General features: G+C 50.0%; 6 protein-coding genes across 15 annotated transcripts; 2 read left to right on the top strand and 4 right to left on the bottom strand.

Moving 5' to 3' along the window:
• Nucleotides 1–6089: 6089 nt before the first annotated feature.
• ATL1 (atlastin GTPase 1) lies at nt 6090–37430 on the top strand. Its single transcript, XM_030950102.1, is given in 15 exon segments — nt 6090–6205; nt 18021–18268; nt 19065–19199; nt 20104–20208; nt 20407–20457; nt 22080–22136; nt 25018–25110; nt 26255–26393; nt 27607–27734; nt 28322–28378; nt 28989–29074; nt 31546–31635; nt 31637–31958; nt 33517–33531; nt 36724–37430. Coding segments are annotated over 15 exon segments (1671 nt in total). The 5' UTR covers nt 6090–6171; the 3' UTR covers nt 36835–37430.
• A 239-nt stretch (nt 37431–37669) lies between these two features.
• SAV1 (salvador family WW domain containing protein 1) lies at nt 37670–56968 on the bottom strand. Its single transcript, XM_030950101.1, has 5 exons — nt 56815–56968; nt 53859–54311; nt 45701–45971; nt 44044–44187; nt 37670–38826 (listed from the first exon to the last, which is right to left on the bottom strand). The coding sequence occupies exons 1-5, from the start codon at nt 56906–56908 to the stop codon at nt 38613–38615; spliced, it is 1176 nt and encodes a 391-aa protein (XP_030805961.1). The 5' UTR covers nt 56909–56968; the 3' UTR covers nt 37670–38612.
• Nucleotides 56969–58456: 1488 nt separating this feature from the next.
• Nucleotides 58457–124066, bottom strand: NIN (ninein). 7 transcript variants are annotated; one of them, XM_030948821.1, is made up of 30 exons: nt 123964–124066; nt 117616–117819; nt 110773–110854; nt 103550–103713; nt 97837–97876; nt 96394–96581; nt 95231–95377; nt 94163–94330; nt 92437–92573; nt 91227–91367; nt 90274–90448; nt 89613–89723; nt 88751–88840; nt 87025–87178; nt 86576–86697; nt 85798–86324; nt 83139–85139; nt 81847–81972; nt 80960–81029; nt 80025–80240; nt 79612–79725; nt 78321–78443; nt 77705–77818; nt 76602–76748; nt 75661–75822; nt 74180–74329; nt 73526–73624; nt 70203–70373; nt 63316–63429; nt 58457–62181 (listed from the first exon to the last, which is right to left on the bottom strand). In XM_030948821.1, exons 2-30 carry the CDS (start codon nt 117796–117798, stop codon nt 61978–61980), a joined length of 6240 nt encoding a protein of 2079 aa, XP_030804681.1. In that variant the 5' UTR covers nt 117799–117819; nt 123964–124066; the 3' UTR covers nt 58457–61977. The 7 variants fall into 7 exon arrangements, with proteins under 7 accessions (XP_030804681.1, XP_030804682.1, XP_030804683.1 ...); XM_030948822.1 differs by lacking the exon at nt 123964–124066 and adding an exon at nt 123726–123956; XM_030948823.1 differs by lacking the exon at nt 123964–124066 and adding an exon at nt 120554–121339.
• Nucleotides 124067–130233: 6167 nt separating this feature from the next.
• Nucleotides 130234–136169, top strand: ABHD12B (abhydrolase domain containing 12B). The gene is made up of 13 exons (XM_030949783.1): nt 130234–130337; nt 132534–132661; nt 133078–133180; nt 133270–133389; nt 133693–133723; nt 133880–133925; nt 134015–134144; nt 134359–134399; nt 134616–134695; nt 134816–134898; nt 135354–135432; nt 135562–135686; nt 136028–136169. Exons 1-13 carry the CDS (start codon nt 130255–130257, stop codon nt 136047–136049), a joined length of 1071 nt encoding a protein of 356 aa, XP_030805643.1. The 5' UTR covers nt 130234–130254; the 3' UTR covers nt 136050–136169.
• Nucleotides 136170–136386: 217 nt separating this feature from the next.
• Nucleotides 136387–149749, bottom strand: PYGL (glycogen phosphorylase L). The gene is made up of 21 exons (XM_030949782.1): nt 149629–149749; nt 148418–148670; nt 146895–146996; nt 145515–145593; nt 145191–145294; nt 144521–144652; nt 143791–143902; nt 143626–143708; nt 142582–142725; nt 142355–142447; nt 141990–142136; nt 141267–141430; nt 141051–141165; nt 140302–140403; nt 140076–140223; nt 139923–139981; nt 139154–139295; nt 138820–139027; nt 138608–138742; nt 137347–137413; nt 136387–136774 (listed from the first exon to the last, which is right to left on the bottom strand). Exons 2-21 carry the CDS (start codon nt 148658–148660, stop codon nt 136586–136588), a joined length of 2568 nt encoding a protein of 855 aa, XP_030805642.1. The 5' UTR covers nt 148661–148670; nt 149629–149749; the 3' UTR covers nt 136387–136585.
• Nucleotides 149750–151150: 1401 nt separating this feature from the next.
• On the bottom strand, nt 151151–224940 carry TRIM9 (tripartite motif containing 9). 4 transcript variants are annotated; one of them, XM_030950434.1, is made up of 13 exons: nt 224045–224940; nt 184056–184151; nt 181873–181995; nt 172600–172710; nt 171078–171231; nt 167817–167974; nt 165876–166014; nt 161099–161287; nt 158494–158535; nt 157438–157461; nt 156099–156402; nt 154900–155062; nt 151151–152695 (listed from the first exon to the last, which is right to left on the bottom strand). In XM_030950434.1, exons 1-13 carry the CDS (start codon nt 224858–224860, stop codon nt 152633–152635), a joined length of 2382 nt encoding a protein of 793 aa, XP_030806294.1. In that variant the 5' UTR covers nt 224861–224940; the 3' UTR covers nt 151151–152632. The 4 variants fall into 4 exon arrangements, with proteins under 4 accessions (XP_030806294.1, XP_030806290.1, XP_030806291.1 ...); XM_030950430.1 differs by lacking the exon at nt 161099–161287; XM_030950431.1 differs by lacking the exon at nt 161099–161287 and having other exon boundaries at nt 167817–167962.
• Nucleotides 224941–225556: the final 616 nt, after the last annotated feature.

Here is a 225556-nt window from a genome sequence, read left to right as displayed (position 1 = left end):
TCCATAGATAAAAGCAGCACTGGGAATGGATTATTGTCACCATTTCATGATTAGGAAAATGGAGGAAAATGAGGAAACTGCCTGAAATTGTGGCAGGAGAGGCTGAGGTTGGATATTAGGGAAAATCGCTTCAGGGAAAGGGTGGTTAGGCATTGTTTGCCCAGAGCAGTGGAGGAGTCACAATCCCTGGAGGGTGACAAGAGCAGTGTGAAGGTGGCACTTAGGGACATGAGTCAGTGCTGACCATGGCAATGCTGGGGTAAGGCTTGGGCTCAATAGTCTTAAAGGGCTTTTCCAACCCTAATGATTTAATTAATGATTCTAATGAATTGTGCAGAGTTTTCAGTGCAAGACATGGACCCTGTGCCCTGGCAGGCCCATGCTCCTGAGCACACACTGCATTTTCCACCCCAGACCACGCTGCTTTTCTGGTCAAGCGTGTTCAGGAATGTGCTTTTATGCAGCATCTTCCATCTGAACAGGTCACAGCCTTAAAAGGAATGTTAAGTGGTTTTACATAAGGCATTCTGTGGGTTTGGAGAATGTGATCTGTTTGTGCTGCAGTCTGAGGAGGCAGAACAGCCACGAGATGCCGAGGAGCACCAGGTAACGGTGGCTGCAGAGCTGGAGGAATTTCTAACCGAACAAGGTAATAAAGGTGATTTTAAAAGCAGTGAAAATACTTCAATCCTGGTGGGTTTTTTTTTACTACTAAAATATCTTTAATTTTACACAGTCTAACAAACTCACATGGAAGGCATTTATAACTGCTGCAGCACCTTCCCTATGATTTGAAATTCTTTTTTTTTTTTTTTAAGTTTGTGGTTTGTATTTTCAGGCTGGTTTTCCTCCCCAGTGGAACACACACTTGCTTCACCCACGGCCACAAGTGAAGGGGCTGCAGTGGAGCCATTCCCAGGCTTTCTGTGGACAATTTTCCACCCCTGAGTCCAGTTCAGGATGCTGAACCTCCTAAAGTTTCTTGGCATCCCTTTGGCAGCTTTCGGTGCTGTTCACGCTGCTTCACCTGCTCTGCTATCAGAATACAGAATAAGAGGATAGGGAGGATTTTGTGGAATCCTGAATGGTTTCTTGCTGCTGGAATGGCCCTTTGGGGGACAATTGGGATGGCAGCAGGTGTGGGCACGTGATGACAAGTATAAAAAATGCCAAGAGAAAATAAAGAGCAGAAAGAGAAGTCCTGGCAAGATGGATGGAGAGAACACAGCCAAGGGCAAGAGAAGGAGGAGACATCCAGGCCTGTTGGATGTTTCTTATGTCCAGCTTGGGAATTCACTTGCTCAAGGAAACATCAGTCTGCCATAGACTGAGGATCTCTCCAGTTGTTGTGCTGAGATGCTGTGGGAAGAGAGAAAAGACACTGCAGGGAGAGAAAAGCCTTTTGTCCCTTGCAGGAGCAGGAGAATTGAACGAGACACGGCCCAGCCCTGTGTGCAAGGATTTGTTTTTCACGGAAGGAAGAGGGGCACTGTGGCTATACATTATATTTGTGTCACCCCGTTTACGTGGATGCATCTCAGGAGACTTTGCAGCTGATTGTGCTCTTTGCATTCAAAGGAAGGAAACCAGCTGGATGCCCTTCCCTCCCACCAGCACGCACAGGAGGGCAGAGGTGAGAGCAGACAGCAACTGCTCAGTGCAAGGATGCAGGAAAATGTGGCCATTTCCATGAAAAACAGCATTAAAAAGGGAAATTCAGAGCACTGCCTGGAAACCCGGCTGCTTCCCCTGTTTCCAGGTGCAGCAACCTGGCTGGAACATTTTGCAAGTATCCTGCTGAGTCATCCAGGCAGGTGGATTTGGTTGGTTCTGCCAAGAGGAGCTGGAAGCCTTTTTCTGGCTGAGGTGTATCTTCAAGGGGAAATCCTAGAAACAAACTTGGTACACACAGATTTTGGCTTGGGCTCACTAAAGCCACGTTGCAAACAAAAAGGAGGCTGGTGAGGAAGGATGTTTTCAATAGTGTCCATCTGTCTGTCAGTGCAGAGAGAGGGGACAAATTAAAAACAGGATCGGAAATAGATGGGAAGTTTGGCTTAGGAGAGATCCTCTCTCTGCCTTGCTGACCTCTAAATTGTAGAATCATGGAATTACCCTGAGGATCATCCAGTTCAACTCCTGGCCCTGCGCAGACACCCCAAAAATCCCACCCTGTGTCTGAGAGCTCTCCTGGAGCTCTGGCAGCCTTGGGAACGTGACCATTCCCTGGGGAGCCCCACCACACTCTGGGGAAAGAACTGATAAAGAGAAATAAAAGGATCAGATGGTGCAAAGGCAGCCACTGAGGTAAAACCAGGCCTGGGCTGATGATTCTTTATCTCCAAGTTTATTTTATCCTTAAGTAGCTCCTTTAGTTTATGGAGCATCTTCCAGAAGGAAGAACCTCCACACTGATTGATTAAACAAGTCATTTAATTAACTGCTGGAATTCTGTCTCCTCCACAGTGAAATACCTCCGTGCAGCCCTAGTGTGCAATCGTGTTTACAGAAGCAGCAAAGATAATTCCTTTGGCTGCACAGCCCATGTAAATGTAGGCGGTCACAGCACAATTTGGGGTGAGAAATGGGAGCTGCAGGAATAGCAGGATTTCCTAAGCAACAAAGATCTGCTTCACTTAAAATATTTCAGGAAGAAAAAAAAAAAAGTCAAACAACAGAAGGATGTCAGGAAGGTTTTAGCTTCAGGACCAGGGAGAAGCTGATTCAGTTTTATCCCTTTTTGGTATTTCCAAGGAATTGAGGCCTCCTAACCCTAGAAAAAGGGTACAGAAATGAAACCAGTGATGAGGAATCCCTGCCAGGCAGTGTAACCACCAGGGAGACGTCCCCCTGCAATGCTCTTCACACACATTTGACATCTAGATCCCTTTGACTTTCCCACGCAATTCAGCAGAAGCAGAGAAAGAGCAAAACCCGAGAAGGCAGAAGTGATAATAAAAACTAAACTAACACATCCCAGACCCTCAGATAACCACTGCAAGAACAGATCTGTCACCCAGGGGCTCAGGCAGCGCCTTGTCCAAGGAAAAGTGGTGGGCATGGCAGCGTTTTCCTCAGCAGCAAGTCCCAGGGAGCCCGTGGTGGCACCTGAGCAAGAGCAGAGCCTTGGCAGCGTCCCTTTGGCACCTCTTACATAAGCATTGCACAATGCACCCAGGCTCTGTTTGCAGAGGGCTGGGGATATGAAAAGCAACTGGAAATGCTGCCTGGGTAAGTGGGACATCAAATCAAGGTAAATTATGAAACAGCTCCTGCCAGTGGAATCCAGGATGGATTTAAATCCAGGTTTTCTCCAAATTCTGGGGCCTTTTCTGCGCTGGATCTTGCGATGTTGAGCACCAGCTGTGCTCTCCCTCTGCGGAGTATTTTGTCTTTTTGCCTTTTCTCCATTTAGCATCGTTTTTACTCAAGAATTCTTCCAGTCCATGACCATTCAGCACATCTGCTGTAAAAGCAGCTCTTTGTGAGCTGGCAACTTGGCTAGCAAGAATGTAAAGATGCTTCCTAGGAAGGGCTGTTTGCAACTGGGAAAGTAAAGGAAAGATGAATTGGTGGAGAGAAGGGATGGATGAAAATGAACAAATGCTGAGTCATTCTTTGGAAAAAAAGATCAACCCCTTGACTTGGGATCATAGGAAATAATGCAGGAAAAGGCCTTGGGAGTTCATGCAGACAATCCCCACAGCACAGCACAGGATCAAACCTCTCTGCTTCTCTTTGACTGGGGTACCATGTGCCATAATGGCAAGAGAAAAGGAGAAATGCCAATAAATGGGGCAGTACAAGCTTGACCTTAGCAGCAATTCTCAAAGGAATGAGGAAAACAGGACCTGAGCCCATCTCGGTTTAATTAGACTTTCAGATTAACACATTTCCTTTTCCATCCTCTATTTTTTTCTCCCCCATTTCCCAGCTGCTTTTCTTTTAATCTCCTCTTTCAACCCATCTGAACCTCTCTGACAGTGCCCAGCATGAGAAATCCCTCCTCACAACACCTGTCTCCCCTCTGTTGCACTGGAGCAGCAACAGGCACGTGCAATCTCAGGGATTATTTCTAAAAACCCTAATGCAGCTTCTGCAAAGCCCAGAGAGCTCCTCGTGGTCGCAGTGCCTGGCAGGGGTGGGCAGGATTCAGCTGTCTGCCACGTGAGAGAGCCAAAATTACATGTTTGCTTCTGATGCTGTAAACACAGGGAAGAGGCCAACGGGAGGCAGTCACAGTGTTGGAGGAGGCACTCAGGAATGAAGTATCAGCATATCAATGGGAGCACCACAACACATGGCTTTGGTACACATCAGATGCCTGGAACTGAAGATGGGTTCGTTTCTGAGTGTTCTTCCTGCTGACAGGAGTGAAGAGCAGATCCTGCTGGTTCCTGTGAATCCAACAAAGCTGGGTGGCCACTGGCTTTCCCTGACTGCTGTGGGCCAGAGTGCAGAAATGATCAGCGCTTGCCCAAAATCTCCTCTTGCAGATACAGTCTGGGGCTCAGCTCTCTTCCCATCCTGCCGGATTTTGTCCCTCTGGTGACCACCACATTTCCACAGTTTGATCAGCTGATCTTGGAGTGCTGTGCCACTTGTCTTCCAAAGAGCACTGGGCTCTGGCTTCAGAGTCAGGTTGATTCCAGCAGCTTGTTGGCATCAAGAGTGTGGGCAAACAGTAGCTGAGGACAAGTGTGTGCACTCCCATGCTGGTCCACATGGAGCTGGTGGGAGTGGGCAAGCTCCATGGGGCCCAGAAGGACAAACACAGCAGGGGCTGCAGCCCAGCAGGGTGGGCAGGAGGCTGAGGGAGGGGATCATTCCCCTCTACTCTGCTTTTGTGACAGACCCCACTTGCAGTGCTGCCTCCAGCTCTGGGGCCCCCAACATGACAAGGATGTGGAGCCGCTGGATAAAGTCCAGAGGGGGCCATGGAGCTGGAGCCCTTCTGCTCTGGAGCCAGGCTGGGAGAGCTGGAGAACAGAAGGCTCCAGGGAGAGCTCAGAGCCCCTGGCAGGGCCTGAAGGGGCTCCAGGAGAGCTGGAGAGGGACTGGGGACAAGGCATGGAGGGACAGGAGCCAGGAAATGGCTTCATCTGGGTTGGATGGGATATTGGGAAGGAATCCAGACTGTGAGGGTGGGCAGGCCCTGGCACAGGGTGCCCAAGGCAGCTGTGGCTGCCCCTGGATCCCTGGCAGTGCCCAAGGCCAGGCTGGACATTGGGGATAGGAAAAAGGAAAGGAAAGGACCCCCGCCCATGACAGAGGGTGAAATGAAACGAGCTTTAGGGTCCCTTCCAACCCAGACCACTCTGGGATTCTATGTTATCAACTGTGCTGCACTTAAATCCTCCCCAGAGGTGTCCAAGTCCAGCCCTTACCCTGCATCCTTTGTGCCCCATCTGCATGAGCACAGTGAGTGTCTCCTGCTGCCTGCACAGGCGGATTGGGGAGCAGGGCCTGGATGACCCCGCCCCAGGGCAGGATCCCTGTGGTGATTTCTCAGCCCAGGTGTTCCCATGCTTGTGCCAGGCTCCCCTCCCAGCCATGGCCCCTTGTGGGTGGCTGCCCACAGGGGTGCTCAGTGCCCCAGATGAGCCAGGTGCCCTGCCCTGTGGTGGATGTCTCCAGCGTGTGGGTGCTTCCAAGTGCACCCAGTGCCCCCAGGTTTGGATACTCCAGCTGTGACTGCCCCAACGATCCCACTGCTCTGTCAGGAATAACCTGGATGCTGGAGCAGCCTGTCTGCTGAGCCCCCCATCCATACCCCCCTGCATGGCCGCCGCTGGTGGTGCCCCTCACGATCCCAGTGCCCTGGCAGGGCTACCCTGGATGTCGGAGCCTGCTGTCCGTGCTGAACCCACCAGCCCCTCGGGAGGGGATTCAGCACCCACGGGGGTGCGGCTCGCCCCGCCCGCGGGGCCCCCCTGGCTGCGCGCACCCCGAGCGGCGGTGCCGGGGCGGCCCCGCGGGTGCCGTGGGCGGGTGCCCCGGCGGGCCGGGCCGTGCCGGGCCGTGCCGCGGTGCCGCGCCGAGCGGCGGGCGGGGATGCTGCTGCTGCTGCTGCCGCCGCCGCCGGCTCCCCGCCCGCCCCGCGCCGCCGCCGCAGCCCCGCCAGACGCAGCGCGGCTCGGAGCGCGCACGGAGCCTCCCGCAGCCGCCGCCATGGCCCGGAACCGCCGGGACAGGAGCAGCTGGGGTAGGGCGGCGGCGGCAGAACCGGGGGAGCGGGGGGAGCGCGGACAATGCCGGGCCTGAGGCGGCCGCGGGCCGCGCCGGGGCGGGGCCGCGGCGGGAGGACGCGGGCGGGGGGCTCGGCTGGCCCGGGCGGGGCGGGGGGCTGCCCGGTGCCGAGGGGACACACGGGTGTCTGGGACACCCCCGAGCTATCCCTGAGGGGCCTGGGGTCCGCCCGTCCTGCCCCGCCAGCGTGACGGGGAGCGGGGCTGCGGGATGGGGCGCCCCTCGTTCCGGGGCCTCCTGAGGCGGGGTGTCCCCGGCTTGGGCTGGTCACCGCCCTCGGCTTGGCTGCGGCGGGACCCCCTCACACACCTGGGGCCGGACAGCCCCGGCAGCTCCCTGGGGAGCCTTTGGGCTGCTCCTCCGGCTTGCCCTGACACCCCTTACCCCGGCCCTGCTGTCCCCTCAGCCCCTGATGGGGGATGACACCTCAGCCACCACCCCAGCTCATCAAGGAACAGCGATCCCGCTCACCCCGCCTTCCATAGGCAGAGCCACAAGGCCACCCTGCCTTGTCACCCCTCCAGAGGGGTTTCCCCATATCTGGAAGCTGTAGGATTTAGTTGTCGAGTCACCCTCCAGACAGGGCCCGTTTTGAACCCATCCCTCACAGCCCCCTGATCCCGGGGGAGCCGGGGAGCGGAGCAGGGGGACGGCAGGAGGAAGTTCTGTGCTGCCTTCCTGCGAGGCTTCGGTTCCCTCCAGAGGCGCCTGGATCCTCCGGCGGCTGCTGCTTCCCCCTGGATGGAGCCCAGGCTGGTCCCACAGGTGGGCTGCACCAGCAAGGGGCTCCTCCACATTCAGCCTGCCTGCGATGGATGGCTTCACCCACTCCCACTGACACGCTGTTCCCTAGGAAATCCGATTTTATCCAGCCAGTTCCCGTTATTTGAGCAGAGTAATTTGCCGTTTCCTCTGGAGTCGTAATTCCATGTGAGCTCACTCACGGGTGCCGGCGGTATCCCGGCTCCTCAGGCAGAGCGGGTGAGCTGAGCTGTGATGTTTAGATACACAAATTACATTCTAATTTGTGTAGATGAGCGTAGGATTTCCCATGGCAATGATTAACAGCTCGGAGGCATGCTGGAGGAAGCGTTGGGATAGAGAGCTGCTGATCCGGTGATGGGTTTTTTTGGGATAGAGCGGGGGGACAAAATGGGCCAAGCTCAGTTGATCGGTGCCGTGTTTAGCTGTGACTTAAATGAAGGTCCTCAGATCCTTGGGGAAACCGGAGGGAAAACTTGCCAGGGAATGTGGTGCCATTCTCAGCTTTGTCTCGCGGAGCGTGTGACAGACGTGGCAGCCCTGACTCCGTGCGTGCTGGGAATTGCACACACGTCCACCCGCCGGTGCCTTCCCTGCACACCCCGAGAGCAGGAGGAGGGAATGCAAATGATGCTGGATGGAAGTGGAGGAAGCATCATCCTGGGAAGTACAGCCTGCACCCAGCAAGGGATTTAGGCACGTTTCTCAGCCTGCTGCCGGGAAATGTGATGTGTCACTGAGGGGTGAACTCTTCCTGAGCTTCTCTGCAAGAATCTGGAAGCGTCCGTGGATCCAGGTGGATCTCTGTGGGATCAGCTGCCTTCTGCTGCCACCCATCCACAGCTCAGAATAATTCCCTGTATCCCACAGACATTCACCTATTCCTAGAGGATTTCCTGGCTTTTTGCCAGGCTGGTTGACGCTGCGAGTAAGAAATTGAGTGAGATGCTTCATTTTTTTTTTTACTAGAAAAGAAAAAGAAAAAGCTGCCTTTATAAATTTATTTATTCTATTTATACAACAAAACCTCATTGCCTTGAAAGCTGTGTTTACATCCAGTGACTGCAGCATTGTGTGGTGACATCAGTCCATGGGGTGACTCTTCCACTGCTACATTTTTCAGCTGGCAAAGGAGGAGCCTTGGGCTTTTCCTGAAACTAAGGCAGAAAGGAGAAAGTCCTTGCTTTGTTCTAAAAGTGGGCTTATGGGTCGTTAAAAATATTAACGCTATTTTGAAACTGATCAAACTTTGCCCTAGTTACTCAGGCCTGGAAACAGGCAGCTGCTTAGTGTAACCCTCCTTTGTTTCATAAAAATAATTTGCTTTTTTAAAGCTCACAGAGCAAATTAGGATGAGTATGTGGGATTGCCCCTGGTCATAGCTGGGCCGCTGTCACATCCCCGGGAGCTCTGTAGGGGTGCGTGATGCATCCAAAGTGGGATTTAGCCTTGGGCTAAAGGTCAGCATCAGGTTATGCCTCATTTGAGGCTCTTCCTGAACATGCCAAGCGGTGCACAGACCTCACAACTGCTACCAGTTGAATGGTTGAGGCAGCTGCAGATGAGAAAAATCCCAAATAATTCCTTGCTGTGAGTAGTGGACCCTGCTTTGCCCAAAATAAGGATTGTTAGTCCAAGTTCTGCTTGGCACGGTGAAGTCCAGCCAGCTCCTGGAGGTTTGTACTAGATTACACTGATTTTTGTCTGAAATTCTTTGTGCTTGGCAGTTGCAGATGTTCAGCAGCCTGGTCCCTCTGATCCAGTGAGATCCCTGCTCCCAATCACTGCTTTAAACAGCACAGACTGGAACAAATTGTGTGAAATCTCATGTTTCCCATCATGGCCGTTTTTGTGTTGAAATTGGAACGGTCCACCTAGCAAGAATTCAGTTTTAAAACCATAAAAGGGATTACAGAGGTTACAGATACTTCTTGGTGAGGGTTTTCAAGGTGGATAGGGGATTTAGGAGAGCTCCCCAAGGAAGCCAGGAAAAGCCAAGGAACTATTTTGAGGATAAGGGGCTCCTCTCCAGCACAGGCCAGGGATCATCCCTGCCACATCTTGCACTGCACACAATGGGTTAAACTGAGAAGAAAACCATGATTTTGGTAGGTTGTTTTTCATTTTAACCATGTTAACATCCTTTGTGTTTGTTGTTTGATTTCTGCCCTTTTATGATGGATTTTCAGTTTCCACTTCCTGGAATTTCTTTGTGACTCTGAATGCTGGGAACCTGACAAGGGAAAGCTGAGATGTTTCAGACAGAGGGGCCTTTACACAAAAAGCCAGAAATATTCACAACCAAGTGACTGGCTTGTGGAAGAGAAAAGAAAATGAAGTGCTGGGACCTGAAAGAGGAGACAAGTCAACATTTCAAGCTGAATGTGATTACAGAATCATGGAATGGGCAGGGACACTTTCCAGTAGATCAGGTTGCTCCAAGTCCCATCCAACCTGGCCTGGAACACTTCCAGGGATCCAGGGGCAGCCCCAGCTGCTCTGGGCACCCTGTGCCAGGGCCTGCCCACCCTCACAGGGAGGAATTGTTTCCTAATATCCCATCTAACCCTGCCCTCTGGCAGTGGGAAGCCATTCCCTGTGTCCTCTCCCTCCAGGTCCTCATCCAAAGTCATTCTCCCATGGTTGTTGTACAGGGAATTGGGATAGCTGGGGCCCACCAGATGAGCAGGAGCAAGAGCAGCCTGACTTTCTCTTTTTGGGGAAAAACCAGGATGGGCTGAGCCTGCCTGGGAGTGGTGCCATAGTGCCCTTGTCCTGCCTCGTGTCATGTCCATGCCAGGAGTGGCTCTGGTCTTGGCTGCCCCCCTGATTCATGGCAGTGGGAAGCAGCATTGGTTGTGTCTTGCTGCATTTTCCCTGCTCCATGGGTGACAAACAGCACACTAAAATGTTGTTTAGGGCCTGGGTGATGTTCAGAGGCAGCAGGTTTTATATCAGCTCCCCTGGATCACTGACTGGAACCTTCTCCAGCAGGGGAAGGAGGCTGGGGCAGGTGTTGTCATGCTCTGTGAGGCACAAGGTGTCCCACAGATCACTTCTGAAAGTCACTTCACTCTAGAGAGCCCCCAGCTCCTCTGCTCCTGCCAGAAATGCTCCCATTTACCATCAGGAAAAGTGAAGTTTACAGCAGGAAAATAACTGAGCACAGATCTCCCAAATGGGGTGGAGGCTCTGGAGAAGGGGCTGAGTTCTGCCAAGCCCATAAAGCACATTTAAAATCCTTTATATACATAAGCATTTTATGCAGAGTGTCATTACCTTTCATGCTCTATCCTAAAATTTCATGGCATGTTTGCCAAACTTTATTTTCAGGCAGTTTTAGCAACAAAAGGGTAAAAATAATTTAATGTCAGAAAAACTAAATCCAGTACTGGTGGTGGAGCTGAAGGGAGGCTGTTGCTGACAAATGGCAGATGAAGGACCATGCAGAAAATGTGTGCTGGAAGGGAAGAGGCAGTTCTGGAAATGGATCCCTGGAAATGTCCAAGGCAGGTTGGATGGGGCTTGGGGCAACCTGGGACAGTGGAGTGTCCCTGCCCTTGAGAGAGGGTGGAATGAGATATTCTTTAGGTTCCCCTCCAACAAAACCTTTCTGGGATTCTGTGTTACCCTGCAGAATGTGGGCTTAAATATGAGAAATATTTATTTCTATAAATATGGAAATATTTATTCCCATAAATATTTCCATATTCCTAAAATGGGAAATATGTGAATAGGCTTAGCTGATGGGAAGGGAGCAGGCCCAGGGTTTGCACCTGACAAACAGATCGTGGCTTTTTGCTGGTGCTCTTCCAACAGTGCTTTGCCTATGGGAGGTGTCCACCTTGCCTCTGACTCAGCCATTCCTGCTACCTGAGCTGTCATGGGCACGGCCACATAACTGTCTGACCTGACCTCAAACTTGCTGAAAAAATTCTACAAAAAACCTCTGAATTGCTTCGTTCCCCAGGTAGTTGCCTGCCTGGGAATTTGACAGCAGTAGGAGCTGCTCTTGCTTCAGAGCCAGCTAAGCACTGCAGCTTCATGTAGTAAGTGTTGTAATTAAGAATTTCACATTGTACTTTGGCATTTGAGATGTTGTAACAGGCAGGTTTGGGGGCCAGTTACCATCCAAACTCCTGCTCCTATCAGCAGTGGGAAGGTCCCAAACCACTCCTGCTATCAGCAGAATCATTCATCCCTTGTTCCCAGTGCCAGAGGGAGAAGGGGCTGAGCTGGCCAGGCAGAGCTGACGCTGTGCTGCTGCCAGCTGGGTGACTCAGGGCTGGCAGGAGGAAGGTGCACTCCACATCTCCACTGCTCCAAAAAAAGCCAAGGGTGAGTGAGGATGAAGCCTGGCAGCAGCAGCAGCCACCCTGCTCAGCTCCCTGCTCCAGCCATGCCGGGCTGCAGAGCAAAGTCCCTGCCAGGAGAACGTGGGAGTGCCCGTTGGATTGGCAGAGCTGGGAACGCAGCTGGGCAGCTCAGCTCTAGGAGTTTGCCCTGACTTTGGAGAGGAGCTTGGGATCCTAAAGGGAGACTGCCAAACGTGGCCTTTTACAGAATCACGGAGTCATTTAGGTTGGAAAAGAGATCATCAAGTCCCAAACACCACCTCGTTAACCAGACCTGGCACTGAGTGCCACACCCGGCCTTTCCAGAGCTGGTGACTCCACCACGTCCCTGAACAGTCCATTGCTGTTTATCTGCTGTTCTTGATTGCTGAATGCCAGGGCTCCTTTTTCCACAACAGTTTTCTTCACCTGTTTCTGATGCCCTGCAGCTCCAGGGACTGTCATTGATCCATCATTTCCACAGATTCATGGCAGCTGTGATTACATCCAGTCTGAGGAGGTGCAGATGATTTCCCAGCTGGGCACTGTAAATTCTGTCTTTGCCTTCCCCTCCCTTGCTGCATTTCCCAGCTCAGCAGCCCCAGGTGGAAGGGGACAGCATAGCAAGAGAACCTGACAGAGGAGCATGTGGCACTTCCCAGGTCCCCGTGGGTCTCATCAGTGCATTTGGTGCTTCCCCTGCTTGGGTCTGGGGTCCTCTGCTTCTGTGGACATGTCAAAAATCCCAGCAGAGGTGTGAGCAGAGTAAAGGGAAGGTTCTGTGCCTGTGCCTTCAGCTGTGCCCTGGGTGCAGGAGAAGCATGGAGAGAGACTTATTTACAAGACCACATAGTACCAGGATAAGGGGGACTGGCTTCCCACTGCCAGAGGGCAGGGTTACATGGGATATTTAGAAAAAGTTCTTCCTGTGAGGGTGGTGAGGCCCAGAGAAGCTGTGGCTGTCCCTGGATCCCTGGAAGTGCCCAAGGCCAAGCTGGACAGGGCTTGGAGCACCCTGGGATTAGTGGAAGGTGTTATTTGCGTAAGGCTTGAAACTGGCTGGGCACTAAGATCCCTTCCGACCCAAACCGTTTTGGGATTCTGTGCCACAGCAAGGCACGGTGAATGTGTGTGTGTGGTTAAACCCAGCTTGGGAGGATTTCTGACCGGCTGGTCTGGAACCTTTGGGGGTGTGGTGCAGGGGTGGCTGTCACACCGGGCTGTGCCCAGCCAGGTTCCCTGCTCCAGCCTCTGCAGGGCTCTGGCTCCCAGGTACCTCTGTGCAGACACCTCCTGGCAGCCCCTGCTGAGGCGATCTGTGGGCTCTCAGCTGGCCAGGCCCAGCTCTGGGGGTGCATCCTTTGTGCAGAAGCAGGGCAGGGTTTGCTGGGCACCACCCTGCTCTGACTCTCCAGTGCACACCCATCACTTCCACGCTTTATTCCCGTTTTCCCCTGGTTGGCTGGATCAGGTGCCAGCCGTGGAGGGGAGGAGGGAATTCCTGGTGCATGCTCGGAGCTCCCTGCCCCTCCCAGCCTCCTCGGATCAGTGTGGCTTAGGGAGCTCAGGGCTCGTGCGCCAGCAGCAGCCGGGCTGAACGTGCCCAGAGCAGGGGAGATGCTCGGGGAGGGGTTCTGTGTTCCCCAGAGCTGGTGTGGAGGGCAGATAAGCTTCCTGCAAACTGCAGCTCCCTGGAGAGCATCCAGAGGGATGGAGGCTGACTGCAGGCTCTGTTCAGGGCTTGGCTCTGGCGCTGTTGGTGGCAGTGTGATATGTTTGGGATGGAACCTCCAGAAAGGAGCCACACAGATATCACTGCTGGTCAAACGGATCCCCTGAGAGCTGCTGATAAGCAGCCTGACACGGTGCATACAGGATACTCTGTTCCAAGGAACAAGCAAGTTCAAGCTTCCCATCAAACCTCGATTTTCTCTCCTTGCTAGTTTGTTTTCCATGCAGTAATTTGGTTTGAATGCCCTCAGAGTGGCAGCACTGCCTGACATTGGTGGTTTTGTGTGTGTGACATCTGAGCTGGGGTTGTTTTGCCTGGAGAAGAGAAAGCTCCAGGGACACCTCACTGTGGCCTTGCAGTACTTGGAAGTGGCTTATAAAAATGGAGAGTGACTTTGTGCATGGGCAGATAGTGATAGGACGAGGGGAAATGGATTTAAACTAAAAAAGGAGAGATTAGATTAGAGATGAGAAAAAAATTCTTCTCTGTGAGGCGTGGGGAGGCCCTGGTGGGGGTGCCCAGAGCAGCTGTGGCTGCCCCTGGATCCCTGGAAGTGCCCAAGGCCAGGTTGGACAGGGCTTGGAGCACCCTGGGATAGTGGAAGGTGTCCCTGACCATGGCAGGGGGTGGAACAAGATGATTTTTAAGGTCCCTTCTAACCCAAACTCTTCTGGGATTGTGATTTCAGTGGGAGAATTGGAGCCCAGGCTGCAGCTCCTGCTTTGCACAGGGTAGCTGAGAATCCTGGGATCCAGGAGAGCCTGGGAGCAGGGCTGGCAAATTGGCCTCCTCAGGCTCTGCTCAGGCAGTGTTTGCACAGATGATGGGACATGGCTGCGTTTCATGCTCTGGAATGAAATGTATTTCTTGTGCAGGCTCACACGAGGACAAGGCTGGTTCCTTTGGGGCACTCTGGGATGCACTCAGCATTTCTGTGACCTGTTCTTCCATGGCTGAGGGAGAACAGGCTCCAGCAAGCACTCACCAAACATTGCATGGTTAGTGGCTTGTAATTAACTGCTAGAGAAGAATAAATTAAGTAAATTACATTACACATGTCTGTGAGTCTGCACAATGTGAAATAGGCTGTTTCAATTTCATTAATTTAGTCCAAAGCAAGTCTTAGACCAGTTAAAGAATTCTTTGCCTTTTTTATGCTGTCTGACAGCAAATCCTGCTCTCCTTCCCCTTCCCACTTGCAGTGGCCATATGGAAAAGAGCTGTGGCTTCCACCCTGCTCCAGAGCCATGGGAATGAGCTGTTATGAAATGGGGAGATGGAGCCGGATCCTGTGAATTTATCCTGTGAATTTCTGAATGAGCAGCTGGAGAATTGACGTAATTGCAGAGCCGAGAGAAAGGAGGAGTCAGCTCAGAAAAGGAGTGAAAACAGGAGTGTGTTCAGGAAAGCTGAGCTCTCCTTCCTTTCCTTTTTGGCTGCATGAGTTTTTGCCACTGCCAGGTACAGCTTCCTTCAAGGCAAAAAACTCATTTATGGCCAGAAAGACCAGTTAAAATCACTGATTTCCAGTAGTGTGCAGCCATTTTATAAAATAATCCCTGGCTCTGCAGTGGGGCAGATAATCTAATAAACAGAACGTGGAAGTTTCATCACATGGAAATATGAATATAAATATGAAAAAGATAGTTTTGTCTGCAGATGGCCTACGTGAAAGAAGCAGAGATAGGGATGAAATTAGTTCAGAGACCTGCTTAATATAATTTCTCTTTCCTCTTGTCTCTATCCTGCTCATAATGCTTTGTGTTGTGCAAACAGCCTGGTTCTCCTGGTGTTCAGGTGATGGAACCAAGGATGTCCCCTAGGAGACCACGGCCACTTCTGTGTCTGGAGACATTCTCCCAAAATCTGCTCATGTCTGCTTAAAAAAATTATTCTCCTTCAGATGATGATGATTTGAAGGGACAGAACAATCCCTTCTCCTCTGCAGTGGTTGTTGGTTCAGCTGCTGGAAAGAGCAAAGAGAGAAGAAGGTGTGGAAGATCCCAGCCAGGCCCCAGAAAAGGGGATCTGGCCCCAGGTGTCCCTGTGGCAGGGGACTCCCCTCAGCCCCCAGGACTGGGAGGTCCATTCAGTTCTCTGGGCCAGGGGCATCCAAGGATTTGTGCCCATCCTGCTAGTGCAGGATGAGTAAACACATAAATCATGGAATCCCAGAATGGTTTGGGTTGGAAGGGACCTCAAAGTTCATCCAGTGCCACCCCTGCCATGGCAGGGACACCTTCCACCATCCCAGGCTGCTCCATACCTTGTCCAGCCTGGCCTTGGGCACTGCCAGGGATCCAGGGGCAGCCACAGCCTCCCAGGGAACAATTTCTTCCTAAAATCGAATTAAATATCTCCTCTTTTAGTTTGAAGCCATTCCCTGTGTCCTGTCCCTCCGTCCCTTGTCCCCAGTCCCTCTCCAGCTCTCCTGGAGCCCCTTCAGGCCCTGCCAGGGGCTCTGAGTTCTCCCTGGATGTTTTTCTTCTCCAGGGGAACATTCCCAGCTCTCCCAGCCTGGCTCCAGAGCAGAGGGCTCCAGCCAAAGTTCTGCTCCCACTTCCCTGTGTCTCTGTGCCCGAGGTGGGATTTGTCTGTCTGGGAAGGTGGCACAGCTGTTGCACTCTGATGGCTGAGTTAGAGTCAGACATATTTAAGTTTAATTTGATTTACAAATTTTTTCCTGCCCCCACCATGAGTCACATCCTATGCAAGGATCTCTCTACTGTCCTTTCTGTGCAGCTGGAAGAAGAAAATAAAAATAGGGCTTGGCTTAGCTGAGCAGGGCTTTGGGAAACACCACAAGAGAGAGGAGGCATTTCCTTATCCTTTACATGGCCCTTGCAGCTTGGCAGTGCTAAAAAGAGCACAGGAGCCTTTGGCACCTGGCTGTCCTTACCTGGTGTGAATGGCTCAGTGCTGGAGAAGGTGTTTGGGGTGTTCCTGCTCTCAGAAATTTGAAATGAGGATTTATTTTTTTTTTCCTGGAGGCCCCTGTGCAGTGACACAGTGCTCAAAGGGATTTTAGTGCTGCAGTCTGGTGGAGAATCTGCTTTTCACACCATTTGGGACTTTTGTTTAGTTAAAAAACCTCCAAGCAATGGAAAGAAAAGATCTTTGTCTTTCAGCTGTGAGCAAAGAAAGCTCATAGTATATGTCCAAGAGCCACCAGAAATCCCCTGGCAACCAGGCCTAATGATCCTGGTACTTCCTTGCAGGGTCTTAGGAAATCACAAAAGTGCTGCTGTTATTTAAAATATGGAGTTACTGCTGGAGGCTTCTTTATAGAGAGGCCCAGAATGGGCAAATCCTATTCCTCTTGATATTTATAACTTCTCTTTTAGTGTGTGCACACACAGTTCTTGTGCTTTGAAATGGGTCCCCAAGGTCACGGGCTGAAACAGAGACTGGGGAGGTTTAACTTGAGGCAAAACTTGGGAAAGTTACAGCCTGAGGCAGCAAACTGGGAAGTTTTTGTTGGAATGTGGGGGGAACTTTCCATCTCACTCTGCTTTTCCTGCTGGCAGGGGGGTTTCACATGGCTGTGGGTGAGCTGACTGGCACAATAATCACCTTCAGCATCTCTTCCCTGTGCTGCAAAGTTTGGAAAGAGCAGGAAAGGAAAATTACTGGAGCCAGCCTGCTCTTTGCAAATCCCAGGGCTGCAGGTCTTAAAATGCATCTGGCTCCTGTGAGAGCCTCCTGTGAGAGCCCTGCACAGCCCAGGCAGCAGCTCCACAGGGAACGTGGCCATTTCCAAGTGGGAAAGGGGGCAGTGCTTGTGCTCTGTGTGTGCTTCCCACTTGGGAGCAGCAAAGTGGCTTTTATCAGGATGGGGTTGTGTCTGCATGGCCTGATTCCTGCTGGCAGTGTCCTGGGGGATGCTGATGATGAGGCTGATGGCAGGAACAGCAGATTGCACTTGGAGCATCAGCTCAGGCTGCAGATGGAGCAGGAATGTGTGTCTACAGGAGCAGCAGTGGCACAGGATACACAAAGGCAGCATCCTTTGATAGAGCTGTGAGACCTTTGGACATCTCAGCTGGAGAGCTGCTCCTGGTTTTGAGTCAGCCTTCAGGAAAGACCTGGTGGGAAGGACCAGAGGAGAGCAGAACCCTAGATAATGCGGTAGAAGGGATGATGAGAAGGCTTGGACTTCACTTTTCCAGCTGAGAAATGGCCAAGGGAGGTGCTATGGCAAGCCCTGTTTATGTGGGAAGTTGCAGGGATCTGTTTTCCATGCAGGATAAAATCCAAGGGATGTGTTTTGCCAAGGGAGGTTCCAGCAGGGAGTGCTCTGCCTGTGTGGGGCACGGGGTCAGATGACCCCAGAGAAGCATGGATTGTCCACTGGGATGTCTGAGGCCAGGTGCAGCAGATCTGCTCTGGTTTATGCCATTTTGGGATGGATATTTGAGTTTTTGGATCTCTTAGCATCCTGCCCAGCCCTGCTGTCACTGACTGTCACCGACACATTTTCTGGAAAAATCTCCTTGCCCAGGATTCTTCTCCTGGGAAGCTGAGAAGCCTCAGAGAAAAAGGAAAACCATATTATCTCATTGCTTCTCCTGTGTTGTGCTCATGTGGAATGTGTTTGGAGATTATTTATCCAACAGGTGATTGTTTCATTGGTTTTCTGTGAATTGTTTTGACTCTTCAGCCAATCAGGGCCAAGCTGTGTTGGGGCTCTGGAAAGAGTCACGAGTTTTCATTATTATCTTTTTAGTCTTCTGTAAGTATCCTTTCTCTATTCTTTAGTATAGTTTATTCCACTATTCTTTAATACAATGTAGTATCTAAAAATAATAAATTAGAACATGAGAACATGGAGTCAGATGTTTGATTCCTGCCTTCATCTGGGACCCCCACAAACACAGGATCACTGACCCCTCACTGTGCAGAGGAATGCACCAAACCCCTCTTTTTTCCCCCTGTTCTCACAGGCAGTTTTGCAGACAAGACTTACGAGTGGAGCTCTGAGGAGGAGGAGTCAGTGAGGAAGGCAGGGCCAGTGCAGGTGCTCATTGTCAAAGATGATCACTCCTTCGAGCTGGACGAGGCCGCCCTGAACCGCATCCTGCTCTCCGAGGCTGTCAGAGATAAGGAGGTGGTGGCTGTGTCCGTGGCTGGAGCTTTCAGGAAAGGAAAATCCTTCCTGATGGACTTCATGCTGCGCTACATGTACAATAAGGTAAGGCTGCAGCTCAGGGGGCCCTTCCCAGGCCTCTGTTCCTCCTTGCTCCCATGTGCTGCTCAGGGATGAGCTGGGCATTTGGTGCTTTAGGAATGCTCAAGGCTCTCGTGAGTGTGGGCTTCACAAAATAAAGCAGAGCAGATCCTTCCCCAGGCAGAAGTTTCTTTTGAACTTGACTTTGGAGTGGGAATGTTCACATCTGCTGCCCTGAATCACAGAATCATTTAGGCTGAAAAATCCCTGTAAGATCATTGAATCCAGCTGCTAACCCAGTATCACCCTGCTCACCACTGAACCATATCCTCAGGTGTCTTATCTGTGTCTTGTAAGCACTTCCATGGATGGGCACTCCACCACTGCCCAGGGCAGCCTGTTCCAATGTGTGACCACCCTTCCAGTAAAAAAAAATTTCCTAATATCCAACCCAAACCTTCCCTGGTGTAACTTCAGATTGTTTCCTCTTTTGCTGCTGCTTTTTCCCTGAGAGCAGAGCTTAATTCCCACTCGGCTGCCCTCTCCCATCGGGGAGTTGTGAAGGTCCCTCCTGAGCCTCCTTTTCTCCAGGCTGAGCCCCTTTTCCAGCTCCCTCACCCCCTCGTGGTGCTCCAGACCCTTCCCAGCTCCATTCCCTTCCCTGGACCTCTCCAGCCCCTCCATGTCTTTGTTGTGAGGAGCCCAAAACTGAGCCCAGGATTTGAGGTGCCTTGACAGTAACAGGAAAGAAAAACCTCCTTTATAGGGTTCTTATGGGGTTTTTGACACCTCCAGCAACTGCTTCTGTTCCTCCCTGCAGGAGGCAGTGGACTGGGTTGGGGATTACAACGAGCCCCTGACCGGTTTCTCCTGGAGGGGCGGCTCCGAGCGGGAGACGACCGGGATTCAGATATGGAGCGAGGTGTTCCTGGTGGACAAGCCTGATGGCACCAAGGTGTGTGTGTGTCTCTGCTGCTGCCAGCTCGTTTTCTCCTTTTCCAGCTTTTGAGACTCTCCTGCCTTGTATCAGGTGGTTGTCCAAACCTTTCTTAGGGAAGGTTTTCAATACCGTGTCTCTATATTAATAAGTGAAAGATGTGATGTAAAAAGTCTTTTTTTAAAGAATGTAATTTTGATAATAATTTTTGACATGTGTATTTCACAGAGCTGAGGGGTGGAATGTGGTGATTTTGCATGGGAGGCATTTATGGAAGTGATGTAAAAACTTCTGTGTAATGAACAGTCTGTAGAACCACTGAGAAGTTGTACCCACTTCTGTGAAAAACACACGTTAAAGATGGGTTTAACCAAGTGAGGTGATGTGATGTCCAAGTGTTCCTGATATGTTCTCTAAGTGTCCCTCAATTCTGGGCATCCCAGAGTCTATTTCTGTACTATTCCCAAAAATCTTGAATCTCATGTCCTTGCAAACTCCATCTCTTCCCTAGAGCAGCAGTTGTAAAGTGAAGTTTCTTCATTCAGAAAATGTCACAGCAGATTTGGAGCATCCTGCCAGGAATATTTGTATTTATCTGCACTTCAGCACAGAGCATGGCACCCAAGTGACACTGAGGCATTCAGGGTGTGATTCCTGATGCTGGCTGTGTTTGGGTTTGGGAGGTGCAGTTTGTGTTTGGTTTCTGGTGCAGGTGTCTGAGGAGCAGAGCAGTTCCCTCAGTGCCTTGCAGGGCATTGATTTTGCTGCCTGCTGGAGTCACCCTGCTGTCAGGAGTGGCTTTTCCCCTGTCCCCCAGCAGTGAGGAGGCTGAGGCAGAAGCAGTGAGGCCCCAGCACAGCCCCCCAGCTGCCATTGCCCCCGTGGCACGTGGGGGTGCTGACAGGAGCTTTGTGCCCCACAGGTTGCAGTGCTGCTGATGGACACCCAGGGCACCTTTGACAGCCAGTCCACCCTCAGGGACTCTGCCACCGTGTTTGCCCTCAGCACCATGATCAGCTCCATCCAGGTAAGAAATCTGGGCTGGAGGAGTTCAGTCCCAGGAACTACAGAGCCTGTCAGAGCTTCCCTTCCTACCACTTGTGCAGCCCCACCTGGGACTGTGTCCCCATGGGGATGTCACAGGCTTTAGCCACACCAGCCACGTGTTAACTCCAAGGACAGGCTGCTCTGAGTGATCTGAAGTTGGTTTTTTATTCAAATACAGGTTTATAACTTGTCCCAGAACGTGCAGGAGGATGATCTGCAGCACTTGCAGGTAAGAGAAGCTTCGGGGTCACCTAATTGTGGCTGTTTACAAGGGCCTGGAGTGACAGGACCACAGGGAATGGCTTCCACTCCTGGAGGGCAGGGTTAGATGGAATATTGAGAAGGAATTTCTGCCTGTGAGGCCCTGGCACAGGTTTCCCAGAGAGCTGTGGCTGCCTCATCCCTGGCAGTGTCCAAAGCCAGCTTGCATGAGAGCTGAAGCAGCCTGGGGTAGTGGAAGGTGTCGCTGCCCATGGCAGGGGTTGGAACTGGGTGGGATTTCAGGTCCCTCCCACCCCAAACCATGGTGGGATTTGATTCTGTGATTGTGAATTATGAGCCTGGGTGTTGCCATCTGGTGCTGGCTCAGTACAGGTGACCCTCTAAGGGTGATCCCAGCCCTGACTGTTGGAGACAAGCAGCTAATGGGATTTTTGTGACACAGGTGTCCTGCCTATTTCTTGGAATTACCTCCTACTTTCTCTTCCTGTTCAGTTGATTGATTGATTGGTTGATTAATTAAGTAGGTTTTTCCAGGAGCTTAAGGAAAGGAAAGAAAAGCAAAAGTCCAGCTGAAAAAATCAGCATTTGAATACTTCTGAATTATCTCAGTCCATAAGTATTATTAACAATAACACTTCTTTAACACTGAATTTATTCAGTGTAGCTCTGATCTTTCAGTTTGGATTTTAAGCCATGACTGTTTAACAAGTTGACCCATTTTTAGGCATCTGTGAAACACATTATTGTGCCTTCAGTTAGAAATTAGAGTGCAGAGAGACTGGAGAGTCTTCAAATCTTGCTGCTAGGCTGATTTTCGAGTCTTTGCACAGCAGGGGTTTGCAGGGAAAGTACTTATTTCTGAATTAATTTCCTTTCCTTCCTGGAGTGTTTGGAGGGAGCAGGGCTCCAGCAGCCCCTGGAGCACGAGAAGTTTCTGGTTGGTATGAAACCAGCAGCAAGCAGCTGATCTGAGCCATTTTCCACAGATTTGGCAGCCAAAAGCTCCAGGCTGGGATCTCTCACATGAGAGCTCAGCAGGGTGATGGTTCCACAGCAGCTCCCTGTGCCTCTGGGATGTCAGCTGGGAGCCCAGAGGCTCTTTGTGCCTAGTAGTGCTCACTCATAAATATCCCTTACTGCTCCAGGGAATCTGGGAATTCCCTCCAGGGACCCACAGGGATCATTGATCAGCTCCTGGCCCTGCCCAGACCCCAACAATCCCACCCTGGGCATCCCTGGGAGTGGTGTCCAAACCCCCTGGAGCTCTGGCGTTCCCTGGGGAGCCTGGGCAGTGCCAGCACCCTCTGGGGGAGAAACCTTTCCCTGAGATCCATCCTGACTCTGGGAAGAGACTCAGGGCCAGGTTTTGGTGTGGTGTGAAGTGAGGGTGCTGTGGGCTCAGAGCATCACTGACCCCACTGTTTGTGTTTCCCTTGTTCATGACTGGAGCTTCCCTTATGAATTGTCCTATGGATCTGATGGTGGTGTAGGATTTTTGGAGAAGAGGCAGCTGGCCTGGCTCAGCTCCAGCCTGTCCCTGGGTCCTGTCCCTGTCACAGAGCTCAGTGCTGGTGCCCCTGTGTCCCACAGTGCCAAACTCACTGTCCCAGCCTTTCCTTCTCCTTCCAGCTTTTCACCGAGTATGGCCGGCTGGCCATGGAGGAGACGTTCCAGAAGCCTTTCCAGGTGAGTCCGAGGCTCCTGGGCTGCTCGGGTGTCCCGCTGGCTTCACCACGAGGTGTCACTGCAGTTTGCAGCGTGGGAGGAGCTGGCCCTGCCTGGGGATCGCTCAGCTGCTCCAAGGAAGGGCTTTGTGCTTCCAAATACATCCAAAATCCCTCTTTCTTTTCTCCTTCAACCCCTGCCTTCCCAAGAGCTCTGTCCTGTCCTGCCAGGCTTGGAAAGCAGCTGGTTTTGCAGCAGATTTGTCACTCTCTGTAGTCAGGAACTCTGCCCAGAGAGGTTTGAACTCACCTGCCCGGGGAATCCCTGCTCCTGGCCAAATGAAAGGATAAGGATTAGCAGAGCTGTGGGAAAACTCGGTGTAAGTGGGGTTTTAACTTCAAATTAGGGACATCTGTTCATCCTTCTGCTCCCCAACCTGTGAAAAGCTGCTGGTAAAAAAGAGGGAGAGCATTGGGCATTCACAGTAGGTGAGGTTGGTTCCTGTTTTTAGAGACACAGAAGTGTTTGGATTAGGTTGGGTGAGGGTTTGTGAACTTCCTAAAGTAAAATCCAGCAGAGAACAAAGCATGCTGTAAAAATCCAAAGAGTAATTGGGAATGAGTTACAGCTTTTTTACAATTGCTTTCTCACATAAAAAGGGAATTGTTGTCCTGGAAGGACTAAGGGGTTTATGAGGTGTCTGTGGTCAGGAAGTGGAAATAAAATTAAAAGGTTAAAAAATACAACAAATGGACAAATTGAGATTTTTCAGGTGTATTAGATTCTGCTGTGATAAATGGTAAAACTAAAAATATAGATGGTAAAAATATATGACAGGCAAGAGCTTGAAGGATGTTGTAACATGGTACAGCAAAAAGCCAGACATTAAATAAATATTCCTGCTCCTTATTTAAAGACTGTGGGGATAATGTAGCCAAATATTCCAGTGAAACTGAGATACTTCCTACTCCATCAGTGAGGAGGAGGCTGTGAGGGGAGACTTAAACATGCTTAAATCATTAGGGCTGGATAAGAGACTCTGATTCTCCCAAACACTGTAATTGCTGTCAAGTCAGAGTTTGTGGATGGTGAGTCTTGTCAAACAATCCCATTATCAGTTTTTGAAAGAGCTGGGTTGATAAAGGTAACTCTCACCATGATCCATTGCCTCCTGACAGCCTTATCTCTCCAGGATGCTGATTGAAAACAAATGAAGTCAGCATTGTCTGGTTTAATCCATAGTTAATGGATTAAAAACTCATTAACTGATAGATGCCAGAGCACGCTGAACTAATTGGAACTAATTGTGGGGAATCATCATCCTTCAGAAGTGTTTCCTTGGGATCCCCCCAGGCTTTCCCTGATTCAGTGTCATCTTCATTAATGATTGGGTAAATTATCAAACTGGGAACCCTTGTGAGTGTGACAGATGTGACAGATGTGGCAGAGGGGTCAGTGGTGCTGTGGCCAGGTGAGAAATGATCTCCTGTCTGCATCCAGCATGGGCTGCTTCCTGCAGAACGTGTTTGAAACGTGACAGTGTGGATTGGAAAGCAGGAAAAGTGAAGGTGGGGAGGCCCTGGCAGAGTTTTCCCAGAGAAGCTGTGGCTGCCCCTGGATCCCTGAGAGTGTCCAAGACCAGGTTGGACAGGGCTTCAAGCCACCTGGGATGGTGGAAGTGTCCCTGCCATGGCAGCTTTAAGGTCCCTTCCAGCCCAAACCATCCTGGGATTCTCCAAGTGTGATGGTGAATAAAGTGCAGTGGCACTGATCCTGCTGGAAGGAAGGGAAGGGAGACTTGGCAGTGGAAAATTCACATTTCCCTTTGTCTCCCTCCTCTCTTCACACTGCGGAGCCCTCACCAGTGGGGCCTTCACAAAGGCAGTGGTAAGCACAGCCTGTCTGGAACAATTTTACTTGAGGAAAAAAAAATTCCCAATTCAAGGCGTGCATAAAGTGTTTGTGGAAAAGTGCTAAGCATGGGCATGTCTCTGAAGCATCTCCTGGTGTTTGAGAACAGCATGTCCTGAACCAACTCACTGGGTGCACTCACTGTGGCTTCTCCTGCAATTCAAAAAGGCCAACTCACTGTTCTGTCCTCTTTTTTTAAATTTTTTTCTGATGTTTTATGAAAGAGAAATAGCAGGAATATTTCCCCTCCCTCCATTAGATTTTTGTTCTAAACATAGATAAAATTAGGGAAATTCCAGTGAAATGGGTTCCACTTGCTGACGTGCTTATCCAAGTTCCTGAGGAGAACTCTGGCACCTCTGCCAGGCCCTCCTGGGCTTTGGCACTCAGGACTTCCCCCTCCAAACCCTTTATTTCCTACATGGGATCTTGCACAGATGAGACCTGAGTTTTTGATTTTTTTCTGAAAACCTTTTTTTTTTAAAAAAAAGATTCAAAGTTGACTGTTCTGGTATTTATTTATTTATTGCCCAGGAACTTTGAATGCCTCAATAAAAATTACAAAAGCCAATGATTTCTTATTCACCCTCAATCCTCTGCATCTGCTTCTCATTAAAAGTCTGTCTGGAAGGCTGCCCAGTGAAAAAGGCTGAAAAAATGAGCCTGTAGAATTCCCATAGGATGGAACTAAATGTGGCTGGAATTAGGGAGCTTGCTGCCTTTTGTCCTGGTTAGCAGCAATCCCTTTTCTTGGGCACTTTGGGTGATTGATGTTGTTCTCCCAGCCAGAGATTCAAACTGGTGCAGCACTTTGGGGGTGGGACAGTGGGGTGGTCTCAGTCCCTGCACCCTGGGACCTCTCATTTCCACCTGCTGGAGCAGGGAACAGACTTATGGCCAGGTTTTGGTGTGTGAAATGAGTTAGAGGGTGCCGAGAATGCTGTGGGCTCAGAGCAGAGGTCACTGACCCCACTGTTTGTGTGTTTTCCAGTCCCTCATATTCCTTGTTCGTGACTGGAGCTTCCCTTATGAATTCTCCTATGGATCTGATGGTGGTGCAAGATTTTTGGAGAAGAGGCTGAAGGTATGTTTTGCCTGCTCTTGGTTCTGGAGAGTGGAAGTGTCCCTGCCCATGGCAGGGATGATCTTTAGGCCTTTTCCACCCTGATCCACTCTGTGATTCCAGGATTTTCCTGTTCAGCTGGGTGGCCTCAGCACTGGGGTTCAGCTGTGAGCTGCAGTGCTGGTTGTGGTCACACCCAGTGCCTTAAAATCCCACAGGAGGCATTTGGGGAGGGGGAATTTGCAAAGGAGGCATTTGGGGAGGGGGAATTTCCAGAGGAGCCATTTGGGGAGGGGGAATTTCCAGAGGAGCCATTTGGGGAGGGGGAATTTCCAGAGGAGCTGTTTGGGGAGGGTGAATTTCCCAGAGGAGGCATTTGGGAGGGGGAATTTGCAAAGGAGGCATTTGGGGAGGGGAATTTCCCAGAGGAGGCATCTGGGGAGGGGGAATTTCCTTGCCATGTTCAGGCTTCTGCCCAAGCCCAGCTCCCTGGGACTCTCTGGGAGAGTCCAAAGCAATGGAAGTCAGCGGATTCCCAAGAGACTGGGAATGATGATTTAGTAATTAGGGAGTTGGACAATCAAAATGATGGGCAAGGGCTGCTTGGGATCAGTCAGGAAATGCATGGGTGAACTGGTAGTGGAGAGACCTAATTATATGTGAGACAAGCAAGGCCCTAGTGGGAAATCCCAAATGTTTTTGTGTTCCAGTCATCCATGGCCATGTGCATTTCCCAGATGATGATAACATGCTCCAGGGCATGTGGTCAGTGATACTCCAGTTCCTTCTCTTTGTCCTCATGCCTATGGAATCTTCTCCTTTCCCTCATAGTGTGGAGTACCCTGTGCTCCTGCCAGCTTTATCCCAGTATTCCTGTCAGAAGGAAACTCAAACTGTGGGGAGTAGATGGGCAGCACAGAGCTCTTCTCTCTGGTGACCACTGACAGGACCTGAGGGAACAGCTGGAGCTGTGCCAGGGGAGTCTAATTGGATATCAGGGAAGGGTTCTTCATCCAGAGGGATGGTGACATTCCTGAGGCTGCCAGAGCTCCAGGAGCTGCCAGGGATGCCCAGGGTGGGATTGTTGGGGAATCTCTGCAGGGCTGGACTCTGATCCTTGTGGGCACATCCAGCTCAGGATATTCTGTGCTTCCTGTCTCCACAGGTGTCAGGCAATCAGCACGAGGAGCTGCAGAATGTCAGGAAGCACATCCACTCCTGCTTCACCAAAATCTCCTGCTTCCTCTTACCCCACCCCGGCCTCAAAGTTGCCACCAACCCCAATTTTGATGGAAAACTGAAAGGTACAAAGACAGAGCTCTGGTTTCTACCCTGATTCCTTAGGAACTCTGGCAGACTGCTTGTTCCTGAAACCCCCAAAAGTATTTTCCATGAAAAAACTTCTGGGAGAGCAGTTGGATCCTCCTCCCAGTGCTGTTCACACCCCCTTCTGCTTCTCCCCAGTGCAGCAGACAAATGTGGAGGGAAAAAAGGTTGCTACTGGCAATACCCAGTGATAGGAAAACTGGGAAAGGCAGGGATGAGAATGGATATTTGTGGATGTGGTGTTAAAGCTGCAGGAAATTCCTGTGCCTCACCTGCACAGGCAGAGCCTGCTTGCTGCAAGGCTGCTGCTTGTGGTAGGTGGAAGGCTGGTTCCACAAGCTCTCAGAACAGTTATTTCCCTTTGAAAAACTTCCCAGGGAATATTTAACCTGCCTGACTTATCTGATCAGTGGTTTCCCTACAGGGCAGGCTTGGTTCAGCAGGTTAAAAAAAAAAAAGAGAGAAGGAGAAAAGAGCTGTGGTGAGATTCTCCACCCCCAAAAGGAGCCACGTGCTGGGGATATTTTTATGTGTTTGTTGTGAACTCCTCACCAGCGTGGCTGGTTCCAGGCTGCTGCAATCTTAGCAATAAAGTGGACCATTAGCTACTTAAAATAAATTAGCAGGCAGAGATGTGAGTTTTCCCCTGGTTTTGTCTGGCTCAGACTTGCTCTGCTGGCAAACTGTGTGCAGAGCAGGAGGGACAGCGAGGCAGCAGGAGGGAGGTGTGCTGGTGGAAACTGAGCTGGGCCCTGGAACTCCCCCTTCATCTCAGGTGCTGAGGAGTGTGGAACAAGTGCTGTGTGCAGACAGCAGCTGTCAGCAGCTGCTTGACACAATTTTCACAGATTTCTTGTTGCCTCAGAGCTCTACTCAGCTTTTGTGCTGTGGTAGAAGAAATGTGGGAGATTTTCCCTGCTTTCCAGATTCCTGGCTGTTGCATTGTTTTTTCTCCTATACAGTTGAATTTAATGGAACCACCAGAAATCCCACCCTGTGCATCCCTGAGGGCTTTGTCCAAATCCCCCTGGAGCTCTGGGCAGCCTTGGGGTTGTGCCCATTCCCTGTGGAGCCTGTTCCTTCCATGGCAAGGGACTGGAACATGATGGTCTTTAATGTCCCTTCCAACCCAAACTATTCTGGGACTCTGTGATGCCTCTTTTTTTTTCTTTTTTTTTTTGTTTTTCCCAGAAATAGACGATGAGTTCATCAAGAACTTGAAGATTTTGATTCCTTGGCTCCTTAGTCCTGAGAACCTGGACGTTAAGGAGATCAATGGAAACCACATCACCTGTCGAGGCCTTGTGGAGTATTTTAAGGTATTTCTTTCATAGACAGTGGATTTATTCCTCTGGGGAATTTTGCTAAAGGGGAAAGCAGCAGCAGGCAGGGCAGCAGTGACAGTCCTGACTCACTGCAGCAGAGGGCAAACTCCTCATGGTCATTTATTTGACCACACAGGGAGCCCAGAGAGTGGGAGGAGCTGTTTCCCTTTCCTGGAGAATTGAGGGCTAGAGGGGGGATAAACTGAGTGCTGTATTCCTATTGCCTTTGGAAAAAGCTTATTTTTGTTGTCATGGCTACTGGGACATTTCCATGAGAGACATTGGTGAGTAATTCTCACCACCTACTCCCAGGGCTACCTTGGCTCCTTCTCCTGCAGGGAAAGGACAGAGGTAGGTGCAGATCCTTTGGGAGGGACACTGGGAGTCAGTGGAGGAGGGAGAGCCTCCAGTGACTGATCCAGGCCACCCAAGCAAGTGGCATTTTCTGACCAAAGCCATCTTGTGCTGGAGCATCCTCTTCTTCCCTGCTTCTAAATCCTGTCTGGAGCTGGGTGGGGGTGGCTGCTGTTGCTCCTGTGTGCTGCATTCCACATGATTCCCTTTTCCCTGCTCTTTTCCAGGCCTACATCAAGATTTACCAAGGGGAGGAGCTGCCACACCCCAAGTCCATGCTGCAGGTAGGTGTGAGTGGGAGCTGTGGCAATTCCTGCTCTGGAATTGCCATTAATTCCCAGCAATTGGCAGAGGTGTCCTGCACAGTGGGACTGCTGGGACTTTATTCCAAATGCCTCAGTGTAACCACCCAAGGAGCAGCACTTTGGGAAGAGTTTGGCATCAGGAGCTGACCTGGCTGAGGAATCACAGCTGGGATGGACTGTAGGGAATTGCTGGCTGCTCACAGCCCCAGCCAGCTCAGCTGAATGATTCCCTGCAGGTCAGTGACATCCTGGGGGCCACACAGGGAGGTGACACATGGAAGTGGCTGCCAGAGCCAGCTGGGGGTTGCAGCTGGAGCTGTTTATTTGTGGCTGAGCCTTTTATCTCTTTCCTTGCTGGTTCCCACAGCTGAAGCCAAAATTTTCATAGCTCTGGCTTGGAGGGGAGGAATCCTCTCTTCATGCAGGCTTTTGGATGTGTAAATATGGGATGAGCTTATTTGGGATTGGTTGGAGGCTGGGAGAGCCCCTTGGCTGATTCTGGGTGCCACACACACGTCCTGGCTGTGTCACTTGCACGGCTTAACCCTGTCCTTCTGCGCCTAAATTTTGTGTTCTTTTGCCCTTACAGGCCACAGCAGAAGCCAACAATTTAGCAGCAGTTGCCACTGCCAAAGACACCTACAGCAGGAGGATGGAAGAGGTGGGTGGTGCTGAGTGTGCCCCTTCCTGCCCCTTCCTGCCCCTTCCTGCCCCTTCCTGCCCCTTCCTGCCCCTTCCTGCCCCTTCCTGCCCCTTCCTGCCCCTTCCTGCCCCTTCCTGCCCCCTGGCTGCCCTGTCATAGATTTATGGAATCCCAGAGTGATTTGGGCTGGAAAGGACCTTAAAGCCCATCCAGTGCCACCCCTCCCATGGCAGGGACACCTTCCACCATCCCAGGCTGCTCCAAGCCCTGTCCAACCCGGCCTTGGGCACTGCCAGGGATCCAGGGGCAGCCACAGCTGCTCTGGGCACCCTGTGCCAGGGCCTGCCCACCCTCCCAGCCAATAATTCCTTCCCAAACCCTAACCCCTAATCCCCAACCCTAATTTCAGATTGCCCTGTGTCAGGAGTGAAGTTTCAGAGATGATTTCACTGTTTCAGGAGTGCCATTTCAGGAGTGATTTGAGTGATTTCCCTATGTCAGCAGTGATGTTTCAGGAGTGATTCCAGTGTATAAGGAGTGACATTTCAGGGATGATTTCCCTGTGTCAGGAGTGATTTTCCATGTCAGCAGTGCCATTTCAGGAGTGATTTTCCCATATCAGGAGTGACATTTCAGGGATGATTTCACTGTTTCAGGGGTGACATTTCAGGGATGATTTCCCTGTGGCAGGAGTGATTTCACCATGTCAGGAGTAACAGTTCAGGAGTGCCATTTCAGGGGTGATTTCCCTGTGCCAGAAGTGCCATTTCAGGAGTGATTTTCCCATATAATGCATGCCAGTTCAGGAGTGATTTCCTGGTGTCAGGAGTGATGTTTCAGGAGTGATTTCCCTGTATCAGCAGTTTCAGGAATGATAAAGAGTGACAGTGTATAAGGAGTGATGTTTCAGGAATGATTTCCCTGTGTCAGAAGTGCCATTTCAGGAGTGATTTTCCCACATCAGGAGTGACATTTCAGGAGTGATTTCTCTGTTTCAGGAGTGATTTCCCTGTGTCAGCAGTGGTGTTTCAGGAGTGATTTCTGTGTATAAAGAGTGAAATTTCAGGGATGATTTCCCAGTGTCAGGAGTGATTTCCCTGTGTCAGCAGTGCCATTCCAGGGATGACTTCCCTGTGTCAGGAGTGATTTTCCAGTGTCAGCAGTGCCATTTCAGGAGTGATTTTCCCACATCAGGAGTGACATTTCAGGGATGATTTCCCTGTGGCAGGAGTGGTTTCACCATGTCAGGAGTGACAGTTCGGGAGTGCCATTTCAGGGGTGATTTTCCCATATAATGCATGCCAGTTCAGGATGATTTCCCTGTATCAGCAGTGATGTTTCAGGAATGATTTCCCTGTATCAGCAGTGATGTTTCAGAAATGATTTCCCTGTGCCAGAAGTGATGTTTCAGAAATGATTTCCCTGTATCAGCAGTGATTTCCCAGTGCCAGCAGTGCCATTTCAGGAGTGATCTTCCTGTGTCAGGAGTGACATTTCAGGGATGACATCCCTATGTCAGGAGTGGTTTCACCATGTCAGGAGTGATGTTTCAGCAGTGCCATTCCAGGGCTGATTTCCCTGTGTCAGGAGTGATTTCCCTGTATCAGCAGTTTCAGGTATGATAAGGAATGACAGTGTATAAGGAGTGATGTTTCAGGAGTGGTTTCTGTGTGTCAGGAGTGACATTTCGGGGATGATTTCCCTGTGTCAGGAGTGGTTTCACCATGTCAGGAGTGACAGTTCAGGAGTGATTTCCCTGTGTCAGGAGTGATGTTTCAGGAATGATTTCCCTGTATTAGCAGTGCCATTTCAGGGGTCATTTCCCTGTATCAGCAGTGCCATATCAGGGATGATTTCCCCTTGCCAGCAGTGCCATCCCAGCAGTGACATTTCAGGGATGAGTTCCCCATTTCAGTGATGATTTCCCCATGTCAGCAGTGATCTCCCTGTATCAGCGGTGCCATGTCAGGGATGATTTCCCTGTGTCAGGGATGATTTCCCTGTGCCAGCAGTGATTTCTCTGTATCAGAAGTGCCATTTCAGGGATGATTTCCCCGTGTCAGGGATGATTTGCCTGTATCAGCAGTGATCTCCCTGTATCAGCAGTGCCATTTCAGTGATGATTTCCCCATACTGGCAGTGCCATCCTGGCAGTGCCATCTCAGGGATGATTTCCCTATTTCAGGGATGATTTCCCCGTGCCAGCAGTGCCATCCTAGCAGTGCCATCCTGGCAGTGCCATCTCAGGGATGATTTCCCTATTTCAGGGATGATTTCCCTGTGCCAGCAGCGCCAATCCCAGCAGTGCCATGTTAGAGATGATTTCCCTGTGCCAGCAGTGATTTCCCTGTACCAGCAGTGCCATCTCAGTGATGATTTCCCCATCCCAGCAGTGCCATCCCAGCAGTGCCATGTCAGGGATGATTTCCCATGTCAGTGATGATCTCCCCGTGCCAGCAGGCCGCATCCCACAGTGACCTCCCTCCCCCCCCCTGCAGGCCAGCCATCCAGACGCGCGTATTTCCCGTGTCAGTGATGATCCCCGGCCAGCAGCGCCCCAGCTGTTCCTGCCCGTGTCCCTGAAGAAGATGGGAGAGAGTTCAGCGGCCGCTACCTGCAGCAAGGAGCATGGACGAGATCGACGAGCTCTACATCCAGTACATCAAACACAACGACAGCAAGAACATCTTCCACGCCGCCCGCACCCCGGCCACGCTCTTCGTCGTCATCTTCATCACCTACGTGCTGGCCGGCGTCACCGGCTTCATTGGCTTGGACATCATAGCCAGCCTGTGCAACATGATCCTGGGCTTGACACTTATCACACTCTGTACCTGGGCTTATATCAGATACTCTGGGGAGTACAGAGAACTGGGAGCTGTAATAGACCAAGTGGCTGCAGCCTTGTGGGACCAGGTAGGATAAAGAGCTTTTGATTTCAAAAAACTCACACAAAAAGTGTCCTCCCTGCACCCCGTTGGGTTTGTTGGTTTTTTTAAGCATTGAGTTTCCTGGGGGTTTTCCTCCCCCTTTGAGATGGTTTTGGTTTTTAGGGTTGTTAGATCCAGCTGTTTGTGCTGTGATCAGTGCAGGGGCACCTTTGCAGTTTGAATTGAAGTTTTAATCTGTTCCTTAGAGCTTCCACATGGGGAGAGGAGGGGCAGGGGAGTTGTTGCAGATCAGTTTGTGGAGTTTGTTGTAAGGGGGAGGTCACAGGGCTGCCCAGTGGCTGCAGCACAGGTGGGCTGAGCAAGGCTGGAGCTGTCCCTGAGCCCCCAGTTCCTGTGCAGTGTGGAAAACAAGTTGTGCAGATCTGAGAAAACTCCCAGCAAGCTCTTTTGTTCTGCCTTTTTCTTTCCTCCTTGTCTTACCCATCCCCAGCTGTGATTTTGTGGAGCCCTGTGGGGATGGGCAGCTCTGAGGGGTGCCCTGGGCAGGATCCTGGTGTGTGTGCTTGGTGTGTGCATGGCTGTGGCTGCTAAAGAGGAGCAGCCAGGGCTCTCCCCTGCTTCAGGGCAGGGATTTGGGCTCTCCCCTGCTTCAGGGCAGGGATTTGGGCTCTCCCCTGCTTCAGGGCAGGGATTTGGGCTCTCCCCTGCTTCAGGGCAGGGATTTGGGCTCTCCCCTGCTTCAGGGCAGGGATTTGGGCCCTCCCCTGCTTCAGGGCAGGGATTTGGGCTCTCCCAGCTCTGCCAGAGGTCGAGGCCACATCTTGGCTCTGCCAGTTTTGGCACCAGACCCTGATTTCCCACTGCAGGAAAGGGAAAGCCCAGCCCACAGAGAGGCCCCCTGAGCCCTGCTCCCCCTCCAGGGGCACAGTCCATGTGCCCAGAGAGGCTGCAGTGCCCTCCTGCCCTTCCCACAGCAGAGCTGGAGGAGCTCATCCCCCAGGAGCCATCCCAGCTCTGATTTCTGGCAGGAAGGGCCCTTCTCCTCCACCAGAGAGGTTTTCATGGAAAACAAGCACATTCCTGCTCCCTGTGCTGCTGCAGCTCACCGTGCAGCTTTGGGGCAGAGAGAGGCAGCCCTGAGGGATGCTCCTCCAGCCCAGAGCTGGGCAGGTGCTGTCCCAGCTGGATTCATCCTGTCCCCAGCACCTGAGCACCCCCAGCACAGCCCAGGGGGCTGCCCTGGAGCCTTTGGGATGTGCTGGAATATTCCATGCCATCCCAGTGCAGGGGTTCAGCAGGAGCAGGACACAGGAACCGTGTCCAGCTGGGGGAAAACAACCAGGGGAAAGTGCCTGGAGCTGTTCCTGGCTCCCACAGGCCCTGTGGCTTTCCAAGCAGAGGGAAAGTTCTCCCAGGAAGGATTTGTGGCACAGGGCAGCTGCTGCCTCCCCTGGGAGTGGGACCAAAGCAGGGAGGGGTGGCCAGTTTGGGGTGAGCCCCCCAGGGAGGAGCTGCCATGGACGCTGAGATCCACAGAGCTGTTTCTTTCTCTTTCTGTCTCCCCTTTCCCCTGCCTCTCCCAGGGAAGCACCAATGAGGTAAGTGGCTCTTGCTCCCTGCATGCTGCCAGGCCCTGGGCTCCTGGGAAAAGCATCCTGGCCCCAAAAGCACCTTTGGGCTGCTGGGGGATGGGAGCCACGAGGGCTCTGGGCAGCAGCTCTGGCCTGGCTGCCTCTGGCTGTTCCCTGGGATGCCTGGGGAGGGTGTGGATGTGGGCACTGCACTGCAGGAGCCAAGTGGGACAGGGATTTGGGTGGGGAGTGTCAGGATATGTTTGGGATTTTCAGCTTTGTCCCCTCAGCTCTGTTTGGGGATTTTCCTGTTGTGCCAGGAGGTCAAACCCAAAGCTCAGATTGTTTTGGTGCAGGCAGGGACAGCTGGGGAGCCCCCATGCCTGGCCAGGCCTCTCGGTGCTGCTGGAATTGCTGTGGGTGCTGTTTTTGGGGAAAAACCAGGTCATGTTGGATTGAGCTGAGTGCAGAGCCCTGAGGGCACAGTTCATCCATCCCCAGCACCCCTGAGGGGGCACAGGGAATGAAATCCTGCTCCCCCAGCACGGCAGGGAGCTGCTCTGAGGGGAAATGCTCCTGCCCAGGCCTCCAGGAACAGGAAAACCTGGATGGGACAGGGAGAGTCTTCCTCACTCAGGTGAGACCCCGAGCTTCCGGAATGTTCCTTGGGCAGAGCCTCACCAGGATCTGATTAAACCAAAAAAAAGCCAAATTTCCTGCACATGGGCATTATTTATTGCAGCTCTGAATCCCAGTGCCTGCCCAGGTGTGGCACCAGACATTTCCATGTTTGCTGTGTCCCCAGAGCAGTGCCACCTCCTGAGCCCCTGAGTTGTGGGGCAGTTCCTTTAGAAGAAATTCAAGCTGTTAAAAACCATCCCATCCCTCGTCCCTCCCAGCAGCCAGCGTGGCCCTTTGGTACCTCAGGGGCACCAGGAGGCAGAACACAGGATTTGCTGTGGCTGAGGTGCTGGACAAACCCTGCCATGTAAAACTGAGCACTGTGGGGCTGGTTTGGCATCACAAAACCCCCAAAACAGCACAAAATGCTGCAAGGGGGCCTGGATGGGGCTTGGAGCTGAATTTTCAGGAAAGACAAACAGAAGCTGTGTGAAGTCTCTTCTGCCTGTCCACTGTATTCCCAAACAATCCCAAACCACTCCTTCTATTCCCAAAAGCCCATTTGGGATGGGATCAGCATCCTCTTGGACACCTTGGAGGCATCTCATCCTCACCCTCCTCCTCCTCCTCACTGCCCCTTCAGCCTGTCCTGCTCCATTGAGCCCCTGAGCACACAGGAACTGCTCCCCCTGTCAGTGTGTGGGGTCCTGCTGCCCCTTCCCACCCCTGCCAGGGCTGATCCTGGCTTGCCAGCAGTCCCAGCAGGAGCTGGTGGGATTTGGGTTGGTTTGTTCCACCCCCAAGTTTATTTGAAATGGGAATGTCAGAGCTGTGACAATTGGTGACCCCAAGTCCTGAGCTGTGTCCTGGCACCTGCTGCTGTTTGCTGTGGGATGAAGGTGGGGAAGAGGCAGGGAGGGACACGAAGGTGTCACCCCGTGGGGTCAGATGTCACCTGGCCCTGTTGGTTCCGTGTGGGAAGTGCAGCTCCAGAGCTGTTCCTGCCTGTTCTGAGCCTGACCTGGCTCCAGGACAAACAGAAAATGGTAAAATCAGAAGGAAAATGGTAAAATCAGAAGGGAAAAATCCCCATCATCTGCAGGAAAATGATGGGGACAAGGACCTGTGCCACCCCCAGCCCTGGGGCTGAGGCAATTACAGAACAGACACTGAGGCTGCAGGAACCAAAACAGGGAAAAACAACCCCAAATGTCCCACTCATGGTCCCAGTGAATGATTGATACAGCTCAGGGGGGATGAGGTGCTTGGAAAATTGGAATTGTAGAGTCACAGAATTCCCTGAGCTGGAAGGGACCCACAGGGATCATCCAGGGCAGCCCCGCCCAGACCCCCAACAATCCCACCCTGGGCATCCCTGGCAGCTCCTGCAGCTCTGGGGCTGTGCCCATTCCCTGAGGAGCCTGGGCAGTGCCAGCACCCTCTGGGGGAAGAACCTTTCCCTGATTTCCAACCCAAACCTGCCCTGGCACAGCTCCAGCTGCTCCCTCAGGCCCCAAACCCGGAGCTGGAGCCCTCTGTGTGTGTTGGGCGCTTGGCCCAGCAGTGCTGGTGCTCAGAGCACACGGGGCTGGGATGGATCCGGATTCCATGGGACTGGGATTCCCCGGGATCATAATTCCCTGGGTTTGGGATTCTCTGGAACTGGAATTCTCTGGGTTTGGTATTCCCTGGGATTGGAATTCCCTGGGTTAGGGATTCCCCGGGTTTGGGATTCCTCAGGTTTGGGATTCCCTGGGATCAGAATTCCCCAGGATTGGGATTCCCTGGGATCAGGATTCCCTGGGATCGGGGTTCCCCAGGTTTGGGATTCTCTGGGATTGGGATTCCCTGGGATCGGGATTCTCTGGGTTTGGGATTCCCTGGGTCCAGGATTCCCTGGGATCAGAATTCCCCAGGTCTGGGATTCCCTGGGATCAGAATTCCCCAGGTTTGGGATTCCCTGGGATTGGAATTCCCTGGGTTTGGGATTCCCTGGGATCAGAATTCCCCAGGATTGGGATTCCCTGGGATCAGAATTCCCCAGGATCAGAATTCCCTGGGATCAGGATTCCACATGGGATGATCCTGGGACAGGTTTGGGATTTCCTGGGTTTCTGGGATCAGAATTCCCTGGGATCGGGGTTCCCCAGGTTTGGGATTCTCTGGGATCGGGATTCCCTGGGTTTGGGATCCCTGGGATCGGGATTCCCTGGAATCAGCGTTCCCTGGGTTTGGGATTGCCTGGGATCGGGATTCCCAGGACTGGGATTCCCCGGGATCAGGATTCTCTGGGTTTGGGATTCCCTGGGTTTAGGATTCCCTGGGATCACAATTCCTCAGGTCTGGGATTCCCTGGGATTGGGATTCCCCAGGTTTGGGATTCTCTGAGTTTGGAATTCCCCAGATTAGGGATTCCCTGGGTTTGGGATTCTCTGGGATCGGGATTCTCTGGGTTTGGGATTCCTCAGGTTTGGGATTCTCTGGGATTGGGATTCCCTAGGACCAGAATTCCCCGGGATTGGGATTCCCTAGGATCAGAATTCCCCGTGTTTGGGATTCCCCTGTGGAAGGGGCCGCTCAGCGCCGTCTCTCCCGCAGGCCTTGTACAAGCTGTACAGCGCGGCCGCCACGCACAGACACCTGTACCAGCACGCCTTCCCCGCGCCGCGGGCCGAGCCCGGCCCGGCCGCCGACAGGAAGCAGCTCTAGGAGCGGGGCCGGCGCCGCACGGCCGGGGCTCCGCTGGGATCGCCGCCCGTGCCCGGCCCGAGCCCGCCGGGAGCGCGGCAGCGGTGCCGCGGGCAGGGCCAGCATGGATGTCCCTGTCCCTGTGTACATAGGGCACTGCCGCAGCCCGGAGCTTTGGTCTGTCATTGCCAGCGACTCCCAGCTCATTTATGAAGCCTTATTTCCCCCTTCTTAATTAGTCACCACTGAGGAAACGTTAATTTACGTGATACCGCAACTAAAATGGCCGAAGCTTGTCCAAAAGCCAGTTTATTTCAGGTACTTGAAGAAGTTATAACATGTAACCACGTTTGTTTCCTTCGTTTAACTTACGTGAACATAATTAAAGTGTTAACTTGCTTTATCAGACACTGTTACGGGCACTTCTGCTGTGGTCTGTTAAGGGTGCTGTGAGGAACCGTTTCTGTTTGTCTGCACAAAGTGTCACTTTGTAGCTGTTCTGGAGGAAGTTTCTCTGTATTCTGTACATATTTATCCATGATAGTGCATAGGACGTGTGGTACAGTTCTATTCTTTTATTGTCAGGACTATTAAAGTTTGCTTTTGGTTCCTAAGAATTGGTTCTACAGTGAAATTATTTATTACCTAGGTAAGAGCTCCTCTGGGGTGTTTTACATGTTTGGTTTGAGTTGGGGTTTCAGGGTTGGTGTTTTGAGGGTCATTTATCCACTGACAGACCCAGAGCTCGGTGCCACCAAGAGCTTTGGTCATCTCAAGCCCGTGGGGCTTTTCCTGCTGCTAAGAATGGTTTATCTGATGTTCTGAAAGGTCACAAATCAGTCACACAAACCCTTCGTTCATCGAACAAAATGATTTTTATTGAATTTGTAGGATTTACAAGAAATGTACTTTTTTGTCTGCAGTGTTTATTGCACTGAAAAGAACCCATAAATAACATATCAGGACAATTAATGAACCAAATGAAATTACTGGAGAGGGTAACTGGACGATTAAAGATTTTCCCCAAGTGAGGAGCTTTAAGACAAAAGCTCATTAAAAAAAACCAAAACCCAGTAATTGCTGTTACATCCCTGATTTTCCCCCTGGGGTGGCAGAGTGGGTCAGGCAATGCTGCTGCCTTTCCACTGGAGCGGGTCAGTTTTTGGAAATGCAGGATCAAAACCACTCTGCTTAGAGATCTTGGTCTTTGGGAAAGTACAAGTGTTCCCCCTCTGAGTAATCTGTGTGGAAATGAGGAGTGAGTCTGGAGTACTAATGAGCTAAAGTAAAAAATAAGGCAACTCAGGCTTCACCTGGGCGAAGCGCTGGGATCCGAAGGGTGAGATCAGCTCCTGGTGGGAGTGACCAGGCCGGGGCTGGTTCTGTACATTAAAGCTGTAAACAAAGAGCAGAGCTCTCAGGAGAGGGATCCCAAACCCCCAGGGAAACACCCTGAACGAGGCATCTGCATTTGGACAACGTTTGGAAGCCAGGACGTGACGGCTGCATCTACTGCCCTTCAAAAATACATAGCCAGCTTTTAATACTGCAGCTGACTGCAGGAAAGGGATGGAGGATCAGGGGACCACGGAACTTGCTGGTTTCTCAGGATAACAAACTACTCCCGGCACGGCCAAAAAAGATTAACAAACAATTTCCACTTTTTATAAACAACACATAATACATGTAGAAAAATATTCAAGAGGATAATAACAAAGGTGCAACGTCAACAAAAATAAGCTGCCTTTTCAACCAGAAGCACTTTTCCTTGGAGAGCTGTTGTGGTGTGGGCAGGGCGCTCAGTAGTTGGCGCCGTGCTGCTGCTGCTGCTGCTGTGCGTACCACTGCTGCCGCTGCTGCCGCTGCTCCAGCTCCCCCAGCAGCGCCTGCCTGAAGGCCTCGTAGAGCTTCACGATGCGCTCCAGCTCCTTCATGAACAGCAGCTTCAGCATGCCCTGGTACGTGTCCAGGTCGGCCAGCTGGAACAGCTCCCACTTCAGGATGTGGTCGTACCTGGGGGCAGACACGGGGCTTGGTTAAAAATATGGATATTGATGTGAAAAACGCCAATCGCTTGGTATTAAACTTGAAAAAGTTTAAGAGTAATAAAATGGTTATAAAATAGTAATATAATTAGAGTAATAATAATTTGGATTAAGACAATATGAGACAATAGAAACAAAGAGTTACAGACAGTCCAGGTACCTTTTCTGGGCAAAATAAACCCGAAAAAGGCCCCACGTTAACAGAGGATTAACCCTTAAAAACAACAGCCTGTTGCATATTCACACAGCTCATCCATGATGCATAAATTCCATTCAAACACAGGATTCTGTCTGGGCAGTGTCAGCTTCTTCCTCTGAATCCTGACAGTGCCTTTGAGGCAGGAAGAAGTTCATTTCTCCTGATAATGGAGCAATAAATTCTCTTTCTCTGACAGATTCAGGTGTCCTGGGGCTGCTATCTCACTGTGAGTCCTTTTAGAAAAAGTATCCCACATAGCACAGTTTCTATTTTAACATTTTGTTGTAACCTAAAACTATATTTAACACACTACTTAAGAGAATTAATACAGCATAACTTTCTAACACAACACATATAACATTCATTTGAATATTTGTGAAAAGCCAATCATAAAATACGCAATTTTCACATTGTGGTGGTGTTCACAGGGGTCCCAGGGCGAGGGAAGAGATGAGAATCTTGACTCCATGTTTCATTTTATGATATATATTATATTAAAAGAAAATGATATATTAAATGTAAACTATACTAAAAGAATAGAAGAAAGGATTTCATCAGACTGACCAGACAATCCGAGCCAGCTGGACTGTGATTGGCCATTAATTAAAAACAACCACATGAGCCAATCACAGATGCACCTGTTGCATTCCACAGCAGCAGATAATCATTTACATTTCGTTTCTGAGGTCTCTCAGCTTCTCAGGAGAACGATCCTAAGGAAAGGATTTTTCATAAAATGTGTCTGTGACAGATATTGATCTAGTGCTGATTGATATCGAGTTGTGAGGGACAAAAACTCTCTAACAGTTTAGAGTTAGAAAGTGTGTGTGTTTATTGTGGGACAGCTTCCAATACACACCCCAATTTACAGGTGATTCCAGAGCCCTTTTATCTATAAGTATATAAGAGTATTGAATACCCAAAATACAAATCCATATTCATCACTTTGGTACATCCCATTCCCTGCTCTGTATGCTAATTAGTTCAAAAGCCATTAAGCATGATAATTAGTTCAAAAGCCATTAATCACATGCAGTTTGTTACTTGAAATGGGTGGGTGGTCCCTTTCATGGGGAGGGGTCCCAAAATGAAGAAGTAAATGAAGTCTTCCTCGTTCTGACCTTTCTCCCTTTTCAATGCAAATCTGACAAATGAACCCATTGGTAGAATTCCCATTCCTGTCCTCAGTTGGTTTCAGAACAGAGGAGGCCACAATTGTCTTATGTTCCTAAAAGCAATTTATCAGTTTCTATATTCTTCATTAGAAACCCAGCTCACCAAACATTGTGTTGATAAGTAATCAGTTATTAGTTAACTACTAACTCTTAACTTCATCAAGGCCTTTTATTTTATTTTAATTAACTCAAATAAAGCTTATCTCTAACTAAAATCTTAGCTCCTCTGAAATCTCTAAACTCCTTTAAGTTTATGTCTCAACAGGATTCCTCCAGGATGACTGGAATGAGATCCTTTTATGGGACTGATCCCAAAAGGTGGGGCTGTGTTTGGGGATGGGCTGGAGAAACATCACTATAGCAGTGACAAAACTCTCCTCTGTCCTTCAAAAAGGAAAGAAGCCCAGAAGTTTCTCTCCTCAATTAGGTGAAAAGACATCTCATAGAACCTTGGGGACTTCACCTCAAACTTAAGGATGGCTAATTGAACAGAAGCCAGAAAGTTCAGCCTGGGTAATTTACTAGAAAAAGAAGAGAACAAAAAACCCAATCACTTCTGTGAGGTGTTTTACCTGGGGCAAGGATCTCCTACACCTAGCTGGGTTTTTGTCTGTTTGTTATTTTGCCTTCTATTAAACCTTTTTGTTTCCAACACTGCAAGAGAAGCCATCCTGCTGATTTTTATGCCTCCAGGGGTAGCTGAGCTGGCTTGGGTGTGTTACACACCTCTGAGAGCTTGTGAGACCTGGAATTCAAAGGAATTCAGGAGATGCCCTGGAGTGACCAGAACAAACCAGCACAGGAAAACCCAGCTGGGAGAGCTGGGGGTGCTCACCTGGAGAGGAGAAGCTCCAGGGAGAGCTCAGAGCCCCTGGCAGGGCCTGAAGGGGCTCCAGGAGAGCTGGAGAGGGACTGGGGACAAGGCATGGAGGGACAGGAGACAGGGAATGGCTTCATCTGGGTTAGAAGGGACATTGGGAAGGAATTCCTGGCTGGGCTGGAATTGCCAGAGCAGCTGTGGCTGCCCCTGGATCCCTGGCAGTGCCCAGGGCCAGGCTGGACAGGGCTTGGAACACCCTGAGATGTCCCTGCCATGGCAGGGATGGGATGGGAATGGTTTTAAATCCCTTCTACACCAAAGCACTCTGGGATTCCATGGAAATGCATTTTGGAAGCATTGAACAGCAATTCCATTCACAACACACCTGGAATATTTAATGTAAAACTTCTGTTCAAATCACACTAACACAGAAAAATGGATTAATGAATTTCAGCAGCTCAGGTCCCTCCCACAGATGGGGCACTGTCCCCAGTGCAGCTGTAATGAGTGTTCTTGGCTGCTTAACCTCTCCAATTAACTCTCCTGGTTAATTAGCAGCAATAATCTACAGTGGGTATTTAATGCAAACCCTGCTGTGGTTCCAGCCTCACTGCCCTACCCTCCTTTCCTGCTTTTCCCTCACACAGCCCACCCAAAATGTGATTTCCTGAGCTTGGAAATGGGGAGCTGCCTGCTCTGCCTATCCCAGAACAGGAGGAACTCGAGGATAATGGAGTTTTTTGGAATAATGGAGTTATTTGGTGCAGCTGAGGCACAGGAGAAGATGGATTCACCTGGCTGGAGGCTGAGGCTGGAATATCAGTGGATTTGTGGAAATAAACTGCATTCCCCACTGAAAGTCACATTCCAGAGGCACCACAGAAGCACCAGGATGTGCAGGTGACTTCCAAAGGTGCTCTGAGGAATTTTAAGAATTTAATTAAATCTTATCCCAGCCTCTGTGTTAACAGTTAACAGGGCTGCACTGCTAAAACATTTTTTTCCCCAAAAAAAGAGAAACAACCAACTGCAGCTGTTTGGAGTTTGAGCTGTGTGCTGACAAAGAGGGTTGAAGTTTTCAGGCACTTGTGCCACAAGCTGAAGAACTTTCTCTTCCTGGCTATCAGCAGAACAGACTGAGCAGCAGAAATTAACAATGTGGATTAACAATTTAACAATTATTAACAATTAACTGTTAATCTGGGGGCACTCTGGATTGCTGAGCTCACAAGGCCAACACCTTTCCCTCCTTTTCCCTTCCCACTCATCAGGAGCCTCCCTGCCCTCACAGGAAGGAATTTTTTCCTATAAACAAAGATAATTTTGGTTAACACCTACTGGACTCTCTGTCAGGCTTTTTCTAACCCTAATTCTTATCTTCTAGAGGAATTTGTTAAAATCTAGTATTTTTATTTTTTCCATAATTATCTACTCCTCTCAACAAAAACAACAACAACAAAAAAACCCAGCTAAATCAATTTACAGAGCCAGGGCTAAGTAACAAATCATGACAAAATAAAACCAATTATTTCAGTGCAAAACTGTGCTGATAATTAAAAATTTAAAAATTTGTCTCAGCCTACTTGCTATAAAGAAATCCCTGATGAATTGTTTAATTTGTCTAATGTTTGTTTCTCAAGTTTCAAGAAAATACCCAAAATAATCCACACAACGCAGGCTGAGCTATTTAAATTTACATTGTCTGGATGTGCCAAAGACCTCAATAAAGGAATGGATCTGCAGCCAGAACCTGGAAGGATTTCTAGGATACAAATCCTACAGGCTACAGGAACTGAGTGTGGAGCCCCAGTGTGCTGGGGGATTTTAGGGCAATTTAAATTTTATGGGCTGCTGGCAAAGGCAGCAGTCACAAGAAGTAATAAAACTCATTCAGATTGAAGTCACTAGGAGCAGGTAATAAAAAAAAGCAATTTTTTTAGTGGAAGTCACTGAACACCACAGCTTGAATTTGCAGTTACAGGCTGTCCTCACTGCTGGAAAACTGAATTTCTCCATATTCTCCTTATGAATAGCACATGATTTAATTATTATTACACCACATTTGGGGTTTTTATTGCTTTCTATTCAGTGTTACTGCTCTGTAGAGCTGCACCCATTAGAAAATCTCATTTCTTTATGCTGACTCAAACCTTTTTTTGGAGGAGACTCCCTGTTCCTGCAGCAGTTTTTTTTTGACAAAATGATTTTTTATTAGCCTTTAGTTTTTAATTCAATTTCTTGAACAGAAATATAGAAATATAGAAATAGAAATATAGATGTCAGCCAGCATTTGGCCTAAAGGGGCTCCAAAGGAGCTGGAAAGGGACTTTGGACAAGGGATGGAGGGAAGGACAAGGGGAACAGCTTTAAGCTGGAAAAAGGTAAATTTAGTTGGATATTAGGAAGAAATTGTTCTCTGTGAGGGAGGTGAGGCCTTGGCAGAGATTCCCAGAGCAGCTGTGGCTGCCTCTGGATCCCTGGCAGTGCCCAAGGCCAGGTTGGATATTGGGGCTTGGAGCTCCCTGGGATAGTGGAAGGTGTCCCTGCCATGGCAGGGGGGACTGGATGATTTTTAAGTTCCTTCCAACCCAAACAATTTCATGATTCTATGATTAAAAACTCTTAAAGGTGAAGGAAAAGCTGTGCTGTTTAAAAAGAACGAAAAGAGCCATGAGGAAGTTCCACCCTAGAAATGTTTCACATATTTTCTGAGCACGTGGTACCACTCTTGTAAATACTCTGAAAGCAAAACACATCCTTCACCCTGTGACAGAGCTTTCTGCCAGCTGTGGGAGCTGCACAAAGTGATCACTCCAAGTAATGCCTGAAAGAAAGCAAATTAATGTGATAAACATTTGGTACAAACTCCCTCACGCTGTCAACCTCAGCCCTAAAACCAAATACAGCACAAGCTCTGCTGTCAGCCACAGAAATTCCATTTTTTTTTCATTTTCAGAGTGAAAAGAAATAAAAAAAAAGGCAGAATCTCACTTGACAGGAGCCCTGGCATAGACCTGCAGCCAGTCAGGGATCTCAGCACTGTGGTAGGGGTTGGCAGGGACCAGCAGGGCCTGGCTCCTCTCCGGGGGCTGCGGCTGGTAGGACACGGGGGGCGGCTGATCGTAGCGGGGCACGCTGCGGGGACAGAGGGACAGACAGCACAGGGTCAGCTCCAGCACTCTGCACACCCTGCAGGCACCACTCCTGAGCATTATACACACACTCAATCATTCCTGAACATTATACAGACTCAATAATTCCTGAGCATTATACACACACTCACCATTTCTGAACATTATACATAGATTCACCATTCCTGAACATTTTACACAGATTCATTAATTTCTGAACATTATACACAGATTCACCATTTCTGAGCATTTTACACACACTCACCATTCCTGAACATTTTACACACACTCACCATTCCTGAACATTTTACACACACTCACCATTCCTGAGCATTATACACAAACTCACCACTCCTGAACATTATACACAGATTCATCATTTCTGAACATTATACACAGACTCAGCACTCCTGAACATTATACACAGACTCAGCACTGCCAAGGCTGCTGCTGCTGCAACCTCACTGAGGCCTGCACTCAGCAATAGCTGCTGCTGCTATTTTGCTGAAATTCACCTTAGCCCCACTCAAAGCACTGGACCTGTTTTTAAAACATTTTTAAAGTACTGATTCATATAATCCACAATTTAACATGTCAGAACAGATGGATTCAGGGAGCAGCTCATCAGAGTTACTCCATATAAAGATATCCCCATATATTTATCTTTTGTGCCACAAGATGAAGAACTTTCTCTTCCTGGCTATTAGCAGAACAGACTGAGCAGCAGAAATTAACAATTTAACAATTAACATTGGATTTGGTGCATATTAACAATTAACTGTTAATTTGATGTGTATTAACAATTAACTGTTAGATTTGGTGTGTATTAACAATTCACATTGGATTTGGTGTGTATTTACAATTAACTGTTAATTTGGTGTGTATTAACAATTAACATTAGATTTGATGTGTATTTACAATTAATTGTTAGATTTGGTGTATGTTAACAATTAACAGTTGGATTTGGTGTGTATTTACAATTAACTGTTAATTTGGTGTATATTAACAATTAACATTGGATTTGGTGTGCATTTACTGTTATTTTGCTGTATATTAGCAATTAACTGTTAATTTGGTGTGTATTAACAATTAAGATTGGATTTGGTGTGTAGTTTTATTTTATTTTATAAAATTATGTATTTTATAAGATTATGTAGTTTTATTTTACTTTGAAATGTTGAGTGGCTGAAATACCCATTTTCATCCCAGCCAAGACTTAATTCACGTTTCAGATGTCCAGAGCACCTCCAGGCACATCAGACTTTCAGTTTACAGCTCAATTCTCTTCTCAGCAACTTTGCTGTTTTCCTGGCAGCTGCAGAGCTGCTCTGTTTGCCTGAGCAGCAAGATCCTGCTTCTAAACCCCAGAAACACAAAACAAACCCCAAACTTCTAAAAACCTTATCGAGAACCGCCAAGCCGAAAATTAAGATTTTTTTTTTCTGTTTTATGATACAAACCCATCTCCTACCTGGACTAAAACAACCCCAGGGGGGCAGGGAAGGTGGGAGGCTCACCTGGGAGCACAGGGGTGTTTGTACTGAGCCCTTTTGTTGATGTGATCCACGTAGTAAACGCCGAACTCGGCGGACTCCACGCGCTCCCAGCCCGGCGGGAGCCCCTCGCGCTCCAGCGGGTGGCTCCAGTGCGTGGTGTTGGTGTTGTGGTCGATGTAATATTTCCTTCCTCTGATAGTCCAGTCCACTGACCAGCCAGGAGGAAGAGGTAAATCTTCAGAACTATGATTTGTTAAGTTTCCTAAAGATGTAGCAGCAACTCTCCCGATGCCTAAAACGAAGGGAGATCGGGGTTTAGGGAAAGATTTACAGAAATGATGATTTTTGTTAATGAATTATTATGGCTGCTTCATTTATCGACAAAAACAAACAAAAAAAGTTTTTAAGTTTCATATATCAACAAAAAAACCCCAAAAAGTTTAAAAATGAAAACTATCCAGATATTAGAACTCTCCAGAGAAATCACCAACAAAGCTTTTCAGGTGAACCAGTCAAGAGCAGCAACAGGACGAGGTAAACAAGAGAGGAGGGACAAGCAGGGTTGGGGTCCAAGAGCTGCCAGGAATCAGCAGCTGATTAAATTCCCACCTTTTCCCTGGAATCAGAGCACATTTGGGATTGATCCAGCACTAGGTTTAAGAGACTGCTCAGCAGCTCTTGGAAATGTGGGATTTGTTGTAACAAACAGAGTTTTTACAGAGTTTTTAGCAGCTGGAGGGTGAGAGATGCCCCAGAGAAACACCTCCTGTCCCATCCCTCCCCAGGGAGACTTGGGAAGAAATAAAACCAGATGAGCAAGTAGAGAAAAAGCATAAAAAACACCCCCAAGACACCCAACCACAAAAACCCAGTGACTCAATCAAGAATTCTGCAGGTTTCTTCCCAACCCTGGGAATTTGCTACCTCCTGGATGTGTTGGGTTCAATTCAATTCCCTTTTAAAATTCATTTTAAGGAGTTCCCTCCAGTCCCTCACAGGATCTAGTTTTAATGAAAATTCCAATTCTCTTTTCATCTGTTGAAGATTGCAATGCAAGATGTTTTCCATTACCATCTGTATGGCTGATTACCTTGTCAAGTGAGCAGTTTGCCTTATCTCTCTCTTTGAATGACCACATTCACACCTTCCCTCGGGAGGGGACCTCCGCTGATAACAGACTATTGAATATCGGTGCATGACTGATAAGAACTGTAACATCCCATTGTGAGATGTGCGCCCAGAGGGAGGAGCCAAGCACTGCTACCCCATATACTCTAAGATTCTGAAATTGCAGTTTCAGTTTTTCTCCACGAGACTCCCCAGAGGAACAGCAGCTACCTTTCCCTCCTGGATCTTCAGAGGAAGACTACATCCTTCTCTACAGAACCCCCTTGCTCCAACAGAACCACCCCTGATACTTCAGAGGACTGCAGCCACATTTTCAATCGGACTGCCACCAACACCCTGACCAACAGGGTGTCAGGTTGGGTTCTGACTCTGTCAGTGTTGTTCCAGTGGACTGTATTGTTTATTTTATTCTTTTTATTTCTTCCCTATTAAAGAACTGTTATTGCCTGCTCCCAATATCTTTGCCTGAGAGCCCTTTAATTTAAAATTGCAGCAATTCGGAGGGGTGGGGAGGGTTTACATTCTCAATTTCAGGGGAGGCTCCTGCCTTCCTTAGCAGACTCCTGTCTTTCCAAACCAAGACATCATCCCACAGCCAAATGCATCCATTCAATCCCATTATCAGCAGAGTTTGTGTGTTGCTATTTCCCACAGCCAGCAGAAGGGATTTTTTCCACTTTCCCCACTTTTTTACAAGTCAGAAATCACCCCCCCACACACATGTACTGACAGGAATACACCCCTGCTCCTTTTCTTCAGGAATAACATTTTTTGTGTGGTTATTTTCTGAGAGAAGGGAAAGGCAGAGTCTCTCTCTTCTAAAATCACAGCCAGAAACCTGGGTGAGCTATATCCTAACAGAATATTATAATAATTAAAAATAAACTTACAGGAAGGCTCCAAAACAACTGGATAAATAAAAAATAAATTCAAACCCCCCTCACAAACATCCTCCTTTAAAACTTTGTGCTCAACATAAATCTTTTTCCAGCCTTGTCATGCTCTGAACTGTTTGGCCTTAAAGGATTTCCTCTGGTGTCAGCACTTACCTGTTTGGCAGCATTGGAAAGGGAAGCTGTGTCCATTTTAATTGGGATTGAACAACCCAGAGCTTAATTCTATAGCAAAGAAACATCTGGAACCTTCCTGACCTTTGGAAGGGCTGGGGCAGGGAAGCTGCTTCAGCTCCACATGCCAGTGACAAAATAAAACCATTTCAGCTTCTTGAGAATGCTGTGCTTGGGCCAAACAAACCCAGGATGTTCCCCCATTGGTGAAGCTCTGGGATGGGATTTCAGGGATGTGGAAATTGTGATTGTTAAATCTCCACTGCCAGGAGAGCTGAACACACAAATTTGACTGGGGGAGTAAAAAATCCGTATTTTTCTGTTTACTGTTAAAACCTGCACATCCCTGTATTTTTCTTACACTTCCTCCTCCTTACATTCTGGCCTCAAATCCACAGATAATTATTTTTACTAAAGGTAAAGGTTAATGATTCCCAACATGTGGAAGAGGTGCCATCCTCTGCACTGAAGCTCTCCTGACACATGGGTTCTCCCAATGCCAGCTCATTTTTAATTTCCAAGATGCAAAGAACAAAAATAACACCAGATCACAAATATTTTATCCATTCCTTTTGCCATTTTCATTTCATACATGAAGAAGCAGAGTCAAACCCTTAAAATAAATTTGTACAGATGCAGAAGTTACCAGTTTTGAACAATACTCCATGGACATGAAATTAAAGGCCAGACTTATAAACTGATGGTTGTAACTATAATTTTTCCCCTATAGTATATTGGAATATTCTCAGATATTATATTGGATTATATACAGATATTATATACAGATTATATTGGAATATTCTCTCTGCTGGAAGTTTTAAGATGTTGATATTCATAGGGCCTTAAAGCCATCAACCACTGTGGCATGAAAATCAACAATTAGTACAATTTAGACTTTTTTTCCCTATAAAATTAATTTTTTTAGAGATCAAAAGAAATTATCTGTTGGTTTTCCTGATAAACCTCAGATTTTCCTTTGTGGAAGGATGGATACACACATAAGAGAAAAACTCCTCCTATAGTTTTGAGCAATAAGAGAAGAGGAAAATTAACTTTTATATATATATATATACACACCTGTAATTTCAACTAACAACACTTGGAAGAGTAAATTCCTCTGTAATCTTTTCCAAAGAATAACCCAAAGAAGAAAATTCCAAAACAGCCTAAACCCATGGCCTGCCTTTTCCATGGCAGATTTCCAGGAATGACATTTTCTGCATTTAAATTCCAGGTAAATTCTGAGCCCCAAAGCATTTTCACAGCAGCCCAAAGCTCCACACAGGATTTTCCTGCAAGCACCATGGATATTCCCCGGATTGGGGGCTGGCACCACATTTATGGATCCCAAATAGAAAAGCTGAACAGTTTTTATACAAATATTTGGTGTAAATTTTCCTGGCATGGAGGATGTGATCCCTACCATGAGATAAACTGAGCATGTTCACTGCAATTCTCAGGGTTTTCTTGCTCACACACTCTTCTAGCTGTAACACATAAAAATTCTCATTCTTCCTGCTTTCCCAAGAAATAGAGTGGTTTAAATTATCCTCTTGTTTCAAATGTCTCCTTTCCCCTGCTTAGGGATGAGCACTCTCTGGAGTGGCACTATCAAATCTCGAGGATGGCCAACAATTAATTGAAATTTGTGCATTTGTAAAACCTTTTCAAGCCTCATCTGGTCACTCTGTTTATAATGTTATATTATAATATATTAGATAATGGGTTGTTTTTTGGTTCAGTTGCTGCTTTTAAGGAATATCAACATTGAAATTGAGGATTTAATTTTCCATCCATTTATAAAATCCAGTATCTTGAATTTAAGATCTTGAATTATCAATTTTGACTTTGAGCAGCACATTGCAGTGCACTTTTATCAATGCAAAAATTCCTTCTCTTAAAAACCCAAATAAAGTCACAAGTGAGAACAGTCTGCAGTGTGTTCTTCACTCAAGGAAGTTGTGTTTAGGAAGGAACAAAGGAACTGGAAATGATGTCAGGGCTTTCCCAGTAAAAGGGATTTTTTCTGAGGGAACCCTGCCTGGAAAGAAGTCCAACCCCTCAGAAGCAAAGATTCCCAGCAAAGGCCAGGTAACAAGAGCAGCAGAGAAATCCCATCACCAGCATCAAGGGCAAAGAGCAAAACCAGAGGAAAAAATTCCACTGGGGTAGAAAATGCAGAGAAATTTCAGAGCCCAGGAACTCCCCCACAAGTGACTTCACCCAAATTTCCAAAGTGTTGCAGAATAAATCTTACAAAACACTATTTGTTTTTAATTAGCCCAATTGTCCTGAGAGGGTTTTTTCAGGATGCCAAAATCCTCTCCCTTCCCCTCATCAGAGCAGGGTGAAGAGCAGGAAGAGAAGATGAACAAACTGTTTAATTTTAAAAGAGTAAGTAATAATAAAATAACAAAAAGTTCCAATAACTCTCCTGTTTAGCCAGGTCTGCAGGTCCCAGCCTTCCTAACCCTCTCCAAAGCATCTGAAGGAACTTCCTGAGCACAAGCACCTCTTTTGTTGGAGGGAATGGGGCGTTCCAAGCAAGCACAAATAGGAAATGACAGGAAGAACTCTGAAAGCATCAAGAATTATGCTGCAAAATTCCTGCAAAATCAGCACAAAAGAAGAAAAAGGCAGGAAGTGCCATTTGTTTAAAAATGAGAGAAGTGTACACACAGAAAAATAAAAATATGGCTATTTCAGCTCTAAATGGGTCTCATGTCATAATCTGTATTTATTCTGCTCTTACATTAAACAAGTTTGCAGTTTTTCAGGGGGACAACTTAACAGATGAACCAGAAGCACACTGGATTCTCTGTTAAATTGGTTTTTTCTCCTGTGACATCCCAGTGAACTCATCACAATCCACCACCAGCAAGTGCCTTTACAGGGTTGATTTCAAGCTCAGCAATTTTCATAGACACAGAAGAATGGTTCAGCTTACCGCTCACACAGGTACAAATAACTCTGAGGTCTTGGTTACAAGTTAGTTCCAATCTACACTGTAGGTATAACTTCAACCACAGACCTCCCCAAAACTTTAACCTAGAAGAGAGGAAAGAGATGGCGAGGAAAGACAAGTAAAGGTCTCTTAGAATTAAAAGTTTGAAAAGGACACTCATAATAATTAAAAAATAAAAAAAAAAAAGAAATTAAAAATTTAAGAAATGCCACAGAGGTAGCTAAATGTATAAAATTAGGAGGTATCTCAACCGAAAATACTGGTCAGGAAAATCAGCAGCACTGAATTGGTAATGAGAAACAAACTGAATGGAAATATGGAAAGGAGGAGATGGCAGAAGTGAAGCACAGGGAGAGAGAAAACGTGGCTTGAAGGAGAAATGCCATGGAAGGACACGGCAATGCTGGAACACCAACTGCTGCAAAAGCCCAGGCCTGCCTCAACACTCGGCTGAACACTCTGAAGCCTTGGTAAGAACATGTTTGTAACTTCTCTCCAAATCCCAGGGAGGAAAATCTCAGTTTTGAATGAGAGCTGAAATGCACAGGCACCTCTTCACTTCCAGACTGCTGCCAAAAATCACCTCAGTGTGAGCACCATGGCATGGCAGCAAAGCAGGAACACCTCGTGTTCACCAGGCAACATCTCCTGGGGAATCCACCCAAAACACACCAGGACTGAGCAAGGGCACCTTTGGAGGGAAAGGGGAGGAGGCAGCATTTACAAACTCCAGCTAAAAACCAGACTTTCCATTTGGAACTGCAGGCATCAGGCAATTCTGGCATCTCAATGAAGAGAAACGACAATGGAGACGAGTAAAGAAAAGTAATTTAGACAAAGACAGTGAAAGCAACAGGCTCTGGAAATGCAAGAAAAAGAAACAAGGAATTACAAAGACATTTGGGTAACTCAAGGAAAACACTGAAGGTGTGAAGGCATGGGATGGTTCAAATAAAAAGAAGCTGAATGGTGAGATGAAGGAAGTAACACAACCTAAAAATTTTTCTTATTTTGGGCCACATGATTCTTTAAGAAAAAGGAAAAGAGGACTTTAGGAGTTCATATGGAGATGAAAAAAAATGGAGCAAAGGGAAAACACTGGCAACTGAAAGGCTCACCTTTGTCTCTCCCTACAAGTGCATGAGATTAAATACTCACCCATCACCAAATCTGTGTAAAACTTGTTCAAAATATGCAATGTTAAAGTATGAGAGCCAATGACCAAATCAAGCAAACAGGAGCAGCTCCTCTATGATTTCCAGGGCTAAGGTCAACAAACAGCAGGAAAAAAATCTATTTAGGAAGAAGATGTTGCTACTGAGCAACATCTGAGCAAAATATGGAGCTCCTCTTACAAATGTGCTCTATGAATCTCCACTTCCAAGCCAGAGCTCCATTTCCGGGAATCTCCTCAGCAGACACAACTGCTGTTTAATTCTGAAGGTTTAACTGATGGATTGGTTTGTGAAATCCTCCCCTCCTGCTTCTCCTCCCTAAAACATCCCAGCACAATCCCAGTGCTTGTTACCTGGACCAGGTAAATGTCTAATGACTGCTGGATGAGCAACAACTGCAGAGATGCAGGGTTTGCACACAAAATCCAGGCAGATTAGAGATATTCACATTTAGAAAAATAAAGGAGGATTCAAATAACAGGCCTTAAAGCCCAGCATCTCAGAATTTCCTGGCTGACATTTCCATTTTTCATGGAAGTGTTTCTGTGGGGAAGAAAACACAAGGCACTGACAGGTTCTAATCCCACACACGAGGTCAGCAGCATTAAAGGCTGATGTTCTTCCTGGCAGGTTTCTTGTTCTAGACAGGAGATTTATTTTAGCAGACACTAATTACAATTTTGTTTACAGATTACAGGTGACAATGTATTTCATACTGAAGGCACATTATTTACAGGTTTGAAATGTTTGTTTCAAACTCCTCCTTGGGCATAGTTTTTGTAATATCAGAGTAAAATATTTCAGAAAAGTAATGTTTCATGGATTTGTCTTTCTTATGCTGTTTTGTTTTAGGAAACAAAGGCAAGTTCCAGTGAAACTAAGGGGACAACAGGTATATTTACAAACAAATTTAAAAGCTAAAAGAAAGGAGTCAAGGATTAGGAAGTAAATTTCAACAGTAATTAGATGCCAATTTGCTAATTACACAAAGCAGTCATTCCTCCCTATGACTATTTATAAGAAATTATTTTAATGATTGAGGTCAAATTCAAACAATGAAATTAAATAAGATGATAATTAAAATTTAATGATAATAATAATGCAATATTGTGGTTTAGTGCTTTTGTTTATTCTCTACATCATGATGTCCCCCAATGAATAAAATTCCAGCCAGCAACTGATGTGTAGGGGAGATGTACACATGCCTGGCATTAAAAACCCCAAAACTTCCTTGGCCTTACTCCATTTATTTAGGAAAATAATCCTGGTTCCAATCTGTTTTTCCTTTCTGGATATGTGTGAAGAAACCCTCAATTCCAATTACCCAAAACTGATGTGTAGAGAAGACGTACACAAAACTTCCTCGGCCTTATTCCATTTATTTAAGAAAATAATCCTGGTTTAAATCTATTTTTCCTTTCTGGATATGTGTGAACAAACGCTCAACTCCAATTACCCAGCATAAGAAACCCTATGTGAAACCATTAGAAATTAAATTCCAATTACCTGGCATTAGAAACCACATGTGTGAACAAACCCTCAATTCCAATTACCCAAAACTGATGTGTAGAGGAGATGTACACATGCCTGGCATTAAAAACCCCAAAACCTCCTTGGCCTTACTCCATTTATTTAAGAAAACAATCCTGGTTTAAATCTATTTTTCCTTTCTGGATATGTGTGAACAAACCCTCAATTCCAGTTACCTAAATCCCAAAAATGCCACGATAAAGCAGCTTTGTCCTACACACCTGAAACACAACCCTGATCATCCAGACTCCCCAAACCGCACCCAAATTCTCACCAAAACCTGATTTTTAACAAAAACACCGAGGAATCCTTACCTGAAGTGTGCCTGCCATGATTGTGGGACATCCTCTGGAAAAGATCATTGTTGTGTTCATAATACCTGTAGTCCTCGTGCAGGCGCTCGTTCAGCTGACGTCTCCTGTGGCCATCGTAGAAATGATCGCAGTAATAGCCCCGGGCTCCGGCATCGCCGTTCTCCAGCCCGGGGCCGGCCTCGGCCAGGAAGGGCTGCGAGGAGGAGGAGGAGGAGCCGTATTCCCTCGGCACCTCGGCCAGGCTCCTGGCCAGGTAGGAGGGTGCAGACAGTCTGTTGCTTTCTCGCCTCAGTATCTCGTGAGGCGGCCTCTGCACCGGGGTCCGGAGGAAGCTCTGGTTCCTGGAGACGAGGCCATCGCCGGGGGCGTAGGCAGAGGATGCCGAGTCGGGAGGGCAGATGTCCGTGCGCCTGGGAATGGTCGGACCGTGGCGGATGAAGGAAGGCATCAGATCTGCCAGGGAGCACGGGGGAGAAGTGAGAGCCCTGCCTGTGCAGTGATTTACACACTGAAACTGGGGAAGTTCACGTGCAGAAGCCACTTAAGGCACCTCTAATGTGAAAAATGCGTATTTTATGATTGGCTTTTCGCAAATATTCAAATGGATATTAGATGTGTTGTGTTAGAAAGTGATGCTGTATTAATTCTCTTAAGCAGTGTGTTAAATATAGTTTTAGGTTATAACAAACTGTTAAAATAGAAACTATGCTATGTAAGATACTTTTTTTCCTAAAGAGAGGACTCGCAGTGAGATAGCAGCCACAGGACACCTGAATCTGTCAGAGAAAGAGAATTTATTGCTCCATTATCAGAAATTAACTTCTTCCCTCCTCCTCCAGAAGGGATGATGCCATTTAGGATTCAGAGGAAGAAGTTGACTCTGACCAGACAGAATCCTGTGTTTGAATGGAATTTATGCATCATGGATGAGGTGTATGAATATGCAACAGGCTGTTGCTTTTAAGGGTTAATCCTCTGTTAACGTGGGGCCTTTTTTGGGCTTATGCTGCCTGTAACTCCGTAACTCTTTGTTTTTATTGTCTCATATTGTCCTAATCCTAATTGTCCAAATTATTATTACTCTAATTTTATTACTATTTTTATAAACATTTTATTACTATTAAACTTTTAAAATTTTAAAAACAAGTGATTGGCATTTTTCACATCTAACAACTCCCTGCAGGGAGGCTGCAGACAGGTGGGGTTGGTCTCTGACAGAACCAGAGGACAGAGTCTCAAGCCACGGCAAGGAATGTATAGGCTGGATATTAGGAAAAAGTTTTTCACCCAAAGAATAATAAAGCATTGGAATGCTCTTCCCAGGGAGGTGGTGGAATCACCATCTCTGGATGTGTTTAGAAAAAGACTGGACATGGCACTGGGTGCTACAGTCTGGGTGAGGTGTGAGGGCACAGGTTGGACTGGATGATCTCAGAGGTCTCTTCCCACCTCATTATTCTGTGATTCTGTGTAATGTCTGTGTAAATGTGGAGGTAAAGCTGCAGAATGTCCAGGTGCAGCAGAAACCCCACTGAGCAGTTCTGCCAGTAAAACTGCAGCTGCAATAAACAAACCAACCCCAAACCCATCAAAAAAAACCACATGACGAAAAAAAAAAAAAACCAACCCCAAACCACCCACACTGTGCTGTGGCTAAATCAGTCAGGGTTCGTGTTTCTCTGTGAGAAGGGTCAAGAAAATCCACATATCTTGGCTACTGCTTCTTTGGGAATGTTGTCCTTACAAACTGGGAATGACAAGATGTTAATGCCCACAGGAATTCAAGACAGAAACAGAATTCACACTGCCCCCACTAATCCCAAAGTCACAAAGTTCAGCCAGAAAAAACGATGCCATTCCATATGCATTAAGTCCTCAAATTATCAGGGAGATGTTTCACTTTCTCCTTTAGAATTTCACTGCCTCCCTCCAGTATGTGAAACATTCCTCCTCTCCCTACTTTTACTTTCAACATGATAGAAGTAAGTAGTTTCCTTCCAGACAAATCAATACAGATGATAACTTTCACTTAGAATGAGATAATTCCTATTATTAATTACCTTTTATTAATAAACCCTTACAACTTACGGTTAAAATCTGGTGCACCCCAGAAAGCGTCAGCAATATATTTACTTATTTATTGAGCAAACCCATTTCAGTCTCGGGTTGTCTTCTAAGACCAACAAACCCAAACCCAAGCACACTTTCAGTGCGTGTTTGTGGTGATGTGCCCAGCCCTAGGAGCACAGGGATCTTCCCGCGCCACAGGAAGATCCCTGCAGCCCAGGTGACCTCACCAGGCTGAGTCACAGATAGGACCTGGAGCATTTTTTATGCAGGGATTTTATGCAACTGCCTGGCGGGACAGTTATCTCATTCCACAGCGCTCGGATGGGGAAAACAAGCGCTCCGTTCTGCAAGGAGCGGGCTCGGGGATCCATGGAACCGCAGCCCCGATGCTGCCCCCGTGCCACAGGGAGCCCTTCCCTCCTTCCCCGCGCCAGGCTGCTCCGAGCCCCGGCCAGCCTCACCCTGGAGCTCTTGGCTTCATTTAAAATCAACGTCTGAACCCCGGCCTGCTGAAACTCAGGAACCGGGCACCGAGAAAATCATAAAACCCACAAAAACCACCGAGTTTGGGCACGCTGAGCGCCCGCTGGAACAAGGCGTGCAGGGCTCCCTTTGAAACTCGGCTTTCCTTTCCTTTTAACTTCCCTCCGTCATCTCCTAGGGCTCGTAACAGGATTAAACACACATTTATAAGGACAAATAGCCCTTACACACATTTACAGGGAGAAAAAACCCCTACACACACCCACAGGGATACCTCCCCCTCACGCCCCTCGCCCCGCCAAGGCCGCGCAGCTCCAGGGCCCGCCGGACCCGCACCGGCCGCACACAAAGGCCTCGGCATCGGCCCCCCGAGCCGGCGTCCCCCGGTTCCCCCGACACTCACTCCGCAGCAGCGGGCTCGTCTCCTTCTTCACGTACTTCCCCTGCACCTCGCCCGGCTTGGAGAGCTCCGTCCGCGTCTTCTTCCGCGACAGCATCCCACCTCCCGGCCCGCTGCCACCGCCCGCATGCCCGGCGCCGCACCCCGCTCCGCAGGGCGGGGGTCCGGCCGCCGCCGGGGGCCGGGCCGGGACCAGAAGCGGGGTTGGGATGGGGATCGGGATCGGGACCGGGCCGGGCCGGGGGTCGCTGAGGGGACGCGGCGGGCGCGCGGGGCGTTGTGGGAAGGCGGCGGCCGCCGCCCTCCGGGACGGCCGCGGGGCAGCGCAGGGGAGGGGGCGCGGCCACAGCGCCCCCGCGCGGCGGGGAGGGCGCGGCCCCTCACGGAGCGGCGGGAGCCCGCCGGGACAGAAACCCCTGAGTGACAGAAACCCCGGAATGAGAGAAACCCCAGAATAACAGAAACCGCAGAATAACAGACATCCCGGAATGACAGAGTGACAGAACCCCACAGTGACACAACCACTGAATCGTTGAGGTTGGAAAAGACCTCCGAGATCAGCGAGTCTGAGCTGTGCCCGGTGCCTACCTCATCACAAGCCCAGAGCACTGATGCCACATCCAGGAATTCCCTGGGCACCTCCAGGGATGGGCACTCCTGACAACGTTTTCCGTGGAGAAATTTTCTCAAATATCCCATTTTAACCTCCCCTGAGGCTGTTCCTTGTCCTGTTCCCTGGAGCAGAGCCCGACCCCCCCGGCTGTGCCCTCCTGGCAGGAGCTGTGCAGAGCCACAAGGGCCCCTGAGCCTCCTTTGCTCCAGGCTGAGCCCCTTCCCAGCTCCTCAGGGATTCTCCAGCCCCTTCCCAGCTCCCTCAGGGATTCTCCAGCCCCTTCCCAGCTCCTCAGGGATTCTCCAACCCCTTCCCAGCCTCTCAGGGATTCTCCAGCCCCTTCCCAGCTCCTCAGGGATTCTCCAGCCCCTTCCCGGCTCCCTCAGGGATTCTCCAGCCCCTTCCCAGCTCCTCAGGGATTCTCCAGCCCCTTCCCGGCTCCCTCAGGAATTCTCCAGACCCTTCCCCAGCTCCATTCCTTTCCCTGGACACGCTCCAGTCCCTCAGTGTTTCTTTTCATGAGGGGTCCAGAGCTGGACACAGCAGTGCTTGACCAGGGAGGACGGAGCAGGGGACCCACTGTGGTCCCTTCCAGCCTTTCCCATCCCTTGATTCTGTGAAAAGCTTGCACCAAGCACTCAATATTTCCCTCAATATTTCAATATAAAGGCAAAGAGTAGGGATGCAACTTCAGCGGAACATAAGCCGAGGTGCATTCACTACCTGTCAGGTTTTCACACTTCAATTTCATACTTTCATAATGCAAGAAGCTGCTTTTTCAGAGCTGTCAAACCATCCTTTTTATAATTATATATGCCTTTGATACTACTTGCAATATTTACAACATCCATGAGAAGAGAAGCTGTGGCTGCCCCTGGATCCCTGGAAGTGTCCCAGGCCAGGCTGGACAGGGCTTGGAAAAACCTGGGATAGTTGAAGGTGTCCCTGCCATGGCAGGATGGAATTTAGGTGCCTCCCAACTCAAATTATTCTATGATTTTCATGTTGGACAAAAAGCAAGAGACACAAGTATGCATTGTACATTAATGTATTTTTTATGCTCATTATAAATAATGTATCAGTTGCTTCATCTCTCAGCTTTACATGATGTTCTAAGGACAATATATTACACCAGAACAAAACAAACTCAATAGAAAAAAAAATATACATTTGTTTTCCTTTATACACAAGTTGTTTGTCATGAAATGACACCGAACAGAGATTGGACAGGTAAATGATGGAAAACCTGAGTGACAGGGATGGCATTTGCTGGAAGTAAACAAAAGGATTTTACTCTTGATCAATCCAGACTGTTCCTCCCTGCTATACCTAACATATAACCTGGCTAAAATAAAAAATGTTAATATCCTGCTTCTTTCCCCAAGCAGAATTCAAACAACTCCATTTTTCCTTGTATTTAAAGTACCACTTGGAGCATGTGCCACAATGTAGACTTTTAAATCACTCTATATTGACAAGCAGCACTTGAGCTGTGCGAATTTTGTACACCTCTATTTAACTTGGGGTCTGTCCCCTTCCAAAACCCCCACCCTGAAATGTCTATGTGCCTTTATTTTCACAGTGATTCATTAAGTAAGAGCTGAAAACATTTAAAACAGCTTCTGGTAATGAAGTAGTTAATATCTGACATGGCAGGACCTGTTGTAGGAACAAGGCCTAAAAGTTCAGTGATTTTTGACAGCAACAATAACATTAAATACTTTGGTTTTTTTGCCTATTCTGCATAGGAGACACATTCATGCACAAAACACCCCTAATGCTTAATAAATTATGTGTTTCTATGCTTCTTTTCAGTAGCCTGGACTTTGTAAAACAGCTGCTTCTCTTCTGAGCTGACACACTGAATTCAGGAGCAACGTGCCCCCCATCTGGAAGCAGCTCTGCCTTTCTCTGGGATCCCTCCTTTTGGGAAGGGATTGTCCTGAATTGTCCTGTGGCAACCCAGCCACTACAGTACAGGAAGGCAAAAGGCACTTCTGAGAATGAATCCACACAAATCTTCCAGTGAAATTGGAGTTTTTACCAACAGCACGTTTTCCTCCTCCTCTCTCCTGTGGTTAAATTGTTTTTTTTCTGAAGTTTAGTGAAAGAGAAGTACAGCAAAGTAGGATAGGGGAGAAAGGGAAAAAAACAAAAGTCCCTTTTCCCTAGTTCTGCTTCTCCCTTTTTGGTGCTGTGCTCTAGCAATGTCTGTGTTTGGTTTATGAAAGCCTGGTAACTACCAGGAGATTAAAAGAATTAGTGAAATAGTCCAGCCTTTAAATTGAGCAACATGAAAGTAATTGCACAATAATTGAATTGAAATATTCATTCCTTCCTTTTAGACTTTGGTCACAGACACAAGTAAATCAAGGTCAAGGTATGAAGAAGTCTTAAAATGTACTAGGTAATAATTTTTTTTTTTTCCCAAATACAGTTCTGAATCTCTTTTTTTTTTTTTTCTCCCTGGAATCATTTTGGAACTTTGCTGATTTCCAGAGCATGGGTTTAGGGTGTGCTCAGTTCTCACTTTGCCAACACACAGCCCTGGTACCCACACAGAGATTTATCATCATGTAACTCAGACCACTTGGTGATAAAAGTACCAAGAAATCACTACTTCACCTTTTCAAACCCTCATCTTTTTATCAATTTAAGACACTTCCAGTTTGTGAAAACATTTTTGCAGCCTCTGAAAAATTTGTAAATCCTTGAATTTGGGATGACTTGGAGAAATCTCCACGACATGCATTTAGAAGAGCACAGCAGTGAAATAATTTATGAGGACTCCAACATGATGTTATTCCATGATTCTGTTTCACTTTGTTGCCTGCACAAAGCAATAGAGGAGGAAAAGGAGGAGGAAAAAGTCACTTCCTGTGTCTAGCTCAGTCCACAAATCCTCCAAAATGGGTAAATAACCCCAGAGACACAGGGAACATCCTCTCAGCCACATCAGTACCCAGTAAATCTCATTTTCCATCTGCTCCTCCACAGCTTGCAGCAATTTTACCCCAGATTCTGGAGGACATTTGGCTCCTGACAGAGTGATCAGCTTGCCAGTGGTCTCTGAGACAAAACACCTCTTCCTCCCCCTCCCAATCTTGCATTTAAAGAGGTCCAGTTCCAAGTACTCCAGAATGGCCCCAGTTTGATTTACAATGTTTAATTGTGTCTGACTGGTCTGGGGGAGGCAGGGCAGGATAACACACACCCCCTTGAGCAGGCAGGCTCTTGTCCAGCTGCTCCTCTGGCAAACCCCTCTGCCTTGAAGGTGTTTCCAAAAATCCACATTTCTCCACTGATCCAAGAGGAGGCACCACCCTCATCCCAAACCTTGATGCTCCTCTGCAGCCTGGGTAAGGAGCACCAAGGAAATACTCACCCAAATCCAATTTGTTTTGTCCTGCTTTCCCTCAGGGGTGTTCACCTCCCTCTGCTGACCTTTATAGCCACATTTATAGCTGAAGGAAGCTGATTTAGCCTGCTACTCCCTGAGTTCTTCATGATTACACTGAATGTGGTTCTTCACAACTAATGACAGATTCTGCACTAGGATTAACACAGAAGACAAGACTTTTCCAAATGATTCCTCAGGTCAGAGCAAATGCTGCATTCCTGGCAAAGCTCCATGCTCATGAGGGTTCCAACAACAGGATCCCACTGACAAAATCATCCAAGTGCCCCTCTTCATTCTTCTGCCAGCAGTTTAATAAATACACTGCGCTGCTTTACTGAATTTACAAATCACATAAACAAAGCTCCCATCTTTGCTTCAGTCGAGTGACTCTTCCTTGGTTTAACTTATTTCCATATACAAAACCATAAGGCCTTTACAATGCAGAGTTGTCTGGCAGCACAGCTTAAAAAAAAAGAGGAAATAATAGTCTTTATTTGCTAGTTGGGAAATTTCTTCAGATGAAATATTGTCATACTTAGTTGGAGGCAGTAGTCTAGTTCTGTATTTTAAATAAACCTCCTTTTTTTCTGAGCTCTGCAGAGAAACAGCCATGAAGAACAACCCAGAAGCCTAATGAATAATTGCTTTAGAGAAACCAGAATCAGTTTACAGGACAGAGCCCATAGCAGCAAAGTCTTGCCTTCAATAACATTTTGGCTGACAGAGTTGAAGACTGACCCATCAGCATTTCTAGGTTTGGAGCTATTTTAGAAAGCTGAAAATATTAAGTTTTCAGTTCAACAATTGGAGTTTTCTTTAGGCCTTTGATTCAATCTAGATGATCCAGTATAGGAAATTCAGAATTTGGATTTTAAATGAAAGCCAAGGCATCAAAATAGATTAACCTAGAAAAACATAAGTTTGGGGTTTTTTTACATAGTGATGATTATTTTTAGGCAAAACTTGGCAGAAACCCAGTTTGGGAACCAACAAAATTCTCCTTTGGTAGTGTCCATTTTGGGAATCAGCTCTTTGCTCTGTGGGGAGGCATTTGTAACTAAAACTCATTCAGTAAAAAAAGGCAACGCAGTGAGAAGCTGAAATATTCCCAATTTCAGTAAAGTGCAGGGGGCTGTGACACACAACAGCTTTGCTATGACCTGATCTCTGGGCTGAAGGAGGGGGAGGCCAAATTCTTCACTATTCTGTTGAGGTTGGCAATTTTCTCTTCCAGTAAATAATTTTTCCTCTCCGCAGTTTTCTGCCTCTGCTCTGTCACCTCCAGAGCCTTCAGCAGCTGCGCGTTCTCCACGTAGAGATCCTTGACCATGGCGTCTGCCTTGGTGTTCTTGGAAAGCTGGGGTGGGAATGGGACAAGGAACTCAGCAAATGGCAAAGAAAAACCTCAAAGCAGTGGAGAAGTAGGTGAATGTGTTAATTATAATTCAAATATTAAAGTAAAACCCCACTCCTCACATTAAAACCCAGCGGGGCGTGAAATTTTTGAACTGGAAAGTTTTTAAAGATGTTACAAGAAATACCAATACAAAAAACCCCACTGGTCTCATTAAGGAGATGCTGTGGAAGTTTTGAGACTGGAAAGGATTTTTAGGGAGATGGGGTTGGTAACCCTTGGTGTTCTTGGTGGGGAGGAGGTGGGGAAGTAGGTGGATGTGTCAATTATAGCTCAAATATCAAAATAAAACCCCACTGCTCTCATTAAAAACCCAGGGTCTTCAGAGATGCTGTGGAAGTTTTGAAACTGGAAAGGTTTTTAAGGAGATGGGGCTGGTAACCCTTGGTGTTCTCGGAAAGCTGGGGTGGGAATGGGACACAGGCACTCAGCAAATGGCAAAGAAAAACCCCAAAGGAGGTGGGGAAGTAGGTGAATGTGTTAATTATAGCTCAAAAATCAAAATAAAACCCCACTCCTCTCATTAAAAACCCAAGGTCTTCAGAGATGCTGTGGAAGTTTTGAGACTGGAAAGGTTTTTTAAGGAGATGGGCTTGGTAACAGAGGGATTCAAATCAACCTTGTCAGGTGAATTCTGCTTTACAGCATTTATCCTCTAAGGATAAATTTAGTGCACAAAAGAATCCACAAGGCCAGTGATCCCACAGAGATACTTCCAAAAACCCCAAAACCACATCAAACAAAGGATGAATTTGGGGCAGGAGGCCTCAAAGAAATCAATATTTTCTCCTCAGGAAATTATTTTTTCCTCCCTTTCTAAGCAACTTTTCCAGTTAGCATCCTCAGCTGAAATTTGATTTTTTGTTTCTTGATTTAGGAAATTAATGAGTAGTGGATTTAGTCCCCAATTTGGTGTTTTATGAAGTTTTGGGGCAAATATGCTGTAGTTGAGCTCAGAATAAAATTAAATAAAAAACACTTTTAACTTTATTCTGAACAACAGCTTGGCAGCTTTTTGCTCTCTTAGGGGTTTAGAGAAGGAATGGGGAAGGTTTGAGGAAATCCAAGAACACTTACTTGTTCTTTCAGCTGATTGACTTTATCTTGGAGAAGCCTCTTCACAAGCCTTAATTTCTGCTCCACATCCATCATTCTCTCTTCCATCATTTTTAGGAGCTGCTCATGACCCTCCTGGAAAGCAACATTTATGTGAAAAATCAGTTAAAAATCAGTTCCCATTCACCAGTCTATTTTGTTTTCCCACTTTATGCTCAAAAAAATTGGTGGCCATCCACATTTCAGTCTGATTTAGAGGCAAATAAATTAATAAACCTTTAATTGAAGCAGAATATTGATGGCATCACTTAAAGGACACTCTCAGCATTCTACTGGTTTTCCAAGCAAGTTACATTTGAAATTACCAAATCAAGGAAAAATGATATAAAATTCTAACTTTTGTCTTGTCTGTGACAGAGCTGGATAATTTCCTTTTCTTGTTCTTCGGTGCTGCCAATTTTCTGATCAATGTGGGAAACAAAATGCCAATTTAATGGTTTTAGAATAAAAATAAGGTGAAGTCATAAGGTCACGTTGACAAGGTAACTCTCCCATGCCAGACCCTTTGAAACAGAGTAATATCCAAAAGAAGTAGGATTATAAACGACATTTTTTACATCTTTTTAGATTAGTTTTCATAATCCTCAACTGGTTTATCTTCTTTTTCTTCAGCAAGATGACAGTGTAACTAAAAACATCATAATTCTGTGTCGTGTTACAAGAACACCTGAGGGAAATTTTCCCAAATAAATAAGAAACATCAGGAATTACCAAAAAAACCCCTTGAGTAATATCCAAAAAGATTCCAAACTTCATTTTTTTACACCTTTTTAGATTAGTTTTCATAACCCTAAACTGGTTTTTCTTCAGCAAGGTGAGAATGTAACTAAAACCATCATAATTCTGTGTCGTGTTACAAGAACATCTGAGGGAAATTTTCCCAAATAAATAAGAAACACCAGGAATTACAAAAGAACTTGAGTAATATCCAAAAGTAGTAGGATTCCAAATATGCATTTTAGGATTCCAAATATGCATTTTAGGATTCCAAATATGCAAAAGATGCATTTTTTGCATCTTTTTAGATTAGTTTTCATAACCCTAAACTGTTTTTTCTTCTTTTCCTTCAGCAAGGGGACAGTGTAACTAAGAATATCATAATTCTCTGTCATGTTACATGAACACCTGAGGGAAATTTTCCCAAATAAATAAGAAACATCAGGAATTAAAGGAATTACAAAAGAACTTCTGTGGATTTAGGAACTTTAAACACTGATTGCAGGAAATTTGAGACTTTATTTTGCTGCTGGTTTGTTACTCAAATTCCAGGCAGTCATTTGAGGAGATTAAACTTTGAGAAAGCACCAACCCAAAATAAAACACCTTCAAATCCAAACCCATCCCACCTGTGGAAGAGGATAAATACAAATCTGTTTCAGGCAGGCAGTTCTTCATGTAAAACCCTACAAAATGATCCCCCCGGGGGGTTGATTTAATCTCACTCAACATTTTATTTGCTGTAGCATCAGAAACTCAAATCTGTGTATGAGGTGATGTGATAATCTATTTTTATGAAAAAACTTACATTAGAGTCACACAGAAAAGAGTTTTACTGTGTGGGTGGAGTGGATATTTTTCTGAATTAATGGAATTTGATTGGAATTCAAAACCCTGGAATTCACCATTCCACTTCCCATTTGTTGCAGGAGCCCTGAGTGAGTAATTATGTGGAAAAGAAGAATTAGAGAGGTCTCAATACCTGTGATCCCTGGGGTTTTTTTGCCTTAAATATTCTCACTTCCCATTATTTCATGTTAAATGGGAGAAATCAGCTCAGGCAGCAGCTTTAAGGTCATTAAAATAGGAGGAAAAAGATCTTTACAAGCAAACAGCTGAAATGGTTCATGGCTCCAACCAGAAAAATCACAGGCCTTAAAGAGGTGTTTTGCTGAACTATTAAAGTGTTAAAATCCCAATTTAATTAAATTAGGATTTAATAAATTCATTAAATCCTAATAAATTAATTGAATTTTATTAAAATCCTAGTTTGAGACAAAATAAAAACTCTAGAATTTTGTCCAATAAACAATTATTTTCCCTTTTTTACTTTATGGCCACAGTAGTAGAAGATCTCTCATTTTCTTAAATTTTCAGATACATCTGCTAAAGAAAAGCTGAGTTTCTGTACTCCAATACATCCCTGCCACAAATATTTCCCAGAACTCCTGATATAACAATGTTCACTATCAAAGATAAATATTTTGTCTAAAACTTGTTAATTCTTGAAGTAGAAATTAATGATTTCTATGAAGACAAGAGACATTATGCTTAAAAAAAGATTTTATTTTTCATTTACATCAAAAAAAGTCATCTTTCCCTGTTAAAAAGTTTATACATCTTATACAAAAATGCAGTATAAATACCCCTGGTTTTCTTCAAATCTCATATAAAATTAGTACCATTTGAGAAAAATAGGCTCTTTCCCATACTGAACAACTGCACATTTTAAATAACATAAATAAAACCCGTTTGTAACACATTTTAAAAAGCTTCTGGAAGCTTCTGAGCTTTCACAAAATAGCTTCTAGACAAATAAATAAGAAAATAACACTGCGGAGACTTTTTTTTGCTGGTTTTTTGGGAGAAAAAAGAAAAACAAAAGAAAAAAAGGAAAAAAGAGGGGAAAATAAAGGAAAATAAAGGAGAAAAATAAAGGAAAAAATAAAGAAAAAAAGGAGAAAAAAAAAAAAAAGGAAAAAAAAATAAAGGAACAAATAAAGGAACAAATAAAGGAACAAATAAAATAAAGGAAAAAAATAAAGGAAAAAAAGGAAAAAATAAAGGAAAAAAAGAAAAAAAAGGAAAAAAATAAAGGAAAAAATAAAATAAAGGAAAAAAATAAATGAAAAAATAAAGGAAAAAAAAAAAAAGGAAAAAATAAAGGAAAAAAATAAAGGAAAAAAAATAAAGGAAAAAAAAATAAAGGAAAAAAAAAAAAAGAAAAAAAATAAAGGAAAAAAAATAAAGGAAAAAAATAAAAAAAAAAAATAAAGGAAAAAAAATAAAGGAAAAAAAAAAAGGAAAAAAATAAAGGAAAAAAAATAAAATAAAGGAAAAAAAATAAAGGAAAAAAATAAAGGAAAAAAATAAAGGAAAAAATAAAGGAAAAAAATAAAGGAAAAAATAAAGGAAAAAATAAAGGAAAAAATAAAGGAAAAAATAAAGGAAAAAATAAAGGAAAAAATAAAGGAAAGAATAAAGGAAAAAAATAAAGGAAAAATAAAGGAAAAAATTAAAGGGAAAAAATAAAGGGGGAAAAAATAAAGGAAAAAATAAAGGAAATTAGGAAAAAACAAGGGAAAAATAAAGGAAAAAAGGGAAAAAAAGGAAAAAAAAAAGGATTTGATCCTCAAGTTTCTGAGCTTATGCCAGTTCTGTGTTTTGTGTTTATCATGGCAAAGGAATGGGATCAGAAGCAGCCAGAGGTGTCAGAGGTGCCCAATCCTGCGGTAGGAATCTGCATGCACTGCTCGCTGCTCCGGTAGCAGGGCCTGGAGAAAGAAGGCAAGTGGCAATACTTCACCCTGAGAGCCAGGTGCTGCTTCAAAACATCAACACTTCGAGGCAAAAAAATCAGCAAAACAAGCAAAGCAAGCAACACAGGACAAAAGAAAAAAAAAGTACAAAAGAAAAAAACATGCAGAGTATTTTATATTTTCTAGCTGTAAATATTGATATTAGCACTGCTGGGAGACTGAGGGGGTGTTTTCTACATCTAAGGACTCTCATCCATGGTTTTTAAAAGCTCAGTGGCAGTGATTAAATTAGCAAAGTTTTTTAGAGGAAATCCTCCTCTCTCTAAAAACCTCATTTACAGCATGAAAATCTCATATAGTATATAAAAAAACTCAGATTGCCAAGAATTGGGGAAAAATATAGCCAAACATTATATATGAATACAATCTACATATATATTTAAAAATAGATATAAAACCTCACAGATTGCCAAGCATTTGGGAAAAATGTATCCAGACATTATATATAAATATTATATATATATATATATGTGTGTGTATCTATATATATATATATATAAAGCCTCACAGACTGCCAAGCATTTGGGAAAAACATAGCCAATTATATATAATAGATATATATTTAAATAAATAAATAAATAAATAAATATAAAACCTCACAGATTGCCATGAATTTGGGAAAAATGTATCCAAACATTATATAAAAATATTTTTATTTCTATATATATGTATGTGTATATATATGTGTTATATATATATATATATATATATTATATACATAATATATAAATAATATAAATATAAAGAAATTTTATATACATAAAATCTCACAGATTGCCAAGCATTTGGGAAAACTGTATCCAAACATTATATATAAATATAATAGATATATATTTAAAATATATCTATAAAACCTCACAGATTGCCAAGCATTTGGGAAAAATGCAGCCAAACTGTCCCTCCTTTGAAAACTTTGCATTTCTACCTCAAACCTTGTTGGTTTTCCCTCAGAGTGAGATGAAATTTGAAATAAAGAGCTGTACAAAGGGAGAACTGAGCAACTCAGATATTAATCAGTGCTAGGCAAACTTTGGGAAGTATTGGGTAATTAACAGGCTCCCAAATTTGGTTATTGAGAAAGGGATATGAGGTAATCACAGCACTGGACACAGCAGAACAATCACTGGAAATTCAGAAGAGTCCAGAAGGGTAACACAGCACAAACAGCTCAGGAGTTATAATTTAATTTAATTTAGTGCAATTTAAACATGTAACAGCAGCCTTTGGGTGAGAATAACTCAGGACTGACTGTAAAATGAATGAAAATCCACAGACAACCAGGATCAAAAAGCAATGAAAACTGCAAAGCAGGATAAACACAAAATAATTCCATTAAAAAAAAAAAAGGGGGGAAAACTTTGGATACCTCAGACAGGATCTAAAAAGCTGCAAAAAGCAAAGCAGCAGAACTAAATTATTTATAAATTATTTATTTTACACATGGAGACAACCTGACCTTGTACTCACTGGTGGAAGGATGATGGAGAGGGATTAGCATGGAAGCTTTCAGGGTGCTAAAGGGGACATTAAAAGGGACATGAGCTCAACTAAATGTTAAACCCTAAAAATCAGGATGGCAAAGAGAAATCAACAGAGATTCAAGCAGGAGGTGTTCACAAAGTGGAGAGAAATAAATCTGGCTTTGCTTGTAAGTGCAGGTTTTTAATAATGATTTAGAAAGTTATGTAGTAAAAAAGGGTGTTATAAAGCAGATTATTCACTCATTTTAAGGAAAAAAATTAAAAGGATTAAGTGCCTTAGTGCATTGACAGCCGATATTTTTCAAGTCTAAGTATTTTTAAATTCCCAAAGCTTTTCCAGGAAATGCAGGAGCAATTCATCTCTAGAACTGCAGGTTCCAGGATGTGACTCGTTTGCAGATTGTTCCAAAATCTAAATTACAAACTCATCACTCCTAATGCAATCCCAGCACATTCAATTTGCCACTGCTGCAATATGGCTTTGATTGATTTTTAAATTAAAATTCACATTTTGCTCCCCATGGTATGGGAACAAAGTACATCAGCCTGTGGTGATGCACTTCTGAAAAGGAACCTTATAATCAATTTATTTCTACTTAACCTGAAATTATTTGCTTTTATTTTTTAATGAAACATTTTGATTTTATACCTTTCTTTAAAAAAAATAATTACTCCAAGTTTTGGATACTTTAAAAACTGGTTACTGCCTAGACTCTCTCTGTAATACCTTTTTTCTGGAATACTTATTCCCACATTAAGAGATTTTTGAGCTTCAAAGTCTTGGTATTATTATTATTATTATTATTATTATTAGGTATTATTTTAAAGTATAACTGCAATCTAAATTTAAAATATAAGAGGGGTGATTTTTTCCTGCTACCAGATGAATAAATAGCTAATAGTGTTTTATCTAATTTATTTATCTAAATGTAAATCTAAATAAATATCTAATCTAAAATAGATCAAATACTAACTAGAAATTTAGGTTACTATGTGTAAATCTAAATAAATATCTAATCTAAAATAGATCAAAGACTAAATATAAATTTAGGTTACTTAGAGCTCTATCTTTTCTTATAAGATAAAGTTGTAATATTATTTTAAGACATTTTTTGGCCTGAGCCAAAGCTTTAGACATTTAGAGATCCAATTACTTTTGGAAGAAAAAGATCATTTGGAAATTTTTATATGGCAGATACAAACCTTTTTATTGCCTAGAATTCAGTTTTACAAGGTAAAAAGTTAACACTAAAAGTGAGTGGATGAATTAATCTGCCTTGGAATTGGTTTTCCCTCAGAAATGTTGACGTTTCTGTACAACAGTAACAGTGTCTTGTCTTGTGGCCAAATCAGGAAGAAAAAGGATTAGAAAAAAACCTTAGAAAAAGGGATTAATTTGTGTTCTGCTCTGCTACAACTGACACAATTCCATGTGACAGCAAGAGCCCAAATTAGGATTTTATGTGATGGATGCCTGTGCAATATTTGGCGTGGTGTATTTCTAGACAGGGTCATTAGGTAAAGAAACAACAAAAGAGCCTCTATAAACACTCACTGCACATGGAGCAGAAGGAGAAAAGCCAGTTAAATGTGGATGGGAGTGGTTTGATCTCAAAAAAATTAAGAGAACTTCAGAACAAAGCTCTGGCTTGGGCTGACCACACTAAAATAGCATTTTTACACATATCCTTGCTGCCATGAAATTCCATTTTTGAACTGGCATAAACAGAGAAAGGATCTCACCAGAATAAAAAAAAAAAACCAACAAAACCCCAAGACAATTAAACCAAATGCTTTAAAAATTTTCACTTTCAAGGTGAGAGGGCCTTACCTGCTGCATGTTTGTCCCCGAGGGTCTGCTCTGGAGCTCTTCCTGGAGGTGCTGACTCCTCCTCTCTGCCTGCAGCAGCTGCTGCTGGAGCTGCAGGAATTGTTCCCTGGGCACCGTGGCACAGCCTTGCTGCTGGGAGCTCTGGCTATGCATCCCCCTGGACTGCAGCATCTGCAAAACCCCAAAATCCCCAAATCAGCAGCTGCTGGGAGCTCTGGCTATGCATCCCCCCTGGACTGCAGCATCTGCAAAACCCCAAAATCCCCAAAATCAGCAGCTGCTCCCTCTGCTCCAGAGCATCTGCAAAACCCTAAATCCCAAAATCAGCACCTGCTCCCTCTGCCAGAGCTACCCAGGAGCATCTGGAAAACCCCAAACCCCAAAATCAGCTCCTGCTCCCTCTGCCAGGGCTGCCCCAGAGCAGCCTGCTCTCAGATTTTTTATGTGCAAGGGAAACAAGCCTGGACTTGGTGATAGAGGTGACGAAAGATGGAATTTCACACAAAGGAAGCTGGGCTTTGAGTCATCATTTCAGGCCTGAATTATAAAATCACTGAATTTTGGATGAATTCCTATCAAATTTTAGCTGGTGAGCTTTAAGTAGCAATAATTTCCCATTTCAAGGGGAAGGCTGAAGTTGTGCTGATTGTTTCTACTCTTTAGGATGGAGAGGGAACATTTATCTCTGCTGTTACCCTCAAAATTCAGTATATAACACCCTATAGATATTTCCTAATGTTCACTCCTAACTGATTATAAAATCACTGAATTTTAGATGAATTCCTATCAAATTTTAGTTGGTGAGTTTTAAATAGCAATATTTTCCCATTTCAAGGGGAAGGCTGAAGTTGTGCTGAGTATTAGTTGTGCTGATTATTTCTAGTCTTCAGGGAACATTTATCTCTGCTGTTACCCTCAAAATTCAGTATATAACACCCTACAGATATTTCCTAATGTTCACTCCTAACTGTGGAGATATTAAGAGCTAGGACAGTCACATGAAATAATTTAGAATTTTTCCAGACTAAAGCAAAACCCAGGTAAGTAACTCACAGCTGGAAGAGTTAATTATACTAAAAAGGACCAGAATTGGACAGTAAAAATCCCTGATGGTTCAGATAAACTCATTTGCAGCTGGAATTTGTGTAGAATTAATAATTTCTTCCCCTAAAGAAAGAAAAAGCCAGGACCATAAAGGTCCTGTTACCTTAAAACCATTACTCTGTTCCCTCAGGAAAAGGTGTATAAGATTATCTTGGTGATTTTAGCTTTCCTTTCACAACTGATTTTAATTCCCCTTTCACAACTGGCACAATTCTCAATTTGGATAATATTTCAGTTATTGACTTCATCTCTAACTGTAAATATTTTTCACAATGGTGCAGCTCTTCTGGCCCTGTAACCATCCCTATCTCTGCTGGTCCTGGTAAACAGAAAATAGGTTTATAAATGCTTGAAAATAAAACTATTTGTACTTTTTAAAGCTATTTAGAGGCTCTCTTTGTCTTTAAAGGAGCTGTTTTTTTTCCTGACAATATAAACAGTGAAAATAATGAGCTTTTGGTGGGATTTCTTTCAGGGTTCCTGTCATGTTGTGAAGCACACAAGCAACGAATGAGTCAAATAGTGTTAACAGCATCTTAGAAATAATTACTAATGAAACAGCAATGAAAACAATATAGCCCTGCTGTATTCATCTGTGGAAGAAAATGGAACAATCATGGGCTTGCTAAACTATCAGGATGATGCCAAGTGGGATCAGGAATTAACTAATTTGAGGAAACACTGGACAGTCTCATGCAGAAGTAAATATGCAAACACCTTCGAGCCTCACAGGCAATGGGGGAGCAGGAAGCCACTTTTCATTCTCCCACTTCCAATTTTAATCCTTTTGGAAGCAATGGGGTGAATTCTCTCCATTTTCATGGCAACCCCTCAGGAACACACAGCTCCTGAGGGTACAGAACCACCTTAAACAGCAAAAACCACAAAGAACCTGTGCACTGTCCAAAATTGACACTGAAATGAATAGTGGCTTCTGCACTTAAGAGATGCATGGGAAAAAAAAGAAAAGAAATTAATTTAAAAAATGAATTCATTAAAATGAATTTAAAAAAATGAATTTCTCCATGCTATGGGGGTACATGAAAAGTGATTGCTCTACCTTCACACACTATTTCAGAGAGAGAACTGCCCCCTTCTCTGCTAGCTCCAACCACTGAGTTCTAGCCAGGTTAGCCACGGACAAAAGGAGAACAGGCACAAAAGAGAGAGTTAGAAGTCACAAATCACTGAGTGAATGTTGCACACACCTGCTGGGAAAAGGTTACCAAAATCCTGCATGGCTGAAATTCACATTTCAGGAGAAAACACAATCCCAGGCTGGGTGTTCTTGGGTTTGAGCGTTTGGCATTCTCCCAAAGCTTAATTAAGACTATATAAATAAATTCACAGGGAATAGAAACAGTCTTTTCATTAACTTGTCAAAATCTCATCTTTCCTAATTAGGTTTTTACGGTTTTATTACTAATTACATAGGATTTTCAGCCTAATGGCTCCCATTTGGTGAAAAACATGAAGCCATCTATAAAGTGTTATAGAAGCCTCATCTAAAAGATGTTCTGACTTATGGAACAAGTCAAAATTGTAAGGTTTTAATTTTTTTTTTCAATATTATGTTTTAAACTCAAATCCAGGATATCAAATTTAGTCAAGACTATTGAGAGAGAGCTTGGAGGTCTGGGCTGACCTTATGGGATGCACTAAACACAATTAAGCTGCCCATTCCTATTACCAAGGACTCCTAAATTTTGATGATCCATCTCCAGCAGAACTTTTACAACAGCTTTGGGAAGGATCTCCACTAAAGTTTTCACTTGTGCCTTTAAATTAACAGTAAGCTGTGTGAATTGCTAATTTTTCACAATTTAGATAATATTAAGCTTGAAGTCAGCAAATTATTCCCAGAGGAAATAAGAACAGGTTACTACATTAAGAGCAGCATCACACTAATATTAGATGGGAAATTTGAGGTGACATGTTTTAGGAAGGAAGAGGGAAGTGCCAGCCTTGCCTCAAGTACAGAAACAAATTTCCTTGCCATTTAATTTTCCATCTGAAGCCAAATGTGAATCATGACTAAACAAAACATGCTTCAGAGAGCAGGATGTTTGCCACACAGCTTGGTCATGAAAGAGGAGAAGTTAATTCTTCTGGTTTCAATTAGTTTTCTCTATTGCTACACATCCATAAGTTGTTCTAAAAGGAAATAAATTCAATAAAATAGTGATAAAGGCCCACAGTCAACACAGATTGAAAAGTACCTCCATTAACTGATCATCCAGCTTGACTTGCTTTTTTCTCAGTCCTTCATTTTCTGAGCTGCTTTCCAGTTCACGTCCAAGGGAATTCATCTGACTGATCTATCAGAGACAAAAAGTTTCCTTAGAAAAGCAGCAATTTGTCATTTTAGCTGCTTTTCCCCCCATGAACCACTGAATACCAAGACAACTCAAGTTTAAGAACCAGGAATATCTGGAAAAGTGCTTTGCTACAAGAGCTGTCTCCCAGCAGATGCAAAGAGCCTTGTCAGCTCCTTCAGACACAGATTTGGGAGAGGCAAAGGGCACAAAATTCACAGCAGAAGAAGAAAGTTATCTTAGCTGAGAGGTTGGTGTCATTCTGTACCTTTCAAACACAAGTTGCACTGAAAATTAGCTCCTCTGCCAATGACTGGTTTAATTTTTATAGTTGATAGGTGTAAATTAATGCTTTGTCCACAGATTTGGGGGTTTTGTTGGCAAAAAGTTTGTTCTAGGGAAGAATGGAGACTCAAGGGAGGGACTGGTCATTGCCTGTGCAATGTTCAAACTTAATAAGTAAATAACACTAATAACACTAAAATACAGCTTATCCCCTGAACTTCTGAGAGATGGAAACTACTGCAGTGATTTGTGTGTTTACCACCCACAACTCACCTTCCTGAATGCAGATGACAGCTCCTTCTGAAGCTGCTCACACTCTCTCTTCAAGCTCAGCTTCTCCTGCTCCATGGCTTTGACAATCCCTGCCTGGCTCTGATGCTTTTGGTGCTTTAGGGAGAGGATTGTGGATTCCAGCTGCCGGATCTGGGAAAACAGAGATGAACAAATGGGAAAAGATGGCCCAGGTAATTCCACTTCATTTAAAATACCAGCTGATTTTGCAATCACAGAATCTCAGCGTGGTTTGGGTTTGAAAGGACCTTAAATCCCATCCCATCCCACCCCTGCCATGGGCAGGGACACCTCCCACTATCCCAGGCTGCTCCAAATCCTGCCCAAGCTGGCCTTGGACATTTCCAGGGATAAAGGAGCAGCCACAGCTTCTCTGGGCAACTCTGAGATATTTTTGACATCTTGGCTTTCTTTCCCTTTGTCCTCCCCATAATCCACTTAATACTGCAAGCCAAGAAATTGCACAAGAAGAATGTTAGAAATATTAAGAATCTTTCTGTTAACTTGAAGTTGGACTGAAATCTTGGACAAGAATTATCAAGATTGTCTTTTAAAGAAAAGGAATATCCTGAAGAGTGTTGTGGAGTCTCAGATATTCAAAACCTGCTTGGATTGTGATCTATGCAAAGGGGTCTGAATGACCTCCAGAGAATCACCAGGATTGAACAAGAATTACCAGGATTGTCTTCTAAAGAAAAGAAATACCATGAGAGTGCTGTGGAGTCTCATTCTCTGGAGAAATTGGCACAGGAAGAACATCAGGAATATTGAGAATCTTTTTGTTAACTTGAAGTTGGACTGAAATCTTAGAAAAGAACTGAAATTTTGGAAAAGGACTTCACAACACTCTCAGGATATTTCTTTTCTTTAAAAGACAAGATTGTCTATTTCTAAAAGAAATATCCTGAGAATGTTGCAGAGTCTCATTCTCTGGAGAAATTGGCACAGGAAAAATATTAGGAATATTAAGAATTTTTTGTTAACTTGAATTCAGACTGAAATCTTGGACAAGAATGATCAGAATTGTCTTCTAAAGAAAAGAAATGTCCTGAGAGTGTTGTGGAGTCTCATCCTCTTGAGAAATTGGCACAGGAAAAACGTTTGGAATATTAAGAATTTTTTGTTGACTTGAAGTTGGACTGAAATCTTGAACAAGTACTACCAGGACTGTCTTTAAAAAAAAAGAAATGTCCTGAAAGTGTTGTGGAGTCTCATTCTCTGCAGATATTCAAACCCTGCTTGGATTGTGATCTATGCAAAGGGGTCTGAGTGACCTCCAGAGAATCACCAGGATTGGACAAGAATTACCAGGATTGTCTTTTAAATAAAAGAAATCTCCTGAGAGTGTTGTGGAGTCTCAGATATTCAACCCCTGCTTGGATTGTGATCTATGCAAAGGGGCCTGAGTGCCCTCCAGAGCTCCCAGCCCAGCCCTGCTGGGTCTCCCAGCTTGCCCAGGTTACCTTTTCCCTGGAGTGAGCCAGGTCTGTTTTTGTGCTCTGCACTTCCCTCTGCAGCCTCTCGTTGTCCTGCCTGAGCAGCCTCTGCTCCTGCTCATCCCAGGGGATGGGCCCCTGCTGCTCCTGCAGCCCTGAGGGAGGCACAGCCACTTCCAGAACCAGGTTCTTAAGACAGACAGAATTGCAGGGTTAGGCCTTCAACAAAGAAGCAGACATTTGCTCTATTCAGGTGGGGTTTAGGTGGATTCTCAGAAAGTGCAGGCTCCAAAGTTGCAGCATTCCCATCTCCCTCCCAGCCCACTCTCTGCTGTTCTTTAAGAAATCCAATGTGCAAATCCCAAGTGCTTCCCTCTGCTAAAATCATGGATAATAGCTGTGTGCACAAGGAGTGCACAGAGTTCAGCAACACAAAAAAAAGCAATTTATGCTCTCCTTAGAGCCAAACAGAACTCAGTATTCTATATTATGCACTAATAGCTGTAATTTAGCTCCTGTTGTACAATTCTGAAACAGCCTCTTTTCCACGTGGACATTAAATATTCCTTAATTACATGGCAAACAAGCCAAATTAGTAACTGAATTCATAAGAGCAATCCCAGGACTGCTGTCTACAACCTCCTTTGGTTACAAATCCTCATTAGCTGAGAGGCTGGAGTAATTCTGTACCTTCCAAACCCAAGCTGCACTGAAAATTAGCTCCTCTGCCAATGACTGGTTCAATTTTTATAGTTAATAGGTGTAAATTAATGCATTGTCCACAGATTTGGGGGTTTTATTGGCAAAAGGTTTCTTTTAGGGAAAAATGGAGACTCGGGAGAGGGGGACTGATCATTGCCGGTCCATGTTCAACATTTCAAATACAGCTTTTAAAAACCAGCTGAAAACCACATTATATCCAATACCCAAGAATTCCAGCTACCTCCTGAGATGCCTGAAGCCTTTACCTTTTCACTGGTGCCCTGCAGCTGTTTGTGCAGTGCCATCACTTCTTGTTTCAGACTCTCCTTCTCCTGCTGTGTCAGCTGCAGGTCGGATTTCAGCCGGGACATTTGGAGGTTGGTGCTCTGCAGAGTTTCACTGAGGCTCTGAACCTGGAAAGAGCAGGAGCACAGCTTGGCTTTTGCTGGATCAAGATTCCCTGTGTGGATCAGGTACCCCAGGTATTTAGGACCTCTGATGGAAGGGGTGAAGTTAAAACGTTGATTTCCCCCTTTGCAAAAGTTAAATTGAGTTTATTGCTCTCCACAAGTCCCTGACAGGAAGGTGGAGCTGAAGGGGGTCAGGCTCTGCTCCCACAGGGACAGGATGAGGAAACAGCCTCAAGGTGTGTCAGAGGAGGTCTAGATTGGGTATTAGGGAAAATTTCCTCATGGAAAGGGTTTTTGAGCATTGGCACAGCTGCCCAGGGCAGTGGTGCCATCCCCACCCCTGAAGGGATTTAAAAGCTGGGTGGATGTGGCACCTGGGGACATGGGGCAGTGGTGGCCTGGGCAGTGCTGCAGGAGTGACTGGACTCAATCTTATAAGGATTTCCTATCCTTAAACCTCTATAATTCCAAATGATTTTCCAACTTTCTGTTCCAAGCTCGCAGCCACCCACTTTGAATAGAGCCACAATGCTGCATTCACCAGAAACATCTTCCAGGCCTGAGCATTCACTGAGATATCCTGGGAAGAAGCTTTCCCTTGAATTGTTTATTCTTCCTGGCAGGAATTCCTCCTGCTCCAGGATTGCTGAGCCAAGCAGGGAACCACTTGATCCCACCCCTGCCTGGGGAAGGATGAGCCTGCACCAGGACAGAGGAGCAACAGCAGAGTCTCTGCAGCACTTCAGGAATCACCAGGCAGAGGGAATTGGCAAAAGTAACTTGGCTACAGAGAGAAAAAATCCCTCCTTGTGTTTAACAAGTTTCCTTTTGCCCTTTAAGAACATCACTTGGAAAGCCCCTCAAGCAGCCATTCTCAGCTGCATGGCACCAGGAGGGGCCTTTCATGAGAAAAAAGCACTGCAGGAGAGGATAAAAAACCATAAATCAGTGTTTCATACCTTGTCCTGGGAGAGGCTGAGCTGTGCTTTCAGTGCCTGACTCTGCTGCTCCCAGGATTTCTGCTCCTGCTTCAAGCTGCCAATTGCACTCTCCAGGCAGCTGACCTGAGCTACCTGCAATGAGATTACACAGGAATCCTCACTCAGGAATTTGGTTTTGACTCCATTTCACTTCAAGGGTTACCCTAGAGGGAGTTAAATAAAAGGAAGGAAGGAAAATGCAGAAAAAGCAAAAAGCCCCTCAGCTCCCTGAATTCCCACACAATGGGATTATTATTTACAGTGTGCAGAGTGCTCTGCTCCAGTTCAGAGCTACAGTAGGTTAGAGATGCAATAAAAGTCCAGGAACACTGTCCTCCTTGTCCTGCTGCAGGATTTATATCCAGGCCTCTCTTCCTTGCCATGTTTGGAATTTTCTACATAATCAAATTACAGTAAAGCTGTGCTCTAAAATTGAAGCTTTCCTCTCTAAGACCAGCTAGGAAAAAAAAAAAAAATCCAGGCACTGGCAACAAAGCCTTTATCTGGCTTGAGGGTGAGGGAAAAAACATCCAGAGAAGTTTTACAGACAGAGGAATTTTAACAGCACACGGTGATGAGGATTTTCCTTTCTTACCTTATCAATGCATCTGTTCAGCTCCTCACCCAGGGCTTCTTTCTCTTTCTGCAGCTTTTCATTTTTAGTGATCAAACTTGCAACTTCATTTTGAAGGTCAGCAAGATCAGGACATCTGGGCAGCTGTGGGAAACAAACCCCTCAGAGTTTCATTTTTGTGCTGTCACAGAATTTGGCAGGAAAAGCAGGGGATGCCCAAATGGTTTGGGTTGGAAGGGACCTTTAAAGGTCATAAGCAGGGACATCTTCCACCATCCCAGGTTGCTCCAAGGTGTCCTTGGACACTTCCAGGGATCCAGGAGCCTGTGCCAGGCCCTCCCCACCCTCACAGGGAAGGATTTTTCCATAATATCCCATATAAATCACCAAACACAGAGGGAAAACCACTGCACTGCTGACTTCCAATCCTTTTCCCAAGTGCCCCAGTGCTTTATCACTGCCTTTCCTCATTCCATCTCCTGTAATTAAACTCCAGCCACAATCCACTCCTTCCTCAATAGGCCTCAGCTGCTTTTGCTTTTTAAGACCATTATCTACCCTGAGCACTGAGTGTTTTACACCGGGCAGAAAATGACTTTGTGGAGCCCTAATCAGGGAACTGCCTCATTTGAAGCCTTCATTATCTGTGTTTATTAGCATACATTTACAGCCAATTGAACTGTGCTTGTACAGGAGATAACTGAGCTCTCCAGGAAATTATCCTCAGACCTTGTGAGACTCCCAGATCTCCAGATGGGTTTAGCAACAGGAATTCTCCTTGACAGGACATGCTGGAAGAGCTCATTCCTTAGATGGAGCTAAAATGGGTTATATCTCCAGTTAAAGAGGGAAATGTTCTCCTGTGGATCCCATTTGCCCTGCCTATCCCTTAATTAGAGCTTTCAATCTTTATCTTGACCAAAGCTTCTCTTTGTAGCTCCACTACTCCCAAAAATCTTTTTTTTTGGCAAAATCTAAGTGAACCCAACCTTATTTGAAGAATTATGTGTTGCACCTGGAAACTCTTTCAAGAGGAGATACATTCCCTTTCTTTTATGACCTTTCTTTAAAGAAATCAACTATTTCCACCTCTTAATTTTCATCCATTAAGGCATAGTGCAAATTAATCTGATGGAACTCAAAATCCCAGAAGGGTTTGGGTTGGAAGGGACCTTTAAAGGCCATCAAGTTCCAATCTCTCTGGAATAAACAGAGACACCTTCCACTATCCCAGGCTGCTCCAAGGTGTCCTTGGACACTTTCCAGGGATGCAAGGACAGCCACAGCTCCTCTGGGCAAGAGGGTGCCGTACCTGTTTTGTCTTCTCCAGCTCCTGCTTGAGGATGTGGTTCTCCTGCTCCAGTAGATGAGCTTGAACCTTCATTTTTGACAAATCCATCTCCAAAGATGACACCATATTTGATGACTGCAAAAAAATGAAAGATTTCAATTTAGGAGACTCACAGAGCAAAGTTTAAGCAGAGGATGCTGCAGGCACTGGACAGAGCTGAGATGGCACTGGATGAACAACATGAAAAATGCAAGGAAATATTTGGCATCACTGAGCTGTTTTCAAGGCAAAGCTGCACATTTTTCCCTCCTGCCTTTTGGCTGCTGCTGTGTTTAAGGCAGCACTTAGCAAAGCTCAGCTTTGAAATCCCATCTCAGGACAGGGATGCCAACTCCAAAGCCCCTGCGGTCCAACTGTCCTTCCAAATGCTGTACCTCGATTTTGGAGTTCTCCAGCTCCTCCTTCAGCAGCAGCCTCTCCTTTTCCCATTCTTCCAGGGTGCACTTCCCCTCTTCCCTTTCCTTCTGCTTGAGCACCCTTGCCAGCTGTTGATTGAGATCCTGCACATCTGCTTGGTTTTTGGAGTTCCTCTGGCTGAGCTCTGTGTTTTCAGAGTCCAGCTGTTGGTTCCTGGTCTTCAGATCAGCCACCTGAACAGGGACAGCAGTGACTTTACACCAGGGATGAGATTTTGGGTATTTCCTTTCTGTGAAGGTGATTAAAGATCTGACAAGTCTCACTCTGACAGTGACTCCAAACAAATAATTTGTCATAATTGGCCTTAATTAGAGACCAGTCACATCAGTCACCCAACCCTTTGCCATGCTGGTGTGGATTTTGAGGTTTATCCTGATAGATTATTCTGAGCAAATATTTTCCTAAGCAATGCCAAGATGGCATGGATATTAAAGGTAATTAATCCTTTTATTTTACCTATCATAACAAGCCATCCCTAAAATAAAAGTAGCAGCCCCATGGATACAACTGGCAGCATTCCTAGACCAAGCCAGCTGGGAAATGAGTAGAGGTTGAATCACAATCTCTATTTCCCATGGGCTACTGCAGAGAATTGCACAAAAACTACAAAACAAAAGGTTTAAACTTTGTATTTCTACAAAATAAACTTTCCAAGTTGACTGTGGAAAGTGCTCTCAAGCCTGTAAGCTGGACAATTACAGCTTTTTTTCTTATGAGCAGGTCAAGCAAGCCTCAAATCAATCCCAAAGAGGCAACAGAACATTTATCAAAATTAAATTTTAACGTTTAAATTTACAAAATGCTCATTTTTGCTGTCTTTGTGACTATCCAAGGAAGAGCTCTGATGCAGTGATGATTTCTACAGAGAAGATTCTGGGCTCAGGCCACACACCTGCTTTTTCAGGTTGTCCACCATCTTCTGCACAGCCACTTTCTCCTTTCTCACAGCCTCTATCTTCTGCCTATGGAAAAATGAAAGCTCGTTAACACTAAAATCAATTATCAACATCCACAACTGCAAGATTGCACAGGAGGACATCACCTCAAGTTGTGCCAGGGGAGGTTTGGATTGGGTATTAGCAAAGATTTCTTCACTGCCCAGGGCAGGGGTGGAGTCCCCATCCCTGGAGGGATTAAAATCCATGTGGATGTGGCACTTGGGGACACGGGTCAGTGGTGGCCTTGGCAGTGCTGAGGGAATGGTTGGACTTGATGATCTTGGAGGTCTTTTCCAACCTTAATGATTCCAAAAATGAGTTGTGTTTATTAAACACCACCAGAAATTGTAATTGTGGATATTTATTTATTTATTGCTCAGCATCCCTGCTCTGCATCAGCTCGGCAAGTGCTCAACCTCTCAAGGTGCCCCAAGTGGGTCTTCCCTAGAGGGGAAGAACAATCCCAGGATCAGGGATGGTCCTGCACTTGCCAAAGACCCAACCACTGGAATAATCTGTCAGAGGAGCCTCTCCCTGCCTTTGCTGAAGCACAAATGATTGCATCAGGTCAGCTCCTAAATCCTCTGTGTGTGTTACTGGGTCACCTCAATGCCTACAGCTAAACCCCTGCCTGCCTCTGGGGATGGGCAGGACAAGCAGGGGCAGGGAAAAGGATGAGGAATAACCTGACAAGCTGCTGGATTTCCATGAAATAACCCCATTTTGGATTTCTACAGCACCTAACACACAAAGGAGCTTGAAGAGAAGGGACGAACCCATTGTGGCAGAGCAGACAACAGCCTGAAGGCACCACAGGGTGCATTCCCCGTGGAATTCTCACCTCATTTCTTCCCTGGATCCATTGAGCTCCCTCAGTTTCAGGCTGGAAGCGCTGCCTTCCTCATTTAACAAAGTCACCTCGTTTTTCAGGATGGCGTTTTCCTCGCGGAGCTTCTCGGCCTCACACCTGTGGCACAGACAGGAGACAAGTGAGAACAGCTCCTGTGGGACACCTGGAGAGGGAAAAAGTCCCCCGGGTCAGAGCTACCTGTAATGCTTCAAAAACAAAGCTACAACTGCCTTGCTTTATGTATAAATGGTGTATTTATATTTTACATGAATTCAGCAGGAGTGCTCCCCAGTTTGTTCCAAAAAAACTCCAAAATTTTGCAACAAAATATAAAAAAAACCCTGGGCTTTTGGGGCATGTTTTTTAAGCGAGTTAAAATCTAAAGTTTCACACTATATTCTACATATCTTTCAGTCCTTAAGCTAGAAATAACAACTGAGCACCACAACATGCAGATTGCCAGGAGAGCGAGCTGTTTCCCCAACTGGAATTCAGAATTCTGGGAACAGCACGGTTGGAAAGTGTCTTTTCTGTCCTCAGGAGACTGCACAGAAATAACTTAGCCATGGTGGGGCACCTGAAAGAACAATTTCCTGCAGGAAGCTGGTGCTGAACAATAATTAAACCACTTGTAGCCACTTTATCCATTTAAAAAAAGAAATCCTTGCTGGAACACAGCAGTTAAAAACAAGTAGGTAACACCTACGATGAATATAATATAATGAATATATGTTTTATAACTGTATTTACCATATCCCACTCCTGAGGGGTTCCTAACTGGGAAAAAAAGTCCCTATAATTCTCTAATATTAACTTAAATACTGAGAAAAATAGAAGCACTTTTAGCATTTCAAATTACCATAATCCTACAGCATTCACCGGAACACTGAGGCAAAACAGGAGCAATTTTAGCCTCATGAGCAACATTCAGCTCTAGAAGGGAACAAACTGAGTCAAGTGAATATTAGTAAAAGCTACAAAGCTCTCTGGAGGTGTTACCATGGATTTTGGACACGGGGATACAATGGGTTTGTGCTGGAGGACGAGCTACACACGGTGACGGTGACATCCACACACAGGACAGCTGGCAGGTGCTCCAGGCACAGAGAGGAGTAAGTCACACACAGTTATTGATTCCAGTGGTCCTTATTATCCACGACTAGAGGAGTTAGAGGAGTCCATGGCAGTGTTTGCTACTCAGAGTTAAACCAGAGTTAATCTAGGGTGGTTAGAGGAGCAGCCAGGGCAGCGCGGGGTTAGTGGCTAACGCCGCGTTACGTTACCTCAGCAGGTCAACCTTCTGCTGCAGCTCAGTGCACGTGCTCTGCAAGCCCTGGGTCACTGCCCTCCTCTCCTCTGGGGGACCCACAGCTTCCTCCTTCCCCTGGGGGTTGGGATCCCTCATTCCTGCTTTTCCCACTTGTGTCACGGTGCTGTCGCTTTGGGGGTTCTTGTCCTGCTGGTCCATCAGTGTGGTGGGATGTTCTTCCAGCTTCCCATCTCTTGTGCCACTGGGCATACCTGAGTCTCCTTGAGCACCTTGTTCTTGGACATCCTCCAATTCTTTAATAGCCTCCAATTCTTTACCTGGCACAAGGTATTTGGTGTTTTCATCTCCAAACTTGACACTTTCCACCTCATTTTCTTTTTGTTCACAACAAAGCCCCCTCAGCCTACGCAGGTTCTCTTCCAGCACTCCATTTCTTTCAATTAACTGCATCACTTCGGCCTTCAGATCCTCATTTTCTATCTGAATTTCTTCTTGCAGTGACAGAAGTTCAGCCTGTGCAATGGATCTGTCTTCCAGCTCTTCCATCCTTTTCCAAAGCTGAGCTATTACGCTCTTCAGGTCACCATTTGCTGCCCCAGGAGTGTGATCCAGCTGGAGAGAGTCCTCACTCAGTTCTTCAGCCCTCTCCAGCTCCACCTGCACCTTCAAAGCATCAGAAACAAGCCCTTTATTTTTGGGAGCTATTCTGTGATTTAGCAGATGAACCTTCTGCTGTTTGACATCGTTGTGGAGCACTTCTGGCCTGGGAACTTTCTCCAGAGCTCTCTTTTTTGGCAGCAGAGGCGCCCAAGAAAGGTTCTTGTCACCATCCTGGTTGCCATCAGCATCCAGAGCTGCTTGATCCCCCTGGATCCAACACCCCTGTGCCTCAGGGTGGCCACCAGCTCTGGCTTTCACACATCCCTCCTCCAAATCCCAATCCATCTCCGACATTTCTTCCAGGTCTGTACCATCAGCCTCCAGAGGTGGAAGGACACTGAAATCTGCCCCCACGGCCACATCTTGACAATCACTGGGCAACCCTTCAGAGCTGGGCTCCATTTCCTCTGGTTCTGAGCCAGACTGGGAGCAGCTGGGGCTGGGAGGATGCAGCTCCTGCTCTGCTGCTCGCAGCCGGTGCTGCAGCCGCAGGATCTGGGCAGCCATCCTGACGTTCTCCTTCACTGCCTGCTCGTGCACCTTCTGCAGGTTCTGGAGAACATCCCCATCATCTCCCAGAGGAGCTGCACCAGGAAAAGCAGCGATCTGGCTCTTGGCTTTTGCATACTCACTCTCCAGGGCCCTGTAATGGCTCTGCAGGGCAGAGAAACTCCGTGTCTCCCACTGCAATTTCTGTATCTTCCCTCGGAGGTCTGAGACCTCCAAACCCATCTCAGCCTTTTCTGTCTCTGCTCTCTCACAAATGTCTCTGTTTAAACTCTCCAGAGCAAGAAGTTTGGAGTTGAGCTCTTCTTTCTCTCTCTTATACTCACTGTCCAGTCTCTCCAGCTTTTCCCTAACCAGTTTCCCATTTTGCTCCACTGTGGATATTTGTTCATCTTTCTCCTTCAGCTCTTTTTCGTGGTCATTTTGGAGTCGGTTTATTTTCTCCATCATCTTTTCCTCTTGCTCCTGGGCAGCATTCCTCAGCTCTCTCAGCTCCTTCTCCAGCTGCTCCCTCTCACACACCAGCTTGTTCACTTCCTCCTTGAAATGTTTCTCCAGGAGATCCTTCTCCTGGCTCAGGGCAGAACAAAAAGCCTTCTCACTTGCCAAGCTCTCCTTCAGCTGCTCGTGGGCTTCAGCAGCCTCCTGAGCAATCTCATCCCTTTCAAACTCCCACTGGGATTTCTCCTCTCTCTGCTGCTCAGCCAATTCCTGCAGCTCTCTCTGGTAACGTCCTTCCAGGCTCTGCAGGGTTTCTTCATATTTACTCACAAGGGTTTGTGTGTCCACAGAAAACTGAGTTTGTGCATGAGATGCTCTTCTGTTATAGTCACTTGCCATTTTTTTCCTAGACATGGTTAACATAAGATATTACTAAACTACCTCAGAGATTAAACTGGCTTTTTAGGCTGAATAAAACAAGTTGGAAATTCACTTTTTTTTTTGAAATCCACTGACTATTGGATGGGTGTTTCTGGGAGCTGCAAGTTAAATTTGAGGCAATTTGGTGAAACTTCAAAAAGAAAAACTGCCTTGGAAAAGTGCAACAACTCATGAAATGTCTTCAGAAAGGGTTTCATGTGCAATATGTGCTCAGATTTTGGGGGGGCAGATGCTCTCACACCCCTCACCCAAGGGTGGCTTCAGTTTCTTTTGACACTCCATGTTGGCTAAAAAAGCACTTCCCTGCCACCCCTTTCCTTCTTCAGCAAAGAACTCTGAAAACCCAGAGCTGATTGAGTTTTAAAGGGATTTGTGGAGCACAGGGATCCTGAGCAGAGCTCGAGTTAATCACTCCTGGTTATGCTTTAACACAACTGCTGCCTCTGGGCGAGCTAAAAACGAACCTAAAGATCTGCTTGAGAAAGGTCAGAGAACAAAAAACCCCTGGAGAGCAGCCCAGAGGTGTGGAACAGAGCAGGACACCTGGAACTGCCCAGCAGGGAGGTGTTTCTGCCCTGGGCTCACCAGGCTCCAGCACTGTCCCCACCAGGGGTGACACTCACCTTTCCTCCTCCAGCTCCTGCTGGTGCTTCCTCAGCAGCTCCTCCTGGAGCTCCTCCTTCTCCAGGGCGTGCAGCTCTGCCAGCCTCTTCAGCTGCTCCTGGAAGCCCTGCTCCAGCTGCCCCTTCTCCTCCTGCAGGCTCTGCACCACCGCTCTCATCTTCTCTTCCACCCAGGCGCTCTGCTGCACCAGCTCCTCCCGTTCCTGCCTGAACTTCTCATTCACCTGCTCCACTCTGGCCCTGACTTCATCTTCATGCTCCTGCCTCAGCAGCTCCTGCAGATTGGCTTTCTCCTCATCAAAATGCAGCTGTAATTTGTTTTTCTCCTCGCTGTGTTTGCAGCTGAGCTTCTCCTGCTGCTCTCTGAGCGCTGCTGCCTCTCCCTGCAGCTCTGCTATTTGATTTTTGAGGCCAGTGATCTCCTGTTCCATGGCATTCATCTCCTCAGCAAACTTCTGCCTCAGATCCTCTTGCTCCTTTTCCCAGTGGGCTTTTGTCTCATCCAGCTGCTTTTCATAATGGCTCACCTGCAGGAGGGAAAATGGGATGGGTTTGTTCATTTTCCACAGGATATTCTACAGGGATGTTTTCATCAATATTTCCATCTAGTTTTGTGTATTCACTCTACTGAGTATTTTGATTTACACTTCAGCATCTCATATTAATTTCCCCGGAAAGAATGCATCAGTGCTCAGCTTTATTTCTTCCTGGGATCATAGAATCCCAAATTGGCTTGGGTGGGAAGGGACCTTCAAGACCATCTCATTCCAACACTTACTGTGTCTTCAAGCTCCTGCTTGAGGTGATGCAGATCCCTGTGGTGCTGCTCCTTCATCTGCTCAATGGCCATTTCTGCCTCTATGCTCATATTTAATGGGTTGCAGTCTTCTGAACCGAGTCCTTTGGAAAAAGTAATCAAGTAATAATTTATATAACTATAATAACATTAATCATACAATACATAAATAGATATAATTCTCAACAGAAGTACTTCCTCAATTCAAATTTGTTTGGCAGCTCTCAAACTCCCATCACAAACAGAGCCAGGGAACTGCAAACTTCAATTTCAGCTTTAAATTTGGTTCAGCAGTCACAGTCCAAATTAACATTAAACACCAAATTAGAGGTGGGGATCAATTCTCCCTGGGAAGGTTTTCACAGAATGACCTCTAAGATGTTATAACCACCTGCAGCCCAGATCTCAGTCCTGCAGGAGGGATGTTTTACCTTGGTCAGGCTCAATCCCACTGGTGCCATGGCTCTTCATGTCGATGTCAAACTCCTCTGACAAGGAATTCCTCAGGGCAGGCCTGAGCACTTTGCCCTGGGCACGGAACTCCTGCAGCTCTGAGTGCAGCTCATCAATCTGGTCCTGCAGCTCCTGACAGGGAGGAAAACAAAAAAACAGCTGAGTGAAATGGAGCTAAGGCTGCTGAGCATCCACCCAGTCCCACCACAGCACATTTGGGTGGGAATTACAGCAGAGTAAGAGTTGTCAATAAACACAGGCAAAAAAGGGAGAATGGCTTCCCACTGCCAGAGGGCAGGGCTGGATGGGAGATTGGGAAGGAATTCCTGACTCTGAGGGTGGGGAGGGGCTGGAATAGAATTCCCAGAGCAGCTGTGGCTGCCCCTGGATCCCTGGAGGTGTCCAAGGCCAGTCTGGACAGGGATTGAAGCAACCTGGGACAGTGGAAGGTGTCCCTGCCATGGCAGGGGTGGAACAAGATGGTTTTTAAGGTCCCTTCCAACCCAAACCATTCTGGGATTCTCTGATGATTCTACAATCCCAAACTCTCAAAGGTGAAGGTGTAACAGGAGCTCCAGGAGCTTTCCCTTTATTCCTTCTTCCTGTGACCTTTCATTGAAAAGCAGCTTTAGTAACACTTCCAAACAGTTGGGAAATGCCTCCTCAAACACCATCTACTTGAAAAAAATCAAACCAGAAGCAAAAGATCAAATTAGAGAGATCCCCTCATTACTGAATTTACCATCTGGTCCTTCCTCCTGCCTGCCAGAGGAACATCCCGAGGGTTTGTGCCAAGGGCTGTGCACTCCACTCCAGGAACAGCAGCTATTGAGGAAAACAACTCCCTGAATGTGCAAACACACAACCCTGCAGCTCTGAAAGGCCCAGGAAGTGAACCTTGAGTACTGACTTCTGTCTGCCATCCTCAAAAAGAGAAAAATCAGCTGCATATTGAGAAGAACCGATTCAACTCCTATTTCTAGGCAATTTTTGCTTTTAAACTGCAGCTTCCTAGGAGAGCTGCTGTGCTGCTTTCCAATCCAACAGCAAAGGCAGCCCTTATTGAGTGGAAATAATCCTGCAGAACAGATCACAGAACCCCAGAATGGTTTGGGTTGGGTTTGGGTAAAGCTCATCCTATCCCACCCCTGCCATGGCAGAGACACCTTCCACTGTCCCAGGCTGCTCCAAGCTCCATCCAACCCAGCCCTGGACACTTCCAGGGATCCAAGGGCAGCCACAGCTGCTCTGGGCAACAGATGAGCTGGTTCCTCTGTAGAAATCAAAAAGTAAGATGTGTAAATAGAAAACCTGCAGGCTCACCTTAAAGTCTTTCAAGTACACAAGATGGAAGAGAAAGCAAACTTTCTGTTCTCAGGTTTATTTAAAAAAAAACATTTCTGGACTGAAAACCAGCAAAATGTGGATGTGTTTTACTTCTCCTCTAAGTTCCTGGAACTCTGAGTTCACAGGGCTCCATGGTCCCTGGGGGCACCTCACCCCCTTAGCTCAGCCAGGGGAAGAGATTTCCAACCTGCCTCGTGCTGCTGCTTGCAGTGAGGATGTGGCACTTGGGGACATGCTTAGTGCAGGCCTTGGCTGTGCTGGGGGAATGCCTGGACTACACCTGAGAGGGATTTTCCAGCCTAAACGGTTCTGTGATGTTCCTGGTGGACACAGGAGCCAGGTCTCAGCTGCACTTACCCTGCACTGCTGCTCGTACTCGCTCCTCATCTGGGCCAGCCTCTCCTCCTGCAGGAAAAACTCTGCACTGGTGGGATCCAGGTCACCAAACTGCAACACAGGAGAGGAATATCCAGTGATCCACCCACCCAACCCTGCAGCCCTGCTCAGGACAGCGTGGAGCCATCCCAAGCAGTCCTGCAGCCTGCACTCTCCCCTCTCTCCACTCTGGATTTTTATTTTAAATAAAGAAACTCTGCTTTCCTCCGAGCAGGGAATGAGTAACTTCTGCAAAAAACCTGTCTGCCATCTAGCACAGCTCTCATGCTCATTCTGATTCCAGATCACAGCTTTCTACCTTAGCATATGCACATCTCAGTGTGGTAAACAATCCCAAGCTTCAAAGAAGGCTGGAAATCCCAATATATGAACCTGAGGCTATGGCTGCACAAACTTAAACATCTCTGGAGAAGCTGATATTCTGAAAGTTTAATGTAATACAGCCATGAACAGGTGATCACCTCGATTTTCACCTAATTCCAGCAGTGATGCCATGGAAAACCCTCACTCCTCCTGGAAAGGACCTGCAAGTTGGGCCCATCCAAAATTCTGTGCTGGGGAAAAAAAATAAAAATCCCTGCAGATCTGCAAGATGATTGCTTCATTCTAAGGCTCCCTGCTTTAATTAGAATAAAATTACAGCTAAGGTGGAATATCTGTATTTTCCTTAGCTGAAGGCAGCCCCTGTCACCAAGGCAGGCTGTGCCTGGATAATCTGCATAGAGACCCCAAGGCCTCTGGCTATCAGCTGAACTGGCAGCTGGAATGCAGCAACTTAAAAATGATTTAATTCTGAAACCCCACTGGGAAAAGGGGGATTTACCTTCTCAGCCAGGACATTTTCCAAGTTCCTCTGCAGTTTGCTTGCCAGACTTTCACACTCAGCCAGTTTTTCTCCTGTTTCCAAGAGCTCGTTTTCCAGGCGGCTGTTTTCCTGGAGCAAACAAAAAACCCCACAACAGATCAGCACTTGGAGGAGGAAAAACCAGCATAATAAGGGTAACTCCCAATCCAGCATGACACTATTCCAAGCTTCAGGTGATGACAGGAATTATGAATTATTATTATTATCCACACACAACCCACTCCTGCCACAGCCAAGTGTGAACAGTGGACTTTTGATAAATTATCAAAAGGCTTAACAGCAAGTTTGCTTTGCATGGTTTGCTTATTTTTAAAAGAGGATTTTAAACTTGATCAGGATGTTTTATCTCCTGGCTTGACAGCTCATCTGAGAGCTGTACACACACACACTCTGCACGTGATGGCAGCAGAGATTTGAGATCTCTGGAGGTCAGGAATCCATGGAACAACCCATTGACGTGCCCCAAACACCAATTCTCATGGATATGCCTCAACCTTGCTGCTTCAATAACTTTTGGCCAGCTAAACATAGCCCACAACTCATCCTTTCAGGAGTCACTCCCCCTGCCAGAGCATTCCTGATTTTGGGGGAAATCCTGGCTGTGCTCAGCCCCTGTTACCTTCAGGGCCAGGCCCAGGCGGTCCCGGGTGTAATTCTCATCCGTTTTCAGCTTTTCAATCTCCTGCTCCAGCTCCAGCCTCTGTTTGTTGGCCTGCTGCAGGATCTGCTCCCGCTCCCTGCGCAGCTCGTTCTTCAGAGCAGAGATTCTCTCCTTGTACTCCTCATCCAGCTTCCTGCCAGGGGGACAGGAGCCCGTTACAGCAAGTGTGGAAACCCAGGGAATATTTCTCTGTCTGCTCTGGGGTGCCCTGACCCCCAGGGAGCACTGACTCTGACCCTCATCCATGGAGAAAGTTTCCTACTCTTCAAGACAGACTGGAATCCATAGAAGTGTGAAATAGATTACAGAGAGTAGTGTAGGTGTATCACTTGTGAAAAATTGAGGTTTTGGGGTTTTTAGTGTGTTGTGGATGGAAGCAAGATGGAAGGCACAGGGTGTCATCCTGGGTTTCTTCTTCATGCTGCTTCTTCCTCCTTCTTCATGGGTTTGGGTGGCATTTTGTAATTGGGCAGAAAAGTCCTCACTGGGGGCTCTGTGGGATCAGTTATTGGGTTAAAAGGGAAAATAATCCAGGTGTCAGCTCTTAATTGGATGGTTTAGTCTTAAAAAACCTTGTACCAAGAGATTGTTGGCCATTTTGTGCCTTCTAATGAAAAGCTGCTGAACTCACAGCAGTGACACTGTTTTACTGATAAGAAATAATAAACACCTGAGTCTGAACATGAACTACTGTCTCAAGTGCCTTCAATGCAGACCCAGAGAAACCAACAACTGGTACCCCCAGAAGGAAGAAGGTGACAAATACTGCTGGGGGTGAAGCTGGGTGGTCACCAAGCCCCTGGCCGGGAGGATGGAGGGATGGATGGAGGGATGGATGGAGGGATGGATGGAGGGATGGATGGAGGGATGGATGGAGGGGGATGGATGGAGGGATGCTGCAGCTGCCCCACCTGAGGTTGTACTCGTTGCGGCGCTCGATGGCGGCGTGGTGATCGTCCACCTCCGAGGCCATCAGGGATTTCAGCTTCTCTGCCTTCTCCAGGTCCGAGCGCAGCTTCTCCTTCTCCCTGGCCACCTGGTCAAACCTCTCCCTGGGCAGAGCAGAGCAGAGCCAGCCTGTATTAGGCCTGTCCTCACTGCTTCCCCCCAAAAAGGGGATTTGAAACATCAGAGAAAAAGCTTGGAGAGATCTCCAAGGGTCTCATCGACTGAATTTAGTCACTGGATTTGAACCTGTACCCAAAGAGCTCTGGACATGTCTTGGTGTCCCCACAGATCCTGAGACCTCAACACTTGAGACCCTCAGCCGTGGTCCAGCCCCCAAATTCAAATCCTGAAATGGTTTGGGTTGGAAGGGACCTTCAAGACCCTCTCACATTCCAGCCTCTGCCATGGACAGGGACACCTCCCACTGTCCCAGGCTGCTCCAGCCTGGCCTTGGGTACTTCCAGGGATCCAGGGGCAGTCACAGCTGCTCTGGGCACCTGTGCCAGGGCCTCACCACCCTCCCAATCAGGAATTCTTCCCCAATATCCCATCTAACCCTGCTCTCTGGCCATTCCCTGTGTCCTGTCCCCTCCATTCCTTGTCCCCAGTCCCTCTCCAGCTCTCCTGGAGCCCTTTTAGGCCCTGGAAGTGGCTCTGAGCCCTCCCTGGAGCCTTCTTTTTCAACAGAGAAACCTTCACAGTGAGTCCAGCACAAAGTCAAACTGTGCTGAGTTTCCAAGGAAAAACATTGGAATTTACAGTGGTACAGATTTTGTACCTCACCTCCACATCTACCACATGGCAGAACCTCTGCAATGCCCCAGATCAGTTTGGATCAAAGGTACTGATAAACTCCACCAGCCTCTGCCCTGAGCTGTGCATTCCTTGGCCATCAATGACCACTGCGGACAGCAGTGACCACTCCCAGGCTGGGAACAGCCTGCTGCTTCCATTTTGCATTTTTAACCACATTTTCCTGCAACCCTTGGAGGTTTCAGTGGTTTTCCCAGGCAAAACAAGACAGCTGGAAGTTTCTGAGCACTCCAACAGAGAACTGAGCCTTCCAGTGCCACCCCAGAGCCCCTGGGAGCACCAGCACCCCTCAGCTGCTCCCTCAGCTCCTGCTGGGCCAGCAGAGCAGGGAGCAGCACCTCAGCCACCCCTGGGACTCACATCAAATGCCTGATCTCTGTTTTGAAGCTGGCCAGGGCTGCCTGGTGCACCCCATTCTTGGTGACCAGGAGCTCGTTCTCCAGCGCCAGCGTCAGCTCCGTCAGGTTCACCTTCCCATCCAAGCTGAAGTCCAGAGCCTGTGGAAACAACAAATCCTCTGGGTGGAATGAGCTTCCTGCAGGAGCCTGGAGACATTTCTGCAGGGATTGACAGGACAGAATCAGCAGGCTCACAAGAAATCTTTGCTGATTAATCTGTCACAAACGCCCCGAGGGCAACAAACCAGACATCTCTGCCACCTCCCTCCAACAGAGCTGCTGCCAGCTGTGGAGATGGGAAATGGCCTGCTGCAAAGTAACAGGAAATTAAGCCCAGGCCTGATGAATTGCACTAATTCCCTGCAGGATCTAACGAGCCTGGACTCTGCTGCTGTGAGGGGGTGGCTGGGGATGCTCGTGGCAAACAAAAGCAGCTCTTGTAACACAGAGGCAACACAGAGGCAGCCCTGCAGGGGGGTTTGATGGTGAGGATCCCACCTCTCAGAAAGCAAGTTATCATCAGCAGCTGCTTGGGATTTTGTAAAATGCCAGAATGGTTTGGTTGGAAAGGACATTAAAGGTCATCCAGACACCTGCCATGGGCAGGGACACCTTCCACCATCCCAGGTGGTTCCAAGCCTTGGAAGTGTTCAAAATCCATGTGGATGTGAGACCTGGGGATGGGCTTTAGTGTTGAATAAGGGTTGAGCTGACAGCTGGACTTGTCCAAGCTAAACCCTGCAGGAGCACAAAGCAAAGCACTTGTGGTGGGGCTGGAACACTGCAGACACTGCAGAAACCACCCCAGTGACACCAGCACAAAGCAATTTTCCCAGTGGAAAGCAACAAAGTGAAGGTGGACACCCAAACCTGCTGAAGGTGGTCCCAACCTTCTCAACCAGTGCAAGGTGATGAGGGGGTTTTAAATCCTGAGCCATGGCAGGGGTTATTCCAGCCTGGCTGTTCTCTACTCACAAGGATATTTAAAAGCCAGGAGAATCACACTCATCACTGTTGGAATCCAGTGATGGCCACATGAAATGATCTTCTGCCACCCACAGCTTCTAATGAGATGGACAGGGATGGATTTATTCAGGTATCTGATTTCATCCCCATCACCTTTCTACTCTCTCTAATGGAACACTGAGGACTGGGCAGGGTTTCAAGTGCTGTCCTCCACCTCAGCACAAGCAATAATTCAGGTCACCCCAGTGCTCAGAGGTTTGCAGGTGCAGCTATTCAGGGAGGAAAAGGAATTAAATTGCTTCCTAACAAATGTAGGTGACCTCTTCAAGCTATGCTGGAAATCACAGGGTATTTTTATCATTAAAAAAGATAAAATGGGATGCACCATAAAGGAAATGACTGGAAATTTCCCAGAACTCTTGTTACTAGCACTGGGAATTTTTATAGGATCATAGAATGGTTTGGGTTGGAACAGATCTTAAAAATCATCCAGTTCCACCCCCTGCCATGTGCAGGGACACCTTCCACCAGTCCAGGCTGCTCCAAGCCCTGTCCAACTTGGCCTTGAACACCTCCAGGGATGGAACAACCACAGCTTCTCCGTGGGAAGTTTTAAAAGGGGAAAAACCAGAAACTTCGGAAAGGAAAGAAATAACTCAGCATCCAACACAGGGATAAAAAAATACACATAGAACCAGGGGTGAGATGCAGCTGGGGGTTACCTTCAGGATCTCCTGGCTGTTCTCTATGCCCTCCTGGTGCCAGCAGTCCAGGACCCCCTCCACACAGCCATAGCCCATGCCATCATCCAGGCTGGAGAAGAGGGAGAAGCCGATGGTGCTGGGCATGGCCGAGGGGGTGGTCGTGCGTCGGCCGCTCTCGTCGAAGGACTGCAGAGAGGATGAGGATGAGACAGGGCAAAGGCAGTGCCCACAGGGCTTTACCAATGGAATTTCCCTAGCACTGCTCCAGAGATTAAGGATTAAGCTCTGGTTTTCCTCACTGCCAAGCAAAACCCGGCGGGAGCGTCGCTGCTGACCTCAAGCAGGCACTCGGGATTTAAAATAAATCCCAGGAGGAGCAGTGTTCCAGAGCTGGCCTCATTGCTCCAGAAGGGTTTGCCACTGTTCATTTTTGGTTTGGAATGTCACTCTCCCTAAAACAGCAGCAGGGAGCACTTGCGGAGTGGTTTGGGTAGAGCCCTCAGCCTCCAGGCAAAGACAGGGAGCAGATTTCAAACTCTGTCTCAGAAAAAAAGCAAAAGTTGGAGTGGAGATGTGGGAGCTGCATGTCCCCAGCCTATCCCAGGCAGTGCTTCCCCCTGCACACAGTTCATCCTGGATGCCCCATCCTGGAGGTGCTCCAGGCCAGGCTGGAGGGACTTTGGAGCACCCTGGGACAGTGGAAGGTGCCCTGCCCATGGCAGGGGGTTGGAACAAGCTTTAAGGTCCCTTCCAACACCAACCACCCTGGAACTCTACAAGGCTCTACCACTGCACTCCACAGATTGCCAGAGCCCTCTCCAAGCCACAAAACTTCAAAGGGGAGCCATGTCCCCTTTGCCATAAGGGTGTTCAGGGTTTTATCTCCCCCAAAAGAGTTTTTTCTGAGCAAGAAGTTGAAATCTGCTTTTGGAGCAGGGCAGGCAGCAGCTCACTGCCACCACCTCCTGCCTCACAGCTGCCCCTGCAGGGACAAACACTGAGGAAGAGGAGGAGACAGGCTTGGTGGGAATTGTTCAGGAATTCTCCTGCTCATTTTACCCCAGGATTCTCCTCTCACTTTCTCACCTGCATGGAGAGGTGGCGTTTCAGCTGCCGGTACGGAGTGGATGCTGAAGGGGTGAGAGATTTCCCATTTCTAAACAGGCCATAAAAGAAATCCTCTATGCTCATGGTCCCATCTTGCTCCAGGTTATGGAGCACCTCCTCAAGCACCTGCAAGGAGACAGAAATCATGTAAAAGGCCAAAAAAATCTGGCACAGGGCAAACATTCTATTCCCAAGGCTCCAAAAAGAGCGAAGCAAGAATTACCTGCTACATCAGCCTGCCACATTTCCATATTCTCCATGTGGAAAATTGCAGGCACTCATACACCATGAAAAAAAGCTCCTGGTCATCTTGGAGCTGCTGTTTAATGAGGCAGCAGGGAAAAAAAAAACCTCATTTCATTCTGCTCCTGAGCCAGTGTGACCTCAGGAATTCAGCTCGAGGTATTGAGATGCCAAACCCTGAGCAGCTGGAAGTGACCAGGCAAAAAAAAAAACCCTAAGACACTGCAAGGTTATCATAAATCTGTTTTATGCTTCAGGGCATGCTGCTTTCTCAAAAGCAGGACTGGAGATGTTCAGATTAGTCCCTCACTATTTCTTTGTCTAGAGTTTATCTTTTCCATTTTCTGCCTTAATACCTTGAAAATATTTCATTGTGGATGCTGCAAAGGAATACCTGCTCAGGAACACGTTTTGTGGAGGAAATGAATACAAACCATGTTATCTTAAGATGCAAAAAACCTGACTTTTTTAATAAAACTAAATCCTCAGTTGACAAGAGCCTTTTTTTTTGTTAAAGATTTCATTTTCTCATGGGCTCTTGCTGCAGGACAGAAACACCCACAGGCCTTCCCAAAGTCAAAAGCAACCACCTATGAATATTTAACCTATATTTGCTGTCTAGCTAGAAAATTCCTAGGATTAAAGAGACATGTTTGGAATCCAAGCCATGCTTTTAAATTCCAGATCCCCCTGTGACTGCGTGAGGAGCACGCACGCCACGGCTCAGCCTGGCAGCTGCCTTCTCCTGATGGTTTGGGACCAAAAACCTCACTGAGAACCAGCAGCTGGAGCTGCAAACCCCTTCCCAAGCAGCCAGCTGTGCTTGTGGTGAATCCCAGGAGGGATTTTGGGGCTCACAGCAAAGGCCAGGCAGGGCAGGGCTGGGATGGGTCGCTCACCTCGCCGGCCGCCGCCTGCAGCCCGTGCTGCTCACAGATGGACACCAGCTTCTTCCTGTTCAGGTGGCCATCCCTGGTGATGCCCAGGTGCTCACAGACCTCCTGAAGCTTCTCCTCGATCCACTCTGGGCTTGGGGAGGCCCCAGGGGAGGCGTTCAGGTCGTCTGGGTTCCAGAAGCGCAGCTGCCCTGGAATGGGGGAGATTGCTCCGGTGTCTGCAGTGAGGAGCAGAACATCTGGGGGTTCTGCACCCCACAGGAGATCTGCTGCTGCAGTGGGCACAGCTCCTTCCCGGCTCTGCAGATCACTTGTCTGGGTTCAGAGCCCGCTCTGGGGTTAAGGATGGGGATGGTGGTCCCAGCAGTACCAGACTCTGCTCAGCACTTCACTCACTTGTGCCACCAGGGGAAGGAGCCTCCACAGAGCCATGGAATTGCTGGGGTTGGAAAAACCTCTAAGGCCATGGAGTCCAACTGTTCCCCAGCACAGCCAAGGCCACCACTGCCCCTTGTCCCCCAAGTGCCACATCCACACGGCTTTTCATCCCTCCCAGTGCCTGGCCAGGTGCAGGCTGAGCAGCAGCTGGGGCTGTGGCCAGGAGGATCTTTGGGAATGTGGATGAGTCTGATGGCCAGTGTGGCCAGGGAAGGGCAGCAGAGCTTCCTCAGCTGCTGGCATGGATGGGAAAGGCACCTCCCCTGGGCTGTTATGGGATCAAGGGAGCTGCCAGGCCACCTCCTGGGGCTGGAAAAGCAGCTTTAGGAGAAAAAAGTTGGGTTTCTTTGGATGGGAAGGGGTTAGAGAGCAGCTGGAATGTGGAAGAGGTGCTGATGTAATTAAAAGGAAGTAGATGCATCCCCCTGTGCCTCCAACAGCTCCATGTCCCTCCTGCCACCCTCCTGATGAAGATGGTAGAACACTTTTTTGATGAAGATGGTAGAACAGTGGCACAGGTTGCCCAGAGAAATTTCCCATCCCTGGAAGTGCCCAAGGCCAGGCTGGACAGGACTTGGAGCATCCTGGGATGGTGGAAGGTGTCCCTGCCATGGCAGGGGTGGCACTGGACGAGCTTTAAGCTCCCTCCCAAACCACTCCAGGAATTTATAATTCTGTGACAATTAGGGAGCTTTTAATGACTGGTCCCTGCTGACATCTAGTGCCCACCAGGCTCCACTACAGCCAGAGCCCCCCGGGGCAGGATGGGGAGCAGGACAGGGCTCAGGGGGACCAGGAACACCCACAGCAGGATGAAGAGGGCAGGGGGGTACAGCACAAGATGTGCCCTGCCTCAGCTTTCATGCCCAGCTTGGGGGATGCCCCAGCTGCACCTTCCTGAGCTCTGCAGCAGCCAGGCTGGGTGCTCCACACACCCAGAGCCCCCCTGATCCCTGTTCAAAGCTGAAATGAGAACAGGCAGACCCAGGTGCTGCTCTCTGCTCTTACCCTCGGCCTCGTACTCCTCGCTGCCTCGCGTCTTCCAGTGCTGGGGAGAAAACAAAAGGCTCCTGAGTTATTGATTGCAAGGCATCCCCTGAATGAAAGAGACTCTGGGATCAGCCTCCAAGGAGCTGCAGGGCTCCAGCAGGGCTGCCAGGCTTTCATCTCCCTGCAGCCTGGGCTGGGGATGCAGGGCTCTTTGATCCTGCCCTGTTCTGGCACGTGCAGCTCTGTGCTGGGAGAGCCCAGAGGTGCCCAAAGCCCCACAAATGACTTGTGGGGACAGCAGAGGGGACAGAGCAGAGCCTGGCAGGGTGCTGGAAGCAAGGGAGAGGTTTGCCCTCTGAGCAAACCATGCTGCTTTTCTTTGAGGATTGATGGCTGAGGGGATGGGGATGCAGGGAAGATCACAGAGCTGGGTTAGCCTTTCCTTCCAGCACTTCATTCTGTGCACACTCAGCCAAGCCAAATCCAAACCTCCTGCACTGAGTGCAGCTCTCTATCAGGAGAGAGCTGTGCTGCCAACAAGCCTTACACTGAGCTTAACAGAAAAAAAACCACTCTCTGGTGGTCTTAAACCATCCAGCTCCCTCTGGCATCATCCCATCAGCCCAGGCAGCACCAGGAGCAAAAGCACAGCATTTAAGGTGATTTCCTCATGTCTCATCCCTGGCACCCTTGTAGCAGCCCAGGGTGTTTGCTCCCACACCATTAACTCTGCTCTGGCAGTGGCAGATGTTGCTCCTGCAGTGGGACAAGTGGATCCTTCTGCCTGCACGTGACTGATGGATTTGGAGTCAAAGTCACCCAGGACATAAAGAGGCTCTAAATCACCACAGAAAAGTTCAATAGCTCTCATTCAGATTACAGCTAAAAGCCATTAATCTACAACGTTGCCATGGAAACTGAATTAAGGCACTGGACTTTTTTTAGCTCTGCTGCTGTTCCTGTTTCAGCTGCAGGACCAGGCAAGGGCCCTTCCCTGCCACAGCATCACAACGTCCCACGAGGGACAAAAAGCAGGAGCTGAGGCAACAGGTGCCATTAAATCCCATCCCTGGAAGTTCTTTACCTAAAGAATGGCAGAACCCTGGCACAGATTGCACAGAGGAGCTGTGGCTGCCCCTGGAAATGTCCAAGGCCAGGTTGGACGGGGCTTGGAACAGCCTGGGATAGAGGAGGGTGTCCCTGCCACGGCAGGGGGTGGCACTGGATGGGCTTTGGGTTCCTTCCAACCCAAACCATTCTGGGATTCTATGAAATTGCCATCTGAAAATGCAGAAAACTTTGTGCAGAGAGAGGGTCAGCTTGGGTGCCAGAGAAATCACCCTGCAGCCACCCATCCTCCTCCTTGGGGACAGCTGGGACACTGAGGGGAAGCTGGCAGTGATGCTCAGGAGGCAGATCCTCTGTGTGCCAGTCCTGCATAAGCAACATGCACACTTTTATATAAAATCAGATTAACTGAGCACCAGAGCCCCTCACTTCAAGCACTTTCAGCAAAACCACACCAGCTGCTGCTGTCCCATCCCTGCAGGTGTCCAAGGCCAGGCTGGACAGGGCTTGGAGCAGCCTGGGGTGGTGGAAGGTGTCCCTGCCATGGCAGGGGCTGGGATGGGATGAGCTTTAAGCTCCCCTTCCAACCCAACCCAAACCACTCTGGGATTCTACAAAACCACAACAACTCCATCACCACCAACAACCCCAAGAGGCTGAACAAAGCCAGGGGGCTTTGGGCTGGGGTGCTCGCGTGACCTCCCCTCCCTCCCTCCTGTCCCTTTGTGTGCTCGGGGTCAGCCACCACCGGGAGGGGACAAAGAGGGGCCCGCGTGGGTGGGACATGCCCATGTCAGGCTCTCTTTGTCCCCCAGCCCCGGCAGGGCTACAGCTGGCCCCGGGTCAGAGCAGGGGGTGCCAGCAATGCCTGATCCCCGGGGAGGCGCGTGCGGCGAGCAGATGGCTCCGAGTGCATCTGCAGCCGGGGCCGTGGGCTCTGCCCACAATGAGGCAGCAGCAGCCACCTCTCTGTCCCCCCTGCCATCTGCTCCAGCCAGCCAGACCTTTGTTCTCCCCCGCAATATATTGCTAATTAAAACGAGGATCAGCAGCACATGCCACGAGGTGAGCCCTGGCCCCGGTGCTGGTGGGGTTTGCTCTTCCCACATCCACACTGCAGCTCCCTGGGCTGAGCAGAGACCCCAAAAAAAGCTCTCAAATCCCCACACCTCACCTTACCAGGTGCCCTCAGCTCCAAAGCACCAGTCAGGCACTTTTTCTGGGAGCAGGGACTATCCTGAACTGTTAATCACAAATCCTGGCTTCCCAGTGCTGATGGAGTTTGTTGATCCCAGATCCACACTGCAGCTCCCTGGGCTGAGCAGCTCAAGCAGAGACCCCCAAAAAAAGATCTTAAATCCCCACACCTTGATTTGCCAGGTGCCTTCAGCTCCAAAGCATCAGTCAGGCACTTTTTCTGGGACTGGGCACTATCCTGAACTGTTAATCACAAATCCTGGCTTCCCAGGGCTGATGGAGTTTGTTCTTCCCAGTGCTGATGGAGTTTGTTCTTCCCAGTGCTGATGGATTTTGCTCTTCCCAGATCTACACTGCAGCTCCCTGGGCTGAGCAGAGATCCCCAAACAAGCTCTCAAATCCCCACACCTCACCTTACCAGGTGCTTTCAGCTCCAAAGCACCAGTCAGGCACTTTTTGTGGGAGCAGGCACTATCCTGAGCTGTTATTCACAAATCCTGGTTTTCCAGGACGGTCCCACTCTGGGAATCTCACATCGAGGACCCAAAAGCAGGAGTTTCAACCCTCACAATGAGCCAGGCCATGCTGGGAACAATTCAGAAACACACAGAGCATGGGAGCAAGTGGCACTGAAGGGGCTGAACTGGGATGTGCCAGCAGATTCTAAAACCTCAAAGCTTGGAGCAGCCTGCACTGGTGGAAACTGTCCCTGCCCAGGGTAAAAGGTTGGAATGAGATGGGCTTTAGAGTCCTTTCCAACCCAAATCACTCTGGAATTCCATGAACCTGCAAGTAGGAAGGACTCTCCCAGAGCAAAGCAGCAGCTGGGGAAGGGGAGGGATGGATGCTCCCCTGGGAGGATTGGAAGTCAGCACAGCCACCATCCATGGGGACAAGCTCCTGCAGGTCACAGGGACCCTCAGGAACCCACCACAGCAGGGTTAATGCCAAATCCAGACCCAGCTGCTCATTACCTGATCCAGCAGCACCTGAAAAGCCCCGGGGATGGAGGTGGAGCCTCCCTGGGCAGCTGCTCCCAGAGCAGCTTTCCAGCCTTTCCCTCGTGTTCACCAGGGAGGGAGGGAGGGAAGGAAACCTCCCAGACACAGCCTGAGCCCTTTTAATTGGCATTGCCTGGGAGCAAGCAGCAATTAAGCCATCCTGCCCCAGTTCTCAGGCTGGGGGCTGTGTTTGCACACACAGCACAGAGAACTGGGCAAGGGCTGCTCCCTGGCCGGATCCCAGGGAATCAGGAGCCTCCAACGCCCCTCTGGGACCCCCCAGCACGTCCCAGCAAGTCATTCCCATGCACACCAAGAGGATCTGCTTTGGAGATGCTGATAAAGCAGCAGTTTCACAAGTTTGACTGGATTTCTGCTCCACTTGCAGAGGAATTAACCATCCCACCAGCCCAAAAGGTGCAACAAGCATTCCCAGCAGGACACTGCTCCAGCCCCCAGCCACGGTGTGGTTACACCAGTGGGGTTAATTAACTGACCTTGTTAATGGACTGCCCTTTACACCTCTGTGACAGCTAAAACCAAGGGGTGAGCTTGGAGCAGCCCCTTCCAGCAAGGACATCCCTTCCCTGGGGAGTGTGGGTGGATTAACATCGATTCCAAGGCCAGGGCAGCCCATGTGGCCAACACCAGACATGGATGAGCATCCCTGTGGTGCTGAGCAAAGGTCACCAGCAGCAGAGAAAAGCCTTTCTTTGAGGTGCTGGTTTGGGGTTTTTTTATCATTTTTAAGCTCAGCTGCATAGGAATAGCTCTGAAACCATGGGAATTGGAAATTCCTTCCTTGCTTTCTCACACAGGGCTGGGTGTCCCCCTACAACTGAGCTGCAGAGGCTCCAAGTGAGGCCACGAGACAGAGGAGGGAGAAAGCAGCAGTGGAAAAACTCCCACCACACGCTCCTGAATCAACAATGCTTGGCACAGCGGGGCAGGCTGGAAGCAGCCCAGCTCCAGGGCAGTGCTCTAACACACAGCACCAATCCCAGCCACTCGGCTCCTCTGGCTCTCCTGTCTGGGGAAGCAAGAGGAGATTCACTGGCACAAAGAGAGCCACAGATCTGGAGCACAAAACCAGGAATGGGGATTTTTTTGGAGCAATTAGACGCCGCTGTCCCCAAGCAGCTGCTGGCTGCCCACCACCCCTTCTCCCCATCCCTTCTGCTGGAGCCATGGTGAGGTTTTGGCAGCTGCACTGATGGATGTGGACGTGCTCAGGCTGCTCCCAGCCCCACACCTCGTTAGCCACGGGGGCAGCAGCTCAGCCCTTGGTTAATTGCTGGCCCACACTCCAGCCAGGAGCACTGGCCCAGCTCCTTCCCCACTTCCCACAGCCCAGGGAGCAAGGGAGCCATGCCTGGCATGGCTCATCCCCAGGGACAGCAAGGAGAGTGGCCAGGGAAGGCACTGGGACATCCCAACCCCCTCTGGATGAGGGCAGCAGCGATGCCCAGAGGTGACAATGCCACCCCAACACCCATCCCAGGAGAGCAGCCAATGCCTTCACTGGGAAAGCTCCAAGCACATCCCAACCCCTCAGGATGTGAGGAGCAGCCATGTCCAGAGGTGACAAGGCCACCCCAACACCCATCCTAGGGACAGGGAAGGAGAGTGGCCACTAAAGGCACTGGGACATCCCAACCCCCTTTAGATGAGGGCAGTAGCAATGCCCAGAGGTGACAAGACCACCCCAAAACCCATCCCAGGAGAGCAGCCAATGCCTTCACTGGGAAGGCCCCAAGCACATCCCAACCCCTCTGGATGTGAGGAGCAGCCATGCCCGGGGTGACAAGGCCACCCCAACACCAATCCTGGTGCCAGTAAAGGCACTGGGACATCCCAACCCCCTTTGATGAGGGCAGCAGCCACATCCACAGGTGACAAGGCCACCCCCAACACCAATCCTAGTAGAGAGGCCAATGCCTTCACTGGGAAGGCTCCAAGCACATCCCAACCCCTCAGGATGTGAGGAGCAGCCATGTCCAGAGGTGACAAGGCCACCCCAACACCAATCCCAGGAGAGAAGCCAATGCCTTCACTGGGAAGGCCCCAAGCACATCCCAACCCCTCTGGATGTGAGGAGCAGCCATGTCCAGAGGTGACAAGGCCACCCCAACACCAATCCTGGTGCCAGTAAAGGCACTGGGACATCCCAACCCCCTTTGATGAGGGCAGCAGCCACATCCACAGGTGACAAGGCCACCCCCAACACCAATCCTAGTAGAGAGGCCAATGCCTTCACTGGGAAGGCTCCAAGCACATCCCAACCCCTCAGGATGTGAGGGGCAGCCATGTCCAGAGGTGACAAGGCCACCCCAACACCAATCCCAGGAGAGAAGCCAATGCCTTCACTGGGAAGGCCCCAAGCACATCCCAACCCCTCTGGATGAGGGCAGCAGCGATGCCCAGAGGTGACAAGGCCAGCCCAGCACCCACCCCTCCCTGCTGACCTCCTGGCTGGCAGCAATGTGGGCAGGGTGCGGCTCCTCGCTCAGCGGCTCGATGACTGTCACCTCGGCAAAGTCCTCCGGGGACTCCGGGAACTCCGGCAGGGAGCGGCGCCCGTAGCGTTTGCCACCCTTGATGTACTTGGGCTGTGCTTCTGGGGAGCAATCTGGGGAATCCAAGCACAGAACACAGCAGGAATGTCATTTCTGAGCTCTCTCAGGGCTGGTGGGCTCCTCCAGCAGGATTTTGAGCACTCAGTTGCTGCCACCATTCCAGGTGGGCAATGGCACCAATGGTGGCTCCATGCTTGGATCATCACCCCCTCTGTGACGGTGCTCACAGGGGTCTGAGGATGAGGGAACAGACGAGGATCTGACTCCATGTCTCAGAAGGCTGATTTATTATTTTATTATATATATTATATTAAAACTATACTAAAAGAATAGAAGAAATTATTTCATCAGAAGGCTAGCTAAGAATAGCAAAAAAAAGAATGATAACAAAGGCTTGTGTCTCAGACAGAGAGTCCGAGCCAGCTGACTGTGATTGGCCATTAATTAGAAACAACCACATGAGACCAATCACAGATGCACCGGTTGCATTCCACAGCAGCAGATAATCAATGTTTACATTTTGTTCCTGAGGCCTCTCAGCTTCTCAGGAGGAAAAATCCTAAGGAAAGGATTTTCCATAAAAGATGTCTGTGACACCCCTCACCCTGGCATTGGGTCTGATGGTTGGAATTGGTGCTGCTCCCTGCCAAAAAAAGCTGTCACAAAGCACAATCTTCCTCTTCCTCACCCCTCCCTAACCCCCAGATGAAGTTAACAGGATGGGGAGGGAAAACCTCCACAGCCTTGCCAGGAGCCCGGGATGGAAAGTCCATGAGGCCTCTCCTCCTTGCACTCATCTCCATTAGCAGCAGCAGGCAGGTTTAATTAGGGACTGAGTTGCACTGAGGCAGCTCAAGTCTCCAGATCCTGCAGACACCTGGGCGGCTGCTGCTGCTGCTCTCCGTGGGTTTGAATTTCAGCTCCATTAAAAATGCTCAAACAAGCAGGAGAGTGGAAAAAAATTGGGCAAGTTTGGAGTCTCTGGGGGCCCCGACGGGAGCAGCTGATGTGAGAGACAGTGGGGCAGGTCCCAGCCTGTGCTGAGCAGCCAAAGCCAACTGCAAGATCTAAATAACCCTTTGGAGTCATCCTCTAATTACAGGGGCTCCACATTCCCCAGCTCCAGCTTCCCCCAGCAGCTCCTGCCTTTGGGGACTGAATTATCCGGGAGCACTGGCAGGCAAGGATCAAAACAAAAAATAAATAAGCACGTTTTGGGCTGTTTTCAGTGAGAATCTGGAGCAGGGGGCAAATTAAACCAAGGACCAAATTAACCAGGGATTCAATTAAGGGAAGGCTCGGTGCCACGCTTTGTTTCAGTGTTTGCTAACCTGACTGCTGAAACCCCCCCAGGACTCCATCATCTTTTATTTTCTGCCTCTCACAGTGGCAAGAGGAGCAGCTTTTGAAAATTTTATTTGCAGAAGGCTGTGATATGAAAGAAATGCAAGAGGGCAATACTAATAAGGCACAGGGAAGCTGTTCCACCACTGACAAAGGATACAGGGAAAGCAGCAGGTCTCCAAACCCCCTCACCCAAATGCCTCCTTGGATAATATTCCTTTAGATATGGAAGAAAAGGCTTCAAGCTTGTTAGAGGGGAGAAAAAAAAAAATTCCACAACTTAGCTATGCAATGAATTATAAAATACACAGGCTGAGGAGTGCTTTGATTCCTGCAGCCCCACACTCCATCCAGCCCCGGCGCAGCTCTAGGGAACAAACCCCGTGCCTGTGTTTGAACAAGACCATTTTAACAAGATTTGCTGCAGCTGGGACTCAGCACATGAAAGTTGGGCTGATGGAGTGCACCGATAGAAAAATCAGGAGGAGACAGGCTGATTAAGGGAGAGCCCCAGAACAAAAGCAAACCTTATCACTCCTATTAAAGCCCGCCCGGTGGTGAACAATCTCCATCCAGCAGCTCTCTCTGAAATGCTAATATTTGTGGCTACTCATTCACCCAGTTATTTCCTCCCTCCCTCCACAAGAGAGGGCTGGGGGGCTTTGTTTTTTTCTTCAGAAATCATTTTTATTATTCCTCAGACAGAGCTGTACCTCCATCTGTCTTTGGAGAGAGGGAGGAGGGGGAAGAAGCTGGAATTCAATGAAGCTACAGCTGAATTTCCTTCTGAATTTCCAAAGAATCCTGCTTCCATCCCCACCACACTGACTGTGTTTTACCGGCTGGAAATTCAGAGGTCTGCTGGAAGGGGTTCCTGCTGTTCCAGGGGGTTGGAATGAGATGGTTTTCAAAGCCCCTTCCAAGCCAAGCTGCTCTGTGACTCTCAGGAGCACAAGTGCCACCATGCTGTGCCTCCTGTGAGCACAGCAAAGGGAACAGGAGCCTCTCCCCATGTTGTGTTTTGGGCATTTGCAGGCTGGCAGCTGATTTCTCTCTGCTCTGAGCACCACGGGAGAGCTTGTTTGCCTTTTGTAATTAAAAAACTCTGAAGCTCCAGAACATCCCTGGGAGGGAAAGGCGACCCTGCACAGCTTGAGGAGAACAAAGTTTGCTCCAACTTCCAAACCAGCTGTGCCTGGGGATCCCAGCCCAGGCACCCTGAAATCCCAATTTCCACAGCCAGGGTGGTTTTAACGTTGGGTTCCAGCCCTTCCCTTATCACATCCTGCAGCACAAACCCCTCTCCTTTCCAGCAGCATCACCTCTCAGCCAGGTGGACACAGACACCTCCCACACCTGCAGCCCCCTCCAAGCCTCTCCATCTCCTGCCTTCCCACCCCAACCCCCAGAAGAGCAGCTGGTGCCCTTGATGTTCCCACCACCCCAAATATTTAGGGAATGCTGGGCACACACAAAAGCAAAAAGCAGCCATCCATGTTTCCTGAATGCAGGAAATTCACTGCTGAGCTGAACAGCTTCTCATTCCTAGGCAAAAATGAGCAGGAAGGGTTGGAGAATCATTAAAGTTGGAAAAGAATCATTAAGGTCATCAAGTCCAGCCTCAGAGCTGCTCAAGCCCCATGTGCTTTCAGAGGCACAGGAGGAACGTGAAGATGTCAAAATCCAGCCTTTCACTGGAGCAGATGCCCATGAGACAGCCCTGTGTGCTGTTCATCCCCAAAATGCCCAAAAATCCCCCTGAACAGAGGGGGAAATACCCCCAGAGCAGAGGATGCTCTGCTGCCCACTCCTCCCACCAAGAGCAGGGGGAGATGCTGCTGCTCAGGCTTCCAATATTGTGTGGTTGACAAATTACTAAAAAAGGGGGAAAAAAAAGAGAAAAATAAAATGGGTTGAGCTCTCCCTGCTCCCTCCAGCCCCTGGCAAAGCGTGGGCTCAGTAAAACCCACTCCAGAGCTGGTGTCTAATTAGACACTGGGGTCTGATCTGCCCCCCTGCACTGCCCCCAGGCTGGGGGCAGGAGGAGGAGGCTCAGAGGAGCAGCCTCTCACCTTCCTGCCCACTGCTCAAGGGTTTGTGGCCCTCCAAGTGCCCCTGAAATGAACCAACCCCCCCAATAATTCTGCATTTCTCTCCCTGATTTAAGCAGCACAGACAGGAACCATCAATTCCCTCTCTCACTCCCCCCATCCATGCCACTGAAATGTCTCCATGGCTGGAGATTTACACTTGATTTTCTGCCTTTCTGCACCAGATAAGTCATTTCAAAATCCTGCTCTGCCCTCAGAAGGGAAGGGAGGGAGGGAGGGGGGCTCCCCTTCCCTGGGCCCGGCATCAAAGCCCTGCAGTGCAGACAAAAGGGGGTTTAGAGCAGGAGCCCCCTCATCCCACAATCCCAGCCTTCAGAGGGGAAATTAATTTCTCTGCTGCTTAAGATTTGGAAGGGAGGGATGCTCCAAGTGCTGGGCAAAGCCCACGGCAGCCAGGATCTGCTAAATCCTAATCCCCTGAGGCACCAGGTATGTCTGAACTCCTCCAAGCCAGATTTCACCATCCAGCCTCAGCACTGGAGGAAGAGAGGAGAGGTGGCAGGGTCACCACAACCCAAAACCAACGGGGTTTGACCCAAAAATGCTCAGTGGCATCAGGCAGCCCTGCCTGGGCTGTGACACTGGCTTTAGCCCAGCGCTGCAGCCACCTGAACAACTTTCCCCCATGGATGGGGCCCTTCCAAAGGGCACCATCCCCACCAGCCCCTTTTTTAGAGGGCACTTCTGCTGTCTCCAGAAAGAGAAGGAAAAAACAGGGAAGGAAAAACCCCCAAACCCTCGTGACTGTGGGGAGGATGGCGTCAAAGGGCTCTTTAATTTCTCCTGGGTGTTCCTGTAATCCTGCACTCCACCCCATAATCCCTCCCCAGCCCAGCTCCCCTGCACTTTTTATTTGCTATAATGGGGAGGAAAAAAAAGCCTGATTTTTTTCTTTCCCTAATCACCCACACAACTGATTTTTTTTTTTCCTTTTTCCACCCTTAAATCTATTTCATTGTCCCCTCAGTGCTGCAGTGACCCATGGACAAGAGCAGCAGCACCCAGCCCTGTCCCCATGGGAATGATATTTTATAAATAGTGATTATTTTAGAAATAGTGATTATTTTAAACCACATTCAAGCTTTTTTTTTCTGCTTTTCCTGGCACCTCCCCATCCCTGTTCCCAGCAGAGGTGGCTTTGCCCAGCTGATGCTCTGGTTCACAGCTGGGTCTGTGTCCCCACAGTGTCACCCTGGAGGGGACAGAGCTGATCACAGCAGCTCTGGGGCTCTGCCTGCCTTGGTTTCCAGGGCTGCTTCCCAGGCAAGGAGCCTGCAGCACCATCCTCCCTGCCAGTCTTGCCTTTGCAAAGGGAATTCGAGGCAAACAAATAATCTATATCAATATATCAGCTGCTCTCTGCAAGCCTGAGTGCTTCCTCCTGAAATGAGGAAACCCCAGTGGCTGCTTCTGCAGGAACTGCAGCACTTCTGGTTCCTTGTCCCCAGCTCCTGTGACCCCAGAGCCCTGGCACAGAATGGGTTTGGGTGGAAAGGACCTTGAAAATCATCCCCTACCATGGGCAGGGACACCTTCCACCATCCCAGGCTGCTCCAAGCCCTGTCCAGCCTGGCCTTGGACACCTCCAGGGATCCAGGGGCAGCCCCAGCTGCTCTGGGCACCCTGTGCCAGGGCCTGCCCACCCTCCCAGGGAGGAATTAATTCCCAATATCCCATCCATCCCTGCCCCCTGGCACTTCAAAGCCATTTCCCCTTGTCCTGTCACTCCACAATCCCTTTCCCTGTTTCTTTTGGGCTCTCCTCAGGTACTGAAAAAGGGCTGGAAGGTGTCCCCAGATCTTCTCTTCTCCAGCCTGAACGGCCCCAAATCTCTGAGCAGCAGAGGGGCTGCATCCCTCTGTGCCTCCCTGTCCTTCCTGTCACCCTCCCTGTGCCAAATCCTCCTCCCTGAGCTGGCAGCATCCATGGGGACAAGGACATGCCACCCCCCTGGCCGTGTCCCAGACTGACTGGGGCTGCAGCACAAAGCCCCCAGTGCTCCCCATCACCCAAATTCCCCTGGAGAAAACCACCACAGCCACTTCCTTCCCAGATGCTGCAAACAGCCTTAAAAATCTCTGCTTCTCCCTCCAATCCCCCCCAAATTAAATTTTCATTTAAATGATACGATTTAGAGCTCTTAACTCAATTTTTCCCCTAGCCTGGGGCAGGCTGGAACAGCAGCATTTCCACACTCCCTGACAGTTTGACACCAACAGCACAAAGCAGCTTGTTTCTCCAAATCTCCAGTTTGATCTAAATTAAAAGAAGCAAAGACTTTGGCATTAACCAACCTGTCAAAATGCATTAAAAATAAAATGCCTCCCAGGCCTGCCTGGCTCTGGCTCCCTACCTGCACCCCACACCCTTTGATTTCCAACCCCACTCTGACAAGAGCATCCCCAAGGAGGGCTCTCCAGCTTCACTTGTCATTTCCCCTGTGATAACCCCAAATTTAGCTGTTTCTGGGAGATTTATTTACATTTCAATCAAGCTGGAGCTCCTCAGCCATATGATACCCCAATAAATGCAGAATGCTGGATTAGTTCTGCCTCACTGGGGTTGATTCCTGCTCTGTGCCAGCTCCTTCCCAAGGGGCTGGCAGGGAATGCTCCCCCCTGAGCTGCACTTGGAAATTCCATTAAGGAATGCTGGGCACAGGAGCTGCCATCACCCCTCTCACAGCATTAAAGAGCTTTGGAAATGAGAGGTGGAAAATAAAAATAATCCACCGATCACACCTCTCCAGCCCTGCGGTTTTTGCAGCCTTATGGAAAGGGGAAAGTTGTAATTTTGCTGGCAGGCTCCTCTCTGCAGAGTGGGATGCTCCAGGAGAGGAAATCTGGAGAATTCTCTCTCTCCCCCTTTGCTAAGCTGTTTTCTCCTTGGGGGATTTTGGCTCCCCTGCTGCTCCAAGGACAGGATTAGGGATTTCCATACAGGTGTGGCACCAGCTGGAGCTGCAGGGCTCAGCCCCAGCACGGCCCCACAGCTCCCAGGCCCTGCTGCAGGGGGGAAAACCCTGAACCTGAAACCTTTCCTGCCAAGGAAAGCCTAAAAATGCCCCATTTTCAAGGCACACTGAAATGAATATAAACAGATATATTAATATTACTATAAACATATTTCTATAAAATTAAAATATAAACAAATACATTAACATAATGTATTGTTTTAAATACATATATCTATTAATTAACATAGTAATAGAATAATATAATTAAAATATAAATAAATATATTTATATAAATAAATATAATACTATTGATATAAATATATTAATATAGGCATGTCAGTATAAAAATTAAAATATAGAACACTATATTAGTATAATATATTGATATATGTAACTATATTTATTAATATATCAATATGATAATAGAATTAAAATGTAGATAAATATCTTAATATAAAGAAATATATTAATATAGATATATTAATGTAGATAATTTATAAAAATCTTCTATTTAAACCTCTCAATTACCTCATCTCTATAAAAACTAAAAAAAAAACCAACACCTTTTCTCCCAAGATCAGCCTTTTCTGCATGGATTGCAGCACCTAAAAAGCACTTTTTCTTGTAAGTTCTTCTGTGAGAGCCACCCAGAGCTGCTTTGCCAATGAAAAGGCACCAGTTTAGGTAATTTCAGTATTTACCTGGCTCTTGGAAGTGCTCCTCATTTGACAGGGTTCTGGATAAGATGAGGATAAGTGCTTCTTTAAACTGATCAAAGTGGACCTGTCGGGGGTGAAAAAAATAAAAGGAAGAAAAGAGGCAATCAGGTGGTGCAGGGAGTTAAAGATGAGGCCAAAATATGGGGAAAAGAAAAACAAAAGGAAGGAAATTGGCAATCAGGTGGTGCAGGGAGTTAAAGATGAGCCCAAAATGCAGCAGGAAGATGGGCAGCAATGAACCCTGGGGAAGGGACAGCAAGGGACACGCAGGCACAGCCAGCACCTCTGGGCACGTGGGAACAATGACTGCCACGCAGAAGGACCCAAAACCACAGACTGCAGGCACTGGTTGGGTTTTTCCACCAAGCAGGAAGCAAAAGAACATGAGAAGGAGCAGGGACATCTCCATCCCCTGAGGTGACCTGGCCAGGGTCGGTGGCTTCTGCAGTGAGGCCATTCCTGAGCAGGGATGAATTTTCTGCTGTGGAAATGCTCCACTGTCCTAATTTAGCTGCAAAAAACCACTCCCAATGTGGATGGCAGAAAAATCCTCCCTTTCCAGGGCAGCTCCTGCAGCTCTGGGAGGGCTGAACTTGGAATACCAAACCTGGAGGGAAGCTGGGAAACACAGACATGATCCTGCCACTGAGGGAGGTTTTTTTTTTTATTTTCTCTTCTGGTTTTTTTCCATCTGTGCCTTCCTGGAAATCCTCCTGCCTGCCAGGAGGAGGCTGCAGCATCCTCCCAGCCTGCTGGGGAATGTCAGCAATTCCAGCCTGGGGGACACCAGACCCAGGGACAGCTGGAGGAGCAATTTGACATGGGTCAGTGGCCAGGCAGAGCTGGCTGCTGCCATTGCTCTTGGCTAAATAAATCTTAGAAGAATTTTTAGCACGGAACAAGAAGATTTTGTATTTAAAGGAACCCAGCGAGGCTGCTCTGGCTGGCAGAGCTGCACTCAGAGGGATTTTCATGCTGCACAAGCAGCAGAGTTCAAGTCTGAGGTTCTCCAGCTTGTTTTTGGGGGTCAAGCAAGCTCAGAAAAATACCAACAAGCCTGGTAGGGAGAGGACAGAGGTGAGCCATGGAGGTACAGGGGAGCTCAGGCAGTGCAAATCACCCCTGAGGCTTTAAACAGTTTTAAAGATGTTTTTTAAACACAATTAAAAAATATGTTCAGCGCAGAAGCTGATCAGGAATGCCTTCATCTGAATACTAATTGCTGCCATCCATTCCCAGCCACTGGTGCACTTCAAAAGGGCCAGTTTACAGAGAGAGGAGAAATTCCCCCATTAAAATAAAGAAAACTTGACATTTAGACGAAATGAGGATGAATAAAAGATGAGGGTGCTCAGATTACAGGTTCCCTCCCCACGGGATCCTCTCCGCAATGAATGGACAGAGCCAATGCCCTGGATGGGTGCTGGGGATGGCTCTGGATGGGAGCTCACAGGAAAACAAGACCCACTTTGCATCCCTCGCATGGAATTCAGCAAAGCCAAAGCACCCGGGCAGGTGTGCAGCAGCACTGCCACCACCTGCTCTGCACAGCGAGCCCCACAACTCCTGCCTGCACCGAGGAGGAGCAGGAGGAGCTGAGCCCTTGCACAAGGACACAGGCAGCCATCCACGCTTCCTGAATGCAGGAAATTCACTGCTGAGCTGAACAGCTTCTCAATCCCAGCCAAAAATGAGCGGGAAGGGTTGGAGAATCATTAAAGTTGGAAAAGAATCATTAAGGTCATCAAGTCCAGTCTCAGAGCTGCTCAAGCCCCATGTGCTTCCAGAGGCACAGGAGGAACATGAAGATGTTAAAATCCAGCCTTTCACTGGAGCAGATGCCCATGAGACAGCCCTGTGTGCTGTTCATCCCCAAAAATGCCCAAAATCCCCCTGAGCAGAGGGGGAAATACCCCCAGAGCAGAGGATGCTCTGCTGCCCACTCCTCCCACCAAGAGCAGGGGGAGATGCTGCTGCTCACACCTCCACTATTGTGTGGCTGAAAAATCACTAAGAAAAGGGGGAAAAAAAGAAAAAAAAAATATGTTGAGCCCTCCCTGCTCCCTACAGCCCCTGGCAAAGCGTGGGCTCAGTAAAACCCACTCCAGAGCTGGTGTCTAATTAGACACTGGGGTCTGATAAAGTAGACTGGCCCTGTGGTCACATTGGGATTTTTCCATGAGCAGGACACCCCCAGGAGCCTGTGGAAGGTCAGGCTGAGGAGCAGGACGTGGCCAAGCTCCTGTGCTGCCCAGCAGGACTGCAGATGCAAATCAGCAGCACAGGGACAGGCACAGGGCGGTCCCCAGTGCCCTCCTCACTCTGCAGGTGGAGTCCCAGCTGGAAAAGGGGGGAGATTTGTCCTCAGGATGGGCCAGAGGTTTTCCCAACAGCAGCTGAGCCACAAAAGCAGCCTGTGGTGCACCTCTGACCTTGGATGTGTGCAGGCACAGAGTGCTCAGAGAGCTGGAGAAACAGCACTGATAAAATGGGAGCTGGGCTGGAGCACGAGGCAGGCAAGGCAGCCACGGGACAGCAAAGTCACAAAAGCTGCAGAAATCCTGCGGAAATCCTCCTGGAAGGCTGGGGATGGGCCCTGGCACAGGCTCCCCATCCCTGGAGGTGCCCAAGGCCAGGCTGGACAGGGCTGGGAGCAGCCTGGGACATTGCAAGGTGTCCCTGCCAGAACAAGATGGGCTTTAAGGTCCTTTCCAACCCAAACCACTCTGATTTTATGACTCTGTTTCGGTGTTGCTCACCTGTGGGTCTGCCCATGGGGGTCTCTCTGCAATTTGGGGCTGATCCCAGCCAGCCAGAAGGCAATGGGGCTTGGGATGGTGATGCACAATGTGCTGCCATGCCCAGCCAGGATCAGGGACAGCACACACATTCCTGGCTGGGAGGGTGGGCAGGCCCTGGCACAGGTGCCCAGAGCAGCTGTGGATCCCTGGAAATGCCCCAGGCCAGGCTGGATGGGGTTTGGAGGAACCTGGGGTCCCTGCAAACCCCACAGCCAGGGCAACACCCCAACAAGGAGAATTTTCTCCGAAGGAATAAATCAAACAAGACAAACCCAGCAGCAGAGACGCCCAGCCCAGCCTGCCCAGGCAGTCAGGGACCAACCAAAGCTGTGCTGCTGAGCAACCCTGGTTCCTCTGAGGAGCCCCAAGGCCCCTGCACAGCCAGCTCCCTCTGAAGCTGTGCTGATTAGCACTAGAAAGAGCTGGGAGCCTGCTGTGCCAGGGTACCTGCTGCTCCTGCTGTGCCCCTGCCATGCAAAGCACTTGGCACAGGCTCCTTGCAGCTCCCTGCCCTGATCCCCAGCACAAAGCCCATCCCCAGAGCTCTGGCCCTGCCTGCAGACTCCTTCCAGCCACAAGGGTGCACAGGGAAATGTCTGCTGGGGGAGATGGAGGATCAGGGAACATCCTGATCCACAGGGAACATCCTGATCCACAGGGAACATCCTGACCCACAGGGACCATCCAGGGCAGCTCCTGGCCCTGCCCAGACCCCCAGCAATCCCACCCTGGGCATCCCTGGCAGCTCCTGCAGCTCTGGGGCTGTGCCCATTCCCTGGGGAGCCTGGGCAGTGCCAGCACCCTCTGGGGGAAGAACCTTTCCTGAGATCCAACCCAAACCTGCCCTGGCACAGCTCCAGCTGTCCCCTCAGGTCCCAACAAGCCAATCCTGCAGTGCCATCGGAACAGGGCAGCCCTGGCCCAAGCCCACAGGGCACCAAGGGGAGCAGCAAGGGCACTGCAGGCACAGGGGGGGATATTTGGGTATTTTGCAAGAGGTCACTGCAGGGAGCTGGGAGCGAAAGCCCAGCCAGGCTGTCCTTGCTGCAGGCTGGGAATGCAGTGGTGCAGGTGAAACCTGAGCTCCCCATCCCTGCTCAAGGACAGCTCCAAGGACAGGCCCTGCACAGGGCCCAGAGTGCCCAACTTCACAGATTTGGGCTGGAAAGGACCTTAAAGCTCATCTCATTCCATCCCTGCCATGGCAGGGACACCTCCCACTGTCCCAGGCTGCTCCAAACCCCATCCAGCCTGGCCTGGGGCATTTCCAGGGATCCACAGCTGCTCTGGGCACCTGTGCCAGGGCCTGCCCACCCTCCCAGCCAGGAATGTGTGTGCTGTCCCTGATCCTGGCTGGGCATGGCAGCACATTGTGCATCACCATCCCAACCCCCATTGCCTCCTGGCTGGCTGGGATCAGCCCCAAATTGCAGAGAGATCCCCATGGGCAGACCCACAGGTGAGCAACAGCAAAACAGAGTCATAAAATCAGAGTGGTTTGGGTTGGAAAGGACCTTAAAGCCCATCTTGTTCTGGCAGGGACACCTTGCACTGTCCCAGGCTGCTCCCAGCCCTGTCCAGCCTGGCCTTGGACACTTCCAGGGATGGGGAATGACTCCCAGGGCTCACCCCCATCCCTGCACTGTCCCCAGGACACCTCTGGTTTGCTGCTAATTAAAGGGCACAGAGAGGGCAGACAGACAGACAGACAGGCCCAGCCACACCCATCCCCTCACTCCTGCCATCGAGGGCGAGGGGAAGGAACCTCCCTGAGGCACCCCAGGACTGCTGTGAGCACCAGCTGCACACGCAGCGTGTGAGGAAAACACTTCCACAGGGGTTTGGCTCTGCCTCGAGCCAGGGCAGGATTTCCACCCCACACCAGACCCCAATAATTCCCAAACCACCACAGGGGAGGCAGCAGCTCCAGCCCACGAGTCAGGGCAGGATTTGTGGATTTCCACCCCACACCAAACCCCCTTCACCCCCAAACCACCTCAGGGGAGGCAGCAGCTCCAGCCCCTCCCTGGATGGAAACTCAGCTCCCAGTCCTTATCCAGGCCAGAGGGCTGGAACGAGATGATCTTTAAAATCCCCTTCCAAACCAACCCAAAGCATCCCACAATTTTCTGACCCCAGAGCATCCAGTGACGCCTGGAGCAGAGCCCCAGCACAAAGACAAGCACGTGGCCCCAGGGAGCTGCCCCTGAGCAGACAAAACCTCCCCCCAGTGCCCCCTCCCCGGTGCTCTCCATCAATGCAGCCCCTGGAAGCGCAGGCAGACAAAGGCTGGCACCATCTGCAGCACGAGGGGCAGCTGCAACAAGTCTGGGCTCAGGGGGCTCTGGCTCTGCTGCTGCTCCCCCCAGGAAACCCCCAAGGATGCCAGGGCCATGAAATTGAAATCTGGCTCGTGCTAAAACCCGCGCCATTGCTGCTGCTGAGGAGCAGAGACGGGGATTGTCCTGAGGCTCTGTGGCAGGCTGGGAGGGAGAACCATCCCCAGGGACAAAGGGGGGATGAAATAAACTGGGATGCCTTGTGTCCTGCAGGGGTGGAGCTCTGGGTTGGGATAGGGTGAGTGTGACCCTGCATTTGGGATGCTTTAATGGGGGTGTTGGTGCCCTGACAGCCACATCTGTCCCTTTCTCTCTGTGCCACCATCCCACAAGCGGCAAAGCCAGGATGGGACAAGGGGAAATGGCTCTAAGCTGAAGGGAAATAGTTTAAATTCAATATTGGGAAGGAATTCCTGGCTGAGAGGGTGGGCAGGCCCTGGCACCGGGTGCCCAGAGCAGCTGTGGCTGCCCCTGGATCCCTGCAAGTGCCCAAGGCCAGGCTGGATGGGGCTTGGAGCAGCCTGGGATGGTGGAAGGTGTCCCTGCCATGGCAGGGGTGGCACTGGATGATCTTAAAGGTCCTTCCAACCCAAACCATTCCATGATTCTTTGCTAACAGCATCCAAGTGCCCCGTGCTCAAGATGACAACAGCACAGAAAGTCCCTGGTGCTCCAGAAAATGCCACACTGCAGCTCTAAAGGTCAACAACCTCCACCTGCATCCACCCCAGCCCCACTCACTGCCAGCAGAAGAGCTGCAGCCCCAGGGCAGGCGAGGAAGAGGAGGAAAAAGGAAAAATCCCTTTGATCATTAAAGGAATTATTCTGTTGGTGAGAACTGCAGTTTGATTGGAAATTGGAGTCAGGATGGCTGCCTGCCTGTTGAAAGCCCTGGCTGCCCTGCTCCACATTTGTGTGATTTTAATGAGCAGTGATGGATTTCAGGGTGATTTCCAGGGAAGGATCTGATGTGCTCTGAGCACAAGGACACCCAGCTGAACCTGGAGATCCCCCCAAGGGCAGCAGCTTCTGCTCACTGCCCTGGGATTTAACCCCATGAAGGTACAACCACAACTGGAGAACGGCTCTGGGAAGCCACCAACAGCAGGCAATGGGGACAGAGGTGGCTCACACAGCGTGGGACAATGTTCTCTACCTCAGAGAGACATCCGTGACTGCACACAGCCCTGCCAGCCTAACCACAGCTTAAGCCAGGGTAAATCACAGGCTCAAGCCCTGGATTTAGGGCTTTGTCCCACCCCAGGTGGCTCAGAGCCTGTCTAAGCACCTGGTGAGCTGGTTTGGGGAGGTGACCCAGGCCAGCAGCACCGGGAACCAGAGCTGGGGACACAGACACAGCGTGAGCCAAGGGCAGCCAGGCCTGGCACTGCTCTGGCCTTGGGAAAGCACACAGTGCACAAGGCTCAGCCTAAAGTGGTGGCTCCTGAGCTTCAGACCACCTCCAGTCAGGGCAGACAGAGCAGTTCCCTCCCCTGTTATCCCCAGTTCTGCTCTTGGAAGTTGCCCTGTGCCCACCCTGCTGAACAGAGCAGAGCAGAGCCCACGAGCCCTGCAGCACCAGAGCCCCAGGAATGTTGGATACACACAAATCCCACCCATCAATCTCCGCCCAAAACCACCCCATGCATGCAGGCACTGCCCCCTCCATCCCCCCAGCTCCTTACCCTGCCTAGGAGGTTTCCTTGGAGCAGGGTCTGCTGCAGGGCTGGGGCCACCTCCTCCAGGTGCAGCACGTGGCAGAGGTCAGTGAGCTCCTCCTGGCCCAGGGAGCCCGTGCCTGTGCTGTCAAAGCTGTCAAAGAGCTCCTTGAGGCGAGCTTCATACTGGTCCTGCTCAGCTTCATCCATCCCATAGCCTGCCACGCTCACCTGGGGCAAGAGACAGGCCAGGTCACCCTCGGTGGCATGGGACAGCAAAAAACCCACAGAAGATGCCCACCAGGCTCTTTGGGGCTGTGTCTGGCTGCACTGATGCTCCACCACTGCTCCAGCCTCTCCCAGCCCGCTGGGGCAAGAAGTCACAGAGCAGAAAGAGCCAAACCCTGGGGAGGGGACAGCCCAGGTGGCTGGGACAGCCCCTGTCCCCGTGTGCCACCTCCCACTGCTCCTGCCAGCTCGTTTGGCTCAGCTGCAGCAGCTGAATTGTTCCCTGGAGCTCCAGCGATCCCCAGGTGCTGCAGGTGAGGCTTTGGTGAGCAGATAAACAAGGCAAGAACAGCTCAGCAGCTGCAGGAGGAGGGGAGGGCAGGAGACCCCAGCCCAAACCCTTCAGGGCAGCCACCTCCTCCAGGAGCACAACACATCCCCCTGAAACACAGCTGGGGCCATGGAATGCTTTCGCTTGGGGAAAAAACTCCAAAATCAAGCCCAGCTGCCAAGAGCCTCCTGTGCTGCTCTCCCTCAGGTGTTTCAGGTCCAACCCTGGCTGAGGGCAGAGAAGGCTCTGACAGAGCAGCGTGGGGACAGCCAAAATGTTCATCCTGCAGCAGGCACACAAAACCCAGACCCAGTTTACCCCAGGTCTTCATCTTCCCCTCCAAGTCAAGTTTTCACCCCTCTCATCCTGCTCACAGCCCCAGGAGCTGTTCTGGCAGGGGGAAAAGGGAAATTTCGTGTCTGAAATGAGGGATTTGGCTGGAGCTGTTTGCTCAGCCTGGCCCAGGGCTCCTGGCTGGCTTTGGGTGGCAGCAGGGTCACCCAGTGCCACCACACAGCCTGGGTGTGGATGTGCCACTACCCTGGAGGGCACAACAGGCACTGTCACCGTGCTTGGGTGACAATGGGCGCTGCAGTTGGTGTCCCCAGCTGGGCATCCCAGGATCCCAGCCTCATCCATGCCCCGACCCCAGCCAGCCCTGGGAATTCTGGTTTTGTGACCGCTGGGGGTTGTGTCAGCCACATTTCCCAAAACAGGGGGTCCTACCCCCAGCCCTCCCCACCCAGCCCTGCTCCCTCTGCTCCTCACAGGGTTCCTGTGGCTCCCTGGGCCACCAGCAGCACTCCCGGACATCCCAGAGCTGCTCCAGCTGCAGCCCAGCCCCACAGCCCTGCCCAGCCCAGCCAGGAAATCTGCAGGGCAGGCAGAGCAGCAGCTGTGTCCTTGATTTCCCTGGCTGCAGGAGCAGATGCCAGGGCAGAGCATCCCCTGGATCCCACATCTGCTGGGGGATGCAGGGCTGGTGGAGCACGCAGAGCCCAAGGCACAGGGACAGCCCAGCCTGTCCTTCCCCCTGCCCTGCCACAGCTGTGGGCACTCCAGGGATGGACACAACCCCTCCACCTGAGCCTCACACCCTCCCTGCCCTATTTCCCACCCCCCCAAATCCCTCTTGAGCTGATTTCCCAAGCGCTGTGGGGAGGAGGGAGGCACAGACACATTCAACCTGGGGCACAGAGGAGAAGGAGGCAGCGCCCAAAACCTCAGGTGCCTGTGAGCAGGAGCAAGGCAACAAACTTGTTTCCATTCCCACACCAGCAACCCCATTTCCCACCTGCACCCCCCCCAGGGCCCCACAGTGGCTGGATCCTGGTGTCAGGGAACCCAGCCTGCACATTCCAGCGGCCCCAAAACTCACAGCCAAGCCTCCAGCAAAGATGACTCCACCCCACAGAGCTTCCCAAGCATCTCTGAACCTCTTATCTTCAGGGTCAGCCACCTCCTGCCCCCCAGAGATGTCTCCAGCACCTGACCAGAACCAGTTCCCCCAGAACTTAGTGCAGAGAGATAAATGCCACCTCCTAGTACATCCCTGAGCATCCCTGCTGCTGGAGCACTGGGATCACCCCTCTCAGTGCCACAACAGCCCTAACACTCACCCTGGGCAAATCCAGCACTGGGAGCCCCACAAAACCAGCAGGAAAACCCCAATCCCTACAGGAAAAGAGCAGCAGGGGCGTGGACCACACCTGCCCTACAGCCCAGGTGAGTTTTTGGTGAGGGACAGCCACAGCTTAGAGGGACACAGGGCCACAACAGCCTAAAACTCACCCTGGGCATTGGGAACCCCATTAAACCAGCAGGAAAAGCCAATCCCTAAAGGAAAAGAGCATCAGGGGCATGGGCCACACCTGCCCTACAGCCCAGGTGAGTTTTTGGCGAGGGACAACCAGAGCTTAGAGGGACACAGGGCCACAACAGCACAGAGCCCTAAACCTCACCCTGGGCAAATCCAGCATTGGGAACCCCCAAAAAAACAGCAGGAAAACCCCAATCTCTAAAGGAAAAGAGCAGCAGGGGCGTGGGCCACACCTGCCCTACAGCCCAGGTGAGTTTTTGGTGAGAACAGCCTCACACATCCCCACGCCGAGGGACAACCAGAGCTTAGAGGGACACAGTGCCACAACAGCACAGAGCCCTAAACCTCACCCTGGGCATTGGGAACCCCACAAAACAAACAGGAAAAGCCCAATCCCGAAATGCAAAGAGCATCAGGTGCATGGATCACACCTGCCCTACAGCCCAGGCGCGTCTTTGGCAAGAACAGCCTCACACATCTCCACGCCGAGGGACAACCAGAGCTTAGAGGAACCAACCACCCCTGCAGAGCCTGGGGAAGGGATTCCCTGTTTCCCAGCAGCAGGGAGGCCAGGGCTGGGTGCCTACCTGCCTCAGATGGCCCGGGGAGCTGCCAGCAGCCCGGCAATCCCGCAATCCTGCTCAACCTCCATCTTAGGCAGGCGGCTCCGGCACGCAGCCGGCTGCGCAAGGTGACCCAAGATGCCTCCTCTCCTCTCCTCTCCTCTCTCCTGCCTGAATTATTCAGCAGCGCTTCCACAGCGAGGGGAAAAAAAACAAACCAAAAACCAACCCACCCAGAGCCTCCTTCCTACCTGAGGAGCCGGCATGGGCAGCAGTCAGAATAATGAGGGCAGCAGCATCGGAGCCCCGGCTGCGCTGCCACCTCCGCGCAGCAGCCGTGCCGGGGAAGGGGGGACAAGCAGAGGCACACAAAGCCCCAGTGAAAGGGCAGCCTTTCATCCCTGCTCCAGATGGGCCAGCAGCTGAGATGCAGCAGGGATAATAGGGGCAGGCAGGCAGCAGCTGAGCCAGGGCTCCCCGGTGCCCCGCCAGGAGGAGAGGGGATGGTCCCTGCACAGGGCATCACTTTGTTCAGATTTATTGCTGCCCCTTCTGTGCTGTAATGACCAGCTTGAGCAGACAGAGCTGAAAAGTGCATGTTTAGGACAGCCAGCACCACGTTATTCCTTGTTTCTGTTCTCCTTACTGGCAGCCCGGGGAAGCAAAGCGCTCCGGGATGATGATGAGAAGAGGAAGTTTTCACCGGCAATTCTTTCCTGCTTCTAAACCCACCCCCTCCTGAGAGCCAGATAACCTTCACAGCACACAATGTAGGGGCCCGATAGGACTAAATTCTCAGCTAATTTTAACTCAAACAATATAGGCTTAAACAGTAATTACTGCTTTGCATATTTAAGTGCCTGGAATCGATAGCAACTTTAGCCTGGAGCTAATCAAGACACAGATTGGTCAATCGATGGCATCAGCAAGGAGAAACACCACCATTAGCACAATTACTTGTTTTTGGGGGGTGGGGGAGTGTTTGTAAACAGGACGAATTACAGAATCCCAAAATTATTTGAGTTGGAAGGGGCCTTAAAGGCCACTTCATGCCAACCCCCAGCCATGGGCTTCCACTAGGACAATACAAAATCACATTTGCTGCTGCACAAGAGGGAGATTTTGGGATTGTGGGGATGCTCTGCATCACTAATCAGTGCTATGGGTACCTTGCCATTATCCCCACCTGCCCTCCACTGAAGTCATCACCTCCAAGGGACAGCGAGGAAAATGTTTTTACCGCTCCTCTTGATTGCCTCGACTCAAATGAGGGCCTGGTAATTAGCAGTAATTACCCAGCAGGGCAGCATCCTGTGGCCACCTCCATGAGATGTCACTGCTCCAGGTGTCCCCCCTGTGCTGGAGAGCACGGCCACACTTGGGGACTTTAAAGCGACTTTCCCTCCCCACTGCACCTGTGACAACCTGGGTGATGTGAACACAGCTGGCAAAACCCACCAGGAGCCCAGGTTTTAATGCTGGGGGCTGTATGAGAGGCCCAGCAGCCACCAAAAGCAGACTGTGGAGCTCTTGCTGGAAAGGCAGAGCTCAGGTTGTCTCACACTCATTATCTCCCTCCCTAATGAACCATCTCATCCATCAGCAGCTCTGCTGAATCACAGAATTCCCTGAGCTGCAAGGGACCCACAGGGATCATGGAATCCAGCTCCAGGCCCTGCACAGACACCCCAAAATCCCCACTCTGGGCATCCCTGGAGTGTTGTCCAAACTCCTGGAGCTCTGGCAGCCTTGGGAATGTCACCATTCCCTGGGGAACCTGGGAGGGAGGAACCTTCCCTGAAACCCAACCTAAACCTGACACAGCTCCAGACATTCCCCGGGTCCTGTCGCTGGTCACCAGAGGGAAGAGCTCAGTGTCCTGTCCCTGTGTCCCCCCCAAAATCCGCACACCGTGTCGGGACAATTTCCAGCTCAGCCCACTTTGCAGTACCCCATCCCCTCTTGAGCAGCAGCCCCACAAAGGGTCACACGGAGAAACCAAAGGGAAAAAACAAAAACCCAGAAGGACAATGAAGCACCTTAAGGCCAGTAAATCACTTGACAGCACGCCCAGCTCTTCAAGGGTCACCACCAGAGTCAGCCTTACAGCTGGCAGCTCCTCCTCCCCATTGACCACGCTCATAATTTTCCCTCTGCACTTCAAAACACCCCCAAAAAACACCCCCAGACCCTCCAAAGTTGGCAGAGAGCAGCGACTGTGTTAACCAAGCTCCAGCCCAGATTAGCAGAGCAGCGATGGCTATAAAAGCACTATAAATGTATGTAAAGAGCTTCAAAAGCAGCGCAGCGGTTTGAATATTCACGCCAGCCCGGTATTTGCATTGTAATAGGGCTTTTCACTCCCAGCCTTCCCTCCGTAAGGAAAAACAAAGCGCCCATCTGGTTCGATTTTGCAAATGGGGCTGGAGTCGCTCCGCAGTGACTCGGGGAGCCCCGGGTGCGATAAAGCCCAAGGTGGAGGAGGCACGAAGCTGATTATTCCAGGAGTAAACAAAGCGAGCCGGGAATTCATCCCGGGAAACGCGGGATTCGGGAATTCCCGCGGAGCTCGGAAAGAGCTGCCCCGCTCTGCTGAATCACGGCGAAAACGAGCGCAGAGCCTTCCTCAGCTCCGTACCGGGGAGCACGTGAGGAAGAGGAGCAGGAGACACCCAAACTGTCACCCAGTAAAACCCCAGCACTGGGTGCTCCTAGGCTGTGGATTTTGCCTCCATCCCTACAGGGATGCTCCAAGGGAGACGGGCCCACGGTCGGGGAGCAGACAGCAGATGCTGTCTGCCACCCTGGTGACAACGACAGCTCTGCCGATGACAAAACAACTGCTGTTATTAATTCCTCCAGCCGCAGCCGGCTGCTTCCAGGGCTCAGCCCGGCCGGAGCGGCGCAGTCCCCGCTCCCAGCGCTCGGAGCATCCCTCCGGGAGCAGGGATGGGGCGCCCTTGGCACGAGGGCGAGTGGCTCCCGGGACCTGCCACCAGCACCGAAGGGACCTTGAGGGCTTTGGGGTGTCACCCACTCACAGCCACCCCCGAAACCGGCTGCGGCTACGAGGAAGCCAACCTAACCCTGTCCCCATCACCCCCTTCCTACTTCCAGCATCCCCTCCCTGCAGCATCCCCCCTTTCCCTGCAGCATCCCCCCGCCCTGCAGACCCCCTGGTTCCCCCGGCACTCACCTCGCCGCTGCTCCCCGTCCCCGCCGGCCGCCCCGGCGCCCCGCACACGCGGCCGGCTCCGCCGGGAACGGACGGGACGGGAAGGGGCGGGCTGGGCCCGGCACCGCCCGCGGAGGAGGGACCGGGGCGTTCAGCGCTCCCCCCGCACCGGGGCTCGGTAATGCCCCTTCCCTTTCCCTTCCCGTTCCTCTCGCCGTCCCCGCAGCCGCCCCCGTTCCCGTTCCCGTCCCGGCCTCACCGGCTGCCGGTGCCGCGGGGCTGGCGGAGCGCTCGGAGCGTTGCGGGGCCGGGGGAGGCGCCGCGTTCAAATGCGGCCGCGTTTATTGGGCCGAGCCTCGGGGGCGGCCCCGGGGGTGCGGGACGGCCCCGGGGCGGGGGGACCGGCGGCCTTTGTGCGGCACCGCCCGGGAACGCCCCCCGGTGCAAGGGGCAGATGCGGAGGTCTGCTGGGGTGTCCCGCACTCCCGGGGCACCAGCGTGTCCCCGCTGTTCTGTACCCGTGTGGCATCACCTCAGCTTCCTGCTGGCATGTCCCCCAGGGTGGCAGCACCCCAACTTCCCGTTGTCCTGCACCCTCGGTCCCCGATGTCCCGATTCCACCCGGGTGGCATCACCTCGGTTCCCATCATCCTGCCCCCCAGGGGACATCATCCCATCTCCCTGCTGTTCTGCACCCCCGGGTGGCATCAGCCCAGCTCTCAACTATCCTGTCCCCCAGGGTGGCGCCACCATGGTCCCCACTGTGCCACACCTCGGAGCGGCTCTTCAATGTCCCATCCCCTCACATGGCATCATCACAGTTCCTGTCATTGCACTCCCCGAGGTGGCATCACCTCATCTCCCAGCTGTCCCATCCCCCGGGGTGACATCGCCTGAGTTCCCATCATTCTGCACCCCACGGTGACATCACTCTGGCTCCTGCTGCCCTGCGCTCCAGAGCAGCGTCACCCCAGCTCCACCCTGTCCCCCAGATGGCATCACCCAATTGTCCTGCACCCGAGGGTGGCATCGCCCCACTCCCCAGCGTCCTGTCCCCCACGGTGACATCACCCTGGTTCTAATCATCCCACGAGCCAAGTGAACACCCCTGAGTCCTTGCTGTCCTGTCCCCCAAGGTGACATCACCCCAGCTCCCCACTCTCCTGCACCCCAAGATGGCATCACACCGGCTCCACGCTGTCCTGCACCCCAAGATGGCATCACCCCAGCTCCCCACTGTCCTGTCCCCCGAGGTGACATCACCCCGGCTCCACGCTGTCCTGCACCCCAGGGGACACGGCCCTGCAGCTCCTCATTGTCCCAAAAAAACAATGGCACGTCACCTGGGCTGTCCCACGCCTGAAGGTGACAGCAGCACATCTCTGTCCCTCACCCTGGGGAGGTGGCACCCTGGCTCCCTGCCATTCCAGGGGACCATGTCACCCCATTGTCCCCCGCCCTAGGGACATGACACCCCATCTCCCTGCCATCCCTGGGCCTGAGAGACAACATCTTGGGTCTCTTTGTGTCACCGTGACACAGGACAGCTGCTGCGCTGTGACATCCCCCCCTTGCACCGCCCCAGCACCGGTGGCGGCTCCGCACTGTCCCACCCGCGCCCCTCACTCTCTTTGGGGGGATCACAAAACCAAGGACCCCCTTTTTTCCCCAGGAGCCACCGCAGGATCCGGGGAGCCCTGGGGCGGTGACACAGCAGCCCCAGCTCCAGCCGAGCTCCATCGCTCATTTCCAGCCCGGCTGGGAGCCGGAGCCGCCGCCCGCCCACGCTCCCGCTCCGCGCCAGCCGAGCCGCAGGAAGCCGGCGCTCCCCAGGGCTTGTGGGCTCTCTGATAGCTAATAAGGGGTTCCACCCACGCTGCCATCCGCTCTCGAGCAATTGCATGAGATTATTTTGTTGGGTTTTTTTTTTGGTGAAAATGCCAGGGGCGACGTGACTTCTTAGCCTTCTTCCCTTTTTCGAGGCGGTTCTGGTCTGCGGGTTCAAGAAATTTCGTAAGGAGGAGCAAGGGGAACAAAAAAGCCTCACACAGGGGGTTGGATAAACCTCGCTCAGATCATAAACCAGGCTTTAAACCCCACAGCAGAGCCACGGGTGGGTTTGCCACCACACGAGGACATCTGGGACATGTGAGGTGACAGCGTAAAGAGCTCCAAAAGTACTGTAATAAAATATTGTAATAAAATATTGTAATAAAATATTTAGAGGTAGCTCTGCTGCACATCACCTGGCACGTCACTGCCACCTGCACCGGGGGCAGGGCTGTGGCTGTGGGACATGGCACAGTGTGCCCAGCACAGCCCTGTCCAGGGATGTGGCCGTGTCCCGTGTCCCCGCGGTGACAGCAGCAAGGTGACACCAGAGGGAAGGGGCCCTTTGCCGGACAGATGTCAGCAGCCGTGGCTTTGTGCCGGCCAAGGGCTTTTTGTCTGGGTTTTTAACATTTGCCATTTTTCTCCGCTGCTTTCTTCTGCTCTGACACTTGCTGAGGGTTTTTCTTTCTTCCCTTTCTCCTTCTCTTTCCACATTTGCTTTTCCATCCCCGCTTCAAACACTTTTTCCCCGTGTATTATGCTGAAGTTGGAACCATCTGGTGCTTTGTTTTGTTGCGAGCCCGGCGAGTGCCAGGACCTTTATCCCCCTCACCCTCCTCCTCCTCCTCCTCCTGCCTCTCTAATCCAAGCGACAGCCCCGAAAAGTCCCCCCTGTCCCTCAACAAAGCCACGGGCCACACGCGTGCAGGGGCGGGCGGTGGGGACAGCAGCACGCCCGGTGTCCCCATGTCCCCATCCCACCTCAGGAGCGCTGCAAATCATCCCAGCGCAAATTCCTGACTCGTTTTTAGGACCAGCTGTTAGCAGAGGCATCCTGATTTTATTTTTTTGTGAAAAATGTGTATTTTATGATTGGCTTTTCGCAAATATTAAGATGAATATTATATGTGTTGTGTTAGAAAATAATGATGTAGTAATTCTCTTAAGTAGTGTGTTAAATATAGTTTTAGGTTATAAAAAATGTTAAAATAGAAACTGTGCTATGTAAGGTATTTTTTTTCTAAAGAAAGGACTCTCACTGAGATAGCAGCCACAGGACACCTGAATCTTTCAGAGAAAGAGAATTTATTGCTCCATTATCAGGAGAAATGAACTTCTTCCTGCCTCGAAGGTGCTGTCAGGATTCAGAGGAAGAAGCTGACACTGCCCAGACAGAATCCTGTGTTTGAATGGAATTTATGCATCATGGATGAGGTGTATGAATATGCAACAGGCTGTTGCTTTTAAGGGTTAATCCTCTGTTAACGTGGGGCCTTTTTCGGGCTCGTGCTGCCCAGAAAAGGTACCCGCACTGTCTGTAACTCTTTGTTTCTATTGTCTCATATTGTCCTAATTCAAATTGTCCAAATTATTATTACTCTAATTGCATTACTATTTTTATAACCATTTTATTACTATTAAACTTTTAAAATTTTAAAAACAAGCGATTGGCGTTTTTCCCATTTTTCCCACAGGAGAAAAAGGGGAAAGGGGCTCCCTGCGTTTCTGGGGAGTGACGGAGCCGCGCCAGAACCTCCTATTTTTGGAGCCCCCGTTCCCAGCGAGCAGCTGCGCTCCGGGATGGCATTTACAGCCAGCTCGGAAGGAAGGAAACCTCGGCTCAAGCAACGTCACAAAAATCGGGACATGTGGGAAACACGGGGATTGCAGGACATCAACCACCGAGGGAGCCGCGGCTGGCACGGAGCCACCCAAAATCAGGGGCAGGCGGTGGGTGACCCCTGTGCGAGGCCGTGGGTGCCCGGCTCCTGCAGGAACACCCTCCCGGCTTGGCTCTGGCTGCTCCGTCACGCTTTCCTTCCCATTTTCCCTGAACAATGGGGTGCTTTGTTCTAGGGCGAGGAGAAGTCCGGCTGCCGCACCGGGAGCTGGGGGGGAGCGGGGAGCTGCTCCTGCATGCCTGGGGTGTTTCCAGCTGTGCCCTGCTGGGCACAGGAACCCCTCATCCCGGCCAGGACAGGGGGAGGAGGGTCGTCAAATAGCCAAAATTCAGAAAAAAATAATAATAAAAAAAAAAAAAGAAAGAAAGAAAAGAAAAAGCCATGAAGTCATCAGCAAAACATAAACGGAAAAAGGAAAAGACGATGTAGGAAAAAAAACCCCTAACAGCTGGAGGGGACCTCCCCATCTCCCAGCTGGGGCCGGGAGAAGTTTGGAATGACATAAGCCCAAACTTTGCTATTTTTTTTTTTTGCACGAAACAAAGGCGAGCCCTGCTCAGCCGCAGTGGTACCGCCGCTCCTCGGCTCGCTGCTGCCATCCCACGTCCGGCTCCCAGCGCACAAATCTCCTTCCAGCACCGCCTCTCCGGCCTCATCCTGCCTCATTCCAGCCGAGGATTTTCCCTTCAGCCCAGGAAAACCTCGTGTTTGCTATGCTGGCTCCTTATGGCAAGAAATATTTGGGTGGGTGCTCCATCCTAGTGAGCGCTCAGAGCTTCCTGAGCTCTGTTCCAGCCCCTTCCAGCCCTCAGGAGCTCCAGAGTCCTCTGGCACCTTGCCCAGCCCTGTAGGCATCACTGGAGTTTTTGGGGATCATCTCTCCCATGAGGATTCACTGCCCAGCTGCAGCCCCATCACTCCTGGAATGGGGGAAAATTGGGGGTGGAAGGAAAAGTTGTGGCCTGTGAAACCAGCACTCTTGGAATGGGGAAAAATTGGGGGTGGAAGGAAAAGCTCTGGTTTGTGAAAGCAGCTGGAAATGGGGAGAAATTGGGGGTGGAAGGAAAAGCTCTGGATTGTGAAATATCTGGGAATGGGGAGGAATTTGGGGCGGAAGGAAAAGTTCTGGTTTGTGAAAGCAGCTGGGGATGGGGAAAAAATCAGGGGTGGAAGGAAAAGCTCTGGTTTGTGAAACCAGCTGGGAATGGGAAGAAATTGGGGATAGAAGGAAAAGCTCTGGTTTGTGAAAGCATTTGGGAATGGGGAAAAATTGGGGCTGGAAGGAAAAGCTCTGGTTTGTGAAATGAGCTGGGAATGGGGAAAAGTTGGGGGTGGAAGGAAAAGCTCTGGCCTGTGAAACCAGCTGGGTCTGTTGGTCATTTCCCCCATTCCCCTGCCCCTGAGGCATGGGAAGAGCAGCTCAGGGCTGGCTTGTGCCACCTCATTGCAGCAGCAGCAGCTGCTGGGGAGCATGCAGTGCCTGCCCACAGCCCCGGTTTGGCTGGACCTGTTTGTCTTTGCATTTGCATTTTGCTGCTGAGGCAGGGTTAGATCAGATATTGGGAAAGAATTGTTCGCTGTCAGGGTGGGGAGGCCCTGGCACAGGGTGCCCGGAGAAGCTGTGGATTCCTAAAAGTGCCCAAGGCCAGGCTGGACAGGGCTTGGAGCACCCTGGGATGATGGAAGCTGTCCCTGCCCATGGCAGGGGTGGGATGGGATGGGCTTTAAGGCCCCTTTAACCCAAACCATTCCTGGATTCCACGATTCCAACTCAGGAAAAGCAGCACAGGCCTTACTTTGGAGAAAAGCAGCTCCAAATGCCAGCCTGGGTGGCTGCTCCTCTGGGGAAAGGTTTGTCCCCAGCCCTCCCACAGTTGATTTATGGGGTCCCTGCTGTGGGCCCCACTGACAGCTGAGATGCTGAAGGGCTGGCCCAGCTGTGGGTGCCTTCCAGCAGCACATCCTCCTGCACCTGGCAGGCTTGCACGGGGAATTCTGCTGAAACAGGGACATTTCTGTCCTGGTGCGAGGTTTCATCCTGACTCACCCTGACAGAGCTGCAGGTGGGAGGCTCAGCTGGGAGGGCAGGCAGCAGCAGGTCCCCACCCTTCCTGCTGAATGCTGGGGACACCACGCTCAGTGTTAAACCATTCCTAAAATTATTTTTATTTTTGAACCTGGAAGCTTTCCCTCTGTGCTCCTTGCCTGTGGAAAGGCTGCTTTCCCTGGTATGTCACCTTATTGCTGGCCACATGCTCCCCCTGGCCTCTTTTGGGGTACAGAGGGCTGCAGATCTTCTGGGGTCCCTGGGGGCTGCAGATTTTCTGGGGTCCCTCTTAAACCTGCCCATCCTGCGGGGAGAGAGAGCTACAGATGTCCCGGGGTCCCTGGGGGACAGGGGACTGCCACCCTGATGGCGTCCCTCTAGCCAGCCCTGGGGGACAAGGGGATGTCACCCTGCCAGAGACCCCCGGCCACCCCTGGGGGACAAGGGGATGTCACCCTGCCAGAGACCCCCTGGTACCCAGCCAGCACTGGGGGACAAGGGGATGTCACCCTGGGGACAAGGGGATGTCACCCTGGGGGACAAGGAGATGTCACCCTGCCACCCTGGGACCCCGGGGGACAAGGGGCTGCAGCCCAGCCGGGTCTCCCCGGTGCCCAGGAGCGGGCGGTGACACCGCGGGCGGCCCCGTCCCCGTCCCTGTCCCCGGGGCGTGTCATGGGCGTGTCCTGGTGACACGGCCTGGCGTCCCCGTGACGTGGGCGTGTCCCCGCGGTGGGCGTGGCCTGTCGGCGCTGTCGTGCGCGCAGCGATGCGGCGGCGCGGCGGGGACGGCGGCGGCGGTGGCGACGTTGTCCGGGCGGAGGGGAAGCTCGGCGTGGCCCGGCACGGGCGGTGAGTACCGGCCACCGTGGGGACATCGGCGCGGGGACACCGAGCCACGCGTCCCCGTGCCCAGCCCGGTCCCGTGTCCCCTGTCGCGTCTCCTGCGCTGTCCCCCGTGCCGTGGCTCTGTCCCCGTGCCGTGGCCGTGCTGTCCCGCTGGCGCTGTCACCCCGTGCTCTGTGTCCCCACGCCGTGGCCTGGTCACCCAGCTGGGCCGTGACCCCGTGTGCGTCCCCGTGTCTGGCCGTGTCACCCTGTGGCTGGCACCAACCCACCCTGTGGCCGTGTCCCCGGATCATCTTGCGACTCCACGCTGTGGCCGTGTCCCCGTGTCACCCTGCCGGCACCGTGACCCCGGGTGGCTGTGTCACCCTGCCGTGGCCACGCTCCTGTGCTGTGGCTTGTCACCCTGTGCTGTGCCCTTCGGGGCTGTCCCCGCGGTCCCCCTGCCCCAGGTGTTGTGCGAGGGCCACCCGAGAGTTCCCCGCAGCCTCTGCAGGGCATTCCCGGCTGTCCCATGGCTGCCCAGCCCCGTGGCCTGGGGGACACCCGGGATTTGGGGATTCCCTGTGCCTCCAGCACAGCCCCTGCCATCCTGCCATGTCCCCATTCCCTGGGGACGGTGCCATCGTGCCCTGCCACCCCTTGGCAGTCCCCACTTGGGGTCCTGCAGCATTCCCAGGGCAGGGAATGGACCGGGTGCTTTCTTGGCGTGGCGGGGACTGAGCTGTGCCTTGCTCCCATCACAGCCCTTTGCCCCAAATCCCCCTTGCCCAGACTGATTTCCCCATCACCATTCACCCAGAGGGTGTTGATGCTGGGAAAGCTGCAGCTCTTGGCTTTCCTTTCCCACCTGGGGCTGGGGGTGGCTGCTGGGGCTGGGTTGGGGTCACTTACAGGGTTTTAGGGTCACTAATGGTGTCCTGGGGTCACTTAGAGATTTGGGTGTTCTGGGATTACTTGTGGGGCAGTGAGGGCCAGTTTAGGGCCATTTATGGATCACTTATGGGGTTTGGGGGTCACTTATGGGTCACTAAGGGGGTTTTAGGGTCACTTATGGGTCACTTATGTGTTGCTAATGGGGTTTGGGGTCACCCATGGGTCTGGGATTACTTGTGGGTCAGTTATGGGGTTTGGGGGGCACTTGAGGGTCTGCAGTGGGGTTTCAGGTCACTTATGTGTTGCTAAGGGGTCACTTGTGGGTCACTGATGGGGTTTTGGGGTCACTTGTGTGGCAGCGAGGCCTGGTCTGAGCAGAACCGTGGGGCAGCCCTGGAATGGCAGGGCATTGCTGGAGCTGGTGCTGGTGGCCCTGGGGGACATCACCCCCAAGCCCTTTTTCTTCCTCCCTCCTTGTCCCTGGAGTGCTGCAGGAGCTCTTAATGCCAGGCTTGGGGCACATCTGGCTGTGCCTGGCCAGCCCGGGCTGGGGCTGTTGCCACAGAGTATCTGTTGCTCCTTATTGCAGGTTTGACTTGCAGCTCCCAGCCCTGGCACATTCCCTGCCCCATTCTCTGCCCTTCCTGCCTCCAGGCGCCCCGTGGGAGGGCGTGGGACCAAATCCGAGCCACTGTCACCCGGTGTCACCGTGGGGCTGCTCACACACCTCGGCTCTGTCCCCAAAAGCCAAGCACAGCACCCGTGTGGGGATGTGGGGATGTGGGGATCCAATTCCCACCCTCAGAGGGGTTGGGATCACCCTGAGGCCCTTGTAGCTGTATCCAACCCTCACGGGAAATGGGGAGCTGCACCCCAAATCCCTTGGGATGGGCGGGCATGTGCTGAAGGTGTCTCTCTCCCTCACAGGGCCTGGTGCTGGTGGCTGCCATGGCTGCACGCGCTCCTCCTGGAGCTCCTCACCTACACCTTTCCCTTCCTCACAACAGCTAAATAAACTATTTAGTGCAATACAACATCATGGCTGGGATTGGGGATGGGGAGGCTGCACCCCAAATCCCTGGGGATGAGCTGGGATGAGCTGACAGTGCCTCCTCCCTCACAGGGCCCAGCGCTGGTGGCTGCCATGGCTGTGCACGCTCCTCCTGGCCCCATTCCTCATGTACACCTCTCTGCCCTTCCTCACAACAGCTAAATAAACTATTTAGTGCAATACAACATCATGGCTGGGATTGGGGATGGGGAGGCTGCACCCCAAATCCCTGGGGATGGGCGGGGATGTGCTGAAGGTGTCTCTCTCCCTCACAGGGCCGGGCGCTGGTGGCTGCCATGGCTGCGCATGCTCCTCCTGGCCCCGCTCCTCACCTACGTCTCCATTCCCTTCCTCATCCGCCTCTTCCCCAGCCTGCTCAACAAATTTGTCTACCTGAACTTCCGTGAGTATCCCGGGGCTGTCCTGACCAGGAGAACCCTCACAGGGATTCAGCTGGCTGCTGCAGACCCCCCAAAGCATGGGTGGCACCGTGCCGGGGTGGCATTAGTGTTTATCCTGCTGTGCCCTGGGCTAGCAGAGGAGGCACGGAAGGATCTTTGCCCGTGTTTTGCAAGCTCTAATTAGGTGCTGCTGCCCACCCTGATTACTGCCTGCAGCCACGGCACGCCCAGGCACGCTCAGCATCAGCGGGGCTGGGAATTCGGGTGGGAGGAGGAGGAGGAGGTGGCAGAGGGCTCAGCTTGTCTGGCACAGCGTGGCCCTTGATAATCTACAGCAAATAACACACTGATTTAGGAAGAGTTGTGTGAAACAGCTGGGTAGGAGGATTCTGGATGATGGCTGTGGTTTCTCCATCAGTGTCTTTCCCTTTCTTTGTGGACTTTCGGCGGCCGGAGCTGCTAGTGAACAACACCATCAACCTGTACCTCACCACCGAGCCGGGCGTCACAGTTGGCATCTGGTGAGCAGGATGGCCTCAGGGCATCCCCAGCTTCCATGGGGGACAGCAGTGTCCTGGTGGAGCCCCCAGGGTAACCCCTGTCCCCCCAGGCACACGGTGCCAAGCAGCAGAGGGGCCGAGGCGCAGGGCAAGGACCAGCGCTGGTACGAGGAGGCTCTTGCTGATGCTCACCCCGTGATCATCTACCTGCACGGCAATGGGGGCACCAGGTGAGTTCCTGAGCTGCTGCTGCAGGGCCAGGAGCAGGGCAGGGTGACTGCTCTGGGCTGAGAAGCAGCAAACTCGAGGCAGCAGCAGCAGTGCTGCAGGGCTGGGGCTGTTGCAGAGGTCTCTGACCCCAGCAGCCAAGGAGAATCCCTATAAAATAAAGGGAAAAGTCAAAATCCACCCACCCCACAGCATCCAGCTCTTCCCTTCTGGGGTCAGGTCACCCTGGTTCCTCACCTGCACTGCTGTTGGAGAGGAGGGTCCCTTGGGGTCCCTCTGAGCTCTAACCCCATTTTTCCCATCAGGGCTGCAAGACACCGTGTCCAGTTCTTGAAGGTAAGTGGTGGCCTCTGGGGACCCTGGGACCTGCTGGGAGTGAGGCTCCTGCTGGCCCTGGGGACCCCACAGAGGCCCTGTGCAGAGTGAATGGGCCGTGCTGGGGGTCCTGGGGTGCAGCCCCTGCCAGGACATAACTCAGTGCTGCTCTGACAGACGATGGGGGCTGCTGACTTCCACATCCTGGCTCTCGACTACAGAGGTAAAGTTGTCCCCGTGCCACTTGCTGGGTGATCCCCCTCTTGGGGCCTGTCCCCACAGGGTTTTGACACCAAGCTGTGTCCCCCACAGGCTATGGGGACTCCACTGGATACCCCTCAGAGAATGGCTTCAACACAGATGTCCTGGCACTCTATGACTGGGTGAAAGCACGGAGTGGGAACAGCAGCATCCTCTTCTGGGGACATTCCTTGGGGACAGGGTAGGTGCAGGGGGCGGGATGGGGACACACCAGAGCCCACCCTGTCCCCTGTGACACTGCTGCCAGACTGGTGCCACCTGGGGATGGACCAAGGGCTTGGAGCAGCTCCTTGGTGGAGGCCCCTGCAAAGCCAAACACAGCCAACAAGGGGAACCTGAGGGAGCTGTGTGCCCCCCTGTGCTGCTCCCCCTCACTGTCACCTCTCCTGTCACAGGATTGCCACCAACGCAGCGAGGAAACTGCAGGAGGAGCGAGGTGAGGGCCAGCATGGATGGGCTGTCCCCGTGCAGTGTCACCCTGAGGCTCTGCACTGCCCTGGCCTGATTTAGGGATGAGGAGCCCTCCCTGTCCTCCCTGCTGGGATGGGGACATCTTGTCCCCACTGCAGCCTGGGAGAGGAGTGTGGCAGCAGCCTGGCAGGGGGGCCAGCCCCTCAAAGCCATGCCCACCCCCACCTCCCTCTGCCCTCAGGGGTCCAGGTTGATGCTGTTGTCCTGGAGTCTCCCTACACCAACATCCGAGACGCAGCTGCCAACATCCCCATCACCAAGGTGAGTCTGGGGGCTCTGCCTCTGGGGTCCCCCAGCAGTGACAGCCCCAGATTCCTGGCTCTCCCCCCTCAAAGCTGGATCCAGCCATGGTTTAGCACCCCCAAACTCTCTCCCTGCCAGATCATCCGGCGCTTCCCGGGTTTTGAGTACCTCATCCTGGACTCCATGGCTCGGGCAGGAATGTTCTTCCCCAGTGATGAGAAGTGAGTTCCTGGTGGGAGGGGGCACAGGGGCTGTGGGAATGATGCCAGGAGCACCTGGCTGAGGAGAGGTGTCAGTCACCCCATTGAAATTCCTGCCCTCCTGTGTTTACCCAGCTTACTCATACTCAAAAGGGACTTTTAGTTTGCATAATGTCAGTTTGATTATTGAGCAAAGTCCACAAGCCACCACCCTTTTTTTGGCACCTCTGTTCCTGGTAGCACACAGAGCCTGCCCAAAATCCGTTTGATTTATGGGTGCTTTTGAAATTGGGGGTTAAGGTGATTAGGGTGCTCGGTGCTGCCATGCCAGGGCAAGCAGCATGGGCGTCACCCAGCTGGGCATGAGGATGGCTCTGAGGGGCAGTGCTGTGGGAATTTTCACAGGGATTGGGGAGGCTCCTGGGGGATCTGTTGGCTCTGGGGAGCGTCCTCAGGGCTGTGCTTGCTGCCCACAGTGTGAAGGTGCTGAGCTGCCCCCTCCTCATCCTGCACGCAGACGATGATGGAGTTGTGCCTCCAAAGCTGGGACACAAGGTGGGCACCTGCCACCCGGGCTTTGAGCCTGGCTTTGGAGGCTGAAGTGGCCAGAGAGGGGATGGCCACGCAGCAGGAGGGGTTTGGGGTCCCTGCTGGTGCAGTAACCACGCTCCTGCCCCATGGCAGCTCTATGAGACAGCACTCCAGGCCTACAAGGACAAATCCAAGGTGAAGTTAATCACCTTTCCCCCAAAGCTGGGCTTGGGCCACGACTACATCTCCTTCAACCCGGAGCTGCCTGCCCTGGTGAAGTAAGTGCTGCTCCACAGAAATGGGGGGGCACACACAGGATGAGCCTTGGCCTCCCCTTTCACTGCTGCCTCCTCTCCTGCTGCCTGCCCCCTGCTCCTTCCCCTCCCCACGGTGTTTGCTGGCATCACTTTCCAAACTTCAGTCACTCCCCCTGCCCTGAGCCTGTCCTCAGCCTGGGTGGCTCGGGGAGGTGGCTCTGGGGACACCAGCTCCTCTCTGCCCTGGGTGCAGAGATGCTCCAAGCCCAGCTCAGCCCTGTGTGCAGGGATCCCAAATCAGGCTCTGACGCAGCACAGGAGGGTCAGTGACACAGTGTAAGATTTATTACATCTTGTTGCAGAGACTTCTTAAACATGAAGTGATGCCAGTTGCTGCCTGCACTGATCCCATGCTCCCTCAAATCCACTCCAGGACCACCCCCCACCATGGCACTGAACTTACTGCTGTAAGTAATAAAAACTACTAAGAAACTTTTAAAGTCACCCTCTGCCTCCAGGATGCTGCAGGTTACTCGAGGGATGGAGACACTGATGTGGTCTGGGCCACCAGAGCACAACTGGGAGCATCCCACAGGACACTGGTGGGCCTGGCACTCCCCTGTCCTGCTTCAGCAGTGCCTGTGAGGGCTCGGACAGCTGTGTCCAGCTGGAAGCAAGCCCAGCCCTAATTTTACCCTCCAGCAAACAGCCCCCTCCGGACTCCAACGGCACTTTTTTATTTTCAGCACCTAATGCAAGCAACAGGGCGACGTGGTTTCGCTTCCCACACGACACCTGAGTTATAAAAACCCCCCCACTCCTGCCCACCCCTAGGGAAAGCCAGCAGCAGCAGCAGCAGCAGCAGGGACACAGAGACTGAGACAGCAGGGAATTGTACAGCGTGTGTGCTCGCCTCCCCCCTAGGCCGCGGTGCCGTTGGGGGTCTTGTCCTGCCCCGCGTCCCGGGGCTCGTTGGGTGGGGGGATCTTCAGGTCCGAGGGCTCCACGTGCCAGATGTCCCGGGCGTACTCCTTGATGGTGCGGTCGCTGGAGAACTTTCCGGCCGCCGCGATGTTCCTGATGACCATCTTGGTCCAGGCCTTGGAGTTCTGCAAGGAGGTCACAGAGTGACCAGGTTGGGAGAGACCTTCAGGAGCATGGAGTCCAACCCAGGCCCAACAGCTCAACTCACCCCTGGCACCCAGTGCCACATCCAGGCTTTGTTAAACACACCCAGGGATGGGGACTCCACCACCTCCCCAGGCAGGCCTTTATCACTCTTTCAGTGAAAAAAATTTATCACTTTTTCAGTGAAAAAATTTTAATCACTCTTTCAGGGAAAAAAAATTCCCAGAACTTTATCACTCTTTCAGTCAAAAAATTTTCCTTGTATCCAACCTATATTTCCCTTGGGGCAGCTTAAGGCTGTGTCCTCTGGTTCTGCCAGTGCTGCCTGGAGAAAGAGCCCAGCCCCACCCGAGCACAGCCACCCTTCAGGAGTTGTAGAGAGTGATAAAGTCACCCCTGAGTCTCCTGAGAGGGGTGGGGTTGGCCCCAAGGCTGGTTCTCAGCCAGGGATGCTCTGGGATGAGATCAGCCTCATCTCCAACATGTTCCTTCTCCAGGATGGGATGTTGTGTCCTGGCACAGCTCCCTGCCCTGTCCCCAGGCTGGCACTCACCAGGTACAGCTCGCTGACCTTCTCCTGGCACTTGACATAAGCCTCGTAGTCTGCAAAGACTTTAAACCTGGAGCAGCAAAGAAAGGAGGAGTCAAAAGCAGGAGAAACAGGAACGCAGGATGTCTGATGTGAGGTGTTGTCACACCCCAGACCCTTAAATCGAGGGGTTAAACTTAAGGTTCCTTTATTATTCTTTTTTTTTTTTTTTTTTTGTGTGCAAAGGAGAAATCCCCACCAGATATTCTCAAGAAGTAAAAATCACACAAAAGTTTACTTGCAAAAACAGAGCAAATTAAGGAAATTTTGGCAAAAAATACAACACTGTATTCAAAGTAAATAGAATGTTGAAATCAATGGAAAACCATTTATCATAGCATTAGTTAGCATTAATTTAGTATTCAGCATTTACTTAGGATTTATTTAGCATTTGCTTAGCCTATTTAACTGGGAAACCTTTAAAACCTTAAGATGTTGTGTTACCCATAAAGCTGCCTGAAAGGATTAAGAGAAGGAAAGAGAGAGAGAAAGATGGAAAAGGTACAGAAAAAACACACAGCTACCGACTCCTGGGCTCCAGCGTGGGTGAGGCAGAAACTCCAAGGAAATTGTCAGGGCAAGCTCGGCCATAACCCCTCAGCCCCTTTTATAGCCACAACCCTTCATGGGCCCGCCTCTAGGCGGGACTTCTGGCTGACTGACCAATCAGAGGCTGGTTAGTATGATTGATTGGCAGCTAAGCCAATCAGAGGCTCGGTTAGCACAGCCCTCACGCACCAAGTGCCATGATTGACAGCTCTGCCAGGCTGAGGGGTCTGGGCACCGCCTCAGCTGAGAGCCGGGCCGGACCCCAGCCCCACACTCACAGAGGTGTCCCAAAAAACCCAAAAACGGCTCCAGACATCGATCAAGTCCTGTCTCTGACAGGTGTCCTCCAACACAAAGCCTCTGGCCAAATTACCTCTTCCCAAGCCTTGCTTGTAAAGAACCCTGAATGCCCCAGGAGGGAAATGCAGTAAAAGCATTTCTCCTATCCCAATGGCCATGACTGACCAGTGCTCTGGCCAGGAAAGCCCTTGAGATGCCTCAAATCATCTGGAAGGGCTGTGCACACAAAGGCATTAACGTGACAATGGCCAGAATCCGTGCCTGAGGAGCATCATCCATGTGCAACGTGGTCCCAGCCCAGGGGACGGATGGATGGATGGATGGATGGATGGATGGATGGATGGATGGATGGATGGATGGAACCCCAGCACCTCACCTGTCGTGGTGGAAGAGCATGTTGACCACGTCATTGAAGAGATTGGGGTCGTCTGGGGAGAAGAAGCCACTTTTAATCTGGTCCACGGCCTGTTTCAGCTCAGGGAGCCGGTCGTAGTAGAGCTGGGCATTGTACCTGGAGGGAAGGAGGCCATAAAATGGTGCTGCCCGAGGGACCGGAGGTGGCAGCGCTGTGGCATCCCTGGCCCTCACCCTTTCCTGTCCAGCTCCGTGACATCCTCCACCCTCATGCCAAAGATGAAGAGGTTTTCCTCTCCAGCCTCCTCGGCCATCTCCACGTTGGCTCCATCCATGGTGCCGATGGTCAGGGCCCCGTTCAGCATGAACTTCATGTTCCCTGTCCCCGAGGCCTCGGTGCCCGCTGTGGAGATCTGCTCCGACAGGTCGGTCGCGGGGATCACTGCCAACAAAACACACCAGGGGCTCGTGGTGACCAGCTTTGGGTTTGCTTCCTGCTGAAGGACCATGGTGGGAGCCACGGGATGGAGGGACACCCCCTTCCCACAGCATGTGCCACCCAAGGTACCTTTCTCTGCCAGGGACACCCTGTAGTTCTCCAGGAAGATGACCTTCAGCTTGCTGCCCACCACGGGGTCGTTGTTCACCACCTGAGCCACGGCGTTAATGAGCTTGATGATCATTTTAGCCATGTGGTATCCCGGGGCAGCCTGGGAGAAAAGCCACAGGTGAGCCAGGAGGGCTGGTGCCAGGGGCAGGTGAGGCACAGCCACCTCCCAGTGTCCAGGGAACAACCTGTTCATCCCTGTTCCCATCACCATGTGTTACACCACAACATTTCTGGGGGCTTTCATGACCACAGACAGCAGATGGTTGTCCAAACCCCACCCAAACTTGCTTGGGTTGAAGTATCAGTACTACTCCAGTGCTTCTTGGGACAACTTCATGGACTTAACACCATGGAATCATGGAATTGTTTAAATTGGAATCCAACCATTCCCCTGCACTGTCGAGGCCACCACTGACCCATGTCCCCAAGTGCCATATCCACATGTCTTTCAAGTTCCTCCAGGGATGAGGACTCCACCACTGCCCTGGGCAATGCCTGACCATCCTTTTGATGAAGAAATTTTTCTTAATATCCCATCTAAACCTCCCTTGGCACAGCTTGAGGCCATTTCCTTGTTCCCTGAAGAAGAGACCAAACTCTGCCAGCTGCACCCTCCTGTCAGGGAATTGTAGAGATGTAGCCCCATGAAACATCTGCGCCCACATCCCACCCCAGGACACTTCCAAGGACTTCCTCCAAAATCTCTAAAACCCCTGACCCAACTTACCTTGCCTCCAATGATGACTGTCCTGGGCACAAAGAGCTTTGCAGGATCCCTCCTGATTCCTGGAGAAAACAGCAGGGTCACTGTGGGATATGGGGCACAGGGAAGCTGCTGCAGCCCCCGGGCACCCTGTCCCCTCAGGGCATGGTGGCTTACGGTTGTACATGGTGATGATGTGCAGGCAGTTCATCAGCTGCCGCTTGTACTCGTGGATCCTCTTCACGTGCACGTCGAACATGGACGAAGGGTTGATCTTCACCTTGTACTCCTTCTCCAGGTACAGCGCAAACTTCACCTTGTTCTCCTGGGCCAGGGCAGGGACCACGTCAGCCCCCAGGGAACACCAGCCCCTCTCTCTGCTCCCCCTGCCCATACCCCTCACCTGCTTCACTTTGGCCACCTCCCGGATGAAGAGGTCGTCGTCCACAAACTTGTGCAGCTTGGTCAGCTGGCTCAGGTCCCGCACGTAGTCCTCCCCGATTTTCTGCAACAGGAGCAAGGGCACATGCTGACGCTGGGATAGTTTGGGGTGGAAGAGATCTTGAACATCATCCAGTTCCAGCCCCCTGCCACAGGCTGAGACACCTTCCATTAGCCCAGGGTGCTCCAAGCCCTGTCCAACCTGGCCTTGGACACTTCCAGGCATGGGGCAGCCACAGCTGCTCTGGGTACCCTGTGCCAGGGCCTCCCCACCCTCACAGGGAAGAATTTCTTTCCAATATCCCATCTAACCCTGTCCTCTGTCAGTTTACATCCATTCCTCCTTCTCCTGTCTCTCCATGCCTTGTCCCCAGTCCCTCTCCAGCTCTCCTGGTGCCCCTTTAGACACTTGAAGGGGCTCTAAGGTCTCCCTGAAGCCTTCTCCAGGCTGAACACTCCCAGCCAGGCAGAGTCAGGAGCATCTCTGTGGCCTTGCTCCAGCAGCTCCACATGCTTCTGCTGTTGTTGACACCAGGGCTGAAGGCAGCTCTGCAGGTGAGGTCTCACCTTAGCAGGGTAGAGGGGCAGACTCCCCTCCCTCGACCCTGAACTCCTGACCATCCAGAAGAAGTGAATGGCTGAGGTTCCCTGGCACCCTGGGCTCAGCAGGGACGGGTCAGTGCCCTCAGGGTGCTCCCCCCATGCCGGTACCTCTGCGATGAGCTCTGCCAGCCCCGGGTTGCAGAGCAGGAGCCAGCGCCGTGGGGTGATCCCGTTGGTCTTGTTCTGGAACTTCTCCGGCTCCAGCTCCGCAAAGTCCTCAAACCTGCGAGGGCGAGGATGGCACAGCTCCAGCCTTGCCCACCTGGCACCACCACCCCTTCCCAGCTCAGGGTGAGCCATCAGCACCTCCCTCCCCTCACTCACACTTGACTCTTGACGATCTCGGAGTGGATCTTGGCCACGCCGTTGACGGCGTGGGAGCCCACGATGCAGAGATGGGCCATGTTGATCCTCTTGGTGTCCCCCTCCTCGATCAGGGACATCCTCCGCAGCCGGCCCACGTCGTTGGGGAACAGGGACGCGATGTGCTGCCAGGGGAGCCAGGGAGGTGGTGAGAGGGGGTGGCACTGAGGGATGTCCCACCCCATGGCTTACAAGGAGGGGCCACGGCAATGTCCCCAGTGCATTTGACACCAGCCAGAGCGGTGGCTTTTATTCTGTTGTGGTGGTGCAAACTCCCTCCAAAGGGTGCCCTTTCTCAGCATGGATGTCTCTGGATAGAAGGATCCCCCCCAAGCTGCCACACAGAGGGGTTTGGGGACACACACTTGGCCAGTGAGGCCATTTTGGCACAAGCCTTGTGCTGCCGGACCAGGAGGTCAAACCACTCCCAACATCATCTTTCCCAGGATGAATTTAGGAAGTAACAAATGCCAGCTCTCAAGTCCCTGAAGCAATGGGTGAAGCCTCTCAACAGTCACTAACTGCAGGATGGCAGTGATAGGGAAGGGCTCTCCTACACATCAACTTCCCAAAATAGCAGCTGGACTCCCCAGCCCCACACCCAACATCACCAGTTTGTGTGTGCCCCTCATCCTGACAGTACATCCCTGTCCCCCTGTCTGGAGCAGGCTCCCAGGCACTCACATCCAGGTGTCTCTGGTTGATCTCGTAGATGATCTGCAGGTGCCTGGGGAGCAGCTTCTCCACCAGGTCCACGGGCCAGCGCTCCAGGGCCTCGGGAAGCACCGTGTGGTTGGTGTAGGCAAAGGTCCTTTTGGTGATGTCCCAGGCCTGGCAGGGAAGAGCCAGTGCTCAGTCACACCTCAAGTGCCAGAACCCACCTTTGGTCCTCCCACCGTGCCCAACAGCACAGCCCAGCCAGCTCCTCCCAATCCACACCAGTTAAACCCAGCCTGACTGCTCCACATCATTCCCAGCAGGCACAAAACTGGCTCCTCCACCATGGGCAGGTGGGTGCAAGTGCAGGAGACCAGGTGAGGTGTCCCTACCTTATCCCATGGCAGCTTCTCAATGTCCACAAAAATCCTCATCAGCTCAGGGATGGCCATGGCGGGGTGCGTGTCGTTCAGCTGGATGGCAACCTGGGAGAGCAGGGTAGCACGTGGGACACAGGGGGGACACTGGGCACCCCACAAAGGGCCTACAAACACCTGCATCCTCTGGGAGGTGTTGAAACAAGCTCCAAGGCAGAGGTGGGAGCAGCCCTGGCTGGTACCTGGTCTGGGAAGGAATCAAACACGGTGCGGACGCTGTCTGTGCTCCCGAATTTGGATGCTTTGAAGCGGCGGATGATGTCCTGGAGGGTGGCAGCCACCACAAAGTACTCCTGCTTCAGCCTCAGCTCCTTTCCTTCAAAGAACTGTGGGCAGAGGAGCAGGGAGCTGCAGGATTCCTGCAGGATTCACTGCACTTCCTGGGGGAAGGTTTTCCCAGGGTGTGCTTCCCCCAGCATCACTTGGAATCCCAAGCTCTTCTTGCTTCCCAGATTCCAGCACAAGGGTTTGGGATGTGCTGGTACAAACAGGTTAAATCCCAGCTGAGCATTGTCAAAACCTGCTCTCTGTGGTTTGAACTTTTTGGCTGCAAGGAAAGGTACCAGGACACTGGGAAGGGAAGCTATAGGAGCTATTTCCAACATGAGGATTTCACCACCATTCATGCAGCAAAAAACATCAAATGCAAAGGAAAAGCTGCAGGAGACAACCTCACCACGGGAGCTGCATTGCCCCCAGCTCTCCTCACCAGCTGGGAAGCCTGGAGGAGGATTAAATGGGAAAAATACCATCAGGACCTGCCTCAAACAGGCTGCAGAGCAAGGAGAGCTTCCCCTTTTTTTTCCCCCTGCTCCACATCTTGGTTTGTGGCTAGGGAAGGGCTGTGTGTCCCACCACACCTCAGTGCCAGCCTGGCAGGAACTCCCAGAGCAAGAGGGCTGGGGTGCAAACAGCAATTTTGAGGCACAGCCTCTGGTCCCAGGTTTGCAAAAGGCCACCAGGGCAACACCAGCAGCGTTCAGCAGTTTGATTCACGTTACATTCTGAGACTCAAGGAACATTTCTGCAGCAGGGCCTGCTCATCCTCACTCACTCTGGGCAAAGCTCAGGAGAACAGACTCATCCTGGTGAGAGGCACCAACCCTCATCCAAGCACTGCAGGCAGCTTGAAACACAACTAAAAACACCTCTGCAGCATCCTGGAGTGAGGAGCTGCTCCCTTTCCCCCTCCATCCCTAAAAAAACCCTAAAACACCACCACTCACGTTGTCATTGGGGTAGAGCACCCGGGAGATGTTCTCGGCCAGGTTCCTGTCCAGCACGGCCTGGATGTAGTCCCCAACGTTGACTGGGGAGGAGCAGAGGGTGAGGTGGGCGTGGGACCCCCCAGCTGTCCCCACCCCACCCCACCCTGCCCAGCTCCCACTCACAGTCGCGCAGGTTGAAGTCGTTGGGAGCGCGGGCTGACCACAGGCGCATGGTGTTGACCGTGTTGTTCATGTAGCCGGGCACGGGCGTGTCGTAGGGCAGTGCCAGCACCACCTGTGACATCCCCAGGACAGCTGGAATTGGGCTGGGATCCCCCCCATGCCCCCCTGGAGCCCTCCCATCCCACAGAGCCTCCTGCTCAGGGCTGAGCTCAGCGTGTCCTTGGTAGCCCTGCATGGGGACACCCCTCTGGCTCTGCCTGCTGGCTGGTGTTTGCCAGAAGTGCTCAGGGCATGGAGAGTGGCTTCATGAAGAGTGTAAAGGTCAGGAGCAGCTTAATTTAGGTTTAATTTATTCCTGCTGGAGCTGCTTTTGGTATTTTGTAGAATCCCAGAATGGTTTGGGTTGGAAGGGACCTTAAAGTCCATCTTGTTCCACCCCCTGCCATGGGCAGGGACACTTCCCACTAGACCAGATTCCTCCAAGCTCCATGACCTGGCCTTGGACACTTCCAGGGATGGAGAGCTCGGCTGCACATGTGGAGCAGCCAAATCTGTCCTCATCCCCATGTCCACCTCCTCCCAGTTTGCCTCACCACTGCCTTTTCCATCCCAGCCCAACCTTCCTGGCAGAGATTCTGCAGGACTCATCCCTGGGGCACAGCCAGCCAGGGAGAGCCCCCCAAATGACAGGACAAGCCATGCAAGGGACACTCCTGTCCCCAGCCCTTACCTGGGTGTCAATCCACTTGGCACCAGAGGCAGAGTGCTCCACGCGGCCGTAGAAGTGCACGGGCAGCATGTACTCAGGGCGGGCCTTCTCCCAGGGATTGCCATGCCTGAGCCAGTCATCAGCCTCTTCCACCTGCCAGGGGGACACACAGCAGTGACAGGGCCACCCAGCCCTGGCATCCCCTCACCTGCAGGATGGCTGGGAAAGGCTCTGCTCATGGCAAAGGGGAGGATGCTCTGAGTGTGTCCACCCTAAACCTGGATTTTGGCACAGCAGGGTGAGCCTGGAGGCACCACCCTGAGCTCTGCCTTCCATGGGGATGGGGACAAACCCAAGGTGCACTGTTAATGCTGCATTTCCACACCAGCCTCTTCCACAAGAGGAACACAACTGCTCCATCCTCACCTGCTCCAGGCAGCCATGGGGCAGCTCTTGGGGTGGCCCTGAGCAAGGCCACCCTTGGCCTTGGGACAAGGGATGGAGCTGTGAGCTTGCACTGGTCTGAAGTTACATTTGTTCACAAAAATATCTGTTAAATTTTAAATACCACAGCAGCAGCAGCCTCTGAGCTGAGGGGAAGTGTCTGTACCCCCCAGTCTAACGGGAAGAGGTGAATGTGAGGTTCCAGCTGTGCCAGGAGACAGCGAGGGCCACACATCTCCATCCATACCTGCCACCCATCCCGGATCTTCTGGTTGAAGATGCCATACTCGTAGCGGATGCCGTAGCCGTAGGCTGCCAGCCCCAGCGTGGCCATGGAGTCCAGGAAGCAGGCTGCCAGGAGAGAGGAGAGCAGTGAGCTGGGAGCCCTGGGAGATGGAGCCTTCTCCCACAGGGACTTGGGCCAGTCCCACAGGAGCCAGGGCCAGCAGCCACCCAGCAGCACCTTGCTCTGTGCTGGAAAGGCTGGAGCAGTAACCCCTGGGATTAGGAACTTCCCACAGGGGATGTAAAGCCCTCAGGGATGTTCCCACCACCTGGGGGGGTCACTCACCTGCCAGCCTGCCCAGACCCCCGTTGCCCAGCCCAGCATCCTCCTCGATTTCCTCCAGCTCTTCCATGTCCAGCCCGAGCTGCAGATGGGAAAAAGGAGAGGGGCTGGAGACTGGCAGGGTGCCCAGCCCCACAGAGGGGGGGCATTGTTGGCACACAGTCCCTTGCAGGTGGGTTTCAGGAGGGCTGGAAAGGCACCCAATTCCACAAGAGCCATCTCTGCAGGTGGGACACTGTGATTTGAACCCAAAGCAGCTGCTCTCCCCCTCAGCTGTGTCTCTGTGCCATGGCAGGGGCCATCTCCCATGTTTAAGGTCACTCTACCAGGCTTTACAAGGGACATTCACACCCTTGACCTCGCCATGGGCAAGATCTGGGGATTTGGAGCACCAAACTATAACCAGGGTGCTGCCCTTGGGGTTCCAGGCACTTCCAAGGGCTCTGAGAGGTTATTCCCAGGCCTGCTCCCTCTGTCCATGGCTGCAGCCCTGCAGGGGCAGGCACCAGGTTCCTGTTCCCTACCTGTTCCAGAACCCCTTGAGGCAGCCCCCCAGGTGGAATATTCCTGCACCCCTATTCCTGAGGGAAGGCTCCTGGATGCCACCCTCCTGCTCCCCCAGCACCTCAATCCCTTGGGGACAGGATCCAAGTGCTGTGTTCCTTTCCCTCAGCATCTCCATCCTCTGGAACACGCACCCAGGTGCCCTTCCTCCCAAGTGCAGGCATCACCCTTTAGGGTGAGAAGCATCTACACCCCTTTTCCTTGGAAATTTAAATGTTCCAGCCCAGGATGCTGTAGGAGGAAGTGGTTTTGCCTATGCAAAACTCCTTGGGGAGCTCAGCTGGAGACCTTTGGTCCATTGCCCTGCCCTGATGTCCCCTGGTCGCAGCAAGTGGGGATAAAAAACTTAAACCCCCCTAAAAATAACTTCCTCTCCTTTGTAGTGTTTGCACAAAAGCTGTTCCTGCTCTTGTGCAACCACCCTGGCCACATCTGATGATGTTGAACACAACATGGTGGGGACAAAAGGAGCCACCCAAAACCCTTTGGTCACCCCAGTGCCACCTGGTGCTAGCACCCAGCTGGGCTTAACTCAAGGTTTTATTCCCCCCTGCCACTGATCATGGACTTAAACAGCCTCATCCACAGAACCACCAGTGTCCTTCCAGGATCCTGCTGCATTCCCAGAACACACAGCCAGGCTGGGCAGCTCCAGGCCTTTCAAGGGCAGGTTCTGGAGCAGCCTTTATTCCCTAAGCCATCCCCTGTGGCTTAGGGAGCAGTCTGCAGCCAATGTAGCAAAACATGGACATTGTCAGGAGCTGGAAAACATGAATCTGCCCTCCCAGGGCAGCTCCTCAGCCCTTGTGGGATGCTCACCTGGTAGACAGCCTCATCACAGGCGTTCTGCAGCCCCAGGTTAATCATCGTGTTCTGCAGCGTCCGCCCCATGTAGAATTCCAGGGAGAGGTAATAAATCCTCTGGAAGAGAAAAGCACCCCGTGGTCACCTTGCCCAGGGCTGGAGGAGGCTCCCCTGGACTCCAGAAGCTGCTGTTGTGTGATATCTCAAAAACAAACAGGGAAAAACCCCAGCTTCAACAGAGCAGGGTGGTTTGCACCAGGAATTCCAGCTTGTGGCTCCTGGGTGGCCCTGCAGCCCCTGCTCTCCTGCTCAGGCTGTTCCACCTGGACAAGCCCCGCTGCCCTGACCCAGGGTGGGGACAGCTCCACGATGGTCACCGGTGGCAGCACGAAGTTAAACTTTAAAGAGGAGCCGTTTCCTAATGTCACTCCGGGCTGCAAAGCCACGGGAAAACCGAGCGAGCTGCCGGGGCCAGCCGGTGGCCGTGGGGACACGGGGCCGTGGGGACACTGCTGCCGACACGGCGGGCGCAGGATGCGGCCGGTCCGGCCTTGTGTAAGCCGAGCCCCGGCGTCAGCACCGGCAGGTTTTAAGGAAGGATTTAGGCTGGGGGAAGTCGCTGACTCGACAGCTTTCCCTCCCCAGGAGCTGCGCGGGGTCGGGCGGGGAACGGAGGTGGGATAGAATCCTGGAGTCCTAAAATGGTTTGGGTTTTGAGGGAGCACAAAGATCGCCTCGTTCCAACGCTCCTGTCACGGGCAGGATGTGCTGGGCAGAATCCACTGGTATTTACTGGTTTGACTCCAGCAGAGCCGGGAGCAGCGACTCCAGGCAGGCAGCGCCCGGCTCGCCTGGGCTGCACGGGAGAATCCCAACCCCAAACCCGGCAAGAGGCTCCTTTTCCTCACCCCTACACAACACGGGGAGCGCGGAGCTATCGCGGCTGGCACGCTCCCAGCGAGGTGCTGGCAGGGAGGAAATTGATGCCGACAGGGACATCCAGGTGTCAGGAGGGGGATTAGGGCTTAATCCCCCCCGGCAGAGCCCGGAGCAAGGCAGCGGGACGAGCAGCAGCACAGCAACTCCTGCACAAACCGGATCTCTCACGCTTGGCATCACTTGTGTTAAACGAGACCTGTTTGCGGCTGCTTTCGGGTGCCTTTAAGCCTTTCCAATAATTCCCCCGGGAAGGCTTTGGAGTTGGTTTTGGTAGACAGCACCCACGCCGGCGCCGCGGGACAACAAGCGGCGTTCCCATGCCCTGCACCCCGCTGCCGGCCAAGCCGGGCTCTGTTTGTTTTGCAAAGCAAAGGACAGTGGCCTCGCTTGGTAAAGTCCAGTCCCTCCTCTCGGAAAAGTTACCGGAACAGCCCTAAACCCACGGAAAACCGAGCCCCGCCAATCCCTCTATTCCAGCGCCGAGGGAGGGTCCCCATCCACGGGGCTCCCATGGTTCCCACCCCAGCCACAACCACCGTGGGGGGTTCCCGGCACCCCGCCCTGCACGGGGGGCTCCCCCCATATCGCAACGCTCCCACCTTGGGATCCTTCTCGTAGTAGTACTGCTGCGTGCGGATCCAGCGCCCCACCAGGTGGTCCCGCACGGTGTGGGCCAGGGCGAAGTAGTAATCGCGTGGGGTGGCCACATTGCGGTCCTTGACCAGGGTGAAGTGCAGGTGCCGGTTGAAGCCCCGCTTGAGCTCGGCCACGCTCTCGGCGCCCACGATGCCGCGGATGCTGATCTGCTTCCGCCGCTCCTGGTCCGACAGCGGCCGCGACATCGCGGCGGGGCTGCGGGGACACGGGGACGGGGACACGGACACACGGGCTGGGCTCCGGCGCCGCGTTCCGCCTCCGCCCCGAGCTGGCACCGCCCCGGCAGGGGACGGGATGGGGACGGGATGGGGACGGGCCCCGCCAAGGGCCGCCCACGAGTGGGGCGGGAGCGGCGGCCGGCACCGGGGGGCAAAGGGGGGACCCCGAGGAGGGACAGGGGGGGTGCAAAGGGGGGACCTCGAGGATTTACAGAGGGGAGTGCAAAGGGGGAATCCCGGGGATGGACAGAGGGGGTGCAAAGGGAGGACCCCGAGGAAGGACGGAGGGAAGTGCAAAGGGAAGACTCCAGGAATGTGGCCGGGGGGTGTCCCGGGGACCACCCCTTGGCTGGGTCACAGGGCTGTGCAAAGGGGGGACCCCGAGGGTCACAGAGGAGTGTGCCAAGGGACGGGGACCCCGGGTACGGACAGAGGGGTGTGCGAAAGACAGGAGGAACTCGCAGGGGCACAGAGGGGTCTGCAAAGGGGGGGATGCTGGGGGTCTCAGAGGGATGCGCAAAAGGGGGCCCGTGGGGGGATGTGCAAAGGGGGTGTCCCGGGCCGGTGCAGAGGAGGGGCCGGGGCAGAGCCGGAGCCCCCCGGGCGGAGCGGAGCGGTCGGGGCGCGGCCACCGCCCCCCAGCGCTTCCCACGGAGCGACCGCCCCCGGCAGGGACCGCCCCACGCGTGGCCCCGCCCGCGGGGAGCTCGGCTGGAGCACGTACGAGGAAGGTGACGGGAAAACCCGGAAAGGGTCGTGATGTGTCCCCCCGTGTCACGATCCATCCTCGTGTCACGGCTTTGCCCCCGTGTCACGGTCCCACCCCCGTGTTACTGTTCTCTCCCGTGTCACGGCTCCTTCCTGCCCGACTGTCCCCCGCCCTCCCCCGCAGCATTTCCCAGCCCCCTCCCTTTCCCCGCCCCCCGTCTCCTCACTGTTCTCTGCCTGCCCGCAATCCCTCTGGAAATGGCGTGGGATCGCTTTTCCCCCGCTCCGGGCTCTTCCCGGCTGCCTCCCGCACCGTGGCTGCCCGCAGGACCCTGCCCTGACTCCGGTTCAAAAATATCCGATATGAGCTTCCAACGCAACACTTTCTCCTCCCCCTCCTCCTTATCCTCCTCCTCCTCCTCCAGCCAGGCTTTCCAGGCTGTTTTCGCTCTCCTGGCCTCATCCCCAGCAGGGTGGGCAAGGCAAGGAAATGGGATTGTGCTGCTCTGCCCCGCTCAGGTGGGACCCCACCTGCAGTGCTGCATCGAGCCCTGGGGTCCAGCATCAGAAGGATGTGCAGCTGCTGGGGTGAGTCCAGAGGAGCCACGGAGCTGCTGCAAGGGCTGGAGCCAGGCTGGGAGAGCTGGGGTGCTCACCTGGAGAGAAGGAGGCTCCAGGGAGAGCTCAGAGCCCCTTGCAGGGTCTAAAGGGGCTCCAGGAGAGCTGGAGAGGGACTTTGGAGGAAGGCCTGGAGTGACAGGATGAGGAAATGGCTTTGCAGTGCCAGAGGGCAGGATTAGATTAAATTGGATCCATGCACAGGCTTCCACCCAGAGAGTAACTGAATAACAGAATCATGGAATGGTTTGGGTTGGAAAAGACCTTAAAGATCATTTAGTTCCACCCCGTGCCATGGGCAGGGACACCTTCCACTAGCCCAGGTTGCTCCAGGCCTTGTCCAGCCTGGCCTTGGACACTTCCAGGAATGGGGCAGCTACAGGGCAAGCTGTGCCAGATCCTCACCACCCTCACAAGGAAGAATTTCTTCCCAATTCCTCATCTAAATCTCTCCTCTGTCAGTATAAAACCATTCCCCCTTGTCCCACTGCCACAGATGCTCTGGCCCTGGGCTGTTCCCTGTGCTGTACATGACTTTCAGGCTGGTTTTACATGCTGCAGGGAAGATGCAGTTTCCTGTATCTCCGGTGTTCCTGGCACATTCTCACTCTGGAAGGAACAAGCATCCTTCTGAGATGCACTTCATGCATTAGCATTTTCTTCTTTAGCCCTGGACTCGAGCCCGTGATGAGCTCAGAGGCTGCACATTGAAAACCTCTCGTGAGCCACTCTGGGAAAACAGAGCAGGCACTGATATTCCAGCAGCGAGTCCTTCTCACGGCCCTGGGAGAACTCTCCATGCTGTTCCCTTGGAAATGGCTCCCCCTCCACCGATCCCTTAGAATTTTGCCTCTATTCCATCTCCCTGGGGAGATGGTGCTCTGTATCCAGCCTTGCTCATTCCTCCCTCCTTCCAGGGATCCAGGGGCTTCTCTGGGCAAGCAGTGCCAGGGCCTCCCACCCTCACAGCCAAGAATTCCTCCTTCCAGCAGCTCCCATGGCCCATTCCCTCCCATTGAGCGAGTTCTGTCCGTTCTCTGCTGCTGCCTCTGGCCAAGGACAGTGAGGGATGTGCACCAGGGGGGGATGAGATGGGAAGTAAAGCACAGAGATGCTCTGGAAGCTCTGCCCTTCTCTGGTAAAAGTCCTTTATTAGAACGGCAAACATGACATTGTCGTCAGTACAGCGGCTGTGTGCGGCTACCATCGCGCAACGGGGGGACGACTCTTACAATCACTGGGACTCTAAGAAGCACCATGAACACCCTAAAGAACGGGGGATGACTTAGGCTGAGAGAGGAGCCCCGGGTGAGCCGGCCACGGGGGCTCCTCAGGAATCCACCCGGCAGCTGCCCGGCGTTGTCCCGCAACACGGCTCCGGCAGCTGGGAGGAACTCCTCGGCGGGAGTCAACGAGATAGCACCCATCCAATAAATTAGGAAAACCTAATGCTAGAGCAACAAGGGGCTGTCCTAGAGGAGGGCAGGCTGGGAGGGAATGGGCTATTTACATTTGTCTTTCTGCTGGGCCGGCGCTCCCGTCGCATCCCGCCCGGAGCCGGGCTGGGAGCGCTCCCGCTGCCCGTCCCGGCTCCGCGGGGACAGCGAAGCGAAGCGAGGGGACAGCGCATGCAGGCGCTCTCGGCTCCAGACGGGACTGGCACCGTTCCTCTCCTGCCTCTGGATTACCAGAAAGTCGAGCAGGGGATGGCGGCCGGTGGGAACTGCTGCCGGCAGCAGGCGCGCGTTCCTGAGTGCGGGGCTGTGGCCAGCTCTCCTTCCTCCCCATCCCATCCCCACCCCCGGGCTCTCGGGCAGACCCTCGCTGCAGAATGAATTCTCCGGTGATTGGAAGGACACTATCAGTTGAATTTAAGGCTAGGCTTTATATGGCAACTATAAAAAAATAAACACTAATCTCCAAAGAGCCGGGCGAGGGCTCTCCAGTCTATGGCTGTGCACCGAGGTGTGGGGGGCCCCTGGAGAGCCCCCCGTGGGCATTCAGCACCCGACCAAGGGCCTGCCAGCACCTGGGGCACCTGGGGACAGGACGGCCACCCCCTGCCCCGCACAGGTGCCCCAGGGGGACACAGGACAGAGTGGGGTGTTTTGGTAAGGACATGGAGACTGACTGGTAATCCAGGACCCACCTCTACACATGACCGAGGGTGCTCTGCAAGAAAGGCCACAGGGGAAAGAAACAATCCTGCAAAGTAACCAGGCTGGCGTGGGCGGAAGCGTTCCCGTGGTGGGGACCCTCAGGCTGCCCCCACGGGCGGGGAAAGCGAGACAGAACTGCCCCCCTCCCCCAAAACCCCAACTCAAATGAGGAAAACCAAACCTAAAAGCAGACACAGGAGAACAGCTCAGGCTACCTAGGTACTTCATCAGCCAAGGAGAGCTAAAGAGCGAGGCGCACACACACGGGACAGCGCGGAGGCCGGAGAGCGGAGGCGGCCCAAAGCCAGGACCTTCCTTCCTGATTCCTTGCCCATCTCCAGCCAGAGGCCGAGCAGGGACCCAGCAGCTGGGCAGGGACCTGGCCTTGTCCTGCACGAGGGAACGGGCTGGCTCCTCTCACCCCGAGAAGAGGCAGCCGGCTCCGGGAGCATCCTCAGGGCATGGCCGAGCGCGAAGCGTAGAACTCGGGCACGGGCAGCCCGGTGTGCAGCGTCACCTGCAGGGAGAGACACGGGTCTCAGCTGTGTCCCAGTGTGCCTGCTGGGACAGCTGGTGGCGTGGCAGCTGGCACATTGTCCCCAGAGAGGGCAGGAGCAGCGCTGGGGACAGGCAGGATGTGACTGGAGATGTGGGTGTCCCCAGAAGTGTGGCAGTGGCTCCATCTGGTTTGTTCCTCACTTTTCTGTGCTGCTGGAGTGAGCTGGTACCAAGCCCCAAATATTCCCAGCTGGCTGTGTAGAAATCCCACAGCTGGCTGCCAGAGAGGTGGGACATGGCAGGAGCTGGGTCTTAGTGCAGGTGAGAGGGACAAAGGGGGACCTGAAGGACAGTGAAGACACTAGAGGAGATCCTGGAGAAGCCCCTGAGCTGAGTGGGATGGGGACAGAGAGGGGACAGGGACAGTGGGAGGGATGTGGCTGATTGCTGGTGAGAGGAGGGAGCTTTGTGGTGGGGAAGCTGAGCAGCATCAGGATGTTGGGGCAGGGCCATGCTCACACAGGCACTGGTGAAATTCAGCTCCCTCCACAAATGCTTTCATCTGGGAGGAGAGCACAATTCCTCCTTTTATTGCAGCAGCAGCATTTTCCCCTTCAGATACAGATTTGAAGAAAACTGTCTAAAATACAGAGATTTCCCTCCTGATTAGAGTTGTTTTAAATTAGGCACATACCTCTAAAAAAGCATAATAAATGGCTTGGCTTAATTAGCAGCCTTTTATCAGCATCCCAAGGGATTTCTGTGCTGTCAGAGGATTTAGGCACTGCCTTGCCCAGGGAACTCACAAAGTCAAGGGGCTACAGAGATGCCTTGTCCCTTATGGCTGTGTAGAGGACTGAGGTAGAAGTTAAACCCAGCACTCAGCAGGATGTTTTTACCACACCAAATTAATACAGCAACTCTAAACCCAGCACAGACAACATGGGCTTTGTTAGTGTTTCCTAATTAAACATTTCTCCAAGCCAGACAGACTCCCCTGCCAGTGAGACGCTCTTAGGGTGGGAAAATTTGGCAAGGATGCTCCCAAAGTTTGGGATGGTCCCATCACACTTTTGTTTCAGTGCTGCTGGAAAATTGTCACTGCCTTGGTGACAGCACAGCAAGCCCTGGACATGTCCTGTGTCCTTGGATGGACACAGCAGAGCATGTCCTGACCCATGCATCCCTGATTCACAGAGGCCACTTGGTGCCTCTGCCCTTGCACAGAGGTGATCATAAAATCCTTGAATGGTTTGGGTTGGAAGTGACCTCAAAGCCTCATTCCACCCCCTCCATAGGCAGGGACACCTTCCACTGTCCCAGGCTGCTCCAAACCCCATCCAGCCTGGCCTTGGGCACTGCCAGGGATCCAGGGGCAGCCACAGCTGCTCTGGGAATTCTATTCCAGGGCCTCCCCACCCTCACAGGGAAGAGTTTCTTCCCAATATCCCATCTCCTCCTGCCCTTTGGGAAGCCATTCCCCCTTCTCCTGTCACTCCAGGTTCTGTTCCAAAGCCTCTCTCCAGGTCTGACACCCACTGTAGAAGACCCTGCCAAAATGCTGGGCACCCTGAGATGATCCCTCCCGTGTCCTTGGATGTGCCTGGGCATTGTGCAGGGTTGGAGGTGCAGGCAGTGCCAGGGGGGATGTGCCAAAGCCAGGGTGTGCAGGATTCCCTGGGACAGAGGAGAGCAGGGATGTGGTCAGTGAGAAGAGAAATGAAAGATGGAAATACCGGAATGGTGGCACTGCTTGGGGATGTTCAGGAGAGCTGAGAGCTTGGGAGAGAGGGAGAGAAGAGGGGTTTGAAATGTCCCAGAGGCAAACAGGCTTTGAAAGGTGCCTTTCTCCCTGCTGATGGTCCATGCAGGACCTGGGAGAGCTGTAGGAGCTGGTGAGGGTCTTGTGAGGGAGCATCACAAACACAGTTATCAAACCCCACCCCAAGGAGGGCTGGAGAACCCTGGTGCTTCAGCAGCCCTCAGGGAGGAACCTGGAGTGAGGAATGAGGCTACAGGGGAGCCTGTCCTGCTTCTGGAGACTCCCAGGTGGTTTAGGGTGCAAGTTTAGCTCCTTCCAAGCCACCCTTGCTGCACAAGAACCCTCCTGCTCCCGCTACCGTTGCAGTGACAGCAGCATGAGGGGGAGTGTGACAGCAAGGTCACCCCTTCCCACTGCTGGGAGTGTCACTCCCTGCTCCAGAGAGCTGACCAAGCCCGTACCTGCACGTTCCTGTTGAGGCTGACGGCGGGGAAGAAGAGACCCTCCAGGTTCTCAAAGGCCACGGGCCCTTGCTGGTCCTCGTTGATGGAGAAGGTCAGAGTCCTCCTGGTCAGATCCAGCAGCACTCCCACCGTGGCCCCTTTCGTGATCCCACCCTCTGTTCTGTGGGAGGAAAAGGCTCAGTGGCCCCTGTGCTCCTGGCTCAGGCCATGGAGCCCAAGGACTGATGATGGTGAACACCAGGAGCCAGGCCATGACCTGCTCCCATGCCAGCCATGCTCAGCATTCCCTGGGAACCTCCTCCTCTACCCTCCCATGGAGCTGCTCTCCTCTTGCCATGATGTCCCCAAGGAAAAGCCACCCTGAGAGCAGCTACGGTGACACAACCACGGGGGAAAGCAGGTGGAACTGTGGAGCAAAGCCACACCAAAACCTGCTGATCCGTCAGGGAACAGCCTGCAGGAAGGGTGACCCCAGGCTCTCCCCAAAGTCCCCAGTCCCACGTGGAACACGAGCAGTGGCACAGGGATCAAGGCAAATGTTGCTGCAGGAGTTGCAAGGATTTGGCTGTCACTGGGAAAGGGATGCCAGCAGGAAGAGCCAGCATGGAAAAAGTGGTGGCAGACAGGGAAGGAACATTGAACAAGGCAGCACCAAGCATGTAGGGCCTAATCCCCACTGGGGGAAGGGCACATCCTCCAACAGAGACGACCAGGATTGATGTCACCCTCCCTGTGGACACTTGTAGGTGCCACTCCAAAGCCACAGGCTCTTTGGGCTGTGGTGTCTGGGGGGAAGCCCCTGTCCCTGCCTGATGCAGTTCCTTTGGGGGCATCCCTGGGGGGCTGTGTGTTCACTGGTAGCAGCAGGCAGGCAAGGAGACTCCACACAGCTTCTGAGGGTGCTCATCAGCTGAGGGTTTATTGGGGGTCCCACCCCTGGGAGCAGCAGGGTTCGTGAGGGAGAAGGGGGAAAAGGGAAGGGAGGGGGAGAGCCAAGGGAGCAAAGGGCCAAGAGAGACTCTGTGGTCTCCCCCACAGCTTAACAGGGAGATTGAAAGTGAGCACAGAATAAGCCTTGGGCCAATGGGATTACAGATCCACGACACTTCAGGGAAGAGGATCACAGGCTTGGAATAACCCCGACATTTTCGAGGGGTGAGACAGAGCAAACCACTGAACTAAAACGCACCACCTACCTGTTGGTGTGGGAGTTGTTGTGCATGAACCAGCTGCGGTTGTTGTCCACGTACATGGCCCAGGCCTTGTCGTCCTTGCCCAGCATGGCATCCTTGAGGACGTCGATGCGCGCCACGCCGAAGGCCGGGTCGGGGTGGTTGTCGTAGCGATCGATGGACAGCTCCCAGTAGTGGAGCCCTTTGGAAAAGCCCGTTTTCCCCAGCACCACCCTGTCATCGTAGCTGTTGCAGGTGACAGTCAGGTTGTCATTGGAAAAGATGATGTCAGCGTGGGCAGAGGAAGGGTCGAAAGAAAACCAAGCAACTGGAACACACAAACAAGACGGGGTTAGCGCGGTGGGGACGCGCCGGGGCCGCGGGCAGCGACACGGACGGGGCATGCTGCATGCAGGACACGGAGCTTCCACCAGGGAGGGACAACTTCCACCAGGGAGGGACAACTTCCACCACAGAGAGACAACTTCCACCACGCAGGGATGCTCTGAGCTCCTGTGGCTGCAGCTGCCAGTGTGCCTGAGGTTTTATGGCCAGGACTTGGAGGAGTTTCGCTCTTGCTGCTCCATGGTTCCCAATGTCTCGGCTCGTGAGCCTGCAGGATCCTCAAGGCCTCCTAAAATTTGGCCCTTGCTGGAGATGTGATCCTCACCAGATCTCCATGGTCTAACAGAATGATGGAATTTTGCAAGGGTTTGGGTTGGAAGGGATCTTAAAGCCCATCTTGTTCCAACTCCTGCCATGGCAGGGACACCTTCCATTATCCCAGGTTGCTCCAAGCCCTGTCCAGCCTGGCCTGGAACGTAACTTACTCTCAGGACCAAGTGTTATCAGTTTGCAGAGTCAGGTCAGTGTGGGAAGGGGACTGAGGATCAGCAGATAAACTCTGTGTGTGTATTTAAGGGCTGTTTTTGGGAACCAAAAGCACACACAAAGATCTTCATTTACTGAGTCACACAAAGAAACCTCCCTGCCAAGCAACGAGCCACACCTAAGACAAGAACTCTAGGGAAGGCTGGAAAATGCCCCAAAACCTCCAGGATTCCATAGGGCAGCTGGTTTGAATGCACAGGACTTGGTTACTGCAAATCTGACAGACACAGTGTCACGTCCACGACAAGACACAGGGACAGGGAGTCATTCACAAGCCACCAGCCCGGTTCCCCAGGGTGGTTTCCTCCAGCTGAAAACGTGAACTGACACATCCAACAAAACGCTCTGGCGGCTTGAAAAACAAAACCACTCATGTGAGACTGATTGACTGGTTTATTGGAAGGTTCCACAGGACAGCTGCCATGCACGCGGCCGCCCCGAGCTCCCCGCGCCGCGCACGGCGGTGCCGTACCTGCCACCATTTTTTTAATGTCAACTGTGGTCATTCCCAGGGAAAGGCATGCAGGAGAGAAAACAGCACGTCAGGTTGGGTAGGGGAGAGAAGGAGAAACCGTTCCTGCTTGTCTGTGACTCCAGCCAGAGCATGGATATGTTGGCATTTTGCATCAAGGTGGGGCGAGAGGCGCGAGGATGGGCTGGGGCTGTGAGAGGGTGCGGGGTGAGGAGGGAATCCCACAGGGCTGCAGGCTCCTTCTCCCAGGGGAATGAGCAGGACTGGCCCTGCAGACAGTCTGAAGAGGACAGGCAAGCAGCAGCCACCTTGCTTTAATTAGCTGCAAAGGGGCTAATTGCATCCACGGCATTTGGGCCGCGTTCAAGTGCCTTAATGAGCAGGGATATGTACTGAGAATCATGGAATGGTTTGGGTTGGAAGAACCTTAAAATTCATCCTGTTCTACCCACTGCCATGAGCAGGGACAATTTCCACTATCCCAGGTTGCTCCAACCTGGCCTTGGACACTTCCAGGGATCCAGGGGCAGCCACAGCTTCTCTGGGCACCCTGTGCCAGGGCCTCCCCACCCTCACAGCCAGGAATTTCTTCCTAATATCCAACCAGTTTAAAAGAGGAGGAGAGCAGAAGGATCAGTGCTTAATTACAGGGCCATTTCCAGAGCACTGACCTCAGGCTTCCCTTTAAAACCATTATTGGGAAAACCAAAATGCCTTTACATCATCCAGCCACCATAACTTCTCCAAATTTGCCTCCTGCCCAGGGTAATGGTGGAATTTCCATTCTTGGAGGGATTTAAAAGCCTTGTGGATGTGGCACTTGGGACATGGCTCAGTGGTGGCCTTGGCAGTGCTGGGGAATAGTTAGACTCAGTTTTAGAGGGCTTTTCCAACCTCAACAATTCCATGATTCTGTCACATCCAGGAGTGCTCTGCAAGCAGGGTACGAGCGAGAAACGCTGCTCAGTCGCCAAAGAAAAGATAAAAAAGCAAAAAGAATAAAAAGAATGAAGCAACAGGCAGGAGGTGCCAGTTAATTGTAATTAAGATACTTGCCTAATTGGGAGTAAGGCGATCCTTGTGTGTCAAAATTGCATCCTATAAAGAGATACTACATTTCACACATCACAGCTAAGGAACAACAACCTCCTGACAAACACTCTGAATTCATTGTTAATTAAGCACCCAGCAGCCACGGGAGGCCTGATTCATTAAAAGCCAGAGGGCACGGAGAGGGGTGGCAAACACAGCCTGGGAGTTTGAGTGTGGACTGGATAAAGTCTGACTGCTCAGGATGCCAAATTATTTTGCTTTTCTCCAGAAAAAAAGGCAGGAAATTTTAGCCTTGGCGGAGTATCTTGGCTGCTTGGTAAAGATTCTCTAAACTGACTGAAAAACCACTCCTTGAAGGACAGGGATTGAGGAAAAGGCAGCTCCTGATGGGTCTGGGGTGGAAAGGAGCTGGAATTGAGATCCCTGGGGGCTGACACCTGCCTCAGACCCCAAAGGGCTGTAGCTTCATCAGCTGCAAGGACAGGATGTGTTGGGGTGCCCTTCATGCTCCTGTGCCTGACTGCTGGCTGCAAGCACCTCATGGGAGCCAGGGACTGATCCAGGAGCTTGTCCTGACCTAGGGGCTTGTCCTGATCCAGCAGCTTGTCCTGATCCAGCTTTTTCTTACCTAGAAGGTTGCCCTAATCCAGGAGCTTGTCCTGACCTAGAGGCTTGTCCTGATTCAGGAATTTTTCCTGACCTAGGGGCTTGCCCTGATCCAGTTTTTTCTTACCTAGAAGCTTGTCTTGATCCAGGAGCTTGTCCTGACCTAGGGGCTTGTCCTGATCCAGGAGCTTACCCTGATCCAGGAGCTTGTCCTGGTCCAGGAGCTCATCCTCACCAGGAGGGGACACCAACACAAGCCCTGTGTTGGCGCTGGGTGGGACAGCACTCATGAAGGGCGCTGGATTTTAGGGCCACCCCTGCCCAGCTCTGTGCCTGGCTCCCCCCTCCTGCCCTGGCTGTTGTTGGGAAGGCACCTGGCTGTGGCTGTGCCCCGTGCTGTGCCAAGAGGCTCCTCCTGAGGCTGCTTTAATGAATCCTGCCCCGTGTCCCGACTCCAACACCGCTTCTCCAGGTCTCCATGCATCGCTGCGTTCCAGCTCTCGTGAGGGACACACAGACCCTGTTGTGGCTGTCAGGACCCTGTTTTTCCCTGTTCCCCCACCCCAGAGTGGGGCTGCAGAAGGTCCAAGGTGCACACACGGCTTTGGCTCACGGGCAGCACACAGGAGGGTCCCAGAACCCCGGACACAAAGGAAGGAACGTCCGTAACAAAACAGCGTTGGAAGCCATCAGCTCACAGCAGCACGATGAGAAATCAAACATAAAAAGCACAAAGAAAAGAAAGTTTGCAGGGTACCTCCCCCCTGGTTATTCTGGCAAGGGCCATGCTGCAGCATTCCTCATTCCGTGTTATGGGATGGAAGTCAAACAATCGGGGGCCCCCATTCTTCCAGGGCTTCCACCAGAGAAAGCTGGGAATGAACGCCTTTGGAGTGGTGTACATCCAGAGTGGTGGAAGAATCAGGGCCCAGGATCTTTAGCAACAGAAGATGTGCAAAGATTGGTTAGAAAACAGCTCTGAGAGATCCCTGTGGCTCCTTGCTGGCTGCCCAAATCCATCCCTCGCTGTGCCTGAGCTGCCTCCATCCCAGCACAGCCCGCGATTCCGGGCACACGGAGCCGAGCTCGTGTGGGGCTGCCAGGCCACAGAGGCATCACAGGGGTGGTGCCCTCTGCTCTGCAGGAATCAGGGCTTTGGGATGGGCACATCTGGGTTTGGGAAAGCTGAGCCCAGTGCTCAAAGCTGAGCAGAAGAGAGCCCATCCACGTCTCCAGGTCCTAAGTCGGGCTGTGAGCTGGGATCACAGAATCCCAAACTGGTTTGGGTTGGTGGGGACACAAATCACCTCATTCCACACCCCTGCTGTGGGCAGGGACACCTTCTACTATCCCAGGCTGCTCCAACCTGGCCTGGGACAGACACTTCCAGGGATGGGGAGTCCTCAGTCTGAGCAACAAGCCACAGCCTGTGTCCAGACTTGCTTCTTTCCTAAGAGGGCTCTAGATTAAATCAACCAAACTAATTTCACAGACCAAATCTCCCAGCAGAGGCTGCGTTTCCTGGTTGTGCTCAGAAAGGAAAGCATGGGGATATTCCCCCAGGTTTCACCCAGGGGAATGTCTTTTCTGATTAACCCTTGACACAAGCTCAACACAAACCAGAAATGAGGAATCTTCTAGAGCAAAGTGTCCCTGCCCATACCAGGAGGTTGGAAGTGGATGAGCTTTAAGGTCCCTTCTAACCCAAACCATTCAGGGATTTATGATCACCAAAGGGCTCAGCCTTGCCAAGAGCAGCACCCAGGTCAGGAATGACCGTGCTGCTCTATCAGCCCACACCTGAAACACCCCAGAAGAGAGAGGAGGAGCACACCACTGACCCCCCTGGGCGGCAGGAGCAGGCCACTGACAAACAGAAAGAATTCCCACTGCCATCTGCATGTCATGGCAAAAACAAACACAACAGAACAGAACAGAACAGAGAGTTTGGAGATGCCCAGAAGCACAGACCAAGAGGCAAGGCCAGAGGTGCTCAGCTCACCGGCTGAATTCAGGGACTGTAAGGAAGAATGCAAGCTCAGCTGGTGGGCCGAAGATCTTAGCTCAAAGTAGGATCTCCCCGAGAAGCTGGGTTGCAGGTTAAGGGTGGAGGAGAAAGGACTCATTCTACGAAGCTGCGATCTTTCCAAAGGCACTGGGAAAGGGAGGGTCTGCTCTTCTGACTGCGTGTCTAAACGTAAGATCAAGGCAAACTGCACATCAGACATGGGCTCTCTGCCGGGCAGAGAGCAGAAAACAGCTCTGAGAGATCCCTGGGCCTGTGGGGATCTCTCACTCCCCAGCCCCAGCCCCAGCTCAGGGCAGAGCACAGAGCCTGCTCCATGGCAGGGCAGGAATGGCTGGTGCTGGGCAGCCCAGAGAGGCCCTTCAGGGCAGCCTGACAGCAAGGAAAACATGTTCATCTTCCAAAGTGTCCCCGTGACAAATTCAACTGGTTTTCTGTAAAGGAGGGGGGGTTCTGCAACTCTTCACAGTAATGCACCTAAAAAAATCCACAGGTTACCATGCACATGTCCCATCGTGCTTTAACACATCCCAAACCTTTTCCCAGGGGTGGGAAACCCAGCTGGTGACATTTTGCAGGGCTGTGCTAAGCTCCATCACCCTAAGAACCACCAAGCACCCACCTTACTCAAGGGTTGTTCGGGAGGTTGTGTTCTTGGTATCCCTTTGTACCTGTCAAAACACATCTGAGCCTTACAGCAAGAATTTAACCTGTGGGATTCACAGCAAAAATGTCAGAGCAGAGGGAACCTCGTGGGTCATTGGTTGCTGTTCCCTGCTACCACAGTCACCTCCCACAGCTTCTTCCCTAACCTCTTCCAGGATTGTGTTAACATGAAAATGTAGGATCAACCATCCACACATTCACACTGCATCCCCCAGCCTTCCCAGCTCTGCTGTGAGTATGGATTGAGCCGGGAATTGGGTGAAAACAGATAAAAAAGGAACATTTCTTTGCATGGTGGGTTGTAACTTCTGCAACTCGCTGCTGCCGTGGCCCAGGCTGTGGAAGCAAAGGGTGTCAGTGGGGTCAGAGGAGATAAATTATTGCACAACAGCCAACAAACAGAGCTCAAAGTTTGTTTATTAGTTTAGCTTCTAACCCTACCAGGAGTGAGAGGAACTACTACCACGGGTAGCTGTGCTCATGGCTCTCCCTCATTAGCCCCTCACAACCCTGAGGCTCCCTGCAGGCTGATCCCCCTGGGGCTGCTCGCCCTTTCCAGAAGCTGCTGGTCAAAAAGCCCTGGTTGCTGCTCAGGGTCACTCCATGGATGGTCAGGAATTTAAAGTTGGGCTCCAGGTGTGGAAAGAAAAGGGCTTGAAAGAAAAGGTTCTGGTGCTTGGCTTGGCTGGGGAAGGGAGGAGGAAGCTCAGTGCCTGGAGAGAAGCCTGGGAGGCACTGCTGAGCTCCATTTCTCCATCTCCACCTGGAGTGAGCTGGTCCTTCATCCTGCCATCCAGAGCATGGAAAGAGGTCAGCAGGAGCCTGGCCAGAGGCCAGGAAATCTGCTGGATGAGGGAAAACCAGGAGAGCAGGGGCTGCCCAGCTCAGGGAGGAGGAGGAGGCTGGGAGAGACCCCAGGGCAGCCAAGCAGGGCTGCCACCAGCCAAGCTTTGAGACATGTCTGTGCCCTGGGTCACCTTGGAAACTTCCAGACTCACAGCCCACAGCTGAGCTTCATTCAGGAGCTGGAGAAACTAAGTTAAGGCAGAGCCTTGGGCTAAGATGTGACAGACACTCCCAGGGATTGTGTGGAACAGCCCCAGATCAGCTCACGAGGGGCCACAGTGCAAGGGAAGGATGTCACCTGCCACCCTTGCTGCCCCTTGGCTGTGCTGGTGACAGGGAGCTTCATCCCTGGGAAGCCCCAGCACATGGAAGGGCTCTGGAGCTCAGACCTCTCCCAGCCAGGAGCCACCTTGTCCTGCTGGTGGCACCAAGAACCAGCTCTGAAGAGTGACCTGCCATAGTTTCCTTTGGGATGAGCAGAAGGTGCCTCTCCCATGGGCTGGGAGGATGTTCCTGCTGCAGATTCCTGCCTGTGCTGCCTTCCCATGGGATTTTCCACCTGGGAATTGCTGTGGCTGGGCAGGACCTGCAGAGCCCCAGACACATCCCCTTCTCATCCTCGTTCTCTTCAGATGCTGAACCCTGCAAGACCTTTTGCTCCCCACTACCCTCTGCTCACAGAAAGCAGAAGAAAGGCTTCAGTTCCCTTCCACAGGCTGCAGATGAAGATCTCATGGGCCAGAGCTACAAACCAGCTCTTCAATGCCAGAATTCCTCACAGCCACGTTCAGAGAGATTCTCCCTTCACATCGAGCCTGTCCCTTCTTTTGTCCTCTCTTCCCACACAACCACTTTGCAGGAAGCTGCAGAGCTTGGCTGAAGGGAAAAGCTAAGCCTACTTCAGACAAAATAGCTCTTAAGAAGGACTGATGGTGCTGTAAAAGCCAGGAATAAAAGCCAAAGGCAGGGCTGTGATGTGCTCCATTCACAGAGGCACTGGGATATCCGGAAGCTGCACACACAGATGTGATTTATTTCTCTTTCAATCCAAAAGAGCTCAGGCAGCCTCTAAGAGCACAAAATGCTCCAGGCCTGTTTGACTTTTTCTCCCTTTTTTTTTTTTTTTTTGTGCTGGAATAACAAATGCAAGAGCTCATTCAAGTGAAAAGGCTGAATGAATGCAGCCAAGGAGAGAGGAACTTCTCCTTGGTGGCATGGCCCAGGCACAGCCCTGCTGGGGCCACAAGCAGCTATTTTCTCCCAGATTCCTTTGTATTTTGGAGCTTGGCTCAAGGTGAGAACACCTCTGAGAGGAAATCAAAGCTGGGAAGATCATAGAGGGGACCCTGTGAACTCCTGGCTGGGACAACTTAAAGCCCGACTGGTTTTGATGAGGAAATTTTGTCTCAGATGTGTCGTGTGAGGCACAAAGGAGATGAGAAGTCAAAGCTCTGCTGTCTCCTGCTAAGGCTGGAGTGGGAGCTGTTGACTTTCAGGCTTTGGGAGCAGTCCTGGCCAACCTGGCACGGGGCTGGATGCAGCTTGTCCCCTCCCTGGATCTCCAGAGGAACTTCTGCAGCTCCTGTGCTGCTGCTGCTGCTCAGTTTGCAAACAGGCACTGAGGTGTCTCTGACACACGTGCCAAGGCCTCTGTGCTGTGCTGTGCCCTCCCTGCCTCTCCTGTGAGAAGTTTGTCACAGCTTTGCTGTCTGCTCTAGCTCTGAATGAATCCCATTCCTCGCTGACCTGCCTTTTCCAAACTGGAATGGTGATCTGCAGACAGCAAGGGACACTAGCTTAATTTCTCTAAGAGAAACAAGCTTGCTCTGCTTTTGTCTTCTATTTTTCCAGCAAAAATCCCATTTTTCTCCTTGCTGAAAGCCCCCAGGGCTGCTCTGTGGCTCTCCCTTTCCTTCCACCCCCCAGCAGCCCCATGAGCTGTGTGTGCTTCCTTCTGATCCCAGCTGCCAGCCAGCTGGATGCTGCTGAGAAAAACCCTCACACGGCTTGGAAAAGAGAGGTTTTCGTCTGGGAGCAAGGAAAAGGGATTGCAGCAAGCGTGGAAAGCTCCCACAGAAGGGTTTTGTGCCTGGCTGGGGGCAGCAGACGTGCTGGTGGGGGCTGATCCCTCCCTCCCCAGCTGCAGCTCCGCACTCCCACCTCGGGGCCTGCCCTGCCACTCTCCACCTGCACGTCAGGAATAAACCAATTTTCCACAATGGATTAAGGGCCTGGTGTGACAAATGTACTTAAAGCCAGGCAGGGAGATCCCCCCGCAGCCTGCAAGGGAGTGTTTAATATTCTGAGTGGGTGTGGGGGCGATGCAGACGATGCTGCAGGGCTCCTGTGCTTCCCTGGCTCTGGAAGGACACCAGGACACCCAAACACTGCTCCATGGCCCCTCTGCTCCCTGCCCTGCCAGGCCTGGATCCTGTGCTCATGGCATTGTGCAGTCAGGCACAGCCCTCAGGAGCAATGCTGGCAGTGCTTTGCTTTAAATGGACCCAGTGGAAATATCTGAGCTTCCCTTTTGTGTCACATCACCCCAACTTTAAACACCTCTCTTCACAGAGAGCAGCAGGCACAACTTCCCAAGGACCTGTCCTGGGAAACCTCAGAGAAGAGGAGAAAACAATTCTTATCTCTATTCACTGCTCCTGTTGTTTTTGCACGTGTGGAATGTGTCAGGAAGATTGTTTACCTGAAGGGATTTGGTAATTGGATTCTGGTGATGGTTGTTTATATTAATTAACCAATCACTCCAAGCTGTGTCCTGGCTGGCTCAGACAGCCATGGGTTTTTCTTTAGTATAGAATAATATAAAACATGACTATAGTTTTCTTTAGTATAGTATCTGTTTAGTATGTCATTCAGTATAGTATTAATAATATATTAGTATTAGTAATATAGAATGTATGTTATATAGTCTATATTACTAATACTATTCTATAATATAGAATAATTACATATACATTAGTATTAGTAATATAGAATAGCTTAATACAGCAATTGTTCAGCATTCTGAATCATGGAGTCAGATCCCAATCGCTCCCAGACCTTGGGGTCGCCCTGCACTCCACACTGCCCCTGTGCCTCCCCAGAGAACACAGGAGAAGGCTGAGAGGGAGCTCCTGCCCCAGCTGTGCCCCAGGTCAGTGCTGCTGCTGCTGCAGGGGTGGCTCAGGGAGGGCTGCAGGAGCTGGGCCGGGCTCTCCTGGGCCGGGTCCAGGCTGTTCCTTACCCTCGGAAGTCTGCAGCACCAGGGTCTTGCTGTAGGGGCTGACTCCTGACTTGTTGAAGGCCTTGACACGAGCGCTGTAGGTGCTGTTGAAGTGCAGCCCATCCACTGTGCACATGGTCTCCTTGCCCACGTACACCTCCTGCAGGAAAAGGCTCCTGTCAGTGCCCAGGCTGGGGAATGGCACCGGCACGTTCTATGAAAAATCCTTCCCTTAGGATCTTTTCTCCTGAGAGGCCTCAGGAACAAAATGTAAACAATGATTATCTGCTGCTGAGGAATGCAGCAGGAGCATCTGTGATTGGTCCCATGTGGTTGTTTCTAATTAATGGCCAATCACAGTCCAGCTGTCTCGGACTCTCTGAGAATCACAAGATTTTATCATCATTCCTTCCCTTCCTTTCAAGCCTTCTGATGAAATCCTTTCTTCTATTCTTTTTGTATAGTTTTAATATATCATATACTTTTAATATAATATATTAATTAATATAATAGAATATGTTAATATATACTACACTACAATATACTATACTATACTATTATATATAATATAATATAATATAATATAATATAATATAATATAATATAATATAATATAATATAATATAATATAATATAATATAATATAATATAATATAATATAATATAATATTATATTATATTATATTAATCTTTCTCCAGGGAGAGCTCAGAGCCCCTGGTAGGGCCTAAAGAGGCTCCAGGAGAGCTGGAGAGGGACTGGGGACAAGGGATGGAGGGACAGGACACAGGGAATGGCTCCCAGTGCCAGAGGGCAGGGATGGATGGGATTTTGGGGATGAATATTATCAGCAGCAAGCACTGACCTTGTTCTCCCCACACCCATCCTGCTGCTCCCCTCCCTCCAGGTCCCACCCCTGAGCTCACTGTGGGTGAATTCAGAGTGCAATGGGCTGGTCCTGTGCCTGCTCTCCGTGGATGTGAACACGCCAGGATAATTATTGGTGTGTTGGATCAGAGAAAAATCATATTTTAATTGTGTAATTACAGCAATTTAAAAGCCCTCAGGCCTTAAACACCTCTGCTGGCTGGCAGCTGGCAAACCACGAGGCTTTCATGGCAATTAGCATGCCTTGCATGAAATATTCAGCAGCCTAAAAATATGGACTTTTATGGAATGGTTTGGGTTGGAATGGACCTGAAAAACCATCTTGTTCCACCTCTTGCCATGGGCAGGGACTCCTTCCACCGTCCCAGGCTGCTCTGAGCCCTGTCCAGCCTGGCCTTGGACATTTGCAGGGATTCAGGGGCAGCCACAGCTGCTCTGGGTAACAAGAGCTTCAAACTTTGAGTTTCCAAGTCAACCTGGCCACTGGAAAGGCATTTGCACCCCCTCAAATCACCCTGTACCCCAAAACCCCACAGCTTGTCTGCACTATCTGCTTCTCTGCGCAACCCAGCAGGGAAGAGAGGACCTAAAAAATATATATATGAGGACAAATCCTGTGGCAGGAATCCCTGGAGGCATAACACCCCCCAAATCCTGTGGCAGGGAATCTCTGGAGGCAGAAGAACCCCTCAAATGCTGTGAAAGGGAATCCCTGGAGGCAGAACATCCCCCAAATCCCATGGCAAGGAGTCTCTGGAGGCAGAACATCCCCCAAACCCTGTGGCAGGGAATCCCTGGAGGTGGAACACCCCTATAAATCCCATGGCAGGGAATCCCTGGAAGCAGAACATCCCCCCAGATCCCATGGCAAGGAGTCCCTGGAGGCAGAACATCCCCCAAATGCTGTGGTAGAGAATCCCTGGAGGTGGAACACCCCCATAAATCCTGTGGCAGGAATCCCTGGAGGCAGAAGAACCCCTCAAATCCTGTGGCAGGGAATCCCTGGAGGTAGAACATCCCCATAAATCCCGTGGCAGGAATCCCTGGAGGCAGAAGCTCCCCTCCCATGCACGTACCCTGAACTGGCCGCCGTTGCCATCGTCCAGCTCCAGGATGTATCCCTCCACCTGCACGGTGGACAGCGGGGGCTGCTTCCAGGACAGGGTGGCGCTGTTGTTGTGGGTGCAGCACTCCTCCAGCTGCAGGATCGGCGGGGCCGGCACTGGGGACGAGACTAATCACCAATTAGTGCAATTAGTGCAACCCTGGGGGATGCAGGGTGCAGTTGCTGCCTGGGTGGGACGGCAGCAGAAAGGATTTTTCTCCCACTGAATTCCTCCCCCCTGCTTTAAGCTTTTCTGCTTTATTCCCATTTTCTATTTGATTTTGGAGAATTATGGCAGCACAATGTGTCTGTTTTGAGCTGCCTGGACCTTTCATGCAGCCAGTCCCAAACCTGGGACAATTCTCCCACAGGTTCTGAGCTTATCTACAGCCCTGCTCTTCCCTTCAATAAATCCACTGCGATAAAACTGAGGGGGCTGAGGACCCCCTTTGGCTGCCATCAGCTGCACAGGGGGCAGAAAGGACTGCCAGGGATTTTGCTGCTGTGTTTGGGCATCTCCACATGTGTCCCACAGCCCACTGCTGCTCTGAAAAGCACGGGAGCAGTGACAGGGACTCGCCTCTCAAAGAGCTGCTCATCCACCATCCTCATCCTCACTGCCCCAAGTGACAAGAGCCATTGGAAGCAGACGTGGAGAAGCCAGACAAGATGGGGAGGAGCCATGGATGCCTGGGAAAAAGCTGGATTTGCCCAGCATTCCCCCTCTGTGACTCCTCCACCTGCTGGGCTGCATCCTGCAGGCTGCCAGTGGGTGTGGGATGCTTGGGACTGCTCTTTATGGAGGCCTCAGGTGTTGCCCTCCCTCCCCTGGTGCTGTGACACAGATTCGGGATGCAAACCCAACCTCCTGCAAGTCTACAAAACCAACAACTGATTTCCACAGCCAGGCTAAGCTGGGAGGAGGAGGAGGGATTTGATAAGAGGAGGGTGGGCGGCTGAACCAGCAGCAGATTTGCTCTTATTAATTAAAAATAACCCTCTGGGCTAAATTGCAGGAAGGGAGGGCAGGAACACAGGGGTGTGAAGCAGCAATCCAGCCCTCCCTGGGTTTGCCATCCAAAAATATTCCTGACATTTCAGATGAACAGCCTGGCTAAGGAAGAGCGAGCACGGGCAGCTCCTCCCTGCCACCAGCACCATCAGCTGAGGATGCTCCTCGTGGTGACAGAGAAGAGTGTGGCCAAAATCCTGCCTGTCCCTGGCCACTGAGACACCCTGGGGTGTGCAGACAGCTCCTGGGCCAGGAATTCCAGCTGTGGTGGGGAGGAAGAGCAGTGCCAGAGCTGCAGCTGGTTGGTGGCTGAAGGTGCAGGCCAGGTGCTGTGTCCTCCTGAGCCTCCCTGTGTCACAGCCCCTCTGCAGCTCTGTCAGCTTCCCTGGGCTTCCCAAACCCCAAATTCCTCATGGGCTGCAGCAGCCCTTGGTGGGACAGGAAAAAGAGCACAGAGAGAAGGGGGAACAGCAAGGAAATAGAGAAAAATAGAACTGAAATAGGATAGAATAGAATAGAATAGAATAGAATAGAATAGAATAGAATAGAATAGAATAGAATAGAATAGAATAGAAAGCCAAAATGATGATCTAAACCAACAGGGAGGTGAGGGAGGGAGGGCAGAGCCCAGGCTAGGTGACCTGGCTCTGTTTGCAGGGACATCTGCTCTGTGACAGATGCTGCTGAGCACGGGGATGTGAGGAGAGGTTTGGGAAAAGCCTTGTGCTGCTCTCAAAAGAGAGGTCCCAACCTGCTGAGCGCTTTTCAATGCACTAACAACTTTGTCAGAGCACTTTTTAATGCACTAGTAAATTTTTAATGCAGTAGGAGTGCTTTTCCAGGCGAAGCCAAACCCCTGGGCACCCTGCTCTGGCACACAGATGCCCAGGGATCCAAGACAGGGAGGCAGATGGTTGGCCCAGGGATGCAAAACCCACAGGAATGGGCACAACTCTGGGTCTGGGGTGCCCAGTCCTGCTGGGAGGTTGTTGGATTGGGCCCTTTTCTGATGGGGCAGCTGACAGGTATTTCAAAACTTTAATTCCATTTTCAGTCTCATGAGAAGGGTGAGGCAATACAGATGTCATAATTCACACCATCACAATCAGAAGACAACTATTTCCTAATTACAATACAGTAAAAGTGTTTCTTGGCCTGTCAGCTTTTGCCACACCATAGTGTAAATGCCTTAAAGCCAATCATTTAAAATTACCCCTTGTGGGTCCTACTACAATACACCTTTCATAGTTCTCAAAAGTATTTAGTTTAATTAGTTTAATTTGCAGAGCCATCCTTTGAAACTTGATTTTAGTTCTATTTTTCTCTTAACAATCTCTGTCTTCTTCTATAGCATTTCTAAGTCAGCATTTCTCATCTCAAAGTTTCCATACAGATGCACTCTGTGTCAGCCTTCTGTTAAGCTTGGAGAATTCTCTACAAATTCATTTCTCACAGGAGGTGAGAAACTCTCCTTTTCTGCCCTTCCCCTCGGATGAGCTGCCTGGCAGCTCCCAGCAGGAGCAGAGCTGAGCTTTGGGAAGGGTCCTGGATTGCCAAGCAAATTGTTTTCTATTTGCCATCTGTATGGCAGTTGTCTTCTGTTCATTGGGCAGCTTTTCCTTATCTCTTCCACACCCACTCCTCCCTCTGGGCAGACACCTGCTGATAACAGCCATTGAATGTCCCTGCATGGCTGATAAGAGCTACAGCATCCCATTGGGAGATGTGAGCCCAGAGGGAGGAGCCAAGCATTCCTGCCTGGATATAATCTGGAGATTCTGGAACACCAGCACGGCTTCTCCACTGGATTTCCCAGAGGAGCAGCAGCTGCCTCTTCTTCCCCTGGATCTTCAGAGGCAGAGACTGCACCCTTCTCCAGGATCCCTGCTCCAGCAGAACCACCCCTGACACTGCAGGAGGGCTGAGCCACAATTCCAATGGCACTGCTGCCAGCACCCTGACCCACAGGGTGTCAGGTTGGGCTCTGACTCAGTATTGTTTTAGTTTACTGCATTGCTTATTTTATCCTTTTATTTTCTTCCCTATTACAGAACTGTTATTCCTGCTCCCATATTTTTCCCTGACAGCCCCTTAATTTCAAATTTATAACACTTGGGAGGGAGGGGGTTTGCATTTTCCATTTGAGGGGAGGCTCCTGCTGTCCTTAGCAGACCCCTGGCTTTCCAAACCCAGGCAGGAAGGCACTGGAAAGATCCTTACCTTTCATCTGCACGAAGTCCAGCTGGTGGATGGACTGGAGCAGAGGGGCATTGTCCAGGTTCAGGTCAAAGTCCGTGGTCATGCGGGGGGTGAGCGTCCCCTTGCCCCACTGGTCCTCGGTCATGTGCACCCTCCTGATGAGAGCATCTGAGATCTGCAGGGCAGGAGCAGCCTCAGCTGCTGTGGGAGTGTCCCATGCCTTGTCCCCACCCTGCTCTCCCCGTCCCCCTGCCTCCCAGGCTGAAGGCTGGGATGTCACACGAGGTTTCCAGCATCTCTCTTCGCTGCAGGCTGGGCTGGAGCAGGGAACCCTGGAGGGCTGGGTGCTATTTAATGGTAGGGTTTAGTGACAAAGTATTGGAAAACCCTAGCTTTACAGAGATGGGTCAGCTGAGAGGTCTTTTAATAGATTTTATTCCATTACCAGTCTCATAGAAGGCTAAGACACAAGAGATGTAAAACTCAGCACCATTCTATCAGAAGCCAACCTATTACCTTATAAATGTTTTTCAACCTATCAGCTTTTGCTACACAATGCTGCTAATGCTTCACCCCAATCACCTAATTATTTTTCCCCACAATGCATCTTTCATAGTTCTAATTCTCTGAAATATCTGGTCTTTTTGCAAGGCCATGGTTTGAAACTTGTTTCTAGTTCAGTCTCTCAGCAACATCATCTCTACTCCATGGCCTTCCTAAGCCAGCACACCTTATCTCAGAGTTTGCACACAGGTGTACAAGGCTGTGTGAACTTTCTGTCAGGCTTTGAGAATCCTTTACAAGTCCTTTTTTCACACCAAAGGGAGCCCAGGAATGCCTGGTCTGTTGGTGTCTCAGTGGAGAGCCAGGAGCACGGTGTGATCCCTGCTCCAGAGATGCACCATCCACCCCCTGCTCCATTCTTCTTGAGAGGAATGGCAGATCTGTCTTTACAAACAAGCTGTGGGTCTGCTGGTAGATAAAACCAGCACTGGGAGATAAAAGAAACAATGGGAAGGATTCCACTGATTGATATTTGCTTTTAGAAATAAACTCTGGGTTTGCTAATAAATGAAATTAGACATTGAAAGATGAAAGATACAATGGGGGAGAAAAACCCCTAAATTCTGTAAGAATGAAAAATTAAAAGGGAGGGTTATACATTAGAGGGAAATCTCTGGTATCAGGTGTTTTGGGAAGTCTGTACCTCTCAAGTACCTCAGAAATGGGGAAAGAGAGAAGGGAAATGTGGCAGGGAAATTGGGATAAAAAGGGAGGCTGCGTCCTCCAAAAACCTGACAGATCCCGGGGGAATGCCCCATGGCCTCTCCCTTTATTTGAATAAAGTAAAAGGACTCCTCTTGTCTCCTTTTTGGACACAAATCTCTGGTGTTTGTGGATTAATTTTCCTGACACTCTCCTCCAGAAACGTCCCTGCCCTGCTGTGAACATGGGGATGACCAGAGGCAGATCCTGGATTTTACGGGGCCATTTCCCCTGGAGCAGCCCCAGCCCTGCTGCACCCCCCAGGCCCCAGCCTGACCTGCAGGAAGCCGCTGGGGTCGTTCTCCTTGATGACCTCCAGGCAATATTCCATCAGCCCCGTGGTCTGGCGCAGCTTCACCGTGCAGTGCGAGATCTGGTCCCGCACCACCTGCAGGGGACAAGGACACCAGGGTCACCAGGACTGGCCCACACTCACACACTGAGCTACAGACCCCTCAGAACCTGGGCAACAACAGTGTAGAATCACAGGAAGTTTTTAAGGTCCCTTCCAACCCAAATGAATCTTGTTCCACCCCCTGCCATGGTAGGGACACCTTGCACCATCCCAGGTTGCTCCAAGCCCTGTCCAACCTGTCCTTGGACACTTCCAGGGATGGGAATCCACAATTTCTCAGGGCAGCCTGTTCTAACAAGCTTTGTTCAGCCCAAAATCATAATTAACACACATAATTATTCAAAGCAGGAGGGCAGCTCCATGCCCTGCCTTTAATTAAGCCAGCTTCCAAATGGCAGCTGGTGAGCTCCATGCCAAGCAAATGCCAACTTCCATGGGTCCACAGCTGCCCTATGCACCCTGGGCATGCAGCCAGGTTATGGGGCTGGCTCTGGGGCATCCTCACTCAGGAGGATGAGGAGTGACCCTGGCAGCTGCTCTTTGCCAGAGGGATGAACACACCACCTCCCACAGCCCCATCCCTGAGGATGTGTTTGACATGCTCAGCAGCTGCAGGGACCATGCTGCAGAATTCCCTGTTTTTTCCTCCACAAGCTGGGGATGAGCTCTGAGGGAGAGCAGATAAATAAATAAATCCAAGCTCAGCCTGAGGCTGCCCAAGCTCCACATTAAGGCACCTCTTGCACTCACAGCTCCTTCCCCAGGGGATCACATCCCAGCAGAGCAGCACAAGGGTGAGGTTTGCTGGTGCCTCAGGGCTCTGCTGACCTTCCCTGAAGCACAGCAAGGAGGAGAGGGTCCGGGCTGGATGCCACGAGGATTATTTTTATTTATTTGTTTGAAGCTGGCTGCTCCTTCACACTGAATCCTGCAGATCCGGGATTTCACTGGCAGAGCAGCTCGGGAACAGAGATTTTATGCTTGGACAAATGTGCTCAAATGCTGACAGAATATTCTTTATTTTCTACTCCTGGAAGAGCTTTAAAAAGCTGTGTACAGCCCTCCACTGGCACTGAACAAAGCTGTGCAGCTCTGTGGAGTGTTACAGCGAGGATGAGCTGCGAGGATGAGCTTGGCAGCTGCAGCCAGATGGGAAAAGCTGCAATAAACAGGGATGAATATTGTATTTGTGGGGTTCCCAGATGAAGGAAGGAATGATGAATTTGACTCCATGTTCTTGGAGGGCTAATTTATTATTTTATGATATAATATATCATAAAATAATGTAGATATTTTTATATAAATTTAAAATATATAAAATATATAAATATATATTTTATATTTAATATACACAATATTTTATTATTATGTATACATAATATGTAATTACATATAATACACAATACATATGATATGATATTATAGATATTATATTATAGTATTATATTATATTATAATATATTATTTAATAATATTGTATTATTACATTAATATATTATATTGTATTATTGTAGATATTATATTATATTACATTATATTATTATTTAATAATATTGTATTAATACATTAATATATTACATTATATTACATTATATTATATTATATTATATTATATTATATTATATTATATTATATTATATTATATTATATTATATTATATTATATTATATTATATTATATTATATTATACTAAAGAATACAGAAAGGATACCTACAGAAGTCTAGAAAGATACTAATGAAAACTCGTGACTCTTTCTAGAGCCTCCACACAGCTTGACCTTGATTGGCCATTAAGTCAAAACAATTCACATAAAACCAATAAAACAATCACCTGTTGGATAAACAATCTCCAACCACATTCCAAAACAACAAAGCACAAGAGAAGCAAAGGAAATAATATGGTTTTCCTTTTTCTCTGAGGCTTCTCAGCTTCCCAGGAGAAAAATCCTGGCCAAAAGGATTTTTCCAAAAAATATGAGTGCTACAGACAAACACTCCTGGGAGCTCAGTGCCTGCTGGGATCTCCGCACTGCTGTCTGAGGGATGGGCAGGGGAAAGGAATTGCAGTGAGGGAACCTGGGCTTCTGGGGGGGGTGAGTCCTGCAGGGCCATCAGGTGCTGGTTAATTAAAATTTAATCACTTCTACTTAATCACCTAGCAGGAAAAAAAGAATTACCAGCCTTGCAGCTTAGAAGGAAAGATTCCTTCAGGTTGGAAAAGCCCTCAAAGACCACCCAGGCCAAATGTCCCCCCAGCACTGCCCTGCTGGAACCCTGGGAATTGCTGAGAATTTCAGATTTCTGTGCTGACAGGCACTGACCCCCAAGAGAACACTGCACTGGCCTGAGGCTGTGGAAAAAGCTTAAAAGCTTCCAAAATTAAATGACAGAACTGAGATGATGGGTGTGGAGTTTGAATAGAAGTGTGTAGTGTCACTGAGTAAAAAACTTGGAGCCTTAAAGTTTTAAAATGTAGTTATAGATATATATATTATATATATATTTACAATATGTATATTTACAATATGTATATTTACAATATATATATTTACAATATATATATTTACATATATATATATATAAAATGTAGTAATATATAGATAGAGTTATATATATATATATAAAGCAAGGTGGAATTTTTAAAGCAGAAGCTAATCTTTCTTCTTCATAAGTTTAGGTAATATTGTGTAATTGGATAAAAAAGTCCACATTGCAGGACATGAGAAGTTAGTCTTAAAGTTAAATGTAAAAATAATTTAAGTATCATTGCTTAATTAAACAGTTTATCCTTAAAAAGCCTTGTAGAGAGTTATGACTCCATTTTTAATGTGTTGAAGTGCTGTAAAACTCACAGTTTGTGAGACTGTAACATAGGTAAGAACTAATAAACATCTGAGTCCAAACAAGAAATAGCATCTCACACTTTTAATCCCAACCTCAACAAAAACCAAAACAAAAACAACAAAAAACAAAACAAACAAACAAAAACCAACCAACCAAAAAAAAACAAAACAAAAAAACCAAAAAAACCTCAAAAGAATCCACACTGACCCATGTCCCCAGGTCCACACGGATTTAAAATCCCTCCACTAAAGGCATGGAGATCCTGAGCACCTATGCCAGGGCTGGACAAACCTTTCCACGAATAAATTTTCCCTGATACCCAATCCAAACCTTCCCCTGGTGCATGCTGAGGCTGTTCCCTTTCATCCTGCTCCCTGGGAGCTCTGGGACAACACACAGCTTGTGTGAAACGCCACTAAACCCTCCCCAGAACAGCCCCAGGTGTTTAGGGAGCAGCCACTCCTTGCTGCTTCCAGCAACGCCAGGCTGTGGCAGGGAGGGGGTGCAGGGTGGACAGGGCAGCAGAGGGAGCTCCCTTATTGCTCCTCTGGCCCTGGACACTGCCCAGAGGCTCTGGAGATGCTGGGTGGCTCTGAGCTGGAGCTGGCCCTGCACAGGCTGGGTCTGGCCTCAAACACTGCTCTTGTTTGAGTGGGGAGTTCATTCAATTCCAGTTTGTGACTGGAACAGCTCTGCTGGGGTGAATCACACAATTCCAGGGTGCTTTGGGTTGGAAGGGATCTTTAAATCCCATCCAGTGCCACCCCTGCCATGGCAGGGACACCTCCCACTGTCCCAGGGTGTCCCAATGTCCAGCCTGGCCTTGGGCACTGCCAGGGATCCAGGGGCAGCCACAGCTGCTCTGGCAATTCCATTCCAGGACCTCACACCCTCACAGCCAGGATTTTTTCCCTAATCTCCCATCCATCCCTGCCCTCTGGCAGTGGGAGCCATTCCCTGGGTCCTGTCCCTCCATCCCTGTCCCCAGTCCCTCTCCAGCTCTCCTGGAGCCCCTTCAGGCCCTGTAAGGGTAAAGCAGAGCCGACAGCAGCTCCTGGAGATCCCACTCCCACCCTGACCTTCCTGAAAGAGGGCAAGCCCCTGGATTTCCCTTCTGAGTCCCTCAGGGCAGGATCCAGAAGGTGCAAAGCAGCTTTTTGGCTTTGTGTGACCCCTCCTGCTCAGAGAGAGGGCTCAGGACTCGTCTGCTCCTGGAAGGGTTTTTGCCTGTGCGGATTTTGGGTCTCCCAGCTGCAGACCATGAGATAAAACCAATCTGTGGGGTGCAACCCTGCTGTCAGAGCTCATCCTGGCTGCACCAACCATGGAAGGCAGGATTTGCATTCCCTGCCTGCTGGGAAGGGGATCCCACGTGGAATGCCTGGAAAAGCCACCTCGACCCCTCTGTGGGGAAATGCACGTGCCACTGGGAAGGCAGCAAAGATGGGATTGCTAAACCAATCTTCTTATCTTCTTTGCAGCTTAAATCTCTGTCTGCTTTGCCCAGGATAATGAATTTGTGAACCTCTCCCGGCTGGAGCTGGTGCTTTCCAAGGATTTCCAGCAGAATTGCCATCTGCTGCCTCCAGCCAGGCTCCAGCTCCAGGAAACAGCATGTGCTGGGTGAAGACATAATAAAAGCTTTTTTCTTATTCTCTTAAGGTGGTCAAAGACCAGAAAGAAAGAGGCTCCAGCAGCAGAGACACTCCAAACTCCCAGAGCAGCCATTTCCAGGTGAATCCAAAGCTGCAGCTCTGTCCCAGCCCTTCTCTAACTCTGATCCCCTCAGGGATCCAGCATCACCCATCTGGAGAACCAGGGCATAAAACAGCACTTTAATTTCACCATCTCTCCAGCAAAACAGCCAGAAGTAGAAATCCAAGTTGCCTTCACCAGCACCAAACTGCTTTTGAGGCAAAAAAAAAAAAAAAAGGATCTTTGGTTGGGATCCAGTGGGGCTCTAAAGGAGAAATGGGATGCACACAGGGCAGAAGGATTCCATCAGTCACTTTGATCAGTAAAATTAAGGGTCTTAGAAACAAGACATAAAAATCTCTCACACATTTGAAGGCCTGGTCTAAACCCAGTGGGGTCACCAAAGCCAAAATATTTTCCATGTGGCATTAAACCACTTGAATCCTGTGATTCCTAAGCCACAGAATCCTGGGATTCTCCTCATGCAGGAGGGATTGGTACTCCCTGGGACCCCAGGAATGCAGAGTTTGTTGGTGGAGAGAGCTGGAAGGGAAATCTGGGGGTTCCTCAAGCCTTGGGCTCGTGCAAGAGCCTGTGCTGGGCTGAGGGGCAGCCTTGGGGGCCAGGAGGGACTCCCAGGAAAACCTGGCACATCCACAGGGGTTTTGAACACATCCAGGATGCTGATCCCACTGCTGGCCTGGAAATCCATCTCCATGAAGAAATGTTCCCTCACATCCAATTTAAATCCCCCCTGAAGCACCTTGAGGCTGTTTCCCTCTGTTGGCTCAGAGAAGAGACTGATCCCAGCCTGGCTCAGATTTTGAGAGGATTTGGGAAGTTCCATACATTTTTTTTTTTTTTGTGGTCATTTTTTACCAAATACCATTTCCCCCCCCCAACCTTTAAGTGCTAAATAAAGCAACAGCCAGAACCTGGCTGCTAATTCCAGCCTATAAAAAGGGGTTTTTGTGCACTCACAGCAATTCACCTTAAAATAGGACAGTTCCTTCAAGAGCTTTTCTTCCCCGAGATGGCATTAACTATAATTTACATTTTAATTTTAATACAGCTCCTAGAAGGCAATAACATCTCCACTGAAGTGTCCTCCTCCTTTTTCAAGTGCTTGGGTGGATAACACATTTCAAGGCACTCAGCCTTCCCCAGTGCCTGGGGTGAGTCCTGCTGGGAATGTCACATGGAGGACACAGATGGAATGGCACATGGACCCTCCTCACCCTGGGTCACCTGCACACCCAGATGGAAAAATCCCAGCTGGAAAAAGCCCCAGGACAGACGCTGGCAAGGTTCTGAGTGTGCAGAACCCCACAGCCAGAGCTTTTTCCAGGTGGGTGTTTCCATGGTGCCCTGGGAGAGGAGCTGGGAAAGCAGAGCTGCAGCGTTGGCAGCACCAGGGACCTGATCCAACGGGGCACACTCAGTTCCACTGGGAAATCCTGACTGAAACCCTGGAGAAGGAGCAGCATTTCACCCCTGGAGAGGCAGTGCCACGGACAGAGAGCCCTGGGGAGTGTTTTCTGCCATCTGCTCTCCTGGGAAATACAGCAAACAGCAGCCTGGAGAAATAATGGAGCAAACCTGGAGCGAAAGCATCCCATGGCCTGAAGGCTGCAAAAAGACTGGAATGGTCCACAATGCTGCTGAGAGCTTCAGGAGGAGCACCCAGAGGTGGGATTTCTTCCTGGGACAACACTCCAGGGAAGCCTCTGCACAAACCTGCCCATGCTGGAGGACATCACCCCTCAGGAAAGACCCCACTGCTCCTCTGAAAGCCAGGCCCAGCAGTGGGAAGGACACACAAGGAGGTCTGTCCTGCAGGAGGAGCTGCCCTGGCCCCAGTGCTCCTCCAGGTGTCAGTTTTTAAAGCCCAGGTTCTCAATCTGGAGTCCAGCCATGGCTGAAGGCTGCAGAAGGACAGGGGGATGTCCCTTCCCAGCCGGTGTCCTCACAGACCTCTGCCTGCTCTGCAGGAATTAATTAGTGCTGGCCCAGAGTCAGGCCTGGATCTGTGCCTGCCTCCATGGAATGTGTGTCAGGGCAAGGCAGGGCAGCCCCAAAGCCAGACCCACCCCAAATCCAGGATGGATTCCCCCATGGAATGTGTGTCGGGCAGCAGCAAACCAACCGCAAATCCGGGCAGGATTCCTCCTTAAAGTGTGTCAGGGCAGCCCCAAAGCCACCCCAAATCCAGGCTGGATTCCTACATGGAATGTGTGTCAGGGCAGCCCCAAAGCCAAACCAACCCCAAATCCAGGCTGGATTCCTCCTCTATGGAATGTGTGTCAGAGCAGCCCCAAAGCCAGAGCCACCCCAAATCCAGGCTGGATTCCTCCTCTATGGAATGTGTGTCAGGGCAGCCCCAAAGCCAGAGCCACCCCAAATCCAGGCTGGATTCCTCCTCTATGGAATGGAATGTGTGTCAGGGCAGCCCCAAAGCCACAGCCACACCAAATCCCGGCGCCACAAGGATGGGAACTGGGGCTGGGAACGTGTCCTGAGAGCTGCCTGTGGCCCTGTGCCAGGGCTCTGTGCCCTGGGCTTCTCCTCCTCCCTCCATCCCCCGGTGCCAGGATGGCCAAAATCCCACTGGGCAGGAGCAGCAGCCCGGGGAGACTCCAGGACAGGAGCCAGGACACGGCGGCTCCGTCCCAGCTGGGACCTGGAAGGGCTCCCTGGCACTGCCAAGGCTCCCTGGGCACTCATCTCCCAGGGGGGAGATGCTCCAGGACAGGGCAGTGACAAGGGGACACCCAGGAGAGGCCTCCTGTGGGAAAGGTCCCAGCACAAGTGGCCAAAGTGTCCTGGTGCTGATGGGAACATTGGCCAGGACAGACCCCAGAGCCCTGCAGGGCTCTCCCTGCTCACAGCCCCACCAAAGCACAGCCCAGGAGGTGACCTCCTGCTTCTCTGCACACGGACATGGGCCCTGGGTCAGCTCAGAGTGAGTGCAGATCACTGCAGCTTCACCCACTGCAAGATGAGCCACGAGGAAGGAGTTCCTGGCTGGGAGGGCGGGCTGGCCCTGGAATGGAATTCCCAGAGAAGCTGTGGCTGCCCCTGGATCCCTGAGAGTGTCCCAGGCCAGGCTGGACAGAGCCTGGAGCAGCCTGGGACGGTGGGAGGTGTCCCTGCCATGGCAGGGGTGGCACTGGATGGGATTTAAGGTCCCTTCCAACCCAAACCATCCCAGGATTCTGATTCTGCCTGGATGAGGCTCAGGTGCCACATCTGCCAGGGCAGCAGAGAGCCCTCCCCACAGCACGTGGAGCTGAGGAGCTCCAGGGAGGGAAGCTCCAGGGCTAATTTAGGAGTCCAGTCACAAACCCAGGGGCTGTTCCTTGTTTTAAGGACCAGGCCTGGCCAATGACAAAGCCCAGCTGATAATGAGGGAGGATGGGGGTGGGATGGAGGCCATGGGACAGGAGCAAGGAGTGGGATGCAGATCCATGGACAGGAGCAAACAGGGGGATGCAGATCCATGGATAGGAGCAAACAGGGGGATGCAGATTCACGGATGGGACAGGAGCAAACAAGGGGATGCAGATCCATGGATAGGAGCAAACAGGGGGATGCAGATTCACGGATGGGACAGGAGCAAACAGGGGGATGCAGATCCATTCCCTCAGCCAAAGGCCTCTGTGGGTTGTGCTGAGCAGGGAAATTGCTTTGTGCTGCCTGGCTTTGTGAGAGTTTAATTAAGCATGCCCTGAAGGGGATGAGGGACAGGGAGCCCACCAGGCACTGGGGGTCCCTCTGTGCTGGGGCTCTTTGGGGCTGTGCTTTGTTGCTGGCAATGAGCACTGATGGTCCCACAAAGCTGCCATTGTCCCTCTCCCCATGGAAATGTCCTCGTGCTGCCCATGGTCTGCATGCAGACAGGACTGGTGGCCTTCACCCTGGTTTTAGGCAGCTCCAGGAATCCCTCTGGCAGCCTCCTGGGGGGCCCAGAGCAAGGTCAAGAGACACAGAAGGCAGAACACTGAAATGACCTCAGAAGAGGAATCCTAAATGTGGGTGTGACACCCCTCAGCTGGACTCCATCACTGATGGCCAGGGGACAACCCCCTGTCCAACAATTCTGGGCATGGCTGCGCCTGTTCCACTGCTCCCAGGTGAGATCTGCTCCTTGGCTTCCCTTCCCAGCCCCACATCAGCTGGGAAGACGTGGTGTGGTGGGAATGGCACAAACCAGGAGCCCCTTCCCACAGCTCCCACTGAACTGCACCTCTGCTCCCCAGCGCCACAAACCTCAGTGCCACCATCACCCTGAGGCCATGACAGCAGAGAAGTCACAGCCAGTCCTGCTCCTGGTGACAACTCATGACACCAAGTGGCTCAGGACTTCAGCAGAAGCTACAAGCAGATCCTGCAGGATCATTCCAGAAGCTCGGAAGCAACATGTGAGACGAACAAAGTAATTTTCCTTGTGGTTCTGCTGACCTAAGGACTAGAAATGAACCCAACAACTCAGTGGAACCTGGTGGAGGAAGCAGCAGTTTGTCAGGGACATGCTGTGAGCGGGTTGGGCATCTGCAGCAAGATGGAATTCACGTGGGAAAGGAGTGATGTCCCCAAAAAACAGCATCCCAGTCCTCATCCCCACCCTGTGCCAAGCCTGCAGGACCCCAGGCTCACCTTCAGCTTGTGCTCGTGCTCCTTGTTGACCCGGGAGAGCAGCTGGGCTTTCCTCCTGTTGAGGGCATCGATGAGGGCATCGCACTGCGCCACCAGGCAGGCCTCGAACTCCACGCTGTTCTCCTGCGGGGCACAGAGGGAGTCACAGCCCAGGGAACGTCCCCAGGCCAGCTGCAAAACTGGGCTCTCCTTTTTAATGGTGTGTTCCAGATTGCAATGTAAGATGTTTTCCATTGCCATCTGCATGGCAGATTATCTTTTGTCAAGTGGGCAGTTTGCCTCATTTCTCTCTTTGAGTGACCACATTCACACCTCCCTCGGGAGGGGACATTGCTGATAACAGACTATTGAATGTCACCGCATGGCTGATAAGAACTATAACATCCCATTGGGAGATGTGAGCCCAGAGGGAAGAGCCAAGCATTCCTACCTGGATATAATCCAGGAGTTTTTGAGTGGCTTTCTCCACTGGATTCCCCAGAGGAACAGCAGCTGTCTCTTCTTCCACTGGATCTTCAGAAGAAGACTCCACCCTTCTCTACAGGACCCCCTTGTTCCAGCAGAACCACCCCTGACACTGCAGGAGGGCTGAGCCACAATTCCAATGGCACTGCTGCCAGCACCCTGACCCACAGGGTGTCAGGTTGGGTTCTGACTCTGGCAGTGTTGGTTTGCTTTACTGAATTGTTTATTTTATCTTTTTATTTTCTTCCCTATTAAAGAACTGTTATTCCTGCTCCCATATTTTTGCCTGAGAGCCCCTTAATTTAAAATTTATAGCAATTGGGAGGGGTGGGGAGGATTCACATTCTCCATTTCAGGGGAGGCTCCTGCCTTCCTTAGCAGACACCTGGCTTTTGCAGCTGCACCACTGCCCCCCATGAATCCACAGTGTTGGATGTGGGATCTGCACGGCCTGGGAGGGTGGAAAATGTGGAGGTGGGGATGCCTTGAGAAGGCTGAGCTAGGACAGAGGCTGGATGGAGTTAAAGAATAAAGCAGGGATTTATTCAAAGGATCTCCTCAATAGATCCACCATGGGCAGGTGGGAATTCATAACAGAACACGTGGAGATGAAGTAGGAATTTCCAAAATTGTGAGAGCTGGGTGGGATCCCATCAAGGACACAACGGGAGCATCAGCCTCCCTCCCTCCCTGGGAAAGCACTTCCAGCCTTGCTCAGACAGGGATTGAAGTTACAGAGATTTGAGGGCATGACTGAAATGATTTCTCATCTTGGGACATCTGAGATGATAAATTGGGAGAGCCCTTGATGTGCAAACAGGGCTGGATTAACGAGGTGCTGGGTGAGGCTGGTGCTGTCCCTTGGCTCGGTGACAAATGCCACCGTTCCCTGGGTGGCACAGCGCTCATTCTTTGGCAGGGTACAATGTTACCATAGGGATTTGTAATATGTAAAAGAATTTTGGATTTAGATGTGTGCTGGTTTAACTTGTTTAGTTTCTGGCTTGCTCACATTGATGCCTTGTGCAGGCTGAGCTAGAGCAGAGGCTGGATGGAGTTCCAGAATAAAGCAGGGATTGATTCAAAGCATCTCCTCCATGGATCCACCTTGGGCAGCACAAGAGCCCAGCCAGGGCTGCACCCAAGATGAACCAAAATGGCCCCAAAATGCACGGCCGGGCACGGGGTCTGTCCCTGGGATCAGTTCTGCTCCATTTGCACCTTGCAGTTCATTGTCCCATTCCAGCTTTAGCCCAGGCAGTCCCACCCTGCTTGTTTTTCTCTCTCCAGCCCACGGTGTTTGTGCTCCTGGGGCTGAGATTTGGATCATTTGTCCTTGGTGCCCAGCTGGAGCAGGAATTGTTTTGTCTCCCTGCTCTGTGCACAGAGCTCAGAACTGCACATGATCAGAACCATCCCCTGATATGGAGCCCAGACCCTCACACTGAAGCAGCACAGAATGTGAAAAACAGAAAAGCTGAACCTGAGCCATCAGTGGCAGGTGAGGATCAGCTTTGGATCCACCCATGGCAGAGATGGGAAGGGCTCGGGACTCCGCTGTTCCCTGCACAAGCAGCAGTTCTGGGGAGGGCTCAGCGGGTCAATATGGAAAATGAGGTTCCTTTGGGAGAGCACCCACCCAGCCAAGCTTGGGAAGAGGGACAGGGGTGGCTCATCCTGGTGGGAAGGGGCAGTTCCTCAGCCTGCAGACTCAGTACCTGGATTTGCTGCACCATGTTGCGGAGCTGGACCAGGAATTCCTTTGCCTCCTTGGCTCTGTCTGACAATCCATTGAGGGCCTGGGAGAGCTGGCTCTGCAGGGGAAACAAAGAGCAAGGTCACTTCCATGTCCAGGACTCATCCATCCCCCAGTACAAACACAGTTGACTCCACAGAGCTCCCTCTCAAACACTCTAAGTAGCGGAACTAACAGGCAGAAACAGAGCTTGTAACAATCAGGAAAAAACATGGAAACAAGGGAAAAACAAGGGAAAACCAAAAGCAACATGCACAACTTCAGTTATCCTTGCAGACTTGCCCTGCTGACAGGCAAGCTGTGGAAATGTGGGCGGATTCTCCCAGATCAGAGCTCCTGCAGTGCAGCTGATGGACTGGACACCCACAAGATGTAAGAGACCAGATGAAAATTTAATTTGATCTGGAATGGGCCCATCTTTGTTTCCAACAAAGAGATAGGATTGTGTGGGATTTGGGCTGGGGATGGGCTGCAGCCCAGCACTGCCTGCAGCATCCCACCAAGCTGTGCCTGAGTGCAAGGAGAGGAAAAGGCAGGTGAACCATCACACCCTGGCTTTGGGAAGCAGATATTCAGTGTGCACCTCCTCCCCAGGCTCCCCTGGGGGCTCAGGGACAAGCCACATCCACCCTGGCTCTCAAGTGAGCCACTTGCTCCCTCCCCTGGGTCTGTGTCCTCCACGGAATCACCAAAAATTCTGTAGGGTCTGACCCATGTCTGCTTGGGAACACAGGTCAGACTGAAAATCACCCAAAGCCTCCTGGATGTGAAGGTTGGGGGAAATGGATTTATAGAAAATTCTTAAAGCCTGACAGAAGGTTTATATAGTGTGTATCTGTATGTAAACTGTGAGATAGGAAATGCTGATTTAGACATGTTATGGAATAGGATGGAGATTGTTGAGAGAGAAATGGAACTAGAAATAAGTTTTCATGGGTGGTTTTGTAAATAAGATTAGGCATTTTGGAGAAATAGAATTATGAAAGATGTATTGCAGTAGGACTTATGAAGGGTAATTTTAGATGATTGGCTTTCAGGCATTTACAGCATGGTGTGACAAAAGCTGACAGGCCAAGAAACACTTATAATGAATTGTAATTAAGAAATAGTGGTCTTCTGATTGTGATGGTGTGAATTATAATGTCTGTGTTGTCTCACCCTTCTCATGAGACTGAAAATGGAATAAAAGTTTTAAAACACCTCTCAGTTACCCCATCTCTAGGTCAGAAAAAAACATTATCCAAGAGAACGTAAAGGTTTTCCTGCAAAATACTGACTGCTCCTTGTCCCTTTGGAGTGGGAACACTCCCACAGCCCGGGCCCTGAGCAGCAGAACATGGTAATAACAATCATTATGTTCATCGAATGCTTTTTCTTTTTCATTTCCGTGGCTCTTTCTGAACACTCACTCAGGAATCTTCCCAGCCTCCCCCTTCTGCCATCACAGCAGCGTGTGGATTATCTCAAGAGCTGGCCAAATCACCCTCAGCAATTTTCCTCTGGGAGAGATTCTGCCTCTTTCGTGGGCTGCAAATTGGCTGCAGACACCCTGTGGGTTTTGGGGGGGTGATCTTTCTTTGAGGCAGACACAGAAAGGTGCTGGGATGGTAGTTGATGTGCTCAAATCTCCAAAAATCTGCTGTGCCCATCCTTCCAGGGATCAGGGTGTGGGCACTGGGCTGGAACCTTCCCCAGGGGTGCTGTGCCCCCCTGGATGCCAGTGTGGGAGATGGGAAGTGACATGGGAGAGGGGAGAAATGTCACATTCACATTCTCTGGAAAAATCCCTTCGCCCAGGATTTTGCTCCTGGGAATCTGAGAAGCCTCAGGAAAAAAAAGGAAAACAAATTCTTATCTCATTTGCTTCTCCTGTGTTGTGCTCACATGTGGAATGAGGTTGGAGATTGTTTACCCACAGGTGATTGTTCCATTGGTTTCACATGAATTGTTTTGACTTATTGGCCAATCAGGGCCAAGCTGTGTCGAGACTCTGGAAAGAGTCACAAGTTTTCATTATTATTTTTTGAGCCTTCTGTAAATATCCTTTCTGTATTCTTTAGCATAGTATAATATAATATAATATAATATAATATAATATAATATAATATAATATAATATAATATAATATAATATAATATAATATAATATAATATAATATAATATAATATAATATAATATAATATAATATAATATAATATAATATAATATAACATAATATAATATAACATAATATAAATTTTTATATATGTAATAAATAAAGATATAATACATCTACAGAAATATTTTTCTATTTATATAATTTTATTATATTTTAAATATATATAATAATATAAATATTTTTATATATATATATATATATATAATATCTTAAAATAATAAATTAGCCTTCTGAGAACATGGAGTCAGATTCATCATTCCTTCCTGCTATGGGGCACCCCACAAATACAACAGAGAAGGGCTCTGCTCTTTCTGGGCTGAAATCAAGAGTAAAACCCAGCATTGCTACTGAGGAGAGCCGTGGCAACCCTTTAATGGCCCAGAAATAATGGCCCAGAAAATGACCTCGCTGCTGCTTCCCTGGGAGACTTTAATCTCACCCGAGTGCTTCCCGCATTTCCTTTGTAATTTATCCTTAGGATGTGGAGCTAATCAGGGAATGCATCTCTAATAGAAATGGGATTGCTAACTCAGCTCAGCGGTTCCCCCATCCCTCCTCCCTCCCCCAGGCAAGGTCAGGGCCCTGCAGGGACAACCCAGCCCTGCCTCTTGCAGAGCCTCCATCACCTTCCTCAGCCCTCCTGGGTCTGGGGAGATGCCCCAAGCCCAGCAAGGTGTTTTGCTGAGAGCTGTGCTGCTGCAGAGCCCAGGTCCCTGGTAACACAGGCAATTAATGGAAATAATCAGCAGGGGTTGCTTGTGTTTACAAGCTCCTCATTAAAATTGCAGCATGTTGGTTTGGTTTTTTTTTTCCCTTTTAATGTCTTTAAAAGGCTTTTTCTTTTTTTCCCCATTAACATGATTATCATAAAGGATATCTTTAGATCAACATAATTCTTTGAGGCTTTCCTGATGGGAAAGCTTTTTAAAAGTGGGCTTAAAATTTCATAAGAGCACTGTGGTGCCTGTGTGTGCTGTCCATGGAGGTTCCTTCACCCCAGGCACCCCCAGCCTCACAGCACAGAGCTCCCCCGGTGCAGCAAGCTTGGAGCCCCCACAAAAAGATGGTCCATGAGCTCAGAGCATCCCTGCCCGTGGGCTCAGTGCACCCCTGTCTCAGCTCAGCCCTTCCCTCTGCTCCAGACACTCCTGATGCCTCCAGTGCAAGTGAGGGAAGAGCATTAGCTAGTCTGGAAAGTGTAATTTTTCCAGAATTTTAAGGATTTTCAGGCCAGTTCCTAAACATGGGTGGGCACAGGCTGTTCACTGCACACAGGAGCTCCAAGGTTTGGCTTTTCACCAGCAGAGCTTCATTCCCATCTCCGGATGGGTCTCCCTCAGGAAGCCATTCCCCCTGGCCCTGTCACTTCACCCCTTGTCCCAAGTCCCTCTCTGTCACTGTCATATTTTCTGAAAAATCCCTTTGCCAGGATTTCTTCTCCTGGGAAGCAGAGAAGCCTCAGAAAAGAATGAAAACAATAATTATCTGATTTGCTTCTCCTGTGTTTGCTGCTTTGGAATGTGGTCTGGACATTGTGGTCATTGTTTGATTGGTTTCATGCGAATTGTTTTTATTTAATGACCAATCACAGCCCAGCTGTGTCGGACTCTGAGGAGTCAGTCACGCGTTTTTATTATTCATTCTTGTTAATCTTTCTGTCTGTATTCTTTTCTTTCTTTAGTATAGTTTTAGTATAGCATAATATAATATAATATAATATAATATAATATAATATAATATAATATAATATAATATAATATAATATAATATAATATAATATAATATAATATAATATAATATAATATAATATAATATAATATAATATAATATAATATAATATAATATATTTAACACAATATAAATAATATAAAATACTTGATATAAAATTAATATAATTATAAAATTAATATATCATAAAATAATAAATCAGCCTTCTGAGAACTTGGAGTCAGATTCCTCATCTCTCACCTCAACCTGGGGACCTCACAAACTCAACACCTCTCCAGCTCTCCTGGAGCCCCTTCAGGCACTTTATTCCTCCACAAGGGGAATATTGTGTGATATATTCAAATAACTGTGAATATTTCTGGCACACTGCAGCAACCTGGAGTGCTGCACTTTGCATCTCCACCTGACAACAAAATCGTTGTGGCTTTTTGGGGGCAGGAACCCTGCTCTGGGGACACCATCCATGGGGTCACCCAGGGGGCTGGAGTGGAGCTGAGCCCAGCCCTCAACCAGCACAGGCAGGGGAATTAATGAGTGTGAAATGAAGAAAAATCCCATTTCCCGGTGCCTTAAAATCAAGGGAATTAATTCTTTGTGGAAAGCTGCCCTCTTTTCTCAATGCTCTCAGTCCAAGGCAGTAAGAAGAGACCTCTGTGATTCACATCAGCATTAATGGGAGCTAAGCATTTAAATCTCTGCATCCCCAGAGCACTTAGGAGAGAATCTGTCCTCTCTTTGTGCTCACTAATAGCTCCATAACCCTCCTCCTTCCCAGGCAGGCTGACAAAGAGATTTCTGTCACTCTCTGATTCTCCCTTGTCCCAGCACAGGGATGGCAGCAGCCGGTGCAGAAGGCTGGGCATGGCATTCACATTCCCTGGAAAAATCCCTTTGCCCAGGATTGTTCTCCTGGGAAGCTGAGAAGCCTCAGGGAAAAGGAAAACAATTCATATCTCATTTGCTTCTCCTGTGTTGTGCTCATGTGGAATGTGTTTGGAGATTGTTTACCCACAGGTGATTGTTTCACTGGGTTCTGCTGGGAGTTGTTTTGACTCTTTGGCCAATCAGGGCCAAGCTGTGTCAGGGCTCTGGAAAGTTTAGTAGTAGTAGTAGTAATAATAGTAACAATATTATTAATAATAATAACTTTCATTATTATCTTTTCAGCATTAAGTTTCCTTTCAGTATAATATAATATAATATAATATAATATAATATAATATAATATAATATAATATAATATAATATAATATAATATAATATAATATAATATAATATAATATAATATAATATAATATAATATAATATAATATAATATAATATTTTCTATATATAATATAGAAAATTAATAATATATAATATATTCTTTACTATAATATTCTTTAATATAATATAAATATAATAATATTTAATATATATAATAATATTATTTAGTATAGTAATTATAAAGTAATAAATTAGCCTTCTGAGAACATGGAGTCAGATTCATACTTCCTGCCTTTGTCAGGGCATTCCCTGCAAATACAATAACTGAGGGCTCAGGAGAGCTGAGCAGGCTCCAAGAAACAGAGAAAAGCATCATTTGAACTCTGCCTGGGCAGAAGTGCTCTGGTTTTCCTCCTCTACAACCCAGCTGCCAGTGCTGGAGCTCATGCACGCTGACTTGGAGGTGAGGAGGGAGCTGGGCTGGTTGATTTTGGAGGCCTTGGGTGCTGGATGGGCGTGACAGCTCCATCTGGACCAGCCTCACTTCACTGGTGTTGGACACCACCACGGCTGAGGAACTCGGTCCCATTTCAAACCCAGCTTGTTTGCAGGCTCTGGCACCAGGCAGGATCGTGAAATCACAGAATTGTTAAAGTTGGAAAAGCCCTCTGAGATCGTGGAGTCCAAATGTTCCCCAGCACTGCCAAGGCCACCACTGAGCTGTCCTCAGGTGCCACATCCACGTGGCTTTTAAATCCCTCTAGGAATGGGGACTCCAGCACTGCCCTGGGAAGCTTTTTCCTGTGCCTAACCACCCTTTGCATGAAGAAATTTTCCCAAATATCCAACCTGAACCTGCCCTGGCCCAGCCTGAGGCCGTTCCCTCTGCTCCTGTCCCTGTTCCCTGGAGCAGAGCCCGACCCCCCCGGCTGTGCCCTCCTGGCAGGAGCTGTGCAGAGCCACAAGGGCCCCTGAGCCTCCTTTGCTCCAGGCTGAGCCCCTTCCCAGCTCCCTCAGGGATTCTCCAGCCCCTTCCCAGCTCCCTCAGCCTCTCCTGGTGCTCCAGCCCCTTCCCCATCTCTGTTCCCTTCCCTTGAGGGGCCCAGAGCTGTCCCCAGCACTGGAGGTGCCCCAGCAGTGCCAGCACAGGGGACAGGCACTGCCCTGCTCCTGTGGCCACACCGTGCCTGGTACAAGCCAGGTGCCCTTGGCCTCTCTGCCCACCTGGGCTCACGTTCAGCTGCTACAAACTCAGCAAAACTCACCCCAAAAGAGCTCCTGGCATCACAGCAAGAGCCCAGGACCTGCTCTGACACCCCAAGCAGCTCCTGCCTCTTCTCCCCTTCCAGCCAAGTCACCTCCCAGCCAGCTCCTCCACTGGAGCATCCCTCTGGAAGCACGAGAGGAGAGGAACACTGTTGCTATGATATTTTGTGAAAAATCCTTTCACTAGGATATTTTCTCTTGAGAAGCTGAGAGGCCTCAGAAATTACAGGTAAACAATAATTATCTGCTGCTGTGGAATGCAACAGGCGCATCTTTGATTGGCCTCATGTGGTTGTTTTTAATTCATGGCCAATCACAGTCCAGCTGTCTTGGACTGTCTGGTCAGTCACAAGATTTTATTATCATTCCTTTCTATTCCTTGCAAGCCTTCTGATTAAATCCTTTCTTATTCTTTTAGTAAATTTTAATATATCATTTTCTTTTAATACAATATATATAATAAAATAATAAATCAGCCTTCTGAAACATGGAGTCAAGATTCTCATCTCTTCCCTCATCGAACACCACCACAGAGCCCCAAGGCAGGGCAGGAGCTGTTCCCAGCTGTTCTCCTGCCCTCCAAAGGATCAGGAGCTGTCACAGATGCTGGAGCTGAACTCATGTGAGTCTTGCTTTTAATTAAGGCACAGGACCCGCAGCCTTTGAGTCTTGAGGCCAGCCCCCTGTACGTGATGGCTGCCTAATTAAAACGGGATGTTTAATTAAAACTCACATTCAGTCAGGAAGTTGATGAAGCTAAACTGCTGCTAATTGGCTTTTGGCTCCAGTGCCTGACTTCTGGATTCAAGGCTGCCTCTGGAAAGAAACCAGGAGCTGCAGCCTGGGCTGATCCTGCCCCTTGAGATGGAGGGGTCAGACAGTGCCATGTCCTGGGATCCTGCAGGGGCCTGGCCTGGGACACTGCCAGGATCCAGGGGCAGCCACGGCTGCTCTGGGATTCCATTTCAGTCTTTCACCACTGTTGCCCTGTTTTTTAAAGTTTTTTTAAGCCTTCTGATGCTTGCATTTTTATAACAAACTTTTTTACACACTTTATGTAAATAACTGATTGTTTTGCATTCTTTTATAGAAGAAGAGGAATTTGATAGACTGTTGGTTTGTCCACTGTCATTGGAGAGGTGGCACTTTCACCCTCCAATCCACTGTCACTTTTAGAAATCTATAAATATTAAGAGTCAAAAATTAAACTTCCTTCTTTTTTACCTTAGAGAGTTGCGTGTCCTCATAATTTTATTTTGTGTCCTATAATGACACACCACCCTTCCAGGCAGGAATTCCCAGTTCCCAAAATCCCATCCATCCCCCTCCTCTGGCACTGGGAGCCATTCCCTGTGTCCTGTCCCTCCATCCTTGTCCCCAGTCCCTCTCCAGCTCAAGGCTGGATGGGGTTTGCAGCAAGCTGGACTAGGTGGAAGTTTATCGTATTTGTGGGGTGCCCCAATGAAGGAAGGAATGATGAATCTGACTCCATGTTCTCAGAAGGCTCATTTATTATTTTATATTACTACATTATATTAAAGAATACTAAACGAAACCACACTGAAGAATACAGAAAGGATACTTACAGAAGGCTCAAAAGATAATAATGAAAACTCGTGACTCTTTCCAGAGCCCCAACACAGCTTGGCCCTGATTGGCCAAAGAGTGAAAACAACTCACAGCAGAATCCAATGGAACAATCACCTGTGGGTAAACAATCTCCAAACACATTCCACATGTGAGCACAACACAGGAGAAGCAAATGAGATAAGAATTGTTTTCCTTTTCTCCGAGGCTTCTCAGCTTCCCAGGAGGAAAATCCTGGGTGAAGGGATTTTTCCAGAAAATGTGAATGCCACAGAAGTGGGATGGAATGAGATGGTCCTGAACATCCCTTCCAACCCAAACCACTCCTTGATGCTGTGATTCTGCAATCTCAGCTGCAAATATCTGTAACTGAGCCAAAGCAGGTGACAGGAATAGGGGCTGAATTGTCCCTCTCCCAAAGCTCCAGCACTGCTGCTGAGCATTCCACATGGCTCCAGCTCAGGTTTCCCTGGTTTTCCACAAGAAGATGTGATCCCAGTGTGGCAGTCATATTTTCTGAAAAATCCGTTCACCCAAGATCAGCTGGGAAGCTGAGAAGCCTCGGAGAAAAAGCAAAACAATAATTATCTGATTTGCTTCTCCTGTGTTTTGCTGCTTTGGAATGTGTCTGGAGATTGTTTACCCACAGGTGATTGTTTCATTGGTTTCATGTGAATTGTTTTGACTTAATGACCAATCAGTGCCAAGCTGTGTTGAGACTCTGGAGTCACGAGTTTTCATTATTACCTTTTTAGCATTGTGTAAGTATCCTTTCTGTATTCTTTAGCATAGTTTAGTTTAGCATTCTTTAATATAATATAGTATCGTAAAATAATCAATTAGCCTTCTGAGAACATGGAGTCAGATGCATCATTTCTCTCTGCCACGGGCCACCCCACAAATACAATATCCCAGCCGGCCAGAAAGCTGCAAATCAAGCAACAAATCAAGGAAGAGCCTACACTTGTCATCAGAAGGACACACAGACAGAAGCAGGTTTGTGAGCACAAACCTGGATGCAAACTCTAGGAGAAAAAGGAATTTTTAGGCATGGATCCCACTTCCCTGCTGCCTTCCACAGGAGCCTTGGCTCTCCTCCTTCACTGCAGCTCCCCCAGGGAATCTGGGGTGTGCAGGAGGGAGGTGAAATGTAAATCCTCAGGTGGAACAGCCCCTGGGAGAGCAGCTCCATAAGACCTTGGGAAAGGCTCCAAACTGAGGCGCTGGAAGTGAGAATGTGGATTTGTAGTTTAAAGCTGAGAAGAAGAAAGTTCAGAGTTTTAGAGTTTAAGATATAGAAATAAAAGTAGTTCCAGAGGTGAACAAGGAGTTTAGGATGCAGCACTGTGGGTTTGTGTGCCATGACATGATTGGCTAAGAAAGCTCACACTGTAGCATGGGTCCCTAAGATGAAATATTTAAGGATTGGGTCAAAAACATAAATATCCTTGTTGGCAGTGGTTTATTGGTCAATAAATCCTTCACAGGGGTCTCGGGACCTTCTGAACCATGCAGTGAAGATGTGAGCCCAACTCTCCCTTCCTGCCTACATAGAAAGGAAAATAAATTATACAAATTTATTAAAAATAAATCAAATTCTTTCCAAAATTCCTCCCACCCGAGGGTGGCCTGAGCTCGCTGTGGGGTGGTGCTGGCAGAGCTGGAGCCCCAGCCCCGTGTGCTGTCCCTGGGCTGCACAGATGGCCCCGGCCTGGCTTTGTTCAGGCACACACAGGGGCACTGTGTTCCCTCAGCAGGCACAACTGATTCAAAAGCTCCAGCCTGCACATAAAACAAGGATAGATTCTTTTCAAGCATGACCTTACTGAAAGCTTTTCAGTGCCTCCCATGTGGGGTCCCCTGGCCCAGGGCAGGCTCGGTGCTCTGCCTGCTCCCAGGCCATGCTGGGTTTAGGGTTTTATTCAGCCTGGTGACAGTGACAATCCTGAGCAGTGGCAGTGTCTGCCATCCATCTGTGCTTGCCTAGGCCAGCTGGCTGCCCAGAGCCCCCCACCCCACACCCTGACCAGCCCAAAGTTTGGGGGTCACCCCTAAAAGGAGGCTTTTAATATTTTAAAAATGATTTGGTTGCCAAGCCCTGCACTGGGGACACTGCTGGAAGCAGGAGATTGAGGGTAAAAGCCAGCAATTCTCCTCTTGGCATGGATTCTGAGGCACAAAACAGTTATGTCAGAGCTGTGAAAGAACAAATCTGGGCTGCAGCCCTCCTGCCAGGAGCCACGTGGGTGAGGGCCTGGCTGGAATGCCTGGGATGCTCAGGGACAGGTCACAGGCTGCAGAAATGGAACAGCAAAAGTGTTTAAAATGTTTTGTTCCTGCTGTGAATCCTTGTGCTCACCTGGACCTGCCATCCCCTGGCTCCCAGGCCAGGCCAGCTGCTGCCCTGCAGCCTGCAGTGATTCCTTAGCAGGATTTGGGAGAAAGAACCCCCAAATTCCAGCATCCCTGCTCTCTGATCCCGTTTCTTTGAGGGGCAAACCAGGTGTCACATTCACATTTTCTGGAAAAATCCCTTCACCCAGGATTTTTCTCCTGGGAAGCTGAGAAGCCTCAGAGAAAAAGGAAAACAATAATGATCTCATTGCTTCTCCTGTGTTTTGCTGCTTTGGAATGTGTTTGGAGATTGTTTACCCACAGGTGATTGTTTAATTGGATTCTGCTGTGAATTGTTTTGGCTCAATGCCCAATCAGGGCCAAGCTGTGTCGGGGCTCTGGAAAGAGTCACAAGTTTTCATTATTATCTTTTTAGCCTTCTGTCTGTATCCTTTCTGTATTCTTTAGTATCGTTTAGTTAAGTATAATATCATATCATATCATATAATGAAATAATAAATGAGTCCTCTGAGAACATGAAGTCAGATTTATCATTCCTTCCTCCCTGCCACGGGGGACCCTGCAAATACAATAACCAGGCATGCAAAACTCTCAGGTGGGGTTGGGCTCCTTCTCCAGGCAGCACTGACACAACCAGAGGACACCGTCTCAAGCTGTCGTTGAGATTTTGGTTGATAGAATAGGTTGAGATAATAGGTTGGATATTAGGATATTAGGAAGAAGTTTTTCACAGAAAGGGTGACAAAGTTCTGGAATGGCTGTGGAGTCACCATCCCTGGGTGTCACCAACAAAGCCTGGATGTGGCACTGGGTGCCAGGGTGAGTCGAGGAGCTGGGGCTGGGTTGGACTCCATGATCTCAAAGGTCTCTTCCAACCCAGTGATTCTGTGAATTCTGTGAATTCCCCAGCAGAAGACACAAACCCAAGTGGCCGGTGAGATACCAGCCTTCCAAACCCATGGAGACACCAGGTGAAGTTACCAGATTCCATCAGAGCTGCAGTGACCTTCCCCACTGCAGTGGGATCAGCCGGATCAACCTTATTTTAGCTCATCCCCCTGGAAAAAGGGCTGCTCTAGGAAGATCCCTTGATGAATCCTAGAATCATTAAAAGGCTGGAAAACACCTCCAAGATCATCAAGTCCAACTTCCAGGTTGGCTGAAGCTGGGCAAGGCAAATTTTGCCCTCAGGGACACTCAGTGTGGATCACTAATTTGACTTTCTTGGTTGTCCCTGGTATTTGGGCTGAACAAATACCAGAGTGATGGGATGTCCTGGGCTGCTCCTGGCTGTGAGGATGTATTAAAGATTCTCTGTCCTTGCTTTGATACAGGATCCAGCCTTTGCTTTGATTTTTGGGAGAAGAAATGTAAGCACCTCGCAACAGCCCTTTGATTTTGTCCAATTAATTCCTGGTTTGCTTCATTAATGATCAACAGAAAATGATCTTAGCTTTTCCCTGCCAGCACCTGACAGTGGTCCCTTTGAAAGCACAGAGAGAACTGCAGGATCTGTTACAGGGATGCTGAGAAAAACTCAGCCAGGAGCTGCTGCTCTCCCACAGGCACAGAGAGGGGAAACGAGGTAAGGACAGAAAGTAGAAACTCCAAATTTGCACTTGTTGAGTGAGCTGGTGATGAGGCTCACTCTCCATGTTTTAGGTTGTGTCCCTGAGAGGAGGTGCTGCAGCCCTGCACAGACATCAGGGTGGAGAATCAGGACAGTTCCAAATCCATGTGGAGTCTGGCTTTTTTGGGGAGCTGAGCCGAACTTTGCTAAGGGCTGGTCCTTGTGTCCTGGGATCCTGCAGGGGCCTGGCCTTGGACACTTCAGGGATCCAGGGGCAGCCCCAGCTGCTCTGGGAATTCCATCCCAGCTTCTCCCCACCCTCCCAGCCAGGAATTCCCATTTTCCCAATATTCCTGATCCTCAAGGAGGATCTCCCCCATCTCAGGCAGCCAAGGAAAGAGCATTCCTGTTGTTCTTAAGAAGCAACAAATTCATTGCGGAGCCTTAATTAGAGAGAAAGGCCCTTAATGGAGCCAAGCTGCATTTCCTGAGCAGGCTGCTTAGCAGCTAATCCCCCCCAGCTGATCCCTGCTCCTTGTGGCATTTTCCCTTCATTCCTAAGCTTCAGAGCCCTGGATTCCCCTCACCACGGGGCAGCAGACAGGAGGGAATGGGTATTAAAGACTTGGCTGTGCTGTCCTGAGCTCCAGGGTCAGCTCCAGGGGTTCCCTTGGTTCCCCCAGAGCTGCCCTCTGAGGTGCAGAGATCACACCTCCCTCTGGGTCACCCTCACAGGGACCAGTGGCCACACAAAAAATCCCAGTCTGTCATCTCCAGGGACATCCCAGGGCACAGCAGAGAGGGATCTGCCTCTGCAGGAGATTTGGAATAAAATAAGGGGCAGTGGAGGAGGCTGAACAAAAGGAAAGTGGATCAGAAGGAGGTGGAGCTGCTGGAGAGAGTCCAGAGGAACCATGGAGCTGCTCCAAGGGCTGGAGGCAGGCTGGGAGAACTGGGAATGTTCCCCTGGAGAGGAGAAGCTCCAGGGAGAGCTCAGAGCCCCTGGCAGGGCCTGAAGGGGCTCCAGGAGAGCTGGAGAGGGACTGGGGATAAGGGATGGAGGGACAGGAGACAGGGAATGGCTGCCACTGCCAGAGGGCAGGGATGGATGGGAGATTGGGAATTGGGAATTCCTGGCTGGGAGGGTGGGCAGGCCCTGGCACAGGGTGCCCAGAGCAGCTGTGGCTGCCCCTGGATCCCTGGCAGTGCCCAAGGCCAGGCTGGACAGGGCTTGGAGCAGCCTGGGACAGTGGGAGATGTCCCTGCCATGAGCAGAGGTAGCAGACTTTCACAGGATGCTCAGGAACACTGAGCCATGGCCCAGCACCTCAGCTCTTCCCAAGGATTCCCACAACATGAAAAGTAGGATGTGAAGCACTGATGGTGTCATGGCCATCCTTAATTATATCCTGGAGGCAGCAAACTCCTCTCTCTTCCTCAGCAATCTGCTGTCATCTCCCTAAAAAACCACTGCTCCACCTGACCTCCCTTCTGCTTCAGGCCTGAGGGTTTGAGCTCATCCAGGAGGAAATGAGCTCCTCAGGGATTGCTGTGAAATGCTCCTATTTATGCAGGACAAATGAGCACCGGGGGAATGACTGCCAGAGAAGGTCAAGGAGCTTTCAACCACTTCCAAATCAAACCAATTTTAACCTAAACCATTTCCAACCTAAATCATTCCCAACCTAAACTGTGTCCAGCCTAAACCACATCCAGCCTAAACCAATTCTAACCCAAACCACTTCTTCCAACACAAACCACTTCCACCAAAACCTATTCCAACTAAAAATCACTTCCAAACTAAACCACTCCCAACCCAAACCATTCCCAACCCAAACTGCGGTGGTGTTCACAGGGGTCCCAGGATGAGGGAAGAGATGAGAATCTTGACTCCATGTTTCAGAAGGCTGATTAATTATTTTATGATATATATTATATGAAAAGAAAATGATATATTAAAACTATACTAAAATAATAGAAGAAAGGATTTCATCAGAAGGCTAGAAAGGAATAGAAAGGAATGATAATAAAATATAGTGACTGACCAGAGTCTGAGACAGCTGGACCTGATTGGCCATTAATTAGAAACAACCACATGAGACCAATCACAGATGTGCCTGTTGCATTCCACAGCAGCAGAGAACCATTGTTTATATGTCGTTCCTGAGGCCTCTCAGCTTCTCAGAAGAAAAGATCCTAGCAAAAGGTTTTTCATAAAATATGTCTGTGACACCCAAACCACTTCCAAACTAAACCAATTCCAACCCAAACCACATCCAAACGAAACCATTCCCAACCCAAACCACTTCCAGCCTAAATCACTTCTGAAATAAACCACTTCCAACCCAAACCACTTCTTCCAACCCAAACCACTTCCAAACCTATTCGAACCACTTCCACAAATCTCCCACTCAAACTATTCCCAAACCCAAACCACTTCCAACCTAAACCAAACGAACTACTTCCAACCCAAACCAATCCAGCAAATCACCTGATAAACCACTTCCAAACGAAACCACTCTACCCAAAAAACTTCTTCCCAAACCAATTCCAACCTAAACCCTTCCCAAACCACTCCCAACCCAAAACTATTCCCAACCCAAACCACTTCCAACCCAAACCACTTCTTCCAACCTAAACCACTTCCCATCTAAACCACTTCCAACCCAAACCATTCTTCCAACCCAAACCAATTCCAACCCAAACCTCTACTTCCAACCTAAACTATTCCCAACCTAAACCACTTCCAACCCAAACCACTTCTTCCAACCTAAACCATTTCCAACCTAACCCTCTTCCAACCCAAACCACTCCCAACCCAAACCATTTCTTCCAACCCAAACCACTCCCAACCTAAACCAGTTCCAACCTAAACCACTTCTTCCAACCTAAACCACTTCCAACCCAAACCACTTCTTCCAACTGAAACCACTTCCAACCTAAAGTATTCTCAACCCAAACCACTTCTCAACCCAAACCATTTTTTCCAACCTAACGCGCTCCCTACCCAAACCACTCCCAACCAGGTCAGTGCTGGGGAAAGGGTTGGTTCCTGCTGTGTTTGAAGGACACAAATCACTCCTGCATCTTTTTACTCCAAAAAGTCTGGACGACATTGCTGTGAGGGGTGAGGGAAGTCCCAGCAGGCATACACTGTTTCCTCAGACACAGCTCTTCTCCATGGAGGATGAAGAAAACATGGAAGCAAAGACTTGGGTTATGATCTCATGGGTCAAGATCTGTATCCTGTACAGAATAAAGGTGCTGTGCACAAAGCAAGGCCATGAAGCTGTACACCCAGTTTTTGGGATACAATTAGCCCAGGAATACACAGATGTGGTCACGACTGCCTGTGAGCACCAAGCAGCTTCTCCTCCATCTCCATCCAGGCAGTGTTTGTGGGCCAGGCACTGTCCAGCACCCAGGAATGTGCACCTGCAGATCTGGTGCTTTCTGCCTTAAAATTCTGCTCCATCTGCTCCAATCCCACTCCAGTGGTTACTCACACTTCAGCTCTCCCATCCCATTATTACATTAAGTCTTGAAATCTGATTACATTAAATTTAAACCTGATTAAGTGCATAAACAATTATTTTTTCCCCAGTCCTGGCCCTAACCCAGGACTGAGAGCCCTGTGGGGTAATTCTTCCTGCAGGGAGTGTCCTGACCATCCTTTTGTCTTGTCCTACAGCTTTAATTACCATCTGGGTGCTGGAGTCAGCCTCAGCCATAAACAGCCTTGACAGCTCGCCAGCATCTTGACTTTGCTTTGACATTTAATTGCTCAGAAATGCAAATTGTATTGGATTCTCCACTTGTGAGCAATCACTGAGGCAATAAGGGGAAGGAACACTTCCCCTGGCTGTGAGTGGCTGGGTGCTGACCATGAAGGCTGGGAGAGCTGGGGGTGCTCACCTGGAGGAGGGGCTCCAGGGAGAGCTCAGAGCCCCCTCCAGGGCCTGAAGGGGATCCAGGAGAGCTGGAGAGGGATTTGGGCAAGGGATGGAGGGACAGGACAAGGTAGAATGGATTTCAGCTGAAAGAAGAGAGATTTAGGTTAGATATATGGAAGAAATTTTTCCCTGAGAGGGTGGGGAAGCCCTGGCAGAGGGTGCCCAGATCCCTGGAAGTGTCCAGGACCAGGCTGGACAGGGCTTGGAGCCACCTGGGTTAGTGGAAGGTGTCCCTGAGCTCCAAGCACACAGCAAGCCCCTCCCTCTGCTTGCCTGGCACGTTTTTAGGACCATGTGGGTTCTCTTAAGAACATAATTTTTGGTGTTTCACTCAACATTGCTCCTGGCCAGTGCTTTAAAACTCTGGTGCTCCATGGTGAGTGCCTGAGGAGCACAAAAGTGACACCTTAAACCTCCTGAAATGTTCTGTGGGACCCGTTGGGAAGGATGAAAGTTTGGCAAGGGAAGTCTCACAGATATGTGTGTTTAGCAGAAGAATTTTTGAAAGTAAAATCTGAAGAAGGAATAGAGATAGGAACAAGTTTTGATATAGAAAAAAAAAGAATTGCTGAGCCAGCCTTACTGGATAACCAAGGAGGCAAAGGGTGTGTTAGTTAGAAGGGGTTTTTATGGCTCAGAGCAAAGGATAAACCCACCTGAAACAAGATGTTTTTACTAAGCAGAAAAATAACACAAGAAAACAAGCTTGCTGATGTTACAAGTAGAAAAAAGGTCTCAGAATTTTCCACTGCAAAAAAACTGAAAAACATCTTCTAGCTTAAACTGTAATGTACTAACTTTTAGTGATTGGAGAACAGTAACATGAATATGGTAATTATAGTAGTTATGATAGGCTATAAATAAAAGGTAAAGGATAGATTGGTTCTACTGTATTAAGATGTAAGATGCTCAGCAAAAGAAAAAAAAAGTATTTATAACCTAAACTCAGGGTCACCCATGACCCCTGGGCTGCTGGGACACCTTGGATACAATAAACTGCATTTGGGAGAGCCCCTGGAGTCCCACATCTCTCATTTAGGGTCTTAGGTGGCACCCAACGTGGGGCACCATCAGTGAGAGCCTGAATGAGGGATGGGGGACTCCAGGCCTGCCTGCAGCTGGAGCTGACAGGTCTGGGCACAGCTCTGTCACCCACGCCCTGGGCTGCTGTAACATCTTGGATGGAATAAACTGCATTTTGAAGAGCTGCCTAAAATCCCACATCCCTCATTCTAACTCTTGCTGTAACCAGGATGCCCATGATAACGGGGGCTCTGGAAAATGTTGAAGATAGATTCTGAAAATGTTAGGCACCATATGATAAATGATATAATTGTTAGATGTGATGATTGTTTAGTCATTAAATATAATTATTATATAATCATAAGAAGAATCATGAGAAACTATGTTGGAAACTTAAGGGGGGCTATGCTTAGCTGAAATCTATGTATACAATAGAACAATATAAGTTTAATAATTAACATGAAAGTTATATAACGATAGAATATAAAACCACTATCATCTCGAATGTATGGTCGGAGTCAGATTTGGGTGAAAATACCCCTGATTCCCAGAGCTCTTAATAAAAGCACCTACATATAATCGCTTATGTAATTATTTGTTTCTGAATGCTAACACCCAGAGCCAGTAGCAAAACACATTTCAGGGACCTGAGCATTCCCAGCAGCATCCCTGGGCTCCCCCTCACATCTCCAGGAAGCAGCAGCTCTGCCCACCTGACTCACAGCCACTGCAGCATCTCTGCTCTGCTCACCAGCAACAGGACATCAGCTAATTATCACTAATTTGGCGCTGCTTTTAATCACATTGCTGAATTCACACAGCAGCAGGGAGGAGGAGGAAAATATGGATCACCTGGTCTTTCTGCTGCATTTCCTCCCCCTGCCAACAGGATGGGAAATGCTCCCTGGAGAGCATCACCTTGGATCTGTGCTTTCAGCCAGGACAAATACAACCTGGAAGATTCCAGGCAGCCTGAAAGATTTGGAGATCTCAGCAATAGAGAACTTTCAGCCAGGAGCCTCTGGAACATTCCAGGCAGCCTGAAAGATGTGGAGATCTCAGCAGCAGAATGGCTCATTTGGCTCCCACTGCCAGAGGGCAGGGATGGATGGGAGACTGGGAATTGGGAATTCCTGGCTGAGATAGAATTCCCAGAGCAGCTGTGGCTGCCCTTGGATCCCTGGCAGTGCCCAAGGCCAGGTTGGACATTGGGATTTGGAGCAGCCTGGGATGGTGGGAGATGTCCCTGCCATAGCTGGGGTGGGAATGGATGGGATTTGAAGTCCCTTCCAACCCAAATCACTCAGGAAAACTCTCCTTCAGTTACTGCTGCTGCTTCTGGGCAAAAGGTTGAGCTCTGAGGTCCCTCCTAATGTGAAGTTTTTTATGACCAAAGCTGTTGATTGAAAAAAAAAAAAGATTTTTCCTGCCAGGAACATTTTTGCCTGAGCAGAGCTGCTCCCACCTTGTCACCCACTGTGGTTTCAGTGGGGACAAAGCTGAGCAGGGCCACCCAGACCCCTTGGGTCTCACACAGTCCTGCTCTGCATGAGACTGAAGGGAAGGTCCAAGGAGCAGGATTTCACATTTCCTTCAGAGCAGCCCTTCAGAAATCCTTCCCATCACCATGGATACTGGAGCACTGGGAATGCACCACTCACCACGGCTGGGTTGGGTGGATGCTGCCAGGAAAACACACCTAGGGAGCTCAGATCTCCCCTCAAATGCAGGAAACCACAGGAAAAACACAATAATTCAGCTTTTCTTCTCTGTTAACTCCTTTGTCCTGGCACTGGGCTCTGAGCTCCTGCAGCTGGATGCCAGCATCCCAGGTTGGAAAGGGCTAAATTTGGGATTAATCCCAACATGTGACAGCAACCAGACTGCAGATTTGGTGCTGCAGATACCCAGAAAGGCAGCCTGGATTACAGGGGCTCCAAAACATGGAGAGAGCTGGATTTACAGAAATGGGAAAGCATCTCATTCCCAGACTGAGAATAAACGGAAATCCCACCTGAGACAGGGAGCACAGGAGGAATTTCACCTTTTCCTCCTCTGGCTGGGGGCTGGAATGGCCACAGGAAAACAAACCCAAGCTCTCTTTGGAAATCCCACTCCCTCGAGCTCAGCAGATGTTTGGAAGTGGCCTCTTGGGAACCCACAGTGAGATTCCCAAGGAAAATAAAGCCCAGAGAGGGGCACTGAGTGAGAAAAGCACTGAAGGCAGCAGGAGACTGGGAATGTATTGGATTATTCCCTGTTCTGACCCACAGATGGGGTAACTGAGAGGAGTTTAAAAACTTTTATTCCATTTTCAGTCTCATGTGAAGGCTGAGATAATACAGATATTATAATTTATGTTATTACTATCAGAAACCAACTATTTCCTATTTATAATACACTATAAGCATTTCTTGGCCCATCAGCTTTAGCTACATTATGTTGTAAATGCTTTTAAGTTAATTATCTAAAATTACTTCCCATAAGTCCTATTACAATACCTCTTTCATAATTCTATTTCTCCAAAATATCTAATCTTATTTATAAAACCACCTTTTCAAACTTATTTCTAATTCCATTTCTCTCTCAACAATGTCTATCCTCTTCCATATAATTTCTAAGTTACCATTTCTTATCTCAAAATTTACATATAAATACATACTATATAAACCTTCTATCAAACTTTTAAAATTCTCTACAAATCTATTTCCTACATTAATGGTGTAGGGAAAGGAGGATGAGAGGCAGGGAAAGCCCTGCACTGGATGGATTATGAGGAGGTTGTAGATCCATTAATAAAAAAGGAAGAAGAATAAATCAATAACCCTTGGAAGAGCTGAGGAAATGACTGCCTTTTAAAAAAATTAATCTTTAATAAGAAGGGATGTCTGGCTAATTAGGAAGTAATGAATAACTTGTCAGTGTTTCTACAGAGAAGGAGGAGTGAGGGGGTTCCATCCCCACAATCTGAACCACTGGAGCAGAGAAATCCATCCTGGTGTCACCAGGGAAGCCAGTGCTGGGCTCACTGAATCATTCATGAGCATTTATGGAGAAGTGAAGAACCCAGGGAACACCAGGGGATGGGAGCAGGGGGATAATTCACATTTACCTCAGTAATAGGTGTGGGTTTTTTTAGGGGAAAGTGCTTTTAAGAAAAAAAAGAAAGAAAAACCAGGCTAAGGAGGAAAGAAGCCACAGATGTAAAACAACATGGTGCTTGTGAAAAATGTATATTTTATGATTGGCTTTTTGCAAATATTCAAATGAATATTAGATGTGTTATGTTAGAAAGAAATGCTGTATTAATTTTCTTAAGTAGTGTGTTAAATATAGTTTTAGGTTATAACTAAATGTTAAAATAGAGATTATGCTATGTAAGATATTTTTCTAAAGAAAGGACTTGCACAGAGATAGCAGCCCCAGGACACCTGAATCTTTCAGAGAAAGAGAATTTATTGCTCCATTATCAGGAGAAACGAACTTCTTCCTGCATGCTCAGCCCTGGAGACACCGTCAGGATCCAGAGGAAGAAGCTGACACTGCCCAGACAGAATCCTGTGTTTGAATGGAATTTATGCATCATGGATGAGCTGTATGAATATGCAACAGGCTGTTGCTTTTAAGGGTTAATCCTCTGTTAACGTGGGGCCTTTCTCGGGCTTATTTTGCCCAGCAAAGGCACCCGGACTGTCTGTAACTCTTTGTTTCTATTGTCTCATACTGTCCTAATCCAAATTGTCCAAATTATTATTACTCTTACTATATTGCTATTTTTATAACCATTTTATTACTACTAAACTTTTAAAATTTGAAAAACAAGTGATTGGCGTTTTTCACAGTGCTGAGGATGCCAAGGCCAGCACTGCCCCGTGTCCCCAAGTGCCACATCCACACAGCTTTTAATTCCTCCAGGGATGGGGACTCCAGCACTGCCCCAGGCAGCTGTGCTGTGACTGAACAGCCCTTTTTGGCTAAAAATTTCTCCTGATATCCAGCCTAAACACCTCTTGGTGCATCTTGAGGCCGTTTCCTCTTGTTCCCTATGTGGGATGTCCACTGCACAGGAGGATTAGCCCAGTGAGCCTGAGCTCATTAGCCCTGATTTTAATTAGCTCCCAGGTGGTCAGCCTGAGTGTCCCTGCCATGACCCACTGGAGTGACAGTCCTGAGGCACAGGACAAGCCTGGATTTGTCCCATGGGTGCCCTTTGCCTGTTCCACCCAGCCCTTGTGCCTTCCCCTCCAGCCTGGGAGCGCCGGCACTGCCCGGAGGCTCTGCTGGCTCCTCACAGGGACAAAGCATCTGCACACAAAAGTCAGAGAGAACCAGGGGTTTAAATTTAACCCTAAAATGTGAATTTGGGGCTTTTTCCAGTGTCAGAAGCCAAGACATCTATAGCTGTCCTAGATAGCTCAAGCCCCTTGCAAGGGGCTCAGAGACCTTGGCACAGAGCCCAAGATGCCTGCAACTTTGATTTTGACCCATAGAGCAAATTACCACCTTTACATGAAAAATTACAAGTCAAAATAGTTTAAGTAGAATAATAGTTAGTTTTAATGGTTAGCCACAAAGTGAAAAATAGATTTTTGAAGTTTTTAGAATAGAAGCTCAAAGTCCCAAAATAGAAGAATTTAAGCGTACCCTGTCCTTCTTACTTCTTCCTAGCCTCCATCTTCTAAGTGATCCTAGCACTTTTAGATTGGTTTAAGGTAAAACTCACTGTCTAACATAGGTGATAGGTATTGGGAAGTTATTATAAATAATGTACACGTAGTTTTTAGTATAAAAAGACAACACCACCCCAAGGGTGGTCAGAGTGCCTCAACCTGACCTGCCAGACAGATCTCTGCAAGGCAAAGAAAGAATGTTATAGATAAGAAATAATAAACAAAATTGAGAAAAAGAACAGAAGAATCCTAACTCCTTCTTCGGCTGCCAAGCTGAGAAAAGAGACTTGTACATATCTCGAAGTCATTCTGACCAGCAAAAATCCCAATATTCCAGTGGCTTTTTCCTTTTTCTATTTGGCTTTTCCAAGGCAGAGGGTTGAGCCCCAGAAGTGCCAGAGCCTGTTCCTTTCCCTTGGAGGCTTTGCTTTATTTAAAGATGTTTCCAATTAAACTTACAACCAGTTTTGAACACGCAAAGGAGAAGCAGCTCGTTAAGCACGGCTTGCCCAGGCCTGTCCTTCCCATCTTCCTCTCAAGCCCAGGGCTCCCAGCACAGCACCAGAACCATTCCCTGCACGTGGAGCAGCACCAGGAGCCAGCAGCTCCATGGGTTCTGAGCTGTCACTTCCAACGTGGAGAGCCACCAAGGAGGGACCTGTGTGCCCTACAGAGGCCTTGGGCACTGCCAGGGATCCAGGGGCAGCCAGAGATCCTCTGGGCACCTCTGCCAGCCCCTTCCCCAGCCAGGAATTCCCAATTCCCAATCTCCCATCCATCCCTGCCCTCTGGCACTGGGAGCCATTCCCTGTCTCCAGTCCCTCCATCCCTTGTCCCCAGTCCCTCTCTGTCACTGTCACATTTCCAAAAAAATCCCTTCGCCAGGATTTCTTCTCCAGCGAAGAGAGAAGCCTCAGAGAAAAATGAAAACAATAATTATCTGATTGTTTCTCCTGTGTTTTGCTGCTTTGGAATGTGGCTTGGAGACTGTTTATCCAACAGTTGGATGTTTGATTGGTTTCATGTGAATTGTTTTGACTTAATGACCAATCACAGCCCAGCTGTGTCGGGATGCTGAGGGGGGGTCAGTCACCAGTTTTTAATTAGTATCTTATTAATCCTTCTGATGTATCCTTTCTCTGTTCTTTAGTACAGCTTAGTATAGCATAATATGATATGATATGATATGATATGATATGATATGATATGATATGATATGATATGATATAATATAATATAATATAATATAATATAATATAATATAATATAATATAATATAATAATATAACATAATATAACATAATATAACATAATATGATATAACATAACATAACATAACATAAAACATAACATAACATAACATAACATAATATAATATAATATAATATTATCATAAAATAATAAATTAGCCTTCTAAGAACATGGAGTCAGATTCTCAATTCCTCCTTCACCTTGGGGACCCTGAAAACACCACACCTCTCCAGCTCTCCTGGAGCCCCTTTAGGCTCTCTGAGCTCTCCCTGGAGCCTTCTCCTCTCCAGATGAACATTCCCAGCTCTCCCAGCCTTGGATTACCTCCATTTCCCCTCCAGGACCAGCGATGTCTTATATATTTAACTCCAGACTATAATATCTGGGAACACAGGCATCCAAAATCATCCTCTCTACATCACCCCTGCCTCAGAATAAACACCTATTTTTTGCTGCAAGACTTTGCAGCCACCAAGACCACCTGCTTTTAAAATATTCTCCCGCAGGAAGAGCTCGGCTGATGGATTTGTGCACATGCAAAGTGGTGAAGGCAGCGAGCTGTTACATAAAGTGTTACATAAATTACCTCCCAACCCCACAGAAACGTTCAGAATTCAACTCCACCAACCTCATGCTTGAAGGAATCAATCACTTCAAGTCACCACAGATATTTCTGACAGCCAGGAGAAATGCAGGAAGCAGAATCAGGCCTTAAATCCCACCCTGGATGCCCAATTGTGACATTTGTGGCATTATTTGTACTCCGAGATCTCCTGGCTCCTTCAAACGGGAACTGCAAATCAACCTGGAGACCCCAAACCCAGTAATCTGCTTAAATCAAATGGCTGCAATAAAATAATAATTACTGATTTCATCAATGTTTCACCAAGGTTAAAAGCTTTTCCCAGGGATGGAGATTAGGCACAAAACCCTGCTCTGGATCCCTGTGAAGCACATTTAGGAACTGGCCATGTTTTATAGTGGAGCTGGAATCAGGCTAAACCAGCACAGCCCTCCTGAACTCCACATGCAGCACGAGCCATCACCAGGTGATGGTGTTGGCCCCATAAGCTTTGTTATATTTAATTTAAAAAAATAAATATAATAATTAAAAAATTAAAAACATAAAAGTAAAAAATATAAATAATATAATAATTACACAATGATTACTGTATAATAATTTTATGCAAGATATAATATATTCTATAATTATCATATAACATGAAATGTATATTATAATATAATATTATACATTACTATATATTTATATTAATGTTATATTATATAAGTTATAGTATATATAATATAACATGCTATGTAATATTATATATTGTAAAATATTGATTATTCTGTAATTATAACATATAATGTATAATATACTAGAATATAATTATTAATTATATTCTCATATAATATTACATATTTATATTATATGCTATACTATTATATATTATAAATATTGAATATATAATATATTAGATATAATTAATTATAATAATTTAATAAAGTAATATATTTAATTTAAAATAGCTGTATTTTGGGGCATGTACAAGGAAAGTGGATTTTTCCTGGGTTCAGGAGCCCTGCTGGGATGTGACCCTTTCAGGAAGGGCTGCATAAATACAAATCCCACTGCACAAACACAAACCCCACTGGCTGGTTTAAGTTACACTTATTTTCTTGTTTGTGACACATTCACTGGGAGGGAACGGAGCCATGACCTACCTGATGTTAACTCTGAATAAATCCCAGACTGGTTTGGGTTGGAGGGGGCTTTGAAACTCATCTCATCCCACCCTGCCATGTGCAGGGACACCTCCCACCACCCCAGTTGCTCCAAGCCCTGTCCAACGTGGCCTTGGACACTTCCAGGGATGGGGCAGCCTCACCACCCTCACAATAAATAATTTTGTCCTTAAATTAAGTTGAATTAACCCTCTTTTAGTTTAAAGCCATCACAACAGGGCCTGTCACAAAGTCTGTCCCTCCCTCCCGGGGTCATTGTCAGGCTGGTGAAACCCAAAGCTCTGGGACCTGCTGTGATCCATGAGAATTCCACAATTCCAGCCTTGCTGACGCCAAATCCGTGGCATATGGCAAGAAAAGTTTTTATCCACCACACACAGCCCTGCCATCAATTATTCCTCCTTGCCTCTCCTTTGGATGCAGCAGGAGATGAACCCAGGTGCCAAATGCTGAGGGCACAAGGTCCCTGGGAGGCAATCTGTGCTAATTGCCACTAATGACCTTGTGCAGCACCACCCTCCTGTCACTGCCTCTGCCAGGCCCAGACCATCCCAGGAATTGCAGCAGCTCCATAATGTTACAGACATATTTTATGAAAAATCTTTTGGACAAGATTTTTTTTCTCCTGAGAAGCTGAGAAGCCTCAGAGAAAAAGAAAAACAATAATGTTACAGACATATTTTATGAAAAATCATTTTGACAAGATTTTTTTTTCTCCTGAGAAGCCTCAGAGGAAAAGAAAAACAATAATTATCTGCTGCTGTAGAATGCAACAGGTGCATCTTTGATTGGTCCATGTGAGTTGTTTTTAATTAATGGCCAATCACAGGTCCAGCTGTGTTGAAACTCTGGTCAGTCACAAGATTTTATCATCATTCCATTCCCTTCCTTTTGATGAAATCCTTTCTTCTATTCTTTAGTATAGTTTTGATATATAATTTTCTTTTAATATAATATATCTCATAAAATAATAAATCAGCCTTCTGAAACATGGAGTCAAGATTGTGGTGGTGCAAACACCACCACACCATAAGAGCATCCCAGTTTTCCCCCTCAGCTGCAGAACCATCCCACAATGGCAGGAGGTGTTCCCCAGCTCAGAGCTCATGTTTGAGGCCACCCTTCACTAGACCAGGCTGCTCCAAGCCCAGTTCAGCCCAGTTTGGAACAAACTGAGCAGAATCTCTGCCCCTGAAGCCTCTCCAGGTGCTGGAGCCCTGCAAGGTGGGGATATAGAATGGGGTGGGATCCCATTTCCTTTGCCCTTTCCTTCTCCCACCTTTCCACCTTACAGTTCCTTCGGGCTTCCTATCACGATGAGACATCCCAGAGGATCCCAGAATCCCTGAGGCTGGAGATCTCCCAGCCCATGGAGTCCCAGCTGTGCCTGATCCCCACCTTGTCCCCAGCCCAGAGCTCTGAGTGCCACCTCCAGGAATTCCTTGGGCACCACCAGGGATGGGCACTCCAAACCTCCTTCCAATACCTGACCACTCTGTCCATGAAGAAATTTCCCCAAATATCCAATTTAAACCTGCCCTGGCCCAGCCTGGGGCCGTTCCCTCTGCTCCTGTCCCTGTTCCCTGGAGCAGAGCCCGACCCCCCGGCTGTGCCCTCCTGGCAGGAGCTGTGCAGAGCCACAAGGGCCCCTGAGCCTCCTCTGCTCCTCTGGCACCTTCCTAGCACTCCCAGCTCATGCAGGAATCCCATCCCAGGCCAACCAGCCACCATCAAACAGCACAGCATGGCAACAGCAGCCAGAAACCTCCTGCAACAGGCAGTGCTCAGCTGGCAGCTTGGCAGAGACGTGGGCAAAGCACCTGCCAGCCAGGCATGGAGCCAAGATCCTCCCTGGAGCTGCCTGTGGCCTGTCCTTGTCCATCTGACAGCCTGGCACCATGGCAGGAGATCAGTGCAGAGCCCAAGACACAGATGGATGGAGGGATGGATCATCTGGCCACAGCTCCAGGAGCACAGCAAGGCTCACAGCGCCAAGCCCAGCAGATGTGACCTCCCTGCCCCTCCATCTGGGCTGTCCATCCTCCCTGCCCCTCCATCCCTCCATCTGTCCTTAGGGCAGGGGGAAGGTGCAGCATCCACTGCCAGAGGGCCGCATTTAAAACGATGTCCTGGATTGCCAAGCAAATTGTTTTCTATTTGCCATCTGTATGGCAGTTGTCCTCTGTTCAGTGGGCAGTTTTCCTTATCTCTTCCACAACTGGGCAGACACCTGCTGATAACAGCCATGGAATGTCCCTGCATGGCTGATAAGAGCTACAGCATCCCACTGGGAGATGTGAGCCCAGAAGGGAGGAGCCAAGCATTCCTGCCTGGATATAATCTGGAGATTCTGGAACACCAGCACGGCTTCTCCACGGGATTCCCCAGACGATTTCCCTCTTCCCCTGGATCTCCAGAGGCAGAGACTGCACCTTTCTCCAGGATCCCTGCTCCAGCAGAACCACCCCTGACACTGCAGGAGGGCTGAGCCACAATTCCAATGGCACTGCTGCCAGCACCCTGACCCACAGGGTGTCAGGTTGGGTTCTGACCCTGTCAGTGCTGGTTTAGTTTACTGCATTGTTAATTTTATCTTTTTATTTTCTTCCCTATTAAAGAACTGTTATTTCCTGCTCCCATATTTTTTGCCTGAGAGCCCCTTAATTTAAAATTTATAGCAATTCAGAGGGAGGGGTTTTACATTTTCTATTTTAGGGAAGGCTCCTGCCTTCCTTAGCAGAGACCTGGTTTTCCAAACCAAGACAAATGAAAGAAAAAAAAAATTCATATATTCACGAATTTTTAACTGCTGTGCTCCGTGGGAGGTGAGAAATCATCTCAGAGGTGAGAAACTGTGTCTAAGCTCTCTGATTCACCAAGGTGTGGGCTGCTGGCAGCACAGACCTCAGCAAATGCCCTCTGAGGTCCTCATTTCCTGGGAACAGAACGTCAGGATGGGAGAGGTGTTGGTGCAGGATGGAGGCAGCACAGGCTCAGCCACGCCTGGGCTGTGTGGGTTTGGTGTGACAGCGTGACAGGAGCCACCACTGGGGTGTTTTCTGGGGTTTCTGTCGTTGGAAGATGAATCTGACTTCATGTTCTTAGAAGGATTATATTATATTATATTATATTATATTATATTATATTATATTATATTATATTATATTATATTATATTATATTATATTATATTATATTATATTATATTATATTATATTATATTATATTATATTATATTATATTATATTATATTAACTATACTAAAATAGAGAAGATACAGATAGAAGGCCACAAAATAGTAATGAAACTCATGACTCCTTCTCGAGTCCTGACACAGCTGGACTGTGATTGGTCATTAAGTTAAAACAATTTACATGAAAGTAATGGAACGATGACCAGTTGGTAAACAATGCCCAAATTACATTCCAAAACAACAAAACAGAAAAAACCCAAATCTTGTTTTCATTTTTCTCTAAAGCTTCTCAGTTTCCCAAGGAAAAAAACCCTAGTGAAGAGATTTTTCAAAAAATATGACAGCAACACAGCACTGCTGCTCCTCTGAGGGAACAGCCCCACAAAGAGCAGAAATGGCACAAGAAAGAGGGAGCTGGCTGAGCTACAAAGGAGCAGCAGGGAAGGGACGTGGGGACAATCAGAGGCGCTGTCACGGCTCCCTCACACAGCAGGGCTGAGCTGCAGAGCGTTTGCTGTGGAGGCTGCAGCTTGTTCTACACCTCTGCCTTCTGCACAGCGAGCTCACAGACTAAAGTTAAACACACAGCACACTTCATCTGTGCTGATGCCTCAGGTTCAGCTTTTCTATATTTCACATTCTGTGCTGCTTTAGTGTGTGGGGCTGAGCTTCACATCATGGGATGGTGAGCTCTGTGCACAGAGCAGGGAGACAAAACAATTCCTGCTCCAGCTGGGCACCAAGGACAAATGACCCAAATCTCAGCCCAAGAGCACAAACACCGTGGGCTGGAGAGAGAAAAACAAGCAGGGTGGGACTGCCTGGGCTAAAGCTGGAATGGGACAATGAACTGCAAGATGCAAATGGAGCAGAACTGATCCCAGGGACAGACCCCATGCCCGGCCGTGCATTTTGGGGCCATTTTGGTTCATCTTGGGTGCAGCCCTGGCTGGGCTCTTGTGCTGCCCAAGGTGGATCCATGGAGGAGATGTTTGAATAAATCCCTGCTTTATTCTGGAACTCCATCCAGCCTCTGCTCTAGGGCAGCCTGCACAAGGCATCAATGTGAGCAAGCCAGAGACTAAACAAGTCAAACCAGCACACCTCATCTAAATCCCAAATTGATTTCCACCCCAAGGTAATTTCTAACCCCATGTCTCCTTCCCTCCTTTTCTAGAAAATGAGTAAATTCTTTTACTTAGTACAAATCCCTATGGTAACATTGTACCCTGCCAAAGAATGAGCGCTGTGCCACCCAGGGAACGGTGGCATTTGTCACCGAGCCAAGGGACAGCACCAGCCTCACCCAGCACCTCGTTAATCCAGCCCTGTTTGCACATCAAGGGCTCTCCCAATTTATCATCTCAGATGTCCCAAGATGAGAAATCATTTCAGTCATGCCCTCAAATCTCTGTGACTTCAATCCTTGTCTGAGCAAGGCTGGAAGTGCTTTCCCAGGGAGGGAGGGAGGCTGATGCTCCCGTTGTGTCCTTGATGGGATCCCACCCAGCTCTCACAATTTTGGAAATTCCCACTTCATCTCCACATGTTCTGTTATGAATTCCCACCATAACTGCTGCTGGGCTGGAAGAAGGGCGCTGGTGCTAAACACACATTTCCTGGGAGAGGACACACAGGGGCTTTGTGCAATTATTTTCCCAGGAGGACGAAGCAAATCCTTGGCAGGGAAGACTGATCTCCAGCCCAGCCCTTCCCTTTCCAGCATCCTCAGGGAAATGCTGCCCCAATTCCCTGCCAGTCCTCCCCTGCTCCAGCCTGGATCCCTGGGTGATGTGGGTGAAACAGCCCTGCCAGGGAGGGAACAGAGGGAACTCTGCCCCCAAAGCAGAGTCTGTGTCTGGAAATCAATAAATGTGCCTTGTTAGGAAAAATCCATTTCAAAGCTTGACACAACCCCCCCCTCTGCCAGCTTTACATGCCCTGACAGAGAGACCAAGGCACAGAATCACAGAATTCTGCTTTGAAAGGAGGATCAAATGCAGACCTCTGAGTTTGCCTCTGCAGGCAGAAAGGTCCTTCCCAAGCAGGAATCCCACAGGCACAGCAGAGACACTGGGAATCACAGAGTCCAGACTGTTTGGGTTGGAAGGGACCTCAAATCCCATCTTGTTCCACCTCCTGCCATGGGCAAGGGCAGGGACACCTTCCCCTAGAGCAGGATGCTCCAAGCCCTGTCCAGCCTGGCCTGGAGCAGTTGCAGGGAAAGGAAACAGGGAGAAGGAAAATGGTGAAGTTAACAGAACCAGTGAATTAATACGTCTTGACTGGAGGGACACTGGTTATCTGGGAAAAGAGAGGGATTTCACCAGAGAAAACCCCAAGAGTTGCAGGTGGAAAGCAGCTCCACAGCACAGGCTGTCAGGAATGATGCCATGGAAGCAGCACTGAGCTGAAGGCAAGGCCATAACCCATCATTAATTCACACACAAAACCCCCAATCCTGCCAAAGGGAACTGCATCAAGAAGGGAACTGAACTGACCATGCAAATCCAGAGAGGCCAGGAGCAAGGGAAAAATGACAGAATTTAATACAAATTAAATTTGTACATTTGGAGACCAAAAAGAAAAAAGAAAAGGATCACTGGTTGAAAGATATTTTACATTTTTGGGGCTGGTGCAAATAATTTAATTGATATTTCCCACCTATTTTGGCTTTACACCAAGCCAGAAGCAGCAGCCCCAGTGTGGGCAGCCAGGCTGGCATCTCCACAGCAGATCTCCTGGGATTTTCAGGAGGCATTGGAAGTCACAAATGTGATCTTCCACTCCAGTGGCTGCTGCAGCTGCTTCCATGGATCTGTGCTCCTTTCCTCCATCCCACAGCTGCAGATCCAACCCACTCCCCTTGGGAATGGCAACTGTGGCTCCAGCCTTTCAGGCAGCATCCGTGCATGCCTTATTCACATCCAATTCCCAGCTTTTTTTTCCCTTAAACCCATCAATTCCTATAAGGGTAGTAAAGGGGAAAGGGTAATTAACACTGATGGGAAATCCCTCAACTGCCAGATCCCTCCCAGGGCAATTTCTGCTGCTACAGAACTGAGCAGGCTCCTATTAACAGCCCTCTATTTCTGTGACATGGGGAATTTAATGGCTAATTAAATACAAAAACGTGGCCCTGACCTCAATCCATGCTGTGCATATGGTGTTTTGAGGTTGGCATCACCCTCACAGTCACCCCTCTGCTGCTCAAGAAAATTTCAAACTCAACTTGGGTCTTGTTCTCTCCACCCAGCAATTCTGCCCAGATCAGAGCCTCTGCTGAACTTTTCCAGCCAGCTCCAGGTCAGGCTGTCCCCAAAACCGAATCCAATTCTGAAGGCAAAATATGAGCTGGTTCAGGCTGCAAACAAAATTTTCTTTTCAGCAGAGGCAAGGTGAATTCTCTGACCTGCTGTTCTCAGCTCTGCTCTCCTTCCTGCATCCATCAGGGAGGTGCCACTGGAATGGCTGAGAGCTGGGCTTCATTTCTATTTATTCGTCTCCCTGTTGAAGAGTTTAGTACATTTCCCATTTATGACCCTCAGTGGTGCTCCCAGACCCCAAACCATCCCTGCTCTTCCCAGCCACAACTGGATTTGAGAAACTCACCCTGAGAGCTTTTACTCCTCACAGTAATTCCATCTCTGCCTCTCCTTCCAGGACATTACCTGAGCCAGGGTCACCAGAGATTTACACCCCCAGCTCTCTGTGCCTCATGTGCCTGCTCTAAATAGAAATTTATCCAATTCATCCCAGCAGGACGAGCTGAACGAACAGGGAATGAACTGGCTTATTTATAAGCCAATTTACCAGGTAAAATGCCTCGTCCCAAGAACAAACCAAACAAAGACCAAGGCTGACAAAAGAGCAGCTTTGAGAGTTGTTATGTTTCAGGCACATTTTTCTTTAATTACTCTTTCATACAGCTGGGAGGAGCAATGCAATTTGAAGGCACTCTGAATTAAATGGATTTGTGTGAGCAACACGAGTGAATCAAAGGGTGCTGGAAGTCCCTTCCAAGTCCAGGGGAGGGAAATATCTCCCAGTGCTATGTGCTGGATTGCTAGAAAGTGCACAGCAGGACTCCAAAAAGGAATTTGTGGTCACAGGGGAAAAGGGCTGTGGCAAGAAGTAAAACCAGGAAAGATTTAGATGGGATATTGGGAAGGAATTCTTAGCTGGGAGGGTGAGGAAGCCCAGAGGGTGCCCCTGGATCCCTGGAAATGTCCCAGGCCAGGCTGGACAGGGCTTGGAACAACCTGGGACAGTGGAAGGTGTCCCTGCCCATGGCAGAGTTTGGGATGGGATGATCCTGAAGGTCCCTTCCAACCCAACCCAACCCATTCTGGGGTTCTGTGACACCCAAAGCAAAGTTTTCCCTTTAAAAGCCAAAACTTCTGGGTGCTGGGTTATCTAGAGGAGCAGGAATCAGCAATACAGAGCAGCCCCAAAGCCTCTTGAGAACATTTTCCCAACAAAGATCCCCCCCTGCAGCAATGTCAGCTCCTGGAAAGCATCCTGTGAAACCTGGCTAATGAACAGCAAAGCCTTTCCACACTCTCGGGTAATTTATTTAACACCAGGCACAGTGTTTGCTCTGCTTCCTCATTCTCCTGTTTTTCCAGGCTAGGGATGTGGTAGTGGGAAATGAATTTGTAGAGAATTCTTAAAGCTTGACAGAAGGCTCACATAGTATGCAATGGTATACAGACTTGTTCTTGTTTAGCTGCTTTTTGGTAAAAGTATATATATATATACATATATATATAAAATATATTTTAATGCTCAAGTAATGTAAGCCAAGAAACATAATGTATTGTAATTAAAAAAGAGCTTCTAATTATAATGGTGTCCATTATAACATCTGTATTGCCTCACCCTTCACATGAGGCTGAAAATGGAATAAAAGTTTTTAAAGCACCTCTCAGTTACCCCATCTCTGAGTCAATAAAAACGTTCACAGGGGAATCTCTGGGTATGGATACTGCAGAAATTTCCTGGAAAGAGAGACAAGAATCTGTCCCTGGGTTAATCTCCCCCATCTCAGCTGAGGAGCTCCTGACTTGCAGCACAGAAAATGCAGCAAAACCCAGCCAGAGGGGTCCTTCATTCATCAATTGGCCAAGAGAAGAAAAGAGATGGGAGAGAATGGACAAGGTTTGATATTTACAAATGAGGATGGATCCTGCCAGAGCTCAATCTGCTCGTGGAAGTGTTTCAGAGCCTGTGGAGAGCCTGAGGCAGATGGTGGAACAGAGCACTGCTCTGTCAGATCTGTGTATTTTTGGACACAGAATCATGGAGTGGCTTGGGCTGGAAGGAAACTCAAAGCTCATCCCATCCCAACCCTGCCATATCAGGGACACCTTCCACCATCCCAGGCTGCTCCAAGCCCTGTCCAGCCTGGCCTTGGGCACTGCCAGGGATCCAGGGGCAGCCACAGCTGCTCTGTGCCAGGGCCTCCCCACCGTCCCAGGGAAAAAATTGTTTCTCATATTCTAATCTAACCTTCCCACTGGAAGGGAATAAAAGCTGCAGTGATTTCCACTCACTCTGAGATGACCCTGGGCCCATTTCCATCTGCAGATAACCCAGAGGTCACCTCCTGCCCCCTGGGCTCCACAAACCCCTGGAGAACATGCTGTACCACGCCACCTTTGATTTACAGGAGATCTGGGGCTGCTGCTTACTCCATCAACTGCAAGGAGTGCAAAGCAAAGAGCCACCTGACAGAAAGCTTTTATCCAAACAAATGAACAGGATCAGCAGCAGCACCTCTGGATGCTGGGCAGGCACAGGCTGGTGGAAATCACAGCATCATTCAGGCTGGGCAAGACTTTTAAATCATTAACTCCCCATGTCCCCATGTGTCACACCCACACAGCTTTTAAATCCTTCCAGGGATGGGGACTCCAGCACTCCCTTGGGAAGCTTTTTCCAATGCCTAACCACCCTTTCCATGAAGAAATTTTCCCAAATATCCAACCTGAACCTGCCCTGGAGCAGCCTGAGATGGTTTCCTGTGGAATTTGCAGGCAACCCCGAAAAGGGAGGAGATGAGAATCTTGACTCCATGTTTCAGAAGGCTAATTTATTATTTTATTATATATACTATAATTAAAAGAAAATTATATATTAAAACTATACTAAAGAACAGAGAAAGGAGACATCAGAAGGCTAGCAAAAAAAAAGAATGAATAATAAAATCTTGTGATTGCTCACAGCCTCAACACAAGTGGCTGTCATTGGTCATCAAGTAAAAACAATTCACATGCTGGGTAAACAATTCTCCAAATCACATTCCAAAGCAGCAAAACATGGGAAAACTGAAGCTTCCCAGCTTCTCAGGAGAAAAGATGCTAGCAAAAGGCTTTTTCAGAAAATGTCTATGACAGTTTCCCTTTGTCCTGTCCCCTCCTGGCAGGAGCTGTGCAGAGCCACAAGGGCCCCCTGAGCCTCCTTTGCTCCAGGCTGAGCCCCTTTCCAGCTCCCTCAGGGATTCTCCAGCCCCTTCCCAGCTCCTCAGGGATTCTCCAGACCCTTCCCAGCTCCCTCAGCCTCTGTTCATCCCATTTTTGCTCCAGATCCTGGCATTTCCTGGCTTTTTCTGACTTCAAAGCCTCTCAGGCAGTTTGCCACCCTTTGGAATTGGCCAGAGAGGGATGGAGGAGGTGGGAAGGGCATTTGGAGGATGGATCCTGCTGCTGCAGATGGAAAAAGGGTGGTGGGATAGGAAGGCAACCACACCAAGGCTTGGGAAACATTAAGGATTCTCCCTGTTTCTCTTCAAACAGCAAATATTTTACTTTCCAAGTGCAAACAGATCTTGGTCATACAGCAACTCCCTGGATACTTCCCCAAGTGCTGTGGGAGAAGGAATTGCCATGGACACCAGAGCAGCACATTCCCAGTGCCCAAATCTCCCCTCCAAAGTTCCTCTGGCAGCCAACACCGAGCCCTGGCAAGGGAAAAAAGGAAAACTCCTCTCTGCTCATCCCTGCCCTGGCTCTGGTGGCCCCTGGGCACAAACGGAGGGGCCTTTGCAGTGTTTCTCACCTCTGATCCCTCCAGATGTCCAAACCAGCTGGAATTAAGTCCCAGTGTGGGATTTTTGGTTCTTAATAGGAATCACCTGCATCCCTCATTGCACCTGTGCTGGGGCAGGAGGAGCTGAGCCCAGGTGTCACCTGTGCCAATGAGGTGCCACCTGTGCCAATGAGGTGCCACCTGTGCCTGCTGAGCGTCACTGCTGATCCCACTCAGGGTGGGATGGAAATTCCCAGGGCTGAGCTCTGCTGCAATCTGCAGGGATTTGCAATCCAAGGACAGTTTGTGTCTTCAGCCTGGGCAGTTAAATCCCATGTAAAATTAAAATGGAGAGCTTTGTTTTCCTGCTGTATCTGCAGGGTCCCCCATGGCAGGGAGGAATGATGAATCTGACTCCTTGTTCTCAGAAGGCTAATTTATTATTTTATAATATTATATAATAAATTATATTATTATAATACTATAATATAAATAGAAATTATATTATTATAATACTATATTATAATTTCATAATACTATATTATATTAAAGAATACTATATTATACTATACTAAAGAATACAGAAAGGATATTTTTACTCAATGCTAAAAAGATAATAATGAAAACTCGTGACTCTTTCCAGAGCCCTGACACAGCTTGGCCCTGATTGGCCAAAGAGTGAAAACAACTCACAGCAGAATCCAATGGAACAATCACCTGTGGATAAACAATCTCCAAACACATTCCACATGAGCACAACACAGAGGAAGCAAATGAGATAAGAATTGTTTTCCTTTTCTCTGAGGCTCCTCAGCTTCCCAGGAGGAAAATCCTGAGTGAAGGGATTTTTCCAGAGAATGTGAATGCCACATTTTCCTTCCACTAAAGCCAAGATTTGTTTCTGCTTCTCTCCAAGAGGACCTGGACATGCTGCCTGAGCTCCTCAAGGAGAGAGTGGTCCCAAATCAGAATCTTGGAATCATTTAGGTTGGAAAATCCCTTTAAGACCACTGAGTCCAACCTTCCCCCAGCACTGCCAAGGCCACCACTGACCCGTGTCCCCAAGTGCCACATCCACAGGGATTTTTAACCCCTCCAGGGATGGGGACTCCACCTCACTCCTCACAGAACTTGTGCTCCAGAGCCTCCACCAGCTCTGCTGCCCTTCCCTGGATGTAGCAAACAAAAGGAATGTGGGTGAGAAGGGAGAGAAGATCCCAGGGATCCCAGCCCAAAACAGAGGGAAGCTTCTTCCTGCACTGCCCAAAACCAGCAGAAGGTCTTCACCATGGCACCCCTGACCTCACCAGGTTCTTTTTAGTGCATGGCAATTCCAGGCTCACCTTTGCTGCAGCTGGGGTATGGATGGCAAAGACAAAAAAAACCCAAAAAGCAGCCCCTGGCAGGTGTGTCCCACCCCCAATGATGTATCCAGCCTGTGCCACCCCCAGGCATTGTCCAGCCTGTGCCACCCCCAGGCATTGTCCAGCCATGAGGTGAGAGGTGCCAGGGACCCAAGAGCAGAGTCAGACACAAGAGTGATGGGCAACAACTCAGTATTTGAGAGCCAGGCAGGAATAACTGCTCTGCATCCCTGTCTCTCCATTTCCCAACCCAGAACACTTTCAGACCTGCTTAAAATCTGCTACCAGAACCTTTTTCTGGGAGACCTTTTTAACCTGCACCAGCAACAGTAAAATGATTTTAAGACCGAGTTGGATCAACTGGCTGGGATTTCAGGGCTGTGGGAGACAGTGATGATGCCTCAGGTTCGGCTTTTCTATTTTGCAGATTCTGTGCTGCTTTAGTGTGTGGGTCTGGGCTTCACATGAGGGGATGGTGAGCTCTGTGCACAGAGCAGGGAGACAAAACAATTCCTGCTCCAGCTGGGCACCAAGGACAAATGATCCAAATCTCAGCCCAAGAGCACAAACACCGTGGGCTGCAGAGAGAAAAACAAGCAGGGTGGGACTGCAGGGGCTAAAGCTGGAATGGGACAATGAACTGCAAGGTGCAAATGGAGCAGAACTGATCCCAGAGACAGACCCCGTGCCCGGCCGTGCATTTTGGGGCCATTTTGGTTCATCTTGGGTGCAGCCCTGGCTGGGCTCTTGTGCTGCCCAAGGTGGATCCATGGAGGAGATGTTTTGGATAAATCCCTGCTTTATTCTGGAACTCCATCCAGCCTCTGCTCTAGGGCAGCCTGCACAAGGCATCAGTGAGATCCCTCCCAGCCTGTTTGTATTTGTACACAAGCATCCATCCATCCATCCATCCATAAAAACACCATCCAGCTGCTGAGCCTGCACTCTGCACACATTTCCAGCAGAAGAGGGACTCAGATGTGTGAGGAATAAATGATTCAGCTCCATCTTGTGCTCCTGCTCCTGGCATGCCAAGCAGCATTCCAGCTCGTCAGGACAAAAACCCAGACAGCTGCAATATCTGTGCAAAACTGGGACAATTCAGATTAAAAACCCATTTCCCTCTGTGCTTCTCTGAATATTCACCCTGCTCCCAACAACTGAGAGGAAGAGTGGGACAGAGAGGATTTGCCACAATCTGTGTCCAGCTTAGAAAGCCCAGCTCCCTGAATGACAATTGATTGTGCCTCAGCAGAGATTATTTTCAATGATCATCCCAGAGAACCTCCAGGGAGGAAAGGGGAAATTGGGGCAGCTCCCAAAGAGGGCTGTGAAAAACCCTTTGGATTTGTTTCCAAGGGGAGCACGCTGCAATTAGCAGGGATTGATTGCCCTGGGTCTGGCAATCACCTCCTGGGGCATGAACAGTGCTGCTTTCAGGAACCACAGCTCATCCAGGCTCTGGGGACAATCCCAGCCCCCCTGGGCCAGAAGGGAAGAGCATCCCAAAGAACATTCACACCAAAAGGTGTTGGAATGGTGCAAAGGAATTCAGGAGCTCCCTGATGGGTGTAAATTGAAAAAATAGTTGATTTAGGTGGGATATTGGGAAGGAATTCTTGGCTGTGAGGGTGGTGAGGGGTTGGCACAGGGTGCCCAGAGCAGCTGTGGCTGCCCCTGGATCTCTGGCAGTGCCCAAGGCCAGGCTGGACAGAGCTTGGAGCAGCCTGGGACAGTGGGAAGTGTCCCTGCCCATGGCAGGGGGTGGAACAGGATGGGATTTAAGGTCCCTTCCAACCCAAACATTCCTCCAGCTCCTGTGAGCTGCAGGAATCATTACACTGCCCATCACAGAGAAAAGCTCAGGCAAAAAGGGACAGTCACCCCTTCAGCAAATCTGTCCCATTGCCAAAGGACTGCGCTCTCAAAAAATGACACCACCAGACACTTCTGCAAGAGCATTACCACTCCAATCCACAGGTGGTTTGGTTCCTAATGCCCAGTCCCAAACAGGATCAACCTTGGAAATCATGGGAATTGGCTCTGGTTTGTATGTGTGGTTTTTTTTTTTTTTTTTTTTTTTTGTGGTGTGTAACAAAAATTAAGGTAAATAAGCTTTCCCCCTGATTTTGTTAGATGGCATCTCAAGGAGCCATCTGAGCTCTGGCCCTGAAATCACTCCTTCAATTATTCCTGAACATCACATTTAACTCCACAGACTCTCCCCTCCCCTAACTTAACTCCATAGATGCTCCCCCTCCCCTAAAAAGCAAACTAACACCAGGTAATACCAGTGAAGAAGCCCTGCAGAAACACAGCTCTCTCAAGACAGATGAGGCTCCACAGTCCAAGATCATCATTTGAAATAATGTTACATTATCCTCATCTGTCAGCTACATAAATGAAACAGCACTTTGATAAAGCTCTCCCCTGGGAAAAGGGATTTGGAAGGAAAAGCTAAAGCTCATTTTATTCCAACCCCTCTGCCATGGGCAGACACCTCCCACCAGACCACACCAGGCTGCTCCAAGCCCTTTCCAACCTGGCTGAGCAGCAAAGCTCTCCAGGTGGAATTCCCTGTGTTCCAAACCCTGCCTGTTGCTTCTCATCCCCCTGCTCCACTCCACAAGATCCTGGCTCCATTCTCTTCCTCCCCGTGCTCCTGCCAGCAGCTCCCCTGTCACCTGTGCCACCCTGACCCTGGGCATCCCACACCAGTGCCAGCACTCTGGGATCAGGGATTGCACCCCATGCATGGGGACAAGGGCACCAAACTGCCCTGGCACATCTGCACAAGAGCTCTGAAAATCCAGAGAGGAGCTGCTCCTGCTGCCAGCAAAAGGGGTCAGGAAAACCCTCTTCCAAAGCACCATCAAACCTTCTCCCCACAGCATAAGGTGCTTACCCCCCTTTTTGTTTTGGGGCACTGTGACAGTGACAGCCTGTCCCTGCATGCACCCACTGACCCAATCCGGGGTGCAGAGCTCTGCATCCAGCCAGAGCATCCCGAAATATTCCTGGAAAGCAGCCCAGCCCAGCCCCTCCCACCGGGAGGTCACACCCTCCCAGCTCCTTGTCACAGGTCCCCCCCACCTGCTCCCATCTGCTGGAGCGGGGCCCAATTACGGCGATGTTCATCCAGGGAATGACGCCCATCCCTGCCCGCCCGGGTCCCGCTCACTTCTGCCCCAGTTCCCTCGGTCCCTGCCACGAGCAGGGAGGGAGGCAGAGGATGGGTGGAGCTGAGGATGATGATGGCCACATCCCTGCCCCAAGCTCCGGGACCCTCTCCTCCAGCACGGACGCGTGGGGAGCGAGTGCAGCTGATCGGTATTCAGGGACAGCTCCCGGCTGCCCGCTGCCACCCCTCCTCCTCCTCCTCCTCCTCCTCCTCCCGGTGACTCCGAGTGCGGCAGGAGGTGGCTCCCCGCGGCTCCCCGCTCCCACGGTGCATTTCACGCCTCCCTCCTCCTCCTCCTCCCCCAAACCATCGCTCCTGTTGCTTTCCCAGCCCTGCGGCGCAGATGTCCCCGAGCCACCCCCGGGGGACCCTGCCAGCTCCTTTGGGGCAGCTGGCACGGCCGGATTTGGGGACACGCTTCAGGGGAGCATCATCTGCACGGTGCCAGGGTCCCCGCGCCGAGGGGACAAGGACGGGAGAGGATGAGGATGGCTGAGGATGGGATGGAATGGCCGAGGATGAGATGACCGGGGATGAGGATGGGAATGGCCGAGGATGGGAATGGCCGGGAATGGTAATGGCCAAGGATGCTCCCACCCTGCCAGCCGGGGGAGATGGAACCTGTGGCGCAAGGCGACTCAGCTGGGACTGCAGGCACAAGCCGGGGCTCACCTTGTGCAGCTTCCACATGGCTCCCAGCGCCTTGACCTCGTGGCTGGAGTGCTTTCCCTCCTCCAGGCACTGGTAGCACACGGGGCTCTTGCACTGCACGCAGTACATGCTGTGGTTCTCCAGCTCGTGGTCGGTGCAGGTGGAGATCTTGCGGGGGCTGAGGCGGCGGCTGACGCGGCCCTGGGCCGGCGGCACCAGGCGGTGCTTGGCCAGCGGTCCCCGCGGCGGGTGGCACCGCAGGCGGCACGGGTCGCAGTAGAACACGTCGCACTGCTCGCACATCACGGCCGCCTCCTTGGGCGCCTTCTCGCAGAGCTGGCAGCGCAGGGCCGCCGCCCTGCCCTGCTGGTAGCGGTCGATGACGCCCTCGAGCAGGCGGTTGCGGGGGAAGCCCCGCAGCCCGCGCTCGTCCAGCACCAGGCTGCGGTGGCACTGCGGGCACGTCAGGCACGCGTTGCGCGGCGGCGGCGGCGGCGCCAGCGCGGCGGGAGGAGGCGGCGCGGTCGGCGGGAACACGCGGACCCCGTTCGGGGACTTCTGGCACGGCGTGGTGGGAGCGCTGGCGAAGCCCCCGTAGGAGCCGTAGCCGCTGTCCGCCTCGCTGTATAGGCTCATCTTGTCCAGGTCCAGGTAGTCATAGTCGGAGACGGCCGAGCCCGAGGCGCGGCGGCTCTGCGGAGACTCCGAGTCGGGCGTCTGCACCAGGATGTTGCGGGCGCACGCCTGGCACAGGTTGTGCGAGCAGGGCAGGATGATGGGCTCCCGGTAAAAGGAGCCGCACACCGGGCATTTCAGCTCCTCTTCCATCTCTTCCATAGGGGAGGGAAGGAGGAGGGCGGCGGCGCGGCTCCGGCGGCCGCGGCAGGAGCCCGAGGAGCGACCCGCACCGCACCGCGCCTCGGCGCCGACTGCCGCCCGCCCGCCGCCCGCCGCCGCGCGCGCCGCCGGGCCCCGCCCCCCGCCCTGCCATTGGTCCGCCCGCCGGCGCGGGGGTGCGCTGCGCGCTACGATTGGCTGATCTGCCTGTCCTTCACCCAGCGCGCCCGCCCCACGGCGCTGCTGCGGGGGCTGCGCTCGGGGCTGCGGCGCCGCTGCGGGGTCCGTGAGGGAGAGCGGCGGTCCCGGGCCTGCCGCTGCTCTGCCCGCTGCTCTGCCCGCTGCTCTGCCCGCTCATCTTCCCTTCCCCGGCTCCCGGGAAGCGGCACCACAGCCCCGCGCATCCCGCCCTCCCGCCCCGCGATGCCCGCAGCATCCCCTCCCCGGGATCCTGGGGCGCTCCTGCGCTTTCCCCTCTGCCCTCGCGAGGTGACTTTGGCAGTGCAAGGGACCCGCTGACGGATGCGGTCGTGAGGGTGTAATTGTGATGACTGGAGTGGCCGCACGTGTGCGGTGCTGGCGGTGCCGCGGCTCTCCGGGGATGGCAGCGGAGCGGTGCCCGGTGCCCTGCGGTGATCGCGGTCCCGCGGAGCGGTGCCCGGTGCCCTGCGGTGATGCCCGCCGTGGGCAGCGGGA

The sequence above is a fragment of the Camarhynchus parvulus genome, chromosome 5 (genome assembly GCF_901933205.1).
Source record: "Camarhynchus parvulus chromosome 5, STF_HiC, whole genome shotgun sequence".
NCBI classification, from domain to species: domain Eukaryota; kingdom Metazoa; phylum Chordata; class Aves; order Passeriformes; family Thraupidae; genus Camarhynchus; species Camarhynchus parvulus.
Note: the sequence above shows the minus strand (reverse complement) of the source record. Positions and strands in the feature narration are given on the sequence as shown.

What these genes read in the sequence shown, in the direction of transcription:
- SAV1 (XM_030950101.1), bottom strand. Translation starts at nt 56,908, where the DNA reads ATGCTGTCGCGGAAGAAGACGCGGACGGAGCTCTCCAAGCCGGGCGAG. An exon ending in TCATGGCAGGCACACTTCAG is followed by an intron (nt 45,972 to 53,858) that starts GTAAGGATTCCT and finishes CCTTCGTTTTAG; the next exon opens with GCATCGGGAGAGTTGCTGCT. An exon ending in AAACACCCCTGTGCTCCCAG is followed by an intron (nt 44,188 to 45,700) that starts GTGAGCCTCCCA and finishes CTGTCCCCGCAG; the next exon opens with CGTGCCCCGCTACGATCAGC.
- NIN (XM_030948821.1), bottom strand. Translation starts at nt 117,798, where the DNA reads ATGGATGAAGCTGAGCAGGACCAGTATGAAGCTCGCCTCAAGGAGCTC. An exon ending in AAAATGTCCTGGCTGAGAAG is followed by an intron (nt 88,841 to 89,612) that starts GTAAATCCCCCT and finishes CCTGTGTTGCAG; the next exon opens with TTTGGTGACCTGGATCCCAC. An exon ending in TGCAGGGCACCAGTGAAAAG is followed by an intron (nt 75,823 to 76,601) that starts GTAAAGGCTTCA and finishes GTCTGTCTTAAG; the next exon opens with AACCTGGTTCTGGAAGTGGC.
- ABHD12B (XM_030949783.1), top strand. Translation starts at nt 130,255, where the DNA reads ATGCGGCGGCGCGGCGGGGACGGCGGCGGCGGTGGCGACGTTGTCCGG. An exon ending in GGCGTGGCCCGGCACGGGCG is followed by an intron (nt 130,338 to 132,533) that starts GTGAGTACCGGC and finishes TCTCCCTCACAG; the next exon opens with GGCCGGGCGCTGGTGGCTGC. An exon ending in TTCTTCCCCAGTGATGAGAA is followed by an intron (nt 134,899 to 135,353) that starts GTGAGTTCCTGG and finishes TGCTGCCCACAG; the next exon opens with TGTGAAGGTGCTGAGCTGCC.
- PYGL (XM_030949782.1), bottom strand. Translation starts at nt 148,660, where the DNA reads ATGTCGCGGCCGCTGTCGGACCAGGAGCGGCGGAAGCAGATCAGCATC. An exon ending in ACTACGAGAAGGATCCCAAG is followed by an intron (nt 146,997 to 148,417) that starts GTGGGAGCGTTG and finishes TTTCTCTTCCAG; the next exon opens with AGGATTTATTACCTCTCCCT. An exon ending in TTGATTCCTTCCCAGACCAG is followed by an intron (nt 142,448 to 142,581) that starts GTACCAGCCAGG and finishes CTGCTCTCCCAG; the next exon opens with GTTGCCATCCAGCTGAACGA.
- TRIM9 (XM_030950434.1), bottom strand. Translation starts at nt 224,860, where the DNA reads ATGGAAGAGATGGAAGAGGAGCTGAAATGCCCGGTGTGCGGCTCCTTT. An exon ending in CCATGTGGAAGCTGCACAAG is followed by an intron (nt 184,152 to 224,044) that starts GTGAGCCCCGGC and finishes TTTCCCCTGCAG; the next exon opens with AGCCAGCTCTCCCAGGCCCT. An exon ending in CATTAAAAAAATGGTGGCAG is followed by an intron (nt 156,403 to 157,437) that starts GTACGGCACCGC and finishes TGTGTGTTCCAG; the next exon opens with TTGCTTGGTTTTCTTTCGAC.